At 34.6% G+C, this 284,510-nt stretch overlaps 27 protein-coding genes and 12 pseudogenes across 41 annotated transcripts in view; 16 read left to right on the top strand and 23 right to left on the bottom strand.

Annotated features, from left to right (window-relative positions):
* Positions 1-1,534, bottom strand: part of LOC145624589 (tropinone reductase homolog At2g29360-like) — a 4,496-nt gene extending 2,962 nt beyond the window's left edge. Inside the window, exons 1-4 of the mRNA XM_081677643.1 lie at positions 1,269-1,534; positions 948-1,155; positions 507-720; positions 174-280 (exon numbers count right to left, since the gene is read on the bottom strand). Coding sequence (XP_081533769.1) covers positions 174-280; positions 507-720; positions 948-1,155; positions 1,269-1,357 — 618 coding nt within the window. The 5' untranslated portion in view covers positions 1,358-1,534. The remainder of the gene's footprint in view (positions 1-173; positions 281-506; positions 721-947; positions 1,156-1,268) is intronic.
* Positions 1,535-2,170: 636 nt separating this feature from the next.
* On the bottom strand, positions 2,171-11,147 carry LOC145624586 (tropinone reductase homolog At2g29260, chloroplastic-like). Its single transcript, XM_081677640.1, has 10 exons — positions 10,745-11,147; positions 10,401-10,608; positions 8,784-9,000; positions 8,584-8,690; positions 7,841-7,995; positions 4,645-4,713; positions 4,171-4,378; positions 3,848-4,064; positions 3,479-3,585; positions 2,171-2,526 (listed from the first exon to the last, which is right to left on the bottom strand). Exons 1-10 carry the CDS (start codon positions 11,005-11,007, stop codon positions 2,338-2,340), a joined length of 1,740 nt encoding a protein of 579 aa, XP_081533766.1. The 5' UTR covers positions 11,008-11,147; the 3' UTR covers positions 2,171-2,337.
* A 1,412-nt stretch (positions 11,148-12,559) lies between these two features.
* LOC145624585 (protein PLASTID TRANSCRIPTIONALLY ACTIVE 16, chloroplastic-like) lies at positions 12,560-15,608 on the bottom strand. The gene is made up of 5 exons (XM_081677639.1): positions 15,037-15,608; positions 14,305-14,754; positions 14,123-14,191; positions 13,361-13,419; positions 12,560-13,266 (listed from the first exon to the last, which is right to left on the bottom strand). Exons 1-5 carry the CDS (start codon positions 15,481-15,483, stop codon positions 12,723-12,725), a joined length of 1,569 nt encoding a protein of 522 aa, XP_081533765.1. The 5' UTR covers positions 15,484-15,608; the 3' UTR covers positions 12,560-12,722.
* A 709-nt stretch (positions 15,609-16,317) lies between these two features.
* On the bottom strand, positions 16,318-25,506 carry LOC145624584 (uncharacterized). Of its 3 annotated transcripts, XR_014110457.1 has the most exons (15): positions 25,208-25,506; positions 24,831-24,920; positions 24,598-24,723; positions 24,082-24,249; positions 23,913-23,999; positions 23,655-23,776; positions 22,236-22,277; positions 20,510-21,370; positions 20,111-20,278; positions 19,874-20,017; positions 19,634-19,777; positions 18,639-19,539; positions 18,309-18,373; positions 18,049-18,168; positions 16,318-17,300 (listed from the first exon to the last, which is right to left on the bottom strand). XR_014110457.1 is itself a non-coding variant. In XM_081677638.1 (12 exons), exons 1-12 carry the CDS (start codon positions 25,226-25,228, stop codon positions 18,888-18,890), a joined length of 2,625 nt encoding a protein of 874 aa, XP_081533764.1. In that variant the 5' UTR covers positions 25,229-25,506; the 3' UTR covers positions 18,625-18,887. The 3 variants fall into 3 exon arrangements, 1 of the variants encoding a protein (XP_081533764.1); XR_014110456.1 differs by having other exon boundaries at positions 16,318-18,168; XM_081677638.1 differs by lacking the exons at positions 16,318-17,300; positions 18,049-18,168; positions 18,309-18,373 and having other exon boundaries at positions 18,625-19,539.
* Positions 25,507-28,718: 3,212 nt separating this feature from the next.
* Positions 28,719-37,371, top strand: LOC145624583 (transcription initiation factor IIA large subunit-like). The gene is made up of 11 exons (XM_081677637.1): positions 28,719-29,324; positions 29,536-29,706; positions 30,886-31,050; positions 31,408-31,465; positions 31,583-31,638; positions 31,834-31,959; positions 34,732-34,869; positions 36,220-36,277; positions 36,375-36,535; positions 36,668-36,751; positions 36,833-37,371. The coding sequence occupies exons 1-11, from the start codon at positions 29,202-29,204 to the stop codon at positions 36,854-36,856; spliced, it is 1,164 nt and encodes a 387-aa protein (XP_081533763.1). The 5' UTR covers positions 28,719-29,201; the 3' UTR covers positions 36,857-37,371.
* Positions 37,372-38,211: 840 nt separating this feature from the next.
* Positions 38,212-42,037, top strand: LOC145624582 (D-xylose-proton symporter-like 3, chloroplastic). Of its 2 annotated transcripts, XM_081677636.1 has the most exons (14): positions 38,212-38,592; positions 39,038-39,116; positions 39,192-39,251; positions 39,337-39,403; positions 39,509-39,633; positions 39,725-39,826; positions 39,936-40,310; positions 40,584-40,631; positions 40,728-40,790; positions 40,890-40,970; positions 41,091-41,189; positions 41,488-41,625; positions 41,732-41,898; positions 41,995-42,037. In XM_081677636.1, exons 1-13 carry the CDS (start codon positions 38,285-38,287, stop codon positions 41,864-41,866), a joined length of 1,680 nt encoding a protein of 559 aa, XP_081533762.1. In that variant the 5' UTR covers positions 38,212-38,284; the 3' UTR covers positions 41,867-41,898; positions 41,995-42,037. The 2 variants fall into 2 exon arrangements, with proteins under 2 accessions (XP_081533762.1, XP_081533761.1); XM_081677635.1 differs by having other exon boundaries at positions 41,732-41,997.
* Positions 42,038-42,644: 607 nt separating this feature from the next.
* Positions 42,645-44,829, bottom strand: LOC145620534 (L-type lectin-domain containing receptor kinase IV.2 pseudogene; annotated as a pseudogene).
* LOC145620526 (L-type lectin-domain containing receptor kinase SIT2 pseudogene) lies at positions 44,824-47,517 on the bottom strand (annotated as a pseudogene).
* Positions 47,518-48,612: 1,095 nt separating this feature from the next.
* Positions 48,613-50,178, bottom strand: LOC145625535 (L-type lectin-domain containing receptor kinase IV.1 pseudogene; annotated as a pseudogene).
* A 397-nt stretch (positions 50,179-50,575) lies between these two features.
* Positions 50,576-53,042, bottom strand: LOC145620516 (L-type lectin-domain containing receptor kinase IV.1 pseudogene; annotated as a pseudogene).
* A 2,237-nt stretch (positions 53,043-55,279) lies between these two features.
* LOC145620507 (L-type lectin-domain containing receptor kinase I.8 pseudogene) lies at positions 55,280-57,628 on the bottom strand (annotated as a pseudogene).
* Positions 57,629-59,572: 1,944 nt separating this feature from the next.
* LOC145625534 (L-type lectin-domain containing receptor kinase IV.1 pseudogene) lies at positions 59,573-61,616 on the bottom strand (annotated as a pseudogene).
* A 6,368-nt stretch (positions 61,617-67,984) lies between these two features.
* LOC145620498 (L-type lectin-domain containing receptor kinase IV.1 pseudogene) lies at positions 67,985-70,284 on the bottom strand (annotated as a pseudogene).
* Positions 70,285-77,991: 7,707 nt separating this feature from the next.
* LOC145620489 (L-type lectin-domain containing receptor kinase IV.2 pseudogene) lies at positions 77,992-80,368 on the bottom strand (annotated as a pseudogene).
* Positions 80,369-81,639: 1,271 nt separating this feature from the next.
* On the bottom strand, positions 81,640-83,983 carry LOC145624581 (L-type lectin-domain containing receptor kinase IV.2-like). The gene has a single exon (XM_081677633.1). It carries the CDS (start codon positions 83,836-83,838, stop codon positions 81,832-81,834), a length of 2,007 nt encoding a protein of 668 aa, XP_081533759.1. The 5' UTR covers positions 83,839-83,983; the 3' UTR covers positions 81,640-81,831.
* Positions 83,984-85,473: 1,490 nt separating this feature from the next.
* LOC145624577 (L-type lectin-domain containing receptor kinase SIT2 pseudogene) lies at positions 85,474-88,414 on the bottom strand (annotated as a pseudogene).
* On the bottom strand, positions 87,451-93,281 carry LOC145624578 (L-type lectin-domain containing receptor kinase SIT2-like). Of its 2 annotated transcripts, XM_081677632.1 has the most exons (4): positions 90,679-93,280; positions 90,520-90,561; positions 89,728-89,782; positions 87,451-87,578 (listed from the first exon to the last, which is right to left on the bottom strand). In XM_081677632.1, the coding sequence occupies exons 1-3, from the start codon at positions 92,618-92,620 to the stop codon at positions 89,769-89,771; spliced, it is 1,998 nt and encodes a 665-aa protein (XP_081533758.1). In that variant the 5' UTR covers positions 92,621-93,280; the 3' UTR covers positions 87,451-87,578; positions 89,728-89,768. The 2 variants fall into 2 exon arrangements, with proteins under 2 accessions (XP_081533758.1, XP_081533757.1); XM_081677631.1 differs by lacking the exons at positions 87,451-87,578; positions 89,728-89,782 and having other exon boundaries at positions 90,475-90,561; positions 90,679-93,281.
* Positions 93,282-93,358: 77 nt separating this feature from the next.
* Positions 93,359-97,162, bottom strand: LOC145624579 (L-type lectin-domain containing receptor kinase SIT2 pseudogene; annotated as a pseudogene). Of its 5 annotated transcripts, none has more exons than XR_014110452.1 (4): positions 94,991-97,162; positions 94,211-94,265; positions 93,840-93,908; positions 93,359-93,456 (listed from the first exon to the last, which is right to left on the bottom strand). The product of XR_014110452.1 is annotated as an L-type lectin-domain containing receptor kinase SIT2 pseudogene, transcript variant X2 (transcript). The 5 variants fall into 5 exon arrangements; XR_014110454.1 differs by having other exon boundaries at positions 95,020-97,162; XR_014110455.1 differs by lacking the exon at positions 93,840-93,908 and having other exon boundaries at positions 95,020-97,162.
* Positions 97,163-99,974: 2,812 nt separating this feature from the next.
* On the bottom strand, positions 99,975-102,223 carry LOC145620481 (L-type lectin-domain containing receptor kinase SIT2 pseudogene; annotated as a pseudogene).
* Positions 102,224-108,881: 6,658 nt separating this feature from the next.
* On the top strand, positions 108,882-115,054 carry LOC145624575 (protein TOC75-3, chloroplastic-like). Its single transcript, XM_081677627.1, has 8 exons — positions 108,882-109,675; positions 109,877-110,303; positions 111,025-111,246; positions 111,336-111,443; positions 111,800-111,991; positions 112,102-112,350; positions 113,967-114,221; positions 114,511-115,054. Exons 1-8 carry the CDS (start codon positions 108,927-108,929, stop codon positions 114,748-114,750), a joined length of 2,442 nt encoding a protein of 813 aa, XP_081533753.1. The 5' UTR covers positions 108,882-108,926; the 3' UTR covers positions 114,751-115,054.
* A 109-nt stretch (positions 115,055-115,163) lies between these two features.
* Positions 115,164-129,519, bottom strand: LOC145624576 (uncharacterized). 2 transcript variants are annotated; one of them, XM_081677629.1, is made up of 5 exons: positions 129,012-129,519; positions 116,543-116,708; positions 115,927-115,959; positions 115,645-115,739; positions 115,164-115,549 (listed from the first exon to the last, which is right to left on the bottom strand). In XM_081677629.1, exons 1-5 carry the CDS (start codon positions 129,396-129,398, stop codon positions 115,325-115,327), a joined length of 906 nt encoding a protein of 301 aa, XP_081533755.1. In that variant the 5' UTR covers positions 129,399-129,519; the 3' UTR covers positions 115,164-115,324. The 2 variants fall into 2 exon arrangements, with proteins under 2 accessions (XP_081533755.1, XP_081533756.1); XM_081677630.1 differs by lacking the exon at positions 115,927-115,959 and having other exon boundaries at positions 129,012-129,515.
* A 1,086-nt stretch (positions 129,520-130,605) lies between these two features.
* On the top strand, positions 130,606-132,584 carry LOC145620473 (pentatricopeptide repeat-containing protein At5g59600 pseudogene; annotated as a pseudogene).
* Positions 132,585-134,857: 2,273 nt separating this feature from the next.
* On the bottom strand, positions 134,858-137,153 carry LOC145624574 (transcription factor PCL1-like). The gene is made up of 2 exons (XM_081677626.1): positions 135,959-137,153; positions 134,858-135,204 (listed from the first exon to the last, which is right to left on the bottom strand). Exon 1 carries the CDS (start codon positions 136,897-136,899, stop codon positions 136,006-136,008), a length of 894 nt encoding a protein of 297 aa, XP_081533752.1. The 5' UTR covers positions 136,900-137,153; the 3' UTR covers positions 134,858-135,204; positions 135,959-136,005.
* Positions 137,154-138,671: 1,518 nt separating this feature from the next.
* Positions 138,672-139,548, top strand: LOC145624573 (uncharacterized). The gene is made up of 2 exons (XM_081677625.1): positions 138,672-139,195; positions 139,292-139,548. The coding sequence occupies exons 1-2, from the start codon at positions 138,845-138,847 to the stop codon at positions 139,463-139,465; spliced, it is 525 nt and encodes a 174-aa protein (XP_081533751.1). The 5' UTR covers positions 138,672-138,844; the 3' UTR covers positions 139,466-139,548.
* A 403-nt stretch (positions 139,549-139,951) lies between these two features.
* LOC145624571 (pumilio homolog 1-like) lies at positions 139,952-147,519 on the bottom strand. Its single transcript, XM_081677624.1, has 9 exons — positions 146,255-147,519; positions 144,194-145,644; positions 143,973-144,114; positions 143,684-143,791; positions 142,725-142,937; positions 142,518-142,628; positions 141,574-141,768; positions 140,730-140,904; positions 139,952-140,444 (listed from the first exon to the last, which is right to left on the bottom strand). The coding sequence occupies exons 1-9, from the start codon at positions 146,882-146,884 to the stop codon at positions 140,407-140,409; spliced, it is 3,063 nt and encodes a 1,020-aa protein (XP_081533750.1). The 5' UTR covers positions 146,885-147,519; the 3' UTR covers positions 139,952-140,406.
* A 3,183-nt stretch (positions 147,520-150,702) lies between these two features.
* On the top strand, positions 150,703-155,496 carry LOC145620466 (E3 ubiquitin-protein ligase SDIR1-like). Its single transcript, XM_081675149.1, has 9 exons — positions 150,703-150,989; positions 151,716-151,840; positions 151,973-152,027; positions 152,133-152,185; positions 152,289-152,517; positions 152,649-152,763; positions 153,197-153,245; positions 154,550-154,663; positions 154,848-155,496. Exons 2-9 carry the CDS (start codon positions 151,763-151,765, stop codon positions 154,971-154,973), a joined length of 819 nt encoding a protein of 272 aa, XP_081531275.1. The 5' UTR covers positions 150,703-150,989; positions 151,716-151,762; the 3' UTR covers positions 154,974-155,496.
* A 403-nt stretch (positions 155,497-155,899) lies between these two features.
* LOC145620457 (zinc transporter 1-like) lies at positions 155,900-157,538 on the top strand. Its single transcript, XM_081675139.1, has 2 exons — positions 155,900-156,619; positions 156,815-157,538. The coding sequence occupies exons 1-2, from the start codon at positions 155,971-155,973 to the stop codon at positions 157,204-157,206; spliced, it is 1,041 nt and encodes a 346-aa protein (XP_081531265.1). The 5' UTR covers positions 155,900-155,970; the 3' UTR covers positions 157,207-157,538.
* A 105-nt stretch (positions 157,539-157,643) lies between these two features.
* LOC145625533 (aluminum-activated malate transporter 2-like) lies at positions 157,644-160,292 on the bottom strand. The gene is made up of 7 exons (XM_081678548.1): positions 159,935-160,292; positions 159,546-159,695; positions 159,133-159,405; positions 158,800-158,915; positions 158,557-158,700; positions 158,250-158,321; positions 157,644-158,207 (listed from the first exon to the last, which is right to left on the bottom strand). The coding sequence occupies exons 1-7, from the start codon at positions 160,215-160,217 to the stop codon at positions 157,680-157,682; spliced, it is 1,566 nt and encodes a 521-aa protein (XP_081534674.1). The 5' UTR covers positions 160,218-160,292; the 3' UTR covers positions 157,644-157,679.
* A 10,999-nt stretch (positions 160,293-171,291) lies between these two features.
* On the top strand, positions 171,292-174,282 carry LOC145620448 (laccase-17-like). The gene is made up of 6 exons (XM_081675127.1): positions 171,292-171,452; positions 171,639-171,790; positions 171,930-172,174; positions 172,295-172,429; positions 172,512-173,495; positions 173,907-174,282. Exons 1-6 carry the CDS (start codon positions 171,345-171,347, stop codon positions 174,035-174,037), a joined length of 1,755 nt encoding a protein of 584 aa, XP_081531253.1. The 5' UTR covers positions 171,292-171,344; the 3' UTR covers positions 174,038-174,282.
* A 3,556-nt stretch (positions 174,283-177,838) lies between these two features.
* On the top strand, positions 177,839-181,038 carry LOC145620437 (laccase-17-like). Its single transcript, XM_081675117.1, has 6 exons — positions 177,839-178,011; positions 178,167-178,318; positions 178,447-178,691; positions 178,831-178,965; positions 179,061-180,050; positions 180,690-181,038. The coding sequence occupies exons 1-6, from the start codon at positions 177,907-177,909 to the stop codon at positions 180,818-180,820; spliced, it is 1,758 nt and encodes a 585-aa protein (XP_081531243.1). The 5' UTR covers positions 177,839-177,906; the 3' UTR covers positions 180,821-181,038.
* A 27,252-nt stretch (positions 181,039-208,290) lies between these two features.
* On the top strand, positions 208,291-211,819 carry LOC145620429 (uncharacterized). Its single transcript, XM_081675108.1, has 5 exons — positions 208,291-208,368; positions 208,746-209,706; positions 209,817-209,848; positions 210,152-210,970; positions 211,533-211,819. The coding sequence occupies exons 2-4, from the start codon at positions 208,756-208,758 to the stop codon at positions 210,945-210,947; spliced, it is 1,779 nt and encodes a 592-aa protein (XP_081531234.1). The 5' UTR covers positions 208,291-208,368; positions 208,746-208,755; the 3' UTR covers positions 210,948-210,970; positions 211,533-211,819.
* Positions 211,820-214,428: 2,609 nt separating this feature from the next.
* LOC145624570 (uncharacterized) lies at positions 214,429-219,260 on the top strand. 3 transcript variants are annotated; one of them, XR_014110449.1, is made up of 4 exons: positions 214,429-217,177; positions 217,279-217,310; positions 217,614-218,850; positions 218,970-219,260. XR_014110449.1 is itself a non-coding variant. In XM_081677623.1 (4 exons), exons 2-4 carry the CDS (start codon positions 216,227-216,229, stop codon positions 218,407-218,409), a joined length of 1,779 nt encoding a protein of 592 aa, XP_081533749.1. In that variant the 5' UTR covers positions 214,429-214,500; positions 216,217-216,226; the 3' UTR covers positions 218,410-219,260. The 3 variants fall into 3 exon arrangements, 2 of the variants coding, with proteins under 2 accessions (XP_081533749.1, XP_081533748.1); XM_081677623.1 differs by having other exon boundaries at positions 214,429-214,500; positions 216,217-217,177; positions 217,614-219,260; XM_081677622.1 differs by having other exon boundaries at positions 217,614-218,441.
* Positions 219,261-219,791: 531 nt separating this feature from the next.
* Positions 219,792-221,952, top strand: LOC145625532 (protein FAR1-RELATED SEQUENCE 4-like). The gene is made up of 2 exons (XM_081678547.1): positions 219,792-219,866; positions 220,336-221,952. The coding sequence occupies exons 1-2, from the start codon at positions 219,792-219,794 to the stop codon at positions 221,950-221,952; spliced, it is 1,692 nt and encodes a 563-aa protein (XP_081534673.1).
* A 23,684-nt stretch (positions 221,953-245,636) lies between these two features.
* Positions 245,637-253,004, top strand: LOC145620420 (abscisic acid 8'-hydroxylase 2-like). Its single transcript, XM_081675097.1, has 8 exons — positions 245,637-246,066; positions 246,297-246,615; positions 246,799-246,948; positions 247,223-247,480; positions 248,479-248,568; positions 248,857-249,042; positions 250,171-250,289; positions 252,473-253,004. Exons 1-8 carry the CDS (start codon positions 245,807-245,809, stop codon positions 252,564-252,566), a joined length of 1,476 nt encoding a protein of 491 aa, XP_081531223.1. The 5' UTR covers positions 245,637-245,806; the 3' UTR covers positions 252,567-253,004.
* A 6,608-nt stretch (positions 253,005-259,612) lies between these two features.
* LOC145620410 (uncharacterized) lies at positions 259,613-261,080 on the bottom strand. Its single transcript, XM_081675087.1, has one exon. It carries the CDS (start codon positions 260,927-260,929, stop codon positions 259,751-259,753), a length of 1,179 nt encoding a protein of 392 aa, XP_081531213.1. The 5' UTR covers positions 260,930-261,080; the 3' UTR covers positions 259,613-259,750.
* Positions 261,081-264,936: 3,856 nt separating this feature from the next.
* Positions 264,937-271,970, top strand: LOC145624568 (ATP-dependent zinc metalloprotease FTSH 10, mitochondrial-like). The gene is made up of 8 exons (XM_081677619.1): positions 264,937-265,275; positions 265,394-265,625; positions 265,725-265,796; positions 267,627-267,766; positions 269,224-269,703; positions 269,881-270,648; positions 270,732-270,959; positions 271,350-271,970. The coding sequence occupies exons 1-8, from the start codon at positions 265,225-265,227 to the stop codon at positions 271,827-271,829; spliced, it is 2,451 nt and encodes an 816-aa protein (XP_081533745.1). The 5' UTR covers positions 264,937-265,224; the 3' UTR covers positions 271,830-271,970.
* Positions 265,552-275,701, top strand: LOC145624569 (suppressor of disruption of TFIIS-like). 2 transcript variants are annotated; one of them, XM_081677621.1, is made up of 9 exons: positions 265,552-265,563; positions 273,884-273,947; positions 274,028-274,093; positions 274,204-274,301; positions 274,415-274,452; positions 274,571-274,658; positions 274,758-275,087; positions 275,194-275,259; positions 275,353-275,701. In XM_081677621.1, the coding sequence occupies exons 2-9, from the start codon at positions 273,890-273,892 to the stop codon at positions 275,494-275,496; spliced, it is 888 nt and encodes a 295-aa protein (XP_081533747.1). In that variant the 5' UTR covers positions 265,552-265,563; positions 273,884-273,889; the 3' UTR covers positions 275,497-275,701. The 2 variants fall into 2 exon arrangements, with proteins under 2 accessions (XP_081533747.1, XP_081533746.1); XM_081677620.1 differs by lacking the exon at positions 265,552-265,563 and adding an exon at positions 273,152-273,320 and having other exon boundaries at positions 273,877-273,947.
* Positions 275,702-276,668: 967 nt separating this feature from the next.
* LOC145620393 (ubiquitin fusion degradation protein 1 B-like) lies at positions 276,669-279,565 on the bottom strand. 2 transcript variants are annotated; one of them, XM_081675071.1, is made up of 10 exons: positions 279,456-279,565; positions 279,219-279,258; positions 278,829-278,909; positions 278,485-278,509; positions 278,309-278,341; positions 278,104-278,225; positions 277,825-277,955; positions 277,515-277,738; positions 277,154-277,413; positions 276,669-277,045 (listed from the first exon to the last, which is right to left on the bottom strand). In XM_081675071.1, the coding sequence occupies exons 2-10, from the start codon at positions 279,219-279,221 to the stop codon at positions 276,950-276,952; spliced, it is 975 nt and encodes a 324-aa protein (XP_081531197.1). In that variant the 5' UTR covers positions 279,222-279,258; positions 279,456-279,565; the 3' UTR covers positions 276,669-276,949. The 2 variants fall into 2 exon arrangements, with proteins under 2 accessions (XP_081531197.1, XP_081531203.1); XM_081675077.1 differs by having other exon boundaries at positions 279,405-279,543.
* Positions 279,566-279,803: 238 nt separating this feature from the next.
* On the top strand, positions 279,804-283,750 carry LOC145620384 (uncharacterized). The gene is made up of 5 exons (XM_081675060.1): positions 279,804-279,960; positions 280,214-280,317; positions 282,244-282,325; positions 282,434-282,516; positions 283,186-283,750. The coding sequence occupies exons 1-5, from the start codon at positions 279,919-279,921 to the stop codon at positions 283,430-283,432; spliced, it is 558 nt and encodes a 185-aa protein (XP_081531186.1). The 5' UTR covers positions 279,804-279,918; the 3' UTR covers positions 283,433-283,750.
* Positions 283,751-284,510: the final 760 nt, after the last annotated feature.

Below are 284,510 nucleotides of genomic sequence, written 5' to 3'. Positions count from 1 at the left end.
GAACTTTGAACAACAACTAACCCCCAAGGTCGGAGTAATAGACTAATAGTACTCCCTTTGTAGTCCTGTAATGTCAGTAAGTCACTGATGCAGAGGTGAAAAATTATTTGTAGATAGAAAGAGAGCGAGATCTTATGCTATAAATGGAATTTAGTCTAATGTTATGCCCTTACCTCTTCCACAAGAGGGGTACGAATGTACCAAGGTGCAACAGAGTTGATTCTGATATTATCCTTTGCCCACTCACATGCTAAGCTCTTTGCTAGTTGGTTCAGTGCTCCTGCCAATACATCATAATATTGGACCACACTCATACAAGTCATACGAAGTATTTAGCTGAAGTAAAAGTAAATAATACAAGAATCGTCTAAACTTTTCATAGTCAATTGGCTTAGCCTTTGCTTTTCCTCAATTGTTTAAAAGACAAACTGCTATTATTTGAGAGCTTTATTTACAGCTGCCTGTCACTATTTCTTATACATAATGTGATGAGGTTCGATAAATACCTTTTGATGCGCTGCCAAGTGAGCCAGTATCGACAGCCACAACTCCAGCAACGGAAGTTATGAGAATGATGCTGCCAAACCCTGATTCCTTGAGTATAGGATGGGCAAGCTGGCATAAATGGTATGATTCAAGGTTGGTGCTCATTATAGTTGTATAATCTTTGGCTGTATAATTTGTTGTTGGCTTCTTTAGGTAAGTCCCGACATTGTTCACCTACATAGGATGTGACCAAATACAACATACTTCTAGTAATAACAAAACATTGAAAAAGAAGCAGAGGGCAAATCTGTTATTTTCTAGCTGTGGGCATGTGGCCAATGGACCAGGCTAGATCAGGTTCAGCATGGACTGGTGAAGGCGGTGGATTGGAGCACATGCTTACTCTACTTTCAAATTTCAATGTGAGTTGTCACAGATGAGATCTAAGAATACTAACTAACCAGGATATTAAGCTTGCCATTGAACTCGGAAGAGACAGTTTCCATGAGCTTTTCTCTCTGGGATCGAGAAGACACATCACAAACAGAATAACTGACTTGAAAGCCTTTTGATTCCCAATCACGTTTGCAAGCTTCAAGTTCAGACTCGTTTCTAGCACATGTATGGACCTTTGCCCCTAATCCTGCTAGTTCTTCCACAACTGCATGTCTGCAATCAAAAAAAAAAAAAAAAAAAAAAAAAAAAACCTTTAGTACCAACTTGAGCATGCATGTATGAGCAAGCAACGGTAATAATGAAGGAAAAGGGAACAGAGAGAAAACCCGATTCCTTTAGAGCCCCCGGTAACAAGAGCAGTCATGCCAGTAAGAGACCATCGTTTATTTCTGCAACTGTTACCGGATTCAGACATCAGATCACCCTTCTGCAGTTCTGCTAATGCAAAATTACAGTCTGAAATTTTTTTATCCTTCAGACCTTCACCACTACACTACCAGCACTTCAGCAAATATATGTTCTTTTATGCTAAGATGCCTTCAATATAGATGATAAGGCCTTTGTGGCTGTCGGAGCTTCAAATTGGATTTTTGTTCTTCCCTTCTCTGACAACGTTGCTATTTCTATCTTTTCGATGAATAGTTCGAGCTCAATATCATTAGTCTCACGTTTTATTAGGTGTAAATGAAGTTGAAGTAAAACAAAGTCTTGTGAATAAGGACATTAGGCTGTTCTGATTGTTTACAGTTTGATTTACATACGCTCATAAATAATACAGTAGCTTGAAATCTAACCTTTTCAATAGATTGCTATTTAAATTTATCAGGTGAATAATTAGATTTTAACTTCACCATTGTTTATATATGCTCATAAACTTATACTAGTCCATAACGTCATATAATAATGCAGACCTTGGAAGCAAACGAGCTAATTAAGTTCAGCTAGTTATGAAAGAATGAGGCTCATTTGCGAAGTCTACTCTATTTCAATGAACAAGCCAAAGGCAAGCCAATTCCAAATGCACTCAATCCTAAACTAACTCAAGAAAAAAAAAAAACTCGACTCAACACTAAAGCTCGGTCTCAGCCGAGCAATATGCTTCAGCAATAGTAGGTAATACCTTTTTTATAGACAAGAAGGTAATGCTTAATTAACCATACATATCCCATGCACAATCAGAGGAAGAACAAAATATTAGTATGATACAAATCATATCATTTCAAGAAAGTTTAGCAAGCATAATGATAATTTATTGTAATTCCATACAAAGTATTTGTCATACTTCCATACATAGCGTGCACGTTTTGATTGAAAAATAAATACACTGATTAGTTTATCACTGTAGCTTTTATTACATAATTGAATTTTAAGGAAAGCTTATCACCATAGCTTTTATTACACATGGCTGGATACATAGCCACTGATTGTAAAACCTCCATCAACACAAATGGTCTGGCCAGTAATATAAGACGCGGCTGGCATGCATAGGAATGCCACCAACGACGATGACTCTTCCAGCTCTCCTATTCTTCCAAGAGGAGTTCTTCTTTCAACCCCTTCCAAGAATTCTTTGTTACTAAGTACCTGCCACCAATCCCAAGCCCAGTGTGAGGAATTGGGCTAACTATCCTAGAGCTAAGGGTTAACACATTATGGATTTTCAGTGCTAAGTAAACAATTTACAAAAGGTACATTTCTCTGTTTTATGACTTTATCTCAAAATTAAGCAATTTCATGATTACAAATTTACTAGTATGAAATTATTATTATTATTACTCTCAGAAATCAGTATGTGGGTTGTAAGAAATTCTAGGAGATATTTGATGTAAAAAGACACAAGTTCAAGATACATGATAAACACTTTCCTAATAGTTATTTATCAACTCTTTTTGGAACAATTGATTTACACGATAAGCATAAAACTATTGGGATACAATGAAAAACCAATCAGCTATGCTTGTTTTTACAATACTAATTTAACAAAGTTTGAGAGGAAATGTGTTTGTTTCACTCTAAGAAAATTACTACAGTTTTTCTCTCAAAGTAACCAAGAAGATTTGAATAAATTTTATTTATATCCACCACATGTCATAAATATAGAAATATGCATGAACAATCAGTTAATATCCGAATAGATATGACTGCTCACAAAGCAACTGTCCAAAACGCTGAAACGGTCCGTCTGCCTGATTGCCTGCCCCGGCCAGGTGCGCAACAAACTTAGGAAAATCGTAATGATTGCTTGATCAAACGTTGTATCCTAACATTGCTCCTCATTTTTTGCTTTGAATTAAAACTTAGCATATCCATTAAACTAATCCTCCTCAACGCCTAGTATAGTTAAACTTCATATATGAATATGTGATACATAACCTCCATCTATTCCATAAGTGTTCCAACATAAATATTTAATGGATAACGCAACACACGTGTGAGTGGTGTGAGGTGTGACTACCCCCCATAACCCACTTCAATGAGAGGCATTGGAGTAACAATACATTTTGTGCAATACAAAATTATCAAGTTATGTTGTTACCTTTTCAGTAAGAGGGGTACGGATGAACCATGGTGCAACAGAATTGGTCCTGATATTGTCCTTTGCCCACTCACATGCCAAGTACTTTGCTAGTTGGTTCATAGCTCCTGCCAAGAGTATACATAGATATATCACACATATTTATCCATTTAAAAGCAAAGGATTTCAGATTCAACTGGATATTTGATCATCATTTCCCTTGGCTTTTTCCAGATCAAATGCTAGGAGTTTTTAAGAGCACAGGGTACACCAAATCAAGTATATTTTGTTCTTTTGTATGTTTTAGTCATCCACAGTTAAAAAAACATCAAAGTTTAGGATTCATGTTTTGTTTTATTTTTATATAATGTGCCACAGTTTAATTAATACCTTTGGTAGTGCCATAAAGAGAGCCAACTTCGGCAGCCACAACACCAGCAACGGAAGATATGAAGATGATGTTTCCAGACCCAGATGCTTTGAGAAATGGGTGAGCAAGTTGGCTTAAATGGTAAGTTGATTCAAGGTTGGTGGCCATTACAGTTGCATAGTCTTCAGTGGTGACCTGTTCTGTTGGCTTTTGTATGAAAGTCCCAGCGTTGTTGACCTAATTAGATTTCACCAAAAATAAATACCAACTATTAGTGAAACCAAGAAACAACTCTCTGTTGAACATCTTGGATATAGGTTAATACCCATTACTACATACTAACCAAAATATTGAGCTTGCCATTGAACTTGGAGGAGACAATCTCCATCAGTTTCTCTCTCTGTGTTTGAGATGTTACATCACAGACAGAACAACTGACTTGAAAGCCTTTAGTCTCCCAACTGCGTTTGCATGATTCAAGTTCATCCTCATTTCTAGCACATGTATGAACCCTTGCCCCAAAGCTAGCCAGTTCTTCAACAACTGCATGCCTGCAAGATGAGAGCAGAAATTTAATCAAAAACTCACCTACATATCATAAGATATGTCAGTTACACTTATAGATTTAAATAGAGAGATAATGAACATATAAAACAACATATTTGAAACATATATTTTGTGAAGTAGGACAATCACTGTGAAACAAAGGGAATATTAAATTATTAATACATTGATACTGAATTGTGCATGCATGAATCAAATTAGCAAGCTCTCAAATTAATACAAAGATAGAAGGAAAAGGGGGGCAAGGAGTAACCCAATTCCTTTAGTGCCCCCAGTGACAAGGGCAGTCATGCCAATAAGAGACCATCGTTTGACAATGCAGCTGCTACCAGATTCAGACATCACCCTACGTATTACACTGGATCTAAACTCCGAATAATGTATTTTGTACCACCATACTACTAGCACTTCTATTATATACTACTCCGCCCAGAAGTGAAATGACATATCCCGCCTACTGCAGTTGATAATAAGGCTATGTGGCTGCAGGAGCTGCTTTAGATTTTACATTAATGGTAACTGTTGAAAAATCAGCCAATGAAACCGTGCACGCTACTTTTGACAGGTTGCCTCTAGTAGAAACTTAGAAAGTGCTATAACATACAAGTTTGAACTTTGGTGCTTCTTGTAACTTGCATAAGCATATAACCTTCAATCAGAAATTGTGCACAGTACTTTTGACAGGTTGCTTCCAGTAGAAACTTAGAAAGTGATATAACATACTAGTTTGAATTTTGGTGCTCCTTGTAACTTGTACAAGCATATAACCCTCAGTCATTAACTCCAGTCTAAAAAGACAAGAGGTATAATCCATCATGTGATTAAATTTGGCAAAAGTATACAGCCAAAGCCACCATACCTCATAAAATTGGTCAAGGAGCTATCCTATACCGAAGAACACAAATCCAAATATTTTTCTGTTGTGTTCATGAGCGGGTGTGCATGCAGAGTATGTAATTATTGTAATGCATGCATTTTAATAGAATAAAATCAAATGAGTATCATAACACAGTTACATCCAAACAAAATTCAAGTTAGTATCCAGTCCCAACTCAAAACTCGAAAGTGAAAATTTTACAAGATGGCTAAATATTATCTTCGGATGAAAAAAGACTACTTTACTAATTACATGGTTAACTTATAAAACAGAATCAAAAGTTTCCAAAAAAAGCTTTACACTACAGATATATCATATATGTGTTGAATGATAGAAAGTAAAATATATATATAACAAAGTACATGTACAATAGAAACTGATTAAATTGCTTAGAGAAAGAATTATCACATTGTGAGAGAACGCATGATAATTGAAGGAAAAATAGCATTCAACCTAATAGGTAGATTGAATTTATGAACAGGTCAAAAAGTTGGACAAGATATAAATCAATCTTTCAGATTGTCATGAGCTGAACTGAACTAACAGAAGACCATAATCCAACGTGATTAGCAGGATTTTCTTGGCAAGTAAACAATAACTTCACTAAAAACACAGACTCCAACCAATAGCTTGAGTAACATCATCAAGGTCTGGAAACACATCTTCACTCTTAAAAGATATTCCAAGTCTTTACGGAACAGTGTGATAGGAGTGAGCAAATCCTTTTGACAGAAAACTCGAATCATATATACTTCTTTTCTCTTTCTCCACTGAAAAATATTTGTCATATGGCCTTAGCTTCTACTTTGTCCTCTCTAATCCAAACACAATGTCCCCTTGATTGGTAACTCTGCATTCTGTAAGCAGAACTAAAGATCTTATAGCTTCATTTTCACACATATACTGATATACATGTATATAAATGACTATCTGGATAAAAACACCTACATAGACCAAGGGTTCATATTTCATCCAACATTTATCATCAGGAACCATCTTAAGAGCTTCATTCACATTTTTTTTCCAGTTAATATGCAACAAGAAATATGACGACAAGATCAACCTAACGTTGATCACTTGATCCCGGCTGATGGTGGGGTATGAACAGTGGAGAAGTTGTTTCAAGTAGAAAAGTGGAACCATATTCCTGAAGGAAAAAAGTTTAACTTCTGCATCTTTCAGTTGAAAAGTAAAACTCAGACTCTCAAAGCTACCTTACCTCAAAATTAACTTATAAAGTTAAGAGTTGATAAATTTTACCTATTTACTCCTCTGGTCACAATGTTCTTTCCGCTTCAGTGTTAATCATCTCGTTTACTCGGCAATTTTACCACAACTTTGCTACCAGTCTTTCCTCAAATAACAAAATAACTGTTCAAGAAATGGTGTTATGCTGTCAAATATATTTTATGAAACTTTCTGTCCATTTATTTGAAATTTGTACTGAATTGATGACATTCAATCCTTAATGCAATTTCAAATGCAGCAGATAACCCTTGCCATGTTCTTATTCACAAATGCTTTTACGTGGTATTTCTATGACTTAGCTCAAGTTTGTATCATTTTGCTTAGATGAGAGCTTATTATACTAAGTATAAACAGGAGGAGGCTGCAAGGGGCTCAGGGTAAGCCAAAGATAGAAACTAATTTAATTTAGGGCACAGTGTTTGTCCGTGTTCAGCCTAAAGGGTTGCCGTCAGGAATGCACTCAACAATTTTCTTTCACTAAATGTGACTAATTTACTAGGCATCCTAACATAGAAAAGTGACTTTTATTCTGCCAAGATCATACCTAAGATTAATGTCAAATATAATGCAAAACCCTAATTTCGATACAAAATGTAGTCCGAAATAATGAACAAGCCGTGAGAGCACAAACAATCGATGAACAAGCAGTGAGAGAACGAACAATTCGTTGTCTGACACGTGAATAAAATTTACTAAAGTCAAAGAAAGGATCTACAAATACATGTCGAGATGCCAAGTAACCCAAGCATGTGTTTCAAGCATAGATGAAGACAGGCAATATAAAAAAGGCCAGACAAAGGTTGCACAACCGTCAATAACACTTTCTCAGCATCTACTTTCACTTTTTCATTCTGCATTCACATACCAACATCGCCTCACAGTTCATGGTTGTTGTTAGTGATGTCTGGTGACAACATCTGGTTACACTGACAAGAGGAAAGACACACAAACACAGCAAGATGGAAGGGAGAGATTTTTGGGGAAAAAAAAAAGATGCTGAATTAATACATTTGTTGAAAAGGATAGAAGTTTGAGTGGACTTGAAAGAATGAGACATAAAGGAGAGAGAGAGAGAGAGAGAGAGAGAGGGAGGAATATTAAATGTCGTGGACATCAAAAACTCAAATCAAAAGTAGGAAATTTCCATTAGTTAAGGGGCAGCAAGGTAGTCGCAGAGGAAATAGAGTGAACAGAAAAGCTATGCTAATATTAATTTAACAAGAAGGCATAAAAGAGGCAAAGACACAATTACACATAATTTAACAGAGGAAGTGAGCTTACTAGCTACTGGAAATCAAATCTGGGATAGAAACCATTGATAGACATTCCACCATCGACACAAATAATTTGACCAGTAATGTAAGCAGATGCAGGGAGGCAGAGGAATGCAACCAAAGATGAGACTTCTGTTGGATCTCCAAGACGACAAAGTGGTGTATGAGAATAAACTTCTTCGAGATACTCTTCATTGCTTAAAACCTGAAAAAAATTAAAATATAAAGCAGAATAAATGTTAAACTAACCCCTTACTTTTATATAGCTCACTAACCCTACTCTGTCATCTATTAACTGGCAGGTCATAGGCTCATAGCAAGCATTTGAATTAAATTGTTTTGTAACACAAACCCTATTTTTGCATATTACTACCTTTGTTTCTTTTTAGTTGACACGTATTCCTTTTTAGGAAGTTTTTTTTAGTTGACACGTTTCCTTTTGGGGTAATTTTTTTTTACCTTGCATTTACAAGCTACCCCACTTGCTTTTTCATTCTCTCTCACTCTCTCCTCTCCTTAATATATGTGCCTAAATCAAACGTGTCAACTAAATAGAAACGGAGGAAGTATAAAATTGCACAAAGGATTATATTACATATGATAGACAACAATGCTACAGTGCTACTTGAAAAACCTTTACATTTGGATTTTGATTTTACGAAGTGATGATTAAAACGAACATCAACAACACTAAAATTATCAGCCAGAATGCTTAGGCTCACAGGCAAAAATATTGATCCAGAAAGAAGCAAAAGCTCAGAGTACAAACAGTAACCAAGGAAGTTATAATTACCTTTTCTACCATAGTGGTTTTGATATACCAAGGTGCAACAGCATTGCTCCTAATCTTATCTTTTGCCCATTCACATGCCAAATTTCGAGTAAGTTGATTAATTGCTCCTACAAACCAAAATAGTTCAAATGCAGACTTATTGACATGTACTTCTTGAGGAGTTACATAACAGGTCACACAAACAATAATCACTTGATCACCTTTAGTTGCTCCTTGAAGAGCCATTGATTTCAAGGAAACAAAACCAGAGACAGAAGAGACAAACACGATACTTCCACAGGCAGAAGCTTTTAGGAGGGGATGACCCAGCTGGCTCAAATGGAAAACAGACTCAAAATTTGTAGTCATCAATGTCGAATATTCTTGAGGAGTTAAGTGAACAATTGGTTTCCGTATATTTGTCCCGACATTGTTGACCTGCAAACACAAGTGATCAGAAACAAGCTATTTTCAGTGTCACCTGAGAGGAAGACCAATCAAAAAACAGGGAAAAAAATACACAATGTAAATAATTCTACATTCAGGACAAACAGAAGGTTAATTACACATTCATTCAGTGACCAAACAATCTCTGAAACAATGAGATAAGAGATAGGTTAGAAGCACAGCAATTCAAAAGACCTAATTGAATTGGTTATGTACTCCCTAGACCACCGTTTCTTATCACTTTACAGAGAGAAAAAAGAATTTAAAATATATGTCCCACTTTTTTTAAATTATACCCAATCATTTTTTAAATATAGAAACATCCAAAAAGAAAAATGTGACAACTGATAAAGCACAGGAGGAGTTATAAAAGCAGGAGAAAATTTGAGGTAGATTCACCCAGCAAACTATCTTATAGATGTGAGGTAAGAGCATCATCAAGGTTCGCTTACAGCCTCCACCCTCCCTCTCTATGTCCCTATCCTATCTGTCCCATCTAATATATGAAAAGATGCTTCCTCATTCTGTACTTTGTCTTATCTTGGCCAAGGAATATCAATCAATCAATCAAAGCCTTTAATTGAGACTGTGGAAGAGCCCTTTAATCCTAACTCTTGGATAAATTTCATCAAAATCATGCTCTAAAAGCAAGTTCAGATTAGCATAAACAAGTGGAAAGAACAAAGCCTCTAATGATTGTCATGTCACAGCAGCTCCCCATATCACAGGCAAGTCCGGAGCAACAAACTTAGTCAGTCAGCTCATTACATTGAGTTAATCAGAAAAAAGATCAATACTTATCCAATGCTGGCCACTTATAGTAGATGGGTAGTTAAAGTAGATTCTAGTTTGCCATATATAAACATTTTTTTCCCCCAGTCGAATCTCTATATAAATACTTAATTTACTTATATAACAAGGTTCTGTATGATAACAAACTAACATACACTGAACCCTCTGCAGTCTGCAGTACCAGAAAATCCGAGCTGAAATTACTTACAAATCAAAGTAATCAAACTAATATCATTATCCTCTCACACCTACAATTGGGGAAGGAGAAACTCCATTACCACAAACTTCTCCAATTTCTATATAAGTTTAGACACCTCTTAGAACAGAAATATACACAAGCATTACACCATCATTATCACATGATATTAGCCTATAAAGCAAGTCAAAATCATATGATTTATTTTCGAAAATGTCATTTGATAAACAAAATTTGTTTATCACTGAGATAAACTTGTTTTCTGAAAATCAACCAACACAACGCAAAGTAGTTAAACCCTGAAACGTTGCAAGGAACTATCATACATATAAAACACTACTCCAAATTAATCAAATTAATACTAAAAACAACAAAATAAGATCAAAGTTAGACATTGACTTACAAGAATGTTAAGCTTGCCATTAAAAACAGAAGAAACAGTATCCATAAGCTTCTCCCTTTGCTCCCAAGAAGAAACATCACAAACAGACCCACTAACATTAAACCCTTGACTTTCCCAATTTTTCAAGCAATTTTGAAGCTCCAATTCATTTCTAGCACAAGTATGCACAATTGCTCCAAAACCCACCAATTCTTCAACAATTGCATGCCTAAACAAAATCCCAGATACCCTTTAAGCTAATTCATAAGAAAACAAATACCACATTTCACATAAAAATCACATCTTTTTAAATTTTGGAATTGTAATCACAAAAGGGCTGAATGAATTTAGAGAGAGTGACAAACCCAATTCCACGAGTGCCGCCGGTGACTAAAGCCGTCATTCCATGAAGAGACCACCGATTATCTTTCCTGCTTGTGGGTGTTTTTTGATTGTTGTTGCTGCTGCTGCTGCTAATTGAGGAAGCAATTATTGAGTGATTTTTTGGGTGATTTTTTGAGGGAATTTTGGGGGTTAACCATGAAATTCTGGGTAAAAAAGATGCGTTTTGGAAAAATGAAGGAACATGAGATGAATTTGAGGTGGGATTAACAATGCTGATATTCATTTTGGAAAATTTTCCTAAATTTTTTTTACTCCTAAACCCGTAGATCTGCAAGTGTTAGTTTAGAAAGTACGAAGTATTTGAGATAAACAACTGTAGAGCTTGCACTCTTGGTAAGTTAGAGTTTGCTCTCTTTGTAGTTTGCTCAATACCTTATAAAGATAACTAATGCATGGTCTAAGGATGCCTCGAGACGCTAGTTTATACTGGTTTATTTTGATATTTATGTTTGATTGTTTTTTCTTAATATTTTGATAACCTATCTTAAAATTTCATGATTTGAAAAAAGATTTGTAAACACTAATTATAGTAAGACTTGTAACTTAGGCCTGTCCGTTCAGTTTAATCAATTTAGTTCAATTCAACTCCAATCAGTTCAGTTCCGTTTCTAATTTTCTTCTATCATAAACGATTCATTTCAGCTCAATTCAGTTAAGTTCGGTTTAATAAATTGGAATAGACCCTTAATACTTGTAGGTCTCGAGACTTGTTAACGGAAAATGTAATTATTTAATACTTATTGGCCTCGAGACTGGTTAACAAAAAAGGAAAAGTTCTTTTTTTTTTTTTTTTTAAACAACCATTTTGTGTTATTTCATGAGGTTTGAGATGAGATGATATCCATTTAAATATGAAATACTCCGTGGTATAATGAATATAAGAAGATAATTTGTTCAATTTCTTTTTGTTACAATTGTATTTTCATTTGTACTTAAATAATAAAGAACATACTATGCATAAATCATAAAGATCTATGGAGCATACTTTTTTAGAAGGATTATGGAGTCCGATACTACAAGCCAAATGTGTAAATGGACAAAAGATGTACCATGAAATTAATACAAATTATAGTAAGAAAAAAATAATGAGTAAGGTATTGAGAAAATTTTCATTGAACAAAAGCAAATCTATCTAAAAATAAATCCACTACATTTAGGGAGAAAATTGCATCTTGTACATATAATGTGACATAATTATAAATATGAATCGTAACCCAATATTTCATCATTTGCGCAAGATCTATATACTTGATCATGGTCACATTCTTCTCAATTTGATCTAAAATGTCACAACATTCTCGTCTACTTCCTACCTGTTGATTAATTAGGAAATAGTTAAATTAAATTCTATAAATAGTACGAAGTAGTAAAAATTTTACAAGTTTCATTTACCTGATCAACATGTTTGGTAGTAGGAGAAATAACTATAATCTTGGTAATTTCACTAGGAAGGAAATTACTTTCATTTTTTGGTGATGGTCGTGAACAAGGTGGCAAATTGTGTTTGTGTAGTGTGTAAGAAGCTTCAAGTTTGCCACAACATCAAAATTCAACACAAAGCAAGGCAACTGCTAAGATCAAGCTCTCGTGTAAACGAAGAGTTGCTCCTATTTCGGGTATTAGCTATGCTTAGAATTGATGTAGTAAGCTAGTAACTAGTTTATTACAAAATAAAAAATTTAATCTATGTAATAATTTGATTTTCCGATTCTTCTCATTCAATTTTCAAGCAATAAACTTTAGCTAAAGAAAGGAGGGGGGCGATGTAATACATATACAGCATGAAACATATCTTTAGATGACAGATACATACTTCACTGGAATAACAGGAAACCTGAACTTGGAACCATACATATACAAGAAACCAGGACTTAAGAACATAATGCACCAGAAGTATTGCTACTCTGAATAGTTGGACCAGAAAAATCATGGCAATTATCAAACATCGTCGACATAGATAGTTTCTTGCTTGAACAGACCACCCAATATGTTCCTTACTTCCTTCTTCGTCTCTTTACTGATAGGTTTTTCCTCTGCAGGTGTTGGTTTTGCTTTTGGTCTAGATCTTTGCTTCGGAGTACTTTGTTTGGTCACAGCTTTTTGTGTGGGTAACTTCTGGGCCTTTGCTTGTCCTCTCACAGTAGCAACCTGAACTTTGGGAAGCTCGATATTTGATGATTTTACTGCACTGGAAAGCTGTGACCCAATTTGGTCCCAGGAAATTCCTGAGCCAATGTCTTTAGCTCTAGTTAATAAGTTATCCAATGAGGTTCCTGCTTTATCTGCCTTCTCTTTAGCTTCCTCAGCTAAACTAGCAGCTCGTACTTCTTGCTCTGCCAACTTTTTCACTTCTTCTTCGAGCAGTTTCTTAGCCTCAGCTGCTTCCTGGGCTTGCTCAGCAGCTTTTATAGCTTCTTCTTCTGCTTTAGCTCTTGCAACTGCTTCTGCATATTCTTTCCTCCTGTTGTCCTCTGGGATGGCACTGAAATTCAATAGTTTTTAGCATACGTGTTGTTTTGGTAGAACAAAATGGGCCAAGTTAGAATGCTTGTTCGTAGTGCAGAATATAACAATACCTGAAAAGTTCGTCTAAAGTCTTTAATGGGGCTGATGGATCCGCATACACATTCACCACCTGAAAATGTTACATAGCAAGGAAGAAAATATTCAGCTTTTCAAATGATAGAAGTATAACTCTCCTTGCATTCCTAGAAGGATAGAGGAAGTCTAAACTATCTGGACAAAAACTACATCTTGAGCTCCAGATAAGCATGTATTCACAGGTGAAAAGTCCTGCGTTGGAGAAGGAACAAGAACAGAACCACAACCCTCCGTTCCTAGGCATTCCAAACCCAATTTTGAACACACGTGAAATTTAACAAATGGAATCTTGAATTCCCAGATGATAAATTTTACCGTGTGAAAAGAAAACAATTCTCTAGATTAGAAATTTGTGTTCATCAGCAGACTAATTCTTGGTCCTGAGCATATTACTACGTATTTTGCATCATATGTTATGTTAATGTGATTCAGCTCGTGCTAAGTGGCCTTTGGCAGTTTTCACTAATCTTGTTTGTTGATTTTAAAATGCAAAAGTAGTCTCAATAATATATCAGCTGATTCCAATTTATTCCAATTTGTGGATCACTACATTTCAGAACAAGCACCTTAAAATGTGTCTGACCTTTACATGTGAAGTCCAACAAATATTAACTTGACTATGATGCATCCAACAATCAAATACACATGCCAGTTTCAACTTGGCATTAAACCATGTTATAGGCAATTTTACCATGTTGTAATAAGATTATTGTGATATGTGCAGAATGTCAACCTACCTTATCTTCGGCTACTGCAGTATTTGAGAAAAGACCTGCCACCAGAGTAGCCATTTGTGACCTTGCTACCTGTTCAAGTAAGGACTAAAGATTAGAACAACCAAAAAACAGGACAGCTCCGTAAACATACAGAAAGTAGCCATTTTTTTTTTTTTAACATTTGTGCGCATACATTACATTACTTTGTAGTCGTTTGTGCCAGCACTCCCTTCTGTGGCCACAGCAACATTGTAAGAACTCTCGGGGGAAAAATCCTCAGTAAATGTCGTTCTGAGGAATGTGTATCTGACATCAGTCTGGATGACTCTCTCCAAGAACTCAGAAATAGTCAATGGCTGAGATTTTGAGAAAAGGTTGTTAAAAAAGGAGGATATTCCGTCCAGTACATTATTGGTTGTTGCAACTGGTGCAGTATCATAGATGATCGCCAAGTGACCCACACCGGCGAGTTGAGCTGCTTCAACCACCTGTAGAGCATCTGATGTGGTGACTTCTTTGTTGGGGCCATTCTCAGAAGAACCAATTGTAACTACCACCTTGCTTGCATTCCCTATTGCTTTCGCAATTGATTCTGCATCGTTGAACGTGGATTCAACAGCATTCAAGCGTTTCAGTTCTTCCTTTGATATAATCTGCCAACTATTCAAATGTAAGTAAACAACATACCAACCTTAAATGACATTGTAAAGATTTTTCTTCCTCCCTTTTAATGCAAAATCATAGCATATCATGGCTTCTATAGTTTAAACTTCTTATAACCCTGCTTTCCTATTTACAAAGAATTGATCTCCAACTCTAACATTAACATCATCTATTTCTATTTAAACACAAATATAAAAAGTTGCGCGCACAATCATAAATCACTCAATCACCAAAAAACATAAAAAAGAAAAAACAGTCAGAAGATAAACCACCTTATAGTCTGAGGCAAACCGAGCCAATTCTTGTGCAGCACCAAGGTCTGGCACCCCAGCGCGGACCTTAAACCCCTCTCGCAATAGCTTCTGAGCAATGCGTGCACCCGCCTGCCCGGTGGCACCCACAACAAAAACAGTCCCAGCATCCTTCTGCCTACCAGGGCCCACCAAGCCAGAAGAATTATTGACAACCGGAATCAGTGACTTGACATCAACTTCAGATATCTTACTCCAGTTAAACTGAAAGGGATTATTGTTTTTAACTTGGCCATCATCCTCAGAAGCTGCATCATCATCACCCGACTGTTTTCGTAGTCGAAACGATGAAAAAGGCCCGGCGTTCTTAGCAAAGACAGTAAGCTGCCTTGGTTTCTTGGAAACCAGCAGCCTAGAATGAGGTGTAGTAGTTAACAGAAATGAATTGGAAGGGACAGTATTAGCCATAGGAATTACCCAAAAAATTAAGGCTTAGTTAGTTTAGAAATCTTTGTGATTTAAGTTTGTGATCCATTCATTAACATTAGTATCAATTCTGTAAGTTTGTGTAATGTGCAGTACACAGTCAGAAGAAAGAAGACAATCCATCTGCTTATCTTTACCCAATTAACATCAGCCACGCAAACACTATCTACAATATAACGATGACCACTAAGTTTTCAGATAGCGCCCTTATATGGGTAAGGGAATAGGGATAATTTTGACAAGTCTCAATCCATTTTTATAACCAGTCAATGCAGATATTTACGGAGTAATAAAATTCGTACAATTTTTTTAGAGAGCCGAAAGGGCAATGATATTAACCAGAATAAATTCAACTCTTAAATATCACCTTACACGACTTTACTGATTACCCGGGTTAACCATAATTAGTGACTATAATTTCTTTTTTCAATCATTGTTGGAAAGAACTCATTGATATTAAATAGCTCTACAAACACTACATTATCCTAATTTATATCATTAGGCAGAGTCATGCCATTAGCCTTGTGCGTTGACAAAGATGAAATATAACAAGGTACAACGAAAAAAATAGGGCGTATTGTTTACATTATAAACTTGAGGGAAGAATTGATGGAAGAATGGAAGTACGAGAGTGTATTGCTGTCAACTGTCAAGGATGTTGCCTTAGTTACTTAACTCAAGCTTGCTGAAGTCACAAGTCCAAGAAAAGGGAAAAGGAGAGACTAAAAGCAATACGGCAAACGCGGACCCAGACTTCCAAAGAGTTCACCAAACTTGTTTTATTTATCAGACTGAGTACAACGAAATCAACCAGTATGATAGAGTAATTAAAGGCCTTTGTGGGCACAGTTGAAATTAAAGGCTTGAACGAGTTTGAAAGAGTTATCGACATAGTAGGAAGCTGTTACAGGCTTACAGCGGACTTACAAAGTTACAAGACAATGATGAAAAGAGATTAAGAAGAAAATTCTCAAACTAGTCAAATTTTGCAAACTCGTAATATGCGGAGCAGGGAGCAAACGAAATGGATAACACAGATGCAGTCGTTACTTGCAGCGACAACACTGGTACATAACTAACATCAGCAGACAACAGAGTATTGTACCAACTAGCAGCTAACAACAGCAGCTGGTGTAACACAATTCTTGTCATGTTTAAAGTCAAACTGGCCCAAATGCCTCTATCAGCATAGTTGCACGAACCAAAATATTGATCCAATTTAAAAAGTTAACCTTGTATTAACAGAGAGAATTTTAGTTAGCGTGTTTCTTATAAACTATATTGACAGTCACAACCTTGATATTTCTGACAGACTACATTTATGTTAAGTACTCAATACCTACATACAGATAGATAACAACCAACATCATCAAAGTTCTACCATAAAATTACGACATTAAATTATTAATGGCAAGGAAAAATTCTGGGAATTTGATTTGCTTAGAAGAAAATTTTTCCATAAAGACCACTACTGCCTCAAAATAAGGACACTCGAAAGAAGTACACCATTAGCGAGCAAACAAATCCGACAAAAAACTTCATTCATAAATTGTTCCCTAATCAGCATAATATATCTTCAATTCATAAGCACAGGTTAACAGTACAAACCTGACTTTGCAATTTGAACTTTACAATTGATATAGCATATTTTGGCAAAAAAATGTAAAATATACAGAAACGATATAGAAAATAAGGTGCCACTAATCTCTAGACATAGGTAAGATCTTAACTTCTGAAGCACACATCAACGAGTAACTTGACCCAACCGTGAAAATTAGTGCAGTGAGATTCAGGCAAGCCTTAACAACAAAAAATTAATAATTACAACGGGCATATCAACAAAAACAGCAGAATAGTAATAATTCATCTCTCCAATTGAAACCCAAATAACAGCACAAAACAACCATCACACTTAATAATGATACAGAATAGTAATTCCTTCCCTAATCTGGGTGATTTAAAAATAACAAAGTATGCTAAGTTTTGCAATCTCTTCAGTCACAAAATGCTAATCTATGTCTAAACATACTTTCTACGTAGTAATTGAACTATACCAACATCAAGCCTGCTCCAATTAAATAAATACAACTCAGTTTGCTAGTTCATGAAAAACCATAAAGTAGAATGTAGTCTGGCATAGCATGTCAACATTGACTTTGTAAGTTCGTAACATCAAATCAAACTCAAAACCACTTCAGAAGATGAAAATCACTTCCTATTCTGCAAATATTATGCATACCATGTACAGTAGAGAACAGCTTAATGCAAGTCAATAAAAAAAGCTAACAGAACAAATATGGAAAAAAGAGAACTGCAGAATAGTCAGTAGTGCCACAGTGACGAAGCTAGTAACAGATCTATCCCAGAAAACCAGAACGGGAGAGAAAGAGACATAGATGAAAAAAAAGTATTGTTCATGATTTGAGATAGTTTAACATGTAGAAGCAACGAATGACAAAGAAAAGACTGATACCAATACCTATCCCCTGACCAAATTGTTTACAATGCAGAAGCAATGAATTGACAAAGAGAGACTGATACCAATACCTATTGACTGTAGTAAGGTAGTTATACATGCAGGAATCTACCCGTATGGAGAACAGGAGAGCAAGCATCCAAAGCAAGCACCAGTCAAAAACTATACACAGTCCAAGAACTCCTTTCAAGCTGCCAATGACACAAAAGTAAGATACACAATTCAAAGAAAAAAAAAGCCCTATGCTATGAAATTCCAATGGACATATTTTGTAGTCTATATGTACACAAATCTTCTCCCAAGAGACTGTCAAAGAACTGAAATACTTCACCTGAATTGTGCTCAATAAGTAGGCCAGCTCAGGTTCTCAACCACATCTAGTTGGAATATTATGATCTATCAATTAACCAGAAAGCTGACTTAGTACTAAAAACAATATGGAATAATGGCACCATTAGGTATTACTTCCTTACAATACATTACAATCACTAGATTGAATGGGCATAACTATTATAAGTTATTATTCACTAGCAACATTGAGTGAACTAATCAATAACCACACAAATAAGGGTCGTACAACAGCAGGATGAGTAACACCCAAAAGCAATGCTCTCCGGATATTCTACATATACGAGAAACCAACAATGGAAACAGTCATTACCAGAATATATAGCAGCAAGTCCTGCGTACAGTCGCAGTCAAGAGATATCTCAGAAATCCTCAACTATCCATCTCAACTGCCAGCAGCAAACACAGACCGCATTAAAGATATATCAACTACATTTATAGCATTTAAGATATAAAGTACACATAACAATAACAAAAAAACAAAAAAACAAAAACAAAGCCATTAGAAATCGTTCAACGTTGCAAAATATAGGCAACATCAGAAGTTACAAAAAGAACATATTCAACGGCTAATCCCCTTTTTTGCTCTTAGTGATTCAAGAGCCTTTTCACGTAGCTCAATCTCAAGCCTCTTCTTTTGTGATTCTGCCTCTTCTTCATCACTTGAATACTTTGTTGTACGACGTTCACCATTTGCAGCATTGGTATCCTTTTCATTGTTTTCCACATCAGAAGACAGGGCATCAGCATCTTTGGACTTTCGCTTCCGTTTACCAGCACGCTTCTCTTCCTTCCTCCGGCGCCGCTCCTCACGACGCCTACGTCGCTCCTCTTTTCTTATTTTCTTCTCTTCTTTCTTTCTTCTCTTAGCTTCTTTTCTATCCTCCATCTCAGATTCAGAACTAGTATCATCAGATGCCACTTCTCTTCGCCTTGACCTTCGATGCTTCCTCTTCTCAGAAACTTCAGCTCTATGCTTCTCACTTTCCTCAGATCCAGATTCAGAGTCAACACTAGGACTTCTTCGTTTATTTTGTAATTTCACTACGGAGTCAGACACAGTGTTGTCCCTAGTATCTTTCTGTTGGTAGTTCCTCTTTTCATCCAACTTGGAAACATCCCCAGGGTACAATATGTCAGACCTCTCATCTGATACAGTACCTCTAGGTGGTGACTTTTTCAGAGCACGAACTTCCTTCAAAGAAGCTTCTTCACTGTAAACCAGTCAATAATAAATGAGGAATAACTGCTTTTACAAGAGAATGCAGCACAAAAAGACAATTCATATAACAGTCATTAGTTCATTACCTTATTATCTCATCATCCTGTCGTGCATCAACATTACCACGATGTTGGTATCTAACTGATCGATCAGGAGAATCCCTCTGATTGCCAACTGATGAGCGTCCTGATTTTTTTTCTTCTGACTTGTACTTGTCCGCCTGATACTCCCTATAAAATAACCATTGATGTTTTAAAAAACTGCAATTTTTGAAATGAACACTTCCAGTAAAATGAAAATTATTGTTTATATTTGACAAATTGAACCTATCATTATCAAATTTATCTCCTCTCATTTCTAGGCTTCCATGACGAACTTTGTGGCCTCTCAATCTACTAGGACTCCGATTTCCATTAATGGTCGTTTTATCCCCTGATTTTTTTTCAGAACTGTCATATGGACTCGCCAGCCTGCACAAGAAAAGAAAAAAAAAAGTTAAACTTATTATAAAAGTCCCAATAAACCGAAAATTTGTTACTTAAATTTAGGCAGCAGAGAAAGACCTCTTATCTTCACCAGAACTCTTTTTGCGGGATAGTGGTGAGGCCGCATTTGACTTCTCTGGAGAAGGTGAGACAGACGCAACATTTCTGGGTGAACGCTTTCGATTATCTCTTTGGGGGGACAATGAAATAGGCTGTCTACGAGCCATCATTGCAGGCTCGTGGTCACTGTAAATCCATCTAAAGATAAGATCTTTTGACTTTACACACACACACACACACACACACATATATATATATATATATAGAGAGAGAGAGAGAGAGAGAGAGAATACTTTTTGAGCAAATTAGAGCTAAACTGAAACTGCAAGATGCTTCAGCAAAAATAAAGTTGAGAGTGATGCTTAAAGAATACAAATTCACAAATGCAATACTGCAACTGACTGATCCATAAATTACCTGTTTTGATCTCTAGGGGATCCATGTGGGGAATTCTGAATCCTGGGTGATCTTGTCTTAACTGGTGAAGCAGAAATATGCCTGACAGGTGATCCGGAACTTTGACTGGCAGGTGACAGAGATCTGCTAGGTGATGGAGTAGGTGATCGCCTACGAGCTGGAACAGGTGACTTTCTCCGAACTGGAGCTAAAGATCTATGTTCCACTGGAGATGGAGAACGGTGTCCCCTTGCCATGGGGGACCTACGTCGAGCAGGAGACGGAGACCTGCGTCGTGCAGGAGACGGAGACCTACGCCGTGCAGGAGACGGAGACCTACGTCGGACAGGAAAAGGCCTTCTGACAGGGGATTGGAACCTACATCGTATAGGAGACGGAGACCTACGCAGACCTGGAGACCGAGACCTCGGACTTGAAGAGGACCTTCTCCTACGGCGACGAACAGGAGAAGGGGATCTGCGTCGCCTAGGGGATGGTGATCGTCGACGCCACGGAGAAGGTGTCCTACGCCTCCTAGGAGAAGGAGACCGCCGTCGCAAAGGTGAGCGAGACCGTCGTCTTAAAGGAGATGGTGATCTTCTTCTGGCAGGAGAAGGTGACATGCGTCGACTTGAAGATGGTGACCTTCTACGTGCTGGAGAACGGACTCGGCGCCTCATAGGAGATGGAGACCTATAACGTGTACGAGATGGAGACCGCCTCCTGGAAAGAGACCTCCGCCTTGGAGACACTGACTCCCGGGCAGACCGCCTCCTAGGTGTGACAGATCTTCTTCGGGGCGATTGATGTCTTCTTCCAGGAGAAACTGATTGCCTTTTTGGCCTAGGAGAGCCAGAAATACTCCTTGATACACTTCTTTCTCTACAAGTAAGAAAAAGATGTTTCAGTCTCTGAAAAAGTATCAACATTGTGAATCCTGATCACCACAGGAACTAAGAGAAGGGCATAACCTTATATATACACCCAAGTGCACCCAAGGGTGGCTTTTTTGCACATTTGATTTTTTTTTTTTTTTTTTGCTCATTTTAAGAATTTAAATTGAGCAAAAATAATTAAATGAGCAGAAAATACTTGTGGGTGCACCTTGCACCGGGTGTATAAAAATTTCAAGAGAAGGAAAAGAAAGAAAATAGTAACACAATGCAGCAGTGTAGCACCAATATCTAGTGTGAATCCTGCTAAAGAAGTCGGTACTCAACTAACAAACAAATATATCCAATAAAGTTAGCAAAGATAATTGTAACATGGAAGTTGGTCGGTGGAAACAAACAAATGATGACCAAAAAAATATAAAAAATGAAACATAGAAATAATATGATACTTTGTAATCAAATATTCATATAGTAGTAACGTTAATAATAAAACAGTAATTTTATAAACATCCAATAAAAAGGTGGATAAAACACAACTAAATACTGACATCAAATAGCAACCTACTGAAAAACATGCCGAAACCACATAATTTAAGAATCTCTTTAAAATGGAAGCGGCATAATCATTGACTTAAGAGCATAACAACAAAAGAGCAAACTATTAAGTGATAAGGACAACCTGTTCAATTCACTTTATGCTGTAAAGACCAAATCCTTTGGAAAACTTCTAAAAATAGAATATGACTTGGTAATACACCTAGATCGAGCAGTGCTCTAAAGAACCAAAAGAAGAAAATCTGATAACACACAAGTTTGCATATTGTTCAAGCAAGAAAAATAGCTAGAATACTTACCGATGAGGTGATTGAGAATGATCAGATGGTGACTTGGATGCTCTGCAAATAAAGAGGTAGTTTGTATGTCAATATTTCTGTTGCCAACTAAACCACCAATCACGTCTAAGGATGATACAACAGCACCCAAATGTTTGGAGGTCAAGAGATAATGCAGCATCTACCCAAAACACCCAAATGTTTGGAGGTCAAGAGACAATGCAGCATCTACCCAAAACCAAAACAACTTGATGCACCCACAGGAAGCAATTCAAACACACTTAAGAAAAAGAGGGGAAGGGGGAGAAAACACCATGTTCATGGAAATAATGACAAATAGATAGACATGAGTACATGACAGCTGTATCAGTAAGTTGAGCACAAAATGATCTATTTCCTAAACTACCATGACAACCATCCACAGCAGAATATAGGGTGTGACAATTCTACTCCAAATTCTTTGAACATGCAAATGCAAAAACGGAAGCTACACATGTGCATTATACAAAGTAAAAACAAGATCAATACAAGTATTTTTTTTTTCCAGAATACAATAGACACCAATAAGAACATATTTTAGTCATCTATAGATGACACTGATAAGCAACATAGATAGGAAACCTCATCATAAGGAGGTTTAACCATTAATGATGTTTAAGAAGACAAGTTAGAAAAATATATCTTCCTCCGTTCCTCAAATATTGCACCATGGGGGGAGGGGCAAGAAATCTGGTAAGAGGAGAGAAAGGCAAAATGACAAAAGTGTCCTCCTTGCAAGGAATTACTCACATGGGTTTAGTAAGGGTAAATTGGTAAATGTACAAGGTAAAAGTTTCCTAAAAAAACAAATTGCAAAAATATGAAAATTCCTAAAAAGGTAAATGGTGCAATATATGCGGAACGGAACAAGTAAAGAATACCACATACCTAATACCAAAATCCCAAAATACATATATTAAAGCAACTACGAAGCTTCAACATACCAACAAAAAAGTTCGCATTAAAAGCTAGTACAAAAGAAATTTTATGCAACCACTTAATTAGCGAATCACAAGTACAATAATAAACTGCGAAAAGGCATATGGTACATTGATATAAAAAAATCGCTAAAACCCTTTTGAAATATAACCATCACAGTTGTAATGTTTAATTTGAATAAAACTGATGCAGTTTTCAATAACAAACAGTCCTTTGTGGTGGGATAAAGACTTGAGGACTTCAGATTTTTTAAACACAGAAGATTAGAAGAAAGACCAAACAACTTTTAATCAGTTTTTACAAAATGCTCCCTAAAACGATTCAAATATTTCAGTTTAATCTTTAAAACCATTTGCACATGCCAATGGAACTATAAAAGACCATCGAGAATCTACAACACTCAAAGGAGTGTACATCAAAAATCACGGATATTAAATAAGCATTAATTGTTTAGCAACCAACCTGGATCTTCCTCCAAAACCATTTTTCACGTCAGCTCCATTCTCATCTTCAGATTGCGCACCAGAACCTCTTTCTCGTCTTCTACTTGATTCGTCATTAGAATATTTTCCAAGCCCGTCATCCTACAGTAGTTTGAGGTAAGGACATGAACCCAAATAATTGCAGAAGCAAGCTGAGTGGCCATAAGAAACAAGAGAGTTAAAATCAAACAACCCAACTCTCAAAAAGCTAGCTCTAGCATGAAACATATTAAGTTACCATTTGCCTCACTTTCTCTTGCTCAAAATCTTCTCTTTCCTTCTCTTTCCTTCTCTGGATTTCATTAAAGATACGATCGTTCTCCTCCTGCAAATATTCACAAAGAGTTAATCACGCAACATTGGTAAGTACAGTCTTGAACAATGAGCCTCACTGTAAAAATACGAACCTTTTTCTTCCTAGTTTCCTCTTCCTTAGCATCCAGGAATTGTTGGGGTACGCCACTAGCATTTTTCTGCGCACTGAGAAGAAGCGACCAAAGCTCTTTCATGAACTTACCAGTATTCTTTTCCATGAAACCAGTTAGCTGAATTTGGATCTGCTTTCCATTAACAACCTGCAACAAAATATGCAGAGAATTAAGCAAAATTTAACCTTTTAGAATGAGATGAATACAATCTATAACCTCTGCAAGTAAACAGTTTATGTTGTGACTCTAAAATTGACTCCGTCATAAAACTGCTACTAGAGCAGATAATGTGTTTCTTGGTGACAGATATGATTATATGAAAGTGTTGTAACGGAACAACACGGACAAGGAAACAACAACCAGTTAGACAAATTTGAGTCATTGACATTGAGTATGTGTTTATATTTCCGAATACATGCAGTTGTCCAAGTAGAGATCGATGTAAGTGCATTGTACTGAAAACAATATATAAATGATGACAGTAACATAGGTTACCTTTCCTTCAAGAAGTCCATTGATAAAGTTAATGAGCACTTCATCTTCAAATCCATCAAGGAGTTCAGTCACTCTTTTCGCGATCCACGGCTTGATAACATCCATTTTCACCTTTGAAATATCAACCTAACCAACAAAATTCACCATACGAACAATCAACAAATTACAATTAGTCCAAATTTCAATTCCCTAGCAAATACTCAACTGATGACAATAGTATTGATAAAACGAACCAAATGTTCGAGTTCGGGAGCAAACTTCTGCGTTTTGAGCAACTTTGCTTGCTTATTTGAGAACCGAGTGTCTTGCTCAGCCGACGTACCCTATTTAAATGGAAAATTCCAAATTCCAATCATATAAACTCCAACAAATTGACACAAAATCAACCAGGCGTAATAAACAAGCAATTTCTACATATACAAGATCAAAACAGCTGAAATGATAACAATTACATCGACAATTGAACATTAAATCAAACATAATACTTCGAGTGCATATGCAATTAAATCCGATCTAAAAAGAATCAATTCGTAAACAGAACATCAATCACCAACATTACGCAGTTCTAAAACTACCAGATTCCAGAAAAGGGGTGAATAAATTTAATTACCCGAAAAAAGCCGCCCGACATTTTCTAGGGTTTGGAGAAAGAACAATTGAAATTGAAATTCGACAAATCCGAAAGACAAATTGAGTGGATGATTGAAAAGATAAATGATCAACAAGACGCAATTAGGTTAAAGATTTAGGGTGAAGATTGGGCGCCGCTCATCTGGTGAGAGGCATCGTCGGGGAAAATGAGGTGAATCGGTTGAGCATGTGTGCGAGAGTGAGAGAGGAAAAATGCTTTCTGCTGAATGCAAGAAAGATGTAGCCCTAGTATGGGTGTGATTCCTTTTTTTTTTTTTACAAGAGTATGGATGTGAATTTACCCAATTAGACATTGTTGGTAACACATATCACACATGTCCATCATCGACAAGTGTTCCTTCTTTGTTTGGTGTTTAGAGAGCCACAAGGGCGGGCTGAAATCCGATCCCAGAATTTTCTGAAATCGAAAGGAAAGCTCTAATCATTTGAATTATCTCTAACTCAACAAGTGTTCCTTGTGATTGCGTATTCAAGTACTCCCTCTATCCTATAGTACTTTATTGCCCTTTTTTTTTTTTTTACAATACTTTATGGCCTAATTTAAGTCTCAAAATGATAGTAACATTTGCTTTCTCCAACCATTATTAATATTACTCTATTACTGTGTCAAAAAAAAAATATTACTCTATTACCAAAATCCCCTCCAATTTGCAATAATATTTGTGCAATTTTAGCTTCTTTATGTAAATTTTGCATTTTCATATACTTTTATCACTTTTTCTCTCTACTTTTTTGCATGCCCCATGTAAATTTACATGTCCAATGTACATTGACTCCTTATTTAAGTTATTTAAGCTTTTTTATTTCCATGAAATGTCACCATAAAAGACTATCAATAATGAACGGAGGGAGTACTTGTAATTGATAGAATTTTTTGGGTAATTGAATGCAATCTATCTATACTATATACTCCCTCAAACAAATATGTGAATGGTAATGGTGTGAAATACAACAACTACTAAACAATTATTATATAAGTAATAAAATCGTAATATATAGGATAATAATAAAAAAATAAAAAATAATAATTTATGGAAAACCAAAATATATTACATTAAATTGCCACTTCTAAATTAAGATTTCAAATGATGAGTTTATGTGATAATTTATTCAAAAATCGATATTTCTAATCAAATTTCAAAATTTAATATATCCCAAGATATTTAACAAACGAGAAAGAATTTTTTACCACTTGAATTATCCTTCACCCTCATAATTTTTCAAAGTTGTAGTGTTGCTAATCAACCTCGAACGAACATATTACCCTATATTATAATGAATATGGATTATGAAAAAAAAAAGTAGCACTTTCCATTGATTATCTTAGTTATAAATTATAACCAGGGTGCGGCCCCGGGCGTTGCACTTGGTTACCACTTTGATTAAATTGTTTCTTTATGAAATATATTATCATCTTTTTTGGCAAAATGAAATATATTATCATCGATTGTGTATGTTATGCATAATGTTAAAAATTATGTTACTAATTGATAAAGAGTAAAAAAAAGATATTTTTTAACACTCTATGGTTTGTGAAATTTTGAGTTTATTCCTTTTTTTTTTTTCAAACTGCATATCTCGTATTTCCTTTTTAATTTATGTATGTCATTTATAGTTATATTTATATGTAAAGATGACATCAATTGTTATTGGCTAAGATGGTAAGGAAGTAGATCTTGTTTTTTTAAGGTCTAGTGTTCGAATTCCATCAAAAAATCCACAAATAATAATATACTAGCGAGTATATATAATGAGTGTATGAGTTGAGAGTTTAAAACATTAGAAAGGTATAACTTGATTACATGCTCACCTATAGCCCTAGACACATGCTTTTTAAACTAACTACATGATTCTAGAAACTTGCTGCATGAGCATTTACCAATAATTTTAGGTTCTTCCATAAATTTTCGTCAATTTCTTAATATCTTAAAATTTATAGAGAATTTAAGAAGCCTTAAGACACAATTGGTAGGGCCTATGAAATTTGAGCCACGCTAAACCCTATATGTGTCCAAAATTCAAAGCATGAAAAGTTTATATTTCACATATATTGTGCAACAATTCTTATTCCAATATACTTGTAAACATAGTAGTAATAATAATAATAAAAAAATAATATTAATAATGAGAAATTAATGATGATAATAATACCCTATGCTTATGATGGACTGGATGTCTATTCAGCGGGTGATATGCGACATTAAAATGTTGCACCTTTTGAATTACACCAAAGCTGATAGGTTACAGACAAACTCCATTGTAAAGCCAAGAGGATTGAACCTTCAACCTCTAATAAGAAAGATAACAATTTTACATTTTAAGCCAATTATCAAATGTGTTATTAATATGTAAAAAAATTTATATAAGTGCAAACCATAAGGTTCAATAAAAAAATACTCCATTTTAGTTTGACAATGACAATTACTATTGTAGTAACCCGGGGCAACGCCCGGGTTTGCACTATTTGCTAAGCTGAAATTCACGAGAAAATTTATCTTATAATAGTACTCTCTTCGTCCCATATTACAGTTACTGTTTTCCTATTTTAGAGACTCAAAATGTTGTTTTCGTTTCTATTTTTGGGTAGTATGAAAAGACCATTTTACCTTTTTTTTTTTATTTTATTTATTTTTTTAACTTTATTCATTGTATTTCTTAAATAATCCTTGAATTTTTCACGTGTCTTGTACTCTATACTTTTCCCACACTCTCTCTAGCTTGTCTATGAACTTCTCATATATTTTTTTTAAAATGTAATTCATCCACTTTTTCCATATTTCTTAAATACCGTGAAAAAAACACAAAGAAAAACTATAAAATGAGACTAGGGAGCCCTAAATTAATATACTAGTTTGGTTTTAAAAAAAGGAAATTTTGACAATTACCACCTTTTGTTATGTCCATTTTAGCAATTACCACCTTGTATTTTTTTTTTTTGAAAATTACCACCTTCTACTTTCAAAAACATCAAAAGTTATCACCTTCTTGCCCCCCAACTACCACATGACGTCCTTTTAGGCTCATTCTTTCCCTTCCCTCCCTATTTCCCTCACATTTCTCATTCTTATTTGGATTCTCATCTCCCATTTCACTTTTTTCCCCCCAAACCACCAATAATTGTTCGTCAATTTTGATTTGGAGGAGTGAATTGAAGTGTTTTTGATTGTTTGGGGGAAAAAAGTGAAAGGGGGGATGAGAATCGAGTTAGGAATGAGAAATGTGAGGGAAATAGGGAGGAAAGGGAAAGAATGAGACCAAAATGACGTCATGTGGTAGTTGGGAGGCAAGAAGGTGGTAACTTTTGATGTTTTTGAAAATAGAAGGTGATAATTTTCAAAAAAAAAAAATACAAGGTGGTAATTGCTAAAATGGACTAAACAGAAGGTGATAATTGTCAAAATTTCCTTAAAAAAAATGAGACTAGAGAGTATTCCGTTTAATATTTCTTTCCAATAATACGAAGTAATTTAAAAAAAAACAAGTACAATATGATCAAACAATCACAACTTAAGAAAAAAGAAGTGTTCCAGGCAAATTCTCAAGTTAAAAAATCTGGAAACCTTGTTCTCGATAAATAGAAGAGGCATCTTATAAAGCATTGAACAACACTGCAGATTTTGACACGTGGACCCAGAGCATTATAAACGGATGCAAACCTATTTATATTCCACTCTTTAATCTTCCTTTTCTGTTCCGCTCTCCCCACCACCACTTCTCCCCTTCTCTCCACCTTTCTCTCTCCTCCCCTCCGCCGCCTCCTCCGCCCCCTCCGCCCCCTCACCCTTCTCTCCGCCTCTTCCGACATCGTCTTCGAACATCGACACCGTAAAACTCACTGATTTCTTCTCTAATCGGTTCCACTCAATTTGAAATCGCTCCGATTTGGTTATCTCGGGCGGAGATATCCGGAGAATCTCGGAGTTTTTTTGAATTTTTTTTGAATTTATTGAGAAATGACGACCTCTACTACTAGCGCTGTTTACATCCATGTTATTGAGGATGTCATCGAGAAAGTTCGCGAAGAGTTTGTTGCCGATGGCGGTCCCGGCGAAAAAGTCCTCCAAGAACTACAAGGAGTATGTAATTTGTTTTGTTAATTAGAAGAAATGAATTCGATTTTTTGCTTTTAAATTGTGATTTTGGTGTTTAATTAGGGTTTTCGGTTTGATTAGTGTTAATTTGGAGTGAGATTGGTGGAAGATGTTCTGATCTGAGTGATTCTAGGGTTTTGTGATTTGTGGAGTTTTTCGTGAAATTGATGTGTTATTTCATGCGGTTTGTTTACAGCTTTGGGAACTGAAAATGATGCAAGCCGGCGCTGTGTTGCAGCCCAGTGAGAGGCCGGCAGTGGCGAAGCCGGGGCCGGGAGCTGCCATAACGCCTGTTCACGATCTGAATGTGCCTTATGAAGGAACTGAAGAATATGAAACTCCCACTGCTGAGATGCTTTTCCCTCCGGTGAGTGATTTGGGCACTGTTTAGGATTATACTGGAGTATTGGTTAAGTAATTGTAATATTCAGAATTTTGTTTGCTTATCAACTTTAGAAATGGTGACAGAAAACGTTGATTTTTAGGAAACTTGTTTGCATTTCTAACTTGTTTTTATTTTATTTTATTATTTTTATCTGATGGTTTAGTGTATTTTATCCAATTAATAATAGTGAAGGCATTGGCTTGTTGAATATGTTTCTTGTTTTATAGTTTAGTTGTAAAGATTCACCTTACGTCCTTACCCTTTCAAAACTTGAAAAGGAAAAAAAATATTCGTAGTTGGAAATTGGCAGTTGTAATATTGCCATCAAACAAATGAAAGGAAACTAAAATGAATGAACAACCATCTTGTATAATGAACAGGTGCTCTTGAAAAATTGATAGCTCTTTGTAAGTGTTATATCTCTATAGAAGTTGTATAAAGAAACCAATTAAAAAACAGTTGTATGAAAATGATTTTTTCGGGTCGGGGAATTATGGGAGGTATATTTTGTTAATTTACTGGTAAATGTTTATATTAGTGCAAATATTCTCCCTATAAGTGAACATGGAATTCTATGGAGGTGGTGGAGATGTGGAGTATTTTAATCTTCCTTGAGTTTATAAATTGCTTCGCTATGCAAAATTAGAGTATAAAGACCTTAATTCCACCCCTCCCCTCCTTTATATATTCCATATACGGCACAAGTGTTAACTATCAATTTTTAAACTAAAAAGGGATGTTGGTAAAGCAATATAAACAACCACTTACTCACTTAGTATCAATCCATACAAACGTACGGGAAGATTTCGAGGTATTTGGTCATATAAATATCAAGTTTGAATTTTTTTTCCTTCCCAAATTTTGATACCGCTATATGTGGTCAAATTATCTTTTTAAGTTTTAAGTTTGGTACAAGCAGAGTTGTGTTTGTTTTTTTGTTGTAGTCAAACAGGGGTTAACAAATAGTCTTTGGTTCATGTCAGTTATGTATTGGAAGATTTTTTTTTATCATTATTAATTTTTGTGACAGATAAAACGTCTGTTCAGGTTTTTTTTTTTTTTTTTTTCCTTTCTCTTAATGAAGTAAGAAGCAATTTAATATTATCTTAGATAATTTCCCCTTTAGGAATCATGTTTGATGATTTTGCTCTGTTGTTGTAGACGCCGTTGCAAACTCCAATTCAGACTCCTTTACCTGGAACTGCAGATAGCTCGATGTATAACATTCCTACAGGACCTTCAGATTATCCTACTCCAACTTCTAATGAAGGTGTTGGTGCCTCAAATGATATAAAGCCCGGAGTTGGAAGGCCTAGCCCTTACATGGTATTTTAAAATCTTTTCTTGGGCCAACTTGGTCAAGTGGCTCACAAATCTTGATCTTTTTATTTTTATTGCTAAAGTAGCCTATATTTAACCATTATTTATTTAACTAAATGTTATTCTTATCCTTTGATGTTTTTGACATAGTAGTTATAAGTTATAATTCAATATGACTTTAGAGGATTTGAGTATTAGTATCTGGCTCCTCAAGCCTTGCTAATTATTTGATAGACTGATACCTTTTGGAATGTGGGATTAATATTCTTTCTGCTGTTATGTCAAATTATAAGCTTTTAGTACTGTCTGTTCACCTGGCTAGATGGTTACAGAATTAATGCTGAATTTTTAATTTTCTTGCAGCAACCGCCTTCACCCTGGATGAATCAGAGGCCTCCACTTGGTGTGGATGTTAATGTGGGTGAGTAAGACTAAGGAGAAATTGTGCTATGCTTTCCTCATATGTTCTGTTTCCTTTCCACCCATATTTTTTAAAATTGTTTTCTTGATAAGTGGTGTCATTGGTTTTGTCATGTAGCTTACGTGGAAGGCCGAGAAGAGGTAGATAGAGGTTCGTCACAACCAGCAACTCAGGTGATTCCCAATTTTTGGGTTGGATAATTTCTAATTTCTTTTTCAGTGATTTAGGATGCCAGATTTTGTTGACTTTTGCTTTCATAATATTGTAATCATGATCAATATGATTTACATGTGGACTATTTTCATTGAGTGTTCTGCTTTAGGCAGGGGTATTTCTGCTAACATATTCTAAATTGGGAAAATATCCAGGATTTCTTTACAGGGCCTACTGGGAAAAGAAAACGTGATGAGTTTCCACCACAGTATCAAGGAGGAGGATATATACCTCAGCAAGATGGAGCTGGGGATGTCGTAGGTGATGTTTTTGAACTGGAAGTAAGTCTTACCATCTTGTTTCTATGATACTAATTTTTTCTGTAATTGGCTTTTTTAAATTATAATTGGCTCTGCATGTACTATTTAGGTTTTAATACTATGTATGTCGTTTCTTTTAGACAAATCCTAACCTGCTTATTGATATAGCTCTTTAATATATCAGGCAAGAACATGTTTAGAAAAAATTATAATAATACAAATCCTATAAATATCTAACATAACCTTATTTTCTTGTTTGAGGATAGGCACAAAATAGCAGCCACCATTTTCTAAACATGTTCTTGCCTGATACACCAACAATAAACAAAACCAAATCTTTATTCCTATAGGATAGGGGCTCCATGAACCAAGATTCTATCCCTCATGGTCATCCACGAAAGTCATCTTCCTTCATTCACTTCTATTTAGTGTTACATGGTCTTGTGAACCCACCCTCTTCATATCATTTCCCTATACCCACGTTATTTTTGTCCTCTCCAGGCTTTTTTTTTTTTTAATTTTTTTTTATCCCAATCATCTATGGTTCCACCTTCTGCATTGATGCATCCTCTAGTCAACATTTCACATCCCCAAACCAACAAAGGTGGTGCTTCTTTATCTTATCCTCAATGTCCACAACTCCAACTTTCCACGTGTTTCCACTTATCCATAATTTATCTCAACAAAAAACAAATGTCTTTTGTATTAAGTTGATTTTCTACTTATTGATCCAAGCACCTTGGTACTGGCTAAGCTGATAAGATTTATCCAGAAATTGGTTGAGGATACAAGACCATAAAGTCCATAATATATTGTAAAAGGTGGTCATTGCGATGAATATCTTTCAATAATCCACCTTTGTCTCTCTAGTAATGTTTGGTTTGATGGCTGTGTATGGAGTGATTTGCTATAGGAATTAGCTCATCATTCATTTCCAGCAAAGCGTGGACTCATACAAGATGAATACTTTTAGGAAATGGTGGCTGCTATTTTGTGCCTATACTCAAAACAAAAAAAATAAGGTTATGTTAGAATCATTAGCAATAGATGTATTTCTTCCTTATTAGGAGAAGATGCAGGCTTAAGTAAAGAGACATGAGTAGGGGGTCTAGAAGAAAGAAAACGTAGGAAGGTTTTCATATTGGGAATCCGTTGTTTTAATAAATCAGACTTCCATGTTCTTGTGGTAGGGGGTTTATTTATTTATTTTTATATTACTAAGAATTAAGATCATCAAATTGTCATTGTAATAATAAACTTTTGAGATCTAGGTTTACAATCATAAATTCTAGATCTTAGAATTGAGCCATTGCAATGCGTGGAAATAAATTGCTACATAGGGAATTTACTTGCTGTTGTTGCTGGTTGGAGATTGGCGATCAGTAATCATGACAGATGTACTCAGAGGTAGTCTCTAGTGTGATGGTAGCTCAGTTCATTTTTAAAAATATGACTGACTGTCAGACTGGGGTCTGTACTTCTTGAGTGGAGAGAGATCGACAGCTCAACACATATTTTAGTTCAATATTTTCCCCTTTCCTCTTTTCTTTTCATGTGTTTTTACTTCTCTTTTTAGTTAAAAAGAAATTATCATTATTTTCGTGAGATGATTGATACTGTTAAAGATTATAGATTGATTTTTGATATCAAAGTATATATAGAGTCAATATATTTAATTGTTAGTATACCTCTGTCTAGATTTTAATTTGATTGCTGATGTCCCTGTAGTTTACAATTACAATTTTCATGTCTGTGCATGCAAATGTATACCGAGTCAGACACCCATATCTGAATCCAAGCACTGTAGACAGCTAGGTTTTCACCTTCCAAATATTAACCCCTACCTTTTGCATGTGTTTTTCTTTTCTTTAGTATTCATCATACAATTCTATGCTTTTGATTTGTGTGTGTCTTGTGAGGAGGGGGGGGGGGGGGGGGGGGAAGAGGAGGGGTGACTGTAAATGGCCAAGCGAATGCGTATGGTAGTTTGGAAAGGAAAAAGTTGGGATGTTATTTTTTCTGGACTTCTATGCAGTGCTCTATTAGGAAAATGTTTCTTCTTACTCTTGATTACTTACAAGTCACAAGGAAAATACTGGAGATTTCTCAACTAATAGCACACACAAAAGCTTTGGTTTAGTATTCATATTTGTTACTGCAGAATGTAGGCATGCGATGAGGACGAACGTCACTATTTTGGTGTTACACCTTCTAGCGGTTTCTCTATACAATGTTTGTTAGAAGAATATGCTGATTGTCTTCTTGAACTGTCTTGGTTAAATTAGATTGTATTTTTTTTTTTTTTCCCAGTTCCTGATAGCATATATTGTCTTTAACTGATGTGTTACACTGCATGCACATCCCCCTAGCACTTGCCCATTGTGTATTAGTTTTGTTGTGTTGTATATATTGACACTTCTATCCATGGTATTTGCATCTAGTTCTGCCAGTATACCAGTTTTTTATTTTTGTAAAAGTACGTATTCATATTTGAGGAAATATATTGAAGGCTTTGTAGTTTGTATCATTCATCGGTCGTTGTATTTGCTGGCTTACAAAATTCTGAACATTGCTTGATAAGTTATATCATTATTGCACATTCTCTTTCTCTGAGGGGGTTTAATTTCAGGTTGATCTTTAAGAAAAACTTTATCTACTTTTGGCTAATGGACCTAGTCTTCTTAAGCCAGATTTCTTTTTATCCGAATCTGTCACATCTATAAAGATGCTGATATGTTTTAATATCGTCACTGAGGATTTAGTGGATTTATAATTATTGTGATCTTGTATCAGATCATTCAGAGCAAGCCCTCTGGAAGAAGTGGCGCTGTAAAAGTCACACCGGCGCAGCAGAAAGAATCCTCTTCTAGGATTCCCCAACTAGATGGACCAATTCCTGATCCTTATGAAGACATGCTTTCCACACCCAATGTAAAATTTTCTCTCTAATACTATGGTTGTAAGCTTGTTCTATTTTCTTTAAATCCCAATTATATTTTAGCAGTAATTTGTGTTTGCTGAACCAAATGTTCATTTGATTTTGGTCGTTTTACGATGTTTGCAATGCCGTTGTGTGTTCTGTTGGAGTAACTATATAATAAAAAGACTGCCCTTGTTGTATAAGAAGAGGGATGCCGTGTTCTGATGGAGTAACTGTTTAATAAAAAGTCTGTTTAAGATGTCTTTCTTGACCAAGCTTGTGCCAAACAAGGTGGGGTTTATGAAAATTGGGGAGTGGCAGTTCAGTGTATTAATGATTGGGATGCCACTCCATCCCAATGCTACTTACCATAGTAATGATATTAGTGCAGAACTCATTTAATTGGCAATCACTTGTTTCTGTTCAAGAAATGAGATTATGCTCGAATAATACTTTGTTTGGATAAGAAGGGGCATGCAAATTACTTCTTTAGAATTGAAAATTATGTGTGCGGAGATTATTGGTTTTGTATGTTTTTTTAGAGTAAAAATTGGTTTGGTATGATTATGGCTTCAAATGAGTTGGTCATAGTCCAAACAAAAGGTTTATGATTTAAAAAAAATCGAATTCTAATCTTTCCCAAAATTCAGAATATTTAAATATACGGATAAACTTGCATTCTTTCTGATGTATTATTGACTGATAACAGGTAGAGATTTTTATCCTGTTGTTCTTAAGTTCATCAAATAATACTGCCGCCTTAGTTTTATGTCTTTTTTCCAGCAATTTTGGGATGCTGTTGCTTGTCCAAATGTTTTGTTCATGATTTGTCATATCAATGAGTGAATGTTGTCTAGATCAGGGGTGCAATATTTTTGGTTCTTAGTTTATCTCAGGGCAGAAATAAAATGGCTTGAAACTTTTTATATTCAGAGTTTCAATCTAGCTTAGTGTCAGGTTTGGAAAATGAAAATGACAAAAGAAAAATTTCACGTGTATGAAAGTGGATCCTGTGTTGAGGCTTGAAAATTAATGCTCTGTACTAGCTATAAAAATGGGCATGAAATTTAACGAGCTGTGGTAAAATATCTGGAGTTCAAGCTTCAATCTTTATGTGTTGCTCCAGTTTCAAGTTTTGTCATTCGTCTTGTTTGGATATTTCTTCAATGTATTTGTTAATTTGGAGCTAAAACTGTGTCTGAATCTGAAAAGTTCCAGACCTCAAACTCTCTTTGATACGTAAGTATTACTCTGTAAAGTTGTGGTTCTCTTTTCACGAGCTTGATAGTGTTGTGAATGGATCAGTATTGAATGCAAGGGCACTTATGCGACCTGAACATTATTTGCATTTTACCTTGTAGATATACAATTATCAACCCGTCAATGAAGACTACAATGTGGTGAACACTCCAGCTCCTGGTATGCTTCTAAATTTCCGCTATATCTTGACATATTGGTTTAGCATGGCATAAAGTCTCTCTCTCATGTTGTCCATGTTTGTCTCAAATTTGCTTAGACCTGCAAGCTAGTACCCCTGCTCCCCCTGCCCAGAATGATCTTGATGAAAACGGTGATGACGAACCACCTTTGAATGAGAATGATGATGATGATTTAGATGACATCGACCAAGGAGAAGAGCTTAACACACAGCATTTGGTTCTGGCTCAGTTTGATAAGGTATGCTAATGCTTCCTAGTTACGGAGTACAAAATATGAAGTATTAGTTGTATATGTACCCTGTGTTTCTTGTAGTTTAAAATACTGTTTCTACCAAGTATTTAATTGAATTTTTATTATCGTATTGTTCAGGTGACACGTACCAAGAGCCGTTGGAAGTGCACCCTTAAGGATGGCATAATGCATATAAACAACAAGGACATTTTGTTCAACAAGGTCAGTGCGCTTTGCTACCAGTTCACCTGTGGAAGCCGGACATCTTTCTTATTTTCTTACATGTGGTCTTTTTTCTGGCAGGCTTCAGGAGAATTTGATTTCTAATTTTGAGAGGACAAAGTCGTTTTGGGAAGTTCAGTGGCTCTTAGAGGGAAGTTATCCGAGTTGCCACTCAGCATCTCTTGTCTTGTCCTGGTTTCGTTAGCTAGATCTTTCGAGGGTTAAGAATGGAATCAGTATATGCTGTTAGAGGTGGGATAAAAGTGGTTGGCCAGTTGTATATAATGCAAGAGCCCTTTGGCCTTAAATGCGGATGGCTAAATCAGATTATCATCATTTCTTAAATGGAATATGTGATTCCATTAGTTCTGTACACTTCGGACATTTGGATCATCTTCTAGAGATTGCATTTTCCCTAGCTCTGTCTTTTTTAGCACCATGATTGTGTAGATTAGGGTTAAACATCATGTTGTCAGTCTTACTATGACGCAATTATAATCTGTGGTTTAGTATACTGGTGTTTTCTAATGTTGTTGATGGACACTATGCAATAGTATGATTTTTGTTATTTTGAAAATATGTAAGAATGCCATTCAATGAAGATTTGAAGCGTTCATCCACGGAGTGCAAGTACCAGTATTACTGATTACACGCCTCAGAATTCTACTGTGTCGCTTAGATTTGCTCTAAACTCTAGGTAACGCATATACGGGAGTATGATGGAAGGTCGCCATTATGTGTGTTATGCTATTGTACACTGTGATTTGAGCATGTTGAGGAGGGTGGTGTTGAGTGAAATCATTCAATTGGAGTTGGCCTGTCAGGATGTTTTTATGACTTTTAAGTTGTGTTTATTTCAAAGTGTGAATGGATAAAAATTACGAGTTTACAAGATAAAAAAACACAATTAGTCGTCTGCTGGAATTTAGATGAGAGAAGGAAAGTATAGTGACAGAGTGAGATTCAGCAATTGATGGTAATAAAATGTTTACTCAATTTTACTCGGTAACAATCTTCTTGTATCACAAACCTTATTAACACTTTCTTGCAAGTTCATTCTACCAGTCTATCAATAATTCAATATACTTCTTATCAAAAAAAAAAAAAAAAAAAAAAAAAAAATTCAATATACTTGTATATCTACAAAATTCAAACACAAATTGATATTGGCTTATTTTAGAAATAATTAAATCAAATCTTTTTATTTGTGTTTATACTGTTAAAAATCTTTAATTTCGTGAATAATTATGTTTTCATACTTCCGTATTTGAAAAGAACATATTAATACAAGTTTAATAATGTGATCAAATCAGATCGCATGAAATGAACTTAGCTCAAATTCCGTCTAAATCATGACATATTGATGTCACTACGCTCTGGCCACGGCCGAGATTTATACACATAAATACATAATTGACATAACACAATCACGTTTCTAATCATCCCACACATTATTACAGTTTAAGATATAATAAACTTTATATTTGGTGCGTGGTAGTTAGGCTATGATCAATTGTTTTTGCTTCTTAAAAAATGGCGTCAGTCACCAGTGCCTGGGTCATCCACCACCCCCACCTCAAATTTCGTGAATTCAAGAAACCATTTTCTATCTCCTCTTGGTCCCACATTAATTCTCATGCATCATCTTCTTCAACAAAACTCTTCCCTAAACTGCAATTCAGTGGAAGAAGAAGAAAATTTATGATGGAAAATCCTTCAATTTACAGTCTTGAAACTTCATTATTACTTAATAAGGTAAATTCCCAGAAGAAAGATGATTACCCTGTTGAGCATGATGCTGTTGAACCAGAAGTCTTTGCATGGTCTTCTGTAATTTTACCGTGAGTTTTCCCCCTTCAATCATTCTCTTAAATGGGTTTTTTTCTAGCAGGGTTTGAACTTGAAGTACTGAAATTTGATGGGTTTATTGTATAATGTAGTTTAAATTGAGTTTAATTTGTCATATATTGAGTTATTTTTCACAGTATTCTGGCAATTGAACAATAATATTTTTTTTAGTTTGTATTGTTTTAAATTTTTTCTTGCTGGGTATGAAATTATAGTTCTGAATTTTGATGGGTTTGTTTTATAATGTAATTTATTAATTTTGAATACGTTTAATTTTCAAATTTTGGGTCAATTAATGGTCTTGATTACTAAATTGGTCAAGTTTAAGAATTGAGGCACATCAATCTGTTTAAATTGGCCCCAAATTAGTAAATGCTAATTACAAATTTGTGCCCAGATTAGAACTTTTAACAGATTTTGCTGTTAATTTACTTCCAGGTTTCTATTCCCTGCACTAGGTGGTTTACTATTCGGGTATGATATTGGTGCTACTTCTGGTGCTACAATATCACTACAGGTATACTTCTGATTTTGGTGATATTTTTTTTTAGAAATATAGATAAATGTAATTAGTAATTTACTGTAAATGCAGTCTCCTGAGCTTAGTGGTACAGCATGGTTCAATCTTTCAGCAGTTCAACAGGGTTTGGTGGTAAGCTTTTGTACAAATCATGCCTTGATTTGACATAGAGTTGATATTAGTTGACTTCTTTCCGATATGTTTTCCTGTAATGCAGGTGAGTGGTTCACTGTATGGAGCTCTTTTTGGTTCTATTATCGTCTATCCAATAGCTGATTTCCTTGGTATGACTCTAGCTAGCGTGTTATGTTGATTTGTTTGTGATGTACTTTTGATGGATTTGGGATTAACAAATTTTAAGAGATATTTGTATCTTCTAAATCTTGAAGGAAGGAAGCGAGAACTTCTCATCGCTGCAACTCTCTATGCTATTGGTGGCCTTACCACCGCATTTGCTCCTAGTCTTAATACTCTTTTGATTGGGAGGCTTCTTTATGGCCTTGGCATTGGTTGGGTGAGCATCCTAGTGATTAATGGTTTTGATATTGAGTGAATTAACTTCCTAGTATTGTAATTGTGCGTATGCTGAAGTTGGTCTATTGTAGGCTATGCATGGGGCCCCTCTATACATTGCAGAAACTTGTCCTTCTCAGATTCGAGGAACCTTGATTTCATTGAAAGAGCTTTTCATAGTTCTCGGCATTTTGGTATCTTACTTCTACGATTAATTTATCTCTCCCCATCCCTCCCCTCCCCTCCTTTCCCTTCTTTTACCTAATGTTTGACTTAACTTGTAGCTCATTTGCATTTGTTCAGTTGGGTTACTTTGTTGGTAACTTTAATATTGATGTGGTTGGAGGCTGGCGTTACATGTTTGGATTGAGTCTTCCGGTTGCTGCAGTTATGGGTCTTGGGATGTTAAGTCTGCCTCCTTCACCTCGCTGGTTGCTTCTTAGGGGTGTTAAAGGTCAAGGATCTTTGCAGGAGTACAAGGAGCGGGCGATTGCTGCTCTGAGCAAACTACGAGGCAGACCCGCAGGGGATAAAGTGTCTGAAAAGCAAATTGAAGATACGCTAGTTTCAATGAAGTCTTCTTACCAAGATCAGGAAGAGGGAAGCTTTTTAGAGGTGTTTCAAGGGCCTAATCTAAAAGCTTTCATCATTGGTGGAGGTCTCGTACTTTTTCAGCAGGTGATTTTCATTCTTTGAACGGATGATACACCATGCACAGGGAGTGAACTCTGTGCCGTGGCATTTTTTTGGATAAATATGGCCCATATAGGTGGTGAAATTGGTATTTTACTGATCAAATTGGGGGTTTTGGAGAAAATTTGGTGGGCATGTATTCTCAGTACATGGATCATGCTTTCTTTTCTTTGTACTCATTGTGCCTAAAAAGCTGCATCAAAATCTGTTTATAGAAAATATTTGGACTCCTTTACTAATCACTATGATTGTCTTCAGATAACCGGGCAGCCTAGTGTTTTGTATTATGCTGGTCAAATCCTACAGGTAAGGCGAAGCTTATCCAGTTTTCAATTTTCTGTTTCTAATACAGAAAACAGACGGAATGCTTAATTGACTTATTTTTCCTTGACTGTGAAATAGAGTGCTGGGTTTTCTGTTGCATCCGATGCCACTCGAGTTTCAGTGTTGATTGGCCTATTCAAGGTATACTTGATTCCCTTTTACTTTAGCATGGAGCAACAATCTGTTGTTTGTATACAGTGGAGTCGCATATGGAGCTCATCTCTCATTTCCTTCCTGCAGTTTGTTATGACTGGAGTAGCTGTTCTTAAGGTTGATGATCTTGGAAGGAAACCCTTGCTCATAGGAGGTGTTAGTGGGATTGTATGTATACTTCACCTTCTGTTCCCTAAAACCCTAAAACAAGATTTTATTCTTTAACCTTTTAATGTGGGGAAGAGATGCTTATTTGGTGTTTGAACTCTTTCATGAGCTATTTTACAGGCTGTGTCCTTGTTCCTCCTTGCTGCATATTACAAGTTTCTTGGAGGCCTCCCTTTTGTCGCTGTAGCTGCTTTGCTGCTATATGTCGGTAGTTATCAAGTAAATTTCTAAAACCAAAATTTTAATCTTATTTTCAGAGAAGTTCACAGTCCATTACTCTGTATTTCTGATTTTATAAATTGTTTTGCAATGTTATTCCTCTTGTAGCTTCTAAACATTTTTTGATTCGTTAGCAAAGTGTTGTATCCGATCACCTTCAAAAAGAATTTTAGTTTCTGAAAGGCTAGTCCGAATAATATAACTGGAAGTCTGGAACCAATGATCGAGAAACAGTTCTTTTTCATTAGACCTTCTGGATTTCCACTGACATTGATTTTGTCCTGAATCAATTTTTCAGATATCATTTGGTCCAATCAGTTGGCTAATGGTGTCAGAGATATTCCCTGTTCGCACAAGAGGACGAGGAATCAGTCTTGCTGTTTTAACAAACTTTGGTTCAAATGCTCTTGTGACCTTTGCCTTTTCACCTTTGAAGGTATATTTTAATTCATGCTTTTCTTGGTATTAAGGGACGCCTTATTTGATTGCTTCCTTGGCTAGTCTGCAAAATTCTGTGCTAAGATCTGTTCTGCAATTTGCAGGAGTTGCTTGGAGCTGATAACCTATTCCTCTTATTTGGAGCTATTGCTTTGCTGTCTCTTGTATTTATATTGACGTTAGTTCCGGAGACCAAGGGCTTAAGTCTGGAAGAAATCGAAGCAAAATTATCAGAATGAGATTTGGCTCGGATGCTACATGATAAGAAAATGTATTTATTCCTTCCATGTTAATTGTAAATGCAAATTCATATATCTCATGTACTATTAATAAATAAGCTTTGTAAAACAATTTCTTTTTTTACTAGTCATTTTGTGGCAGTACAAGAAGATGGGAGCACAATTTTTCTTTCTTTATTTTGCACACTGGGAGAGGGCTTCTTATTTCGGAAAGCTGATCAACTGAAGTCAGTTTATAGTTTTGCAAGAGTCTAAGACCAGGTACTTAAACTCTATTCAGCAATATATTTCCTCATTATGTCAGGAAGATTCTTAATCTGCTCTTGCCAATTTCATGAAATATGCAAATAATGGAAGACCTTCTCGTCGAAACGATCTCACTATAACTTATACACCTAATCATTATAGTCAGCCAAGGGTAAGTTCAGAGTGTAGGAGAGCCTGCTGTCTGATTAAGTAGTGTAAGATTCCAAGGCTTCTGGGTTAACTTCAGGTTAAAAACATCCAACGTTAATAAAAACCTTGAAATATACCAGGGTTTCCTTACATCATACAGCTTCTTTCACATATAAAGTGATTAATTCTTCGTGTTCTTTGGTACTTGAAAAGTTTCAGAGTTAACTAAGATGACTATGACTCTGAGTTTTCAGAATTGCTGTTTCATGCAGGAAAATAAAGATAGCGTGTATGGGTAAAACCTTTGTCTGAAGAAATTAGCACACAATAAGACATGACCCAACATATTTTCATTACACATTTGATTTGCATCTGTATTGCTAGTCACCAGTTTATACACTGAAAGCACTGAACCTAAACTCTCAGCATTAGCTAACTACCTAACCTAAGGAATTTATGAAAAGTTTAACGACCATATTGGAGGACTGAATTTGTGCTAGACATGACAGCAACAGAGCTTGTTCCAGATGACGACAGGAACGATGATGGCAGTGAATGCAATGTTCCCAAGTCCTCCCCAAGGAAACCGATGGTTTCAGGGTTGTATTCAGATGGCAACTCAGGCAATGTTGCACTGCCATTAAGTATCTGCACTACTTGCCGCATTGTTGGCCTCCCTTCTGCTATTGGATACAAACAAAGGAGGCCTAATTTTAAGATAAGCTCCATTTCGTCTTCCACGTAATCTCCTTCCATTCTTGGATCACTTGCCTTGAGAATATCTCCCATTTTCCAACAATCATAAACCCAATCACTGAGAAACAGAGCCTCTGCATCATTATCTTCATTTTGCTTGCCAATTGGCCTCCTTCCACAACCCACTTCAAGCAAGAACATTCCATAAGAAAAAACATCGGTACTAGTTGTAGGTTTTCGTGTTCTACTTAATTCTGGTGCAATATATCCGATGGTTCCCACCACATGGGTTGTCCGAGGATCAATGCTGTGATCGTAAAGCTTGGCTAGGCCGAAATCACCCAACCTCGCATTCATCTCAGCATCTAACAGGACATTACTTGCCTTTACATCTCGGTGAAGTACAACTTGTTCCCACTCCTCATGAAGGTATAAAAGGGCAGATGCCACCCCTTTAATGATCTTAAATCTTATGGACCAACACAAAATTGATCCCTCAACCTTGTCAAAAAGGAGCTTATCAAGGCTCCCGTTAGGCATGTAATCATAGACCAAAAGAAGCTCCCCTTTTCTTCTGCAATACCCTAAGAGCTGTACCATGTTTCTATGCCTTAGCCTTCCCATACTAGAGATTTCTGCAACAAATTCTTTTATCCCTTGCTTTGAATCTTGGGAGACCCGTTTCACAGCAACTTGGCGACTTGTAGAAGGTATTATACCCTTGTAGACCTTTCCAAAACCACCGACTCCAAGAAGCTCGGAGTTTTTAAATCCTTTTGTTGCTAAGTAAAGTTCCTTGAATGAGTATCTATAAGGAGCATATTCTTTTTCCCATGGTTCAAGCAATTCTTCATACTTCTTCTTCCAAACAAACCAAATAGCTGCAGTAATCATTGATAATAACAATAGTGAAATTACAATAAGTAGAACTATTATAAGCTGGCTTAAGCTTTTCTTATGGTGTTTAATTTGTGGAAGCGATGGTAGCTTGGAAGGGTCTAAATCTTGTGCTTTCCCGCTCTGATTCCAGCTCCATCCCAGTATGTAATGATAGTTTGGTATAGGTCCAGTAGCAGAACTGAAACCAACATACATGTTACGAAGTAGTATGGTAGAAAGATTGAGCTGTTTAGACAATAAACACTTGCTAGGCTTTGGTGAACTAAATGGAGCTAGTGTTACATTCAATAACATCTCAACCTCATCATAGTCTATCCAAATCTGCATTGGTTTCCCACTATTTAGCTGCAGGGTTTTGTTCACCCTTAATTTGTCAGAATAGTAAGCGGCTGTAGCAGCCGCGCTTGATGTGAGGCTATTCACATCAATCCCTACATGGTTACTATCGATATCTTTGAACTCAGGATTTTGGATGGTGTCTAATTCTACCGCAATTATATGGTTTGAAGGCAGCCTGTTGGAGGAAGTATTAAAGAGTCCCAAGTACGCGGAAGGGAGAGCCTGTTGGAAATGTGTAGTTGGACTGATAACAAAAACAATTCCATGGCTGGATTGATTTGGAGCTATTGGATATATAGCAAAAATAAAAGTGGTAGAGAATGATATGTGATTTAGTTCAAAGATCACGGGGCGTGGATAGAAAGCATGGGAAGTATTGTAACTTGAGTAGTTTGTCAATTGGAGAAGACCATTTGGAAGGATAGTCGCGATTCCATCAACATGAAGTTTATTGGTGGCTCCTTGGAAACCATTGTAGGTGAACTGTGTTTCATCTTGAGCAATGGCATGTACAACTAATATTAGAAGAACAGATATATGGATCATTGTTACTAACTAGGGTACCTTAGTCTTTCTTTTTTCTTTTTTCCTTTTACACTAAATGTCTGCAACTCTGAATTCTTGGTCACAGAAGATTAGGATGGATAGAGGTGAGTGTCTTGAGTGATAAATGATGTCTCATGCTGTTTGGAGTCAAGTGAAAGAAGTCGGTTTTGTCGCCGCTTGAAAAGTCATTGCTTGGAAGTTGGAAAGTTGAAGTCATATAATTGTCGTATATGAGCTGTATATACTTGAATCTAACATTTAAAATTACGTGAACTGCATACTACTACTGCTGCGGCTACTACTACGCCTTAACCCCTCTATCCCACTAAGATTGCCGCATACCTCTTTATTTACTTTTGGAAAATTCTACATGATGACCTTGTATTTTTTTTACAGATTTCACTTTTGTTTTTTTTTTTTTTTTTGTTTTTTTTTTTTGCTATTTCATTAGTGTATGCTATATATTATTGAAGTGGCTAACCTAGGCTTAAATGGCTAAATTTACTATTACCTTAACCCTTTAAATATTTAACTTACTTATGAGCAACTACCCCACTGAAGCAACACATTTTCATTACACATGAACTCAACATACTAGGTTATAACTTACAGGGAATAAGATTGTCAACAACGTAGGCAATTACATTTAGCTAACAGCCTAACATAGTACTTTATCAGGACTATGGAGTCTATGAAAAATTTAACGACCATAGTGGAGGACTGAATTTATGCTAGACATGACACCAAGAGAGCTAGTTCCAGACGACGATGGAAACGATGAGGGCATTGAATCAATGTTGCAGAGTCCTCCCCAAAAAGGACTGGTTTCAGGGTTGTATTCAGATGGCAATTCAGGCAATGATGCATTGCCAGTAAGAATCTGAACTACTTGCTGCATTGTTGGCCTTCCTTCTGCTATCGGATTTAAACAAAGAAGGCCTAATTTCAAGATAAGTTCCATTTCGTATTCCACATAATCTCCTTCCATCCTTGGATCACTTGCCTTGAGAATTTCTCCCCTTTTCCAGCAATTATACACCCAATCACTGAGAAACAGAGCCTCTGCACCTTCCTCTCCATCTTGCTTGCCAGTAGGCCTCCTACCACAACCCACCTCGAGCAAGAACATTCCAAAAGAAAAAACATCGGTGCTAGTGGTAGGTTTCCGTGTTGTACTAATCTCTGGTGCAATATATCCAATAGTTCCCACCACATGGGTTGTCCGAGGATCAATGCTATGATCGTAAAGCTTGGCAAGGCCAAAATCACCCAACCTGGCATTCATTTCAGCATCTAACAGGACATTACTTGCCTTAACATCTCGGTGAAGGACAACTTGTTCCCACTCCTCATGAAGGTATAAAAGGGCAGATGCCACACCTTTAATGATATTAAACCTTGAGGACCAACACAAATTTGATTTCTCAAACTTGTCAAACAGGAGTTTATCAAGGCTGCCATTAGGCATGTAATCATAGACCAAAAGAAGCTCTCCTTTTCTTCTGCAATATCCTAGGAGCTGTACCAAGTTTCTATGCCTTAGCCTTCTCATGCAAGAGATCTCCGCTACAAATTCTTTCATCCCTTGATTTGAATCATGAGAGATTTGTTTCACAGCAACTTGGGCACCTGTAGAAGGCAACACGCCCTTGTAGACCTTCCCAAAACCTCCAACTCCAAGAAGCTCGGACTCTTTAAATCCCTTTGTTGCTACAAAGAGATCCTTATATGATAATCTATGTGGGGCATATGCTTTTTCCCAAGATTCATGGAGCTCTTCATACTTCTTCCTCCATGTGAACCAAAATACTCCTGCGATCACTAAAAGCAACAGTAAAACTACACTGAGAAGAAGTACAAAAACTAGCTTGTTTGAGCTTAACTTTTTATGTTTGATTCGTGGGAGTGATGGGAGCTTAGAAAGGTCTAGATCTTTCGCTTTCCCACTTTGACTCCAGCTCCATCCTAGTATATAATGACTGTTTGAGACCTTGCCAGTAGAAGATGAGAAACCGACATACATAGAATCAAGGAGTATTGTAGAAAGATCGATGTGCTTAGACAACAGGCACTTGCTAGGCTTTGGATGACCAAGAGGAGCTAATGTTACATTAGCTAACATCTGTGCCTCGTCATATTCTATCCAAATTTGCATCGGTTTGCCACTATTTAGCAACAGGGTTTTATTTACCCCTTCTTTATCTGAATAGTAAGATGATGAAGCAGCATCAATGGAGCGCAGGCTGTTAACATCAATTCCAACATGGCTATCATCAATGTCTCCAAACTCTCTTGTTTGGATGGTGTCTAGCTCTACAGCAAATATATGGTTTGAAGATAGGCCGTCGCTGGTAGTATTGACGAGTCCTAGATATATGGATGAGAGAGCATGTTTGAAATTTGTGGATGGGCTAATAACAAAAACAATACCATGGCCAGAATGGTTTGGTACTTGAGGATACATTGCGAAAGCAAAAGTGGTGGAGAATGATAGATGCTTTGGTTTGAAGATCACGGGATGTGGATAGAAAGCATGGGAAGTATTGCGCATTGAGTAGTTTGTCATTTGGAGAAGGCCATTTGGGAGGATAGTTGCCAGTCCATCAACATGAAGTTTGTTAATGGATCCTCTGAAACCATTGTAGGTGAACTGTGTTTCATCTTGAGCAAGGGTCAGTGCACCCGATATAAGAAAAATCGTTGATATGTGGAGATACTGAAGAGAAATGGCCATTAGAGCCATAAAACTGTCAGTTCGTACAACAAGAACACAGGATGCTTTATTACAAGGTGAAATCATCTGCCTTAATTACAGTACAAGGTATTAAATAAATGATACATCACTTCTTGAGTTCTTTATCAACTTGGCTTACCCTGTAAGGAAGGGCATCTTGTTTATTAGTGTGTCCCTGAGTATATAAGTATATAAGTAATTTAGATGAATGGAAATTATGCGCGTAATATTCATTCTCTTCTCGTTTGGTTCAATTCAAACAAATTGTAATGCTTCTATTTTATCAATTGCCCTTTTCTAGATGGGCACACACAACTCTTACTCTCACTATAGTTGATTTTTCTAAGGTAGTTGATTTTTGTTCCCTTCTGTATGCATTTACTGCCATATTAACTATACTAGTTCAGTTATGTACTAAAGTGAAGAGTCTTGTCCTAAGTCTGGCGTTGCTGTCTTAAAAGTCTGATTCAGATTTCCGGTTCATGCAGGGTGTACAGGGTGCAGTAGTCTGTGATACAATGAACACTGGAGATTAAAGAAATGTCTGGTAAATGGTACGGCATAGAACCTTATCTTTTAATACGCTTTCACATATTTTCCACTATCTATATCACTTTTATTTCCCTTAATTACCTGTTTTATAGTAGTTATAGATGTTTACTAGATGATTTGGCTGTCATTTGTTGTACTCATGTTTGTGCCTGCCTTTGCATTATGCTGTTTAATTACAAATATGTCTGATAGGAGTGGTCGTTAGGGAAACTATGTGCGAGAATTGAATTAGTACTAGAAACTAAATAGACAGATGCATAGTAAGGTGATGTGGAAATACTACTATCTTTCACATGACTCTGTAAGGTTAGCTTACAGTAAGACCATGTTTTAAGACTCTGCATGCTTAGAAGGATCAGGGCTCTGAATATGCTACGAACAAGCGGAGCTGGACAGATATATGGTATAATTAACCTAACAAGAAGATTAATATGACTAATTTTTCAGGAACATAGAACTATAATTTTATAGGCCAGTCCAAGCTTTCGAGTGGCTTGCACCCTTGAAAAATGAAAACTTAAAAAAAAAAAAAAAAAAAAAACAAACAAAGTAGCACTCTGGAGTCAATGACTAAATCACTAAATCAACGACCATATTGGAGAACAGAATTTGTGCTAGACATGACACCGGGACAGCTAGTTCCTGATGGTAATAAACGCAATGTTCCCAAGTCATCTCCATAAAAATCGTTTATATCAGGGCTGTATTCAGATGGTATATCAGGCAAAGTTTCACTCCCATTAAGAAACTCAACTACTTGCCTCATTTTAGGCCTTGCTTCTGCCTTAGGATGCAAACAAAGAAGGCCTAATTTCAAGACCAGCTCCATCTCCTTTTCCTGATAATCTCCTTCCATCTTAGGATCACTTGCTTTGAGAATTTCTCCCCTTTTCCAACATTCATAAACCCAATCACTGAGAAAAAGAGCCTTTGCATCGTCATCATCATCTTGCTTGCCTGTTGGCTTCCTTCCACAGCCCACCTCAAGTAAGAACATTCCAAAAGAAAACACATCAGAGCTAGTGGTAGGTTTTCGTGTTCTACTAACCTCTGGTGCAATATATCCGATGGTTCCCACTAGACGGGTTGTCTGAGGACCAATGCTATGATTGTACAGTTTGGCAAGGCCAAAATCACCCAACCTTGCGTTCATTTCAGCATCTAACAGGACATTACTTGCCTTAACATCTCTGTGAAGGACAACTAGTTCCCACTCCTCATGAAGGTATAGAAGAGCAGAGGCCACCCCTTTAATGATGTTAAATCTCGAGGACCAGCATAATTTTGACTTATCATCCTTGACAAAGAGGAACTTGTCTAGGCTCCCGTTAGGCATATACTCATATACCAAGAGAAGCTCCCTTTTTCTTCTAGAATAGCCTAGGAGTGGCACCAAGTTTTTATGCGCTAGCCTTCTCATGCTGGATATCTCCGCGATAAATTCTTTCATCCCTTGTTTCGAGTTGTGGGAGATTTGTTTCACAGCGACTTGTTGAGTTATAGTTACAGAAGGTAATACACCCTTGTAAACCTTCCCAAAACCACCACCTCCAAGAAGCTCAGAATTTTTAAAACCTTTTGTTGCTACATAAAGATCTTTGTATGGAAATCTATGTGGGCCATATTCTTTTTCCCATGTTTCAAGAGACTCATCGTACTTTTTCCTCCATACAAACCAAACTGCACCAGCAATCAATAGCAGTAATATGCAAATTACACTTAGCAAAAGTACAAATATCAGCCGGTCTATGTTTAGCTTTCTATCCTCATATAAAAAACCAAGCTTTCGATGTTTGATTCGTGGAAGTGATGGAAGCAAGGAAGGATCTAAATCTTGTGCTTTCTCACTTTGATTCAAACTCCACCCTAATGTGTTATGACTCTCAGCGACCACACTAGTAGAAGAAGAGAAGCCAACATACATAGAATCAAGGCGAAAGGTGGAAAGGTTGAAGTGCTTAGAAAATAGAAGCTTTCTAGGCACAGGGTGACCGAGTGGAGCTAATTTTACATTAACAATCATATCTACCTCATCAACATGAGTTTTACTAATAGATCCTTTGAAACCATTGTAGATGAAATGTGTTTCATTTTGACTAAATGCATATACAGCTAATCGTATTATAAGAGAAAAAATAACCAAGCTCATTATTGCGAATTGAGCTGACCGATGAACAATACCTTATTAGAGGAGTAAGATTGAAATTTAAAAGTGTTAGGAAAGCATTTATGGGTGTAAGACGTGGAAGCCCTGATCAAAGTAATTGTCGTAGAGACGTAATAAAGCAAAATAACACAGTAGTATGACCAGTTTGGTAGTACTATTATTATATGCGAGAACGCCATATTGGACGCGTTCAACGGATAGAAAAAAAATGTGAATATGAATTGAGAAAAGGCATGGGAAGTGGGGACTATATATGAAGGAGAAAGGTTAGGTATGTACTAGGGGTACACACATCAAGTGATAAGAAAATCATTAAAGTATTCCCGGTTAAGAGGATGTAACAACTAATTTTGAACCGAAAGGAGTTCAATGTAGTCTATGATAAAATATATAGCTCATAATATAATATAATCCAACATTCTTACATTGCACATTACTACATTAGATTTACATACTGGCTTACAAACATACCAGTTTATGATAAAGGTAGACTACAAGTAATGTAGTACTCGTAGTATGTAGCAGACTCTGTAATGCTTTTATATAGTTGAATGAAATCCTTTTTCACCAAAAAAACGGAGAGGCCCAATATTTGAACTGGTACTCTAACAGTTAGCCGTCTGGAAATTTGTGATTCAACGACGACATATCGAAGGACTGAATTTATGCCAGACAGGAAACTGAGAGAGAGAGAGAGAGAGAGAGAGAGTTCCAGACAGTGATGGTAGTGAAGCTGCTTTACCTCAACCCTCTTCAAAGAAACTACAGCTATCGATCTCGTAATCAGATGGTATTTCAGGCAAAGTTGTACTTCCATTAAAAAACTGCACTACCTGCCTCATTGTAGGCCTTTCTTTTGCCTTAGGATGCAAACAGAGAAGGCCTAACTTCAATACTAGCTCCAATTCCTTTTCCTGATAATCATCTTCCATTGTAGGATCACTTGCTGTAAGAATTTCTCCCCTTTTCCAACAATCATAAACCCAGTCACCGAGGAAAAAATCTTCATCATCATTATCAGACTGCTTGCCAATTGGCCTCTTCCCACAACCCACTTCAAGTAGAAACATTCCAAAAGAAAAAACATCGGTGCTGGTGGTTGGTTGTTGCGTTCTAGTGACTTCAGGTGCAATGTATCCAACAGTTCCCACCACATAAGTGGTTCGAGGATCATTGTTATGATCATAGAGTCTGGCCAGGCCAAAATCACCCAACCTTGCGTTCATCTCAGCATCTAACAGGACATTACTTGCCTTCACATCTCGATGAAGGAGAACTTGTTCCCATTCCTCGTGAAGGTATAAAAGGGCAGAGGCCACTCCTTTAATGATGTTGAATCTCGTGGACCAAGATAATTTTGATTTATTATCCTTTCCATATAGGATCTTGTCAAGACTCCCGTTAGGCATATACTCGTAGACCAAAATAAGCTCTCCTTTTCTTCTGCAGTAACTCAGGAGCTGTACCAAGTTTCTATGCCTTAGTCTTGTCATACTAGAAATCTCCTCAACAAATTCTTTCATCCCTCGTTTTGAATCATGGGACACTAGCTTCACAGCAACAAGGTGGCTTGTAGAAGGTAAAATACCCTTGTAGACCTTTCCAAAATTACCAACTCCAAGAAGTTCAGAGTTCTTAAAACCTTTAGTTGCTACATAAAGATCCTTGAATGTGTATCTATGAGGGGCATATTCCTTTTCCCAAGGTTCAAGCAGTTCTCTGTACTTCTTTCTCCAAAGGAACCAAAGAGCTGCAGCAATCCCTAATAACGCTAGTATAACCACAATAAGTAGAACTACAAATACAATATTTCTGAAGAGTAATTTTTGCTGTTTGTTTTGTGGAAGTGGTGGAAGCTTGTCAGGGTCTAAATTTTGTGCTTTTCCAGTTTGATTCCAGCTCCACCCTAGTATATAATGATTACTTGCTGCCTCACTACCAGTAGAAGAAGAGAAGCCAATATACATAGTATCAAGGAGTAAGGCAGAAAGATTAAGGTGCTTAGACAGCAAACACTTGCTAGGCTTTGGATCTCTGAATGGAGCTAGTGTTACATTCAATAACATCTCAACCTCATCATAGTCTATCCAAATTTGCATTGGTTTCCCACTATATAGCAGCAGGGTTTTGTTCGATCTTTCTTTGTCAGAGTAGTATGCTGCTGAAGCAGCATCAACAGATTTGAGGCTGTTGACATCAATTCCAACATGGTTGCTATCTATGTCTTTGAATTCAAGATTTTAGACCGTGTCTAATTCTACAGCAACTATATGATTAGAAGAACGGCCATTGGTGGAATGATCGAAGAGTCCTAGGTATTGAGAAGGGAGAGTATGTTGGAAATTTGTGGTAGGACTAATAACAAAAACGATTCCATGGCCTGAAATATTATGAACTTGAGGAACCATTGCAAAAACAAAAGTGGTAGAGAATGATAAACGACTTGGTTTGAAGATTACAGGATGTGGATAGAAAGCATGGGAAGAAAGCTGTTGCGAATGGTTTGTCATTTGAAGAAGACCATTTGAGTGGATAGTCGTGATTCCATCAACATGTAGTTTATTGATGGATCCTTGGAAACCATTGTAGATGAACTGCATATCCTCTTGAGCAAAGGTATGTACAGATAATATAAGAACAATAATAAGCATTGGAGATATAAGCATTTGAGTGGATAGTTGCGATTCCATCAAGAATGTATGATTTCTACCTCAAAGTACAGTATAAATTAGGATGAATAGATGTGGGTTATACAATATGTCCTAGTTGGTCGTTTGAAAAGTCATACTAGTATTTAATTTCTTTGGCAGCAAAATGTCGTTTTCATATTGAAGAGTATTTTCTACTAGTATGTTAATTTGTTTAATACGGAGTACTTCATACCAAAATTATTTGATAATGATATTTAACCTACTCTAAGAAAGACCAATACTTATGTAAGAAATTCAAGGTGGTATACTGGTTGACTGCATATGAAATGCTGAGCGGTGTAAACTTTGATCAAAGCCCAAATGTTTGACTTCCTTTTTTTCGTTGTCACTTACTGAACTGTCCATTTCTTCTACTTCTTGCCATGAGCAGGTTTTCTATCTTAACTGAAACACTAAAATAAATAAATAAATATATAATTTAGGCACAAGATTATATTCATTCAAGAAATTATAGAACAAGCTGACATCACCATGCTGTTTTAATTACAAGTATTTTCGCTGGATTTATAGGTCATTAGGTGAACTATATATGTATGACATGTAACAAATGAAGAAATTATGCATCCTATGATTTAAAGACCATGGACAAAGATTGAATCATATCAGCTTTAGAAACAGAACAAGCTGATGCAGAGTCAGGTGTTGCTGTAAATGAAGTTGATGGTTTCACAAGACTCCATTTCAGATTTTTGTAGAGAATTGTTAGTGTCATCCACAAAACTTGCAATACTTGCCTCAAAATGAGCTCCATTTCTCTAGAATCCTAGGATCTAAATTCTTAAGGAACGGAAGTCCGGAGCACTGAATCCGCCAAATATTTCTTCAGATAACTAGATTGGGCTTACACAACACTTCTCTCGCTGATTTTTATTTGGTGTTATTTTTCTTACTTATTTTTTTGATAAAATGATTTTATTAGGTGGTTTAGTTTTTGTTCTGTCTTGATTTTAATGCCATATTAAGTATAGAAAAACTTGTATGAACCTGGTTCACAATAATATTATTGTGGACCCGAAGTTCTACATGTACGTAACTGGCTTTGTATTGAACATAGTGACCCTAATATTAAATATAGTAACCTTAATTTTAACATAGTAACCTTTAATAAAATTTGTGTGATTTTTAATATTATTGCAAACCTAAAGTATGATGTTATGATCCTAATTTTAACCTAGTGACCTATGTTATTCATATTGACCAGTATTTTAAAATTTTCATTTAAAATTTTTTATCTCTTATGACCTTTATAAAACACAATCACTTTTATTTTAACATAATGACCATTATTTTAACATAGTGACCTTTTTTTTAAAATAAATAAAACGACCATAGTATCTCTATTATAAGTGATCCACAATAAATTAGTGTGAACCAGGTCTATTTAAGAGTTTGTATATTAAGTATACTATCTCAGTAGTGTACTAATATGAAGTATTATGTCACAAGTGTCTGGTTGCTGTTGCCTAATTAAGTTTGTCGGTCAAAGCAGGGCATACGAGTGCAGTCTGTAATACGATGAAGGCTGAAGTTTATAACTATATCTGATGGATGGATGGTACGTCATATAAACTTATTTAAATTCCATATAAAAACCTTTATCTTCACATTTTCTTTGAAAAAGTATTAATCTTATTTCCCTTAATTACCAGTTATCATGACCAGGATCCAGAGAAAAAGCTAGTTATCATTTAGTCGGAGTGCTTTTAATAATCTGTGCCTAAATTACCATGCTGATTACCACTGCTAAACTTAACTCGACTATTTTACCAGGCCAATGCTGTTTCAGATAACTGGGAAGCCTAATGTCTTCGCATAATGCTGGTTAAACAATGGAGGGTATGTCAAAACTTATCTAACTTAATTATTTTGTAATCTTTATCGTGTGTTCAGTTTTCTGCTGCATCTGATGCCTCTAGAGTTGTGCTAATATGCCTATAAGCCTATGATAGCAATTAAATTGTGAATATGTATGTAGTTAAGTACTATACTGCAATCAGTCTATTCAAGATAACAAAATATGCTTGTTTCGCATTATGTTTAAAATATAAAGCTTTTTTTAAAAGGTTTAGCCCAAGTATACCAGGGTGTTATTGGAAAGAAACCCCATTAATAGGAGGTGGTATTGTGCCCAGGCCAATTATACTGGGGTTTTCTAACATCAAATAGCTTCTTTCCCTTCAGAGGGTCCTTGAGCAACAGAGCAAGTTATAGAGACTTAAAATTCTCAGGTATAGAGCATTCAAAAAAGTTTGTGTCATGCCTGCAGATAGTTTACTGATGTGAAAAAAAAAGACTAGAACTCTGTATGCTCAGAAGGCTAGATAATGTAGGAAAGATTACCACTGAAATAAAATCTCATAATATATAAGACATGATCTTACTACACTTACACGTCAGATCTAAATACTGTGTTACAAGCACATTAATTTATGAAAAAGGTATAACATCTGACTAAGTACTCTAACTTCACTCTCAAATCATTGCTTCAACGGCCATAATGGAGTACTGAATTTGAGCTAGACATGACACCAAAAGAGACGATACCAGACGATGATGGCAATGGTAATTCTGATGAACCCGATGCTACCCAACCCTTTCCAAAGAAACTGTGGCTTTGAATATCATATTCAGATGGTATATCAGGCAAAGCTACACTCCCATTAAGAAATTGAACTACTTGCCTCATTCTAGGCCTTTCCTCTGGCTTAGGGTTCAAACACAGAAGGCCTAACTTCAAAACCAGTTCTACTTCCTCTTCCTGATAGTCCCCCTTCATTTTGGGATCAGTAGTCTTGAGAATTTCTCCCTTCTTCCAACAATCACAAACCCAATCACTGAGAAATTCCTCTACCTCATAGTGAAAGTGCTTGCCAACTGGCCTCCTCCCACAACTCACCTCAAGCAAGAACATTCCATAAGCAAAAACATCGGTGTTTGTGGTAGGTTTTAGTGTTTTACTCACCTCTGGGGCCATGTAGCCGATGGTTCCCACAACATGAGTGGTCCGAGGATCAAGGTTATGATCGTAAAGTCTAGCAAGACCAAAATCACCCAACCTTGCATTCATGTCAGCATCTAATAGGACATTACTTGCCTTCACATCACGGTGAAGGACAACTTGTTCCCATTCCTCATGTAGATATAAAAGGGCAGATGCCACCCCTTTAATGATCTTGAATCTTGAGGACCAACATAAATTTGATCTCTCAGCCTGGTTAAAGAGGAATTTATCAAGGCTTCCGTTAGGCATGTAATCATAGACCAAAAGAAGCTCTCCTTTTCTTCGGCAATAACCCAGGAGTTGTACCAAGTTTCGATGCCTTAACCTTCTCATACTAGAGATCTCCGCAACAAATTCTCTTATCCCTTGTTTTGAGTCATGGGAGACTCGTTTCACAGCCACTTGGTCACCTGTAGAAGACAACACACCTTTGTAGACCTTCCCAAATCCTCCAACTCCAAGAAGCTCAGAGTTTCTACACCCTCTAGTTGCTGCATAAAGATCCTTGTATGAGAATCTTTGTGGTGCATGCTCTTTTTCCCATGGTTCAAGAACCTCTTCGTACTTCTTCCTCCATGCAAACCAAACTGCTCCAGCAATCAATATCAACAATAGTAAAACCACACTCAGGAGGACTACAAAAATCAGCTGGCTTAAGATTTGCTTTCGTTTGATTCGTGGAAGTGATGGAAGCTTGGAAGGGTCTAAATCTTGTGCTTTCCCACTTTGATTCCAGCTCCATCCTAGTATGTAGTGACTATTTGAATTCAGGCTGCTAGAAGAAGAGAAGCCAATATACATAGAATCAAGAAATATGGCGGAAAGATTGAATCGCTTAGCTAAGAGATGTTTGCTAGGCTTCGGGTGACCAAGCAGAGCTAATGTTACATTAACAACCATATCTATCTCGTTATAGTCAATCCAAATTGTCATCGCTTTTCCACTATTTAGCCGTAGAGATCTGTTCACCCCTTCTTTATCAGAATAGTATGATGTTGGAGCAGCATCCTTAGATATTAAGCTATTAATATCAATTCCTACATGGTTGTCATTGATATCATTAACATTAGCATTTTTAAAAGTGTCTAACTCTATGGCAAATATATGGTTCAAAGATTGGTTAGTATAATTCTTGAAAGATAGGCTGGTGTTAGAAGCATCTAAGATTCCTAGGTATGGGGCTGGTTGAGAATGTCGGAAATCTGTGGTTGGACTTATAATAAAGGCGATTCCTTGTCCGGAATGATTTGATACACCAGGATACATTGCAAAAGCAAAAGTGGTGGAGAACGATATATGATTTGGTTTGAATTTCACTGGGTGTGGATAGAAAGCATGAGAAACATTTTGGGCTGTATCCTTTGTCATTCGGAGAAGACCTTTAGGGAGAATAGTCGCAACACCATCAACATGAAGTTTGTTGGTAGATTCTTTGAAACCATTGTAGATGAACTGTGTTTCATTTTGTGCAAATGCATGTACAACTAGTAGAAATATAAGAGCAAATGTAATCAAGCTCATTTTTGCTAGTTAATTGGGTGGCCTAGAGTGAGTTAGGATTCAGGAATAATAGCCAATTATATTGAAATTTGAGGTGTTATTTATCTTAGTTGAGTATTTATGAGGGGGATTGTGTTAGGATTAATTATTTTAATGAAACCAAAAAGTGAAGCAAAATCATACAGCTCAAGTTTTAGCCAAATTAAGATGAAAGCGATGTAGCTTTTGTTACAAAATAATAGATTTTCTGGTTAAGTAATTGCCTAATTGGTCCATTAAACCACTACTAGTATTATGCTTTTTAACTACTACAAGCTATTGTTTCCATTTGAGAGCACCATATTGGACACGGTCAGCAGACAGAAATCTTTTGAAAATTTAGAGAGAAGGCAGGGGAAGGGGGACCATGGAAGAAGAAGAAAGGTTAGGTGCATATCGGGAATTGGACTTCCTTGATCCCAAGTCCAATAGTGAAAGAGGGCTGAGGGATCCACGGGGTAAGATATTCAAATTTTAGATTTAAACGTAAATTTTTTTATTGTGAAGTCATAGAATCATTTCTTGACTTATGACAAGTCAAGAGAAAGTGACAACTAATTTTGGATAGAATGAGTCCAAATACTCCGTATAAGTGTTTGGATGGTTTGAGGCGGGAAATTTCCTCCATATCAGAGCTGGAATTTTCACATTGCATAATTTACATGTTACTGCTTTTAGGGCAAATTGTTATCACATTGCATGTTTACATGTTTTTTCTCATACGGTAGGAATGGTAATGAATTTTCGCTTCATATATTCTCTGACCTTAATGTCCATTGCTTCTTTCTAAATATCATTAGCCACAATATTCATCGTTGTACCTTCAAATTATCAAACGCTTACAAATGTTAAGATTTTTCATTATGTAGGGTACTAAGGTACTTGATCCTTTCTGTTGCTCTAAATACATGATTTGTAACTCATCAGTGTACTGTAACCCAAGTCTCGCGTTACACTGGTGTCAAGGGACTAAAGTCTTTGAAAAAGTCACTTTGATATCTTATTTTATTGAAGTGAAGACCTGTATATTATTATATATATTGATTAGGCAGTATGAAATAATTCTGTACTACAATATTACTTGATTTATTAAACATGTAGTCTTTCATTTAATACCTTTATACCTATATTTTGCTTTTTATAATCATCTAAATTTAGCTAGAATCTGGACAAAGATTTTGTTCATTGTTTGTCTTCCATTCTTTTTTCGGAGTCATTGCATAAAAAAATGGAGCAGTCTTTCTGTCATGACTAAGGTGGAACTTAAAAGAAAAAAAAAATGGTGTATGTCTGAAATTGTCAATCTAGTAAGAAGAAGAAAAAGAACCAAAGACCCACCAACATGTAGTCATGTACTCACATTTGTTGTTGATTAGTAGAGAGCAATTCTGATTGGATTATATAGTCATTATGTATATTAATTAAAAGTTTATTTCACCTGATTATTCAATGAATTCATGTTTGTGACTAAATTTTCAAACCAATGCCCATTTTTATGTTTATTTTGACTCTTTACCATCTATGTTACAGATGAGATGAGATAACTCACTGGAGTTATTGGGCAGCCTAGTGTCTTGGATTATGCTTGTTATATATATCCTATAGGGTATGTCAAAACTTGTATCTTCATTCCTCTGTCCCTTTTTTGAAGCTGTTTCTTCATTATATTTTGATTAAGTGCTCCATTTTTTTTTACTGCATCTGATATTTCTCGAGTTTCATTCACATTCCCTTGTAGTTTGGTCTGGTTACGAAAATGGCTGTTTTTGAAATCAATTATTTTGGAAGGAAAATAACACTTGATATTAGTTATGTCAACAATGAAGTTATCAAACCCTTATTAGTTCAGCAAGCAATTGACCCTGTATGATTACAGATATAGAGCACAAGAAAGGTTTTCATGGAAAAATAAAAATAAAAATTGGAGTAGACTCAGAAGGCTAGCTGTTGAATGCAGGAAATTAAAGAAAATCTTATTGTGAAAATAGCTCCTAATTAATAAGACATAATCTAGTATTTTACAAAGCACATCAGATCTATATATTGTGTTACAAGCACATGAGGTAGACTAACACAATATCTGACTAAGTAATTAGTGGTGTAACAGCACTTTGATATTATTGATTCAACGACCATATTGTAGGACTGAATTTGTGCTAGACATAACACCAACAGAAATATTTCCTGACGATGATGGGAGTGATGATGCTAATGAACCTGATGCTACCCAACCCTCCCCAATGAAACTGCGGCTTTCAATATCATATTCTGATGGTATATCAGGCAACGCTGCACTCCCATTCAGAAACTGAACTACCTGCCTCATTTTAGGCCTTTCTTCTGGATTAGGATGCAGACACAAAAGCCCTAACTTCAAGACCAGTTCTATTTCCTCTTCCTGATAGTCCCCCTCCATTTTGGGATCACTAGTCTTGAGAATCTCTCCCTTCTTCCAAAAATCATAAACCCAGTCACTGAGGAATTCCTCTACCTCGTTGTCAGACTGCTTGCCACTTGGCCTCCTCCCGCAACACACCTCAAGTAAGAACATTCCATAAGCAAAAACATCAGATTTGGTGGTAGGCTTTTGCGTCCTACTGACCTCTGGGGCAATGTAGCCGATGGTTCCCACAACATGTGTAGTCCGAGGATCAATGTTATGATCGTAAAGTCTAGCAAGACCAAAATCACCCAACCTTGCATTCATGTCGGCATCTAATAGGACATTACTTGCCTTCACATCACGGTGAAGGACAACTTGTTCCCATTCCTCATGCAGGTAAAAAAGGGCAGATGCCACCCCTTTAATGATCTTGAACCTTGAGGACCAACACAAACTTGATCCCTCAACCTGGTCAAAGAGGATTTTATCAAGGCTGCCATTAGGCATGTAATCATAGACCAAAAGAAGTTCCCCTTTTCTTCGACAATAACCTAGGAGCTGTACCAAGTTCCTATGCCTTAACCTTCTCATACTAGAAATCTCAGCAATAAATTCTTTCATCCCTTGTTTCGAATCATGGGAGACTCGTTTCACAGCCACTTGATCACCTGTAGAAGACAATACGCCTTTGTAGACCTTCCCAAACCCTCCAACTCCAAGAAGCTCAGAGTTTCTAAAACCCCTTGTTGCTACGTACAGATCCTTGTATGAGAATCTATGCGGGGCATATTCTTTTTCCCATGGTTCAAGCAACTCTTCATACTTCTTCCTCCATACAAAAAAAAACTGCTCCATAAATTAATAATACCAGTAGTAAAACAACACTCAGCAGAACCACAAAAATGAGGTGGCTTAAGCTTAGCTTTCGATGTTTGGTTCGTGGAAGTGATGGAAGCTTGGAAGGGTCTAAATCTTGTGCTTTCCCACTTTGATTCCAGCTCCATCCTAGTATATAGTGACTGTTTGCAACCACACCTGTAGAAGAAGAGAAGCCAACATACATAGATTCAAGGAGTACGGTGGAAAGATTGAAGTACTTAGACAAGAGATGCTTGCTGGGCTTAGGATGGCCAAGTGGAGCTAATGTTACATTAACAATCATATCTGCCTCATCATAGTCAATCCAAATTGTCATCGGTTTTTCACTAGTTAGCCGTAGAGTTTTGTTCACCCCTTCTTTATCAGAATAGTATGATGCTGGAGCAGCATCTTTTGATTTCAGGCTATTAATATCAATTCCAACATGGTTGGCATCGATATCATTAACTTCAACATTTTTAACAGTGTCTAACTCTACGGCAAATATATGGTTCAAAGATTGGTTGGTATTATCCTTGGAAGATAGGCTGCTTGTGGAAGCATTGAAGATTCCTAGGTATGTGGCTGGTTGAGCATGTCGGAAATCTGTGGTTGGACTAATAACAAAGGCGATTCCATGGCCAGAATGATTTACTACACGAGGATACATTGCAAATACAAAGGTGGTAGAGAAAGATGTATGGTTTGGTTTGAAGATCACAGGATGTGGATAGAAAGCATGGGAAAGATTGTGGGCTGTATAGTTTGTCATTTGGAGAAGACCATTTGGGAGGATTCTCGCGAGTCCATCAACATGAACTTTATTGATAGATCCTTTGAAACCATTGTAGATGAATTGAATTTCATTTTGAGCAGATGCATGTAAAGCTAAAAGAGATATAAGAACAAGTATAAGCATGCTCATCATAGTTTGGATTCAAGAACAACATCCAATAAGATTGAAATTTGGAGTGTTAGCTTAGTAAAGTGTTTATGGGGGTATTATGTTGGGAATATAATTGATTTTGAGGAATGAAAAAGTGAAGCAAAGTAATAGAGCTCAAGTGTAGCCAAAGAGATTTGAAGGCAATGTAGCTTTGTCACAATAGAATAGGTTTCCTAGTACAATAGTAGGACCATTTAATTGCTATGAGTATTATTTCCTGAGAGCGCCATATTGGACACGGTCAAGCAGATGGAAAGCTCTTGGAAAAATAGGGAAATGGCAGGGGAAGGAAAAACCATAAGATCAGAACGAAGAAGAAGAAATGTTAAGAGGACGAGTGATCCACTTGTCAAGAGATGAGGAAATCATACAAATAACACATTTTTTTTTTCATATAAAGTTATGGTATCATGTCTTTTTAATTATGACGAGTTGGGAGAATGCGACAACTAATTAATTTCGGATAGAAGGAGTTCAATACAGTGTTTGGATGGTTTGAGGTGGGAAATTTCTCCATCTTGAAGCTGGAATTATTATTTACCTTACAATGTTCAACAGCGCAGTACATACTGCGTGTTTTACAATGCAAGATTAGCTAACACACTTTAGAATCTCTATAGTTGGGCACACATCCAATTAGTGGCACTAGGAAAATTTCACCCAAGCTATTAATAGATAGCTTATGGACTACCTGTATCTAGAGGTGTCCACCGTGCGAGTCGTGCGAGCTGGGTTAGGGTTAGGTGGGTCGCGGGTTGGGGTTTCATGACACACGACACGACACACGTTAGGTAGGGTGGGCCGGGTCGTGGGTTGGGTCGGAGAAGTTGGACACACTAGGGTTAGGTTCGTGGGTTAGATGGGTCGTGGGTGGGTCGAGCTGGGTTCGTGGGTTAGACGGGTCGTGGGTGGGTCGAGGTGGGTTCGTGGGTTAGGGTGGGTCAAAGGGTGGGTCGAGGTGGGTTAGGGTGGGTCGAGGTGGGTTCATGGGTTAGGGTGGGTCAAAGGGTGGGTTTGGGTTGAGTTGGGTTAGTGTGTTAGGGTCGGGTGGGTTCGTGTGTTAGGGTCGGGTGGGTGAAACGGCTAAATGGGGTGTGTGATGTTTTAATTTTTACAAAATTAACAATTTGATGGCTTGCTCTTAATTAAGATGCCTACGTATCCTTATATCACAAAATAAGGAATCAAAGCCAACGTAGTTCTTATATTGTACTTATTTTGGAATTTGGGGGAGGAAGGGGGGCTTGGACCTATCTTTAGAAAATTAAAATTTAATTTTTCAATTAAATTCTAATTTTCGAAAAATAAGTTGCCTACGTATCCCGAAAGAATCAAAGCCCACGTAGTTCTTAGCGTACCTGATTAAGACTTTTCTAGCCACCCATGTTTGTTGCATCATCATCCCCGGAAGCTGCATCATCCGTTGACGACTCCAATATCATCACAGGATCATCTTCATCGTCTTCGTCTTGCTTTAAACCTTGAGTTCTTCTTTCAGCTTGATCCCAATCTTTCTTACAAACACAAATTTGAATGCTTTCCGGAGTTAAGCGAGATCTTTTTTCATCTAACACTCTTCTACCTGCACTAAAAGCAGACTCGGAAGCAACTGATGAAGCGGGAACTGCAAGTATATCTTTTGCAATTCTCGCTAATATAGGAAAACTTTTTTGATGTTCTTGCCACCATTTTATAATTTGAAAGCTGTTGTTGGTCTCATGTTGATATGACAAATAATCATTAATAGCAAGTGTTGAAGAAGATGATGATGAGAATGATGTAGATGCTTTGTGTTTTTTTTTCATAACTTTATCAAGAAAACCAAATCTAGAATCGGAAGTACTAGTATTAGTTGGTGTAGCTAAATCAAAACCATAAATAGATGCATAATGATCATAAAGGTCTCCCAAAACAGATTTGCATTTGTTAATATATTCACTAACATCATAATCGATTCCTAAACTTGTATAATAAAATTCTAAAAGATTTTCCAAACCTTCAGCTTTGACACCGGGGTCAAGAATAGCAGCAATTCCATAAATAATTGGAAATTCACTAAAATAAGTATGCCACTTACGTTTCATGCTATCAAGAACGGGACGAAGTTCATCAATCTTCATATGCTCTTCGATGGTGTGAACAACTTTAACACACTCAATTACTACTAAATGAATGTTAGGCTCGTAGATATAAGAGAAAATATGAGTTGCACTATCAAAAGCATTTAAAACATCACGAACAAAAGAAGCATTAGTCCATTGACTTTCGGTTAATAACTCAGTAGGATCAACACGAGTCTCGTTGTAAAGTTGGGTCAAAATATCACGATACTTTATAGCATCATTCAACAAATTGAAAGTAGAATTCCAACGGGTAGGGGTATCAATAGACCATTGTCTTTTCTTAAGACCTCTTTCTTTACACATAGCTATGTACTTTCGTCTAACTGACTGAGTTATCCTAATCCATTTTATAACTGTTGTTATTGGGTTTAGCAATGGTTGCAACTCAGCGAGACCCTCTTGAACAGACAAATTCAAAATATGAGCACAACATCTAACATGCAAGAGACTACCACCCAACAACAAATGCAACTCGGAGTCATTTTTCAAATAGTCAATACACTTTGTGTTTGCAGTTGCATTATCAAGAGACAAAGAAAAAACTTTATTATTCAAGTGAAATTCTTTTAAACAATCCAAAATACGAACTTTGATGTTAAAACCGGTATGCCTTTCTTCCATAGCTTGAAAACATAGTATACGTTTTTGAATAAACCAATCATCATCCACCCAATGAGCAGTAATGCAAAGAAAAGGTTCGCCCATACTAGAAGTCCATGTATCACTTGTAAAACTAACACGACCATCAAAAGTACGAAATAATTCAATCAAACCACTCCTATATTTATAATAAGAAGTTTGTGTATAACGTCTTAGGGTGTTTCGGGGGACACGAGTAAATGCAGGTTGTAATGCAACTTTATTAAAATGCTCAACATTTGCATTTTCACCATAACTAAAAGGGTATTCATTAGCAATAACTAAAGTACTCATTTCATCAATCATTCTATCTTTATTATAATGGAAAGGTGTACCTCCGCCTGGTAGATGGCTCATGTATCCACCCAATTGTGTTTGGACGGGCAACTTACCCCCCGAAGGACGGGGGCCATTTTCGAACAAGTCGTGTTTATTTTGCAAATGCCGACTAAAGGTTCCGATTCCATCTCCCGTTTTCCAACTATATGACTTGTCATTTGCACCTAGCGCCTTGCAAACTAGGCATGTATACGTGAACCTCTTTGGTTGACCGGGTTGCCATCCCGGGGGTGTGACGTCAACACCGTCAAAATGTTTCCACACCCAAGAAGTGTGTCCTCGACCTCTACTTTCACCGCCACCACCTTTCATAAATCAAATTATTGAAATTAATTTTTAAACGCTATTCATGAAAATAAGCTTTTAAATTTTAAATATTTTAATTATAATTATTTAAACGCATTTTTCATGGTAATTATAAATCATAGAAAATTGGAACTAAACGAACTTTATAATCATTAATAATAGTTTTTTTCAAATATTCATAACAATAAAAATTAAATTAGAAATTACCTTGAGATGAAGGTTGAGATGTTGGTTGTGATGGAGGTGGCATAGTTGAACTCGATGATTGGTGGGAGAAATGTTGTGGTGGAGACGTTTGAATATTTTGCCCATCTCCTAAACCATAATCTCCATATTCATTGACAAATTGGTTTAAATTTTCCGTATTAATTTCATACGAAAAATTTGCACCACCACTCCTTTGGCCACCACTTCGACCACCACTTTGACTCCTTCCCATTCCTCCTCTTGAGCCCATTTTTTTTTTTATGATTACTAATTATAATATGGAGAAGAACTTTTTTTTTTTTTTTTTTTTTTTAGAATCTTAAGAATACTAATAATAATAGTAAGGAGATTTTTTTTTAACAAAAATAAAACTCTATATAACACTAAATAACACTTGAGAATTTGAGAACAATTAAGAATTTTTGAGTAAGAGAGAAAGAAAGCTTGAGTTGTGTGGAAATTTCAATGAAATGGAATTGGTATTTATAGGAAAAATTGAGGGGATGATCATACAATACAAAAAAACTAGCCGTTAACATTCTTCATCAAATTCAAAAAAAAAGTAGCCGTTAGTTTTGAAAATTATTTGGAATATGGCTGTTAGGCTAGGCGGGTTGGGCGGGTTGTGCGGGTTGTGCGGGTTGGCGGGTTGGGCGGGTTGTGCGGGTTGTGCGGGTTGGCGGGTTGGGCGGGTTGGTGGGTTGTGCGGGTTGGCGGGTTGGGTGGGCTGGCGGGTTGTGCGGGTTGGTGGGTTGGGTGGGCCGTGCGTGATGGGTCGGGTTGGGTGGGTTCGTGGGTTGGGTGGGTCGAATCACGTGGGTCGAAATGGGTTGAACGAGTTGGGCCGAATCATGTGGGTCAAAATGGGCTGGGTCGAAATGGGCTGGCCTAGAATTTTTGGACCCATGACGCACCCACCTTTTCAAACGGGTTGTGCCGGGTTGTGCCGAGTCGGATCCGGGCTGGACCCATTTGACCCACCAGCCGTGCGGGTCAGGGTGGGCTGGGTCCAACCCGGCCCACTGGCCACCTCTACCTGTATCAATAGGTTGCTTTCAAGGCAAAGTTTTATCACATTGCATATTTACATGTTACTTCGTATTCAACACGATATGGATGATTTCTAACCTTTTTTTTTTCCTTCTCCTGAGGGGTAGCCAGTTTTCACTTGCAATGCATCATTTGACATATTCTAATGTATCTCTCGGCTGCATGGAGGAATGGTAATGAATTATGTATGTCCAAGCTAAGGTAATATAGCTTCTTTCACTAGGTGTTTTATTTTTTATAACCTTACTATTACAATAACAAGTTTAATTCTTCAATTTATTCTGGAGTACTTGATCCTTATTCCTTTGCAATAATACAGTAACATGTTTTGTAACTCATTAGTGGATTATGAACCAAGTCTCACGTTACTCTGGTGCTAAGTGACTCAAGTCTTTGAAAAGTCGCTTGGATGTCCTATCATATTGATGAAGACCTTTATATGTATGTTTTGGCAATAAGTATTTCTGTACTATATATGCTCTATTCAGCATTTATTTTTCAACTTTAATAATTGATTTTTTTTACTATAAGATACAATTATGAAGATATAGATGTCACACTTGTCGTCTTTCATTGAATTACCTTTCTTCCTTCCTTTGTCTGTTCCGAATTTCTTAAATGCAGCCTAAAACATACACTACTAATTAGGAGCTTAATTCCAGGCAAAGATTTTCTTCGTTGTTTGTCTTCGTTCTCCTTTCAAAGAAGAAAATGAGCATTCTTTTAGTCATAGCCAAAACACTGAACTTACAAGAAGAGCAAAACAATAAAAATGTATGTGTGAAATTGTGAAACTGTTTAACCAGTAAAAAGCAATTATAGAACCAAAGAACAACTTAAATATACATATACTACTGTTTTATTATGTATGATAATCATGCAAGGCGATTAAATCAGTACTAAATGCAGTTTTTTTGCTAGTCTTTGCTGGATATTTGACTGTAATCGGTAATAAAGACAGGCAGATTAAACATTCTGAAATTTATAAGCATAGTCTCTAAACATTACCCAATCTTCTTCACAAGTCTGATGAAAATTCTGATATCTTGTCACCCACCAACTATCATCTTATATGTCTAAATTACAGTCACCAACATCAGGAACTTGTTAGAGGTATTTCATACCAACATTCTGAAATTTATAAGCACAGTCTCCAAACATTAAGTTCATGTTTATGCCTAAACTGTCACACAAATGCCCATTTCTAAGTTTCTATTGACTCTAAACTTTATTGCTACAGATAATTGGGCAGCCAAGTGTCTTGGATTGTGCAGTTAATCGGACTTAATCCTACAGCGTATGACAATACTTATCCAACTTTATTTTTGTTTCAGCTTTACCAATGAAATTTCATCATTATTTACTGCATCTGATGCCTCTGGAGTTTCACTGCTAATACATTTTTGTTTTTAAAGAATACTTGTTTCACATACCCTTGTAGTCTGTTCTGGTATGGGAAAATTGCTGTTTCAGAAGTTTGTTGATTTTTGGAGGAAACTGATATTAGATATGCAAATAGTGAGCTCTTAATAGTTGGAGATTCTAAGTATTCTAGGGTATATCTAGCAGCTTCTTTCCCTTGAATGACCTTGAGCAATCGATTGACCCTGTATGATTACGGTCTAGACTATAGAGAAAAAATGGCTAATCGTGGTTAGATCATTGAATTTTTTTTTTTAAATTTTGCATAAACAGAAGGTTGTTGAATAAAGGAAAGGATACCAATTTCTGAAGAATAGCATATAATGAGACATGTTCCAACATTGTACAGTAGATTTACTTAGCTGTACTGCAAGTAGATCGGTTTAACAAGAAGCTAAGGTAGACTAACTCAATATTCAGCGGCCATATTGAAGGACTGAATTTGTGCTAGACATATCTCCATGAGAGATAGTTCCAGATGATGGTGGATATGATGGAAATGAAACTGATTTCCCCAATACCTCACCAAAGAAAATGCCACTAACAGTTTCATAGTCAGATGGTATTTCAGGCAAAGTTGCACTTCCATTAAGAAACTGTACTGCTTGCCTCATAGTCGGCCTTTCTTCTGACTTAGGATGCAAACAGAGAAGGCCTAATTTCAATACAAGCTCCATTTCATTTTCCTGATAATCACCTTCCACTGCAGGATCACTTGCCATAAGAATTTCCCCCCTTCTCCAACAGTCGTAAACCCAGTCACTGAGGAAATCCTCTGCAACATCATCCGTCTGCTTTCCCATTGGCCTCCTCCCACAACCCACCTCAAGTAAAAACATTCCAAAAGCATAAACATCAGAGCTGGTGGTAGGTTTCTGCGTTCTACTGACTTCGGGTGCAATGTATCCAATGGTACCTACCACATGAGTGGTTTGAGGATCAATTGTATGATCATACAGTCTGGCCAGACCAAAATCTCCCAATTTTGCATTCATCTCAGCATCTAACAGGACATTACTTGCCTTCACATCTCGGTGAAGGACAACTTGTTCCCACTCCTCATGGAGGTATAAAAGGGCAGAGGCCACCCCTTTAATGATGTTGTATCTCTTGGACCAACATAAATTTGGCTCATCATCCTTGCCAAAGAGGTACTTGTCTAGGCTCCCATTAGGCATATACTCGTAGACCAAAAGAAGCTCCCCTTTTCTTCTGCAGTAACCTAGTAGTGGAACCAGGTTTCTATGACTTAGCCTTCTCATACAAGAAATCTCCGCAACAAATTCTTTCATCCCTTGTTTCGAGTCATGGGATACTCGTTTCACAGCAACCTGGTGACTTATAGAAGGCAGTTTACCCTTGTAGACCTTCCCAAAACCACCAATTCCAAGAAGCTCTGATTTTTTAAAACCTTTTGTTGCTACATGGAGATCTTTGAATGTATATCTATGAGTAGTATATTCCTTTTCCCAAGGTTCAACCAATTCTTCATACTTCTTCCTCCATAAAACCCAAACAGCTGCAGCAATCATTAGTAACAATAGTAAAACTACAAAAAGTAGAACTGGAAAAATAAGTTTGTTTAGGATTTGCTTTTGATGTTTGTCTTGTGGAAGTGATGGAAGCTTGGAAGGATCTAAATCTTCCGCTTTCCCACTTTGATTCCAGCTCCATCCTAGTATGTAATGACGATTTGATAGAAGGCCAGTAGAAGAAGTGAAACCAACATGCATGGAATGAAGTAGTAAAGCAGAAAGATCAAGGTGCTTAGACAGTAAACACTTGCTAGGCTTTGGATCTCTAAATGGAGCTAGTGTTACATTCAATAACATCTCAACCTCATCATAGTCTATCCAAATTTGCATTGGTTTCCCACTATTTAGCAGCAGGGTTTTGTTTGACCTTTCTTTGTCAGAGTAGTATGCTGCTGAAGCAGCATCAACAGATATGAGGCTGTTGACATCAATCCCAACATGGTTACCATCAATATCTTCGACATCAGGATTTTTGACAGTGTCTAATTCTACAGCAACTATATGATTAGAAGAACGGCCATTGGTGGAAGTATTAAAGAGTCCTAGGTACGCAGCTGGGAGAGTATGTTGGAAATTTGTGGTAGGACTAATAACAAAAACGATTCCATGGCCTGAAATATTTTGAACTTGAGGAAACATTGCAAAAACAAAAGTGGTAGAGAATGATAAATGATTTGGTTTGAAGATCACGGGATGTGGATAGAAAGCATGGGAAAGACTAGCAGGTGTATGGTTTGACATCCGGAGAAGACCATTTGGGAGGATAGTCGCGATTCCATCAACTTGAAGTTTATTGAGGGAACCTTGGAAACCATTGTAGATGAACTGTGTTTCATCTTGAGCAAAGATTTGTACAGCTAATACAAGAACAAGTATAAGAATCATTGTTATTAACTAGTGGAGGTATTCAGGATTCAGGAACAATGGCCATTTGAGGCATAAGAGGTATATTTTCAAGGGTAGTTTATCTTTCTTTTTTTCCTTTGTATTAAATGTCTTATGTGTTGATCAAAGAATATTTGGATAAATTCAAATGAGTGATACAAAATGTCTTGTAAATGTTTTTTGGAGTAAAGTGATAAGTCTTTTGAAAAGTCGCTTAGATGTTCTATGAAATTAGAGACCAGAAATTACTTTTACTTGGCTGTCTGAAAGTGATGTGTATATGCCTTATTCAATATTCCACTTAATAACCTACAAATTAAGGAAAGCTGATATAACCTGTCAAAAAATGAAAATGACAACTGAAATAAATATTTTAACTGAGATAGAGGGCATAAGTACGTAACACTAGAGCTGTCAAAAGTTGACCCGACCTGAAATACCGACTCAAACCAAATTATTAACCAAACATGCTTAACCCAAAAAAATGGTGACCCAAACCCGACCTGACCCGAGCTGAAACCAACCCTAGACCCGAGTTGACCCGAGTATGTGAGACCCGAACCCAAACATGAACTGACCTGAAGATGACCCGATCTGGATGGGTGGAACCATCCAATTTGCCTTTAATTGGCCAATTTACCAGTTTACAACTTGCAGCGATTTCATTAACTCAAGCCTACCACGAACACTTATGACAACAAATAATGATCATATATGGTTTCAAATGATATTACATGACCCCGAGATGTATTCCCTAAAATTTCAAAACTTTTCAACACCGGGCCCCAAAACCTCCAAAATTTCTCAAAAAGCATGGATATTATACTTCAATAATAGAATTTTTTAACTTTTTTCGCCCAGAAATAAAAATTGTCGAAATGTTTACCATGGTCCTTAATATCCTTCGGGAGTCCAATTGGGTGGGTAGAACCATCCAATTTGCCTTTAAACGACCAATTTACCAATTTACAACTTGCCCTGATTTTATTAACTCAAGCTTACCACGAACATTTATGACAACATATAATGATCATATATAGATCCAAATGGCATTATATGACCCCGAGATATTTTCTCAAAAATCTCAAGGTTTTTCGACCCCGGGCCGCGAAAACTACAAAATTTCTCAAAAAAGCGTGGATATTAGACTTCAATTTTGGAATTTTTTGACTTTTTTTTTCGCCCGGAAATAAAAATTGATGAAATGTTTACCATGGTCTCTAATACCCTCTGGGAGTCCAATTGGGTGGGTGGGACCATCTAATTCGTCTTTAAACGGCCAATTAACTAGTTTACAACTTGCACCGATTTCATTAAATCAAGCCTACCACGAACATTTATGACAGCATATAATGATCACATATGGTTCCAAACGGAATTATATGATCCCGAGATGTATCTCCTAAAATTTAAATACTTTTAGACACCAGGCCCTAAAACCTCCAAAATTCCTTAAAAAACGTGGACATTAGCCTTCAATTTTGGAATTTTTTTTTACTTTTTTTCGCCCGGAAATAAAAATTGCCACAATGTTATCACCATGGTCCCTAATACCCTCCTGGAGTTCAATTTGGTGGGTGGAACCATCCAATTCGTCTTTAAACGACCAATTTACCAATTTACAACTTGCACCGATTTCATTAATTCAAGCCTATCACGGACATTTATAACCACAAATAATGATCATATATGGTTCCAAATGACATTATATGACCCCGAGATATATCTCGTAAAATCTCAAGACTTTTCGACATCGGGCCCCGAAACCTCCGAAATTTCTCAAAAAGCGTGGGTATAACCTTCAATTTTGGAATTTTTAGACTTGCTTTCGCCCGGAAATAAAAATTTCCGAAATGTTTACCATTTTCCTTAATACCCTCCGAGAGTTCAATTGGGTGGGTGAAACAATCCAATTTGCCTTTAAACGACCAATTTACCGGTTTGCAACTTGCACCGATTTCATTAACTCAAGCCTACCACAAACACTTATGACAACAAATAATGATCATATATGGTTCCAAATGACTTTATATGACCTCGAGATGCATTCCCAAAAATCCCAAGACTTTTCAGCACCGAGCCCTGAAACCTCCAAATTTTTTCAAAAAGTGTGGATATTAGACTTCAATTTTTGAATTACTTTGACTTTTTTCGCTCAAAAAAAATAATTGCCAAAATGTTTAACAAGGTCCGTAGTACCCTCCAAGAGTCCAATTGGGTGGGTGGAACCATCCATTTTGCCTTTAAACGGCCAATTTACCGCTTTACGACTTGCACCGATTTCATTAACTCAAGTCTACCACGAACATTTATAACAACATATAATGATTATATAGGATTCCAAATGGCATTATATGACCCCGAGATGTATCCCTTAAATTTTCGAGACTTTTCGACACCGGGCCACGAAATCTCCAAAATTTATCAAAAAGCGTGGATATAGCCTTCAATTTTAGAATTTTGACTTTTTTACCCGTAAATAAAAATTGTCCAAATGTTTACCATGGTCCCTGATACCCGCCAAGAGTCCAATTGGGTGGATGGAACCATCCAATTTGCCTTTAAATGACTAATTTACTGATTTACAACTTTCACCGATTTCATTAACTCAAGCCTAACACGAACATTTATGACAACATATAATGATCATATATAGATCCAAACGACATTATATTACCCCGAGATGTATTCTCTAAAATCTCAAGGCTTTTCGACACCGGGCCCCGAAACCTCAAAAATTTCTCAAAAAGCGTGGATATAAGCCTTCAATTTTGGAATATTTTGACTTTTTTCGCCCGGAAATAAAAATTGCCGAAATTTTTACCATGGTTCCTAATACTCTCCGAGAGTCCAATTGGCTAGGCGGAACCATCCAATTTTCCTTTAAACAGCTAATTTACCAGTTTACAACTTGCACCGATTTCATTAATTCAAACCAACCACGAACATTTATTACAACATATAATGATCATATATGGTTCCAAACGGCATTATATTACCCCGAGATGTATCCCCTAAAATCTTATTGCATGCCTTTTGACACCAGGCCCGGAAACCTTCGAAATTTCTCAAAAAGCGTGGATATTAGCCTTTAATTTTGAAAACATTTGACTTTTTTTCGCCCCGAAATAAAAATTGACGAAATGTTTACCAAGGTTTCTAATACCCTCTCGGAGTCCAATTGGGTGGATAGGACCATCCAATTCGCCTTTAAACGGACAATTTACCGGTTTACAGCTTGCACCGATTTCATTAAATTAAGCTTACCTCGAACATTTATGACAACATATAATGATCATATATGGTTCTAAACGGCACTATATGACCCCGAGATGTATCTCCTTAAGTTTCAAGACTTTTAGACACCAGGCCCTAAAACCTCCAAATTTTCTTAAAAAGCGTGGATATTAGCCTTTAATTTTGGAATTTTTTAATTTTTTATCGCCCGGAAATAAAAATTGCCGAAATATTTACTATGATCCCTAATATCCTCCGGGAGTCCAATTGGGTGGGTGTAACCATCCAATTTGTCTTTAAACGACCAATTTACAAGTTTACAACTTGCACCAATTTTATTAAATCAAGCCTACTACGAACATTTATAACAATATATAATGATCATATATGGTTTCAAACGGTATTATATGACTTCGAGATGTATCCCCTAAAATTTCAAAGCTTTTCGACACCCGGCCTCGAAACCTCCAAAATTTCTGAAAAAGCGTGGACCTTAGCCTTCAATTTTGGAATATTATGACTTTTTTTCGCCCGGAAATAAAAATTACTAAAAAGTTTACCATGGTACCTAGTATCCTCTGGGAGTCTAAATTGTTGGGTGGAACCATCCAATTTGCCTTTAAACGACCAATTTACCAGTTTACAACTTGCACCGATTTCATTAACTCAAGGCTACCACAAACATTTATGTCAACATATAATGATCATATATGATTCCAAATGGCATTATATGACCCCGAGATGTATTCCCTAAAATCTCAAGGAATTTCGACACCGTGCCCCGAAACCTCAAAAATTTCTCAAAAAGCGTGGATATAAGCCTTCAATTTTGGAATTTTTTGACTTTTTTTGTCCGAAAATAAAAATTGCCGAAATTTTTACCATGGTCCCTTATAACCTCCAGGAGTCCAATTGGGTGGGTGTATCCATCCAATTTGCCTTTAAACGACCAATTTACCGGTTTATAACTTGCACCGATTTCATTAAATCAAGCCTACCACGAATATTTATGACAACATAATATGATCATAAATGATTCCAAACGGCATTATATGACCCCAAAATGTATCCCCTAAAATCTCAAGACTTTTCAATTGGGGTGGGTGGAACCATCCAATTTGCCTTTAAACGACCAATTTACCGGTTTGCAACCTGCACCGATTTCATTAACTCAAGCCTACCACGAACACTTATGACAACAAATAATGATCATATATGGTTCCAAATGACATTATATGACCCCAAGATGATTCCCTAAAATTTCAAGACTTTTCAACACCGGGCCCTGAAAACCTCCAAAATTTTTTCAAAAAGCGTGGATATTAGACTTCAATATAATTTTGGATTTTTTTTGAATTTTTTTCGCTTAAAAATAATAATTGCCGAAATGTTTACCAAGGTCCCTAGTACACTCCGGAAGTCCAATTGGGGGGAGAAACCATCCAATTTGCCTTTAAACGACTAATTTATTGGTTTACGACTTGCACCAATTTAATTAACTCAAGTCTACCACGAACATTTATGACAACATATAATGATTATATAGGATTCCAAACGGCATTATATGACCTCGAGATTTATCCCTTAAATTTTCTAGACTTTTCGACACCGAACTCCGAATCCTCTAAAATTTCTTAAAAAGCGTGGATATTAGCCTTCAATTTTGAAATTTTTGACTTTTTTTTCGCTCAAAAATAAAAATTACTGAAATGTTTACCATGGTCCCTAATGCCGTCCGGGAGTCCCATTGGATGGGTGGAACCATCCAATTTGCCTTTAAACAACCAATTTACTATACCGATTTACAACTTGCATCGATATCATTAACTCAAGCCTACCACGAACATTTATAACAACAAATAATGATCATATATGGTTCCAAACAACATTATATAACCCCCGAGATGTATCCCCTACAATTTCAAGACTTTTCGAAACTGAGCCTCGAAACCTCAAAAAATTTAAAAAAGTGTGGATATTAGCCTTCAATTTTGAAAATTTTTGATTTTTTTTCGCCCGGAAATAAAAATTGCCCAAATGTTTATCATGGTCCCTAATACCCGTCGGGAGTCCAATTGGGTGGATGGAACCATCCAATTAGCCTTTAAATGGCTGATTTACTAATTTACAACTTTCACCGATTTCATTAACTCAAGCCTACCACGAACATTTATGACAACATATAATGATCATACATAGATACAAACGACATTATATGACCCCAAAATGTATTCTCTAAAATCTCAAGGCTTTTCGACACCGGGCTCCGAAACCTCCAAAATTTCTCAAAAAGCGTGGATATAAGTCTTCCATTTTGGAATATTTTGACTTTTATTTCGCCCGAAAATAAAAATTGCCGAAATTTTTACCATGGTTCCTAATACCTTCTGGGAGTCCAATTGGTTGGGTGGAATCATCCAATTTTCCTTTAAACAACCAATTTACCGGTTTACAACTTGCGTCGATTTCATTAACTCAAGCCTACCACGAACATTTATGACAACATATAATGATCATATATGGTTCCAAACAGCATTATATGACCCCCGAAATTTATCCCCTTGAATTTCAAAACTTTTCAACACTGGATCCCGAAACCTCCAAAATTTCGCAAAATGCGTGGATATTAGACTTCAATTTTGGAATTTTTTGACTTTTTTTTGCCCGTATATAAAAATTGCCGTAATGATTACAATGGTCCCTAATACCCTCCGGGAGTCCACCTGGCTAGGTGCAACCATCCAATTTGCCTTTAAACAGCCTAGTTACCGGTTTACAAATTGCACCGATTTCATTAACTCAAACCTACAACGAACATTTATGAGAACAAATAATTATCATATATGGTTCCAAACGACATTATATGACCCCGAAATATATTCCCTAAATTTTCAAAACTTTTCGACACCGGTTCTCGAAACCTCCAAAATTTCTTAAAAAGCGTGGATATTAGACTTCAATTTTAGAATTTTTTTAACTTTTTTTTCACTCGGAAATAAAAATTGTCGAAATATTAACCATGGTTCCTAATACCCTCCGGGAGTCCGATTGGGTGGGTGGAACCATCTAATTTGCCTTTAAACGACCAATTTACCGATTTACAACTTGCACCGATTTCATTAACTCAAGCCTACCACGAACATTTATGGCAACATATAATGATCATATAAAGATCCAAACGACATTATATGACCTCGAGATGTATTCTCTAAAATCTCAAGGCTTTTCGACACCGGCTCGGAAACCCCCAAAATTTCTCAAAAAGCGTGGATATAAACCTTCAATTTTGGAATTTTTTGACTTTTTTTTCGCCCGAATTTAAAATTGACGAAATGTTTACCAAGGTCCCTAATACCCTCCGGGAGTCCAATTGGGTGGGTAGAACCACATCCAATTTGCCTTTAAACGACCAATTTACTGGTTTACAACTTGCACCGATTTCATTAACTCAAGCCTACCACGAACATGACCCAAACCCGATAAAAAGTATGACCCGACTCAAGCGTGACCCGACTCAAGCATGACCCAACCCAAACCCGACCCGCATAGGTTATGGAATAAATCTAAATTGACCCCACTCGAGTTGACCCGACCCACTCTTACCCGACCCAAACCCGACCCGTTTACCCGAATTGACAGCTCTACGTAACACATGTAATTCTATAGTTCACCATATATTGTTTACTTAATAGGTATTTGGTGTATTTCATTCTGATGGATTTTTTGGTCATTAGGTGAACTGTGTATGACATTGTAACAAGAAGAGAAGATAAGCTTCCTACGGTTCTATGACCGTGCACGAGGATTGAATCAATGCTACATACAATGATACAAAACAAGCAGATGCAGAGTTAGGTGATGGTGGAAATGGAGTTGGTGGTTTATAACACTCTGTAAGTTCCCTTAGGACCGCTGCTGTTACCTTCCTGTCATCCAAAACTTGCATTAATTGCCATAATTAATATTGGTTCGTTTAATTAGTTTTCATAAGTTAATGTTATGGTGAACTGGTGATGAGTATTACATGTTCTAGGTGATACAGCTCCTTCTAAACACTTTCATTCAATTTTGTTTTTACTCGTATTTTTCAATAAATTCGCGTTCACACTCCTACTATCATGGAGTGAAATTGCACACAAATTTCGCCATAATTCCTTCAAACTACTACACTTTTACTCTATGTAAGGTACTTGATCTTTTTCCTTTGCACTAAATGCCTGATTTAATTTGGGGCTTAGTAATGGATTATGACCCCGGTTGTACGATACCCTGGTGTCAAGTCGCTTAAATATTGACCTGGATGGCCTATGATATTTAAGACCTGTATACGTGAAAAAATTGTGTACTATGCTCTATTAACGTCGATTACTTAACTTGATGATAATTTCTAAGTACTATTAATAAGGGCAGCTGAAAAGTATGTAAGAAAATTCAACAAGGTAGATGGATAGATGCCTAGATTGCTCACCTATGATCTTTCATCAAATTGTCCTTTTTTCCTACATACTCTGTTCCTAAAATTTGGGCAATGTTTTATTTCTTCTTTTAAGAGTCACATTAAATAAAAATACTATAGTAGGCATGAAATGTTGATGCCATCAGTAAAGAATCAAAGAAGCACTAACATGACTTATATTCACACCTAAATATTGGTCAAAAAAAATTTACAATGAAATGTTTAGTCATTAAGTGAATTATGTATAACACTAAAACAAGTGAAGTGTACGAGCATCGTATGATTCAACGACCATGAAAGAGGATTGAATCAGAACTAGAAACAGAACACAGTGATGCCGAGTCAGGTGTTTGTGGAAATGGAGTTGATGGTTCACATGACTCTGTGTAAGACTTTTTAGAGAATTTGTTGTTTCTGTCATCCAAAAGTTGCATTACTTGCCTCATGCTAGGCCTCTCTTGAGGATTGTTATGGCAACACATCAATCCTAACCTCAAAATAAGCTCCATTTCTTCGGAAATGTAGTTAACCACCAGCCTAGGATCGATTGTCTTAAGAAGTTCTCCGTTTTCCCAGCACTGGAGCACCCAATCCACCAGATTTTCTTCTTCAAGGGAGTGTCGGGATATTGCCCTCCTTCCGCAAACCACCTCAAGTATAAACATTCCAAAACCAAAAACATCGGTACTAGTAGTTGGTTTTCCTGTGATGGTTAGCTCTGGTGCAATGTATCCGATTGTTCCAACCACACGGGTAGTTCTTGGGCCGGTATCATGATCATATAATCTCGAAAGACCAAAGTCACCTAGACGAGCACTCATGCTAGCATCCAAAAGAACATTACTTGCTTTTACATCTCTATGAAGAACAACTTGTTCCCACTCTTCATGCAGGTATAGCAAGGCAGATGCCACACCTTTGATGATTTTGATTCTCTGATGCCAGAATATGTTTGGTTTCTCGTCACTGAAGAGAAACTTGTCAAGGCTTCCATTAGGCATGTAATCATACACTAAAAGAAGCTCACCCTTTCTCCGACAATAACCGAGAAGTTGTACCAAGTTTCTATGCCTTAGCCTTCTCATGCTGGCAATTTCAGCCACAAATTCTCTCAAACCTTGTTTGGAATCATGTGAGACTCTTTTGACTGCTACTTGGGTATTGGAATGAGGCAATGTACCTTTGTAAACCTTTCCGAAACCTCCCGAACCCAGAAGCTCACTCTCTTTAAACCCTTTTGTGGCTATGTATAGATCCCTGTACAAAAATCTGTTTACAGAAAACTCTGACTCCCAGACCTCGTGTAATTCTTCATACTTATTCCTTCTTATGATCACATACACAACTAGGAAAATACTGATGAAACATACTATTAGCACAACTAGAAGAACTACAACAACAAGACTTAATTTCTTTCTTGGATGTTTTAGTCGGGGAAGTGAAGGAAGCTTAGAAGGGTCTAAGCTTTGAGCTAGGCCACTTTGATTCCAACTCCATCCTAGTATGTAGTGTGTATTAGTCGATAATCCAGTAGATGAAGAAAACCCGATATATACTGGATTCACTATAACCTTAGATAGATCAATATGAGTTGACAAGAGAGAATGATTTGGTTTTGGTTCTTCAATAGGAGCCAATTTCACATTCACTAACATCTTCAGAGCATCATAATCTATCCATACTTGTATCGGCTTTCCACTTGTAAGCTGCAAGCTCTTATTCTTCCTTTCTTTATCAGAAAAGTACATTGCAGAAGCTGCACTTATTGATTTCAGACCATTAACATCGATTCCAACATGGTTGGCATCAATATCTTCAAAAAGTGCATTCTGAACTGTATCTAATTCCACTGCAAATACATGATTTGCAGGAGAACCATTGTTGGAAGAATTAAAAAGCCCCAAGTATTCAGCTGGAACTGTGTGGCTGAAATCCATAGACGATGAGATGACAAACGCGATCCCATGTCCACTATGTGGTATATCCAATTCTCGGTATATAGCAAACACAAATGAAGTAGAAAAAGAAACATTTGTGTCCAATTTCAGAAGGGTTTTATAGAAAGCATGACCCTTCTGCAGCTTTGTGGTGTTAGTCAGTTGCAATAAGCCATTAGGATGAATATGTGCAAGGCCGTCGAGATGAAGGCCTGCTTCTGTAAAACCATGATAAATAAACTGGTTTTGTTGTTCAGAAAAGGCAGATATTGTGCTAAGTAAGAAAAGAACTATAAGAATCTGTTTTCTGAAAGATATAGACATTAGACATAGAACAGAAGTGAATCATAGGATTGTAGTTTTGTAATTGAATAACAAATGGGCTATACTATATGATTAAATAAAAATCACTGATTTACTTTATGATCACAAAAAACTGAGGTAAACATACTTGCAAAAGTTGCTGCTTGACTGCTTGTGGTTTACTTCAGAAGTCAAAGAATTGTGCCTCCTTAATTTTTGTTTAAAATATTGAGCAGTTGGATCAATTCAACAAGAAAATTTCAACTTCTAGGAAATAACAAGTTTGAAAAGAGTAATAAAACTTGATGTTTATCACGTACAAGACTTAAATGGGTGGATAGAAATCAAGTCAAATTATCACTACTCAAGGAAATGTGATGCATAAGTGATGTAACAATGGTCCTCTAGAGATGGCCAGTGGGACGGGTTAGATTGATCCAACTCGCTCAGCTTAGCTACCGGGCCATGGTGGGACCGGCTCAGACTAGTCTACTAAGTGAGAGGGTTGGCTCCCCTCCCTCCCCCCCTCTCTGGCTTCATATGCCGTTAGTTGTCACGTGTCCCTATCCTCCATCCCGGACCACTGACCGTCCCTAATCCTCCCTCTTATTGGATTTAAATGTTCAATTTAGGTAGACTAGAGTGAGTATGATTGACAAACTAATATAACAGCAAATTACGTGTCCAAATTATTAACATCTCAAGATATCTCAAAATACTGTCTTAAAATTTTATACAATTTGTAAATGATGTTCAAGATTATATGAATAACACAGAAGCTAGTACTAAGTTTAATTATGTTTGGTGTTTGTCTAGAAGTTTAAAGAAAATCCATCCAAAATTCAAAGTTTTTGACTTTTAAACTACCTAATAAAGTAATGGAAAAATGACTGATAATTATAATATTCTAAAGTGAGCACCAAATCATCAACAATTGACTCTTTCAACAGTTCAGACATGTCTTTGATTAATATTTGATTGTGAAAAGACAGAAGTACAACTTGGAAATTTCCTTTGAACATTGTAATCAGGTCTTTGGAAAATATAACAGATTAAAAAAAGAATTGCATGGAATAATAAGAATTACCTACCCTACTAATTTAATAAATCTTGTGGCAAAAGTATTAATCAAAGGATTATAGGACCCAACAAATTATGCTGATTAGTTCTGCCAAAGAAAGTTAATCAGTAATCTATATTTTCTAAACAGCATTAATTCAGAAAAGGTAAGAAGAAATTCTGATGTTCTTGACTCTAACGCTTTCAGACATCGGTTTCACTGAGACAGATATGATCATTTCACATTCAAACACAAATCGCTTTCAACATATTATTGAAGATTAGACAAACTAAAAACATTATAAGCAAGTTATCAAAGAAAATATTCGAAAATAAATACTGTTCCTGAAGGGCTTTCAGACAGCGATTTTACTAACTTGTTCTCAATGACCAAAGTAAATCAGGCTAACTTGAGACGCGCTCAAGTAAAATTAGCCTCAGAAAGTCAGAATATTCTATGAAAAATTTGTACAAGGGAGCTTTCATTCAGCAATTTCACATGATAGATATGATAATTAAACGGTGACCTTCATACAACAGTTGTTCATCAAGCCAACTTGAAACATTATAACAAAAAGGTGGCCTGAGAAAATTCCCTGGAAAATTACTTAAAATATCAGAAACTACATTACAAAACCTTGCAGAAGCAGGGTTGGTTATGAGCTTACATGTAGTATGGACCATACAATATGAACTAAACTATCGACCAACATGTAGTATGGATTCACTGCTATATGAAACATTAGCAAAGTTGCCTTCAGAAGATGTAGGATACGAACCCAAAGTTTGATTATTGAATGTAGTGTGAGCAGCTTTAGTATCAAAAGGAACCATCTCAGGCAGAGCATTATCTCCATTCAGAAACTGCATAACTTGCCTCATGTTAGGTCTTCCTTCAGGCTTTGGATAACAGCAAACCATGCCTAGCTTCAAAACTAGTTCCAATTCTTCCACAACGTAATTCCCTCCTAATTTAGGATCACTTGCCTCAACAAGCGCCCCTTTCTTCCAGCATTCATACACCCAATCAATCAAATACGTTTCTTCGTTTGGACCTTGAAGGCTAATAGGACTCCTTCCACAGGCAACTTCAAGGATGAACACCCCAAATGAAAACACATCAGTGCTAGTAGTTGCCTTTCCCTTTCTAGTGAGCTCGGGTGCAAGATATCCAACAGTTCCAACGACATGGGTAGTCTGAGGATTGGTACCATGATCATATAACCTTGCTAGTCCAAAGTCACCTAGCCTTGCATTCATGTCAGCATCTAGTAGAATGTTACTAGCCTTAACATCTCGATGCACAATGACTTGCTCCCACTCTTCATGAAGGTATACAAGCGCAGAAGCCACACCACGAATGATCTTGAACCTTGCACTCCATGAAAGACTTGGGTTTTCATCTTCATAAAGATACTTGTCAAGACTGCCATTAGGCATGTAATCATAGACTAAGAGCAACTCTCCTTTCCTTCGACAATACCCTAGGAGTTGTACCAGATTACGGTGCCTTAACCTCCCCATACAAGCAACTTCTGCAACAAATTCTCTCATTCCTTGCCCTGAACCATGTGAAACTCTCTTAACAGCAACTTCAAGTTTCGGTGAACTTAAAATCCCCTTATAAACCTTCCCAAAACCTCCAGCTCCCAACAGCTCCTTATCTTTAAACCCCTTTGTAGCTTTGTAAAGATCCTTAAACGAAAATCTCTGCAGGAGGTATTCTTGCTCCCAATCTTCCATTACTTCCTCGAATTTCTTCCTTCTTATGACATAAAAAACTATCCCAATTGTTACCACTATCACTGATATCACAATCAGCAGGATCATGGAGCCTATACTCAATTTCCTCCCTCGACTTCCATAACGAGGAAGCGTAGGAAGCTTTGATAAATCGAGTCTTTGAGCCTCCTCCCTGCCATGGGCAAAGCTCCACCCAAGTAGATAGTGACGACTAGCCACTGACCCAGTAGATGAAGAGAAACCAACATACATGGTGTCTGTTAGAACTTCAGAAAGATTGACATGTAATGATAACAAAGGCCTACTTGGTTTAGGGACTTCAATAGGAGCCATTGTTACCTGGACTAACATGTTTTTATGATTATAATCAATCCAAACCTGCATTCTTTTCGCGCTTATAAGATTCAGACTCTTATTCACTTTTTCAGCATCAGAATAATAAGCTGCTGAAGCTGATGCATTTGATATCAGACTATTGATATTAATCCCAGCATGGTTACTATCAATATCAGAGAATTCATAATCCTGAATGGTATCTAATTCCACAGCAAATATATGATCTGAAGGCATAAAATCTGATGAAGAATTAAAAAGACCGAAAAACTTGCCTGGAACACCATGGGGAAAGCTCATCGAAGGAGACAGAACAAACACAATTCCATGACCACTTATGGCTTGAATTTCAGGGTACATGGCAAAAACATAATGGGTGGAAAACGAAAGAGACGACGAAGAAGAGAAATTTAGAGGTTGTGGATGAAAAGCATGAGCAGTTAGCTGTTTTGTATAGTTTGTTAGCTGCAACAATCCATTAGATTGGACTGTTGCAGCTCCATCAATATGAAGATTGGCTTGTTGGAAGCCTTGATATATGAACTGCTTTGAATCTTGAGCAAAGATTGTGGGTGTTAATAAGATCCCAAAACAAATCACTATAATATGAAAAAAGATTTTGAAAGCCATGAAATAAAGAAGTTAAAACAGAGGATTTTCTGACATTAAACACAGCAAAATGAAGAGTTATAACATTTTTTCACTTCATTAACATAAAACAAATATTATATGGTTGGTACTTGGTAGGCTAAAGAGGGGAACCAAGAAAGATGGAGTCAATGAAATTGCCTTTGTAAAAGGGCAGCAAGTCAATCAAGTTAAAAGAAAAATCAAAGGCACTCTCCTATGAAAGTGACTGGTCACCAAAATAATGGAAATAAAGACCAAAGGTAGGATTAAAAAAATTCATAAACCTTGTGTCCTTTAGAATAATAAATACTTTTATTCACAAGGCTCGTGTTAAATGGACCACTCATTTCGCCTTATTGCCTAGGTCAGGTACTCGACACTATGATATTTGTTTACGGTCCTTTTTTAAGACTTTAACTTCATTTTTGGGGCTAAAATTTGTTTACAATGGATATGTGAATTCTATCTTTGTTTTTCTTTGTTTGGCTCTAACTAGAAATCTAAAGCGGAAGGGGAAAAAGAGAGGGAGGAAGGTAAGAACTAGAGGTGATAAAAAAAATCGGGCCGGGCCGGGCCTTAATACAATTTCTCGTACCCAAACCCGTAAAAAAGTAGCGTCTTTTCGGGTTTTCGGGTCGGGTTCGGGCTTTTTACTCAAAATGCGTTTTATGCTTGCCCAAACCCGCCCTATTTTCGGGCCCCTTTGCCAGAAGAAATTATTTTCACAGTCCACCCCTTTACAAACCAAATAGGACCAAATAGAGGAAACAGGGAAAACAAGTTTTCCGACTAGAGACTTTCCTTCCAACCAAACACTGCCTTAGATTTCATAATCACATTTATTATTTAGTAATGACAGTACAATAGCATTTAAAGCCTTACCTAAGTCTTGTACGATGTAATAATAATAATAATAAATCTCTGCAATCGAAAAATAACACACAACAAAATTAAAGCTGTATGAACAACATCAAGTTGTTGTTATGAAAATGATGGGAATAAGGGATGAAATTTCTTTCTTGTTTTTTTTGTTTTTGGACATAGAAATTAATTTTGCTACTTTTCTACATTCATTATGTTAAATGACTGTATTTGGCATTTCATTTTGGCAACATTAGCCAGTTTTGGGGAGTGCTTTATTTTGACTAGTAAAATGGCAAACGTTTAGGAAGAGTTCAACGTTTGGATATTGAATACAGATGCACCATTTTGCTGACTAATAATTCAGTATTTACTCTTTTTTTCCCCTAGAATCTGTCGTTTCACTTCTTCAGAGGCCATAAACTATTATCACATTCATCATTTCGTGATTATCCCATAGTCTTGCTATGCCAAGATTTTTCTAAATCGTCTAGATCATCATCACTTTAGGCTCACATTTTTTTCTCGACGTCTTAAAGTATATGTGACTATTGATTTCTAACAAAGTTAAGAATGCATCGCAACCAAAGGCCCACGTGTGGTCCATCACATAGTATTCACTGTTGCAACTAACACAATCAATAGTTATTAAATATCATTTATATGTATAGTAGCAGATACAAATAATGAGTAAAATTATCAGAGCAAAATTTTACCACAGGACTCAGAATTCAGACTCAGAAACATACAGAGTATATGTAATGGCAAAGTTAATTCATGAATAAAGAAAATAAGACTTATTTAAATATGATTTTCGTAACATACAGGGAGTAAATCCTGCTTCTTACAGGATTTCAGAAGAACATGGTCATTTTTTACATATGGTAGCTAATAAATCAACTAATTCAATCATCTAGTTACATTCAGAATACTGCACATTTAGCGGCCATGATGAATGACTGAATTAACAGAAAAAAGGGAGTTAGTTGACACCTGAAATGAGGATGGATATGAACCAGATGTTCCCCAATATTTATCAAGCAGGCCATTCCTTTCAAGATCATAATCGGATGGCACATCTGGTAGAACTGCATCCTTATGAAGAAATTGTACTGCCTGTCTCATGCTTGGCCTTGCTTCTGGTTTACAATGTGAGCAATGTAAGCCTAGCTTTAGAACAAGCTCCATTTCTTCACTGACAAAAGATCCTCCCAGCTTAGGATCGCTTGTTTCTAGAATCGCTCCCTTCTTCCAGCAGTCAAAAACCCAATCAACCAAAACAAGGTCTTCCTCAGCAAAATTGAGCAAGCGGAAAGGCTGTACTCCACAAGCCACCTCGAGTAAGAATATCCCAAAGGCAAACACATCCGTGGCAGGAGTTGGCTTGCCTGTTAAACTGATTTCAGGTGCAAGATACCCAACTGTTCCAACGATGTTGGTGCTTCGAGGATTACTACCATGATCATATAGTCTAGCTAGGCCAAAATCACCCAATTTGGCATTCATGTCAGCATCCAACAGAACATTACTGGCTTTCACATCACGATGAAGCACAACTTGTTCCCACTCTTCATGAAGGTATAGCAGGGCAGACGCCACCCCCTTGATAATATTCATTCTTTGAGGCCAAGAAAGGTCAGATTTGGATACATTTTTCTGAAACAGGATCTTGTCAAGGCTTCCATTTGGCATATAATCATAGACCAGAAGAAGCTCCCCTTTTCTTCGGCAGTAGCCTAAAAGCTGGATCAAGTTTCGATGTCTAAGCCTTCTCATGCTAACAATTTCAGACACAAATTCCCTCATTCCTTGCCTTGAATCATGGGATACTCTCTTGATTGCAACTTGGGTTTCTGTTGAAGGCAGTACACCTTTATAAACCTTCCCAAAACCTCCAGAACCAAGAAGTTCAGAGTCTTTGAACCCTTTAGTTGCTACATAGAGATCTTTGAAAGAGAATCTATGGGATGCATATTCCTGTTCCCATGGTTCCTTAACCTCTTCAAACATTTTCCTCCGTATAGCACATACAACTGCTAAAATAATGACCAACAATAGCACAAACACAACGAGAAGTACTATAAAAACAGTTTCCAGCCTTCTCTTTTGAGTTCTGATCTTGGGAAGTGAAGGCAGCTCGGAGAAATTAAAACCTGGGGCTTGACCGATTTGACTCCAACTCCAACCTAATAAGTAATGCTCATTTGCAGTAAGACCAGTAGCCGCAGAGAACCCAACATACATAGAATCAAGAAATACTGCAGAAAGATTCAGGTGAGTAGATAACAGAGGTCTGACTGGTTTTGGATGACGAAGTGGAGCCATTGTTACATTCATTAGCCTCTCATCTCCATCATAATCTATCCAAACTTGCATAGCTTCACGACTAGTAAGTTGAAGGCTCCTGTTCGTCCGCCCTTCTGCATCATAATATGCAGCTGAAGCAGAATTATTAGACATTAGTCCATTAATATCAATCCCAACATGGTTGCCATCAATATCCCCAAAAACAGCATTTTGAATAGTATCTAACTCTACAGCAAAGACATGATTTGAAGCAAGGCCATTGTTTGAAACATTGAAAAGTCCTAAGAACTCAGCTGGAACAGCGCCTTTAAAGTTCATGGATGAAGAGATGACAAAAGCAAGTCCATGACCACCATGAGCTTCCACATCAGGATACATGGAAAACACAAAACTCGTGGAGAAGGATCGAGTTGCATTGAGTTTGAAAGGCTTAGGGTAGAAAACATGACCACTAAGCTGCTTTGAAGTGTTGGTAAGGACAAGAAGACCATTTGGTTGGATGTTTGCAAGCCCATCAAGAAGGAGGTTGGCTCCTCGGAACCCATTGTAGATAAACTGGGTTTCATCTTGAGCTACGACCACCACAGAAAGAAAGAAAATCAGGACTGACTGCAGTAAATGAGCTTCTGCCATGAAACACAGAAGCATAGTAAAGAGTTTCAGGGATTCTTTGGTCAGACTCAGAAAGTCAGAACTAAATAAAAGAGAATCAAGAAATATTTTTATCCTATAAGAAAATCACTAACATCTTTTTTAACAACTTTAAGGCTCATAGGATACCTTTTATATTCATTCCTTATTTTTTTAAGGCCATCCCCATCAATTTCAGTGTGAAACCCTGTTACAAAAGCTTGAAAAAGTCCAGATGGCGGATTGGGATGGAATGATATATAAAAAAAAAATGTCAAAAGTAAAACAATTTAGACATACAAAGGTCTAGCCGCCACCATAATTAAACTAATCTATCACCAAATAAGATAGCAAATCACAAACTTTTGTGCATTATTGCTATCCAGTTGAATTAATTGCTTTTTTTTTTTCTTTTCTTTTTCTTACTTTTACCATATTTTAAATGTATGGACTATGGAGGACCCTAACTTAACGTCTGCGTACCATCACAGTTTCTTTATTCAGCCTTTGTGAACATAACTACAAGTGGGAAGAGTAAGAGAAATTCATCCTTATACGCAGCTACAATTAGGGGGATTTGACCTTATAACCTTAAGATTATAAAGTAAATTTTCAAAACACCAAACTTTGTTTAGTTTTTTGACCAATAAATAGACCCTACCAAGTTAATTTACAGAAACCTTGGAGGACCAATCATACATAACTGCTCCATTAAATGAAAAGTCCAAAATTGGGTATAAAATGTCAAAATAAGACAAGGGAACATATATCCATATATGACATATATATACGTAGTTTCCAAATTTTTTTCAATATGTCGGGTAAAATTTAAACAAATGGTACTATTAGTTTATCATAAGCTGGTTTGAACATTAATAGACTTTTTGGAGTAAGATGTTCTTTCAGCTAACATCGCTTTATATATAACTAAAATTGTTTGCCAAAATAATTTTTTAAAAATTCAGAAAATTGCAACCATTATTCAAGAAAGTTAACTAACAACTTTATGCAATATTAATTTCCCATAAATTTGAATTCTCAACAGTCAACATAAACCTCCTTTGAAACATGTAAAGTGTAAACATAACATGGCAGAAAGCAGCACTTTTCAGAGAATAGGGATATGAAAAAGAATGGATGAAACATTGGCTTGACCTATATATAAATATGTAAGGTTATGTGGATAAAAGTATAAAACTTAAGGCGATGCAGCTGATGCTTCAGTAGTATATATGGGAAATGGCATGCTATGGTCGATCATTCTCTATTCTAATTTGGTATCATTGTTACAGAAATCAGTAATTTTGTATCCATGGTCAAGACATGAGTCATAGATCATCACACCTGAACTGCTATGCTGCAAAGCTAGCGATATTGCTCTTCTTTAGATTTCTACCACGCCTTACTAAATTTCAATGTATCATTGTAAATTAATGTTGGAATGTTTAGCTGCAGTCATGCAGATTTGAAGTCTCCAACATTATTGTTCATTGGCACCACGAACATTGAAATGAGCTGTGCCTTACTATTAAGGGTCGAATAAAAGAGGAAGTTAGTTCTAGGTGAGATCATCTTACATTAATTTATAGTGATACATTACCTGGATGAAAACAGCCTATCTGATACTGCAGGGTTACAGGTGATACATATCCGACTCCCCTACCCTGCCCTAAGTGGAGACTCGTTCTAAGCACTAATGTAATACAATGGTAAATGTGTGACTACAAGGTTTTTTTTTTCCTACATTATATGTATCATGATAAACTTGAAATGTAAAGATAAGATCTAATATGTAGCCAGCCACAAAAAGCATATCTCTATTTAGTATGTTGGTTGCAGATTCAAATCACAAAAGACAGGGTTTGACACGTTGACATAACCAGGAGAACCACTTGAAAATACTTAAAATTATGTGAGATTCATACCTGAATACTAGAGTGTTCAGACATGTTTGCATCTTAATGTTTTACCTAACTATCACAGCACCTGATCATTATTATTCTTAAATTTTCTTCAGAGTCCTTCATATCGTTATTATCATCTAAATCATTCAAATGTAACGATCCAGTCAAACAAAAGAAGAATACTTACTGAATTTTAAGAACAAAGCTCCACTTAACTCACAGCACTTGTCATACAAAACTACCTGAAAGGCAGGGAATCAGAAAAACCAAGCAAAATATAGTCATTATTACCTTCTTAAGACAGCAGAAAGCCAACCATGTAAGTAAATGTCAGCAATAATACAGATTATAACCCATGAATTCTAGTAATAGCTCCATACATATAACATAACCTACTCATTGAAAGAAAATGTTCTCCATAGGAACTCTTTCCATGTACTCTGTTTTAAGGTAACTGAATAACTGGAGTTTCTTTTTGTATGATAACTTTCTCAAAAGTTAATGGAGTTAGCTTCGATATATTTGAGAATTCTGATTAGAGAGATGTGAGAATTTTCCAACTCATATTCATCACGACTGTCCAATTCCTTAGTTTGCTAGAGCTAACAACAAAATATGTCCCTCAGATAACCAAGAATTATCAACTTTTCAGAGCATTAAAGTGGGCAGATGATGAAATAAACTGCATGGCTCATGAAAATGACAAAACTTTAGGAATGATCACGGTGATTTTAAAACCATCAGAGAGCACAATTTATTTCAGCATTGAAGAAAAGACAACTGGTATAATAGTAATAGAAACAGTCAGACTAATTCATGGTATGAGCCAGAAAACCTCAAAAGCAGTCTAGCACATAAATTAATGTATGCAAATAACAGTAACCAGAATTCTTTAGTATATATATGTTCATAACAAATAAAAGCAAGTTAGCAATGAAAAACAAAACAGAAAACTCTTACTTCAGATCCAAATTCTTACATTTTATAGGCCAAAGACATTTTACTGTATCTATGTGGATTTCTGCAAGACACAAAATGCAAAACCTCTTTCAATAAGATTGTAAAATAGTAAATACAAAAACTCATCGACCATTATGTACGGCTGAATTATTGCTTGATACTGAGGCCTGAGATATACCGAATGACAAGGATGATGGAACTGACATAGATATACTCCAGCTCCCACCAAAGAAACTGTTGCTTTCATGGTCATAATCAAAAGGAATATCCGGCAGATTTGCGTCTCCACGAAGGAATTGAACCGCTTGTCTCATGCTAGGCCTTCCTTCTGGCTTAGGATGAGAACACAGCAGGCCTAATTTCAAAACAAGTTCCATTTCTTCAGCCTGATAATTTCCTTCCAGCATGGGATCACTTGTGTCAAGAATTTCTCCCTTCTTCCAGCAGTCATATACCCAATCAACCAATATATAGTCTTCTGTAGAAAACTCCTGCAGGCTGCTTGGCCGCCTTCCACAGGCCACCTCAAGTAAGAATATTCCATAAGCAAACACATCAGTGGCAGTAGTAGGTTTGCCTGTTATACTCAGCTCAGGAGCAAGAAATCCTACTGTTCCAACTACACGAGTACTCCGAGTAGCGCTTTCATGGTCATATAACCTGGCTAACCCAAAATCACCAAGCCGCGCATTCATATCAGCATCCAACAGAACATTACTTGCCTTCACATCACGATGAAGAACGACTTGTTCCCACTCCTCATGAAGATATAGAAGGGCAGATGCCACCCCCTTTGCAATGTTGAATCTCTGAGACCAAGAAAGATCAGAGTTCTTACTCTTGAAGAGAAACTTGTCAAGGCTTCCATTGGGCATGTAATCATACACCAGAAGAAGCTCTCCTTTTCTACGGCAATAACCTAGGAGCTGAACCAAATTTCGATGTCTTAGCCTTCTCATGGTTACAATTTCGGCTACAAATTCTCTCATACCCTGCCTAGAATCATGCGAAATTTTTTTCACTGCAACTGGAGTGTGTTTAGATGGAATCACACCTTTATAAACTTTGCCAAAACCTCCAAAACCAAGAAGCTCAGAATCTTTGAAACCCTTAGTTGCTATATAGACATCTTTATAAGAGAATCTATGAGAAATATACTCCTGTTCCCATGGCTCCTTCAGCTCTTTAAACTTCTTCCTCCATACAGCAAGAGCAACTCCAGCAATCATTCCCAACAACAGTAATAAAACAACAATCAATACTATGAAAAGTAATTTTGGTTTATTTTTGTGGCTTCTAATATTGGGAAATGGAGGAAGCTTAAAAAGGTCAAGATCCTGGGCTTGACCAATCTGACTCCAGCTCCAACCTGATATGTAATGCTCAGTTCCAGTAAGACCGGTAGCTGATGAGAAACCGACATACATATAATCAAGAAGTACTGATGAAAGATTAACATGTGTAGACAAGAGATTTTTTTGGGGTTTTGGATGTTTAAGTGGAGCTAATGTCACATTCATAAGCATCTTCTCTCCATCATAATCAATCCAAATCTTCATAGGTGTTCCACGAAGGCTCACGTTCTTCATTTCTTCATCAGAATAGTACGCCGCTGAAGCAGAATCAATAGACTTTAGGCCATTAACATCAATGCCAACATGGTTGCCATCAATATCTTCAAACAGAGGATTTTGAATAACATCTAGTTCTACAGCAAATACATGATTAGAGTAATTGCCATTATTAGAAGTATTGAAAAGGCCTAGATATTCTTCAGGAGTAGCATGCTCAAAGTTGATTGATGAGGAGATAACAAAGGCAATTCCATGGCCACCATGACCAGGCACATCAACATCGATGGCAAATGCAAAAGTTGTGGAAAATGAACGATTTTTGTTGAACTTCAGGGGTTTTGGGTAGAAAACATGAGCACTACTCAGCAATGTAGTGTTGGTCATCTGTAGAAGACCATTAGGGTGGATGTTTGCTAGCCCATCAAGATGAAGTTTGGCTCCTCGGAAGCCATTGTACAAGAACTGTTTTTCATCTTGAGCAAAGATAAGTTGAACCAAAAAAATAATCCCTAATATTAAGTGAAGGTGTGAGCAAGTTTCAGCCATGAAACATAAGAGGGCAATGAGTTTCACGGGTCATCACATCAAAATTACAACGAAAATCTGATCTTATACTAAAGATCATACCACTCAATAGTCAATAGTGTAGATTAATTTGCACAATATGTGGAATAGTCAATAGTGTAGATTAATTTGCACAATATGTGGAATACACAGAGTTATACTGTCTCTTTCATTGACTCGGAGAAGACCTTGCCTAATCATTCTCTATGGGAAAAAAAAAAACATGATATGCAACTTGTACAGCGATAGTGAATGATTGTGATTGATACTCCATCCGTCCCATAATTAGATGTCTACTTCTCTTTATTATGTGAGTAATAAATGCTAGAAATAGACATATAATAAAGGGACGGAGAGACTACTATTGTCCTAAGATGTGCATTCATGAATTATGCGGAAATTTAGCATAACTTTGGTCGATAAAAAACAAACCACATTATTATCATACAGGTAAAATTGACATTTCAAACCAGCTCAATTGTCAAACTAGTTTCATTTTCTAGATATTTAAGATGTGCTCAAAATCGTACTGTATGAATCAAACAAAACAATTTCCACCTATACGACATCAATTTAATAAGCTTTTTCTACAACTATAAAATAAAGGAAATTATTATTAACTTTTTACAACATCAATTTAATAATTTAATAAGCTATGTATAACATTTTCCATTATTATTATACTAAAATAAAGAAAATGGTGCAATCACAATTAATTACCTGACTTTATAATGGTCAAAATTAAACGCTGCAACAAGTCTGAAATTTCCTCGGAGAAGAAAAAAAGGAGTGCTTCCAGAATTCATTTCCAGAAATATCTGAAATACACGAAACAAACAATCATACACCGTATTACAGTTTTTTCTTTTTTGTAATTCAAATAATTGTACAAGTAATTATGATTAGAAGAGCAATAATTTAACCGAGATACACGCGGGAATTAGTAAATTACTGATGAAGATGTATAAAATTGCACACAGATTAAGGTTTTGCGAGTTGATTGGTCTGACATTTCTTGATTTTTTTTTTTTTTTTTTTTGGTGTTAATTAGGGGTTTGCTTGGCATTCAATCGCCTAAATTACGTGAAACAAATGCTTGTGTTGTTTCAAAAAAAAAATGCTTATGTTGGGATAAATGATACTCGTGTTTTTTTTTTTTTTGGTAAACGATTCTGATCTTATAAAATGTCCAGGCATGAACCTCTCAACTTGTAATTTTGTGCACTTTTTTAGTTTGCTTGCATACCACCTTCTTGGCTTTCTTCCTCAACTACAGAACATAAGAGCAAATGGAGCATTTATGAGCCAAATATCACACGGTGGAAGTACGAGTATTAAAAATCAACAAGTTGCATGTATTAAAAATCAGCAATTATCAGCTGCATTGATTACTCTTGGGAAAAATAGCTCAACAAATCACTTGAAAATACTGTACGAGTACTTAAAACTATGTGAGATTAATACCTGAATACTAGAGTGTTCAAATGTTTGCATCTAACTGTCCTGATCATTATTCTTCTAAAATACAATTCAAATGTAACTATACAGTCAAAATTAAAGAAGAAAACTTACTGAATTTGAAAAACAAAGCTCCACTTAACTCACAGCACTTGTCGTACAAGATTACCTGAAAGGCAGGGAATCAGTACAGCCAAGCAAATTATAGTCAATATTACCTTCTTAAGAGGGCAATAAACCAAGCATGCAAGTAAATGTCACCAATAATACAGATTATGACCCTTGAATTCTAGCAATAGGCCGATACATAAAACATCACCTACTTATATTATTGAAAGAAAGCATTCTCCATCTGAACTCTTTTTATGTACTTGATTCAAGAAGTTAAATGAAATGTAGTCTCTGTTGTGTGATTGGTTTGTAACTGAAAAGATTGGAGTTTGTTTTTGTACGAGTCATCCTTGATATATTTGAGAATTCTGAGTAAAGAGATGTGAGAATTTTCCAGCTCATATCCATCAAGACTGTCCAATTCCCAAGTTTGCTAAAGTTAACAGCAGAATATGTCCCTCAGGTAACCAAGAAATAATCTATACGGTACATAAAAATGACAGGACTCTAGGAATTATCACAGTGATTTTAAAACCATCAGGAAGCTCAAATTTTTTCAGCATTGAAGAACAGACAACTGGTATAATAGTAACAGACTAACAGGAACAGTCAGATTTATTCATAGTATAAGCCAGAAAACCTCAAACGCAGTCTAGCAGATGATTTTCTCTATGCAAATAACAGTAACCAGAATTCTTTTAGTAAATGTTCATAGCAAATAAAAGCAAGTTAGCAAAGAAAAAGAAAACCAGAAAACGCTTTACTTCAGATCCAAATTCTTACATTATATATATAGGCCAAAGACATTTTACCGTATGATTATGTGGATTTTTCTGCAAGACACAAAATGCAAAACCTCTTAAATATGATTGTAAAATAGTAACAAAAACTCATCGACCATAATGTACGGCTGAATTATCGCTTGATACTGTGGCCTGAGATACACCGAATGACATGGATGATGGAACTGACATAGATATACTCCAACTTCCACCAAAGAAACTGTTGCTTTCATGGTCATAATCAGAAGGAATATCCGGCAGGTTTGCATCTCCGTTAAGGAATTGAACCACTTGTCTCATGCTAGGCCTTCCTTCTGGCTTAGGATGAGAACACAGCAGGCCTAATTTCAAAACAAGTTCCATTTCTTCAGCCTGGTAATTTCCTTCCAGCATGGGATCACTTGTCTCAAGAATTTCTCCCTTCTTCCAGCAGTCATATACCCAATCAACCAATACATAGTCCTCTGTAGAAAACTCCTGCAGGCTGCTTGGCCGCCTTCCACAGGCCACCTCAAGTAAGAATATTCCATAAGCAAATACATCAGTGGCAGTAGTAGGTTTGCCTGTTATACTCAGCTCAGGAGCAAGATATCCTATTGTTCCAACTACACGAGTACTCCGAGGAGCGCTTTCATGGTCATATAACCTGGCTAACCCAAAATCACCAAGCCGCGCATTCATGTCAGCATCCAACAGAACATTACTTGCCTTCACATCACGATGAAGAACGACTTGTTCCCACTCCTCATGAAGATATAGGAGGGCAGATGCCACCCCCTTTGCAATGTTGAATCTCTGAGACCAAGAAAGATCAGAGTTCTTATTCTTGAAGAGAAACTTGTCAAGGCTTCCATTGGGCATGTAATCATACACCAGAAGAAGCTCTCCTTTTCTACGGCAATAACCTAGGAGCTGAACCAAGTTTCGATGTCTTAGCCTTCTCATGGTTACAATTTCGGCTACAAATTCTCTCATACCCTGCCTAGAATCATGCGAAATTTTTTTCACTGCAACTGGGATGTGTGTAGATGGAATCACACCTTTATAAACTTTGCCAAAACCTCCAAAACCAAGAAGCTCAGAATCTTTGAAACCCTTAGTCGCTATATAGATATCTTTATATGAGAATCTATGAGAAATATATTCCTGTTCCCATGGTTCCTTCAGCTCTTCATACTTCTTCCACCATACAGCAAAAGCTACTCCAGCAATCATTTCCAACAACAGTGACAAAACAACAATCAATACTATAAAAAGGATTTTCAGATTTTTTTTGTGGCTTCTAATCTTGGGAAATGGAGGAAGCTTGGAAAGGTCAAGATCTTGGGCTTGACCGATTTGACTCCAGCTCCAACCTGATATGTAATGCTCAGTAGCAGTAAGACCAGTAGATGAGGAGAAACCAACATACATGGAATCGAGGAGTGCTGGAGAAAGATCAACCGGAGTAGACAAGAGATACTTTTTGGGTTTTGGATGCTTAAGTGGAGCTACTGTCACATTCATAAGCATCTTTTCTCCATCATAGTCTATCCAAATCTGCATAGGTGTTCCACCTGATAGCTCAAGGCTGATGTTTTTCCTATCTTCATCAGAATAGTACGCCACTGAAGCAGAACTAACAGACTTTAGGCCATTCACATCGATGCCAACATGGTTGCCATCAATATCTCCAAAAACAGCATTTTGAACCGTGTCTAATTCTACAGCAAATACATGATTAGACTTGTTTCCATTATTGGAGGTGTTAAAAATACCTAGATACTCAGCAGGAACAGCATGCGTAAAGTTAATGGATGCAGAGATAACAAAGGCAATTCCATGGCCTCCATGACCAGGCACATCAGTATTGATGGCAAAAGTGAAAGTTGTAGAAAATGAACGGCTTTTGTTGAAATTCAAGGGCTGTGGGTAGAAAACATGACCACTACCCTGCAAAGAAGAGTTGGTCATCTGTAAAAGGCCATTAGGGTGGATTTTTGCTTGCCCATCAAGATGAAGGTTGGCTTCTTGGAAGCCATTGTACATGAATTGTTTTTCATCTTGAGCAAAGGCAAGTACTACAAAAAAGAGGAGCACCAGTTTATTGTGTAGATGTGAGCAAGTTTCAGCCATGAAACATCAGAACTTCAATGAAAATATTATCTTATACTTGTTTAAACTAAAGACCACTCAAAACTTAATTTTATTTATTGGAGGAAATGGAATAGAACGTGTTATTTTCACTTTCAGAGATTTTTTGACTCATGAGAGACCTCTTGTATGTATCTAGAAGTCCTTGCATATTGCGTGCCTCCTCGGCTAAACTTGTATTGTTTGTAGGTGGAAAAAGGAAGATTAAATATTTAACAAAGTTATGCAACTTGTACAATTGTATGCATTGCTTATCATTTAAGGTATGTTTAATGTAAAATCATCTACTAGTATGTGAAATGAAGAGCCTTGTTAATTGTTCTTTGGTCAATTTGTCAAATGTATGTGGTCTCCATTAGAGAATGGGCGGCTGGAAAAAGAGTTCAAGGACAGTGACAACAACAATAATCCTTGTGCATTGCCTTCATGTCCTACATCAATTCCCACATGTGCGTGCAACATAAGTAGAAAAAGGTCATTGCCAAAATAAAGAAGGAATAGGTAATATGTGGTACAAGATTATTCGGTGGTCCCATATTACGATTATTACCCGTAATCTATAATTATTATTATTATTATTATTATTATTGAGTATCAATATATCATGATTATTGACAAGCATGATACTCAAATTAGTGGTAGGGTTAATATTTGAAGAATTTACGATATAATTTTCAGTTTTTAGAAGAAATCTATGTAAGTAATTAAGTAATTTTTTGAGCACAGGCAGTCTCAAACGAGACAATTTAATATTAGTCAGGACCATAAAAGATGTGATGGCTCTACACTGTTGTGGCTTAAACTTGACTATATGGACTTGAGCTTTTTCCATGAATCCTTAGTTCAATTTGCACGAAAGACCGACTACAACGGCTTTGGTATACCATAATTTAAAGCCTAAGTTCAATCAATAATTAGAAACAACCTCTGTATTATCTAGGGGGTTAGCACGTAAACTTGACATTTCAACCCCGTTCATAGTAATACCCTACACAACTTAGCTTATAGTATTAGGGGACATAAGAATGATTAATTCCATGTGAAATCAACAAATGATTTTCCACCTACATAACTTATATTACGGCATCAATTTAATAATTCCACTTATTTGTCTTTTTGTATGTAACATAAAGAATTTTCCACAACCATAAACGCACCAAACACAATTAGCAAATTTTATACTCAAAACAAAAGAATTTCATTGGAGAAGACAAAGTAGTACTATTGCAATTTCCTCACCTTAAATCAAACTCTGCGACTCAACTGAGATTTCATTGGAGAAGAAAAGGTACCGCTTCTAGAATCACTTTCCAGATATTTCTGCGAAAACATTAAAATCTAATTGTACCCCACATTATTCAAAAATTACCAAAAAAAAAAATAAAAAAATTATGAGTTATAAGAGCACAAAAATTACCATGGTTTTATGAAACGAAGAAATCTGCGAGAATCAGTAAAATACTGAAGGTGCATAAAATTATTGTGGCTAAATCAATGCTGCTAAAGTTGCACATTAACTTGTCTGAAAATTCTTGATTTTTTTTTTGTTAAATGGTACTTCATGGGCGGCTCAATTTAAGATGAAGTAAACAAAATGCTGGTTTTGGGGGTAATTTTTGTGCTACACAGCCTAGAGCATATAGTTGCCGCCTGCCACCCTTGCCACATAAGTCCAATCCTTTCAACTAAAATATGAGATTTAATAGAGTCATTAAGACAAACAATGTAGATAAGATTTGATCCCAAATATTAAGTCGTATCTCAAATCTCAATACTTTAGCTAAGGAAGTTAGTTGATCATCCACATTTCTTCAAGATGGTTAGGTAGTTGGGCTCCCATCACATATAAAAAGCAAAGCATGCCAGATTAGCCTGAGGCCCTGAGCTCAACCGGCCTAGGAGTAAAATCTAGCAAGTGGGTCATAGTCCATGTATCCAAATATGAGTTCAATTCGTAGCCCAGTCCAAAAATAAAAAGACCCAATCCTACCTGATTTGGCCCACTTTATAATCTATGAAACATATATGATTAGAGTTTCAGACATGTTTGCACCTCAATGTTTTACTTAACTGTCACAAACTCTGATCAATTTTTCTTCTAATTTTCTTTCAAGTTATCCAATAAAAATCGTTTGAATGTCAAAAACTCACGATTCAGTCAAAACAAAAGATGAAAACTTACTGTATCTAACGAACAAAGCTCCACTTTAATCGCAGCACGCACTTGTCGTATTAGATTACCTGAAAGACAGGGAATCAAGAAAATCAAGCAAAGTATAGTCAGAATTGCTTTGTTAAGGGCAGAGACAGTCATGTAGGGAAATGTCAGCAATGATATAGGCTAAATTATAACCATTGAATTTTATCATACGTCAATACTCAAGTCTCAATTTTAAACATCGCCTTCATACTAATTGAAATCATTCGTCATTTGAACTCTTCATTAGACATCAAAGTTTCTAGAAGTTAAATCAGATAAGTTTCACATAAGTTAATAGAGTTAGCATTGGTATACTACAGATTTGAGTAATATGAGTACAGATATGTGAGCATCTCCAAGCTCATACTGTGTGTGGATTGTCCAGTTCCTTAATTTTAAAGAACCAGCAGCAGAATTTGTCTCACAGGAAACAAAAACTATCAATAATTCTGAATTCTAATCATTAAAGTGGTAAAAAAAATGATAATATTATCTATAAACTATAAAGCACATAAAATTTACAAAACTCAAAGAATGATCACAAAGATCTCAAAAGCATCTAATATCTAGAGTTGTGTATGCAAATAACTATAAACATTTCACTCAATTTCAGAAGTATAATTTCATATCAAATAGAAGCAAACACCAAAGAGAACAGGAATACTATTTACTTCAGATTCAAAGTCTGAATACATCCTTCTGCATATCTATAAGGCTTTCTGCAAGACACAAAATGCAAAACCTACTATCAAGTATCAATAATTTAAATTCAGAAACTCATCGGCCAATATGTACAACAGAATTATCACTAGATACAGTGGCCTGATATATACCAGATGATGAAGATGACAAAACGGACATAGATCTTCTCCAAGTACCACCAAAGAAATAATTGCTTTGATGGTCATAATCTGAAGGAATTTCAGGCAGAATTGAATCCCCATTAAGGAAGTGGACCGCTTGTCTCATGCTAGGCCTGCTTCTAGGCTTGGGATGGGAACACAGCAGGCCTAATTTCAAGACAAGCTCCATTTCTTCGCCTTGGTAATCTCCTTTCAAATTGGGATCACTTGTCTCAAGAATTGCTCCCTTCTTCCAGCAGTCGTATACCCAATCAACCAAAACAAATTCCTCAGTAGAAAACTCCTGCACGATGTTTGGCCGCCTTCCACAGGCTACTTCAAGTAAGAATATTCCAAAAGCAAACACATCAGTGGCAGTAGTGGATTTTCCTGTTATACTGAGCTCTGGTGCAATATATCCAAATGTCCCAACTACGCGAGTACTACGAGGATTGCTCTCATGATCATATAACCTAGCTAGCCCGAAATCACCAAGCCGTGCATTCATGTTAGCATCCAAAAGAACATTACTTGACTTCACATCACGATGAAGAACGACTTGTTCCCACTCCTCGTGAAGATATAGAAGGGCAGATGCCACCCCCTTTACAATGTTGAATCTCCAAGACCAAGAAAGGTTGGAGCTCTTACTCTTGAAGAGAAATTTGTCAAGGCTTCCGTTGGGCATGTATTCATACACCAGAAAAAGCTCTCCATTTCTTCGGCAATAACCTAGGAGCTGGACCAAGTTTCGATGTCTTAGACGTCTCATGGTTACAATTTCTGATACAAATTCTCTCATACCCTGCCTTGAATCATGTGAAACCTTTTTCACTGCAATTTGGGTGTGGGTAGATGGAATCACACCTTTATAAACTTTTCCAAAACCTCCAGAACCAATAAGCTCAGAGTCTCTGAAACCCTTAGTAGCTGCATATAGATCTTTGAATGAAAATCTATGAGAAGTACATTCCTGTTCCCATGGTTCCTTCAGCTCTTCATACTTCTTCCTCCATACTGCAAGAGCAACTCCAGCAATTAACCCCAACAACAGTAATAAAACAACAATCATTACTATTACAAGGAATTTTGGCTTGTTTCTGTGGCTTCTAATTTTGGGAAACGGAGGAAGCTTGAGAAAGTCAAGATCCTGGGCTTGACCAATTTGACTCCAACTCCAACCTGATATGTAATGCTCAGTTCCAGTAAGACCGGTAGCTGAGGAGAAACCAACATACATAGAATCAAGGAGTACTGAAGAAAGATTAACATGGGTAGATAAGAGATTTTTTTTGGGTTTTGGATGTTTAAGTGGAGCTAACGTCACATTCAGAAGCATCTTCTCTCCATCATAATCTATCCAAATCTTCGTAGGTGTTCCACGAAGGCTCACGTTCTTCAATTCTTCATCAGAATAGTACGCCGCTGAAGCAGAATCAATAGACTTTAGGCCATTAACATCAATGCCAACATGGTTGCCATCGATATCTTCAAACATGGGATTTTGAACAATGTCTAGTTCTACAGCAAATATATGATTAGAAATATTGCCATTATTAGAAGCATTGAAAAGACCTATATATTCTTGAGGAATAGCATACTCAAAGTTCATGGATGAGGAGATAACAAAGGCAAGTCCATGGCCACCATGACCAGGCAGATCAGCATCGATGGCAAATGCAAAAGTTGTGGAAAATGAACGACTTTTGTTGAACTTGAAGGGTTTTGGATAGAAAACATGAGCACTACTCTGCTTTGTAGTGTTGGTCATCTGTAGAAGACCATTAAGGTGGATGTTTGCTAGCCCATCAAGATGAAGTTTGGCTCCTCGGAAGCCATTGTACATGAACTGTTTTTCATCTTGAGCAGAGGTAAGTCGAACAAAAAAAATAAGTACTAATATTAGGTGAAGGTGTGAGCAAGTTTCAGCCATGAAACATAAGAGGGCAATGAGTGTCATTGGTCATCACATCAAAAGTACAAAGAAAATTTGATTTTATACTCAAGTAAACTCGTGATCAGACCACCCAACTGTGTAGATCAGACTACCCAATTTGATATTATACTCGAGTATCTAATACTTCGAATTTACTTGCATTGTTTTTAGGTGAAAAAAATAAGATTAAACATTTACAAAGCTATGCAACTTCTAATTTCTACAGTAGGTATATATGGACCATAATCACGTATGTGAAATGAAGAGCTCGTTCTTAATTTTGTCAAAAGCATGTGGCCTCGTTAGTGAACGGATGACTAAATAAATAAATAAACATTACTCCCTCCATGTTTCAATAAGTGTTACACTTACCAAATTGCCGTATTTTAATAAGGGTTACACTTCCTATTTTGGCAAAAAGCTACATTAAAATATCATATCTTTCTTCTTACGTTCATTACTTTTCAATAAAGTATTAACCTCATTATCTTTCTTTTACAATTTTTTTATACTCTAACTACCCCACTTACCTCTTATGATATTTAAGTCAATTAAATTGCTTAAAACTATGTGCCGGTCAAACCGTAACACTTAAAAAAAAAACACGGAGGGAGTATTGTTCTAAGATGTGCATTGCATTTGAATCCCTCTTAGTCTCCTAATAGGTGGTACAAGAGCATTTAGGGGCCTCATAATAATGGCTACATTATATGTGGTCATGAATTTTACAAAAAAAAAAATTAGCATAACTTTGGTCGATTAAAAACAATCCTCGTTATATTATCTTAGAGGTAAAATTGCAAATGTACATTTCAAACCAGCTCGATTGGTCAAAGTAGTATCGTTTTGGAGATATTAGTCGTAATAAGATGTGCAAAAAAACCATGTGAATCACACCAAAAACAATTTTTACTACTGTATTTCAAAAACTTTTTCCACAAAGACCACAACTATATTTCATAACACACTAAAAACACATAGTAGCAATTTATACTACTACTGTAGAATAAAGAAAATGGTGCAATCGCAATTACCTGACTTTTGTAATGGTCAAAATTAAACGCTGCAACAAGTCTGAAATTTCCTCGGAGAAGAAAAGAAGAGCTTCCACAATCCATTTATAGAAATATCTGATATATCGAAACAAATCAACCATACACCGTATTACAGTAATTTTTGTTGTAATTCAATAACTGTACAAATAATTATGAATTATTTGAACAATAATTCAACTGTGATACGATGAATACTGCGATAATCAGTAGATTACTGAAGTAAATTGGACAGAGATTAAGGATTTGCGAGTTGAATTGTCTGACATTTCTTGATTTTTATTTTTTTGTTGGTCAATTAGGGTTTTGCTTGGAATTCAATCGGCTAAATTTCGTGAAAGTAACAAAAGGATGCGGCTAACGTTGAAGTTAAATGCTTTTTTTGGGATGAATGATACTCGTGGAAGTCGTGTGCAAGTATGCTAGCTATTGCCTTCTATTTTCAAAAAATTATTTGTTTTGACTTTTTATACTCTCTAGGCGTTTGGTTCACGTGGTATGGGGTTGGAATTAGGAATGGGGTTAAGGTGGTATCGGGTTGGAACTTGATACTTAATACCATGTGTTTGGTTTAATTCTGGAATGGAATATCTCACTTTTTTCTCCTTTTATTTGATACCTAAGGGAATGGAATGAGCCAAACCCACCTCCCTCCCAAAGTTTCTAAACCCCATACCTCATGGGTTTGAGATATGGGTTTGAAATTCATATTTTTGACAACCAAACATATGGTATGGGTTTTAGTCATTCTAAACCCATACCTCATACCTATATTTCGTGAACCAAACGCCTGTTTTGTTTGACTCTAAAAATTAATTTAGGCCCCGTTCTTTAGAGCTGCTTTGCTCTGCTCTGCTCTGTTGAAATCTGTTCTGCTCTGCTCTGCTTTGCTGAAATCTGCTTTGTTCTGCTCTGCTTCAATCTGCTCTGTTGTGCCTTGCTCTACTTAAAAATAGCTGTTTCAATCTGCTCTGCTCTGCCCTGCTCTGCTATGCTCTGCCCTGCTCTGCTTTGCTCTGCCCAGAAGCTCAAAAGAACAGGGCCTAATTATATGTCCTATGTTTTGATTTATCGAGTCTTGTGTGCGACTAGCTACACCGTGTAACACTGATCCAATAATCACTTAACGCTGATCGAATAACCCTTATAACACTAACGAAGTAATCTCAATGATAGTTGGTCACACGATGTGGCCAGCCACATATAAGAATTTGTGATTGTCAAATTCATGATGATTGTAATTTCCAAACCTTTCAATTGCAAATTTACCATAGTACCTTTACACAAAGGTAGTACTTTTTTCATTCTTAAATGTTATTGCAATTGGAGTTTCATGTTTAACAATGCTTACAAGTTACAAGTGCATCATTTGACTCGCATATTACCAAATTAAAGTGTTGCATTGTGAAAAAAACACAAGTATCACCATTAATTAGTACAACAAAAGGAGGTAAATGCAGTAAAAATATACATACATGAAGACAATTTGTGACTAAACTTTAACCGACATTACTTTAATAATTATTATTGCCAATGCAATATAAATTCAAATTAGAGGTGATCAAAGTTAGTCCGGCCTAGCCCGATTTTGGGCAGGTTTTTCGGCCCAGAATCAGGTTGGATTTTTTTTTTGGACGGGTTTGGAAATGCATTTTATGCATATTTAGTTAATTTTTTAGACCCAGACTGAAAATGGCCCGAAAAACCCGCACGATTCGACCATTTTGGGCGGGTTTGAACACAAAAATCCCAGTCCAAGAAGTGGGCTTATTTTTTGGCTTCGGCACGGCCCGTCTATTAATCACCTCTAATTGAAATTATCAATCTATAAATCTCAAAACTATTGATCAAATATAAAAGGAATAGTCCTTAAACCTTTAAAAAAAAAAAATTTTAAAAAAAAAAAAAAGGTTCCATTAATTTAGTAAAATTGTGAAATGGGACCTCTCACTCTCATGTCTGTATAACAGCCACAGGCCACAACTCCACAAGAATACAAGATGATTGGGTTGCTAGCTAAAAAAAAAAAGGCCCATGGAACATGTATGTTAACTATGATCCAATATTGGCCTGTGATGATGAACACGTCCAGGCAGGCATGAACCTCAACTTGTAATTTTGCACTTTTAGTTTGCTTGCATACCACCTTCTTGCCCTTCTTCCTCAACTGCAGAGTAATAGACTAAAAGCATGTACCAGCCATATATGATATCATCGTAAGTATTAAAACTCAACTTGTTACATGTATTGAAAAATTAAATTGGTGGAAATATAAAAATTGAAGCAAAGGAAAATCTTTTGTAGGATAAAGGATACCTTCATGAGCATTGATGGACACCGGGATCAAAGAGGATGATCGCGAACTCTTCATTGATGAAGGGGAAGATGGCTCTTCACTCTGAAGTAACATAGACACAGCTGTTTTTACTTTCTCTACAACACCCTTTTCAGTAGGACTCCTCCTAGGACTAATTACCTCTGTAATCACTTGAGATAGCGCCTTTTCATCTTCACCAGGCTCTAATTTATTTTTAAAGTACTCTTTCACTGAAACACCTTTGTCCCATTTTTGCTCTTCTTTAATGCTTTGAGGACTTCCCATTGGCAATTGTTGGGTATTCGAAGAACTGGTGTTGTTGATGTCGTGGATTGCTTCTGTAGCATTGGCATAAGACTCGGTCTTCTTTGTGATTGGAGATTCCTGCTCTTGCTCTCTTGTGGCATTGATTTTATCATCATCGCCCTCAGTTTTAGTTCTTTTCCCCTCATAAGTGCTTTCTTCAATCACATTTTGAGTTTCAGAAGATTCGTCAACAACAGCTTCTTCTGTCAATAATTCTTCATGATGAGGTAATTTCTCTTTTTGCTTATTAGATTTCCTTTGAGCAATTAGTGTATCGAGTGTGAATTTACTTGGACTAGGGTGTTTTTCTTGTAAATGATTGCCCAAGCTTTGGGCTCGAGGAGCTTCATTGATTGAATCTTCTGATATAGAAGGATTTCCTACTGCATTATCTGAATAACTTTTACCCAAAGTAGGTCTCACAGTCCTGAATCTTAAAGTAGGAAGCTTTTGTTTCACCTCATTATCAATTCGTCTTTTGGCATTGTTGTTGTAAATTTGCTTCTCGGATGCCAATGGATTTGCTCTTTCATGTTTGGTAACTTCTTTAGAACTCTTGGGTTCGCAATTGGATTCATAAGCTAAAGGAAAAAATAGCTTATTAAAAGAATCATTGAAACATAATCTAATTGTATCTTTAAAATTTACATATCCTTCAACTAAGCAATTTAAATTTATATTCAAGTTTTTTAAAAAATAACAGTTTGATGTCAAGAGATTGAGACATCCAATTTGATCCTAGAGACTAAAGATGGACTAAAATTATTTGCACAACACACGTATTATATATCATCCTATCTACAAAAAATACAATAACAGTTTGGCCTTGCTTCCTTTTCGCCGTATAAATATTGAGCAGAATTAATTAGTCCAAATCAAGGTTTGAGTTACAGTACCTAGAGATCCAATATTGTGATCATGTTCATCTTCATCTACATAATCTTCCAAGGCAACACCCCATGAAGGTGTACGATTACCATCATTATCATGTCCTGATTTCTTTCTAATTAGAGTTTGTCGCCATTTCTTAGCCTTCTCTTTTACTTTGCCAAGAACAGATAATTTCTTTCCACGGTGTAAGTGGTCGTCTTCTTGGTCATGAGCCCTTCCTACCGTCGACAATGTATTCCCATCGGATGTCGGATTCTGATCAGCTGCGTGCACACATAATTATTCAAAATATTTATGTTACATAACTAACAATAACAACATAATAAAACAAAATAAAAGTATAAAACTAAAAGAGCAATTAAGGATATAACAGTTGATGTAACATACGATGATGAAGTAGTTGTTCAATAGTCTTGACATCCATTTCAGCCATAATTTGAGAATTGAATAAACTGGTTAATCAATTCAAAGACTACAATTAAAGTTGATAATGTAAGAAAAATGGTGTAATATTTGGTTAAAGATGTCTTAGCTCAGCAAGACAGTTACAAACATATGGTTGAGGAAGCACTCTCTTCTAGTTAGCCACTTGGCAAACTATCAATGTTCAAGTGATAAGTTGATTAGTTTTTATAACTAACTTCCTTAACATCTTCCTAAACATCAGCCTCAATCATTGTGAAAAATGGAGTGTTTTCTTTCTTTATCATTTTTTCCCCTCATATTTTGCAAGAAACTCTTTTATTGGAATAAATATATAATCACATAAAGTAGAAATTGAAGCTTAACAATTAAATCATAAATGGATATTATAGGTCGAATACAAAACAATGCTTTAACATCTATATCTATATCTATACTTCTATACTTAGTATTTAAAAAGACAAACCACAATCATCTATATGACACATGTCATCATAATTCACCTATATGCCACATAACACATCCATTAATATTTCCTCTTTATACTCCCTTTCAAAGTAAAAGATAAAGTAAAATGTTATTGAATGCTAAAGTCTTTATGCATTCCGAACTTGCAAATTTGAGTAAGAAAATGGAGTGTTCCATTTTCACTATAAAAAAAAATTGTACTCCTCTCTATACCCCTTTTAATGTAAAAGTTAAAATAACAAATTATTTAATGTTAAAATCTTTATGTATTCCTAACTTGCAAATTACAAGTAAGAAAATTAAGCAATTTATTACAAAAAATCACCGACACATACAACACAAATAAGCAACACATTTTAAGAAAAATAAAATGAGCTATAACCCGTTCGTTGAACGGGCCAAAAGGCTAGTTGTTAATAAAGTCATAATATTGAACATAATAGAAATCACCAATAATTAAACACACTTCCTTTCAAATTGTAATCATCAAAATTAAACAAAATAATTGTGACCAAATTATATTATTAGAAATCAAACTAAATATCAATGACAAATTAAACTTGCAAACTGTTTCGTATAAAATGCAAATATTTAGAAGCATTAAACACCAAACATTATTTAACTAGAAAACACACATACAATCATACACATCATAAGAAGTAAGTATATGCTTGACAAAAATGTATCATCAAGCTAGAAGGAACAACATCTTGGCTTTTATTTATCAAATTTAAGTCTCTAATTTTATCGCCCCTTCTATTGAGAATTAATCTTCTCTCCAATATTTAATGAGTTACCGAGCTAAGCTTGGTCTAGTTGTAAGATTGTCACCTTCCAACCTTGAGGTTGGGGGGTTCAATCCCCACTAGAGACACTTTGAGGGTGGGGATCCCTTACTCTTCCCCTTTTACTCTCTAAGTGTCTGACTTGCAAATACCGGACCAAAAAAACCGTGAGGGTTGAGATTCGCTCAGGGTTTTAGTTCAGTTCAGTTCCTAATTTCCTTCTCTCAATCGAAACAGGCCCTTAATAATTTCCGTAAGCTCGTAATAGACTAATTTTGATTCATTAATGAGTTTAAAAGATTTAGACTCAAAACACACAATAGGCCAAATAGAGTAATCTTATTCCCAATTAAACCCATGACCTAAACAATCTTTAAAGAACAGAAAAAGTACACATATATCATTAAGGAGCGAAGAGGGTTACATAAGTGAATCCACAGATCCACCTGCAGGCTGCGTCACACCGAACCCAACACAAGTTTCCTCTTCCCCTTAAACCCTTTTTCTTATAAAACAAAATCCTCACTTCTTCTCTCTCATTTCTCCTTCTTCCTTCTCTCGCCTCTCCTTATCCCCATTCCGCAATGGCGTCCATCACTCTCCCCGGCGCCATCCGCATCTCCCCCCACCCTTCCTCCGCCGCAAACTCCGCCTCCTCTCGCCGCCCCAAAACCCACCTCCCTTCTTCCTTCCCCAAATCCAACCCCATCAAATCTTCTCTCTCCTCCCACAACAACCCCACCTCCAACAACACCACCAACAACAACCCTTCTTCTTCTTCCAATTCTACCCCCCTTCAATCCCTCCTCTCTCACCCCATTATCTCCAAAACCCTCATCATCTCCATTCCCACCGGCATCCTCCTCTTCGCTCTCGGCGGCGGCAGTGGCGGAGGTAACAATTTTTTCAATGGCGGAGGTGGGGGAGGTGGAGGTGGAGGCGGAGATGGGTCTTGGTGGTCAAAATTCTTCTCTCCCCCTGCTTTCGCCAAAGACGAGGAGACCGAGGGTTGGGATCCTCATGGTCTTCCTGCTAACATTGTTGTTCAGCTTAATAAGCTAAGTGGGTTTAAGAAGTACAAGGTTTCTGATATTCTCTTCTTCGATCAACGACGTCGGTCTACTGTTGGTACTGAGGATTCTTTCTTTGAGATGGTTTCTCTTAGACCTAATGGTGTTTATACTAAGGCCCAGCTTCAGAAAGAGCTTGAAACCCTAGCTACTTGTGGAATGTTTGAGAGGGTTGATTTGGAGGGGAAAACTAATCCTGATGGTTCTATTAAGGTTACTATATCTTTTCTTGAAAGTACCTGGCAATCTGCTGAGAAATTCAGGTTTTATTTTGGTTTTTTCTTTGCTTGATTCTGTTAAGATTTTATTTTTGTCATGTTTTTGTTCAGTATAATTGGAATGTACTACTATGTGATTGTTTTAATTGGATGTTTTGATTCAATTTTGGTTTGTTTAGGAAGTAGAGTAGAGAAATTGATATGGGTATTGGCTTGATTTTAATGTATGTGATTATTGGTATTTAGGTGCATTAATGTGGGGTTGATGCCGCAAACGAAGCCGGTGGAGATGGATCCTGATATGACGGATAAGGAGAAACTTGATTTCTTTATAAGCCAGGAAAAGGATTATAGGAGGAGGATTGACCGGGCTCGGCCATGCTTGTTGCCCACCCCTATTTACCGGGATGTGATGAAGATGTTGAGTGATCAGGGGAAGGTGACTGCAAGGTCACTGCAGAAGATTAGAGATACGGTTCAGAAATGGTACCATGATGAGGGGTATGCTTGTGCTCAAGTAGTGAATTTTGGGAATTTGAATACAAAGGAAGTTGTTTGTGAGGTGGTTGAAGGGGATATTACGCAGTTGCTAATTCAGTTCCAGGATAAACTTGGAAATGTAGTTGAAGGGAATACTCAATTTCCCGTTGTTTGGAGGGAATTGCCTAAGCAGGTAATATCATTTTAATCTTTTGTTGCAAATCCATAGCTATTAATCGTTTTGAACATTTATTATTTGAGATTTGTTGATATTTACAAGCATCTTATAGCGGTACCTTAAGCTGTCATATCAGTGGTCTAAAATGATACCTAAGAAGTTTGATACTTGTAATACCCCTTAATCACCTGAACAAGAAAGGTGATGAAGATGTTGAGTAATCAGTAATACATGTACTGCTGTGTTACATGTCAAAATGCGAGTTTGGATGAGCATTGGAAACATTTATGAAGTCAATTTGATGTAATTTGAGACTGGCAACTATTCTATTATTTTGCGTGGTTAAGACTTAGAATTCACTTCATAAATTGTCAATATAATTAGAACTATACATGGCTGTTGAAAAACTAAGGAAACAAAAATATTCATATTCTGCAGTATGTGCAGGATTTTTAGACCGTTAACTTTCACATATAGAAGTGTACCGGAAAATTTAGGATCAATATGAGGTTAAGCACACATAGTTTGTGGAAGTTATAGATTTTCTATTTGATGCATGTCTATACTTAATGATAATTGTGGTGCCTGCTGCTTAGTTTTTACTTTTAAGTTATCTGCTAATATAATCAGAAATGACAAGATAAAATGGCCTTAGTTGCTGATTATGCTGTAATCTAAAGTATTTCTGTGTTAGACTAAAGCATTAATTAGTTTGTTGTGGTGTCCAATCTTGCAGCTTAGAGTAGGTCATGTCTTTAACATAGAAGCAGGAAAGCAAGCTTTGAGAAACATAAACTCTCTGGGTTTATTTTCTAACATTGAAGTGAATCCACGTCCTGACGAAAAATCTGAAGGAGGAATAATTGTTGAGATTAAGCTTAAAGAACTTGATCAGAAGTCCGCTGAAGTGAGTACTGAGTGGAGTATTGTTCCTGGACGTCAAGGGCATCCAACACTGGTAGGTTTCATTATCTTTTCCTACCAAAACTTATCAATTTTGTATAAAGTTCTGATTTTTTGAATTTTTCCTTTGCTGAAACCTCCCAGGCTTCTATCCAGCCAGGCGGCACTGTCTCCTTTGAACACCGAAACATCAAAGGTCTCAATAGATCATTCCTTGGCTCAGTGACCACCAGTAACTTCTTCAACCCGCAGGTAATAATACTTATAATTACAGGTCATAAAAAAATTCGTTTTCTTTATTATACTTACCAAAAATTAATGCACCAAGTGATACTAGTTGCAACCTGAAAAGTGGTTCATCTCTTGTCCCTCTAAGCATGACTGTTCCATTAATATGTTTCCCTTCATGGTCCTTAGCCTTCATATCCCCTTGGTCAGTTAGTTAATGCTCAGATTAGTTAGTCTGTGTTCAGTGATTATCTGTATTTATAGCTAATTCTATTTCAAAGATCAGTATTATTCTCAGGAATGAAGATTTTCAGTCCACTCTTTTGTGTTTCACCTCCTGGGGATGTTGTTCTTCTGGTTCTAACTAAGCACATTTTCAGGATGATCTTGCTTTCAAGTTCGAATATGTGCATCCATATATCGATGGTGTATATAGTCCTAAAAACCGCACTTTCCGAACAAGCTGCTTCAATAGTAGAAAGCTGAGTCCTGTGTTTACCGGAGGCCCAGGACTGGATGAAGTTCCTCCTATCTGGGTTGATAGGTCTGGTGTGAAAGCTAATATTACTGAGGTCGGTACTTGATTCTGAATTTGACTTTGCTTGCCTAGCTCTGTATTTTTTCTTTCACTCATATAGTCATATTAGTTATGACTTATACTTTTTTATTGTCACTTTTGCAGAATCTTACCCGGCAGAGCAAGCTTACTTATGGGCTTGTGGTTGAAGAGATAACAACACGAGATGAAAGCAGCCATATTGCCATTGCAGGTCAAAGGGTGTTGCCCAATGGTGGAATTAGTGCTGATGGACCCCCAACGACTTTAAGTGATACTGGTATTGACCGAGTGGCATTCTTACAAGCAAATATTACACGAGATAACACAAAGTTTGTAAATGGAGCTATAGTTGGTGATAGAAATGTGTTTCAGGTAACTTTTTTATCCTTCCTTTTTGATCAGTTTCTCCCACTGTACTTTGTCAATGCACTATTATTAATATAGCTGTTACAGGAATGTATTAGACATAGTACCCCAATTTACGATTCCTTTTAGTTTCTATAGTCATAAAGATTGACTGACAGATGAAACACTATACTATTGCTATGAACACCTTAGAAACAGACAGGAATTTTCCTTGTTCGGAAGTGGTATAGCATAATTTCCTCTTTTGCACATTGTGGGTTTCACCTATTATCTATGCGACATTCCAATATAAGTAGCTTAATTCACATCTTATCGTTATGACTTATGAGTTTACAAGTTTTTCTAAATTTAAAAAAAAAAAAAAAAAAAATCTAGTTTGTATAGATTGGTTACAATGATTGCCACTCTTGTAATCTCATATTCTCTCCCTAGGAACATTGCCTCTTGTACTGGAAAACGAAATTCCAATGCAATATCAGTTTAGCAACATGATATTCTGGAAACTACTAAAGTGCTCAGTGCCATGAAGGGGTGGGGGATTTGTTTTGTTTGTTTGGGGTGGGGGGGGGGGGGGGGGGGGGAGGAATTTGAAAATTATGTATGGTTGCGAATGAACCCTTGAGGTTGAGCATATGCTCTCTGTTTAATGTCCCATGTCAAACTTGCCTAGTGCAGTAATGAATACTCCAGTTTGAAGTTTGAGTTTTCTGAGGTCTGACCCTGTAGTAATATTTTAATGAATATGGTAGTTTGTTAGCTGTATTTACCAGATATATGTTGGAATTTCTCAATCAATAATGAGTTGGTTTGAGTTGAGGATGTCAAATGGTACTCAGTAGTTACTAATTGTGGTAATATAATCTAACATCTTATTAGCCGAAATGGAAAAGGAGGTACAATCTTCTTATGTCATTGATGTTATAGCTTTACAAATTAATTAGTACTTTCTGTGTTCTCCCATTAGGGTATTAAGATAAATTTGTTATGTAGTATCAATTTATCGTACTACCTCCATTCTAGGCTAAATGCAACAGTTTGATTGGCACACTCTACCATTAATATCTCTAATCATCTTTTATAAAAAATACAAAGCTGATGTGCTGAATATAAATTGAGATAAATCTAACATCTTATATGCTATGTATTAACATTTATATTTATATGTTAATAAAAAGAATTACAGTCAAAGCAATAATGTCTTCTTTTTTTCCTCACTTAATGGGTGAGAAAGCAAAAAGTGATAAACTTACATGGTAATCAAAAACTAATTCCTGACGGAAATAATTCTTTTTAGCAATTGCCAAACTTTTGCATAGGGAGCAACCTACAGGGGGTAAAGTTGCATTTGTTTGAATCTCCTTAAAAGCTTCTTGGACAAAGTGTTGTTTAAATCAGTCAATGTTTGAAGGGAGGAAGAGGGTGGGAGGTCAATGCTCTAGTATGGTGGTGTGCTGTGAGACGTGACAAGATTTCATGGCAATATGTCAAAATTGGCCGGGCATCTTTTAACCAGCGTGATTGCTTATGCTGTTTTAACTTTCATTGGTGCATTTCTCGGACTTGTATGAATCTTCATATGCAAAGAAAAACTTAAACTTGATTTGATTGTCTTTTGATTGCAGGTGGACCAAGGCTTGGGCATAGGCAGTAAAAACCCACTCTTCAACCGCCATCAACTAACATTAACTAGGTTTCTTCAGTTGAAGAACGTAGAAGAAGGTGCTGGGAAACCACCACCGCCTGTACTTGTCCTTCATGGTCACTATGGTGGCTGTGTGGGAGACCTTCCTAGCTATGATGCTTTTACCCTTGGAGGACCCTATTCTGTGAGGGGTTACAACATGGGAGAACTTGGTGCAGCTAGAAGCATTCTTGAGGTAAGTTTCTAATCAGCTATAGTCATCTTCAGTTCTTCACAGTTTTATTTTCGGCAGCACTCAGCACAGTATCAATAGGCAAATATTGATGACATGATTAACATAGATGAATCTTTATTGAAATTTATGAGAAAGACGCATATCCACTTGATATAATGTATGGCCTTCTATCACATGAGAAGTGATAGTTGTGTTTTATTGTGCTAAGATAGAGATGCATAACTTGAAATACAAGTGTTGGCTAACATTTTCTCTCTTTTTTTTTTTTTTTTCTTTTTTTTGTCCACAGCTTGCTGCTGAATTGCGGATACCTATCAAAAACACACATGCGTATATCTTTGCAGAACACGGAAATGATCTTGGAACTTCCAAAGACGTCAAGGGCAATCCTACAGAAGTTTATAGAAGAATGGGTCAGGGCTCATCTTATGGAGCTGGTGTCAAGCTAGGTCTTGTGCGAGCTGAGTATGCTGTTGATCACAATTCTGGTACTGGAGCAATATTCTTCCGGTTCGGGGAAAGATTTTGAGCTCATTATAGTTTTTGTTTCCAATTGTGCCTTAATAAAACTTGAGGTTAATTTAGCTTTTGATAGAGTTGTGTAGAATGGAGAGGCCAAATTAGTTTTTTGAAGGTAAATGGCGGATTTCTAGGAAAGATTGTTTGTTGATTTCTTGTGGGTAGTAAGTAAATCAGAAATAAGAACTGATGTTTTTTTACTGTTCAGTATTCAATATTTCAATTGAAAGGGAATTTTTTCTGCGTTGATGTCAAAAGGATAATTTCTATTATTATGGCATATATGAAATGAACAAGACACTTGTCCTGATGAACATTTAGTATGTTGATTTCTTGTTCAAATTCAAGTTATATATATTTGAAAAGAAGCATCTTCATTTGCAGCATAGGTTCTCCTATGTATAACATAATCTTCGTAAACGATTAAAAGCATGACCAAAATGGTATTCATGGATCCACCCACTCGTTAAAAGACGTTACAGATTCACTATGAAGAAACTGTATATCCAGCTGAAACTATCATGATATAGTTTTGTGTTATAATATACACCAAAATTTAAGCAAAAGATCAAGTAATTTTACTGCTATAGGCCTAATTCCTTCTTTAATTGAGCAAGAGCAGCTTCAATGTCGTCAATACTCTCTTCAATGCTGTTTTTGTTTTTTCCTCCTGTTCCATTATCAACATTATTTGCTCTTTGAGCACCAGAACTTTTAAAAGAATCTTCTCTAGGTGCCTCACCACCAATATCTTCATTGGTTATATTAAGTTCCTTCTCTAAAAATTCAACAAACTCTTCACCTATTTCCTGTAGAGATAGTAGTAGATCATTTAGCTCAAATAGCTGGTAACTGCAACTTACAAAATCTGAAGTATGAGAAAAGCGTGTAAATATTGGCTCACCGATAACTCTTCCCATAAGCTCTTCGGCTTCCCTTGTGATGAGGCATTTGCTTCCCAGCTTTGAAATTCTTCCTGTAGATCTTTAAAGAAATCACCTGCAACACCCAAAACTAGACTTGAGCAGCAATAAGGAAGCAAATTTATGCTTTTATTGAACAATTTCATGTTCCAGGAAAAAAGTAAAAGAGAAGCAATTTCTGCTAGCTAGGTTGCTAGTATTGAAGAGATGGTACATAATTATCATTGTAGTCTTGCATATATCAAAGAAGATAAATAATCTACCTACTGTAATTTGGACATCCGTCAAAAATTCACCTGCAACAGCAATGGTTCAGCATAAGAATACATTCCTATGACAGCACTAGACCACTCAGGACAGATCATTAAAGGTGTGGTGGTAGTCCCTTATAATATCGGGGCAAATAACCGTATATATCATAGATGGACAACAGGGCATCGCTACCATTTCAAGGAATTATAAATGTGCTGAATCACATATGTTTCTCTCTGCAAGCTTGTTGCAGCTAGCCAGCTAGTCATATGTTCAAGAATTTGCTAAGATATTATACATACTTTAGTCAACTAGATTTAGTAAGAGTTCCCAGTATATACATCACACTAGATAAAAGCCTATTCAACGTAATTACTAATCTAATAAGGACTGAAGGTACTTGTATAAAGTTAAAACAACTAGAAAATAATTTCAAAATGGAATTTTGTCGGTCCATAAGGTATAATTTTTATAGCTACAATCATAAAAACAAGTGCCTATTATTTATTTCCAATTCAGTCTGGTGAGTAATCAAAAGAAACAATCACCTGAGTATGCATAATCACCTAAAATGATAACTAAAATAAATCAGTAATTATAGAATACTATGATGAATTGAAAATTTACCAAATCCATAGAATTCTTCCTCTTCTTGGGTGCTCTGACTTCTTCCAGAAGATGAATACGAAAAGTCAGATCTGCGATTGCCAGCATCATATCTATCTCGAGAATCAGAGTTGATCAATGTATTATATGCATGCTTTATTCTCAAAAATTTCTCTTGAGCATTTGCCTGTAAATAGAGAAATGGACTTAGAACTACTGTAGAAGGTTGAGAATATTAAACCTCCATAACTAAGATTCCATGCTTGAAGAGTTGAAGGGAAGCCACACACATTGTTACTAGAACGCAAACCGAACGTTATCTTACAATAGACTATGAAATTACCTATATAAGTATGAGCAACTGCAGCAAACACACATGCCTCTGCAACACCTTATCTAATTTTCCATTGTAACTCATTTATCCTACCTAACAAAGCCTCATCCCATATCAGTGGGGTTGAATCAATCATCTACATAGATTTAGTACATACAAAGCCTCTGCAACACCGCACGTTTTGTGGTGTCCGGTGCGCCCTAGACGGCCCTTGAAATTGCATATACGGACATAAGTCAGTCGCATATAGGCCTGTGGTAGCCTTGAATTAATTAAGGTACGTGTACGAAAAGTGACTAAATTGACGGTTTTAAGGCAAAGTGGCCTCCCGAGGTGTCATGGGGTCCATGGGAAATACCCTAACCTCTTTCCTATGCGATCCAAAAAAGTTTTTTTTTTTTTTTTTTTAAATGGTCAAAACTAAAGGCTATAATCCACGCTTTTGGGACTAATTTTTGAAGGTTTTGAGACCCGGTGTCGGAAAATATTGAAATTGTGGGGGGATGCATCCTGGGGTCATCTAATGTTGTTTGGAACCATATATGACCATAAATCAGTTACATAAAGGCATGTGGTGACCTTGGTTTAATCCAGGGAGACTAGCATGAAAATGGCTAAATTGATGGTTTAAGGGCAAAGTAAATGGTTTCGGCCACCCAAATCGATCAATTTTCTTAGAGGGTCCAAAAGAGTCCAAAGTTATCTAAAAGTGAAGTTCCACGCTTTTGGACCAATTTTTGAGGTTTTGAGACTTGGTCTAAAAAAATATCGGGAATTTAAAGGGATGCATATTGGGGTTATATAATGTTGTTTAAAACCATATGTAACCACTAGTTGGTCACATAAAGCCCAACGGTGGCATTGGGTAAATTAAGGGAGGCATGTACGAAAATGGCTAAATCGATTGTTTAAAGGTAAAGTAGATAGTTTCAACCATCCAAATGGTTTCCCGTGTCGTAGGCTCCATGGGAAGAATTCCGAAATTTTTCTTTCAGATCCCGAAAAGTCCAAAAATGTCCAAAATTGAAGGTTATAATCCACTGTTTGGATCAATTTTAGAGGTCTCGGAATCGATTTGGAAATTTTCAGAAATGTGAAGGATGCATATTGAAGTCATGAGTGATATGATATTGTTTGAAAACATATATTACTATTACTCAGCCATATAGCGGTGCCCCTGAATTAAAGAAAGATACATAAGTTGTAAGTGGATGAATGGCAAAGTGGACGATCCGAACCACCCAAATGGACTCTCGGGGAGTCTTGGAGTCTATGGGAAGCACCCCGACTTGTTTCCTTTCAAGAAATCAAAACTTCAAAATTGTCCAAAGGCTACCCACGCTTTCGGGGCAATTAAAAGACTAATTTTGGGGTTTTCGAGTTGAAAAATCAAAGATTCGTAGGAGATGCATCCTATAGTCATATACGCCCTTAAACAAATTAAGGTAAGTGCGTGCGAAAATGGCAAATTTGACTAGAGCAGTTAATTCAGGTAAACGAGTCAAGTTTGGGTCGGGTAAGAGTGGGTTGGGTCAACTCAGGTCGGGTTAATTCAGATTAATTCCATAAGCTATGCGGGTCGGGTTTGGGTTGGGTCATGCTTGAGTCGGGTCACGTCGGGTCATAATTCTTATCGGGTTTGGGTCGGGTTTAGGTCGAGTTACATTCGGGTAGGGTGAACAATAGTTCAGGTTTAATTCGGGTTTTCACGGGTTAGGGTAATTCTCAGGTTCGAATCGGGTTCGGTTCAAGTCAATAATTTGCAGATTAGAATTAGGTTGGGTCATTCTCGGGTTTGAGTCGGGTTCAGTTCAAGTCAATAATTTGCGAATTATAATCGGGTCGGATCATTTTCAAGTCGGGTCATTCTCGGGTTCAAGTCAATAATTTGCGGGTTATAATCGGGTTAGGTCATTTCCAGGTCATATTCGGGTTCAGCTAAATATAAATAGATAATTATCATTTTTATCAAGCTAATTATTTCCTTTGACAATAATATATATGGCAATATACTAGGGGACTATAGTCCATAAATTAGGAAGATAATTATCTCCGTTCACCATACAACAAATATATACTATATTTAACTCTTAAATTAGATAATGATGCGCCTTTCTTTTGCTGCCTGGACCGACTTGGTCTCCCAAGACAAAATGCTTTATTCAACAATAATAAGGTGGTCTAAATTACATTTAAGGTGATTTGAAATCGTGTCGGGAACAATTTGGGTTGAATTTAAGTCATGTCAATAACAAGTCGTGTTAATTTCGAGTCGGGTTAGTAACACATCGTTTTGAATTTTTGGGTTGGATAAGTAATAGGTATGGTAAAATTCGGGTCGGGTCAATAACAAGTCGGGTAGAATTTGGGTTGATTTCGAATCGGGTTTGGAACAACTGGGGTTAAATTCGGGTCGAGTTAGGAACGGGTCGGGTTGAATTCAGGTCTGGTTCGTAACAAGTTGGGTTAAATTCGGGTTTTCACGGGTTAAAACAAATTTAAGTCAATTTCGGTTCAAGTCGGGTTCGGTGCAAGCTAATTAAATTAGCCATTATAAACCGGTAAATCGGTGCAAGTTGTAAACCGGTAAATTGACCGTTTAAAAGCAAAATTGAATGGTTTCACATACCCAATTGGACTCCCACGGGGTATTAGGGACCATGGTAAACATTTCGGCAATTTTAATTTTCGGGCCAAAAAAAGTCAAAAAATTACAAAATTGAAGACTACTATCCACGCTTTTTGAGAAATTTTGAGGGTTTCGAGGCCTGGTGACGATAAGTCTTGAAATTCTATGGGATACATCTCAGGGTCATATAACGCCGTTTGGAACAATATATGATCATTATTAGTTGTCATAAATGTTCATTGTAGGCTTGAATTAATGAAATCACTGCAGGTGTAAACCAATAATTTGGTCGTTTAAAGGCAAATGGGATGGTTCCACCCACCCAATTGGATTCACTGATGCTATTAGGGACCATGGTAAACATTTCGGCAATTTCTATTTTCGGGCGAAAAAAATCAAAAAACTTCAAAATTGAAGGCAAATATTCATGCTTTTTGAGAAATTTTAGAGGCTTTAGGCCCGGTGTAGAAAAGTATTAATATTTTAGGGGATACATCTCAAGGTCATATAATGCCGTTTGGAACCATATATGATCATTATATGTTGTCATAAATGTCCGTAGTAGGCCTGAGTTAATAAAATTCGTGCAAGTTGTAAACTGGTAAATTGGCCATTTAAAGACAAATTGGATGGTTCCACCAACCCAATTGGACTCCTAAAAAGGTATTAGGGACCATAAAAACATTTCGGCAATTTTTATTTTTGGGTGAAAAAAAAGTCAAAAAATTCCAAAATTGAAGACTAATATCCACGATTTTTGAGAAATTTGGAGGTTTCGAGGCCCAGTGTCGAAAAGTCTTAAAATTTAAGGGGATACATCCAGGGGTCATATAATGCCGTTTGGAACCATATATGACCATTATTTTTTGTCATAAAAGTACGTGGCAGACTTGAGTTAATGAAATCGGTGCAAGTTATAAACCGGTAAATTGGTCGTTTAAAGACAAATTGGATGGTTCCACCCACCCAATGGGACTCCCAGACGGTATTAGGGACCATGGTAAACATTTCGTCAATTTTTATTTTCAGGCAAAAAAAAAGTCAAAAATTTCAAAATTGAAGGCTAATATCCACGCTTTTTGAGAAATTTTCAAGGATTCAAGGCCTGGTGTTGAAAAGTCTTGAAATTTTAGGGGATACATCTCGGAGTCATTTAATGCCGTTTGGAACCTTATGTGATTATTATTTGTTGTCATATATGTTTGTGGTAGGCTTGAATTAATAAAATCAGTGCAGGTGTAAACCGGTAATTTGGTCGTTTAAAGGCAAATTGGATGGTTTAACCCACACAATGGGACTCCCGGACAGTATTAAGGACAATGGTAAATATTTCGGCAATTTTTATTTCTGGGCGAAAAAAAAGTCAAAAATTTCAAAGTTAAAGGCTAATATTCACGCTTTTAAAGAAATTTTCGAGGATTCAAGGCCCGGTGTCGAAAAGTCTTGAAATTCTAGGGTATACATCTCGGAGTCATTTAATGCCGTTTGGAACCATATATGATCATTATTTGTTGTCATAAATGTTTGTGGTAGGCTTGAATTAAAGAAATAAGTGCAAGTGTAAACCGGTAATTTGGTCGTTTAAAGGCAAATTGAATGGTTCCACCCACCCAATTAGACTCCCATAGGCTATTAGGAACCATGGTAAACATTTCGGCAATTTCTAATTCCAAGCGAAAAAAATCAAAAATTAAGAGGCAAATATCCACGTTTTTTGAGAAATTTTGGAAGTTTCGGGCCCGGTGTAGAAAAGTTTTAATATTTTAAGGGATACATCTCGGGGTCATATAATGCCGTTTAGAACCATATATGATCATTATATGTTGTAATAAATGTTCGTAGAAAGCTTGAGTTAATGAAATCAGTGCAAGTTATAAACCGGTAAATTGGCTGTTTAAAGGCAAATTGTATGGTTCCACCAACCCTATTGGAATCCCGGAGGGTATTAGGGACCATGAAAAATATTTCGGCAATTTTTATTTCCGGGTGAAAAAAAAGTCAAAAAATTCCAAAATTGAAGACTAATATCCACTTTTTTTGAGAAATTTTGGAGGTTTTGGGGCCCGATGTCGAAAAGTCTAGAAATTTTAGGGGATACATCTCGGGGTCATATTATCGTTTGGAACCACATATGATCACTATTTATTGTCATAAATGTTCGTGGTAGGCTTGAGTTAATGAAATCGGTGCAAGTTGTAAACCGGTAAATTGGTCGTTTAAAGACAAATTAGATGGTTCCACCCACCCACCCAATTAGACTACCGGAGGGTATTAGGGACCATAGTAAACATTTCGGCAATTTTTATTTTCCGGCTAATGTCCACGATTTTTGAGAAATTTTGCAGGTTTGAGGTCCCGATGTCGCAAAATCTTGAGAATTAAGGGAATACATCTAGGGGTCATATAATGTCGTTTGACTACCGGAGGGTATGAGGGGCTATGGTAAAAAATTTCGGCAATTTTTATTTTCGAGCGGAAAAAAAGTCAAAAAAGTTCCAAAATGGAAGGCTAAGATCCATTCTTTCTGAGGAATTTCGGAGGTTTTCTAATGTCGAAAGGTTTTTAAATTTTAGGGGATACATCTCGGCTATGTTACCAGGACTCGGGTATGGGTGTCGGACACGGACACGCGCCAAGGTGTCCAATTCAGCAAAGTCCAAAATTTTGAGACTCAGGGACTCACTCCGAAATTTAAATTTGGACACGGGTGCGGGGACACGTGTATGTATATATATATATATATATATATATATATATATATATATATATATATATATATATATATATATATATATATATATATATATATATATATATATATATATCAAATATTTTCTACGGAGTAAGCCATAAGGAAGCTCAATTTTAAAGTCCACTTGACTTAAAATACAGCCAACAAATACGTATTAAGCTCAATTTTAAAGTCCACTTAGCTTAAAATACAGCCAACAAATACGTATTAATTTGAATTGTGTTTGAAAAAAAAAAACAGTAAAGGAAAAAAAGGATGTCTAATGTGGGCCAGGATAGAAAAAAAGAAACAGCCTTTAATGAAAAAAAAAAAAAAAAATTCAAAGTTAAAGGCTAATATTCACGCTTTTAAAGAAATTTTCGAGGATTCAAGGCCCGGTGTCGAAAAGTCTTGAAATTCTAGGGTATACATCTCGGGGTCATATAATGCCGTTTGGAACCATATATGATCATTATATGTTGTCATAAATGTTCGTGGTAGGCTTGAATCAATGAAATTGGTGCAAGTTGTAAATCGGTAAATTGGTCGTTTAAAGGCAAATTGGATGGTTCCAACTACCCAATTGGACTCCAGGAGAGTATTATTGACCATGGTAAATATTTCAACAATTTTTATTTCTGGACGAAAAAAATTCCAAAATTAAAGGCTTATCCACGCTTTTTGAGAAATTTCTAATGTTTCGGGGCCCGATATCGAAAAGCATTGAGATTTTAGAGGATACATGTCGGTTGGATCCATATATGATCATTATATGTTGTCATAAATGTTCATGGTAAGCTTGAGTTAATGAAATCGGTGCAACTTGTAAATCGGTAAATTGGTCGTTTAAAGACAAATTAGATGGTTCTACCCAGCCAATTGGACTCCCGGAGGGTATTAGGGACAATGATAAACATTTCGGCAATTTTTATTTTCAGGTGAAAAAAGTCAAAAATTCCAAAATTGAAGGCTAATATCCACGCTTTTTGAGAAATTTTGGTGGTTTTGGGTAGTGCTGTCAATTTGGGTACTCTATCTATATATTTTATACAGAAAAGTTTGGTACCCCTTTTTAAGGGGGATAGTATATAATACCCCTACTATTTTAGTACTCTATCTATATATTTTATACAGAAAAGTTTGGTTTATTAGTTTTTATTTTCTTTCAAATTTACAAGTAGGTTATTTATATGAAGTTTCGGGACGAAACTTGTTTTAAGGAGGGTAGATTGTAATACCCGAATAATTTATAATTTTATATTATATATTTAAAAAAAAAATAGTTATTTTTATTTATTAAGATTCTTTTCTAATCTCATTTTTTATTTTAGAGTTCGGAAAGGTTTGAAACCCTATTTTAATTTAAATAGGACTCTACAATTTTAAGCGTATATAAACTATTTAAAACCCTAAAAGTTTTGTGAAAATCATTGTGCAGTTCAACATTATGCGTTGAGCCTTCTATTCTTTCGAAAATTCGACTATTCTTTTCCTTTATATCTTTATTCCACCATTACTCGTTCCATGAGATCATTGCCTCTTGATTCTTCTTATTTGATGAGCAGCAAACCCTTATTAATTTATTATCACTCAATATCATAAAGACACATACCTTACACTAAAAACCAAATATAGCCTACCAAAATGGATGTGTGTTGCAACAAAATGGAAAAATGATAATGCTTCTTGCCAAGACAAATCTTATGAGACCAATTACCCTACCATGATCTTGAGATTGCGTATATATTGTTTACATTGGAGATTCATTCGAAATACAGTGTCACCTGTAAGATTTTTACAGATCTTAATAGCCTTCGGTTGTTAGCTAAGGAGAGCTAAAGGGATTATTGAGTGCCTATGAATTGAACTATTCAAATTTGAGGAAATTATAGAATAACAAGTTATGGATAAATTATTGCAGAAAGAAGAAATGAAAAAGAAATGCCTAATGATGTTATTGAGGTGAGTTACGGGGGCGTAACTCTTTTCTTTAAGAGGGGTAGAATGCGATGTAATTTCGCGCTTTTTACCTCAATTATGCTATTTATTGCTTGAGTTTGCATTATTTTGCTTATTAATATGCACTATTGTTGTATTTACATGCAATTAAAGTATGTAAACTTTGGCCAAGTACGAGTCTATTAAGCATAAAGTTCAGTTTGTTGAGTGTGCATGTTGAGAATCAATCAATTTACAGCAATATAAAACACAAAAGTTTGAATGGTTTTGGAAAATTTATGGCTTTTGGGTTAAGTTTCGAGGGCGAAACTTCTTTTAAGAGGGGTAGATTGTAATCCCCCGTATTTTTAAATATTTTATAAATGAAATTTTATTTTATTTATAATATTTATTTGTACTTTTCCGGAATTTAATTACAAAAGTTTCAAATTATTAATATTGGTCAAAAATTATTTTAGCACAAACTATTTTATGAACCTATGTTCTACAATTCATGATCATACAAACAAAGCCTAGTCCATTTCATTTACCTAATTGGCCCAATAATTTTATGAGGCCCAATCTTCTTACTTACCCTACAACATTCTCTCCTATAAATACCCCATTAATCCCCAAAAATTTCCCACACCAAAAGGTTAGTCTTATTTTCTCTCTCCTTTGTTTTATTAATTTGTATAATTATAATTATTGATTTATGGATTTTGATTTTATTGTTTGAAAGTAATTTAATTAGTATCAAGTTGTATTTTGATGACTAAACTTTATAATTTCAGATTTTATAAGTATCATAATTTTCAGATTTTGTAAATTTTATAACCTAGGGTTTTTAATTATTGAAAATCATGATTTTAGGGTTTTTATGAACAATTGATTTAGGGCTTTTATAGTAATGATGTTTTGAAATTTTGGTGATTATAACTAATGATTAGTTTAACTTAATTCCAGATTATTTTGAACATGTAAATTCGTGTTTTAGTTTTTAGATTTTCGTTCGTTAATATTAATCCCGTTTTAATCCCGATCAGATTCTGAACTCATCCGATTTTGATGAAAAAATAGTGTTTTCCATGTGGAAACAACGTTTTAAGAAAGACTCACAACCTTTGGTAGTGAGCACCACCCTCTCGTGGCCAAATTCAGCCTCTAAATATAATTTTCGGGCAGTTTTTGATTTTAACGAAGTTTTTTTTTTACTTAAAATATTATCCTTGAGTTTGATTAATAAAATTAATTATGTTTAAAGTTAATTAAACATAAATATATGTTTTTATTGAAGTTTTAAGTGTTGGAAATAGTTTCTAAGTACTACTTCTAATGTTTTATAAAGAGGGTTTAATCACCCATTAAAAAGGGAGATTTTTATGGGTTTTTATATAATTTTCAGATTTTTATTAGACTTTGAACTTGCTGTAATTTCATGTATAAGAGTGTATTTTAAGGTTTTTATGAAGAAAATTTAAAGAACTATATATAGGCCTTTAATTTTAACTAAAGGGAAGGTTTTAAAGTGTTGTTTGATTTGGATTTTGAAGGTTTTAAAGTAAGTTAGTATTGCTGTAAATTTGATTGATTGGGTATTGATTGAGATGTTATTATTTGGCTTAGGAGAAGAGTTTATTGAAGGTGATTTCTAGTTAGTAAAGTGGCATACCAATTCGTTTGCTCAAGGTACGTACAAGTTACGAAACCTTTCTTTTAGGTGCATGTTTAAGGACGACGGATCGAGAACTTAGTATCATGTATAGGGATGACTGAGTTAAATTGTTTGGTTATACATTGTGAATTTCGTATAACGTGCACTATTTTATATTGCAAGTATTATTTGTGCTCTAATTATGCAAGGTGTGCTTAATTAGAGGCAAAGGTATATTATTGGTGTAATGATTAATTTATTATTCATTCATGATTATGCAAACAGGATGAGTAAAGGAAGAATTTAAGTCTTCTAAGACGAGGTTAAGGTTTTGGGGTGCCTTATGCACTCAAGGTGTTTATACACCGAGGTAGTAAAGGAATAAATAATAAATGTTGCTTGCCACTAATAAATCAAGAATTGAAATTGAAAAGTTGTTTTACTTGATTGAATTGATATTGGATTGATTGTATTGTTATGCATATGAGTCATCACCAGGTCTAAACCTGTAAATCACGTAAAGTGCAAGATGGATGAGCAATAAAACTCTGGATTGGTGCACTTCTGGAGTAATGACAATCAGGGGTTGGGGTACATGGGGTATTAGCCGTGTACTTTTCTCGAGGCCGTCTGATCTACGAGTCTCTTATTTCAAATATTTTTCAAAACTAGGAGTTAGGTGAGATCTCATACTAACTACGGTCACGGAGTCGCGCCCGTGGTCGTTGGATGTTTATTGATGTTTCCGAAAGGAGGCATGGGGTTTTTCTTTTATTGATGTTCCAAATGGAGCATGGGTTGGACAACCTTGTCTATTGCGTAATCCAATGAATAAAAATAATGATTTATCTATTATTAATTAATGGAGTCTTAGTAATATAAATAGTTGAGTCGTGTGTTGAGTCTATAATTTAATGATGCATGATGATTGATTATTAGTAGCAAGTTATGGATTTCTTAATTTAATTTGCAGCTTGTATGTACTCAGCTTTGCTGATTGCGTGCTTTGTGTGTCTTTCTTTGGTCATGGCCTTCGCCTTTCAATGACCCTGTGACGATCCAATTTTTACACTTGTAATATTGGGGAGCAGAATTACCACAGGTTCTTACACATGCAGCATTCATCAGGGAGAGAGTTGATTGTTTGCATTTTATTTCTTTTGCAAGTTTGAATTTATTTTAATTCGATTTTATTTGACACTAATTCTTTTGGGTTTGAATTTATTCGAACACTGGAATTAATCACTTACTACTTTTATTGGGTTTTGAATAAGGGCCTTAATGGTTCCAAGTTGTATGACTTAATTTGGTTTCATTCGTTGGTTTTGAAACTTATTTATAACTGATTTAGTTTTTCCGCTGCTATTTTCTGATAAATCCTTAACGTTTGAACACGTGGCGGTAGCACGCCAGTAATTCTCTTGAATGTTGTTCAGGGTCCTCACAAGTTTAAAGAGAGAATTATTGGGGTGTTATAGTCAGGTTTGGGTTGGGTCATGCTTGTATCGGGTCATACTTCTTATTTGGTTTGGGTCGGGTGAACAATAGGTCGAGTTTAATTCGGGTTTTCACGGGTTAAAATGGGTTAGGGTAATTCTCGAGTTTGAGTCGGTTTCAGTTCAAGTCAATAATTTGAGGGTTAGAATCAGGTCGGGTCATTCTCGGGTTTGAGTCGAGTTCGGTTCAAGTCAATTATTTGCGGGTTATAATCAGGTCGGGTCATTCTCAGGTTCAAGTCAGGTTCGGTTCAAGTCAATAATTTGCGGGTTATAATAAGGTTGGGTCGTTTCCAACTCGGGTCATTCTCGGAGTCAAGTCGAGTTATGTTCAAGTCAATAAGGTCGGGTCATTTCCAAGTCAGGTTATATTCGAGTTCAACTAACTATAAATAGATAATTATCATTTTTATTAAGCTAATTATTTCCTTTGACTATAATATATATGGCAATATACTAGGGAACTATAGTTTATAATTTAGTAAGATAATTATCTCATTTGACCATACAACAAATATATACTATATTTAACTCTTAAATTTGAGGATGATGCTCTTTTCTTTTGCTGGCCTGGACCGACTTGGTCTCCCAAGACAAAATGCTTTGATCAACAATAATAAGGAGGTCTAAATTGCATTTAAGGTGATTTGAAATCGGGTCGGGAACAATTTGGGTTGAATTTAGGTCGGGTCAATAACAAGTCATGTTGGTTTCGAGTCGGGTTAGTAACAGATCGGGTTAAATTTTTGGGTCGGGTTAGTAATATGTATGGTAAAATTCGGGTCGAGTCAATATCAAGTCGGGTTGAATTTGGGTCAATTCAATAACAAGTCGGGTTGATTTCGAGCCGGGTTTGTAACAGGTTGATTTAAATTCGGGTCGAGTTTGGAACGGGTCGGGTTGAATTCAGGTTAGTAACAAGTTGGGTTAAATTCGGGTTTTGACGGGTTAAAACAAGTTTGGGTCAATTTCAGTTCAAGTCGAGTTCGGTTCAGGTCTATAATTTACGGGTTACATTCGGGTCTAACACCTTAGCTGCAATAATGACTGGAAGGAACATAGCCTATTAGCAAGGATGAAGCAACTGTAACTACGAATCTCATTTCTCTAAAATCCTTAGCAACAAGTCAATTGATATTTCAGATGTTACAAACGTGATAGGTGAATAATGAACACTACATTGCCAATCCACCATTCTACACCAAAACCATAAGCATAGGCCACCAGCCACCACAATATAACAGCTTGCACATGGCCATAAATTTTCTGAATTCTGATACACAAAACAGATGCTTACTAACATAACTACTTACTGATGCTTATATGCTTTATTTCAACTCTAGAACATTCCAGTAAAATGAAGCAGGAAAATGCAGTATTCTCAAATAAAACAATGGTGTTCAACCATCAGCTAAAACCTAACTAATCAATTCGAAAGTCACAACAGGTGATACCCAAGACCTGTGATCAAATCTCATCCACATGAATTCCCATTAGGCTCACAATCCCAAACATGCACCAAAATAACAGCAAATATCATCACCACCATAATCTACATATACAGATTTCAACTAACAAAAATATGCTCTTTTCACAATCAAAACATCCCAATTCACCAATCAATTACAAGCATCCAATTCAAGCACAGAGAAAGCAGAATTCAAACAAACCCCAAATATAAATTGAAATTAAGGATAAGAAAAAATACCTCTTTATTAACATCTGGGTGATATTTAAGAGCAAGTTTTCGATAAGCCCTTTTAATTTCATTAGGAGTAGCAGAAGTAGAAACCCCCAAAACTTGATATGGGGTTTCTCTAGCACTAGCTTTTACTTTATATCTCTGATTCTTCCTCAAATTTCTGGAACTGGGTATTGAAGAATGTGAACCCAGCACCAAAAGATCAATTACATGGCTGCCATAGCAGCATCTAAGTACTTGTACAGAAGTAGGAGAGAGAAAATTAGTTTGAAGGTGAAGAGTAAAGGGATAAAGATATGTTCTTGGGGAATGATTTTGATTGTGATGAGAGAGAATTAGGATTTGAGGGGTTGATTTTAATTGAGTTGAAGGAAGTGTGAATCCATTACGCATATTTAATTCAATGTTTTTTTTGGTACTAAAATTATCATATACAAGAATTTTTGGCTAAATGGCGAAGTTTGTTGGTTCAATTTTTGCAAGAAAGGTTCCAGGTTATGGAAGGGGGAGGAGGAGTGGTGTAGGGAGGCCCATAGGCCATAGGAGTTAAATTTGGCCACATATTAGTTGTCATTGTTGTGTAGGCCATAAATTGTTTTATTGTTATATAAAAATAACTTAATTTCAAATAAGAAGTTGACTTTCTATCAAAAAAAAAAAAAAAAAAAAAAAGAAGTTGACTCGAGTGGTAAGCGGCACGTTTGATGTTGCTTCAGGGACGTCTTGATGAAAGACGCTAAGGTGTTGTTGCACACAATTTGTTGAACCAACAATTATTGTCCCAATACAGCAAAACTATATTATGGCATATTAGCTTTTGAGGAAGTCCCAGTTAATCTCTGGGATAAACAAAATTTGTTTATTACATGGCATTTTGGTAAATAAATCAACAACTTTATCTAGTCATCATCACTGTAGGACCCATTTTTATGGAAAAAGTTGTTGATTTATTTACAAAATTGCCATGTGATAAACAAATTTTGTGAATCTCAGAGATTAAGTTGTATTTACCCATTTTAGCAATACTGTTGAGGATTGTCTTGTACGGAGTATAGTTGTATGTTTCCTCATAAAAAAGAGTATAATCGTAAGTGAATAGAAAATGTTTCTAAATCTCCTAAATTCAAGTATCTACTATTGAAAATTTTTCCAAATTCCATAGTGATATCATTAGTTTTTTATCCCCTCATTTCTCCTCATTTAAAGATAGATTCACAATTAGTTTACTAACTTGACATATTCTTTCTTGCAAAAAACTTAACATATGTATTGACACTCAACTTTATGTTAATTTTAATCTTAAACCCAATTATTTTTTATTTTGATAAACTATAATATTACTCCGTTATTGCTTAGTTAAAACAAAAAGCTATTGGTAGTAGATTTGGTATTTCTGCAGTTTAGAAGTGAGCTTGTACAGTTGTAGTTATGGTGAACATGTCATTCAGAGCTAGATTGGTACTTCTACAGTTCTGCTAGATCGTGACATGAAGTCAGTTTGTACGGATAAAACAGAGTAGTACTACTCCGTACCAACAATAGTACAATGTAATCTGATTATTACTTTTAGTTAGTGAAAATCAGTTAGTAATTCAAACAAATGTTTCCAATTTTCAGATTAACCATATTTCTGACATCATACAACCGAACCCACTTCATAAACCGTTCATTTCAAACATCCTCAGATTCTTACATCAAATGCATCGAAAATTACACTCTAAATCGATCTTTAAAGTCGGGTAAAGCGTTACATGCTCATTTGATCATCAATGGCTTAGCTAATTTAAGTCATATTGCTTCCAAGCTCATTGCAATGTATGTCGAATGTCGGGAATTGGGTATTGCACACCAAGTGTTCGATGAAATGCCTATGAGTAATTATCGGCGATGGATAACCCTTATTGGGGCGTATGCCAAATGTGGGTTTTACAGGCAAGCATTGGATTTTTTATATGAAATGGTTGCAGAAGGTGTAAAGCCTAACAATTTTGTGCTTCCTAGTGCTCTTAAAGCTTGTGGACATCTGTTAGAAAGGCGGACCGGAGAGGCGATACACGGGTTCAGTTTGAGGAGTTCGTTTGATAATGATGTATTTGTTGGTAGTGCTCTTATAGATATGTACTCAAAATGTGGGTTTGTTGATAAATCGAGGAAGGTTTTCGACAACATGATTGAGAAGGATATGGTTGCTCTGAATGCTATGGTTGCAGGGTATGTTCATGCAGGGTTAGTGAAAGAGGCATTGAGTTTTGTAGAGAATGTGCAAGTGATGAAATTGAGGCCTGATGTGGTCACATGGAATACTTTGATTGCAGGATTTTCACAAGCAGGGGATAGTTTAATGGTAGATGAGCTTTTCCAAGTGATGCGCGATAACAAGATTGAGCCAGATGTGGTGTCATGGACTTCTATCATATCAGGATTAGTGAAGAATTTTAAAAATGATGAAGCCTTTGTCACATTCCGAAAAATGATGGATTCTGGATGTTTTCCGAATACAAATACTGTCAGCACTCTGTTATCTTCTTGTGCTAATGTAGCAAATGTGTCATGGGGGAAGGAGATTCATGGTTTTGCTTTGGGGGTTGGACTAGAGCAGGATATATATGTGCAAAGCGCGCTTATAGACATGTATGCTAAATGTGGATGTATATCTCAGGCATCAACTTTGTTTCGTAACATGACTAGAAGGAATACCCCTACATGGAACTCGATGATCTTTGGATATGCTAACCACGGTTATTGTAATGAAGCAATAGAACTTTTCAAGAGGATGCAAATTGAGGATGCAGGGAAGCTCAGTCACTTGACATTCACTGCAGTGCTAACAGCCTGTAGTCACGGTGGGATGATAGAGCTCGGAAGAACTTTCTATGAATCAATGCAAGAGGATTATAACATTAAGCCGAGACTTGAGCATTATGCATGTATGGTAGATCTTCTTGGTAGAGCAGGAAAATTAACCGAGGCTTATGATTTAATCAACGCAATGCCTATTCAACCTGATTTGTTCGTATGGGGAGCATTATTAGGAGCCTGTAGACAACATGGTAACATAGAGCTAGCAGAAGTAGCAGCAGACCACCTGTCAGAACTCGAACCTAAGGGTTCTGGGACAAGTTTGTTGTCAAATTTATACGCCGGAGCAGGAAGTTGGGCAAATGCCGCAAGACTAAAGAAGCTGATGAAGAAGAAGAGATCGAATAGTTTTCCCGGGTGCAGCTGGATAGAGGCTGCCTGATACACAACAGCTTCCCTAAGAAGGGGTGAACAAGAGACATCCATATATTGTACCTAAATGGAAACAATTTCTGTTGTTTAGATTATGTATACATTAAACCTAAGTGTAATTTCACATCATCACTATCTAGAATGTCACCTTTGACAACCCAAAAGGTCACTTTATCCACTTAGAAAATAATTTAAGTTAGTAGGGTGATGACTCTGATGAGCAAGTACTTTATTTTTGTGCAAATTTGCTAACAAAAAGCAGCACTTTTTTTTTTTTTTTTTTGGAATTGTGTCATTTTTGGGTTTGTTTCATCTTTATTAATTAATCCTTTCTACTTTGGAGGTAGAACTCTTACATCATCTCAAAACCGCAATTTGCCATTAAATTTGTTATTGGGAAGTTTGGTCGTTCTTGCTTAATCAAATTATTTTATACCAAGTACTATAGTAGTATTATTCAAGGAATCATATTTTATTATTATGGATAAGATTTTTAATTACAGCAAGTTGCAAGAAGAAGATATGGTGGTCCCTTCCAGATCGATCTGTTGGGCTGTTGGCAAATGAGGATGGTGTTTTAGGTTCTTGACAAGGTCATGTTTTCATGAGTTATTAATGACCCCTAAACTTATTTTTTTCGCAAATGGCATGTCGTAAGAAAATAACCTCATTGACTTTGACACATGACACTTAACAACCCTTTAACCCTCGTTATAAATCTGTAATTCGTTACCAATTTATATAAACTTACGTGATCTTAAACTTTTAACCCAAAAATTGGTAAGTTGGTAACACTAAAGATTTCTATTAATAACTCGAATATTATAATAACCAACATAAATGCATTGATCTTAATGGTTAAAATCCTTTCATAGTGATTGCTCAAGAAAATTTGAAAGTACTTTATGACCTTTTTGACTTTTCACTCTTGCATTTTTTACAAGAGTTGGTAAACCTCTAATACACCATAATTTTTAATCCTGAAAACAGCATCCTCACAATATTTTCTAATATTGATACATAAACACATTTAAAAGAAAGCTGATATTCGATATTCATCATATATAGACTAACCATATTAGCGTAGCCACACAATCAACTATCAACCATTGCACAAAAGCACTATATGTGCAAAGGGACCAGAGTACAAAGCTTTACATCAATTAAATGTATATAACTTTATTGTTGTATAAAAATATTGCAATGACAGCTAAGGTAAGATATTATAGTATAAATAGTTTGATGGTTATATTACTCTGTATCATAAAACAAATAGAAATAGAAATATATTACTCTGTATCATAAAACAAATAGAAATAGAAATTAACAACACATTAAACTGTTTACCCTTTTCACCGGAGTAAATTGAACTTAAGTATCGCTTATTAAAACTAAATTTGAATTATCTAAATTTAGTTTTTACAAACTTGTTTTACCTGAACACGCCCTCGGTTAATTTACACAAGCTGTGTTTTTATTTATACGTACATATTTTTGCAAGGGGTAGGGGAGTTTTAGCCACCAATACAGCTCATAAAGATTTAATCAATCAAACACTTGAAGCTCGGAAAAATGGACCACCAACCACTTGAGGGTTATCTACAAAGACCACTTGCATTTTTGTAAAAAGCAAGGCCTTGGAAAATCCTAAATTTCTGATTTAGAGTTAAAGCTTATAAGAATCCCATGTTCAAACCATAAAAGATAAGTGTCACCTTCGGCCTCCACCTTTAGATTTTCAGTGATTTTAGTCCAAGAAACATATATCACACTACTTACTTTCCAGGTTCTACTCAATCTAAACTTCTAAAGCAAAATGCATCATATTCGCCCGATTGATACCTCTGGTGATATTTTGTTGCAAACGACCCTCTAACTCATGATCGTACCTCCTTTTCCACTTTCATACTACCCTGAATGGGTAAAGCATCACCCCTCCTGCCACCACCCACCCTCTAACATACCCATTTGAATCCAATCAACTTCTTCGGAGAACATAAACTGGATGCATTGACTCTCAGCTATCTATCCTAAGAAAGAAGAGAAACTACCAGATTAGTAAATGTGATATGAAAATATTGCATCTAACAACCCCAAATAACCCAAACATGCCCCCTATAAGCATATCATAGTTATAAATTAGGCAAGCCACCCCTTGACCCAAAGAACTCCCATAATCTTAACCTTAACCCTGAGATTGGCCTTCAACTTCTGTACAGAACACAAAGACATATATGTATATACAATGATGCTCATCCCCCACCCCACTCCCCCTCCCCCTCCCCCTCCCCCCTTGGCACCCTTACCTTACTTCTCGGAAAGGGGTAAAAGCAAAGAGGGAGGGGAAAAAAATGTCGGTAAAGGGAGCAAATGAAAATGAGAGAGAAATACTCAATGCACTTGTATGCTGAACAGGCAAAAACCTGCAAAGTTTTTAGCTAATCTGTTGTTCATCTTTCTTGTGTTGCTTCAGCTTGACAACTGAAAAAGAAGATACAAAGTTATATGCTTAAACCAATGTGATCTCAAAAATACATTAAAAACATATTCTTGAGACGGTGTTGCTTGGTTATCAAAGACAACAGAGCAGTTAGATTTGTTATTAGTTAATATGTAATTCATCTTTCATGTGTTGCTTCAGCTTCGCAACTGAAAAGAAAGATACAATGTTATGCTAAAATCAATTGTACATCAATCCCAAAAACACGTTAGATCATATCCTTGAGACTGTGATATATATATATATAACCTACATGAACCATGACAGAATCTTTCCTCTAGACATGGTGACAAGACTGACACCGGAAAGATATACACCAGACAGGAGTATTAACTTCTTCAGACTTGAACACGAGTCGTCCATACGTTGGAGGCATTTGATCCCCTTGAATTTCTTTCATGTCAGTTATGTGAAGCACTTCTGTTTTCTGAAGTACCTTCCCAATGTTGGAATGTTCAGTCACTCAATCTATAAGATACAAAGCATAATCTAATCAAAAACTGTTTATTGTTTTGGGGCTGTGTCCCTCTCGTTAGCACAAGGAAAATAACCTATTCAATAGCAAAAATAAGATGGACAATCATGCTGCATGATATATACTTTCAGATTAACTCTCGCCATTATCATACAACCCATAATGATTTCTAAAACACAAGACAATTCGAAACATAACACTCAAGACCAAAGATACTACGTTAATCCCCCACCCTCGATTCAACCACATCAATTTCTTGATCAGTATAAAAGCCTCCATGTGCAACAAGTATAAACTTACTACATAAAGGAATACCAAACCAAGACAGATAGATACCCATTTGTTTCCAAAATTTTGTGAAAGTGTGAGATTTCATCACTATTTCAGACTGACTTGCACTATCTTACTGACAATACATCTGAAAGATCAAGATAACAAACATACAACAGTTTAACAGCCGTGAAAAACTGACAATCAATCCAGTAAATAATGGGAGCAGGAAAATCAGAACTTTTAAAGTTAAACCCTTCTACTTTCTAAATTCAACACATCCTACTAAGATAATCAAGCTAAAAATTACAAAACCAGTTTCAATTCTACACAACAATCTAGCACAAAACCAACTACCCAAGAACCAGAACAGATCAAACAATAAAATTTCAGTCAATAATCTAACAAATCAAAAACAATCACACAAGATCAAAATCATCAAAAGCTGAAAATTAATGAAATCAGAAAAGATTATACCTTTGTGATAAAAATATAACAGAGAAGATCCAAGATCAGCTCCATCTTCAATTATTACCAGGACCAACAGTCGGAGATTGATGATAAGAAACCATAGAACCATACTTATTCCCTGATTGCATCATCATCCCATTCCCACCATTACTAAACTGATTATAATTATAATGATTATTACTATTATTATTATGATTATGATTCTGACTATAATTATAATTATTCTGATTCTGCTCAAACCCATTGTAATTCCCCATCCCTGTCATCCCCATTCCCATCATCGGCATCACCGGTACCGAACCCGAATTCCCATTTCCGTTCTCCGACGACGAATTCGACCCGCCGTCGAACGAATCACCTCGCATCCTCTTCAGATAAAGCCGATATTTCTGTAAATGACTCGCAACATTCTCCCTAGTCAGACCTTCTACATTCATCAACTGCATGATCGTCTTTGGTACCGCATTTTTAATCCCTAAATGTCCAACCACATCAACAAATCTCTTATGCAATTGCGGCGTCCACACCAACCTCGACCTCTTCACCGCCTTCTCCCCGCCGCCGCCGTTTCCGCCACCGCACATCGCCGCATCCGCGGCGACCTCCGCCGCCGCGGAATCAGCATCTTCCGGCGAATCAGTCCTCCGTTGCTTCTTCGTCCCTGACTCATCGTCGTTGTTTTCCTCGCAGAAATCCTTGTAATTGGCGCCGCAGAGGATGGAGAGAGTGTCCTCGGAAGCTTGGGTGACTTCGCCGGAGGTCCGGTAGGGTTCCGGCTTGATGTTGAACGCCGATAAAAGTTCGATTGGAATTAAGCCTTGAGTTAACGGCGCTATGTCGGCAAAGTTAGGTAAACCTAATTCCCACTCGTGAACTTTTTCGTCGTCTTCTTCTTCTTCGCCGGCGATGTACAGTCTGCCGTCGTAGTCGCCGTTAACTTCTCCCATGATAAAAAAAAAATTAAATTAAATTAAAATTAAAATTAAAATAGGAAAAAAGGATGATTGATTAATTTTTAATAATTTGTAGAGAGAGAAAGTAAAGGGGTGTTTGGATGGAAGAAGAAATAAACAAGTGAGAAAGGAAAGAGAAGAGGGGCAAAAAGTGCACGTAATAAATAAATATCTACGGTACTTAATAATCAGCTGCTTATGTGGACGGTTTTGCTAAGATATTTTTGATTCACTCTGCCCTTATAATCTTATATCCCTCCCAATAATCCACTCTTGGAAAATGAAAATATCTACTACGGTGTAGAATAAATATTTTTTTAAAAAGAAAAAAAAAATCGAAATTATATTTCACCAGTTGATAAACAAAAAAAATAGTATAAAGAAAAGGCAAAAAAATTTTGATAATTTATTAGGCTCTTATTTTTCGAAGCTGCCAAAAAAAAATCACGAAAAAATTATAGTAATTTATTAGGCTCTTATTTTTTTGCCATAATTTTTTATGATTTTTTTTCAAATTCATTTTATCCAAAATTATTTTTCTAAAATACGAAGTACAGAGTACGAAATAAATAGAATAAGTTTAACTAAGATGAAACTACATTTTTTGTACGGAGTATTCATTTTTCATGATTGCCATGGTTTTTTTAAACTTTCAAGTTACAACACTAGGTTTTTATTTTTCGTGTTCTACTTAAACAATATATGCTCCATGTTTGTGAGTTATAAAAACCATTATTTTATTTTTTTGGCGAAGAGTATAAAAACCATTATTACAAACCAGTTAAGTTATTTTGTAAGCTTGAGTAGTTTATTATGGTAGGTAACTATTCTAGCAAACTTTTTTTATACCCAATTGCCACAATAGGATTATGGCTACAATTATTTAATACGAAATACGACTTAGTTGATATTCTTTTTACTCTAATACTTTGTATTTTTTTCCTCACATAGTCACACACTCATATTATTCTATTTTCGCTTTAGGTTAATATTTTCGAAATAAGCATTTAATTAAGCTTTGCTTAGATTTTTTTTTTTCATTATAAAGTAATCAATTTTATAAAATTATTAAAAACATATTTTTTGGGGTTTTTTTTTTCAAAAAATGTTGGAAAAAAAACTGAATAACCCTGGGTTGAAGCTGACATGTGATTATCCATAATGACAAAAAGTAAGAATCACTTACCGGCTAGCGAATAAGGCAGCGACAGCGTGGAAATTGGGTGCACTTTTTAAGCTTTGCTTCTATTTAATTGAAAAGGGTATTTTAGGGAATTCATGGTAAGTGGAGCAACACTGACCATAATGGCGTGACTTTTGCTAAATGACAGACCAATGAGGAGAGAGAGCTTTTGTGTACAGCTGTCATAGTGGAGAGTGAGATAATATTGACCGTTGGATAAGGAGAGAGAAACCTAAAAAATGAATCTAACCGTGATGGATGGTGCTTCGTAATTCAGCAAAGGAAGGCCGCAATTTTGATCTTAAAATAAAGAGTGACGTTTTTTGACTTTTTTCCATAAAAAAAAAAAAAAGATGTAAATAGTCGAGTTTTCGCACGTGTGAGCCAGCAACACAGAAGTGTATCCAGCCACTGAGCCACCCAGATAGATAGGACCAGAGTGTTAAAAACCTGAAGTGTTTGAAGTAAAAATGTACAAACTCAAGGCCCAACAATTTAAGGAATCAAAATAAAAGGTCCATTTCCTTTACCAACCTTTTTTTAAAAAAAGAATAAGTAACACTGTTACAAGAAGCCCTATGACATTAATAAAAATGACTAAAAGCCCAAGCCTTTCTTCAAAATGCATTTTGTCCAAAATAATTTAGACATAAAAAAAAAAAATTAAAAAAAATGAGGTACTCTTAATTTCCTAAAACATTATTGTTCAAAGAAAATGCTTTAATTGATGAGCCAAAAAAAACTATCAAATGAATCATGGCAACATCTACAGCATCATCCCTCTTTCCTTTCTCATCACCAATTCTTCATTATCATCATAATAATCACAAAAACAACATTGTTTCAACTTCCATCTTCAACTACAAATCTCAACCACTCATTTCATCTCTCACCTTATCCAAACATAAACACCTCCATTTTTCCACTCAAAAATCCAGAAATTTTAAGGCATTATCTGCTGTTTCTTCTGAAGATGCTGCAGTAATTCCATCAGAAACAACCCAGGAAATAGTCTCTGCTACAACTTCTGGGGATGATGGTGTTTCCATTATTATTTCAATTCTTTTGTTCATTGCTTTTGTTGCCCTCTCAATCCTCACCATTGGGGTAAGTAACTTCTTCTTTTCTTGTCTAATTTTTACTACTTTCTTCAATTTTTGATTTTGATTTTGATTTTATGTTGAATGAATGATTTGGGAGCAGGTTATATATATTGCTGTGACAGAGTTTCTGACAAAAAGAGAAAGAGAGAGGTTTGAGAAAGAAGAGGAAGCTAAAAGGAGTAAGAAAGTTGGGAAGAAGGGTAAAGTGAAAGCTAGAGCTGGTCCTAAAGGTTTTGGTCAGAAGAAAATTGATGATGATTTTGAAGACGATTAGCTATAAATTTTGTTTCATTTTTGTCTAATTGTATTACATCAGTTGATGATTGAATCAATAGAAATTAATCCCGTTATCGAGTTCTTGCAATTTTGCAAATTGATGGTTGGTATGTTATGATTCTACTAGTCTACAAGACACACTGATTTTGTTGGGTTTTCCCAGAAGTTGCTTGTGACATGGCTACTCAAGAAATGATGTTCAAATTTATTTTAGGATGCTTATGAACAAGAAACAGCTGAAATTGCTCATCATGGACGATGTTCAATTGATTTTGTATACCTTCTTCTTTTGTAAAAAATTGCTGTATTTTTTACTTTGTATGAAGGGAAATTTCCCTGCTACTGTATCCTCTTAAACAAATGAGGATAACACTATATAGGTAACTCAGTAGATGCTCTTTCAATTTCAAATTATGTCAAATGCTGATGAAAAATGATTACTGAATGCGAAAAAAATAGGGTTAGGGGAGTAAGGCGAGAAGCATTAGCTGAACAAGATTGTACTTTCTTTTTTTTTTCTTCTGGGAAATAGAAAGAACATCGATACCATACAAGGAAAATTTCTGAGCTTCCTAGAACATCAACAGCTCTCGACATGGCCACATTTGTACAGTCACGATCACTAGAAAAAAAACCTACCCTTCACCATTCAATGATTTTTTTTACACCCCTGTATGCTCACTTTTATCTCTGCAGGAGCAAAAGCATATATCACATCTGCAGTGCAGCTTGCTCGATTCTATGTATAGCCTTAAAACTACAAAATGTACAATTTCCCAAGTACAAAAGCAACAACCTTTATTCCTGGGCTCCCTAACCAAGCCTTCGAAGGAGTGGCGGAGCAATGACTAAATCTTAAGCGAAAGAAAAAAGAGAACTGAAAAAAGATGAAGCACAGTAGCTTCAGTCAGCTGTACAAACACTGGTTCACTATCCCACCTACATTGGCTGTGGAGACTGCCCGGCAATTCTCCTTTCTGCATAGGAAAGAAAAGCAATTTGCAACATTAGCACAGAAAATCAGATACATTAAGTAAAAAAAAAAAAAAAAAGGCAAACATCAACCTGCGTAAATTTTGCCATCTAAGCAAGTCAAAACACTTAACAAATCTAATCAATCACAACTCTAAAGAGTAAAAACATATGACAGAAAATAAAATGACAACATCAGTAGACTAATTGCACTATCCAAAGTTCTCAACCCCATAAAACTATAAAAGTACAACAAATTCAGCAGACATGAGAAAGATCATAGAGTGTACCTCCTGCAGCAACAAGTTTTTCTACACGTGCAACAATATGCTTCCCATATGTGTATTTCTTCAATGCATTCAAATGAACCTTAATTCGTGATAGAATATGCTCCCTCTTCTGATCACTGCAGGTTTCCAACACCTTCTGAACAACATAATTAGCGAATTGGTCTTTCATCATTGCCTGCACAAAATAAGAAAGAGGGTGATCAATAAACTTTTAGGCATGATTGCAGTGAAAGTTATATCATGTAAAAACAAAAAATGAATTCATTAAAAAAAAATACTGGGGCTCAAACAGCATACGACAGTTTGACATATGAAGTACATAAAATAATTTCTTCAGATTTTCAGCTGAAACTATTTTTAATACGCATCAATGAAGGAAGTAATCAACTATGCGAGTAAGGCAATATACTACCTAATTGCATATTTTCCATATAGATAAAAATTTGAAGTCAACAAGCAGGTGCAAACATGAGCATTGGAGCTCAACCCCACTTGAGCATATTTTAACAAGGCTAAGTTCCAACCCCTTGTGACTTCAGATTTTAGAGAGCCCACAGTAGATAAGTACTCAACAGAAGTTACAGGACAATAAATACCCTGATCACTAAACACTTGATGCAGATAGGATGAGTAGTTCACACACATGCAATCTTAGCAGGGGGAAAAAAAAATCCACCAATCAGTTAATAAAGTTTCACTACAAATATATATTTTTCTTTCACATAAGAAAAAAGATGGAAGGAAAATCCTAGAAATCATAAAGTTAGTGCTCAAAGAATTTGAAAGAAGGCATTAAGCAAAACATGGAAACTAGATCCAAGCTGATTTCAAGCATCTCATTTACCTGGAGAGGCTCATTTTCGTCAGTAGTTCCAAGCATCTCATTTACCAGAATCTCTCGTTCTTCAGCATTGCCAAAACTCAGACATTTTTCGACAACATTGGAAGCAAACTTTTGCTGGCTCATCTGCACAATGTTACCGGCTAACTCCTTGATTATAGCTGTCCTTTCGTGTGGCTTCCCATGCTCCAGCACATGCTGCTCAACAGAAGTGTGAAACATTCATAAAAGGTGACTATGCATCACAAGTCATCAGATATTAAAATCTACTAGCATCAAAGTATTAAAATGAAAAAAATAAGCAAACATGATAAGAAACATAACTAGGAAGACACCAAGCAGACAAAACATCACCACCTTATCCCTTTTTTCTCCTCCACCATCCCTCCCCTTTCCACATCCTCTGCACTAGTGATATAAAAACACTTCTATTGAAAATCTATAGTGAATCTACTTTCTATATAGATTGAACTGAATAATTTGGGAATGACTTTTTCTGCTTGGTGACAGGTTATACACATGAATATATAATGAAGGAAAAGTTGACATCAAGTTCATATGAGGAAATGTGAATGTTTGTAGCAGCCTAGGGAACCTAAAAAAGTCACTATACATCCTGTGATCCCCAGAAAGAAATTAAAGCCTTAATTTAAATACTCATGTACAATTGCCTAAGATTAAAGCCTTTTGTTTCCAAATGTCTATACTTCAATTGATTTGACCGACGGTAGATGGATTAAAAATTGTAATTCGTCAGAAGATTGCCATAAAAGCAGGCATTCCCAACTTTTCAGACTCGTATAAAAAGCTGTGATAGTACTAATGTGATTAAAAAATAATTCTTCTATTATTAACTTGACTTATTAATTAAAGATCCAATAATAGCCAAACATTCAAATACAGTGTAATTTCAGACCCAACACAAATTCCAGATACAGATAACGAACCTGAACCACATAATTTCCATACTGATCTTGAGCCAACATGCTAACTGAACCCAGAATCTCATCCATAACTTTGCTCTGAGTGTGTGGGTCTTTGCAGTGCTCCAGAACTCTCTATAAACACAAAATACACCAATTAAACAAAGTGCTTCTTTTTACCAAGTAACATAAATGCAATAACTTTGGCAACTTGAGCATTGAGCTAGTAACCTGAATCACACGGCACCCATAAGGATGAGTTGAAAGAGTAACAACTTGATCAAAGAACGATTCAACTATAAACTGAATATGATCTTCAGGTACACATTCAATGCATTTCTGGATTACATGGTTCCCATTTTGATCACGCACACATCGCATAATATGACCATCAAGTTCTTGAACCATTTTAATCTTCTGATCCAGATCAACTACTTCAATGGCCTGCCAACCAAAATAGGTAAAACACGTCCTAAGAAAACCACCAAATCTAATATGTCTTCAATAGACTATATGAAATCAAACAAATAGATCACAGTAAAGCAACAGTCAATATAATTTTACTTTTACAAGGAAATATATTAAAATTGAATGATAAGTAAATAATAAGCTTCCAGATCGAAATGCAGTAATTAACAAGAAAGCAGGCTATAAACAATGTTTCATATTCTTGGGAAACTAATATTGTTGTAAAATAAAACATCTCCATCCCATTTGTAAATTCAGAGCTTTTCAGTTAGCCAGCCTGTTTGTATTCAAATATATAACACTTGATAAAGAGATTGATAACTGCATTGGTGGCTTAATTTGAAAAGCCAATGAACACCATAAACAAGGCAGCAAACACATATATTAAGAGCAAAACAATTACAATAGAAAAGTAATCATTACCCAAGTAATACATAAACAAAATGAAGAAACAAGAAGGAACAATAACACAAATATGAATTCTTTATCATAACACTCAAACCAATTGACGTGAAAGGAATATAGCACAAGCTTGGTAGCAGCACTTTAGGTTTTAAAACAATCATTACAAATAAAATAACAAAAAGTATGTGTGAATAATACTTAAGAACTTCAATACATCTTCAAAACAGTAAGCCTGCAGAAAATATACTCCCAATCTGAAAAACAAGGCACCTCAATACAAAACCAAAGCAATTAAGATGACATGCGAATAAAAATACCTTCTGGATAACACGACAGCCATACATTTGCAAGCTAAGGTTCAACACATGACCATCAAGCTTGATGGCAAGTTCTCTTCTTTGAGTATCCATTCCATGCTCAAAGAACTGCAAATACAAACAGATGTTGTACAGTAAACAAAGAGTAGAGTGGATAAAGATATTAGTAATAAATCAATTCTATCATAGACAAATGCAGCTGTGCAAATCAGTACCTAACTGGGAATTGTTACTTTTGAGATACTACATAAGTGGGAAAGATAAATAAATAAATAAATAAAGATTTTACCTTCTGAATCACATAATTCCCAAACACATCAGTCATTAAAGAAAGTGCTTGAGGAATAATTTCTTCAAACACCATATTTTTCTCTTCCGTAGAAGCAGTTTCAAGTTTTTGCTGGATGAAACGACTTCCATACTGATCGGCACTGTTTGCACAACACAATAATTAGAAATCTAACTGGCAAGTTGCACACAAAGGATAGCATAACATACACTTAGATATACCTGAATTCAACAACATGACCAGCAATTTCTGAAAGCTCAAAACACTTCGTCTTATTGCTCTTAAACTCCTCCAACAGTGAGGATCCAAAGGCACCATCCACGTGCCAAGGTCCCATGGCACCACCCCCTATGTTTCTCATCGTAGAAGGATATCGCATGTTAAAATCATTGTGCCTGATAGGACTACCGGGGCCAGCAGGCGAGTTCGGAATAACTGGACTTGTCAATGGACTTCCAGGGTAACCCATGCCGACCCCATATGCATGATTCCCATAATAACCATGATTAGAACCACCAGTTTTGTTCCCCAAAGGAGCCCCATATTGTGACTTCTGAGGCGATATCACAGAACCCATATATGCCTTTTGAAGTAACTCCATATAATACTTATCGGGAGACTGTTCATTCAAAGCAGCAACATGTGCAGCATACTCAGCAGATCTTAGATACTGGAGATACATAGCATCTGCAAGAGAAGCCTGCAGAGCATTTCCTGACATTTGATTCCCTAAACGACCAGAGTCTGGAGATGCTGGCATATTCTGTCCAGGCAAACCACCAGCCATAACTCTTGAATCCATCCCATGAACACCCATTGCCGAAGCTGCAGCAACATTTTCCAGTAATGGAGGCAGATTGTAGTTCCCAATTTGGCCTCCCATGACAGGTGAATTCAAGGAAAACCCACCCAAGCCATAATTTGCAAATGATGACCCGGCGCCATCCATTTGAGTATAATGAGGGGACAAACCTCCTCCATTTAGAGAGGATGGAGATGATCCCTTAGAGTATGGAACACCAGTATTAAAACCAGGTTTTGGACGCTCAACCTGGGGGCTCCTCAGATCAGAGCCACCCATGTTACCTCTAGCAGCAGAGTGAGTAGCAGTAGGCATATGCAGATGACCAGGTTCAGACTTCTTCATATATGAATGTTGCTTAACATGCTCATGACCACCAGGCATACTAAACATGTAGTTATGGTTATCAGAACTGTCTTGTTCAATCTGTGATGGCAAGTGATTTCCATTATCAAGATTACCATTTGTCTTAAGATTCATGCCAGACAAAGCAGCTACCAGATCAGAAGAGTCGCTCATTCCTGATGACATGCCATTGAAAGCATTTGGACCAGCAGTACTCTTTTTCGATGCTCCTGCCCGACCCTCGCCAATTGGGGTTGGGCAAGGACTTGGAGCCCGAGCTATGTGTTGAGGATCAGGTGTAGTGCTTCTAGACAAGGGTGTGCCCAATGCAGCAGCATAGGAATATGAAGCAGGTGAAGCAAGACTCTGGGAAACAGAAGATCCCTGAATATTCGAACCTTCGCGGCGCAAAAGAGCCAGCTCAGCTTCAGCTGACCCTAATGTATCAACATTTTCATCAAAAGCATTGCGGCTTGCGGGGCGAGAGGGATGTCTTGATGGAGGATTAGAACGTCCCAAATCATTCTGTAGGAATTAAATAAGATAATAAACAGTATATGAGAAGGTGAACATAAAGAAAGAAAGATATGGGAAATTTTACTAGCTAAGATTGATAGCTTAACTAGCAAGTTCATGGGCATTGGATAATCATGGAGCATTGAGTTGGCTCCAAAAGCAGGCAGACAACTTAAACATTTATATGCCCAGCACTTTGAACAATTAACTCTTCCAACACAAATTAAAAGCAGTAAAGAACAGATATTCAACTCCATATAATAGCAAGATTAAGCAAACATGGTCAAGTGCAGCACAATCTCCAGTAAAACTTTGTCCATTTACAAACAAGGTAAGAAATAATCAGCTTCCGCTAAACACACCCTAAAAGTCTGGAATGGTTCAGAAGAATAGCCAGTCACCGCAATTATCAATCAAAAAAGTTAACAAGACCAAATCCTGGTGCTAAACAAATTAACATGCCTCAAAGTATACGTTATAATCACACAAACATGACAAGTATTATTCCAATAATGAAATATGAAAGGTCGCCAACAAGCAATACCAATACTTGGAGAGAACAACACAGGCCAAAACAATAGGTTAGTGCCACAGAAGTATTACTGCACCAAACTATTACCTGAAATATTTCTGCCAGACTCTTCTGTTTAGCTCCAAGTCCAATACCTGGCAGCCCAGGGAGTCCATCCTTACCCCAATCAGCTGACCCCTGGACTTTTTCCGGCTCAGTCTCCCTTTCCTCTTTCTTCGAACCAAACCCAGGCGGCATCAGAAAGGGTGACCTACCAGGCCCATTCTCAGTCTTATTCACTTTCCTCTTATCCCCAATTCCGCCCAACACCGAGTTTCCACCTTGCGCCCTTTGAGCATACCTCCAATCCTCCTTGGACAAAAGGGGCGGGGGCAACCTAGGATTTAAGTTGACATTCGAATAATAATAAGACAGATAAGCAGGATCAGACCTAAGCTCCTCCTCAGACATAACCCCATTGCCATTCTTACTTAAAGATAATTCAGAAAAGGCATCAGTATTCCCGAAAAGCCCTCCTACCGCACTCAATGAGCCCTCTACAGTGGGAGGGGCTGAACCACTCCGGTAAATATTGAGCTCGCGCTCGCGATCATCGGCTGGGTCTTGCTGCCGCCTCTGTTCGCGGAGCAACATCCCTATCTCCTTCTCTAATTCATCCCCAAATGATCCATCATTGTTCCCACCAATCATCGGTCTCCTTCCCAATTCAGATAACATTATCACACCCAAATTAAACAACACAATATCAAAAGTTGACAAATTACACCAAACCCACAAACCCTAGAAACCCTAATTGCATACAAAGCTGAAAACTTTTCAAAAACCCTAAACACCCTAATTTTATATAGAGTATTTACAACTACACCCAGTTTTCTTTTTCAAAACCCTAATTCCCTAAAACCCCAAATTCATCAAAATCCAATTGTTATTATTATTATGATTATTAATGATCAAGAATCAATCTTTTTCTTTACCCAATTAATAATTTCACAAAACAAAATATGGGATAAAAGAAAAGATTATCTGGGTCTGATTGACCGGACGATGATCAAGCAACAGCATACGCCATGTTTGAATACTTCAATCACACAGAATAAAACCCCTCCAGAAAAACTGCAAAATGAGTAAAAAAAAATTGAAGAGAGAGAAAATTTAGAGAGAGAAAATAATCGGAGAAGGGGTTATTCAACGACCAAGATCAATTCCGGCGGCTATTTAACAAAAGGGTTTCCTTTGCTTGTTTTCCCCCCTCTTCTTCTTATTACAAGAACCCCTGTTTAGGGTTTTTGTATGATGAAAGAGGACTTTTTTTTTGGGTGAGAGAAAATTAAAGGAGAGAGAAAATGTGTTTTTCATCAAAATACAGAATAAATACTGCTGCTCACCTGACCCTTTTTCTTTTAGTAATCCTTTTTAACAAACATTATTATTGTTGTTTGCTAATTGCTTCTAACACCTATCACCTTTCATAATTACTTGACCTATAAAAGTATCTAGGTTGAGGTTCCGCTCTCATAAGACAATTCTTTGATTTTCATTATACTCGTAATATTTAAGATATACGCTATTATATATGCTGTGATATACAAAGTATATTTGTTGTTATCTTTTATGTTGTTTTTTATTTGATTAAGTATATTAGATATGAACATATTAGGTCAAAATAAGAGTTGGAAATTGTTAAATATTATAAAAAGGGAATTTCAAAAAAAATTAAGTAAAGTAAGTACTTCATTTCCAAAAAATAAGGTGATTGACCAAGTGATAACGGACCGATGGAAGTGGCAAAATGCAGATAAGTGGGGTTTATTTATTTAATTTAATTTTTACTTTTTTATTATATTATTTTTAATAATTTAATATTTAATAATTTGGCCACCTCATACATCCAAAATTAATAGGCTTTTTAGAGAAATGCCACGTCATCGCATTAGATTCGGTGGGTTTTCATCGAAGCATGGAAACTATTGAAAAGCCCTTCATTTAGTTAGACAGTTAAAAAAAAAAAAAAAAAGAAAGAAAAGAAAAGAAAAAAGTTAGGAAATGTGAAGTTTCAGATTTACCCTTGTTGGGAAATCAATCAATGTGTTTATAAAACTTAAAAGTACTTAATTTGAGGGTTACCAAATATTTACTTAGATTTTGGGTTTTTGACCATTTTGTATTTGTTGTTGAAAATCTCAACCTTTTTAGGAGTGTTTGGTAATTGTTGTTAACTAGTTTAGGTGATTTCCAGTAAGATAGTTATCCAATAGTTGCTATATTTAGTCATTTTTGGTTATATTTAGAAGCTAAGAATATCAAATATGGTATTGTGCCTCTAATATACTTTCCTCAAATATAACTGGAGTAGTATATGCCAATAATACCAGCTTAGTCTAGCCAGTATAATAGGGAGATTTTGTCTCCTTTATTCCCGTTTAAAAGATATTAGCATGAGTACTTTTTTTTTTTTTTTTTTTTTTTGTATTGCATAACTAGCTTTTAAATTTGGGAATTGCACAGGCTAAAAAATAACAATAAGTTTACATATGAGTTATGTTGTTCTATAATATTTTTTTTATAGGTCTATAATGTTGTGCTCATCCTGGTTGTATTATGTTATACACAAGTAATAATCCTATTTATGTCAAAAAAAAAAAAAAAAAAAAAAAAAAAAGGGTCATATTCTCGCAATCTCGAATCTTTAAATTCTATTTGTGCATTGCATAGTTTTTCTCGGATCTTTAAATGCTACTTCGTATTTGTGTTTTGCTTAGTTTTAAATGTAATATTATAATTAATTAAAATATCTTAAGATACTCTTTCAAAATAAAATATACCTTCAATTACACATTATGAAAAATTATATAAATTTACATATGAAGTACGAAGTATTATTTAAGAAACTAGAAATCAAGATAAGATCCAAGTATGGTTGTCAATTGTCATCCTAGTATTGTTGAGGCTACGACTCTTTTATTTTTATTTTTTTTAGAGACACAGAGTCATAAAGCTACCGAGCTACTGAACTACTGCTGACTTCAGGTTTCGGAGATTGATAATGAAAAGTGATTGTCTTGGTTAGTAAACACATGAGACGGGAAAATTAGTTCGCATCTTATCTTAGATGATATTTACCACATTTGTAATTTTATAAAACGAATCAGTGTCTTCAAGCTTTGTTCGTGAGGGGAGAAAAAGTTCTCCATAAGTTAGCTCATTGCTTGCATGCCATGGGGAACAGGTAGTAGAAATGTTTATTGGATTTTACTAGTTGTGGTACCTAATTTGGAACATTATCTTCATATGAATGGAAATTAAGGGTGCTTGGGATTTTCTTCAAAAATAAAATAAAATAATAATAATAATAAAATAAAATAAAATTCAAGATGAATTATCTAACAAAATTGTACAAGATTATGTGTTTGTCAAATGATTATATTTCATTTACATTAAAAATCTCAAGATTCCAAAAGTGGACAAATAAAATTATAGTAGAAGTATGACTACTATGCGAATATATATTATATATGTGTTGGTGATTACTTTAAATTAAAGAATGGACTTGGAGCCTGTTCACATTTACTAAACTGAACTGAAGGGGAGTGAAATTAAGTTGAAGTGAATAGGCCTTTAATTGGTTGATCTTTATTCATTGTTGGTGATTACTTTAGTCATTCCAACTAAAATTAAGCCATGCTTGGATTTTCCAAAATACATAATTGGATTATTTTTATGCATAATATGACAATACCTTTTGTATGTTGATTTGCTTATGTTTTTTTCCGGTCAAATTGAACATAGGATTATGCATGTTAAAATTTTTTCCTCAAAAAAAAAGAAAAAAAAAGTATGTTAAAATTTAAATTTTCGAGCTTATCTTTTACCATGATAAAATTAACGTTTAGCCATTGATTGCTTTTAAATTCCAAGTTTTATAACTAACTTGAAAATATTTATTTTCTAATGGAAAAAAAAACAATGTTTTTGACGGGAATTTTTTTAATGTGGTATTAATATGTGTAATCTAAGAATATTCATGGGGATTACTTAAGTATAATATATAGATATAGATAGATATGCAAATATGAAATATATATGTGCTCGAACACTATTTATCTAAGCCTCAAAGCCCTAGTATTAAAACCTAATTAAAGGGTTAGAATCAAACAGTTAATGACTTAACATAAGAAATTACCCTTTGAAATACAAGTATGTATTATTGTACTATTTAAATTTCAAACATAACCTTCAAAACTAGTTTGACTTGTAAATCGTTATTTTAAAATTTAAAATCGATCAATTTCACTCTTAAAAACCAAACTTTAGTTTCCAATAACAAATATCGAAATTTGAATACAACTTTATAATTCATTCTTTCATTCTAAGAATATTGTTAAAACACCAACACGTGAGTTTGGTAGTCCTCACTCTTCATAGTAGGAAACCAACACCAACATCAAACTCTAACCAAAAGCATCCATGTGAATTTGTGAAAGCAGTATGACACCTTTGTAGTTTGTACGAAATCTCACCTAAAATTGACAGAAATATTAGAGATAAACCACAACAATTAATGCCTTTAATCACACGATCTGTATTACAAGTAGAATCCAATCCAAGGGTCAAAATTATCAGTACAAAATACCTGCCAGACTTCCAGATGTCTATTTCTGGAACTTTCTAACTAAAAATATGAATATTTTTTTCTTAAAAAAAAAAAAATAATTAACTCCAAAATTTGGGTTGTTGTTGGGATCTTGTAACTTCATCACTCTCTTCATATTGCTAGCTTCAATACGCTTGAAAAATTGCAACTTTATCGTCCAATCTTACCACTGTAAGTAAATTTCCCAGTTTGATTATTCATGTTATTGTTTAAAGTTTGCAACTTTAATGGTGGGTTTTTGAATTTACCGGCAAACTGTTTGAAATTTGGTATTTCTTTATCTCTTTTTTGCCCATCCTCAAATTTGTAAAATTGGGTAATTTTTTTGGGTATTCCTCTGTTTATATATACCTGCATTTGAAATTGTTCAATTAATGTTTGATTATATGATGATGGGTTATAATGGTGCAATTAGTTTGCATCATATGACAAAAGTAGCTGATTAATGCTGCATTATCGATGATTACATTAAAGAATCAACATTACTCATGCAATGAAATCAAAAGTATATTTGATTAGGTTAAGCTTGTCACATGCTTACTTTGTATGTTTAGAGATGGTCCAATTCTTCCCAATTATGCAAAATTCAAGTTCTATATAAATCTATAGCAAAAGTTATGAGCTTTGTGGTTTACAGTATAAGTACATTGTGAATGCCTAATTATGATGTTATTCTAGAAGGAAGGGAAGTTATTTTTGTGTGTTTTGTAACTGACAAAAAGGCTATGAATTTGAGGACAATGAGGTTTTATATAAGTGAACTCAATTTGTGTGTGGTTTAGTAGTTGGCTCACATTGTTTCTCACTGATCTATGTGTTGCTGCTGGATACTATTTCATATGCAAGTTCTGAACATGAAAGCTTATTAAGCAATTTGTCATTCTCGGCGCTTTGCAGGCATTGCTAAGTGCTAGGCATATAGGCTGCTTGCTACTCTTGCAAATATGAGTTTTGTTTTCCGTGGTAGCCGAGGAGATATTGAAAATGGATTATCAGGATTAGTTCCGGAAAGGCGCTCAGTAGTATGTTTTCTGTTCATGATTGATTTTCTTTATTTAATGTGGTTGTCTTTACTTGTTGAGAGTTACATTGGGTGTTATGACGGACTAGTTTTTAATTTTTGTAAACCCAACTTGTATTTTCTCGTGCGACAGAGAATTCACCCAGTTCGGCCTGTAAATACAAATTCGTTGGCTTTTCTTGTCACTGGTAAGTGGTAAGGTTTATGCTATGTCATTTGACTGAAGTGAGATTTCTTGTTTATAATATTCATATGATTAATACTTAACTTTCACTCTGTTTGTTGTTTTGTAGTTCTTTTGTTGTTCACAATTCTAAATACCCATCAGATGTCACCTAATTTTCTGGTAAATTGTTCCAAATCTACGTCTTGTTGTCTATTACTTTAACCTATGTGAGTACTTGTGTTTGCTGCCACTTAATTGAGTTCTGTAATCTGACTATATGCAGCTTTGGCTGGTTCTTGGTGTGTTTCTGATTGCAACGAGCTTAAGGATGTATGCAACTTGTCAACAATTGCAAGTTCAAGCTCAAGCTCATGCTGCAGCCGCTAGTGGCTTATTTGGGCATACTGAGTTCCGTTTGCAGATGCCACCGTCCATAGCTTTAGCAAGCAGAGGGCGACTACAAGGACTGAGGCTTCAGCTTGCCCTTCTGGATCGTGAATTTGATGACCTAGGTATAATATACACTACAAATTCATACATCAAATTTCTATACCATCGTATCTTAGAAACAAACTTGAATTTTTTAGCTGGTTTGTCAATATGTGCATTATTAGGCTTTAAGCTCTCCAAAACTATGTTGTAGATTATGAAGCATTAAGAGCACTGGATGCTGACAATGTCTCGAACATTCCTTCAATGAGTGAAGAAGAAATAAATGCCTTACCAGTCCACAAATATAATGGCACAGGACCAGAGTGGTATGGTACACCTTATTATCAATGAGTGCCGTAGTTTGGTTGAATTGTAATTAAATTACAGTGGCTCAGTTATGAAGTTGGCCAGCGTATTTCATTTCTAGTTGAATTAGTTTGATTTTGTTATACTAATTACATGTTAGTAGCTTGTACTTGGAAATCTTCAGTATGTTGCCAGAATACCACTCTTGTCTACTCATAGACCATAGGACATAGTAGTTTATACTTAGATTTTCAGTTTTTATTTGGTAACTCAATATGCTATATTCAGTGATAATCTTGCAATTATTTTCTGCATTCGGAAGAGTTTAATGCTTCTTATAATATGAAATAAGTAATATTTTGTGTAATGATTGGAAATTTAGTTATACATGAGTAGCAATGTACTTGGCTCATTGTATTTCCATCTCATATAATTTCTTGAAATTCTGATCAGTGAGGTTTCACAATCACAAGAGGCTTCATCTTCGTCAACAACCCTTGAGGTATTTCATCCTTTACCTTGTTTGGTGTACTACTATACTTGTGGCCTTGTGGGAAAATTGATGCCTTATGTTATCACATCTTTCTTGGTTCTTCTGTAGTTACACTATGTAATCTTGATAAACACTTTTTTTTTTTTCTTTTTTCTGTGGGCATCTGTGCATGCCGACAATAATAATGCATGGGGTGCTTTATATAACTAAAAATCCCCTGCTTCCAACTAGCAGTTTTTAATAACTTAAAGATATACAAAAATATATATTAAGACAGATTTGTTAACGTATTACATTATAATATAGAGTAGTAATAATACTGTGCGTGGCATGGGGTGTATCATACAAGATCTATTCTCTAAAACTATAGACTATAGAGGAGTAAATCAGTTATCTATTAGCTTTTGTGTTATTGAGATGCCGAGTGGCTCTGAGGATCTTGTCACTTATGTTTTGCATTCTTCCTTTCTTCTTTGCTTAGAGTTAAGTGCATGCTATGAATATGATGCCAATGCTGAGTAAATATAAAGTAGTACCAATTTAATGCATTTAATGGTTTGGAAATTCTAAACATTGGAGTTATGCTTATAGTGTAAGTGTGTAACCTTAATTCTGTACTTATCTACATGTAGCTTCCCCCTTGGCACTAACCTTAGGAGGTGCTTTTCCTGAGTTTTGTGGAATTTTGCTTCATTTCCATTAGGTGCTTGTCTTTATGCACTTTCTGTCTCAAAAGACTCTCTAGGCTATCTGTTCTCACAGTCTAATATTTCAGGTTTGGTATATGAGCGACTTAAATAATGTATCAGTAATGAAGGCTTAATTTCCAAACGAAATAGAGATGGAAACAAAAGTAGGGAGAAATAAGGGTTAATGGACTAATGGGAAAGATGAGGATGTAGAAAAGAAAAGGGTAAAATAAGCATGAATGAGCTATGTTCACAAGGCAAACTCCAAAATGAATTCCTATGAAAACAGGTCATAAGGCAACAAGGCTTTTTAAAATAGAAACTAACCCCCCCCCCTCCCCTTTATATGGTGTTTGAAATAAACTCATTTGGCAAATAGGCCATTTCTTCCCTTATTCTTTCCTGAACACATCCAATTATAGGAAATGGCTCAATTGCTGTCTCTCTTCTTCCGTTCTCTTCAAATCCTCTTATCCAAACACAATTTTATTCTGAACTGTGATAAATTGCTGAGTAAACTTGCTATGGTGTTGCTATATTAGTATAGTACTCCGTAATAATTAATGATTTATCTTTTGTCTGTCTCATATTTAATGATATATCTTGTGTCTGTTTCTTGAACAGCCAAAGCAAGATGCAAGTAGCACAAAGGGTACAGAAGAAGATCTTACTTGTACTATATGCTTGGAGCAAGTGAAGAGAGGAGAACTCCTGCGTACCTTACCATGTTTACATCAGGTGTGTGATTCATCTAACTGATTTATGCACTACACCCTTAATTTAGAAACTTCTAAAAGCATATTTGACCATAAATTATGCTTTACATCTTTCTATAAACCACTTTAAACAATTTCTTGTTATTTGTTGCCGATTGCTGCTATATGAATAAGAGTTGAATGCCTCCATGTTCCATTTTTTGCAGTTCCATGCCAATTGCATTGATCCATGGTTGAGGCAACAAGGCACATGCCCCGTATGCAAACTAAGAATAGGATCTGAAATGCAAGGTGTCTTGGATAGTACTAATGATGTTTCTGACATGGTTTAAGTTTCTGTATACTCCAGTGTAATATATTAGCATGAGATTACCTGTACATGACTTACCTTGCTCTCTAGCCTCGTCCTGTGTATAGCAACTGGTGTATTACATGGTAGAACTTGCAAATAGTGCTCGACTTGTTTCAGTTCTTCATAATACTGAGTGAATTGTAATTTCTGCAAAGACATGTAAGCATCTAGCTTGTTAGCATCATAATCTTTCATTTTTTGTACTGAAACCTTGTCAATGATGCTCTGCTGAAGATGATCTTGTCTGCCATCATATGTTATATTTGGAATGCGAAAAGCTCCCATATGATAATTGCATTATATACTGTGATATTGAAAGATCTGCAGAACTAGATGAGATGAATGAAGGTGGAAAACGCTTCAAAGTTGAACTGTGTCGTGGCAACCACGTCTCAGACTCTCCATCCTCATATCCGTCATTGCTTTCATCAAAGAGTGAGGTTACTGTATGACATAATTTTATTTTTAGCTTTTTAATATATACAAGTTTATATATTTTGAAATCACAAATTGAAATTATATTTGGGATTAGATGAGTCTTTCCCAGATAGTTGATGTTGGACTAGCATAGCAATTATGAGGACAAAAACAGCATGCTTCATGCCTTTCTTGACTGGTTTGATTTAGTCTTCCTTTAATATATCACCAAATATTTGGACATTGGTCTTACATAATTTAGACTTCAAAATAATGTAAGTCTAAATTACATAAAATATTCTCCTAAACCCAGCCCAATTATGATATTGACAGATTGTTAATCTACAAATTGTGTAGTACAATTTTTGCAAAGTCAATGCTGTACTACAAATCTGAAGGTTGAATGACCTCCACACAAGTTAAGCCTGATTTTAATTGATGAATAAATATTGTGATGACTATTTTCTCATTCATGCAAATAGGCATAACTTAATCAAGTTTTGTAGACTTCTAGCCATTGAGAGGGACAAAGAGGTGGAATAAGGAGCTGCATACATACAATGACTTCCATCTCTTCCCTGAAATCTCTCAAATCGACTTCTTTCGTTATTGTTGTAGTACTCATTCTTTCGATTCAGTTTATTTTGATTGATGCCCATGGTGGTATCAGTCATGATCACGAAGATAGTCCAGTCAGTCATGACGATTCTAGTGGTACTCCCAAGAATGTCGATTCAAGGAAGCTTGTCATAGTCAAAATATGGTGTTTAGTCATTTTTCTTGTTAGCACCTTTGTATTTGGAGTCTCCCCCTACTTCTTACGATGGAACGAGAACTTTCTCGTTCTTGGGACTCAGTTTGCTGGAGGAGTCTTCCTTGGAACAGCAATGATGCATTTCTTAAGCGATGCCTCTTCTGTTTTTTCTAACCTCACATCCCTTGAATATCCATTTGCTTTCATGTTAGCCTGTGCTGGATATGTCCTTACCATGTTCGGGGATTGCATAATTATGTACGTTGCCAAGAAAAGCGCAGGGAAAAAGAGGGTGGCAGTAGAAGAATATAGAGACGAGGAACAACCAGAGAAAGACGAAGGAATGGAGCACAGCCCAATCTTCATAAGAACTACATCAGTTGGAAACTCTGTTCTTCTCATAGTTGCTCTTTGTTTTCACTCTATTTTTGAGGGCATTGCTATTGGTATTGCAGGTAACCAACTTACTAACTTTAACCTAATTCAATATTTAATTTTCCTGCCTCTAAGTTTGTCTTGTTTTTGTTATAAAATTCAATTCTTAAACAATTCCCAATGTAGGAAATATATAGAATACTTATTTAGTAACAGTTATATACTTAGTCCTTAAGACTGCATATATCATAACCGTTAATTATATTGGGGTACAGATAATGAAGGAGATGCATGGAAGAACTTATGGACTATAGCCCTGCACAAAGTCTTCGCGGCCATTGCAATGGGGATTGCCCTCTTAAGAATGATCCCAAAGCGGCCATTTTTGGCAACCGTGGCCTACTCTTTTGCCTTTGCGATTTCAAGCCCTATTGGTATAGGGATTGGAATCGCCATTGATGCAACAACCGAAGGCCCTGCAGCAGACTGGACTTACGCCATTTCCATGGGATTTGCTACCGGGATATTCATCTATGTTGCTATTAATCATCTCATTTCCAAAGGTTATAAGCCACATTCTCCTTGTTACTTTGACACCCCATTTTATAGATTCTTTGCTGTTCTTCTTGGAGTTGCTGTCATTGCAGTTGTGATGATATGGGATTAAGATCCATCACAGTTGTATTTGAGGTAATTAATACAAAATTTCCATAAAACTTTGTTCATTTGTTGAGATGATTATACCATTATATATTACCTGGAGCTGTTTGTATATGTCTTTGCGAAATGAAATATGATTTGCTTGGAAGAATGATGTTATATTTAACTAGTAATCTGTATAAATCAGAAGCATTAACTTGGTAAAGATGAATGCCAGCCTATACGTCACAGACTCACAACCTGTAGAGATTCCAATTAGTAAGATGTTATTTCATCTGTGTGCCATGTCTATATTATTTTTATCGCTGTTAGATATACAAGATTGTACTCGTGCAAATGCATGGGATATATATAGGATGATCTTTGGGAGAGGACGCCAGGCCCCAAGGTGTTTCATGTACCAAATAATCAAAAATGAAAAAAAAAATAAATACACGCGGTCAAACAAACTAGCAGCTATTAGGCTATAATGTTACTCAGTTACTCTGCATTTTGTTGAGCTATAGCCAAGGAAGGTGGATCCTGATCCGATATTGAAATTTTCGGTGAACAAAGTGGGGATGAATCCCCTTCATGAATTATAATCAACTGATTATTATTAAGATAACTTCTGTTAATTGATCCTTGATTAGCCAATTTGTTTCTGTCGATTCCACAAGCAACCCTACCATCCACGACGGTGTTATTCTTATCTATAAATTTGGCTAGAGATGCAAGCTCTTGGACCGCCTTTGCAATCTCCTCGGTGCAAGCTACTACATCTGCTAGTATGGTGGCGACTGTGGCTGCTAGTGTTACATCTGAAAGATTGAGATTTTCCCGTATGTTTGATGTTAACAAGGGATAGAGATTTTCAGCTGCTTGTTTGGCATTTTGGACATGGTGATTTGCGTTCGAAGGTTGGTTCATTCTCTTGATTGCCAACGATAGTTCCTTCAGGGCTTTTCCTGATTCTGTGCTCATCATCATGCATGCTTCACGGAACTTGGCCTTCACTTCTGTTGGTGTCTTTGCATGTTCAATCATAGTAATCAAATGAAGTTAGCGTACAACACAGTAGTATGTAGCCAATGTAGGTCTAGTCTCAGCATATATTGACCCGACTTGACCTAACTCGACATTCTATACATAGCACATGTACTATAATGTAGTTCAACACAATGCAAGAGCATAACTAATTAGGCTAAACCCAACAAAACCTTACTACCTCTGACCCCTTTTTGTTTGCCCCAATATTCTTTTTAAACCGTTCTTTAAAGATTGTTCCTTACTAATAATATACATAGAAACTACGACTTTAGTCTCACAAAAATACTTCATGTCCCACCATTTTTCACTCTTAGAGTAGAATTTGTACCTGGACTTGAGTATATAGGAAACTATGCAGAACTTCAGCTCTACAAGCACAACGCCGAGCCAACTCGCTTATATTCTGGTATTGTGTCCATGGATGATCACACTTGAAGTGTCTATGCCGAGGCTCCCACATTGCTAAATTAAACTGCTTACAATTCAGCATCTTAGGTAAACTAAAGTAGCAAACGAACAAAATCTTCACTGGATTTTTTCATTAATAATGAAGAAAGGGAGAAAAACTAACCAAAGAATCTACATTATTTTTGGAATCGACTACTTTTTTCAATCTGTCAAGTGTGAGTTTATTGTTGTCCTTCGAGAATGCATCCGAAGAAGCTTTCAAGTATTCTCCTCCGAATTCTGTCATCAAAATGTGTTAGTTCTTGCTCACAAATGTACGTCGTGGCTAGTATATACTTCGTATTACATCCCCAAATTAAGAAACACAATTAGAGTTGTCAATTGAGGTACACGTATGTACGTACATAGGTTATGCTTGTACAAGATTTCGAGTACTAGGATAAAATTGATCGAGTAAGACATACATACGAGTATACGACGTATAATTTTATATTACCTTGAAAAAAATCGGCAAGGATTTCAAGATTGGTGGCAGCAAGTGAGTGAAGATCAGAGCCCGCCCAGACAGGGCATATGACGACACAAACAATAACAGCCGTAGAAGTTCCTATTAAAATGGTGGTAATCCTTCTACTTGCCATGTCTAGAATTTCATCCGTTCGATACCCCGATACACATATTAAACTGAATGTCAATATGAATATCGATAGTCCATAATCAAATCTCGTCTTTATCTTTGGGAAAAATCGTATAAATGTCATTACTCCAGCTGCAAATCAAAATTACATACACATTCATCATTACTATTAACGCAATTTATTTATTACTGCCTACCAAATAGAGACCCATGCTATGTCTAATTTTACGGTTTTGATGAACGTGTCGTGATTTTGTAGTTTATTTATGTACCTGTTAAGAAAACGGAAAGTCCAAGAAAAAGAGGCTCTAGCATAGGCAGCTTCTCCTCAGGAAGACTGGATAATTTGTGAGCTCCAACTGCTGAAAATCCACCTAGAACTGTTGCAACTACTCTATTCACCCCTTTTCCTAGCGTTGCACCTATATATACAAGTCATCATGATACACAAGTTATAAGCTACAAAATAATCTGTTAAAGGATGACCAACTCAACCAGATTAATTTGATGGTTGAGGGGTCTAGGAATATGTTATATACTCAATCAAACAATCACATTCTAGAAAACGTAACTCCCTAACTAGGTATTAATTGTCTAGGTACATGTCTAATCAAATGACCGCGTACTAAGATATAGTACAAGTAAGATGTTTAACACTTACCAACAGAGAATTCGAAGACAACCACCACGGTGAGAACGGCCCACATTGCATCGACACCCAAGCCATTGTAGAAAGGATCAAAGTAGTAGAAGAGTGAGACCAATGTGATGGCAAACCCAACTTTGATAGAGTGAACAATTCTCCTAGGATCATCTTTAGCAAGTTGCTTAGTTAACTTTGAAATATCACCAACTTTAGTCTTCAAATTTTCAAACTTAGCATTAAAACAATTTCTTGTGTGACTTGATGTTTCTTGGTTAGGGCTCTGACGACGGCTCTCCATTAATTAGAATTTTATCTCTCTTATTGTAGAATTAGTTAGTTAGTTCTTAGGAGTATGAAGAGAGATTATAAGTAAAGTAAGTGAGGTGTTTACTTAGATAAGATATAATTTTATATGGGGTAGGGAAGAACTAGTGACAACTTTAGTTGGAGTCACAAATTTTATTTGGGGCGGGTATTTCTAGTATTATAAGCTTTTTTAGGCAAAAGGAACAAAAAGGAGTACATTATAAAATGTTTCCACCCTAATTGTTGGCAAATGTGTGTGTGAGAATTTTTTTTAAAATAAAAAACAATTTATATTACAAAAAAAATTATAAAAACACTCATTCTAGTATATGGAGTATGTTATCCTACTTTAAAAAAAAAATAATAAAAATATGAATATTAGCCTTCAATTTGGGAATTTTTTTACTTTTTTCACCCGAAAATAAAAATTGTCGAAATGTTTACCATGGTCCCTAATACCCCCCGGGAGTCCAATTGGCTAGGTAGAACCATCCAATTTGCCTTTAAACGATCAATTTAACAGTTTACAACTTGTACCGATTTCATTAACTCAAGCCTATATACCACGAACATTTATGACAACATATATAACCCCGATATGTATCCCCTAAAATCTCAATACTTTTCGACACCGGGCCCCGAACAATCGAAATTTCTTAAAAAGCGTGGATATTAGCCTTTAATTTTGGAATTTTTTTGACTTTTTTTGCCCAGATATAAAAATTTCCGAAATATTTACCATGGTCCCTAATACCTTCCGGGAGTCCAATTGGGTGGGTGGAACCATCCAATTTGTCATTAAACGACCAATTTACTGGTTTACAACTTGCACCGATTTAATTAATTCAAGCCTACCACGAACATTTATGACAACAGATAATAATCACATATGGTTCCAAACGACATTATATGACCCCAAGATGTATTCCCTAGAATTTCAATACTTTTAGAAACCGGGTCCCGAAGACACCAAAAATTCTCAAAAAGCGTGGATATAACCTTTAATTTTTGAGTTTTTTGACTTTTTTTCGCCCGTAAATAAAAATTGCCGAAAATTTACCATAGTCTCTAACACCCTCAGGGCCGGGAGTCCAATTGGGTGGGTGGAACCATCCAATTTGCCTTTAAACGACCAATTTTTCGGTTTACAACTTCTTCGATTTCATTAACTCAACCCTACCGCACGAACATTTATGACAACATATAATGATCATATATGGTTCCAAACGGCATTATGTGACCCCAAGATGTATCCCCTAAAATTTCAAGACTTTTCGACACCGGGACCTGAAACCTCCAAAATTTCTAAAAAAGCGTGGATAATAGCCTTCAGTTTTAGAATTTTTTGACTTTTTTCATATGGAAATAAAAATTGCCGAAATGTTTCCCATGTTCCCTAATAACCTTAGGGAGTCCAATTGGGTGGGTGGAACCATCCAATTTTCCTTTAAACAGCCAATTTATCGATTTACCATGCACCGATTTCATTAATTCAAGTTTTCCACGAACATTTATGACAACATATAATGATCATACATGGTTTCAAACGGCATTATATGACCCCGAGATATATCCCCTAAAATCTCAAGGCTTTTCGACACCGGGCCCTAAATCTCCAAAATTTCTCAAAAAGCGTGAATATTAGCCTTCAATTTTGGAATTTTTTGACTTTTTTTCGCCTGAAAATAAAAATTGTCGAAATGTTTACCATGGTCCCTATATCATCCGGGAGTCCAATTGGGTGGGTGGAACCATCCAATTTGCCTTTAAACGGTCAATTTACCAGTTTACAAATTGAACCAATTTCATAAATTCTTGCCTACCACGAACATTTATGACAACATATAATGATCATTTATGTTTTAAAACAGTAGTATATGACCCCGAGATGTATCCCCTTAAATCTCAAAGCTTTTCGACACTGGGACCCGGAACCTCAAAAACTTCTCAAAAAGCATGGATATTAGCCTTCAATTTAGAAATTTTTTGACCTTTTTTCGCCCGAAAATTAAAATTCCCAAAATTTCTCAAAAAACGTGGATATTATCCTTCAATTTTGGAATTTTTTGACTTTTTCTCGCCCGCAAATAAAAATTGCCGAAATGTTTACCATGGTCCTTAATACCCTCCGGGAGTTCAATTGGGTGGGTGCGTGTAACCATCCAATTTTCCTTTAAATGACCAATTTACCGGTTAATACTTGCACCGATTTCATTAAATCAAGTCTGCCACGAACATTTATGACAACATATAATAATGATCATATATGGTTCCAAACGGAATTATATGACCCCGTGATGTATCCCCTAAAATATCAAGTCTTTTCGACATTAGGTCCCAAAACCTCCAAAATTTCTCAAAAAATGTGGACATTAGCCTTCAATTTTGAAAATTTTTGACTTTTTTTTTCCACCCGGAATAAAAATTGCCGAAATGTTTATCATGGTCCCTAGTAACTTCCGGGAGTCCAATTGGGTGGGTGGAACCATCCAATTTGCCTTTAAACGACCATTTTACCGGTTTACAACGGCCAATTTAATTAACTTGCACCGAACCTGACTTGAACCGAAATTGACCCAAACCCGTTTTAACCCGTCAAAACCCGAATTTAACCTGACTTGTTACTAACCTGACCTGAATTCAATCCGACTCGAATTTAACCCAACTTGTTACAAACCCGACCCGAAATCAACCTGATTTGTTATTGACCTGACCTAAAATTAAACCCGACCTGAATTTTACAAGACCTATTACTTACCCGACCCAAAAATTCAACCCGGTCTGTTACTAACTCGACTCGAAATTAACACGACTTGTTATTGACCCGACCTAAATTCAACCGAAATTATTCTTGACCCAATTTAAAATCACTTTAAATGCAATTTAGACCACCTTATATTATTGATCAAAGAATTTTGTCTAGGGAGACCCAGTCGGTCCAGGCCAGCAAAAGAAAGGAGCATCATCCTCAAATTTAAGAGTTAAATATAGTATATATTTGATTTGTTGTATGGTCAAAGGAGATAATTATCTTCCTAAATTATAAACTATAGTTCCCTAGTATATTGCCATATATATTATAGTAAAAGGAAATAATTAGCTTGATAAATATGATAATTATCTATTTATAGTTAGTTGAACCCGAATATTGTAACACCCCCAATTTACTAGCTAATAATAAACAATAAATTAAAGGAAAATAAATAACCTTTGAATAAAACTGCGGAAGCATACACTTAAATCGGAGGTATTACCGCCACACTCGACAACCTGTCAAGTGTTAAGGCTTACAAAATCCCAATAATTACAACCCAACAAATCTAGGTGAGCTATTTATACAACTTTACAAACTCGATATAAAAAAAAACACTAATCGAAACACTTGAGCTCCTTTAGCTACGATCACTTGATCAACCTGCTTAAACAATCTTGACTGCTCACCATTAAGGACAAATTCCAAAATAGATCGTCGCAGGGCCACCATAAGAAAAAGACATGGCCGCAAACACAAATAGGATAACAAAACAACACACACGTCAGCAAAAAGCTTAGTAGTCATCACATATCAGAATATATAGTATAATAGAATGATTTGACAACACTAGCTCAATTAAATAATGTAGTTTAAAACTACATTACACATTGTACTCTGAAAAATAACCTTTATCGACTCAACCTCGAATAATAATACGAACCTTTTACTCAATTAACTGATCATACCCAATAAGTGTGCCATGCTCGTTGTTCTATACCTAACCTTGGACATGAGTAATTCGAATAACAAACCAACAAGTATAAAAACTTGAATACTCTCAATAACCAGAAAAAACACCTTGAACCAGACCACATACGGGCCAATTCCCACTGTAGGGGACCATAGAAAAATAAATAATAAAGATCGTACCTCATTCTTAACTCATGATTATCATCCTCTTACCAACATGCCAAGGACTAAGGTATATAACTCCGAGCCTCAACCCAAGAACTAAATATAATTCTCAACCTTTTGATCTCATACATCGATCAAATAATCATTCACAAACTAATAGACAATATCTCAACAATGGCACATGTTCCCAAATAATATAACAATTCGATTCATAAATATCTCCACTCTTATAGGGCTAATACTAGTACCCAAAATTAATTAATTCTCAACCCAAAAATAATACTCTGCATCAACAACCCTAAAGCCTCGATAAAACAATACTCCCTACAGAAACAACATTAAAAATCCTAACATATTTATACGATTCATCATATACGTACAACAATAATAACAAGCTAGACATTAAATCTGATCAAATCATGAAATTGTATACATTAATCATACATATAAATTAAAGCATGTGAACAATTAATCATTCAATAATAATATAAACAACTCTAAAATAGATACGTGTGATTACATATAATAAATAATAATTAAACATGAAGTTTGTGTGGTTACCTTCGACAAAGTACAACAGAATGACAATATTCAAGGCAAATTATATCAAGTAACGTTGCAATTTGTGTAGCTTTTCTATTGATCTCACCATAATGATATAAATTATTATCATCATCATATTAAACATTAGATATGATGATGAGAATAAAAAGAAAAAAAAAACAAATCTTGGTTTGGTTTGTTTCACGCACAGCCAAAGGAAAGAATACACGGCTCTTTTTTTTTTTTTTTTTTTTTTTTTATTATTATAAAATAATAATGTAGGGTTAAAGGATATAAATACTATCAAATAAGATAAGAAAATAAAATTTAAAGTATACAACTCTAATTTTATAATTTGTAAAATCATAAAATATACGGGTATTACAAATATAACCTGACTTGGAAATGACCCGACCTAATTGTAACCTGCAAATTAATGACTTGAACATAATTCGACTTGAATCCGAGAATGAATCGACTTGAAAATGACCCAACCTGATTAAAACCCGCAAATTATTGACTTGAACCGAACCCGACTTGAACCCGAGAATGACTCGACCTGATTATAACCGCAAATTATTGACTTAAACCGAATACGACTCAAACCCGAGAATGACCCGATATAACACCCTAGAAATTCCTTTCCTTTAAAAATACCTATTTTATTCTTTAAAATACGATTTAGGAATATCTAAGACATTACCGCCACCGTGAGAACGGCTAAGGCAATTATCAAAGACACACAGCGGAAGACTTAAATCAAAACCATTCAAAACGAGTCAACTTAAAAGTCAACCAAACGAAAGTAAAGTTAAAACCAAAGTCAAACGAAGTCAAATAAAATCAACCTACCACTTGGAACCATTGAAGGCCCTTATCAAAACCAATTAAATTACGAAAACCTTTGCGTTAGTCTCATAAGCGTAACATAATATAATATTTGAAAGCAATAAACCGCATCACAACTAATAGAAACTAGCATGATTCGCTCTTCACTCACCCCGTCATGAATATGCTTCAACACCTGAAAAGATTATCTCCACTTGTCCCCACTACTCTCCATTAAAAATGGGTCATCATAGGGCCAAGATAAAGACATGGCCAAACACACAAACACACACAATCAGCAAAGCTGAGTACATAAGCGTAATTAAACACACTAACATGCTTTCACCTATCAACACACACTTACCTCAATGCACCTGTTTACAAGCACACACAACAATCAACAAGACACTTTAACTAGACACTAAATAATTCATTTAGCGTTGATTACGCATCGAACGGGTTTCCAACTATACCTCCCCCAATAAATTGAGGTTAACTGACACGGGAGCTAACCGTGCCAGCGACAAACCTGTGCCACACATAGGTGGCAGAATTCCAGCGCATAATAATAATAATAAGGAATATACAGCGTCCTATACTCCGTTAGAAGTTATGATCAAATATAAAGTCACATAACTCCCCCCATATGTTCATACTCAAGGTATATACGTTCCAAGAGTTTTGGTGCGTAATCTCTTTCACTTTACGTTATTTACATATTATTAGACTTGGTGATGACTCTCAAAGCATAACTATTCAATCATCAATAATTATTCAATCAACAAACATACCAATTTAATTCTTGAATATTTAGTGACCACATAATATTTAATGTTGAACCCTTTTTAATTCTACCTCAGTGTCAAAGACACCTTAAACGCATAAAGCGCCAAAAATCCTATCCCTCGGTGTTAAAAACACCTTAAGTGCACAAAGGCACCAACATACAATTTATTCCTCGTGTACATAGACACTTATATAGCTCCTTCCTCATGCTTAAAGCATCAATAAAAATTATATGAACCATAATAAAATTCCTTTTCAATATTCCAAACATAATTAAACAATTAGTTTGATTAAACATGCTCTCTATCAAGCCATAAATAAACATGTGGTTCATAAATAATATTCCAAACTATAAATTTTCATTCAATAACTCATCACAAGTAAATCATGCTTCTCAATTCAATCACTAATAACATCCAAATCATAAATTTCCATTCCAAACCTAGCATGATACTATTTTTAATTAATCAAACACATTTAGCATGCTACTTCATCAACATAACTATGCTAAGTACGCGAACGTACCTCAATAAAGCCCTTAAAATAACCGAGTACTCTACAACAATTCTCGAACCAAGTCTCCTACATAAAGGGACAATAATACTATATTAATTACCCTTGTATACACAATTTTTAGCAACTTAAACTCACTTTAAATAACTTATAATAATCTGAAAATTATTTAAAAACCCCTAATTAAACTCCTTTTTAATGGATAATCACACCCTTTTATTAAAAATCACAATTATACTACTTTAAATAAAATTCCAACATTTTAAACTAAATCAAAAATCCTTTAAAATTTCATCAAAAATACATCTTTATACTTAAATTATCCATAGGAACATTAAATTATCTCTTACCCCTTTTAAACTCAAAGATAAAATTTAAAGCATAAAAAAAAAACTTCGTTAAAAATAAAAAACTGCTCGAAAATCGTATTTAGAGGCTGAATTTGGCCATGATAGGGTAGTGATCACTACCAAAGGTAGTGAATCTTTCTTAAAACGTTGTTTCCACTCGAAAAACACTACTTTTTTTTTTTTTTTTTATCAAAATCGAAGGAGTTAAGAACCTGATCGGGATTAAAGCGAGATTAATATTAACGAACAGAAATCTAATTATTAAAACATGAATTTGCGTGTTCATATAAAAATTCCAGCATACTTTTTAAGGCTTAAACCCCTTAAATAAATCTGAAAATTATATTAAAACCACTTAAAATATTCTCTAGTTATGGGTAATCAACTCCTTTTAATTAATACACAAAAGTAGTATGTAAATAAAAATTCCAGCATTATTCTATTAACAAAAACCCATTAAAATTTCATTAAAACTCCATAAAGATACAATCTTTAAGCTTTATTACCACTTACAATCAATGGGTATATAAAACCCCCAAATCAATTGTAAGTTAGAACCCTAAAAATCAACACTTTAATAATTAAAACCCTAACTTGTAATACTTCATAAAATCTGAAAATTAAACACTTTATAATCTAAAATTTACAACCTTTAATCATCAAAACACAATTTTAGAACATACTAATCATGTTTAAACAATTTAAAATCAAAAACCCAAATTATAAATTATTAGAACAATAATTAAAACAAGAGGAGAGAGAAGGGAGGAAGAAAGGTGGTGCGGCGGTGCAGTTTGGGCGACCACCGGCAGGTCGCCGGCGACAGCAGGTGGCTGGCCGGATAGCAGGGGGGTGGGGCTGCTTGTTTCTACGGGAAGGATGAAGGGGAAAGAAAAGAAAGAAGAAAAAGAAAAAGAAAAAGAAATAAAAGAAAAGAAAATTAAAGGAAAATAAGATAAAGAAAATAAAGAGAAAAGAAAAGTAAGACTAACCTCTTGTGTGGGAAAATTTTTGGGGATTGAAGGAGTATATATAGAGTAGGGTAGATTTAAGATATTTGGGCTTCATAAAAGATGATAGGAGGGAGAAACAATTGGCCCAAATAAATAAAAGAATGATTGGGCTTGTTATATATATATATATATAATTGTAATTTGGTAGAGTGAGTATTAATCAAATTAAAAACTCAATTTATTTAAATCCCATAATTAAAACAAGGTGACCCCAAAATATACTTTATAAATAAGTAAATAATTTATAAAATACAATAAAAATACGGGGTATTACACCCGACTTGATTCTAACCCGCAAATTATTGACTTGAACCGAACCCGACTCGAACCCGAGAATTACACTAACCCGGCCCGTTTTAACCTGAATTAAACCCGACTTATTGTTCACCCGAGCCGAATGTAACCCGACTGGTTATTAACCCAACCTAAACCCGACCCAAACCCGATAAGAAGTATGGCTCGACGTGACCCGACTCAAGCATGACCCAACCCAAACCCGACCCCCATAGGTTATGGAATTAATCTTAATTGACCCGACCCATTCTTACCGACCAAAACCAGACTCGTTTACCCGAATTGACAGCTCTAGGCTCATGGTAGCTCATGTTAGGTATAAATATATCTTTGATTGGGCTTAGCTACCTAGCTAGGCCCATCACTTAATTAGCTAATACAGGTAGTCTTGTTTAATTACTTTGTATAATAAGACTCTATTTTCTTCACCATACAAAAAAAAAAAAAAATAATAATAATAAAAAAAAAATATTCAATCTAATTTACACTTATGTAAAATAATTTCAGTTCAATAAAAATTAATAATTTTAAATAACAATTATAGTAATGAATTAGAAATTACTGTGTAAGTTTTAATCTATAAAATAATTTCAGTTATCTAGTATAAATAATTTACGTATGAATACACATTCTTGTTTACTTTGTTTAAAATTGATACAATACGTATTTACTAAGCAACCATATTACACCTACTCCCTCTTAGTATATATTTTGAAGCGACTTTTTGATTAAGAGATCATTTTTTGTTTCCTTATAATAAAGAAAAATGAAGGGATCGACTTTATTCTAGATGCTCGGGCAAATGGCCAATACTCGGTAAAGTCGTCATTTTCACGTACCATGTGAACGCATGCATGCATGCATATATATTTAAGTAGTGTGTAATATATAGAGTAAGAACACAAGAGCTTTGATAGACGAATTATTTCCCTTTGAGTACAGTGCAAACCAAGCGTAAGTTCAGAGTGCCAAACAAGGTGTGAAGTTGGTGCAACTGCAAACTACAATTACATTTACTTATAATATCAGTGTATGTAATATTGAAATATTTTAAATAGTGTGTGGCGATGCTACTTATGGGTTGATTATTTGAATTTCAAAGTATAAACTATTACATAGTATAATTGATACATTTTAAATAGTGTGTGGCGATGCTACTAACGGGTTGATTATTTGAATTTCAAAGTATAAACTACGAAGTATTATATAGTATAATTGATACGAAGTAGTAAATAATATAAAGGCTAATGAAAAATAAACGGCCCAACTTCGAATTATGGCCTGTTTACATTTACTGAACTAAACTGATTGGAGCTGAACTGAAATTAAGTAAATGTGAACAGACCCTTAGATATATTTGACGAGTTGTATATGAAAAAAAATAATTTAATTAATTATAGTTAAGATGAAGAGTTATAACTCAATCAAATCATTTCGAGCTTATTATTAGTCTTGAATTCAAATCTATAATAACCATTATGTATGTTATCTATCACTGGAGAGTACTTCTATGACTCCCCCCCCCCCCCCCCCCCGTAATCTAGAAGGTTTAGTAGTTTAAATTGGGTCAGGATTTATAAAATATTTTTGAATAATCAAATGCATATTCATACACTCCACGTTTTAATAAGTGTTACATATATTTTGACAATTTAATATATTTTCAACAAAAAAAAAAAAAAAATTATAAGTTTTCGCCGGCCCAATAGAATTTAAAATTACATGCTCCTGATTTCCGAAAAAACTTGTATAATTTTCTTAGTTTATTATTTTTTTATTGAAGAAATAATTTTCTTAGTTATTGTTTTCATAAATTAAAAACTTTTTTTCTAAGTAAAAATTAGATACTTCTTTTAATCTTTTCTAATGATTTGTATACACCAAGCTTGGCTCTCGCAATTTATTACTTCAATTGACTATTCATCTAAAAAAAAATTAAACGAAGAAGAAAGTGAAGTTTAATGTTCATTAATTCTTACTGGTTGAATTAATTTGACATAAAAAAAATCAATAGACAAGAACAGTTAGTAATCTTTATCATCTTTATCTTGCTTGAAAGAAAGGCAGATAAAATGTCCTCCTCATGCCGTGTCATGTGTATGATCAATCTATTAACTCCTTGAAGCTCCGCTTAGATTCACATATATTTTCCTATTTGATCAATATCTTATTCACGCTAAATTTACCAAATTTGCGCACCTCACAGCTATAATGATCATGTAAAGGGATGGATTAATTGATTGAATGATGTAATAATGGTCATTTATAATAAGCTAAAATTACTTATCGTTAATAATGATATTAAGTTAAGATATTAAGTTATTTTAGTGTTGATCTAATCATTATAAGTCATTTAGGATTATGCGCATATTAGAAATAGGGATGGGTCATGTTCATTCCTTCGGTTTTGGTTTTGGTTAAAAAAATATACAAATAGTGTAAACTTTAATATTAGTACTGGATGGTCATGTTATTGTATGTTCAATTCATATCGAATTTAATATTCTCTTAAGTTGGGTTCGAAATCAAGTTATTAAGTTGGGTCAACAATCGCCGGCTCTAATAATATCACTCTATAAAAATTATCACATGAAGAATTAAAACTTATACAGATTTATTAATACATACTAGCTAAAATGAGTGTGAATTGAAACAACTTCCAAATGACAATATAAGGTCAAGTAATATCCATGTAATTAAAATTGTCTTGTATAGCACTCTATAGTGATCGAGACCTTAATTATTCAAAAACCTGATTTAAATTTACTCAACCTAGGCATAAACTCCTCACCTTGTCACTCCTATATAAACAACTGTTTAAAACTCTCACTTAGCCTCTCTTCACTTTCACAAAAACGTATCATAAACACCGAGATCGATATCGAGTTTTAGATAGAAGATCTATGGGTGCTTTCACTCTTTCCTTGCCAGCATTTGCTGCGGCCATTTTTCTTTTCTTGGCCAACAATGTTTGGCATTGTCATGGAATAACTAGGCATTATACGTTTGATGTATGTGTCCCCTCTTTTATGAACCAATTTTATTAATTGCTATGATCATGCATCATTATAATCTTTTCTTACAGTGTTAAATTATATCACCCTCTTTTATTAATAATTTGATCATATTGTCTTATTGAATTGATTAACATTTATTATAAAGTTATTATAACTATATATTATGACTTTAATTTGTAGGTAAGATTGCAAAATGTAACACACTTGTGCAAGACAAAGACCATGCTCACTGTCAATGGAAAATTCCCTGGGCCTCCAATTGTTGCTAGAGAAGGCGATCAAGTTGTCGTTAAAGTTGTTAACCATGTCCAAAATAATGTCTCCATCCACTGGTATGATTTTAGAGCAAACTAACCACTAGTAAATTTAAACAATAATTATATATTATGTGCAATTAATAATAATAATAATTTGCAGTAATTATATTGTTGTTTGCAACTTTGCATAATGATGATGAAATTTTATATATAGGCATGGAATCCGGCAAATGGGGAGTCAGTGGGCTGATGGTCCGGCCTATGTAACACAATGTCCAATTCAAAGTAATCACAGTTACGTGTACAACTTTACAATAAAAGGACAAAGAGGGACTCTTTTTTGGCACGCCCACATCTCATGGCTTAGGGCTACTCTATATGGACCTATGATCATCCTCCCTAAGAAACATGAACCGTATCCATTCCCTAAGCCCCATGAGGAGAAAACCATCATCTTTGGTATAAATCGCGGTCAAATCTTTTACTCATTTAGATAAACATAAGAGCACAAACCCTTATGTTATACACACTAGTATGCTACAAACTAATCATGTTGAGTGATGCACGAAAAATGTGTAGGAGAGTGGTGGTACAATGACACTGAAGCAGTTATTCGTCAAGCCCTTCAGAGTGGAGGAGGCCCTAATGTGTCCGATGCTTATACATTCAATGGATTTCCGGGTCCATTGTACAATTCATGTACAGGGGCTAAAGGTGCTTAATTCGATATGCCTAGTAACATTTTGCTTTCCTTATAACAACAAAACTTTATAATTTCAATATTGTTGTATATTAGGTTTGGAAGATACATACAAGCTAAAGGTCAAGCCAGGGAAAACTTACCTCTTGCGTTTGATCAATGCTGCACTCAACGACGATTTATTCTTTAGTATAGCCAACCACACCATGACATTGGTTGAAGCTGATGCACTCTACCTTAAGCCATTTGAAACCGACATTCTTCTAATAGCACCAGGCCAAACCACCAATGTTCTCCTTAAGACCAAGCCTATTCCAAGCCATACCTCTTACCTAATGGCGGTTAGCCCCTACTTTACCGGTAGTGGTACCTTTGACAACACAACCGCGGCAGCCATACTAGAGTACGAAATGCCACCAAAGCCCTCATCCATCCACAAGGTCATTAACGTTACATCCAAAGATCTTCCTCGTCTACCTTCAGTCAATGACACTTCATTTGTAGCCAATTTTAGTAACAAGTTTCGAAGTTTGAACAATGCTAAATACCCCGTTGATGTTCCACAAAAAGTTGATAAAAACTTCTTCTTTACAGTAGGACTTGGAACTAGCCCTTGCCCTAAGAACCAAACATGCCAAGGGCCTAATAACAACACTAAATTCGCGGCCACAGTTAACAACATTTCTATGGCTCTCCCATCAACCGCTATGCTTCAATCCCACTTCTTTGGCCAAAATGATGGGGTTTACAAGACCAATTTCCCTCAATTCCCTCTCAAAGAGTTTAACTACACCGGCACGCCCCCAAACAACACCAATGTGATGAATGCTACTGAAACTGTTGTGATCCCTTATAACACAAGTGTTGAGGTTGTTATGCAGGACACTAGTATTGTTAGCGCTGAGAGTCACCCTCTTCATCTTCATGGCTACAATTTTTATGTTGTCGGTCAAGGTTATGGCAACTTTAACCCTAACAAAGATCCTGCCAAATATAATCTTGTTGATCCTGTTGAAAGGAACACGGTGGCCGTGCCTTCCGGTGGTTGGGTTGCTATTCGATTTAGAGCTGATAATCCAGGTTAGTGTAACACATTCCAATAAAATTTGTCCTATCATTGTAAATTTTGGCATCATGGGTCTTAAACGAAGTACATACATATATAGTAACGTACCCTTGTCATTCACTAGTCTAATTTAAATTGGATAGCTAGAAATTTCTCTTTAATTAATTAGGTAGGATACAAATTAGTAAATGTGGCTAATAATGTTCACCAATTAATAATTGAAAATCATATGACAACTAAACAAGTGTCACATTAACCTAAGTTTTAATATAAAGCAATGAACATGTAGTCATGTACTATCAATGTATCATTTTCATGTAGATTTCATGCTTAATAAATTGTTACAAAATAATAGATTAAGATGTAATTAATATTATGATTAAGAAAGAATGAAGATCTTACCAAGTAATAATGCTATGAAACAGGGGTATGGTTCATGCATTGCCATTTTGAGGTACACATCAGTTGGGGACTAAGGATGGCTTGGATTGTCCTAGACGGCAAGCTACCCAATCAGAAGCTGCCACCTCCGCCCGCCGACCTTCCGAAATGCTAACTGATCGATCACACGGTACCCTGGCCATCTGCCATTTTGATTGCTAAAAGTGGAATTGAATTGATTTGAATTTCAGCTTTTGTTTGTTATGGGATTTTGCTTGAGTGAGGATTGTAAGTTGTAAAAGCCAGCTCAGGAGTTGAATTTAATTATTTGTACATGTAGAATAATAAAGGCGGCTTTGTAACATTTGATTTTCCTAAGTTTTACTTTCAATTTCAATAAGAAAAAGGCGTTTTATTTCAGTGTAAGACCTCTAATTTGTCCAAGACTTATTATTCTTGATTGACACATTCTCCAATCTCCATGATCTACATAGCCAATACATAATTGACTTTCATATGTACGTTTTAGGATAACTTGATCTCTTGAAAATTTTAATTGTAATATAGGGTCTCCCAACCATACGTTAAAGACGGCATGCACAACTTAATCCGTTTTAAAGTCTAAATATAATCAAAGTGATTGTATATACAAATAAGTTATCAATGTATTATGGTATAATGATGGAAATATTATTTGGAAAAATAACTAACAAGATTTTTTACTAGAAACGTTCATGTACAATTTCTTCTACTTTTCCTTCTTTCTTTTTTTTTTTCTTTTTTTTTTTTTTTGAGATTATGAACTGGGCCCTGCAATTTGGGCTTCACATTAAGAATTTAAGACAACAGCCCAGTCCAACTCTTTTTTTTTTTTGAAAGAAAATCCGTGGCCCTCTTTTTAACAGCATTCCGTAGCCATTACAAAAGGAATCAGCATCAGCCACATAAGGGAGTACTATGAGTCTATGATATTATAATTACTCGTATATTTTTTATTTGAGGAAATTTGATACTTTATATTAGCCATATTATGGTTTTTTTTTCATGGCAGAATACACAACACAACCACACGGACAATACAAATTACACTACGGAGTACTTAACCATTACATCAAGATCTCATTACTTTATTAGTAATTACATTAGTTACTTTGATTAATTTTGTTAACAGGTAAGAAAAACGAAAACATTACGAAACATTAATTTGCTAATTGGAAGCAGATAAATTATTTTTCACATGGTAGGAGTACATTACCCAAAATTTGTGAGACGAATGAAAAAATCAAGCTAACAGAAGATGAAGTCAATCATAACAAAATCTAACAAACAATTAAGTTGAACAAATCACTGTCTTGTCATTAACAGAAGCGACTGGTAATGGCTGTTGACAGACAAGATACAAGTTCAGATTAACTTTACCAAATTTTAGGAGTTGTAGTGGGAATAGGGAGCTAATTTTAAGGGTCAACAAATTACTTTATTCTAAATAAGCTCTAGCTAAGTTAAGCTACTACTTTTGGTTTTCTAGCTACTTCAATTCAACAACTTTCCCTAATTTAAATTCATTAGGTAAAATTTTAGAGTTTATAATAAAGTTTAATTTGCTTTGCTATTATAAATCTAAACTGTTGTTAATGGACAAAAACTATATAAGAGGACATACTTGTAACCTAGCTACTCCGTAATAGATATTGTCACAATAATATAATAACATTATTATAGTAATGTTGTTGACGTGCAATTACATGCATGCATGCACATAATAATTGTATGGCAAGCTTATTTTGAGGGCTTTTAATAATATAATTAATTAAATTAAATATCCTTGAGTACAGTAGAAAGCAAGGTATAGTGTCTTACAAGGTGCATGGTTGGTGTAACTACAGTGCAAACTACTACGGACTATTACTACTTGCGTTTGAATTGCGATTGATATATACTTCAAACACTCTAATTAATAAGTTTATTCTATGTCAAAAAAGTTCCAATTGATATGTTATATTTCTTCCGTTCTTTTGTAAGTACACATGTATTTATCAATACAAATTTTTCAACGAATATTAATATCAATTTGTAGTCCTACTTTATAAAAAAATGAAAATTTGTTAATGTTTCGTATATATCGAGACGAAGTTAATAAGACCTCACATGAGCATATTTTACCTCACGTGTAAATAAAAAAATGCAGTTAAAGAAAAATCATTTTTTAATAAGTTTGTCCAATAAAGTAATCAAAAAAACAAACCAATTTAAAATTGAATATAGTGATAGTTATTTTAAGAATTGAAAATCAAAATTTATTGTTAACGGGACTAACATCTCAACTAGTAATCTCTATTTGATATTTTCTATACTACTCAAAAGTTTGACTTACTAGTGACACTTGAACTCAATTACTAATTTTTAATTGTTTGAGAACTAATATAATAACGATTATTAAAAAAAAAAAAAAAAATTGAAGAAAAAGCGTAGACAACAGGAAAGGCGGATAAAATGTCCTTCTCTAAACGAGAGACAGAGAACGTGAACGCAAATTCACACTTACACTTGTGCTTATTAGTGGGACCTTAATTAGCTCTCTCTCGAACTAAAACCATTACCAAATTTAAAGCATTATTTCTTAACTAAGGATGGTAACTTGGTAAGATTCAGCATCTTGATTACGTACTAAGGCTAATTATTATTTTTAATATCTTCAAATCAACATGCTTGGATCATTATAACAAGATTCAACGTCCAAAACTACTATACTTGGGATAAGATAGGATTAAAAAAATAGTTATTAATTGGGGCAATGTTTCTTAGGGGCTGGTCATTCAGCTTACTTTCAGTTCAGTTCAGTTTAGTTTAGCTCCAATTAGTTTAGTCCAATTCAGCTCTTAATTAATTTCTTTCTCTCATAAAATATTCAGTTCAGTTCAACTCCAATCAGTACAGTTCAACTCAGTTCAGTAAATGTAAACAGGTCCTTAGTCTTTGGAATTGATGAACAGTAACTTGATATACCTTGGATAATAGTTGTGTTATGATGGAATAAGAAAGATTAATGAATAATACTGCATAAATTTATGGGGTTCACTAATAATATGTTAGCAATATGTATAACTATGGATGGACGCATAAAGTTTTATTATTGTAGTTTTAAAATGTAGGTAGTTCATATGATACTCCCAAACCGAACAAAATAAGCCCTGAATATTAGTCCGAACAGAAAATTGCAACATAATAGCAGATATCATCATTATTATTAAGAATTCAAGAGTCAAGATAACCCCACATGTTGAGTCATTCATAGGATGAGAGGTGAAACATATTCAATGCATAATTAGCATGAGGTAACTTTTATTTTTATGTAAAATTGATTATGATTTCTTATATTTTTTTTATTATCTTTAGCACATACAATGTCATTTTTAAATGGCCTTCCAATTAATATGAAGTATATGAACACTAGAAATATCCATTGAGCTATGCGATACATTACTTGTTATAGTTTATAAACTTATATAGCATACATAAAATTCCTTTGTGAAAAGAAATAAATGCCTTTCAAAAACTTAGAAATACTAGAATTTCACATTGAGTCACAATTCTTACAAACATATGGAGTAACTAAAATAAAATATTTAAGTACATACACATATTGACATATATAGTAATGTTAATGAAATTAATAGAGATATGACTAACTATACAGCAAGTACGTGTATGAGAAAAAATGGTCGGATAAACATAGAAATAACTCATTTAGTAATCCAAAACAAAAATGGAAAGTTATAACTTGAAGCAATGAAGCTTTAGAACAACTTCCAATCGACAAAATATTAGGAGATATTATGACCATATAATATTGACTTGAATAGCACTCAAGGGTGAGTGACAAGTCCCTCAAAAAATTTAATCACCTAATTGCGCACCCAACCCAAACATACCTTTACCACATCATTCTTATATAAAAACTATGTTAACTCTCACTAATCACTCCAAACTTACACAAAATAATATAACATCTACACACAATATTCTATTCTAAAGAAAAAAAAAATGGGTGCTCGTTTTCTTTCTTCTCCTGCATTTTATGGAACTCTACTTTTGTTTATTGCCAATATTTGGTTGTGTCATGGAGTGACAAGGCACTATAGATTTGATGTATGTATTTTTTTTTTTTTTTTAAAAATTACTTTTTCATTAGCCAATGAAATTTTTATCTTATGATGCATGCTTCTTTTTATGTAATGATTTAATTTATTGCTCACTACGAGTATAAAGTTTTTTTTGTTGGATTTTGCATTATGATTTTGTAGATAAAGTTGCAAAATGTGACACATTTGTGCAAAACAAAGAGCATGATCACTGTGAATGGCAAATTCCCTGGGCCAAGAATCATTGCTAGGGAGGGTGACCGTGTCATTGTAAATGTTGTAAACCATGTCAAGAATAATATTTCAATCCACTGGTAAGATAAATTAAATTAAAGCTAGTGATAAATTTTGTTGTTATCAAAATTAAATGAGATGTAATTCGTCGATTATGCCTGGCCTCGACCATTTTATTTTATAAACTAATAATCATTTAATATTATAGGCATGGTATTCGACAACTAGGGAGCCCATGGGCAGACGGTCCAGGTTACATAACACAATGTCCAATTCAGATAAACAATAGCTATGTGTACAACTTTACGATCAAAGGTCAAAGAGGGACTCTTTTTTGGCATGCTCATATCTCTTGGCTTAGGGCATCTGTTTATGGACCTATCATTATTCTCCCAAGGAGAAATGAATCCTATCCATTCCCTAAGCCTCACAAGGAAGCCACCATAATGTTTGGTACGTTTTATTATTATGACTAAGCTAATTAATATTATAATCAACACCTAGCTACTTTGCTGTTACATGCATGCTTTAACCCCTTTAAAGCTAATATAGTTGATCACATACATATATTTTGCCCAAATTTATGTTGTAGGTGAATGGTGGAACAATGACACTGAAGCAGTCATTAGTCAAGCCCTTCAAACTGGCGGAGGCCCTAACGTATCGGATGCATATACGTTTAATGGATTTCCAGGGCCATTGTATAATTCATGTACCGGAGCTAAAGGTACTTGATAGTCGACACATCACTGGATTATACAACCGAAACATTTTTGTACTTCGTATATATTAATACAATTTGGCTTTGGCTTTGGCTTTTAGGTATGGCGGACACGTATAAGCTTAAGGTTGAGCCAGGGAAGACTTACCTCTTGCGGTTGGTTAATGCTGCACTCAATGACGAACTATTCTTCAGCATAGCAAACCACACTATGACATTGGTTGAAGCCGATGCACTCTACCTAAAGCCGTTTAATACCGACATTTTAGTCATTGCACCAGGTCAAACCACCAATGTACTCCTTAAAACCAAGCCTAATCCTAGACATACCACATACCTAATGGCAGTTAGGCCTTACTTCACCGGTAGTGGCACCTTTGACAACACTACCGCGGCAGCTATCCTAGAGTACGAAATCCCATCAAAGTCCTCCTCGGCCACTCATCACAAGATCCTCAATCTAACCTCTAAGGATCTCCCTCGTTTACCTTCCATAAACGACACTTCTTTTGTAGGAAATTTCTCCCAAAAATTCCGAAGTTTGAACAATGCAAAGTTTCCAGCTGAAGTCCCAAAAAAAGTGGACAAACACTTCTTCTTCACAGTAGGACTTGGAACTAGCCCTTGCCCTAAGAACCAAACATGCCAAGGGCCTAATAACCGGACCAAATTCGCGGCCTCAGTAAACAACATTTCTATGGCCCTGCCATCAACTGCCCTGCTTCAATCATATTTCTTTGGCCAAAATGCAGGGGTTTACAACACTAATTTCCCTCAAATACCGCTTAAACAATTTAATTACACCGGCACACCACCTAATAATACTAATACAATGAATAACACCGAAGTGTTAGTGATCCCATTTAACACAAATGTGGAGCTTATTATGCAGGACACTAGCATTATTAGCGCCGAGAGTCACCCTCTTCATCTACACGGCTATGATTTCTACGTCGTTGGCCAAGGTTTTGGTAACTTTAACCCTAAAAAGGACCCTGCCAACTATAATCTTGTTGATCCTGTTGCTAGGAACACCGTTGGAGTACCATCCGGCGGTTGGGTTGCCATTCGATTCAAGGCCGATAACCCAGGTTAGTATTAGTACTACGTGTATAAATTATATATACGCAAATTTCCTATTTCATTCATATTATCTGTCACTTAAAATATCAACTCGGACTGCATAATAATAATAGTAAACAAGTAACATGTTCATTTGTGCATAATTGTTACATATTCGCATGCATTTGCAACATTTGAACAAGAATGAATATTTGACAGCTACTAACTTGGATTAGACAGTCAACATTATTCAAAGTGGCACAGAAAAATGCATGTAACAATCTAGAATATTTGTCGTAAACTTGTTGTAATCACCATCTAATATTCTTATTAAGCATTGACTATAATTGAATAGCCATTAAATCACGACCCTTTTAATTAAAGGGACAAGATTAAGACTTTTCATCAATTGGATTAGATTGTGTACCAACAAGTGGTAATTACATAAGCTAAGGTTAATAATAAAACAAGTGCTAACATTAGGATACACTAATAACGATATTTTAACCAAAGTGTACGGTTAAGTAATGATTAAGTTAGTCTAAGAACACAAGTGTTGCTTTATTAATATCTTATATTTTTATTAGTATGAAGTATTGTGATTAATTAACAATAATGGAATACCTTAATTTACAATTAATTAATTAACTTTGTGTAATTGAAAACAGGAGTATGGTTTATGCATTGCCATTTTGAGGTTCACGTGAGTTGGGGACTAAGGATGGCTTGGATTGTCCTTGATGGAAAATTACCCAATCAGAAGGTGCCACGTCCGCCGGCTGACCTTCCCAAATGCTGATTTGTCAGCCTTTTCATTGGCCGTTAATTCGTTACAACTTACAAGTTTTTTTTTCCGTGTTTTTGTATGATTTTAATTTATTTTGTTTTTGTGTGATGGTTTTGCTTGAGTTTGAGAGAAAAGCAAGGTGAGGCATTGAATTGTAGAGTTTGTTTGGAATAAGGATGGTTTTGTACAATTAATTCCCAATTTTCCATCTAATGAAATTCAAATCAAGATATTATGAGTTTTAATTTGAGGCTAATTATCCACCGTCCATTTATTTTACACTCGAAATTGAAATTAATATGAGTACATACAAATCAAATAACTTTAATTAATTTCACTAAAAATGAATACGATCGCTATGATTTACATAGTACTCCGTGTAATATTACATACGCATAAGACAAGTGTACCGTATAAAACATGTTTAAGTGCGTTTACTCCATGCTACTTTTTTTTACTTATTATAGTTAGATGAATGTAAATTATACATGCTACCTAGTTGTCATAGGACGTGCATCATGTTCTTGAATAAATAGATGATTATTATGTAGGTGAAAATATCTTATAGTAATTAATTTTTTTACCGTACTTTACCCGATGGTTCTGTTTTAACCGTTGGAGTATTTGGGTGGGTTGGTGGAAAAGAAAAGGAGAGAGGCAGTAGTTAAATTTGAGTGGCAAAGTAGTTGGGCCATAACCCGTAAATAATGTCATCTTCGTTGCTTAATTTCAAACCCACAACAGATGAGGCTGAGTTGACAGGCGGGCCCAAGGCCCTAAATTCCAGAACCTAGACATGCTGTGGGCCCAAACATCTGAATTTCTTTCTTATCAAACAGAAAAGCAGATGTAAAGCCCTATGGTTGTGATACTAATGACTTTGATGATTTTTTTTTAATTTCTTCTGTTCATATCATTTCTCAATTATTATCCAACTTCTTGTTTCCAATTTGTAAGAAATTTCTGATTTTTGTTTCCAATTTGTAAGATTTTTTATTTTTAAATTTATAATTTTCAATATATAAATAGATACTCCTAGTCTCCTAGCTTATTCTCTTATCAAGGAAGACTGATTTTTACTAGCTTGTGCTTTATTAGTTTAAGTAAACCTAGCTCGAGCTAACTCACTCGAAGGAAAGTGATAGCTACACATCATTTTATATTGCAAGTAAATTTAGTATAAAGTAGCTTTTACTGGTCTCCTTCTAAAATTTTTATAGGGACTTGAATTTTTTAACGATTAAATATTTTACTAGTCACATGATATAAACAAAATGAGAAAACAATTACTTCCTCTAGCAACATGAAGTAGCGAATCTATTGAACTTATTTCACCCAAACTAATTAACTTTGATTAACCTAGTAGTATAATCTTTTTTATCCTGTATTTTGAACAAAATTTGTAGTAACATTGAGTAAATTTTTTGTATTATATTAGTTTCAAAAACTACATTGGCTTAAAATTTTCACAAGTTACAAAGTAGACCACTACTATAAGCATAATTTTTTTAACATTATTAAAAGATTTGTTTTTTTTTTTTTTTTTGAATCTTAAGTGTTGAATTATTAACAAAGAATCATTGGTCAAAGATACATTAAGGACATAAAAAAGTGCAATTAGGACAATGAGAGTACTTTTCTTCTTATCTTATAATTTGCAAAATTTTGAATAAAATGGTGGAATTTAAAAGTGGGACCCAAAATGTGATGGTTGTGGGCTTATAGGTGATTATACCTTCCGCCCTGTAAATGGGTCAGTGAAGCTCCTTTTTGTAGTGCATGTGTTAGCAATTTTAAAGGTTAAAATTGATGACTGAAATAGTGAATATCATTCCTTTCTTCTTTTTTACTATGAAAATGCAGTAATTGTTTAGCTTAATCTGGAGTAAATTTGAGGAATATAACTGTCACATCAATGTTTTATACCCCTGCTGTTTTATTTCGTTGATTTTCATATCTTCACTTTCTTCTGCACTGTTTTTTGTTACACCAAAAATGGTAGAATTATTGACAACAACAACAAATATAATTTACTACTCTATAAAGTAAAAGGCAAAAACTCGTACACTCTTAGCTTCAGAATATTCATACAAGTAACAATTTGACTTTTACACAATTTATCGTCCACATTTTCTTAACATTGTTCAAAAATCAAATCGTTAACCACGTAACCTACCTCACTTAGCCTTTTAACATATTGTACTACAATTAATTAATTAATTAATTAAAACTGTTGTGAGTATTATGAAACAGAGAAAGTACTAGTTGTTTGTAAGAATAACATGTTCAAATAGATTTGTTTTCTCCATGGCATAATATAATTCTAGAAAACAGGTTCTGTTTTTATCTTGGTGACATGTCGTATATCTTGTTCAATTATGTTTTTTCGTTGGTGATGAGATGACTACATAAGTAGATAGTACATAACCTATTCCACAAATTCAAATAATTTAGTCTAAAATGTTAAAAGTTTGCAGCAATATATAATGTCTTAGCAATTGCATGAATAGGACGGAATCCCCCGTCCCCTCACCCAAAAGATGTTCGGTTGATGGTTTCTGGCGTGGAAGGAAGGGACGGGGGATAGATGGTAATTCATTCAATTGGTGGTTGATTATTCTACTGGTTAAAAACTTAAAATGACGCGTAAAGATTCGATTGGTAGACATACATACATGGAGATGGTAGTAGGACCAAGGAAATTGTGGATGAATTTGGGTTCCAGCTAAATGTGGTCTGTAGTTTCATATAATGTCACACCATTTATCAAGTTTTGCTCCAAACACAGGCTCCCCTTTGAAAGGACATCAACTGCTCTCTTTTGGAAATGTCCAACCCTTATATTGCTTCCTAACATCCTATTTTTATTCTTCAATTCTACCCCTTAAAAATAAACTAACAAACAATTTACGTGAAATAATTAAGCTAAACTTTATGTGCATAAAATGGTTGGTATACGTAGCTATTATACACAGTAATTAAACTTTCTAAAGTCATTTTTAATTGTTATCCTAACTTTCTTTTTCCTGTTCAAAATCTAGTCTTGCAACTCTCAAAATCAAAGACTTTAATTAGATAGACCCTAGAAAAAAGATGAAGAAAGTTAGATGGAAACTATGTATGAAGTGTTACTTCACTACTATTCATTGCTTTACTTATGTAGTTACTATTATTACACTCTATTTCCAATTTTAGAAGGGGTTCATTCAATTATCTGATCATATCTTAGTTGTCACATTTTCATTACTTAATGATATTGACATATGTTTACAAGAAAACCCTTTAAAATCGTGTTACTAGCTTTGTATAACATAACATTTTATACCTCTTCCCTATTAATTTACCTTTAGAGTTATATCACGAGGAAATCGAATCAGAAATCATTCTATATTTCTACAGTAGAAAATGTGACAACTTTATCAAAATATTAAAAAATAAAGTAAGAATAAGATAAAAGTGGTATTTGATACCTTTTCAGTCATTATAATACTGATTCAAAATACGCTATAAGGCTATAACTATTAAAATAACTAATTTCGGATGGACGGATTATTATTATAATAAACTCATCACAAACATAAGATTAGGAAAAAAAAGATAGAATAGGAGGAATTTGTTTTACCTAACTCAAGGACTTTCAAATACAACCAAACCAACTTTTTTCCTGCACTACTTCCCCCACTCCAATTATTTTTATGAAGAACAAATAAGGGAGGAAGGAGGCAGCTCACATGCATTCTGGTATACAGATCTGATGTTTAAACCCTTCCATTTTTATTATTGTCCTTTTTTTTATTATTATTACATAAATAAAATAAAATAAAATAAAAATTATTATGTATATATCAATTTATGCATGGTTGATAATTCCAACAGCTGGATGGAATCTCTGACTTAGCAAAGACAAATATGAAAACAGAATTGCAGACTAGCATGATAAAGAAATTTCCAAAATACACAAATAAAAAAAAATAAAAAAATAAAAACAATGGGATGGTCTACTCTTTGAGCTTGAGTCAATGAGAAAAAAGAAGAGAAAAAAGAGAAACTAATTCTATTTATATTAATGTTCATATATATAAATATATATTTGCAAAATGTATTACACTAATTTAATATAGTTGTGGCCTTATTACCACAATTGAACTAATTAACATCTAATAAAAATTAATCAAAACTTAATAAAAAAAAATAAAAATAAAAACTTAGTATGATTCAACAACATAATAATCATATATATATATATATGATTAATATGATTAAGAATCACCCTTTTTAGGCCAACTAACAAGCATTGAAACACACCTCTTCATAATATAAAATCTTGCCTTTTGCTCCTTAGCTAAATGACTACATTTCTTCCCAAATGCGGAGCTTTTCTTTGAGAAGTTTCGCATTAAAGACTTGTTCTTTGACGATGTCGGCGAAGACGGGCACGAGCTCTTCATCGAGGAGCTTCTTGAGAGCTTATCTCTATTATGATTGTGATTGTGAGATGAGGGTTTTTGAGAGTAACTCCTTAGGAATGGAGGTGACTTTGATGCGGAGTTTTTCGCCGAAAAACTCCGCATCAATGACGGGTCTACGGACGATCTTGATGATGTTTCTTTCTTGAATAGTTTCCATTTTTTATCCGAGGATGATGAATAATAGTCTTGATCTTCATATGACATTGTATATGTATATACTTTTGAATTGAAGGGTGGTTTATAGTTTATTTTGTGTAGAATAGAAAATGGGGGAGTGAAGTATGTAGATAGTGAAAGTAATGGAAGTGTTTTTTTTTTAAGTAAGATTGTTTGTAATTTGCTAACACTTTGAATTGAAGAGAACATGGGTGATTTATATAAGAAAGGTTAAAAATATGATTAGTAAGTAAAGAGTAGTAGTAGAAAATAAATAAAAGTAGTGATTGTAGTATAATGTAGGGAAACTATTATTGGTATAGGATTCATTGGTCCCGGCAGCACATGTCCACACTGTTTTGACCGATTGTACGGGGGATTATATATGTTTTTCCTTACAACTTATTTTTGAAAAAAAAAAATATATTATTATATGATAAAAAAATAATATACCACGTATTTAATTTGTTACAGAAAGGGTTAATCGGGTCTAATAAATTCAGTTTGGAGAAATTAGGTTAAGTGAGTAAGCGTAGTCATTGATATAACATAATAAGATAGAATTGTGTCATCTGAATAACGTAAGATGGACATAATCAAGATCGTGATTGAGTTATAGTGAGATTATTAAAACATTAAGAAACAAAGTAGAGTATTGAAATACATATAGATCAATTGTAGTACAAGTATATGTTTATACATGCATAATGTCATTTATATATATAGCCACTAGATCGGAGTTTAATTTGATGAGGTTATAGAATAGATGAGGTACATGTATATGTCACCCTATAGATTACCGACGTGGCTGAATTCTATTGGTATTTGTGCACAGAGAACATGTTTAATAAATTGTTTGGTTTTGGGTACTAAAAGTACGTAATACTATATTATTGTCTAATCCCCTTTTTAATGCCAACATTATTACATAACAGGAATCTTAATCAAACTCGAAGCTAATTATGGTCCTTACTTTCTACTACTAGTTTGACTTCTTCTTTGTGTCAACAGAATAATTGATTTGTCCCATAATTAATCATTTAAGTTTCTTAATTAATCAAATTGGCAATTGCATACAATAATTATTAGTCATTAGAATTTTGACTCAATCCAAAATTAAATAAACCCTATGATTGAAAATTTGGCATGCCTAGCTTAGGAATGAGAGGGTCCATCATCAAATGATGATTTGTCAATAGATTTGATTTAAGCTTATCATAAGCTAAGCTATAGATTTGTTTCTCTTTGTTAGTTAACTTTGTCTTTTTGTAAATTACAATAATAATATTACTTTATAGTCTAAGATTAATAGCTTATTATTCCTTGAATTGAAGCCTTTTTAGTTCAATATTATCCTATGTTCTATGAATGAGATAGTATGTTGTGAATTAAGCTAAGATAGCTACTATGCTTATATTTTGTTTTTATTAGTACTTCACATGGGAACATAAATTGTGATAAGGTGTACTACCTAATGCATCAAGCAGTTTCTGAAATATTAACTACTTGTGGAAAATTTGTTCATTTATTTTAACTTTTTCCTCTTTTGTGACTATTAATGATGCAGATAAATATTTTAGTTACGCGTAAGATGGTAAAAATAACAACGGACAACTATAAACCTAACAATTAACTGGGTGAAAAAAAAAGGTGATTGGTTGAATGTGTGTAAACTGCTAAATTTTATTGGCCTAAGTCCTTAAGAATTTTGGTTGTTTCACTTTTCATTACATCATTCCCTGATTTTCACTGCAAATCCTATCAAGATATTATGGGTACAAATTGTCACCATACTTGTAAATTCCTTAAATTATCATCAATATCTTTTTTTTTTCTTTTTTTCCCTACAGAAAATCTTACAACAACTTGATGTCTGGCTAGACTATTGACTTTGGATACTAGTATGAATCAATATAATTATAATAGTCATTGCTTTGATCTCTGATTTTAGAATTATAGAACTTTTACGGTGATAGTATAGTTTAAACTTGTAATTCGACAACTAACTAACAATAATCAATTGAAAAGAGGTAATTAATACAATTGACATAATCATTGTAAATGAATCAAGTAATGAAGATTTTATTATAACAATACAATTAATATTAACAAAATTAATGAGAGAAGAATACATATTAATTGAGATTTACCTGCACATGGAAGCATATGGATCAAGAGACAAAATTCTTGAATTTAAAAGTCCCTTAATTGGAAGCACCGCCCTAATTCAAATGTTTTCAACTCCAAGTTCTCTGACAAGCCATTGTTGTCTCTTATATATATACAGTACAGCAATTTGTATATATTTATTAATATAAATATAAACTAATTACATTGAACATTGTTATTCTATGCTTAGCTCATGCTTATGAAATTTAATTAGGATAAAAATAAAAATAAAAATAAAAATTGATTGTAAAATAATATTGTACAGATTTTTTTGGTTACAATTTGTCAAACAAAATTTAGTTTTTACTTGTAAAATCTGAATTTTTTAACTACTAATTTGTTATCTGACTTTTTTTGCCCTTAATCTTAATTAAAAAACCTTATTTTTGGAATCTTGAATACGAAGTATTTTCTTAGGATCCAAGGAAAGTGGGTGATTTTATTATCATGAAAAATTCTGACATAAAAATTTATGAAAGCAAAAACACATTTAAAGTCTTGACTGGTCAAAGTTAGCAACCAAATTGTAACTGTATGTTCATGTGGACTTGGATGAGTATGAATACTGTAACTGTTAATATGAGTGGAAATTATATGTCTCCTACCAACCATAATTTAAATCAAAATTACAGAATTGATATATATGTTGATAGTGGAACGTACTATGTTAGAGCTGGATGCTTCTTGTTGGGTTAGTGCGGCCCAAATTCCATAGCTCAACTCATTACTTTCTCCGTTCTTTATTATTTGACCCGCTTTGACTTTTACATTATTCACAACCTCTCCTTTTACCGTCTTCTGTGAATAATATGTAAGGAAAAATATATTCATGTAAGATTTTTTGAATTCGTCTCAATAAGTACTATCATAATATGTAAATTTTACAATTTTTACTTATAGAGAATTAAAGTTATTGATCGTTAAAGTTTTGCATTGACAAGCGTGATAAAAGAAACAGATCAAGTAAAAAAGAACAGAAGAAGGAATATCCTTTGAAAGTTTGGCTTTGGAAGTGTACGAAATACACGATAGGATCGTAGAAATGATAAACGGTGATGATTAAACACTGGTTTTCAGCTAACATTCTATTTGTGTAGTGTATTCAGAATTTCCTCTTTGTGATATTTTCCTTCATTCACATAATTGAAGCAGTTTTAATTTTCTAGAAACTACAGAAGATTGACACGTTGAATAGTTAGAAGAATTTTAACTAGTACTCTTGACATAGTAAAGTAGCTTTAAGCATGCTTAAAATAATGCTAATAGCCGTAGTAACAGGTGCTTTTGTAAAAAGTTCATCATTGAAAATATTGTCAATCTTGTCAATGTACTAATGAATATATATGCTACTAGCCTACTAGATAAAGTAGCTTTTGTTTTTTTTAACACATTTGCTTCTTAGAAAATTAATTTAGACACATGGTTACATGTACTCGTACATGTCTTTGATGTCTAAACCAAAATGGTAGAGTTTACATGAGTTGTCCGTACTAAAGAGGTAGAGTTTACAGAACTTGTAACATACGTATATAACTCAAGTTAAGAATGATACGTAGTATATAGATTTATATGAAAACGAGGCATTGTATTGTAATTAAGCGGTGAAGGATCGGAGGAAGGTTTTTGTTAATCACTTTTGATTCATATAATTGATCTCACTCATATGAGATTAAGTTTTTGATTGATTGATCATCGTGCATGTTATAAATCAGTAAAAAAATAGTTCTACCAATTATATGGACATGACTAGAGTTTAATGTGAATATGTGAACAGATAAACAGTCAAAGGGCTGAGATCGATCAATAATAAAAGTGCAAAGCTGCAGACTGAATTAACCATTTACACTAAATGCTTCCAATGGTTTAGGATAAAATCATTTGATCATACATTCATACTGGAGTACTTACCATACCATATATGAACGCATTGAAAAGTCACATGCATATACACGTGGGCCAACATGAATGTTGATTGTGGGTCCTGCCAGTAAAAAAAATAAATAAATAAAAAAATAAAAATTTACTAATACCATTAATATACATATACGCTATATAAAGTATACAGTATTCTTCCCTCAAAAAAAAAAAAATATACAGTATTCTTGAAATTATCTTAATGTATGTTATTGCAACATCATGGTATTATAATCTTCCAAAAAAAAAAAACAAACAAAATATCATGGTATTATAATATTTTACTATATATAATAAAGATAGTGGTAGTCAAAGTTATAATATAAGGCAAAACGAATAAGATATTCAAGACCGGAAAGATTAGTACTCCGTATAATATTGTATTACTCCGTAACAAATAACTGGGACAAAGCAGAAACAATTCACAACTTCTAAACTTAGAATTCCGCGTTGTTTTGCTAATATTGGAGAATTAAGAGATTCCTTAGGTTGAAGAAGAAGACTACGATGGTACAATAATACTGTAATCTTCTTTTTCTACCAAAAATCGAAATGTATGATATGGCAGCTGACTGTGACGAATGTGGTCCATTTTTCCAATTATATTTTAATATTTAATGCTATCATTGACCACTCCTTATCTATGGTCAAACTATTTTGCAAGAAATAAATAAACACAAACATTTGATAACAACTACTCGTCTATTGTTAAAGTATTTATTTTTGGCCTTTTTTATTCATGTCTATTTTTCCCCAAATTATATTGTCCAACTACTTTATACTTCATGATTGTGTGATGTATGCAATTAATTACTCCGTATCTTTCAGCTAGCCAATCAAAAAGATATATTACATATAAGACGTCTGTGATTGATGTTGATTTATTTTTCATTTTGCTTGTATTATGTAGTAAATTCTCAAATTTTAATGTCTAATAGTTTTATGTAATAGCTATACCATTTTATAGAAAAGAAAAAAGAGAAACTAAGATGTACATGCGATTACAAATGTATGCAAAATGATCAAGTGATATTGATGTAACATATAGAAGTTATAATACTTTATTCAAAACTCAGGTTTATATTTACAAAAAAAAAAAAAAATCGAAATTATTTACTCAATTATCATTTACCAATGAAATGTTGTTGTGATATGGGTAAATATATTATAGTCTAGTGTAAACTTTGTAATATCTATACATTATTGAAGCTAAGGGTGGTGCCACTCGTTATCAAAGTTGGCCCATCCTCATTACGCTCATGGGATTTGCAGAGTGACGAATAGTACTACTCGTAAAAGAAACCTATATATGAGTTGTACAAATAATATTCAACATTGAAAAATTTTCACACGTGAAAAATAAGTCAAATATACTTGAATAGTTGAATCATAGCTTACAAATCTATACCAATAAATTATGAGATATCATTACGCTAATATATATTCGCATGCATGCATGTGTTCTATTGTTATTTGACACGATTGTATGAATTTAATTTAGAACTATAGTGTATACAAGAGTATAATATATGATATACCTAGAAGTTTAATGGTGTGTCATTTATTGTAGTTCACTGAAATACAAATGAATCTGACTAGCTAACACGTAAGAAAAGAGGTAGAAGAAAATAGATAAAGATATTTTAGTGTCATAGTCGTTATAAATGATTCAAAAGGGCATGAATTGAAGTATGTAACGTATATAGTAGTAGTTGAAAATGTTGTTGTGCAATTATTAAACTTTGAGTAAAAGTCCTCAATTATAGTGACAAGGTTTATATCATGTTGTGGATAGGGGTGTACAAAAACTGGCCCGGACCTGAAAATCGACCTGAACCGGACCTGTTGGAACCGGACCTGATCCGGACCTGTAGATTCAGGTCCGGTCCCGGTCCTTGAAATTCAAGGATTCCGGGTTTCAGGTCCGGTCCGGGTAAAACCCGGAAATTTCAGGTCCGGACCTGAAACCGGTAAAACTACTTTTTTTTATTTAATAAGTCTAAATAGGTCCATAAACAGGTCCAAACAGGTCCATAACAGGTCTAATCAGGTCTAAATAGGTCCAAACAGGTCATCACTTTCATATTATTTAAAAAAAAATCAAAAAAAAAAAATAATCAGGTCTATTCAGGTCCAAACCCGGACCGGACCTGATTTTTCAGGTCTGGACCGGAACCGGACCTGTTGATTCAGGTCCGGTCTCCGGTCCTTAAAAATCAAGGATTCAGGTCCCGGTCCATTCAGGTCCGTGTCAGGTCCGGTCCGGTTTTGGACCGGTGTACAGCCCTAGTTGTGGATGTTTTAAATCATAAGGTGGCAATCGTGCTAAAGACTTAACGTTTGAAGAAAAATGGGTCACTAATTAGTATTGATTGTGTTTGGTATGGCCCAAATTTTATAAGCCCATTATGTTGGTAGAGTATTGTGCATATTCTAGAGGTTTTCGGAATCTCTAGAATAATATTCTACTTGAATGTTTTAGAGCATTATTGACATTGGAATCTATTAGCTAGATTATAATACATGGGTCGTGAATTTTCTAGAACGTTATGGATACAAGAATGATGGAGGAAATTCTAGAATATTCCGGCCATTTCTTCCAAGCTCCATCCCCACCTATAAATATAGGTCATGGACATTCAATCATTGAATACAACACAAGAAGTCATACCATACACAATCCTTCCTACATACTACACCTCCTTGTACTATTTACTTTCTTTACAAATCCAGAGAGTAAAGACTATACATTTGAAGAAAAATGGGTCACTAATTAGTATTGATTGATTAATACTATACACATGCATGTATGTATTAGATCATTTAATTCATGTTGATCTACTATGGATAGATCTAACATTTATTTGGGAAGTTTTAGTAAACCCCTTTATAAAATTTTCACTTTCCTTTCCTCCCAAAATTGAAGGGATTTGTGAGGAAAGAGAATTAAAAACTGTTAATCAAAATCCTTTTTCTTCCCTTTACTTTTTTCATTAAACCAAACGTTAGAAACTTAAATCTCTATCCTTTTCTTTCCATTCTTTTTCCTTTCCTTCCTTTGTCTTCTTCTTTCTAACTAATGATATACCAAACAAAGTGATAACGGATAAGGAACAAGTTCTTGGAGAATGAAATCATGCAAAGTAGGTTCCTAGCATTAGCTTGATAAGGCGAAAAACTTGTAGTGATATGTACAAACCGAATCCAAGCAATGAAATGCTTAAAAAACTGTTCAATATACCACTGGTAAACTTGTAGAACTCCAAAAAAAGACAAATGGTGAAATGCTGCCGGAATTGTTCACTATAGCACCAACAAGTCATGATCGAGAAACTCCCCCCACCCTCCTTACACACTGATCTTCAGCTTTTTCCTTGGCCTCTTACCCATCAATAGGATCACTGATCATGAACACCTCCTTAAACTTGTACGTCAATACACTTGGTTAGTTCAAAGTGTTCCAATAAAATTATATATATTTAAATTAACAAATTTGTATTACCCTTATCATCTATTGCTCTAGAAATGTCACGACGTGTAAGATTTACATCTGAATTTTGAATTTTGAATTTTACATAGCGTATCTCAGGTTCTTGGATACTGTCATAAAAAAGTTTCCAAATGTTTGAAAATAGATATAGTTTTTGAACTGTTAATTTTATTTGGACTAGTCACATACAAGCTCTAAGTATAGTGTTTACAAATTAGCATCGTACTAAAAACCAAAATTTGTTATCCCAACCCAACAAAAAAATAAAGGATGGCTCATATCCATCCTGACTCAATACACTTTTAAATTCAGTAGTTGCCTCTAAAATTCTAGATTCTTAATCCTTATCAATCTCTTGCAGAAAGATGGCTAGCTTGTTGATGAAATGCGTCGTATTATTCCTTCTTTTATTGCCTGCTCCATATTAATCCTTATCAATCTCTTGCAGAAAGATGGCTTGTTGATGAAATGCGTCGTATTATTCCTTCTTTTGTTGCATGCTCCATATGCAAGGTTTCTAGATCCTCAGTGGGTGCTGCGCATTTTCTTGCTGGTGCTGCTCGTCGTAAGGAGTTACTTTTTCATGTTTTTTTAGTCTTCTTTGTCGAACCCCCCCCCCCCCAAAAAAAAAAAATCCCAAGTCCAAAAGGGTAAAAAACTTCTCATCCACTCAAAAAAATAATAATGCCTCTCATTTGCCAACATATTTAACAAACAAGCCTTTTCTATTTTTCAATCCAAAAAAGATGTACAAGTAAAAAATACTTAAAAGGTATAGTTAAAACCAAGCCTTCCGCCATCCTTGCCAATGAATCAACCCATACAAACAAGAAATGTATTGCTTGTAAAGCTGTAATTTCCTTCACCGGCGATACATATACACCACCACCACTACCGCCAATTCCTCCCCTCATCACTTTCTCTCTCTTCAAATGTTCATCCCACCACCACCTCAATCTTATCCACGGCCACCACAACTAGTGGCGCATCGCAAATCAATTTAATAATGGGCAAACTCCACCATCACTAGCAAATCGCACTGCACCTCAAATTAGATAGCCGGAGACCAAGCTTTTTGATCCAACAATGGGGGAAGAAAGAGATAGAAAGGAGAGAGAAAATGAAGGATATGGTAATTCCGTAATTGAAGGGGAGATGAAAGGTGGGTATGGAGACAGAGAAAGAGGAGAGATGAAAGTAGGCCAGGTATTCTTTTATAGGGCTTATCAGAAAATTCTAAGGGCTTATCAGATATTTATAGGGGCTTTTGTGTTGCTTCTGGTGTCTTATCAGAAGTTTCTAGGGGTTTTTTGTTGCTTCCCGTGTCTAATCAAATGTCTTTGAGGGTTGAGCAGATGTTTGTAAGGTAGTTCAAAAGTTTGTGAGGTTAGTTCCGATGTTTGTGGGGGTAGTTTAGATGACTTTGGACTGTTAATGAAAAAATAAACAACATAATGAAAAACAATGAACACGCAAACATATTTTAACTTCACTAGTTGTTGGCCCGCGCGCTACGCGCACGGTCCCCCAATTTGGTGATTTCGCCTCCGTGATTAGTGTGTAATTAGTCGTTATTTATGTGTTAATGTAATTGTCGCATTTTGATTGTTGATTTTCTTTTGCTTTGATTGGTCAATGTATAATGATCACTTTAGCTATAGTTAATAAATAAGTGCACAAAACTAATGCTTCAACTAAAATTGGAGCAATTTATAATGTAATGTCAAATAATTGTGTTTAAATTATACGGATTTTGCATAACATGTAGCATTTTAGAGTGTAGTAAACCAAATTAAGTAATGATGGGAAGTAATACACATAACTTATTATAAGTAAACAAATAAGTAATGTTACGGAGGGAAAAGATTAGAGCGCTCGATCCCCTTATATGGTGAATTACTCGGTACGCGAGCGATCCCTCAATTTGGTGATCTATACTCAGTGATTAATATGAATTAGTTGTTGATGTATGTGTAGATTATTATAAATTTGTTTTGGTAACAGAGTCAGGTATATTTGTTACCGTTGTACAAATATGAAATTTGATGGAATAGATTGTTTTGCTAATGAATTAATGTAATATATGTGTGTTGTTGATTAGCACATTAAATAAGTAATTACTCGTGGTTTCAAAGGTGTTGGAAGTCATTGTTTATTCGAAATTTAATGGGGTGTTAAACGTTTTGGTGCCAAAAATAGTTATATTATGAATTAGAATCGAATTTAAGAATTTGCTTTAAACGAATTAAAATAATTATTATGAATTAGAATCGAATTTAAGAGTTTTGCTTCAAATGAATTAAAATAAATCACATAAGTCTCTCTCTCTCGATATATGTATGTATGGTTATTCAAATCACTTTTTACTTGAATATTTTTTGTTCTAAATGTGTTATTAATCATTTTGACTTTCTATACAAAGTATCACATCAATGTTGTTAATTGAGCACATAAAATAGGCAATTAAGTAACCATCTCTATCTCACTCTCTTTCTCCTTCCTTCCATCTCTCCCTCCTTCCCTAACTTATGATTTAGCAAAATTTATAAAGTCAATCTTTACTTGTGTTCAACCTCTTTACTATCCTCTCCCTTTACATTTTTACACTTAACTTATACGGTTTTTTAGGATTTAGAATCTTTTAAAAAAGTTCTGTTTATCTCTTCCTTAATAAGGGCCTGTTCTCTAGCTCAGATGAGTTCAGTCAATGAGAACATGCCCTAAAATTCTAAAAATAGCCTTATAATTTAAGGGTTCTTCATATCTTTCTCCTTCCTTAAACCCCCTCATTGTTTTTCATCTTAATTTATTTTCATTCCTAATTTCTCTTATTTTTCTTCTTTGTAGCCGTTGTGTCTCTTCTACCATTAAACACTATAAATGGTCTCTTGAAGTGTTACTCATCTTTCCTTCCTTTGTTGTCCTAAATCCTCTCTTCCTCCCTTCCCTTAGCCTTGTTTGCCTGCTCTTTCTTTGAAAATTATAGGTCACACTCACTCCTCTCATAAACTCCTTCCTTTATCGTTCTTTATGTTCCCTTGTTTTTAACGGATTTTAAAAGTATAGCAAACTAATTTCAAAATGGAAACTGTTCTTTTTAATGAGGTTAAACTAAACTTTAATTAATGAAAATTGTGAACAAATATAGGCCAAAAAAATTACTTAAGGATTAACTTAGCCTCATTAAGGTATTAAACTAAAACAGAAACCATAAGATCATTAATAATATCAAAAGAGAAATAAAACATCAACTAACAATAAAAATAGCATTATGAATTAGATTCAGGCATTTAAAAAATAAAAATAAAAAGAAAGAAAGATCATGGATTATGATGAGGTATTAAGGGAGTATTATTCAATATTTGCAACATGTTAAATATACATATGACATCATTATTCTATTGTAATAAACATCAATAACCAGTTGCATTTCTGAACTGCTTAATCAAACACCCATTACCTATACCAAGGTAGTATATTTTCTTATCAGACACTGCTCTAGATTGTATGCCAAGCAAGCATGACTCATTGCTACAAAATCCGACTCTTACGATAAATCATGCTTTAGTTGTTCTCTCAATACTTGCTTCAATATTTGCTTGTGACAGTTTGTAGAAATCCTGGAAGAATTTTCACCAGGCTCACCTGCCAAATAATTAGGTGAAAAAAGTCTATTAAATTGACAACAGAAAGTTGTGCCGTTTAAAGCTTTCTTAATTTCCAGAACTCTGTAACTGCATTGCCATTATTGAATGCATAATTAGTGAAACAAAAGTATTTAAGCAAAGGAGATACGACACCTTTAAAAGAGGATTGACGGTACGTTGAATGGCTTTTGAGAATTGTATACTTAGCTTTTTCTAAATCAGCATTAATTCCCTCTTTAAGAACCATGCATATAAACAGCAAATTCAGGACCACCTTGTGGTGGAAAGCAATGCTAACTGCCGCAGTCTCCAGCACCCTGTCATTGCATGTCCTATCAGGTTCTCAATTTTAACAGAATTGGTCTGCACCAAACAAAAAACTTCTTATATGTATAATGGTTATTTTATAAGCACACCATCGATCACTCTACCCAATCATTACAGTATGAGTTCAGTAGGTCCAGAATAAACTCAATAGATTTAAACTTTTAGATTCTACCCAAGCTACCTGTTGCATTTGAAGTCATAATTGTCATTGATCCGCTTGATGCAATGAGCTGCAATTGCTGCCTTAGTATTAAACTGAAAGAGTCAGACCAGAGTTCCAATTAATCAAAACCAGATATTTTAGTTGAAAGCCATATGACCATTAATTATATCAAAATAGAAATAAAACACCATCTAACAATAAAAATAGCATTATGAATTAACATATTCAGGCATTAAATAAATGAAAAATAAATAAAAAGAAAGAAAGAATGATCATGGATTAAAATGATGTATTAAGGGAATAAGAGGATTAATAGTGAAGAGCAAGCTAGATATGACTGAATTACTGCTAATTACAGCCTAGCCAATCTTTCAAGTGTACTGGCACTCTCCCAAAGCAACAAACTAATCAGTCATCTCAATATTCAACATGACTCCTCTCTATCATTAGCTCTATATATAGAGCTCTTTTTCTAACTAAATAGCTTTTTATTAAAGACAATGACTCATGATGAAACTACTTAAATTTCCCCCACCCCTATCATTAAAATGCCTTCCCTGGCTCCCCTATTACTAATTCATAGCAAGAGGTCACGAGGGAAAGATGGAAATAAGATACCAGTTAAAATGAAAACTAATGAGCAAATGATGGGAAAAAGAGATAGAACTCATATAAGAGACCCAACTTCTACAAATCAAACATGACTTTCTAGTTTTTAGCAGCATTTAAGAACCTAAAATATCTAGCAAAAAGAAAATCACTAAGGACAGCTTCAGGGTTTCATAAATGCATATATATCAGTGAGGACCCCGCAGATTTTAGTTGGCTTCAGTTCATGGAGATCCTCGATATCACATCCTGTAAGCAGAATGCAGAATAGAGGTGCTGGTTGAAGGTGTGAAGGATCGGAAAAAAGAGCAGAGAGTACTTAAGAAGTTAACCTACACTAAACTGATTGACTATTAGAATAGTGTTTAACTTTATATAATAAAATTTTCACTTGAACTTGAAATCAAATGAAAACTGTTGAATGTAAATAAAGAACATTGTCCTAAGTGAACAGATTCAGCTCTTTTCAAAACTTAAAGGTCAATAGATAAAATAAGAAAGCACTTCAGCTTTTAGTAAATCCACGCTCTTCATAAAATTAAAGTCCTTCAATGTCTAAATTGCAGACAAACTGTAAACTAACTCAATACAAGAAAGCACTATCAAATAATTTTGAATTGGACACTAATTATAGCAAGCAATAAAAATAGTGGTCGTTTCTCACTTAGAAGCTATCTGACTAAAATATAATACCCCTTTCAATGTCACATGCTTCAACTAACATCCTAGGTTTGATAATCACGGCTTCTAAAGAAGCAATCCTTTTCCTCTTACTTTGGCTCCCTAAAGTGACTGTATTTTCAAGAACCTAGATTATGAATGGATAGTCGTCTAAAAAAATAGAAAATCTTAAACGCTAAATCATATTACAAAGATTCTAAACATTACCATTAAAAATCAAAATTATAAAATATTACTTTCCTTACCATTAAAAATCAAAATATGAGTAAACAATCAACATCTAAAGATTCTAAACATAAACCCATTAGAAAAATAAAACCCAGATCTTCAAATTGGGGATAAAATCACTATTGTATGTGCTTACGAAAATTGAGCTTGCGACTTACATCGTTCAGCTTTTCTTACTGGTTTCTCATCATCTCATGATACAGCCTCCACCATGATAAATCACTATCCCACTCTAGGCGGAAATAACAAAAGATCTACACAAAAAAGCATAACACATTAGTGTACAATATGTACATAGAACTGTGAATTCCTCTCTTGTGTCTGCACCTGAACCCAAAATTATGTACAAGGAGGTATCAAATGAAAAAATGTATGCTTGGTTGTCCTGAGCAATAATCATCATGCCCTCGATGTGTAATCTTGAGTTCCTGACTGCATTGTCCTCAAAATATAGAGGTATTTTGTGTAATTATATTACAAATTTAGGGCATTTGGTGAATTATTTAACAAAGTTAGGGCATTTGGTAAATTAAATTTTATTGCTAACGTCGGGGGGTATTTTGAGCTCACGGTGTGAATAATAATAAACGTCGGTGGTATTTGATGAATTTTGAAAAACTTGAGGGTACTTGGTGAATTTTGCAAAAGGTCAATGACATTTGGTGAAAAAACTGTTTTTTTTTATTGTTATCTCTCTCTCTCTTTTATAGGTTTGACTTATAAAGTCAATTTCTACTTGATCCTACTCCCACCTCTTTTTATCACTCTTCTTATAGTTCTCTTCAGTTTTTCCTTCTTTTTAATTTTCTGGTATCTCTCTTTCATATTTCTCCATCTTTCCGATCTTTTTTCCTCCTTCCTATCACTTTTCCTCACAGCTTTTTGTTACCTTTTCCACCATCTAGCTCCTATTTTACAATTTGAACACTTAACTTAGTTTAATCCTAACTGCCTCCTACCCCATTTTACCTTCTGTAGTAATTATATTTAATGTATTTTACATTCATCCTCAATTAGACTTTAGAAATGGCCTCTTAAAAATGAACTTATTCTTTCTTTCTCCATTCTTGTATAAATTTGCATAGTTTATAAGCTCACCTAGCTCCAGAAGCTCATAATCCAACCTTAAAATAATAAAAATAAAATAAAAAGAAATTTATTAGGCAGGCACAAGGTTTAATTTTCCATTAAGCAACTCACTAAACTAATGAACAAATAGCTGCTATCTTTCATATAACAATCTTCCGAATATGTAAAAGAAACGGAGCAGAAGATTACCATGCCCAATTTCCCCATGGCTCCACCTTTAAAAATCGAAGAATACTAAATATGTCCTCAAGGTTATTCTGGAAACCAAAAAATCAGATGTAAGTCATCATAACTTGAATAAAGTATAGTTCTCGTATATGACTTCAAAATACTCCATGTAAGGGGCAGTATTTAAAGCAAGCATTACATAACAAAAGATGGTATGTATTACATTCTAACTGCAGATAAAGCATTGCACAACAGAAACTATGTATTAGATTCAAACTATAGAGAAAGTATTACACAACATCTGAAGGTATGTATTACACTCTATCATCTGCTGAGAATTATATAGCAGCAAAATACCCAAAAATTTGCCTGGATAAACCAACAATATAGTAGACATTAAGCTTTCAATAATATTCTTTAAGTTCAAACAAAATCATAGGTCTTCGACCTTTACAACACTCATATATAGAATCCTTGAGTGATTCCAAAACACATAAAGTTTTGACAAAAAGAAACAACAAAATACCAACTCCATTCTTAATTTCACCCCTCTTTTCATCCCTCAAATATTGGGTTAATCTGGGTCTCAAGTTGATTTTGGGATTATATGATGAGTGAACTTTGTTCATTTTGGGGCTAAAACAATATTGTACAAGTGACCTTTGTATAATCAAATACAATATTATAATAAAAAAAATTGAACTAATTAACCCAATATTATATAATCTGTGACCTTTGTTCATTTCAACCCTTTTTTCATCCCTCAAATATTATCAGATAACCCGATATGTACATTTTATAACACGTTTCTATTTTAAGTATAGTTTATCTTTTCTCTCTTCATCACATCAGCCCCTACAATATTTCTAACTCTTTCTGTCTATCCACGACCATATATTTTATGGGTAGAAATAAATATTCTAGATATTTTAACCAAACAAAAATATGATAATATTATTAAAGAAAGGAGGTACACTACACACTCTAATTTCTTTTTTTGACGAGCACCACACAAACAGAAACATACTAAGAAAAGCCACCTTGTCATGAGTAACAAGGGGTAAAAGAGACCGACAGCATTCTTCCAACCAAATTAGTTCCTCCTGCCATTAATATTTCATTGACAACCACTAAGGGGTCCTTTCCTGCATTTTGGCCTCAATGAGCTTCATCTATCTGGTAGAGGCAATCAGAGGAGATTTCGAGCATTCATAAGCCAACATTAAGTATATACTGAATTTCATATCTTATGATCCTCAATTTCAAACCTGTATCTTAAAATGAACCACGAGTAAACTGAAACATGAATAAAGTATATACGGAGTCCATTTCATGCATTATTGATATAATCTATGGCTGTATGTCAATTTCGCTGAACATTCTTTAAATATTAAAACTTAATTTGAAAAGTAATGTCTCAGTCGTTGTTTTTCTTATTTCTCAATTATCCTCTGAAGTCCTAATTATTATTATCTTACACCCAATTTGAAGGAACCCTTAAAACCCTCAATATAGTTATTATTATCTTACCCCCAATTCTTCCTCTAAACCAAAACTCTTAAAAACAATTGACAAAATTTGAACGCCCCACCAAAATATACAGCATAGTTAGGAAGCCCAATAGCAACCAGAAAATGAGCTTTTTAAAACTGCAATGGCAAGAATACAACAGAAATACACCAATAGGTTACATCAAAAGAGCAGCAACAAGTTCTAATTTCAACACATTAGAAACTCCAATTTCACCAACTCATATAAACTTATGGTAACCCGAAATCGAATAACTGAAATAAATATCACGAAACTTGTGATAACCTGCTAAAACAACAATAAGCGACAAAAAATGAACAATTTTATACAAGTCTCTGGAACCAAAGCAGATTGATCATCACATAGAATCCTCAAATCACAGCACGAGCTATGTGCATCAGTGGTTAAAGCAAACCCTCACTATCCTCTGAAAACAGAGAAAAGCACACCCTTACTAAGCCCTCGCAAAGAAGAGAGCATAAAACCATTATTAAACTCAATTTTTGTCACAGAAAATCAAACCCGTCATACAATTACAGTAGAGTGTATACTCCTAATTAGTGCTTAAAGCTAAAGCCGAATTCACAATATTAATTCAAATAAGCGCTTCACTTTCAAAGCATAAAAAGTGTACTTAAGAGGTTTGGTATGAGCTATACCAACCCAACTCCTTAGGTTTCTAAACCTCATACCTTGTGATTTGAGATATGAGTTTAGAAATTGAAATTTTTCTCAAACAAACGTTAGGTAAAGGTTTTACTCATTCTAAATTTGTACCTCATACCTAAAATCTACAAACCAAAAATCTCCTGAGTAGTATACTAAACTTCATACCACTGAAAAAGGTTCATTGAAAATCACATGAATTGAAATCATAGTTGAAGATAGCTACAAAGAGAGGATACTTACAAGTTCAATTAGTTGTAAATTGAGACTATCTGAAATACCCTTCCTTTGAGTCAATGTAATGCCAAAGAGATGGAATTGGTTGATTTTGGATTTCATGTTTGATAATATAGGTGCTAATAGCTTTGTCCAAGGTTCTTGATGATCCAAAGAGGAGTGTTCGCCAAGAAGCTGCCAGATGCCGGCAGGCATAGTCTGTATTATTTATATATGTTACTCTTACATCTACATCATAGTTAATCCTTCATAAATACTTTTTGCTCACTTAATGAACTGTATTTAGTTTAATAGGTCTTCAATCACATGAAGAATTTGGTGTTATTAAGACCAATAGTAGTTACGCGGTGAGCTTCTTCTACGATAACCTTAGTATGTGCTTAAAAAAATTGAGCTTGGGACTTACATTGTCAACTCCAGCAATATTCTTCTTCTTTGCAAAGAATTCTGCTGGTGATTCTGCCAACCCACAAACATAAAATCCTAAAAGCCAATTCTAATAAAAAAAAATTGACACAAATTGAACTTCCTTTGCTTGAGAAGGCTTTCTTTAGTTTTTCTAGTAGTCTTAGATTTCCCCTTCTTAGCCCAAATTAGGATATCAATATTATCTCTAGAATCCATCAAAGCTATACGTAGATATTATGGATACAGATAAAAGAATACTATGAGCATGTAGCTGATAAAAAGCCCTCAGAAATCAATTTCAAGCATGATTAAAGACACACCAATCACAAGATTGTTCTATTCACCCGAAAACGGCTAAGGTCTGTGAATTGAAAATAGCTAAATTCATCTAAACACATTACCCAAAACTGTACATAAAATCCCAAGATTGAATCTGACCCAGGACATATATTGGAATGTACTACAAAAGTTAGCACAAAAAGTAGCAATTAAATACAAAAACACGCACAAATTAAAAACCAGTTCCAAAACAAACAGCGATTTTTAAGAGTTTGAGTAAAAATTAGCTCACAAACCTCTTGAAGCATCTAGGTTAGCGTTTCAAGCTCTACAAAAGAAGCCGAACATGAATTAACAAAATTCTGTACTCCCCATCCTTCTTCACTCAACAAAATCCTCTCAAATTTTCACCCACATTCCCAAGAAAACCCTAAATTCACAATGATCTATCCTCACAACCAAGAAATAAATCCGAATTTCACAATTTATTGAAACCCTGATGATCAAAACTCAATCACAATCAGGATTCAATTGAGGAGAGAGAAAGTGAATAAAGAGGGAGCAGGCAAATGTACACCATGCAACGACGCGTCAACATACAAGTAACAGCTAGAATGCAAAAAACAGAAAGACTAAAATAGCCCTAGTCAATCTGGTCAATCAGGGAAGGGTGCTAAGGGCAGGGGAGGGCAAAACCGTCAATCTTCTGTTTATAAGGAACAGTAAAATTGCTACAGTCTTGGTGCTTGGGGCTTTTAGAAGGGTTATAGATAAAGCCCAAAATATATGAACATATAACACATTGAATATGAACATGAAACAGAATGGGCTTGTTTGGTAAATCGCTTTTTTATTGGCTTTTGGCTTTTTCATTTGGTCAAACATCCAAAATTTGTCTTTGGTGAATGGCTTTTTCAGCCAGCTAAAAAGCTGGCTTTTAAGCCAAAATGAAAAAGCTACTTGGAGTAGCTTTTGGCTTTTAGCTATCTAAGTTACTAATAGCATCCAACATCAAATTTTACCAAACATGTTTTTAGACTAATAAAAAGTCAAACAACCAACAAAAAAGTCAATATAAACAATCAGTCAAATCAGCCAATCAAATCAGCAAACAGCCAACAACCAATTGCCAAACAAGACCAAAATTTATGAACATAAATATTGAAGGAGCAATTGCTCAATAGTTTTGGGGGGATGTTCAAAAGTTTCTTGAAGGTTTTCAGTAGTTTTTCTGATAATTAAATATTAAACAACAAAAGAAGGAAATACACAACATCCAAATAAATCATTATTTCCATACCAAATTGATAAAATTTATACACAAATTATTACTTCATACAACACATATATATGGACATAAAAGACAATGTATATGAACATTAAACACGGAAATATATGCACAAAAATATGAAGGTAATAGATGTGGAACAATTAACACCAGATTTGCTAATTTTATTGCACAAATCACCAAAATTGGTCAAAAAGCTCAAAAAAAAAAACCGCAAATCACCATATTTTTAAACAAAATACAAGAAACTTTATATTTAAGTGGATAGAAAAAGTAGAGTTTTCCCTATTGTTGAAAATTTTAGAGCTTTTAGTCATTTAGAGGTAAAAAAAAGGGAGAATGAAAATTGTCAATGACGGAAACAAAAAATAATCTTCACAGAAAAAAAAAAATCTAAATAGGAGAGAGAAAAATAAAAAATAGTTGTTGAAAGTTTTAATTTAGATTTTCAAATAATTTAGAGGTAGAAAAAAGATAATATTAAAATTCAAGGGTGAAAACAAAAAAAACAATGAATGGGCTTGTTTTTGTTGGGCGCAGACTTCTTTCTATTGAGCGCAGATTCATCTGGACTGGGCGGCAGATTGGGCCTGGTAATACTAATTGTTGTTGTTGATCTTCTATAATTCCACGACTACACAAACTTTTAAATAAAACGGATGTTCAGTAAATTACTGATCATCCGTTATAAAGTGACAATAAAATGTGCAAAAGTTACACTAAAACGCACAAAAGTTACCCTGACATATATAAGAGTTATTTATGCTTCATTGATAAATTTGACAAAAGTGACCGATGTACAGTAAATTACTGAAAATCGGGTGTATACAAAAATTTTCCAAATGACTAATATCATAGTTTTGTTTTAGGGCTCTTTTAGTTGGGCTTATGGGCTGATGTTGAACATAGAATACAGCTTATACCAATTGTTGTAATTAGTAAGAGCTAGACCCTAGTGTAGCTAAAACTGCCTACACACCCCTTAAACGCAATGTATTAAACTCCTCCCACTACCATAAATATATGGACCAGATTTTTTACAAAAAATATACTCATATTACTGATTTAAGGAACTTGCTTCATTATACCATCTTTATTTTCTTTCTTCAAAGACCACAATTCTTGTTTTCTCTCTCTAAACGTTCAAAGACCACAATTCTTCATTTTCTCTCTCCTCAAACAACCATGTCCTTCTTCTAGTACCTCAAAAGGATTGCAAACCGACCGATTGTAATTTTCCATTGTTATAAGCGTCACCGAAATCTTGTCACATTTGTCGCTAGAAATTTTTCGTTGTAATATTTGTCTTCTTCTTCAATTTCTTCTCTAGAGCTAAAAAGATTGTAAGAGTTTTTGAAGTCTATATATATATATATATATATATATATATATATATATATATATATATATATATATATATATATATATATATATATATATATATATATATTTTGTGAAAGTAATATAATTAGGGTTGGATTATGTTATAATATAGAAATTCTAGATTTGTGTTGAATTAATGTATGGTGTATTCTTGAATTATAAAATTATTGGACTCAGAATGACAATTGTAATTTTCTAAATTAATTGAGTTATTTCGTAGGATTACTAAGAATTTAATTTTTCTTTTTGATAAAATGTTCATTCTCATTTTGATAGATGTTCATTCTCGTTTTGATATATGTTTATTTACAATACTAATAAATTATCATTCACATATTAATAATCATCATCAGAATTTTTTTAAAATTTCATTTTTATATATATGCATCTTTAATTCTTTTATACAGATCCAAGTAATTTTGGCATGAATTTGTATTGTTTGGAATTTAAATTAATTTATAGTGGAAATTATTTTTTGATAAATGTTCAATCTCATTTTGATTAATGATCATTAAAATATTAATATATGTTCATTCACATATTAATAAATCAGATTATCATTAGAATTTTATTAGATGTTTATTCGTTTTTAATTTTAATGTTCATTATCATATTGAAAGATAAAATTCATTTGGAAAATATATTCATAAATATCATTTGGTTATTGTTTTTGCTAATTTTCTGGATTATTTGTGTTTTCGTAGAAAACTAAGATTTAAATTAGTTTATATTGAAAATGACTTTTCGGTAGATAATCATTTTCAATTTTATAGATGTTCATTATGATATAAGTACATAATCATTAACATTATTACCTTAGATATACTTACCCTAGTTTTGTTTATAATCATTCACGTATTAATAATGTTTACTGGTATTTAAACAAATGTTCCTTATTTGAATTCAAATACGTACATGTTCATTCTCATAATAAAGATATCTACATAGATTATAATAAATTAATAATACATGTTTAACTCCATAATCCCTCCGTCCCCGAAAGAACGACTTTTTTGGGTTGATTTTGCGGGTATTAAAAAAAATAAAAAGTTAGTAATAAAAGTATATTAGAAAGTAAAATTCACATGGGGTTTGCAAAAAAGTAAGGAGAGAAATTAATAAAAGTACATGGAAAAATAAAATTTACATGGAAAAGCTACCTTTGTACAAATATTGTTGCAAATTGGTGAATGTTGTAATGCAAATGGGATGATCATTTTGGGACTAGATCAAAGCCAAAAGGGTCGTTCTTTCAGGGAGAGAGAGAGTATTAAATTAATATATGCTCATGAGCATCATTTGAATATATAATACTACACATATATACATTTTAACTCTAATATTGATAGATGTTTATTTGAATTTAATACATAGATGTTCATTTGTATTTGGATATGTGTATATTCACACATATATTAATGTATGTTCATTCAGAAGTTAACAAATGTTCAAAAAGAAATCACATATTGTTCATTCATCATAGACTTTTGATAATTCCATTTTAAAATATAATTCCATTTTGGTTGTATATATATATATATATATATATATATATATATATTGAATTATTATTAATGGTCATTTACGTACTAATAATAGATATCCATTTAGATTTTGATATATGTTCTTTTTTATATTAATAAATGTCCATTTAAAATTTAATACATGTTCATTTAGATTTTATACGTTTTCATTCTCATATTGAAAGATTTTTATATCTTTATAGCGTGTTTATTTCTGTTTTCGTAATTGTTATTCCTGTGTAAATGTTCAATTTTTAATCTTTAGATTTCACGTACTTTTGTTTGAAATGTGTTGTTATTATTAATTTATTTTTTTTTTGAAAAAACTTAATCGATCTCTTATTGTAAAGGTATAATCAAGTGAGGAAGTAGAAGGCGACATATATATTGTGCTCAGATTATATTTTCATGGAAGAAAACACACAAATATATGATTGGAAGTGCAAAAAGGAGGATATTAAATTCATTTTATAGTGGAAATTATTTTTAAACCATGTTTTATTTAAAAAAGAAGAATTCTAATATGTATGTATTTGCATACATCTTACTAGGAAACTTAAACATAGCTTTTGAAATGAACATGTGATGATATAAAAATGATCATTTGTTGAAACACGAATAAACAAAAATGAAATTGGATGATGCAATACTTCTTATAATAAAAATGATTTGAACACAACAATTATTATAAATAAATTTGCTTTCATTTTTATTTATAAAAAATACTTGAAATTCAATTTAAAGAGTATATTAATTTGAACAAAAAACTTCTTAATATAAAAATGAACATCTAATAATACATAAATGAACATTTACCAGTACAAAAATGAGCATGTTATAAAAATTTGCAGGAAATTCATAAATTAAAAAGGGCGGGGCGGGACACGCGCGAAGGGTGAGGGGGTGCAGGTAGTATTCCCTGCCGTGGGGTGTAGGTAAAAATTTGTACAATTGTTGCGGATCAGGGTTTTTAATTGGGCTTCAACCCAATGTTTCATTGGGCTCTCTCAATTATAAAAACAAAAAGCCGGATGAAACTAGCACTACCTCCTCCTGTTCTCCTCCTTCACTCAAATTCTCCGTTGAATCGCACTTCAATCTCTAATACTTGCATCCCCCATTGAGCAGCTTCTCAGGTAAGTTATTTCTTTTTTTTAATCATTATATCAATTTCACAATTTAGTGTTTATCTTTCATCTTATTTAATTTCATGTAATTGTCTGTGCATTAAGTGTTGTAGAGTTCGAATATCTGAATTATTGGTTTTAAATGCTAAGATTATGAAAGTTTTTAACTAGCGATTAGATTAATTAACAAGAAAAGAAAATCACGAGCCTAATTTGATTGTTGAATCAAATATCCCTAAAATTATTTTTTTTTTGACGGGATCCCTAAAATTATTTTATGAGATGATTTTTTTGCTAATATTTTGCACAACCCAGGATTAACTAAATTAGACCTCTTTAGCATAATTTAGGTATGTTGTTAATTTGCTTACTATTTGAAATTGCAGTCTGATCATAATGCCAAAGTCATACGCTAGTCCTCCGGATGACACATTTTTAATACAAAAAATGAATCCGAATTTTGAACACTGTGATACAGATTTTAAAGGGACACCATTATTTGAATTCCTCTCTTTTAAAGTAGGCTGCCACAATTTTAAAGATGTTGATACTGCCTCTGGTTATACATTTCCGCATCTTGAAATTTATGGCCGAATTGATCTCATTGATCACAATCAAAACAAGTTTTCTCTCTTTCGTCGAAACAAAAGTGAAGCAAAGACTGTTTTTCTTCACAATCCAACTAATTCACAAGACAAAACAACAGTTATTCTGAATACTTATGACATTGAAGGTCCGCGCTGTATGTTTCCAAAATTTCGTTTGAAGTTTCGTCTCAAAGATAGGCGTCAGAATGTTATAATATTTGATGATTATAAAGATGTTGATTGCACTCTACATGTATTATATGACAAAGTACAAACATATTGGTTTCATACTGCTGGTTTGTGGGTTTCATTCGATTTCGTATTACTCCGTTGTGCACTAGTAGCCAACGTGGGTATCATTGTCAATAAGAAAGACAAGAGTTCTGAGAATATTATTGCTCCTGCTCAGTTACGTGGTAGCATAACTAGTGCTACTAAGATGAGTGATCTTTCAAGTATTAAACGTTTATTATTAGATGGATCAGAGGAGTTGGTTTTTGGGGTTTTAAATAACTTGGCTTCCATTGCCGTTCCAAGCTATTCCTTTCTTGAATTTCAAGTAAACCTCGAGGTTAATGGTGATAAAATTACACATTTGTCCAAGTTTGAACCCTTAGATTGGTTCCCAACACCATTTGAGGATGAGTTCCATGGGGAAGCATATCATTTCCGCTTGATCGTGGATTGGGGGCGTGGAGAAAGGTTCCTTCCGGAGTATCTATCCTCTGAGCTTCAGTATGACACTATTAAGAAAGGAAAGGTTGATGCATATAAATACTTCCTGTAGTTTTTTTTTAAAAAAAAAAAAAATTGTTTTGGGTATTGTATTTAACTTGTTTTTTTTTTTTTTTGTTCTATCTCTTTTTGTAGCTCATATATAAAGAACATCATCCATTATATCGGTAAGCACATATAAATCTCATTTCTCAAACTGCTTAAAATTATTACAAATGGTTTTATGTTTTACTTGTGATGAATGAGTGATTTGATTTTTGTAGATAACTGGTTATATTGGTATTTTTCAAATGACATAAATATTCAATACTCATTACTCAATAATATTTTGTAAACTAGTAATGTTGCATTGATATGATTTAATTTTGGAATATTTCTATTTTCTTATCAAATAGTACATTGTTTGAGTCGATGACTTATTATATATGTGTAGTTTCAATACAAAAACTAAGTTTTGATTCGATCTCCAGGATTGTATCCAATGATCGTTGTGCATACATGGAGATTTTCTCGGTCTCCATTTGTTTTTATGGTGATGATGGTTGCAAAGGGGTCACAGGACAGATCTCGGCTTGTGATGAAGATGAAGATTTTGTTCTGTTTGACGGAGCCTTGGGATATCACAATTCTCATGAAACCGTAAATCTAACGGGGCCTAGACGTAGTTATCGCGGTGATCATTTTTTGATTAGCGTCGACCTCGAGGATGGCGAGGGTCGTGAAATAAGTTGTGGGTGTGCGGGATATGATTTCAGCAACGCACATATAGTTTATAATATGCGCATGTGTTCAATAATCCGGGGCAAACATGGTTTTGCAGCTCTTCATTACACTATTTTCAGTGATGCAATTCAAAGTAAACTCAAGTTTACATTAGATCCTGTTACTTTTTGTGATAATGTAAATTATCAAGTTTATGGGAAGATAGTTACAAGTTATAGCAGCTACAAATACAGTACACACTATCAGAAGAAATACTACTGGAGTACGGTTTTTAAAAAGGGCAAGGAAGAGGCTGTAAAACTTGGTGTTATACCGTTGTCAAAATCAGTGGTTGCTGTGCCACTTAATGGAAGTAGTTCACTGATTGTTTCAGCAAAGCTGCATGTGTTACTTAATGGTAACCATATTGAGACTGTGCAATATGTGCAGACATTTAACCCACGATGTCCGAAAAGAACACATTCCAAAAAATCACGAGATGAGTCTAAGGGTAAAAACTTTCGTTTTCAAGCATCTATCAAGTGGACGAAATTTGATATCTAGCTTTTCATTTGATCCAGCCCAGAGTATGTAACCCTGCAATTATTTAAAATACATATGAATATATCATGTTGCTACTAAGATGAGTGATATGTGTGTTTTTATAATTGTTGAATGTGATTGTGATGATCTTGGGTTTCTTTGATTAGATATCTTGGTCTGTAGGGAATTTATATTTCGTTTATTGTTATGTTATTGCTGCGAGAATCGTTTGAGGTTTCAAGGTAATACTTATTATGTTTTGTCGAAAATTTTGTCTTAGTGTGTAAATTCTGTTTCTGAAGATAGATGTGTTGATTATAGGAAGGAATGATACATTCAATATAAAATTATTTGGAGTTTGTGATACCTACTTGGGTAATTTATGAGAGATCATTTGAACTGAATGATTATAATGTGCTTCATTTATTGAAAACAAAGGTGCAAAGTTGAAAGTTTTAGTGCTGGTCAAAATTATGTTCTGGAAGGTATTGTTGGTATTAAAGCGTTATTAATAGTGATTAACATGCTATTGTGCCAGGTTTTGTGCTACATTTTATATATATATATATGAGTGCAAAGTAACTTGTTGAATTTTAATTGTTTCAGGTATGAATTACAAGTTTAAAGAGGCTCTATGTTATGTGATCCTATTGATGACTGTGAGAGATTGAAGAGGAAGCAAAAGACTAATGTTTAATTGTCCTTTAAATTAATCACTGTTAATCATTGAATTTTAGTTGGTTGTTATCTATGATTAGGATTTGTGTTTTGTTGCTATCTACAGTTGGAGCTCAGTTTGGTGGAATATTCTTTCATGTCATATCCATTTGAACTAATTGTGTCTGTGATTGCTATTTTACAGTATGAACTTGATATTTGGCATTATTGATTGAGAGTATTTGGCCATATTTGCACATAATAATTTTACTTGAGCTTGATTTTCTTTAATTTCTATATATTATATGCAAATCCTTTGGAGCTGCTCAAGGAGTTAAAGATTCATTAAGGGACCCTTGTATATGAACTCTTACAGCTCTGGTTGGATGGGGTGGGGTGGGGGGTGGGGGGGAGTCGACAATGGGACTATTAATTTCAGATGGAGGGAGTAAATGTGATTGTTGAAAGACACTCGGTGACCAATACCTCATTTACTTGATCTTGATGGTATTATTTCATGAATATAAGGAAAAAAAATGTGAGAGATGCTTTAGCTGCAGCAGAGAGACTTGTTTGAGTGGGTTGAGATTCAACCACTGCACTTCTAACATTCCTTGCTTTTCATGGATCATGTTTGCTCCTCCTCAAAATATCTGATGTCCATACTGCATATAACAGAACAACACCTCTTGTTTTTTACATCCTCCTTTTTTATTAGATGCATCACTTTAAAAATTGTGGATTTCTAGGTAAATATTGGAGTAGAGAGATAGAGGGGGGGGGGGGGAAGAGAGAGAGATCATGTGATATGAGAGTGATAGAGAGAATTTATTAATTAAAATGGAAAGAGATGCATCTAAATTGAAATTTGACATCTTTCTACTGCTAATAAAACAGGGAAGGAAATTACAAAGCCCGTAAACTATAATCGCAATTGAGTCTTAGGAATTGTGTGTTAAGTCCATTACATAACTCCAATTGGATTGCTAATTGGCTCAATTGAGATAGGCTTGAATTGATAGTCTTATTGTTGGGTTGCGAGTTTGATCTACACTTCTGAGGTCCGACCCGAAGAAGGGTTGGAAAAGGGTGTGTTTTTATTATTTTTTATTTTTTTTATTATTATTATTTTTTCCCCCAAATTTATTAATGTATTAAAAAAAAAATAATTCAAAATATGATTTTTTTCCCCAAAAATTAGTACTCCGTATATACTTGTACAATACAAGGAAAGTCGATGTTTAAATTTTTTTTGTAATGCAACTTCATCCTAAAACACATGTATCAATATTATTATCTATTGTGATAATTGGTGTTAATGAATATATTCGACCAAAAAAAAATCATCTATTTTGAGCAAATTAAACTAATAAAAACAATAACATGTACTAGTATACTACTACGAGCATGATTAGATCGCCGGAGACCAAGCTTTTTGGTCCAGCAATGGGGGTAGAAAGAGATAGAAAGGAGAAAGGAGAAAGGAGAGAGAAAATGAAGGATATGGTAATTCCATATTTGAAAGGGAGATGAAAGGTGGGTACGGAGACATAGAAAGAGGAGAGATGAAAGTAGGTATTCTTTTATAGGGCTTATCAGAAAATTCTAAGGGCTTATCAGAAATTTATAGGGGCTTTTGTGTTGCTTCTGGTGTCTTATCAGAAGTTTCTGGGGGTTTTTTGTTGCTTCCCGTGTCTAATCAAATGTCTTTGATGGTTGGGCAGATGTTTGTGGGGTAGTTCAAAAGTTTGTGAGGTTAGTTCCGATGTTTGTGGGGGTAGTTCAGATGTCTTTGGACTGTTAATGATAAAATAAACAACATAATGAAAAACAATGAACACGCAATGAAAAACAATGAACACGCAAACATATTTTAACTTCATAAAGCCCAAAATATATGAACATATAACACATTGAATATGAACATGAAACATAATGGGCTTGTTTGGTAAATTGCTTTTTTATTGGCTTTAAACATCCAAAAATTGTCTTTGGTGAATGGCTTTTTCAGCCAGCTGAAAAGCTGGCTTTTAAGCCAAAATGAAAAAGCTACTTGGAGTAGCTTTTGGCTTTTAGCTATCTAAGTTACTAATAACATCCAACATCAAATTTTACCAAACATTTTTTTAGACTAATAAAAAGTCAAACAGCTAACAAAAAAGCCAATATAAACAATCAGTCAAATCAACCAATCAAATCAGCAAACAACCAACAACCAATTGCCAAACAAGACCAAAATTTATGAACAAAAATATTGAAGGAGCAGTTGCTTAATTGTTTTGGGGGGTTTGTTCAGAAGTTTCTTGAAGGTTTTCAGTAGTTTGTCTGATAATTAAATATTAAACAACAAAAGAAAGAAATACACAACATCCAAATAAATCATTATTTCCATACCAAATTGATAAAATTTATACACAAATTATTACTTCATACAACACATATATATGGACATAAAAGACAACGTATATGAACATCAAACACGGAAATATGTGCACAAAAATATGAAGGTAATGGATATGGAACAATTAACATCAGATTTGCTAATTTTATTGCACAATCCACCAAAATTGGTCAAAAAGCTCAAAAAAAAAAAATAAAAAAAAACCCGCAAATCACCATATTTTTAAACAAAATACAAGAAACTTTATATTAAGTGACTGCGTAATATTATAGTTTTGTTTTAGGGCTCTTTTAGTTGGGCTTATGGGCTGATGTTGAACCTAGAATACTACCAATTGTTGCGGATCATGATTTTTAATTGGGCTTCAACCCAATGTTTCATTGGGCTCTCTCAATTATAAAAACAAAAAGCCGGATGAAACTAGCACTACCTCCTCCTGTTCTCCTCCACTTAAATTCTCCGTTGAATCGCACTTCAATCTCTAATACTTGCATCCCCATTGAAGCAGCTTCTCAGGTAAGTTATTTCTTTTTTTTAATCATTATATCAATTTCACAATTTAGCGTTTATTTTTCATCTAATTTAATTTCATGTAATTGTCTGTGTATTAAGTGTAGAGTTTCAAAATCTCAATTAATGGTTTTAGATGCTAAGTTTATAACTAGCGATTACATTAATTAACCAGAAAAGAAAATCACGATCCTAATTTGATTGTTGAATCAAATAACCCTAAGGTTGTGTTTGGATGTACTCAATTCATTACAAAAGAAAGATTTTAATTTCAGAATTTGAATTCTTAGAATTCAATTCTAAAATATTTGTTTGGGAAATAGTAGAATTTCAATTGCTAGATTTCAAATTCCATCTGATTTATGAACAAGAATAGATTTTCTACAGATATGCAGAGTAATTAAATATTGAAAAAGTAAATTTATGATCAGTGGATAATTTTTAATTGAAGGAACAAACAAAATTTTTTAAAAAAAAAAAAAAAAAATTTACAAACAAAATTGACTAATTTATTGTACTAACTATCAATTTCAAGTTTTGGAACAGTTTTTTAACGTCAATTTCTTCAAAAAAAAAAAAAATCAATTTTATGCTATTTTATTTAGTGTTCTCTGTTTTATTATTAATAAAAATTGCAGTTTGATTGATTTATAATCCAAAATCAATGCTTCTACTTAATATTATAAACCCTAATTTTTCTTCCCAATTTGATTATTCGAATGAAAATCATGAGTTTACCAGAAGTAGCTTAATTTTAATGAAATTAAACCTTTATAAACTTGAATCTTGCTTCAATTAAACAAAACAATCTTGTAAACAACAAAATTTGTGTCAAAATTGTTCAAATAATGATGTATTTTGGGGGGTCAATGGCGGCGGCGACGACGACGACTTTGCTACAATGGTTGGGTCAGCGTAGCTGGCTGGCATTACAATGGCGTTTAAGCGACAATGGTTGAAGTGTTTAAGCAAGGGTGCCATGGTGGAGAAGGGAGAATCGTGGTAGAAGAGAGTGGTGGTGAGGAGAAACAAGAATTTGAAATTAAGTCAATTATATTAGAATTTCAAATTCTTAAACCTACCCTTATGTTTGTAAGTGCTTGGATTTGGGCTAAATACAATTCCAAATTCTTGAGTTATCCAATCAGCCTATTTAGCCCAATTCCAGGATTTCTAATGAAATCCTTAAATCCAAACAGACCATAAAATTATTTTATGAGCCATATTTGATGATTGAATCAATTTTGTTTTTTGCTAATATTTTGCACAACCCTTTAATAATAGGATTAAGAAATTTTGATAATTACCACCATCTAATTTGTCGAATTTAGCAAAACCCCCAAATTGATTTCCCAAACCCTAATTAAAATAATCAATTCGTTGTAGGTTAGATTCTAGAAATTATAACCTAATTTGTGAAATTTGTGTAATTGAAATCAAATTTGAGAGATGAAATTGAAAGAAGGGAGTAAAAGAATAGGGGAAATCGTGGGTAAGAGAGGGAAAACGAAATTGTGGATCCGCAATGACGTCATCTCAATGGTAAAATTTATAAAAAAAAAAAAACTTGAGGTGGTATTTTCAATTTTGACAACAATAGACGGTGGTAATTATCAAAATTTCCTAGGATTAACTAACTTAGACCTCTTTAGCATAATTTAGGTATTTATTATTATTATTATTATTTTATCTTGTTAATATGCTTACTATTTGAAATTGCAGTCTGATCATAATGCCAAAGTCATATGATAGTCCTCCTGATGACACATTTTTATTACAAAAAATGAATCCAAATTTTGATCACCATGATACAGATTTTAAAGGGACACCATTATTTGAATTTCTCTCTTTTAAAGTAGGCTGCCACAATTTTAAAGATGTTGATACTGCCTCTGGTTATACATTTCCGCATCTTGAAATTTATGGCCGAATTGATCTCATTGATCACAATCAAAACAAGTTTTCTCTCTTTCGTCGAAACAAAAGTGAAGCAAAGACTGTTTTTCTTCACAATCCAACTAATTCACAAGACAAAACAACAGTTATTCTGAATACTTATGACATTGAAGGTCCGCGCTGTATGTTTCCAAAGTTTCGTTTGAAGTTTCGTCTCAAAGATAGGCGTCAAAATGTTATAATATTTGATGATTTTAAAGATGTTGATTGCACTCTACATGTATTATATGACAAAGTACAAACATATTGGTTTCATACTGCTGGTTTGTGGGTTTCATTCGATTTCGTATTACTCCGTTGTGCACTAGTAGCCAACGTGGGTATCATTGTCAATAAGAAAGACAAGAGTTCTGAGAATATTATTGCTCCTGCTCAGTTACGTGGTAGCATAACTAGTGCTACTAAGATGAGTGATCTTTCAAGTATTAAACGTTTATTATTAGATGGATCAGAGGAGTTGGTTTTTGGGGTTTTAAATAACTTGGCTTCCATTGCCGTTCCAAGCTATTCCTTTCTTGAATTTCAAGTAAACCTCGAGGTTAATGGTGATAAAATTACACATTTGTCCAAGTTTGAACCCTTAGATTGGTTCCAAACACCATATGAGGATGAGTTCCATGGGGAAGCATATCATTTCCGCTTGATCGTGGATTGGGGGCGTGGAGAAAGGTTCCTTCCGGAGTATCTATCCTCTGAGCTTCAGTATGACACTATTAAGAAAGGAAAGGTTGGTGCATTTAAATACTTCCTGTAGTGTTTTTTAAAAAAAAAAAATTTGTTTTGGGTATTGTATTTAACTTGTTTTTTTTGTTCTATCTCTTATTGTAGCTAATATATAAAGAACATCATCCATTATATTGGTAAGCACATATAAATCTCATTTCTCAAACTGCTTAAAATTATTACAAATGGTTTTATGTTTTACTTGTGATGAATGAGTGATTTGATTTTTTTAGATAACTGGTTATATTGGTATTTTTCAAGTGACATAAATATTCAATACTCATTACTCAATAATATTTTGTAAACTAGTAATGTTGCATTGATATGATTTAATTTTGGAATATTTCTATTTTCTTATCAAATAGTACATTGTTTGAGTCGATGACTTATTATATATGTGTAGTTTCAATACAAAAACTAAGTTTTGATTCGATCTCCAGGATTGTATCCAATGATCGTTGTGCATACATGGAGATTTTCTCGGTCTCCATTTGTTTTTATGGTGATGATGGTTGCAAAGGGGTCACAGGACAGATCTCGGCTTGTGATGATGATGAAGATTTTGTTCTGTTTGACGGAGCCTTGGGATATCACAATTCTCATGAAACCGTGAATCTAACGGGGCCTAGACGTAGTTATCGCGGTGATCATTTTTCAATTAACGTCGACCTCGAGGATGGCAAGGGTCGTGGAATAAGTTGTGGTTGTGTGGAATATGATTTCAGCAACGCACATATAGTTTATAATATGCGCATGTGTTCAATAATCCGGGGCAAACATGGCTTTGCAGCTCTTCATTACACTATTTTCAGTGATGCACTTCAAAGTAAACTCAAGTTTACATTAGATCCTGTTACTTATTGTGATAATGTAAATTATCAAGTTTATGGGAAGATAGTTACAAGTTATAGCAGCTACAAATACAGTACACACTATCAGAAGAAATACTACCGGAGTACGGTTTTTAAAAAGGGCAAGGAAGAGGCTGTAAAACTTGGTGTTATACCGTTGTCAAAATCAGTGGTTGCTGTGCCACTTAATGGAAGCAGTTCGCTGATTGTTTCAGCAAAGCTGCATGTGTTACTTAATGGTAACCATGTTGAGACTGTGCAATATGTGCAGACATTTAACCCACGATGTCCGAAAAGAACACATTCCAAAAAATCGCGAGATGAGTCTACGGGTAAAAACTTTCGTTTTCAAGCATCTATCAAGTGGACGAAATTCGATATCTAGGTTTTCATTTGATCCAAGTGTAGCAGCCCAGGGTATGTAACCCTGCAATTATTTAAAGTACATATGAATATATCATATTGCTACTAAGATAAGTGATATGTGTGTTTTTATAATTGTTGAATGTGATTGTGATGATCTTGGGTTTAGATATCTTGGTCTGCAGGGAATACAATGTTATATTTCTTTTATTATGTTATTGCTGCGAGGATAGTTTGAGGTTTCAAGGTAATACTTATTATGTTTTGTCGGAATATAGATGTATGTGTTGATTATAGGAAGGAATGATACATTCAATATCAAATTATTTGGAGTTTGTGATACCTACTTGGGTAATCTATGAGAGAGATCATTTGAACTGAATGATTATAATGTGCTTCATTTATTGAAAACATAGGTGCAAAGTTGGAAGTTTTAGTGCTGGTCAAAATTATGTTTTGGAAGGTATTGTTGGTATTAAAGCGTTATTAATAGTGATTAACATGCTATTGTGCCAGGTTTTGTTCTACATTTTATGTATATATATGAGTGCAAAGTAACTTGTTGAATTTTAATTGTTTCAGGTATGAATTACAAGTTTAATAAGGCTCTATGCGATGTGATCCTACTGATGACTGTGGGAGATTGAAGAGGAAGCAAAAGACTAATGTTTAATTGTCCTTTAAATTAATCACTGTTAATCATTGAATTTTAGTTGGTTGTTATCTATGATTAGGATTTGTGTTTTGTTGCTATCTACAGTTGGAGCTCAGTTTGGTGGAATATTCTTTCATGTCAGATCCTTTGAACTAATTGTGTTTGTGATTGCTATTTTATAGTTTGAACTTGATATTTGGCATGATTGATTGAGAGTATTTGGCCATATTTGCACATAATAATTTTATTTGAGCTTGATTTTCTTTAATTTCTATATATTATATGCAAATCCTTTGGAGCTGCTCAAGGAGTTAAAGATTCATTAAGGGACCCTTGTATATGAACTCTTACAGCTCTGGTTGGGTGGGGTGGGGTGAGGGGTGGGGGGTGGGGGGAGTCGACAATGGGACTATTAATTTTAGATGGAGGGAGTAAATGTGATTGTTGAAAGATGCGAAAAAAAATGTGAGGAGATGCCTACTAGGCTTTATTTCATGAATATGAGAAAAAAAATAGAATTGCTATTTGCCACAATAAAATTACTCAAGTTATAGTATTAAATGACTTTCATGCCCCTTATAATTTTAAAAATTACATAACAATCCAACCATTACTAACTTTGCCTTTGCTCCACCTTCACCATTAGCTCCACCACCCATACTATCACTCACCTTGACTGGTCCACCACCACGACTCCACCTTGACCATCATACACCACGACTTTACCTTGACCACCCACGAGATATAAAATGAGTCGACGACGGTCGGCGTTCATATCAGAGGCACTTGGCGAGGACGATGAACCGTCGACGCCGTCGAGTCAGGTATATGTCGGACTGTTTTTTTCAATTTCCGATGTGCCCGGTCGCATGCTATATGCGACTATACCGTGGTATAGTCGCATATAGCATGCGACCGGGATCCTATATATATATATATATATTTTTTAAGCAATCCGTGTAATTTATATTTATTAATTTTTGATAATTATTAAAAATAACAAAATACACTTAATTTAATTAGTAAATTTATGGCTTAAGAAAAAAAAATTAGTAGTTTAAATTTGCAAAAAAAAAATATATATATATATATATATATATATATATATATATATATATATATATATATATATATATATATATATATATATATATATATATATATTTGTTTTCAATTGAATTTAATTTAATTTGTAGTTAAATTTAATTTTAATTAACTTAGTATTTTTCTTTCTTATATGATCCAATTGAAGATTTTGGCGGTGATGGGGTAAATTATTGCCCACATTTTCAGACCGATCAATTATTCCCAACGTATCGAGAGTTGTCACAATGGGCGAAAGACATTGCACTAACACTCAAATTTCAACTTGTGATTTCTTACAACCATAACGGATGGTTGTATTTGAGATGCAATCGTGGTGCAAGAGATAGGGGGAAAAATAGAGATCTTAGTGTTGCTCAACGACCAAAGACAAAAACTCAACATTGCGGTTGCAAGTTTTTGATCAAGGGTTATAAAGTTTCTGATGATGAAGGATGGCAGATTGTCTTGGGTCCCGATGCATATGGAAAACACAACCATGAGCTAATTGTCTATGAAGAAGGCAATCGACAAATGAGCAAGCTTAGTCCGGGTGCGAAGCAACTTGTTCGTGACCTGACCGATGCAAAAGTGAATCCACAAAATATCTTAGCGGCTGTACGAAATCAGTTTCCTGATGATCATCCCAATCGTAGACATATTTACAACTTTAGGGATCAGTTGAGACTTGAAGATGCTGATGGTCGAGCTGCTGTTACATATTTCCTTGAACTTAGTATCGAGTCGCAGTATACACATTGGAGCTTGGTTGACCCGGATACGAATGTTTTGACTCATGTATTTATGGCACATCCTACGTCTCTAGCGCTCTTACGCACGTATCCGTGGGTCATTGGCATTGATTCAACTTACAAGACAAACAAATACAAAATGCCTTTTTTGGAGCTCGTTGGTGTTACTCCTTTTATGAAGGATGAGAGCGCTGTGAGCTATGCATGGGTGATAGATAAGTTAAAGTTGCTGGTTGGTAGTGATGTATCGCCTACAGTTATTATAACCGATTGTGAGTTGGGTTTGATGTCGCCTATTCGGGAAATATTTCCTGACACTGCTCATTTACTATGCACATGGCATATTAACAAAGATGTAGAGCATAGAGTTAAGAAAATAACGAATAATGAAGATCAAGGAAAAATTTTCAGGTTGACAAGGTGGAATCCAATTCTCAATGCCACCACATTGGATGATTATAATAGAGCGGTTCGGCAAATGGAGGAATCTTATTTAGCATTTCCTGCTGTGATTTCTTATGTGAAGGACACTTGGTTAAACAATCATAAGGAGAAATTTGTGAAATTTTGGACCAATGGTGTGCTTCACTTCGGCAATGTCACCAATTGTAGAGTGAAAAGTGCACATTCATCTTTGAAGGGGTGGTTGGAAACTTCAACTGGTTCTCTCGATTTTGTATGGGCCAAGGTAAACAAGGCAATTGAAGATCAGGTCACACAGATTAAGCAATCACTTGAGCGCAGTCGACGCAGTCATGGGCGGATATATGATGTTATGCCATTACAACATCTTAATGGACGTACCTCCCACCATTGTATGTTGTTGTTGGTGAATGAGAAGAAAAGAATGAGAGAGTTAAGTCATGAGGTGAATGTTCGGTGTGGATGTGTTTATAAGACGACTCATCAGATTCCTTGTGCATGTGATATACGTCGTGCCATTGATTCGGGGACATACTTCTACTTAGACCAAGGGCACCCCTTTTATAGGACACTAGTGATTGGTGAGGATGGTTGTGTTCCGACTCCATTGGATGACCCCGGTCATCAGTCACAGGACAGTCGATTTTTTTAGAGTCTTGTGCGTGAGGTGAGTAGAAGTGACCCGACAATCATGCGTTCTGTATCTCGCCTAATAGATGAACATCTCCATTCCGATCAATTTGATGTTAATGAGCCGCCTAGGAACACAACTACTAGAGGGAGACCACAATCAAATTATACACGACGTAATCGTAGTGCATGGGAGTATACACGTGGTACTCGTGGGCGTCGTGGTCGTAATGGGGGACGCGGTGATTGTAACACCCCCAAATCTCCCTCTACGTAAATACTATATTTATACGTATACAAATACTGTAGAGATAGACTTGGGCATATTACCGCCACGTGAAAACGTAAGGCTTATTAAATTACTCAAACTGCAGCGGAAAAATAACTAACTTTTAATAATAGTATGAATAATTATAATAACTGTTTCAAAATAAGCTAAAAAAAAAAAACTTGTCCAAACATAAATAAAATTAATTCCTATCTATGTGATCCCAATCCCGACTCTAGTATGCGTACGAACAACTTCACACCTGAAATCAAGACTGCTTACCAAAATGGTAAACAGGGCGAACCAAAACAAAAAGGAAAACAGATTAGCAAAAACGCTAAGTACGTATAAGTGCAAGGCATGTAAATACTTTTATTAGGCAAACATGCTTTCGAAATAACCATCTAAATTTAAACCTGTCACGAGTCACTTTCCAAAATAAAACTTTCCAAAAATAATTAAACCTTCCAAGGGTAGTAATATCCATCAATAAAAGCTTTCCAAACCAATAGATTTCCAATTTATAAACTTCTCAATTTTTGATATATTTCTAAACCAATTTTCTCACCTAAGTGTGCACACCCCCCAAGCAAGTTATACTATACTCGAGGAAAGACCAGATCATACAAAGCTCATGGTCTTACTTAACCAGTCCCGGGTAGAGGGACAATTAAAATATCAAATACTTAGGCTCACAATGAGCTACAAATTAATTAAACCAAGTGATTTATAAATCAAACAACTTTTATTAAATCGATCAACATTTAGAGATCAAACCTTCAAATCATTAAATTATATACTTTAACTTGTCATGAAAATTGTTAACTTAAATATTCATACGCAACATTTATCCAAACAATCATTAAAACAAACATTATACAAAACACGCATTCAAAATTGTATCAAAGACCTAGCCACCTATACGTACCTTGATCACGAGAACAAAAAGGTACGACTACTAAACTTGACCACGATCGGGAGACTCCTCCTACACAAATAAAATAACCTTAATTAATATAAGGTTAACAAAATAACACAAAACCAAAAATACCATTCTATTGTGCATGAACTACCTAAATATTAACCTTTATCAAAATAGTGTTATTAGTATAGTTGGGTGGTCGTTGGTGGAGGACGAGGTGGTTGTTCGGTGGCAACAACTTGGTTATGGGTTGTAGAGTTTATTTAAGCTAGATAGAGTAAGAAGAAGGGGTGATGGGATAGAGAGTAGAGAAGAGGATTTCTGATTTTTGGTGTAAGGAATTGTGAAGTGTTGAGGGTCTATTTATAGTGTTTAAGGGGTAGTAAGATAGAGTTAAAGGAGGATTGAGATTAACATGGGAACATGATAAATGTAAGTTTGTTAAATGAATATGAGTGAAATTTAGTCTAGGTTAATTCATGTGGGAAAATACAATGGAAAGGATTAGGGATGGAAGTAAGATAAATGCTAATATGGTTAAGAAAAGATAAATTAAGAGAAATTAAGAAATTTAAGTTAGAATAGGATAATGGTAAATAGGCTTCATGCTCACGGCCATTTTTCTCTCTTTTTTTTTTTATTATTTTTTTTTTATTATTTTTTTAAAAATCATAGTTTAAGATAATGATTTGATAAAAAAAATATATATTAGATAATATCAAACTAACTAAAATAGTTGTATATCATAAAATATGAACTAACCAAAATAATTAATTATTATTGATTTAAAAACCAAAATAAATATTTTTTTTTTTTTTTTTTTTTGCGCCAAAAATTTAATTTTGGCTCCTAATTCAAATAATTGAATAAATTATTAAAATATTTATTTATTATTTATTTTCAAAATTTCGGGGTATTACAGTGATGGTGGTCGTAGTGGAGGTCGAGGTAAGGGTACTCTATGTTTTTGTAATTTTTTGTTTATTTTGCTATACTTTGATGTTTATGCTAACTACAATATTAATAATTCGTTATTTATCAGGAGGAAGAGACATTTCAGATTTTCCTTACCTTTATGGGCTTCCCGATATCATCAAACCATTTGTGGAGGATTGGAACAATGTAATGGGTGACGAGAAATGTGGATTTCGATGTGTTGCAGACTTTTTCTTAGGTAAGCCTTTGCATAAAGTATTTGTCACATTATATTCCAATGATTTTACTTAAAATTTTGTTGTTTAATTTATTAGGTGGGCATGACAATTGGATACAAGCTCGTTATTTAATTGTGAACGAGGTTAAGGCCAATCGACCAGAGTACATACATTTGTATCACGGAGGCTTGGATCAAGCAATTGATCGTATCACCTGGAACAGTGGACATTGTGGCGCGAACCATTACATGGACTTGCTTGATGATTTGTACCCAATTGCAAATTTTTGGAATTGTGCAGTTATGGTTTATGGAGTTGGCCCACGAGGAGAGTTGTATCCGTGTATGACAGTTCTACCATTGCGAGCCCCGTCTATTGATGATCGACCTTGGATTGAGATTGCCATTGCACACATTGGTCGCCATTATGTTCGACTTGATCTATCGCCAAACTATCCAGTACCTCCTATTGTTGATCCATGGTTTATGTATAGAGATCAAAGTGTGATTGGTTGGGAGCAACTTTATCAAGAAAGGAGGGCACATTGGGATCAACTAATAGCAGCATCTACTTCATCATCTTAGGAGGAGGATACATTGGAATTCACTGTAATCAATTTCTTACATTTTTAATGTAGTTTATATATATGCTTATGTGTAGAGGTAGCTTATCAATTTAGGCACAAAAAAAAAAAAAAAAAAAAAAAAAAAAAAAAAAAAACTTGCATCAGAAAAATATCTAAAAGTTATAGTTAAATAGTCAAGTCCATCAATAACATAACAAATCTAAAAGATAAATTAAAATAGTAGCAAATCGTCCGGTACAAAATATAAATAACAATTCACTAAAACATAATCATCCAGCATACTCATCCCATTCTTTCAGCACTTCAGCAACACGTAGATGGCAGTCGACGCAACCCTCAATGGCCTGAGCAATCCGTCCCATCCACTGCAAATCAGATATTAATAAGTACCAAAACTAGAGATATTAGATAAATTAAAATTAAAGCAAAAGATTATTAACTTACATAAACTGGGAGTGTCCTATCAGGAACTGCAGGAAATACCGCATTCACTTCTGGAACAACAAAGATATGTGACACGTAAGTGAACCAGTCATAATACCCATCCACAACATCAGAGGAGCTTTGAGCGCGCTGGAACTCTGCAAGAATCAACCGGAAACCTCTGGGATACAAGGTCCAAGCATTCTCAACACTCGAGACATTCCACTTAACTTCATACAATTTCGAATCTGCAGGCTTGTAAGCAAAATCTGGACGGTTAATAGGCATAGGAATTGTCTGTACATAACCAAACTGCCGTAAGACACGATCGGGCATGTACGGCTCAATGACATCTCGATAACGAAGCCATCCAGTAAATACAGTCCTTGGAACATCTGAGGCTGGCTCTGGACCATAGGGAAGCCATACAACCTGCAAAGAATGAAGAAAAAAAATTAATAAAGTGGCATTAACCATTGTTTAATGAAAATATGTACAAAGTGTTATAATTTACCATGTTCGAATCGAATTCGTCTAACCGCTGACGAAAAGATCTCAACCGAGCATCAGAAAAACCCTCCTTCTTGATACTCCAAGTAGAGGCACGAGCCCCATGAGATGCACAAACTAACCGCTCCCTATGAGGTCGAAACGGTGGGAAATGCTCATATATCCAAGCCTGTAGTAATGTCAAATAACCAGCAATGCCTGAGCACGTACCCCTGCTCGCAATCCCTAACTGGCGATATAAGTTCGCCAAAGTGGCGACTCCCCATGCATAATCTGAGATATCATCCACACCATGAATAAGCTCGAGGATGTCAGCTGGTCGTACCCTACTAGCACTCTTGTCTACAAACAACGTAGAACCAAGCAATAGTAACATGTAACCCATAAGTTGCGTTTCAGGACTACGCTTTGAGCAAATGTTGATAATGGAATCAATGGAAATCGCACCACTACAATAGTGCGGTGTAGGAGGTGCCAAAAGTGTATCTCGATCCATTCCAAGAAATTGCATAGCATGTATGCGCAACTCCTCACTAGTAGCCTGAGTAGAAACTATACGCCCATCCACTGGGATGCGCAAAATGTGCCAGACATCATGTAGAGTAATAGTCATCTCTCCAAAAGGGAAGTGAAATGTGTTAGTGTCAGGTTGCCACCGCTCCACAAATGCACAAATAAGAGGTATATCAAGGTGTCCAAACATACACCGAGGCAAGTGTGACAAGCCTGTACCCTCAACCACTGTAACCTGCTCGGGTGAAAGCGTGGCAAACCATGACTGAAGCTGATAACACGCTCTTTCCCTATTCTGACACCTTAGCAAGTTTCTCTCCTTTCCATCCCATATCATACGAGCAACATGACCTCCGAAACTAGGAATAATACTACCATCAAGGGGCCCACCGGGCATGTCCTCCTTCACTATCCAAGAATCATCATCAACTTGTCTTTGACGTTTATTAGTACGTCGTCTACTAGTGGTGCTACCAGTGTCTGAGGCGACAAACCTACCATCTCTAGCCCTTCTACCTACCACTACACCTGATATGTCATCATGCCCACCGTTCTGATCAAAATTACCCTCAAAGTCCTCCATCTCCATCTCCTCAAACTCGCTAGCTCGTCCGTGATCAGGCTCATCGTCAAAAGGAACAGATGCATCATCAGAAGCACCATCAACAACAGACTTTCCCAATCGTACAACATCCCTTTCTCTCCTAACAGAGGCATCGATGTTTCGGGCTCGAGTGTGTCGTGGCCCCGAGCCAGTCAACACATCATTCACCGCAATCGATTTTCCACCTTGTCGCTATTTAATATAATAAAAATATTTCAAATTAATTATTATATTCATAATTCTAACAATAATTATTATTATTTCAAGTATTATTACTAATAATTTTACTATTAAATAATAAACACTATTGAAATTATTTTTTTTAAAATAACATAATCCTAAATATTTACAAATTCAAACCAATGCCAAAACCAAATTTACTACTCCCTAATTAGTAACAACAATTATATATGCATATAACATAACAATAATTACATTTAGTAATTAATTTTTTTTTTTTGTTTTTTACATTTAGTAATTATTATTAACTACTTATTGCTATTATTAAATAAAATTTTTATGACTTATCATATTAAACAAAATTAAATTCGAATTTAAAAAAAATATACGACATTTCAAATTATATTACTAATTTAATCACGAATTCGAAAAATTTGAAATTAAAAATACACAAATTACAACCATAATTCAAAATTTAAATTCAAATTCAAAATTCAATTTCAAATTATATTACTAATTTAATCACGAATTCGAATAATTCAAAATTAAAAATACATAAATTACAACCATAATTCAAAATTTAAATTCAAATAAAAAATTTTAAAAAAAAACCACAGTCGCGTGCTATATGCGACTCCACCACGGCATAGTCGCGTATAGCATGCGACTACACCGTGGTGGAGTCGCGTATAGCATGCGACTGAGCCACGGTATAGTCGCGGGAGTCGCACGCTATATGCGACTCCACCATGGTGTAGTCGCATGCTATATGCGACTATGCCGTGGTGGAGTCGCATATAGCACGCGACTATGCATTTTATGCGAAAATAAAAAAAAAAACTTACCGACGAATTGGCCGGCGTTTTCCCCACGTTTCCCGGCAAACGAACACCCTTCCCCCGCCGCGAATCCATTATCGTCAACCCCTTCCTTTTTCCGGTTGATATGGTGTGATAGATAGTGAGAAAATTGGTTGATTCCGGCGACCTTAGGGTGGTAGTGGTGATGGTCTTTAGGGTGATGGTGATTCCGGCGACCTTAGGGTGGTGGTGGTGATGGTGTTTAGGGTGATGGTGGTGGAATGAGTATGGTTAGTGAGAAAAATTAAAAGATGTCAAACATGGAATTTATAAGGGTAGATGAGTCATTTAATACCGCGCCCTAAGTAATTCTATTGTGGCATTTAGTAACCCCCCAAAAAAATGTGAGGAGATGCCTACTAGGCTTTATTTGCGGTAAATTTGTAGTAAGTCCATTACATAACTCAAATTGGATTGCTAATTGGCCCAATTAAGATAGGCTTAAATTGATAGTCTTATTGTTGGGTTACGAGTTTGATCTACACTTCTGAGGTCCGGCTCGGAGAAGGCTTGGAAAAGTTTTTTTTTTCCCCCTAAATTTATTAATGTATTAAAAAAAGTTCATAATATGATTTTTTTTTCTTCCAAAAATTAGTATTCCGTATATACTTGTATTAATACAAGGAAAGTCAATGTTTAAATTTTTGTTGTAATGCAACTTCATCCTAAACACACATGTATTAATATTATTATCTAATGTGATAACTGGTGTTAATGAATATATTTGACAAAAAAAAATCATCTATTTTGAGCAAATTAAACAACTAATAAAAACAACAACATGTACTAGTATACTACTACAAACATGATCATCTCTGCAAAAAATTACTTGTGGAACTCATCACCATTACCTCCTTTTATTAAAATCCGCCAAATGAAAAGCTAGGAAATGCAATAATACAATTATATTTCCAAATTTGTGAATATAATTGGATACAATATTTATTTAACCCAAAAAAAAAAAAAAAAAATAAATTAAAATAAGATACAATAGAAAAGGATATCCTATATTCCTATCCTTAAAGTCATCCTCTCTTAGGCTCTTACCCAATATAGTTGCATTACCAAAAGAGAAATATTTTATTAAAAAGAAAAAACATTATTGTGTAATGGGAACCTTATGCCGTTTGGCTGCTGCTTTACTACTCACGTGTGAATGTGATCTCTGATACATGCCAATATTATCCGACAATGTTTAATAATTTTGACATGAACTCTGTTTCTTTGTAACTTGGTGTAATATTTACATCCTTTTCGATAAATGTAAGGGACATTAACATCAAATTTTAGGCAATTAACATACCAATTAAACAATTAGAATGTAGAATAGTATCATTGATCGACCTAAGCTAGCTAGAATCAAGAAACCACTGCCAATATGGGAATGAGTTAGGATGTCTAGTCAAGGAAATAATGCGCTTAGAAGACTAACAAGGTTCAAACACAAACTACTCTATTTTGGTGGATGGTGGATGTGATAATAATTTTAACTAAGAAGTATGTATTAACGCAGGGGTTATGATTACGTGTGTCAATTGTTTCCTTGCTGCTCTTTTGGTGTATTGTAGATACTATGTATAGTGGCGGATCTAGGATTTTCGAACTTATGAGTCACCGTCAACAATTGATCTATTATTTCAATCTAAAAATTATATAGAAAATTTATATTTCGCCAAAATGATTTCAATTCAAAAATAGGACATAAAAATACATACTATAAAACTATTACATTAAACTAACTTTATGATTTTTTACTTAGAAACAAGAATTAATTAAAAAAGGTGAGATATCGATATTTTTTTTTAAAGAACTACGGACTAGCTTATTACTTTGTTAGTCAAATAATGTAATGCTAATAGTTTATGTACCATGAGATTAAATAGAGCTATTCTAATTTAGCTTAAGCTAACTATTAGTTTGACCGATATTAACCAATCTCAAACATATACTACATTACTATGTATTCCATGATATTAGTTGAGCAAGGGCATGTTCTGATTTACTGAAGTGAGCTAAACTGTTTATGAGAAAAGGAAATTAAAAGCTGAATTGAACCGAAATTAAGCCGAAGAGAATAGACACTAATTCTAAGTAGGTGCAAGTAATTTTTTTAAAAAATCAATTTCAAACTTAAACCTTTGAAATTTTATTTTATTTTTTTTTTAAAAAAAAAGTAATAAATTAAAGCAGAATAAAAAAGGCATAGATATACTGATGAGGTCATATGACGGCAGATAAACGAATCATGTCAAGAGACAGCAGTCACCTGAAGCTGAATTTGATTCTAAAGGCGTAATGATAAAGTAATTCCGTACGATTATGTCTCCATTCACCTGCCGTTTGATTCTCATTGCTAAAGCTGTTTCCAGTACTACTCCTATTTTTTGCATTAGTAAGCTAAGGCCTTAAATTAAGTAGTAAGAATGAAAATATGGCTTTCCTTATTCCAGGGAAATGTTTTCGAGAGCTATTTTTATTAGATCTTACCAAAATTATATAAAGAAATAGCTTTTCTTTGCCGTCAAAAAAAAAAAAAAAAAAAGTTATGTAAAGACATAATTTATATATTGTTTTCGAACGAAACAAGTAGAGTCTATATATGCAAGGAAAAAAAAAAATAATGATCAACACGATTATGAAAAAGTTTGAATAGTGACTACTCATGACTGATTTTCGGTCCACACAATTCATTTGTGTATGGAAATATTAACAATTGATGATGATTTAGAAGTAAATTAATTATACTAAAGGGAAATGTGGAAACACATACAGTTGCAAGTAGATCGAACAAAACAATTGAGGTGAGTGCACACACATCACTATATTAGAAACTCAATAATTCAGCGCAGCATACACAAACATTATATTGCTTCCCACCATATTTAAAGTTGCACATAAAACAAGTAAATATATATCAAGTGGGATATGTTGGACCATATAATATTTCACCAACTTTCAAATTTATCATTTCAAGCCACGTGAATTTGAAACTAAGTTACAAGGATAACACAAGTATATTTCTACGGTAATTAACGGTGGACAAAAACGAACATCAAATAGTACTTTTGTAGTTCCGTTTCATATTATTAGTAATGGTGTTTAGTAATGATGATATTGAGACTTTGATATAATGGATATATATAGTACATTAATAACTACTTAAAAGTAATCTCTACTTAAAAAATTCCGAAAAATATCATCATTTTTGAGATAATACTGAGATCATTTATACTAAAAAGTGGTGAGTTGCACTTGAAGTGAAAGTGTTCACCTTTGCATACTCTTCAATAATAATGAATGAAATTTAAGGGCTAAAAATTGCATTTGGACGACCTCCAAAGTTAAGTACTTGATTGCATCACTAATAATGAGTTCATCTAAAATAACAATTATTCAAAATGTATGTGCAATTTAATAGTGAAAATCAGAAAACAAAGGAAATTATATAGATTTTGAACATAATCAATTATTTGCAACAATATAAGAATCACATACCTGGAACAATATAGAACCTTTCACACATTGTTCAAATATTATTTGGTAATTAATCGATAGCGATAAAGGGGTAATGCAAGGATCTTTATGCCAAACCAAACAAAATTGCTTAGACTAATAACATTGAATTGAAACTAATAAAGGTCATGAAATCTCAACTTTTTTTGTATGTAAAAACAATAAATAAAGCAGATATATATCATATTCAAACAAAAGGATGAAGTTATTAAAATAAAAAGATTTTGAAATTAAAATCACTACCTTCACACCACTAATTAACCTAAATTTAACATATGACCTAAAAAAAAGTACTAGATTTAGCAAAATTTAACAAGAATGATTGATTAGTACTCCGTTGATATTACCTTGGAGATCTCCGATTCATAATTAACTCGAAACGAGTACGAATACTCGTTTCAGATGAATGAAAATTTGAGCACAAACATGATGATATTGAGTCAAGTATCTGCTGATGCAGCATCATCAAGATTCTCATATAATCTTACCAATTGATTAATTAATCAATTAATTAAGAAAAAGGGTTATTTGTGAATCTCGATGATGCTGCATCTGCAAACACCAACTATGAAATAATAGAGAGATTATATTGAGGAAGAACCGAAGAAGAAGGGTGAAGCTTTTGAATTGAAGCATCTTATGAGTAAAGTGAAGGTTGGGGAAAAAGGGCAATAAATAAAGGAAAATTTAGATAATAACTAGGGTTTGATCAAGTTTTAGGGGTACAATTTTGTAAAATGAGCACCACCAAATTAAAAGCTGCCAAGCCCACCATGCCACTACATTTCATTTTAAAGTCAAAATTTTAATGATTTATATTTATTTAATAATCATATTTGAGAACTTTTGAAGATATACCTTATAAAAATACTCAAAATATTAATTCAGGTCTAGCTTCTATTTTTTAAACTGACACATTATAAGTTCTCCTCATGACCTCATGAGTTCTTTCTTCTTATCTTAAAATAAATAAATAAATTTGTACATGTGTACATCTACGACTTTAATTCTTTGGAGCTTCAAGTGCGAATATGAACATTTAGGTCAAACATGAAGTTGCAAAATTATATGATTCACTGGATAAACCGATGGTAACTCAATTCATTTTGACTCATTTGTAAATCAACTAATTTTTAGAGCCCTACTAACCTAAATCTTTTTTTTTTTTGTTGGTGTTCCATCCGGTTTACATTTTGGGATAATTTGCATTGGATTCTGTGTTCAATTTTGGATGGTTAGGTTATCATACCCTCCCAATTGGTGTGGGGGATCGAACACGCGGTCGTCCCTACCAAGTGCAACCTCTAGTACTATTGCACCAACAACCAATTGATATCAACCAAAATAATGGTATGAGGGCCAATTCATTTAGACAGGTGTTTGATTTCAATTCCTTAACAATGTCGAATATGATTATGTTCTTTGTTTTTTCTTAAAAAAAAAATTCTATTAATGAAATTAAAATAGATTGTATCATTGTATGCATATGTGAGGAAACATTTATAATTATGTCTATAATTAAACAATCACTGAGTAAATAGGGCTAGATTAGTGACTTAATATTTTATATACAAGTGCTTATCAATTTTAATCATCACAATCAAGGGCCTCAAGGCATTAAAAAAAATTGATTGAAACAGTAAAAAGGAATCAATCTAGCTTAGGATATTAATATCTAATTTGACACTAAGTCCATTTAGTGATAGCATGAATTGAAAATCTAATCCTTGTGTATGTCACGCCGCTTGTACTAATGAATCCTAAATTAGATTACAAGATCGAATAATAAAGTTATATCCTTTGGAAGTGGAAGAATGACACTTATAATGATACCTAATTAATTATACTTGTGGGATATCGATTATTTGATCTATTTGGAGTTAATGGATTGGGAATTTGGGATCGGGGTACCAAGCAACTAGTCTTAGGTGAGGCTGATCTCATCCAATATATAAACTAGAAGTATCGTGTAACATATAGTCAAATTAATATTTACATGAAATGTTATGTTAAGATGACTAGTCGCACAACCCAACAATATGTTTGTAAACTGATAGTTGGTACTTGGCTACTTGCTGCCATTTCAGGAGAATCCAAAGGGATATAATGCCGGGATTTAGCTTAGGTTTGTAAACTGAAAAAATGGCACTATGGAAGTATAAAGAGAAGAAGGGCATCAATCCCTAAAGTAGATTAATATTGGCATATTCCAAATCTACTCATCAGTCATCACCACGGTTGTGAAAAACTTAAAAATGGTGGGTCCATGCTCTCTTATTTGCGGAATTTGGCACCCAATTCTAACAAGAAGTTATTCATGGGACCTCTATGTTTGATATGTATCTTCAACACAACCAATTTTATGGATCAATTAGAGTCGAACACTGTATAAGACATCGGAGGAGAGTCCAACTAATAAATACAAGCCTTGTAGGGCTACATTTTAAAACAAATAGCTATTGGGTAGAGTAACCCAATACTCCAATAGAGACTTATAGGCTTATAAAGTCATAAGTTAGTCATCCTCCCACTTGTTTAATTATCTTAACACCATCATAAGTTAGTCATAAGATAGAATGTGAGACAATTAATCCTAACTCACATGCGTCTAATTATCTTAACACCATCAAATTACCAATTTCACCGAAAGATAGAATAGAATAATTACAAATACTACGGAGTGGATACTAATTAGTCAATTTTTTTTTTTTTTTTAAAAAAAAAAAAAAAAAAAAAAAAAAAAAAAAAAACTAATTAGTCAATTTTATTGACTATAAAGATAAAACCTTTAAAAAAAATAAAAAGGTAAATTCTTACTTGCTCTCACTCTAACCAGTTAGTAGTAAGTAGTAACACTAAGGGCATGTTCTCATACGATTACTTTCCTTCTCCTATAAAATATTTAGTTCAGTTCAGCGAGCTAAGTTCAGTCAATGAGAATAGACCCTAACAATAGCAAGTACAGATGTAGCGTTGTGATTAAAAAGTAGCCAATTAGAAAAACATGGACCAAAGTTATGGGCATTCATGGTTTACATTTATTTAGTGGCCCAAGACTGTAGAAGCATGAGATGATGGCCATTAAACAGGCCCAAAACAGTAAAATCCAGTTTGAAAATCCACCATTTTTTTTCTTACAAAAAAATCCATCAAAAAGTAGCTTTGAGAGAATGCTTAATCCTTAATTGGAGTGACAATGTTATTTCTTAATGTACTCGAACTCCGCAACCCGCAAGTGACCTAGCCTAATTTGGGTTCTCATTACCCGACTTCTCATACTTATCTATATCTTAACTTCATTAAATTATACATACTAAATTATCAACTGATCTTAAACTTAACTCTTGATTTTAGAATAAAAAGAATATTAATAAAACCTTATTTAACTTTATCTAACCTTCTATATCTTATAGTTTAACTCTATCTTTTAATTTGTAAATGAATTATACTAACTCATTGAATATATACATCCGAGTACATACACTTGCTCATTTAATCATCAAATGAGAAAAAAAATATATATATATATATATATATATATATATATATATATATATATATATATATATATATATAATGAGGTTCAATTGAAAAAAATACTCCGTAATATTAATATTTACATTGTATAAATTGATTTTATACTATATATATAAACCAATTACTCCGTATTTGAAAAAATAAAAAAAAATGCGGAGTACTTTAAATTAGCTTAAAATAATTTTGAGTTGAGTTACAAATTAAGAAGTACGAGTAATTTTAGGCTATGAATCTATGATAATGTGTCAAAACTAGTTTACATTACTTATTTACCGTACCCTTCATATTTTTGCGTTCTTGCCGTCACAACAATTGCACATTGACTGTATTTTACTTCCAACTAATAATTCAAAGGCATTCAACGCAAAAACTATATACGACTAAAATTGATTAAACAAACTATAAACTCAATCGATTAATTAATGAATCAACTACAAAATATAAAACTATAATATAATAGCATATCAACACCAAAATAATCTAATAAACTACTCCGTAATATATTATTAATATAACATGTTACAATCTCTAGTTCTCCAAACGATAAAAAAAGGTTCATCTAATTAAAAAAAAAAAACACTTAATATATTACATAATCATATAAACAAAATTATGATGAATATGTACCCAAAATAAACCCCGAATTACCTATATTCCCATTATAATCTAATTATATTATTAATAATAGTAATTAAGCACAAGCTTCCCTAGCATGAGAAATTGGTGTGAAAACAAGCTCCAAATCAGGTGGAATGAAGTAGCCATTCTTAGGCGGATCAACTCGTTTATTTCCAAAGGAATACCTCCTCTTCTTCGGTGCCGGTGGTGGCGCTTCCGATACCGGAATACGACATCCGTCAAGCTTCGGCGTCATACAACCATAATCATAATCAATATCATAATCACACTTATTCATACTACTACTCTCCTTAATCATCTCCATATTCTCTAAGGAAAACAAAGGGTTTAGTCTTTTAGGTTAAGAAAGCGAGAATAAAGGAAAAGGGTTAGTGAACTTGTCTATATATATATATATAAGTTTTTTTTTGGAGGGGAATGAAGTGTTTGGCGTACTCTGGAAGTTGCTACATAAAAGTGGATTTATTTATTTAATTAAAAAAAGATAAAACCGTGTGGTGGATGGAGGTTACAGCTAAGCATGAGATTAGAGACAGGTGGCAAGATGAGAGAAAAAGGGAGAAATCTTACGTGGTGATGACACGTGGTGAAGTTAACTACCGTAAGTTGGGAAGTTGATCTGTTGTTGATTCAAAAATGGCGCGAAATAAGATACGAGAAGCGAGGCCTGGTTTTTTCAGCTTCTAAGCGAGCAAGGCTAGACTTCCACACACTGCGAAGCGGGGTAGAGAAGGGTAGATTTGAGCTGAGTACAACAGAACAGAGCAGATTTTAACAGTACAGAGCAAATCTAAAGAATAGGGCCTAAGCTAGATTTGGTTTGGGTAGTGGGGTGGGCATTATTAATGGGAAGAGGAAGAGTGCGCACAAATTGAGGTTTGGTCGGTGAGACACCAGACTATACACTTTTAGGTATGTTCTCCACTTCTCCACCGACGTACCTTATAATTTATGTACGACTATCATACGTTGTTATACGTAGTATTATACAAAGTATGTTAAAGTTGTATGATCTAGAGATGTAAATTAAAATCGTCATTACATTTTATATTGTTCTCAAGTATTTTAATTACGTCGTTATAACTGTGAGTATATTAACTATAATATTCATTATTTGCTCGTTTATTTTAGTATTCAATATAAATTAATTAAATAAATTATATTTTACCGTCCAAAAAAAAAAAAAAATACATTTAAGAAACGAATACTAAACCATACAAGCAATAGTCCATAGCTGTATCACTTGTATCATGTTGATAGAATCATAGAATCCATGAGCTCAAATATGAGAGTATGAGACAAACCACAAAATTTTAGATACACTTTACTGCAAAGTCAATTAAGGGAGGTGAAGGCCCGGAAGTGGAGACATCTGATATGGGCTTCAGCCACTTTCACTACAAACACTTTTCTTTTCTTATATTTAATCAAACCCTTTCAGCAGTCCATTGACCAGGCCCAATTAATCATTTGGGCTTGAAAAATGCCCACTTTAATCCCTTACTTTTTTTCTTTTTTCTTTTCGTATTTTTTATGTATTTGACAAAGAGGGTTTCAAAAAAAAAAAATAACAGTACTCCCTCCATTATTGCTCGTAAATATTTGCTCCGCTTTCCTTTTCCATCCGTTTTTAAATACTTGTTTCATTTCTTTATTTGGAAAACTTTTATAATAAATAATCAATTTTTATCACCAAGTGGACCCAACAATATTAATTTCATATTCTCTCTCTTTCAATTCTCTCCACTACTTTTGATTTTTTTACAATTTTTTAGTCTTCCACCAAGCCCACTACCTACATATTTTATTACTTTACCCAATCCGCGTATGGAGAAATAGAGCAAATATTTAGAATTAGAGGGAGTATTTGATAAAGAACTGTTCAAAGCATATAGGAAGTACAAAACTTCATGTCTAACCGGCCTATAAGCTGTGGTTGGTGCAATGTGGGCCGGTTCGCGGAAAATGGGCCCATGCCTGACCGAATATTGGCGACTTAAGTCTAACTTGTATAAATGTATAATGGTCCTATATTCCTATATTAAGTTTTCAAATTGGAAGGCATCTCTCAATTCTTTACCAAATTGTTTTTTTCAAACTAAATAATTATCAACAAAACAACAAACATAAAACATAAATCTAATGAAAAAGTCTATCTTTTAATGATTCACATTTTAACTGTGCATTGCATGATGAAATACAAACTCGTAAAATTCTTGTTTGATAGTTATAAAGCTCCATTGTTAATTGTTACCCGTTTGAGTTAGATATTAAGGGCGTGTTCACATTTAATAAACTAAATGAACGGAACTGAACTAATAGAACTAAAATGAATATTTTATGAGAGAAGAAAATTAAGAGCTGAACTGATTGGAACTGAACAACTCCTAACTCTTAGCAAGTTGTACTAATTAGTTTAACTAGCTGGTTACACAGACAACTTGTATACAAGTTTTTGGTAAACAAATGTTGTTTATTTGCAAATGCTATTATATTTTATTTAACAAATTAAAATGACTTATAAGAAAGGGGAGTCTTTGATAACATATTGTAAATTTGTATTATATGAAGTAATAAAGTTGAAATAGTTATTTTATCATTAGTTTTTAGACTCAAACTTCTCCATTAAATCTTCAATTCTCTCTTAACAAAACATTCTCACTAAAGATGTAAATAAAATAGTTAAACCTCTCTTTTTACGCAAAACTATCAGTAAAAAAACAACCCCCAAAATTCTTAAATCAAACAAATAAGGGCAACTGTCACCCTTGTATAACTCAAAAACGATTCGTGCAGATGCTCAAATCTTAGACAACTTACGCCATAAAATTCCTTCTTTTTGAGTGCTAAAATCATCACTGAATCACTGATAGATCGTTAAATAATGACAACGTAAAAGTACAACTTCACAAATCACAATCCACAACACAAAAATAAGATTATAAATTAAAAAAAAAAAAAAGGTACTGCATCACAATCCAATAATATTTGATACTACTACTTAAAGTGTGCAAAATCATAGAAAATAAAGATGAGATAAGAAAAAGGCACATACTATAAATTCCTAAAATATTCTTCTTCATTGATCTTAAAACACGTACGGAAAAAGTCACTTTTCTTGTTATCTTTATTTATACTCTTGCCTTTTTACATTTAATATATATAATATGATCATATCATAATTCACGATGATAAAATATTTGTAGACAACATCAACCAATCATCCAATTATTTATCCAGTTCAATTGGCCTACGGCATATCATCTCATATATTTCCAAAGAAAAAAAAAAAACAAGTAGTTGTAATATTTATTTTTGGATCTTATAGTATACATATGATCTTGCTATATGGTCTATGTCTCGTACTTCGTATATGACTTCCGATATAAATTGCGGCATACTCTTGTGAAAATGTCTACATCGAGAAAGAGATTTATAACACTCTTTTTTTGTTAAAAAGGCTGCAACCTACATCTTTCCCTATTATGGCATATCTCCATATATACCTTCCATATCTACTTATTATTAGCTGGCGGCTATTATCCATCTTAAATTGCTAACTTTAATTGGTAATAAGGTAGTCTCCATTGATGAAACCAATTGTTACAAGTCACATTATTTTTGTCAACATTTGTGCCATGTTTGTCAATTCTTATTTCCCGTTGTGTTTATAAGACACACGTGTTAGATTCGTATGTAATATAGGATTTACACATAGTCAAGTGGGTATAGAAATAGAGAGATTGGAGTAATAAAGATCGTTTTTTTATTGTTTTTTTTTACACAATTAAGATTGATTTTACGATAGGAAACATGGACATAATTCTGCTCTTAATATTTAATTTATTACTTACTTCAGTTTGATCTTATCAAAGTAATAGATTGAAATATGTTGAATTAGTTTTTGTATTTATATATTCCTACAAAAAAATTAAAAGGATAGAAAGGTACATACACTTAACTACTTAAGAAGTCAAAAATCATTACACTTGGTTGATGGAAATTATATTCATAACTTCTCTATCATATATATCTTATCTATAGGTAATTTGGTAGAGTTGTAACATGCATTGTGAACTTGATCGTTGAAAACTATTCATTGAGAATAGACATTTGAATGAGAGAGATAAGATCGAAACTGAATTTTGAACATACACCATTGAAATTACTTTTTCCTTTGTTTTTATATTTCAAAATCACTTTCTCCTTTGTAGTAGGCATATTTAGCTTCAATTCTTTTATCCTTTTCTCGATCTCTTTTTTTTTTTCTTTAACCTATACTATATTACTATACCTTATATTCTTATAAGTCTTCATACTCTATATTTCTTGCCTTTACAAGTATTGTTCTGTTATAGTTATAATTGGCATGATATTGCTCATTTCTTAGTACTTCAAATTTGTGCTTATTCGCAATAATGTTTGACTTCATTCCATGAGTACTACCCATCATTATTCCTACGTCATGCTTAAATTAAGAGATAAGGCTTTTGGTCGATAACTAAGCTAAGGTGATATTCTATTCATTTCGCCTGATTTAATCTTACTTTTTCTTATTTGACCTAATTTGACTTAGTCTGATCTAATTTAATTTCCTAACCTGAAGAATTTATGACTTTATATTGTTCATTAAATCTTAACCAAACAGGATATTGTTTGATCCATATTAATTTATAAATGTTGAAATTTCTTCGATATGATCAAATCCGACCAATTCTAAAATAAGCCAATATGAGAAGAAGTGAACATAAATAAATAAAACTATAGAGTACATTCATTGATGGAGATTGGAGAGAATGAAAAGAAAAACAAAAGAACAGACAATGTATGATTGGTAATTTGGTAGTCCTTTAAAATTTTGAAAGTGTGTTGTAGTCGTACTTTCACAACAACAATGATGATCTCAACTACATTATCACACATGGAAGTCACTTAAAAGAACGTGTTCAAAGGACAAGATTGCCCATTATTATTAATCAAAATTCAAAACCTCACTCTTTTACCATGCAACTTCCAATTATATGCTTACACGTATACTTCTCTATGATCTGGTGATCTCTTAGAGATTCATTAAGTTTACGTGGACTTAATACTGTTTATCCACGTGTCACTTTGATTCATTGCTTTCCGTCTTTGGATAAGAGTGTGTCAAGATTCTCCGGCAGCTGCATAAAGCTACTAATTTAAGTAACTTTTGTCAGTCATCTTTATTTATTTTTATATAAATAATACAATTAGTGTAATACACTAATTATAATGTATTTTATTAATATTATTATTTATAAACGAGTAGCAAAGTTTAATTCAAAGTGGTCTTACTCAACTATTCATGATCATTTTGAATGAAAGTTGCTTAAAAAAATAATCTATAGTCAGAGGAAAACATGTGTACAAAAAATCTAAACTTAATCACTATTGTAGATTTGTAGTAATGTAGTTAACTTGTTATTATTGTGCAAACTTTGGAACTTAGGTAGGAAATGAGTTCAATAGTTATACCGGCCAAGAATGAAAGGGGAAGAGAATGTTCCAAAGAATCGGGTTCCTAGGGTTATATGTGTAATGTACATACATCTTGATGATCATCTGATCCCTGAATTAAGTATTTAATGCGTGTTGACCTCAATCAATCTTTCAAACATTAACAAATTTTGATTTATGATCGATTTTATTTTAATTAATTTGATCACAAAAGAAAACATTGGAGATTGGAGAGAAGACCAAACATGCAACTCTATTGGGATTAGGTAAGCGGAGTATATATCTCACTTTCTAATCAGGCTTACTCATATAATCATATTCTTGTATGTTAGTTCTCTTCTCTCAATCCTATTCGATTATCAATATGAACAACTCATGACATGACTATTTTTCCTAGTAGACATGAAATTCTTTCGTGTACATTTAATTATTGTATTGTATGGCGTAAGCGATTAATTAAGTTCAATCATTCCCAAAAAAACCTATGCGTGGTTCAGAATGAAGGAACTAAACCGCAATCAAAGATTCAAACGATGCGTCAAACGTCATTGAATTGAAGAAGCTAAGAAGAGAGGTGACTCCTCGTACAAATCAAATCACATTTTAATGTAAGTTGCTCAAAATGTCGTTCCAAAGGTTGAACCCATATAATATTTGCACAAGCATATTAATACATATACACTATGTAGTGATTGGGCCACCCACCAAAAAAGAAAGGTCACATACTCACATGGTTTATACACTTATACACCAAATATGCATTTGGAACTTTGAGAGTGGACCCTTCATTCCAATCTCACTAAGTTATTCGTATGTTTTTTGATCGATCTACATTAATTATATTCAATCTTATTCCAATCAATCATTGAATTTTCATACAGTACTAATTTTATGAGACATTTGATTTAAACACAGTTTTATATACGAGTATACAATGATTAGAGAATCATGTACATCAAACTTTAGTGTTAATAGGGCTAGGACATTGGACACCACATATGACATTGAACAGTACGGAAAAACTTTAATATTATTTGGAAAGAATTTATCAGTTTAATTTACAATTGAAATTTACATACAAAATTAAATTGAATTTTATTCTATGTCTGAATTAATTAAATTGATTATTGGAGAGTAGAAGAGAAAAGGAATATGACATTTTGAGATGTTATGTTGATATTAGGACATGAGATCACGGGCATACTTGTGATATCATGTACTCAATATCTCTACTTAAAAACCATATATAATATTCTTAGTGATATCACTATTAAAAACCATAGTATAAAGAGGATTAAAATTTAAGCAATCCAAAGTAAAAAAATACTCCGTATATTGTATAAGTACTCATCATATTTCAAATGTGCATAGAACACTTTTTTTAAAAACTCAAATTAATAGAACATTAATTGATCATGAAACGCAATTAAGAAAGAGTTGTATCCAGTTTATCTTCCAGATAAACAAAATGGGGTATAAACATCTTTTTAACTATCAGTAGATGGGTACATGCGTCTTTTCATGTACTAGTTTGGGGGGGATATGTGTAAGTTTCTATATACAAGGTGCAAATAGTAATTGAACATCTCACCAAACGTATTGAATAAATGACTACGCTTTTAAAATATATTTACAGTAATTGCCATCAGATTAACAAAATTCGTTAATCTGGCATATTAACTTGTATTTGCCCATTAAAAACGCAGGTAATATAAGTAACTCACGATTGTTTATTACTCCGCATGACACAATTTAATACGAAGTACAAAGAAATAGGGTGTGTATGTAGTAGACAAACACAAAGTATAAAACTACAAATGAAGCCTCTCAATTGTTTGGAAGGTCTGAAAAATGGATAATATGTAAGGCGGTTAGAAACTGAAAATAGTAAGAATAACGATGGAATTAATAATTAGAAATAAAATCCCAACTCCCAAAGCAGCCACTCATATTCCCATGTACACCTTCTACACTATCCCTATCCTATTTTTGGGGGATTACTACGTTACTCAACTGACATGATGTTTTCTACGTTAAATATCTCAAGCTTTTGCATATAACACATTTTGTGTGATGCTACTTATTACGTTCAACGTTCTAAACGCCGACTCGTCGATCTTTATGTTAAAAAGACAAGATTTTTAAGTCATCTTTCGTTTGAGGGACTTTATACGTAACAAAATAGACAAAACATACTCTGCAATCCCTTATTTTTTCGGTTTATCAGTCTGAAAATAAATATAAAGGAAAAACATATTTTATAATTCTATATACTATGCAGTAAGATTTTATTATAGTAGCTTGTAAAATAACAAATTAACCCCTATAATAGTGAACGAATAACTTCTATAATAATGAACTAGTAACTTGTATAACACTAACGAAATAATCCTCGTGATGGATGGACACACCGTGTGATCAGCTACATATAATTATTTGTAAAAACTAGCTAAGGTCAAATAAGGGGTAAAATAATATTTTATAATACATGGAGTAATAAATTTAGAAAAAAAATATTACTTTTTGACAGAAAAGATAAAGTCAGTTGGATAAATTAAGTTCGGCAAGAAAAGTAAAGATTATCCTATTTCAAGGAGTAATATTTCAATCAAGTTATTTAAGTTTAAATTATTAGTTTCAAATAAGTAAAAAATAGGCATATAAAACTCAATTTAACTATGCAATTGAGTGTAACTCGACTAAAATGTAATCTTGCACTACACTTTCTCCATCCTATTAAGTTCTCCATGTGCACTATTTATGTGGTCAAATTAAAGTTTTCAAACTATGATTGCAATTTATACGGAGTAGTTCAGATTCTAGAAAAACACTAGTATATGTGGTATAATCTTGTTGGATTTATTTTTTTATATAATAAAATTTTAAAAAATATTAAGTTTTTTTTAAAAAAAAAAAAAAATTTACTTGTACCTAATTAAATAAAGATATCAATAGTTAAAAATGTGCATCGGAGATCGTTAAGTATGAGTAGTTAATATCTCCATTCTCCTCAAAAGGGGTTTATCATAAAAATAATGTCAATTGATGGTAGCAAAATTGTCATCATCATTATGAGCTAAAAGGTAAATTAATAAGTAATCAGGCTACTAATTTAGCATGCAATAGATACAATAAGGTGGATTGCACTACATATTTAATTATCATTATAAAACTTAATTTAACGATTGAGCTAGATGTATACCACTAATCTAAAAAAAGACATTTGATGAGATTGTCTCGATTTATATGAAAGGTTTGGAATATCATATTAACAATAAAAAAACAATTGATCACTGACAACACATCCGACAAATTATATATGCCTTTACGTAAAAATATACATGCACTAAATAATAGTTTCACATTAAGGACTTAATAAGGTTTTGTGTATATATATGTACATGTAATTATGTTAATATACAGTGTCTGCTATGATTTAAATTTCTACAAAGTGAAATATTTAGTAACATATTTTTTCATAAATAATTGATCAAAGATGATTAATTTTCTCAAATGTATATATGTAGTTATTTTTGTGTAAATGAGCTAAAAAAAAAAATACAAATTCAATATGTGATTTAAGCACAAAAAATCCAATATATATATATATATATGAAAGAATCAATTTTCATTCACACATGTTATATGATTTTTTGCATAATTAATAGTTTATTCATAAATAGATAGTGATTCATATATAAATTGAGGTAAGTCTTGATTTGACTCAAGATATATAAATCATAGTAAGACAAGACATCCACAAATGATTATATATATATATATATATATATATATATATATATATATATATATATATATATATATATATATATATATATATATATATATATATATATATATATATGATCACAAAATATAAATAGATACATTTAAGTTAGAAAACCAAAATAGTTGCAAGAAATCTATATAATCATCCTCACTCTATAGCTATGTATTTTTTTAGTCACTAATCCAACCTCTCATTTGTAGATGGACACTTTTAAGAAGAAATGACTATGACAATTCATAACATGCATGTCACAAATTTTAACTATTGAGGAATATGAAATATATGGACGGAACCAACTCAAGATAATAAATTGTCACTTTCACTTCCCAAATTAATTTTTATACAAATAAATTCAATGTTATATATTATTCTAAATTTCGCCTTCCACACATGAGGTCTCTAATTCAATCTTCAAATTACAACATACTACGTACGTCAGAATAATTTTAAAATAATTTATTTTTTAAAAATACAAAAACTGTTAAGGGACCCCATTGTACGTACCGTGTAATTATGATGTAACTAAGTGCTAACTCTAGTGTTATAATATTATGTTATATCATTAAGGTAGGCATAGAAAACGAACTCAAGGCCACCATATTATAGAGAAATAGTAGTAAGAGAGGGGGAGGAAAAACTGCCCTAACAGGGTGAAGCAAAGTGTTGCCAAAGAAAGGGTGACGCTTGTCATGTAGAATTAGCCTTCACCTATCTCCCTCTCTATATAAAGGCCCCCCCACTTCACCTCAAATTTGAACAACATTATTCCCAAACAATTACAACAACAACAATTTTCAACAACACAAAATCAAACCTTTGCTTATTTTGCCACCTATCTTTGTTTTCCCCCCCTTATTATTCCCCAAAAGCCAACAACATCAACAACAACAACAACCATGCAATACTCTTCTCTCCTTTCCTTTCATTCTCCTCTTCTTCTTCTTGTTGTTTCTCCTTCTACTTCTTTCTTAATCTCACTATTTCTCTTCTTTTTATCTCTCCTATTTCTTGTTACTCTTTTCCAATTACTATGGTTTTTTTACCCCAAAGATAGAAGACCTCTACCCCCTGGCTCTATGGGTTGGCCTTATCTTGGTGAAACTCTTAAACTCTACACTGAAAATCCCAACTCTTTCTTCTCTAATAGACAAAAAAGGTATACATATTAACGCACATTTTCTGTTTATGAATTAGACCCTATATGTTCAAATTAAGTTGTCACATTGTCACAACCAGCTTATATTTATCACTAACAGTTCATATTATATTGTCAACGTGACAGTTAATTCTGGATAGAGCTAGCAGCTGTCATGTCAAGGGATGTGTGCGGTTTGTGTTGATGGATTATTTTTTTGCTAACAAATTACATGTTTTTGTGTTGGGTAGGTATGGTGATATATTTAAGACTCATATATTGGGATGTCCATGTGTAATGATATCAAGTCCTGAAGCCGCAAAGATAGTTTTAGTAAGTAAAGCTCATCTTTTTAAGCCAACATATCCACCTAGTAAGGAGAAGATGATTGGTCCTGAGGCTTTGTTTTTCCACCAAGGAGCCTACCATTCTAAGCTCAAGAAGCTTGTTCAAGCTTCCTTTCTTCCTAATGCTCTTAAGGGTGCCGTCTCTCAAATTGAAACTATTGTCCTCGACTTTCTTCCTACTTGGGAGAATAACTCCATCAACACTCTAGTTGAGATGAAAAAGGTATACATACATATATAATATGGTCAGTTCATTTTATGCAATTAAACTACCCTCTTTATGTTAAATAATCATGTTCTGTTTTAATTAATTTTCGAGATTCATATATATATATGAGTTAAAGATGGTTACCTTGGTCGTCTTCATTATGATCAACTAACTTGGTTGGTAAAATGTTTTGACCAGTATGCATTCGACGTGGCAATAATCTCGGCCTTTGGTGACAGAAAAGAATTGGAGGTTGAAGGCATCAAGCATTTGTACCAATGCTTAGAGAAGGGATACAATTCTATGCCCCTAAATTTTCCCGGAACTCCTTTTCACAAATCTATGAAGGTTAATTTCACTTTCTTTCAACCCCACATTATCCTTTTTTTTCATATTCCCTTGAAAAGAAAATAATTGATAATTCTTACCTAAATTCTTTCACGCTTGTCCATATCGATTTTGTGACTCTTATGTAAGACGAAGATATGTGACATTTTTTTTTACATCATACTTTAATTTGCCTAACTTTTACCCTCGACCCCCCATTATTATTTTTTATTTATATAATTAATTAGTGACTATATAATAATATAATTAATTATTGTTTTATTGTCAATTATAGGCAAGGAAGCTTCTAAATGGGACATTAAGGAAGCTTATTGCAAAACGAAAGGAGAATAACAACATAGATGGAGGATTATTAGGAGTGTTACTTAAATCAAGAGAGCAAGAAACATCAAGTAATTATGAATTAAGTGATTCACAAATTGCTGATAATATTATTGGAGTCATTTTCGCTGCTCATGATACTACTGCTAGTGTCCTCACATGGGTTCTCAAATACTTACATGATAATCAACATCTTGTCGAAGCTGTAACGGTAATTTGTTATCCTACTCTACTATCTAATATTCTAATGTTATTGAGAGCCTAATCTGTACACCCGAATGTACCGTATATCCAGGTGTATATAACAAATTCTAAATGTTATTGCATAATTCTTGAGACATGATGTGATTTACGTACATCATATAGAAGGACAAGTAATAATAATTACTCGTGTACAAAGTGGTACGAGTATTTAATAATGATAGGAGTATCTTTGTAATTGATTCATTAACGGATGACTATGTATATGTATCATATATACAGACATAGATCTAATTTTGAGGATACGGATATTATTAGTATATACTATTATTTGATCCTTTTAATTAATTTATTATTTGAATAATTCTACGGATCATATGATATAATCTGAATTGTAGATACGGGCAAATTAATTGTAGTTTGTTACATGTGTATCAATTAGTCCATACTTGTTATAGTTACGTGCTTAAACACTTGAGATTTGTCTTTTCTTAGATTTCCATGAAAGTTGCCTGTTTTGGTTCATTTTTAAGCAACAAAAGATTCACTATGTATTAAAATAACAATACTGTCATAAAAATAATATTATGGTCCTGATTTTTTGGTGATTTCTTGGTTGAGAAATTTTTGAGATTTAATTATTCTTAAGTTATCTCATCAGCCGTCACAATTCACGTTTACAAATTGCTAGCAAATCTAAAGTTGAATTGTTAATTTTATTTGTTTTTTACAAATCCATATTTCAATGGTCATTCAAATTTATGTTCGGAGTAGATTGAGAAATTAAATGTTCATTATTAGGGACTGTCATCTAATTTTATAAAAATTAATAAATTTAAGAAATCGTTAAAAGTTATACAAACTATAGGGTAAAAAAAAACCTTAAATACTACGTATGACTATTAATAATGTATTTTTGTATGTATATTAGTACTATTAGTATATATTCCGTACTTTGTATATATGTATTTATGACGGAGTAATTTATATATTTATTTGGGGTTGCAGAAGGAACAAGAAGGAGTTAGACAAAGTTTGATAGAGGCTAACCGTGGTCTTACGTGGGAGGACACTAGAAACATGCCTTTGACAAGCCGGGTATTCATCATCTCTTTGTCTTTTCCATTTCAATACCATTTTTAACTAATTAATTAAGTAATTAGATGATGTTATGCATCATGTAAAGTAAAACTCTTGTTAGGTACATTTTGATATACACTTTAAATTTAAAATATCGAGTTTTAATTATTATTTAATCATAATTAGGTATTAATGGTAAAAAAAATGTACTTAGATTATGAAATACCAAGCCAAATTAGTATCACTTTAAAAATATAATATTTAATTTTTTCGCAGAAATTAAAAGTTATAATGTTTTATATGTAGGTGATTCAAGAGACGTTGAGAACAGCAAGTATACTATCATTTACATTTAGAGAGGCAGTCCATGATGTTGAGTTTGAAGGGTATTTGATTCCAAAAGGGTGGAAAGTGTTACCATTGTTTAGAAGCATTCACCATTGCGCTGAATTCTTCCCTCAACCTGAAAAGTTTGACCCTTCAAGATTTGAGGTACTTGTAATTTTCCTCCCTATTTCGAGTTTATCTATATCTATGAAAAAGACTATAGAATGAAGTAGATCGATGTCAATTTTCTATGAGCAAACATATTAAAACACTAATGAAATCTTACTCTTCTAGTAAAAGATTATGTCTAAGATATTTTAATTTTTGTAATTGTATCGAAATAATATCTTATGTCTTTTGGCCGTACGTATATGTGTATTGTATGACTAGGGAGTATTACTTTACTTAGTCGAGATATTAACTATTCAAATTACACTATATTAAGTTTATTTTTTATTTACATATATTAAGAAGGTCGATTGTGTTGTTTTGATAGTCTCTATGTATACAACTTTAATTTAAAATGAAATGTTACTCGAGTATTGAGACTAGTAGATGACTGGTTGTGGTGAAAATATTTTATATGGTTCTATAACTGAGATCAATAATAGTAAAATAAAGAAAATAAAATATATAATTTGAAATTTTACTAAAGAAAGTATAAAAAAATAGAAATGTTTGGGGCTATGAAGGGGATTGAAAATATAAGGTTTGCAATGACTAGATTATGTATGGTAGGGAGTATAGGGACTTGGGGTAAGTGTCAATATCAGTGGAATATATGAATCTTCATGTTTTCAGGCCTTTGGAAAATTGGAAGATTAGGGACCCTCTATAAGATCTCTACTAGACTACTAGCATCAAAGCACGTGACTTTCTCTTGGAATTTTTTTATTTTAATTTTTATTTTTCTGCATAATTTTATATGTGCTATTGTGTTCTCAAACTTCTTGTGGTATAATAATTACGTAATAGAATACATGAAGATCGATCATCTATAAAGAAGTTGGAGTATTTTTTAATTCAAACCGGTTCAAGTCTAATTTAGATAGATTCATCTCCCAAATTCTTCATTGTTAGGCTTTAAAGATTTGTTTACAAAGTACTTTGAAACTCTTATTCTACACAATTTTAATTGTAATGCGCTATCATTTCACATATACTTGTTTACTAAATAAAATGCGACGAATTAATTGAGCTCAATTGACCCCTTTCCTTTGAACATAACTATGCCCCTTCAGAAGTGATCTCGTTTTCTAACTTATGAAAAAAAAATAAAAAAAAATGGTGCAGGTACCACCAAGACCTAACACGTACATGCCATTTGGTAATGGAGTCCACTCTTGTCCAGGAAGTGAGCTAGCCAAGCTTGAAATGCTAATTTTCGTGCACCATCTCACCACCACCTACAGGTAAATCTCTTCCCCGCTTAATCATTGCAGTGTTCAAAATTGCCTCCTTAACCATACATATTTTTGGCTATGCTAATTTAATAGTTTATGAGAGGGTAACACTATTATTCTGAAAACATCATATCACAGTAAGGGTATGTTCTGATTTACTGAGCTGAGCTGAATTGAGCTGAACTAAACTGAACTGAATATTTTATGAGAGAAGGAAATTAGGAACTAAACTGAACTGAACTAATTGAAGCTGAACTAAACTGAAAATAAGCCGAAGAGAACAAGCCCTAATATCATACTACATATATTATTCAAGATAGGTTTTTGAAAGTTACTCTAGATTTTAAATCCACATGTGATTTGTAGTTTAATGTTTATATGAGAAACCTAAATATGAGATCAATATCATATTATTCCCTATTCAATTATATATGGCGCGTCCCAATTGTCTTTGGATGTATCGAAAATTACTTTAAAATAAGAGTCAAGTCTCACTAGGGGATATTTTGGCAACATGGATCTTGTGTTATTTACCTTAAGGCAAGAGCAAGGAAAGATTAGGGAATTGATGAGGCTATGAAGGTGAGTGAGTGTCATGGTCCATCTCATGGACAAAATATTTGAGAACAAAAAAGGATCTTTTTTGTGGAGTAAAGTACAATAATTGGGTTAAAAAAAACCCCCCAAAGAAATTACAATAATCAAGCTAGAGTGAGTGGGCAAACTTTAAATTAATTTGTACATATTGGGACCAAAATTGGACCACGACCTTATGGTCTCCTTAAGCTTTGGAGATGGTCCATGTAACCTACACTTTGTGGCCCAGTGGGCCTTATCCTGGCCCACCAATTCCCTATTTAAGAATGTGACCTAAATCTTTGGAAGAGGGGAGTGGTACACTAATACTTAGCCTAAGCTAGTCTACTATGTAATGAATCTAATCACGTGAATGTCATGCATTGTGGAGTTATATGGGGTCAAACACTCAATTGAATTTGCAATATTTGACCTTTTATGTTTTAAGATATAATTGTACTTAAGAATTTTGAGGCTCAATTGAAATTGTATTTAGTGGTCCTAAGATATGGTCCTCAATAATGTAATGGTACTTATTCAGAAGCTAGGGTAGCCATATCATTATACTCCATAGTTTTGGGGTTGAAAGGTCCTTAACAATGAGATAACATGATTGAGTGATGGTACCGAATAAGATCCTACTAAGTTTTAACCTCATGTAAAGTCGATATACGAGTAGTCATTCTAATTATTATTCAAAAACAAATTTATCAGAATAGTCAAAGAAACTACCAATCTAATAGTGATGTGTTAGTCAGTTAGTAACGTGATCATTCTACAATGAGATTTGTCTCGTTGTATAATCAAAGGGTTTATGAATGTTGCTTAATTTGTAGCCAATTTAAATTTTCATGAAAGTTAGTTATACATCTTCTTTTTCTCGATAGGAAGTACTCCTTAACTTATATACACTTGTGAAGATACATGAAAATGAAGCATCAATATCAAAATCCAAAACACAACCAACAGTGCACATGATTTCTTTCTTAGGTAGTTCAAACTTGCATATCAACACACATACAAGCAAGGCCATAATTCATATATTTATATATACTTTATTTCATCTCATAACTTAATAAATAAATTATATAACTAACAAATTATAGATAAACCAACGGTTTAAAAACACTAAAAGAGCATATTCTACATCAACATCAAAGCAAATTAAATGTTTTGACAGAAATGACAGAATAATTTTGAGAGTTTGGGTCCTATTTGACTTGTAAACGATATTAGTATCTACCAATGATTATTTATCCTACTTGGATATATATTTGCCAGCTAGCGTTACTCTACAAATCAAATGGCCCAAACAACTTCATTGCCAGCTGTTAAGACTTAATATCTATCAGATCTCATACATGATCAACTAAACTCTCCACATCAAATCTTACAAAATGAACATAACCCTGGCTGATATAAACTATAGTGGTACACATTTTGTGTACAGTGCGTGCACCACATGTGTCATGTGTGTACGGTAGTATTTAGATGCAATGTGTGCTATGTGACATGATAGAGTAATATTGAATTGATGTTACTACGTCTGTATGCATTTATATAATCATATTTCGAAAACAGTATAAACTGAATGTGGTTACGATATGTTATTTCAGGTGGAAAGCAACAGGAGATGAAGATGGAATACAATATGGACCGTTTCCTGTTCCAAAGCATGGTTTTCCCATAATGGTGCACCCACGAAAGTGAATGAAATAAATTTGGAGCAAATCTAGCTATAACATCTTTAAGTTTTAGCAATAATGAACAAGAATACCAAGGAGAAAAAGAAGAAGATGTAAAAAGTGTTTGATGGAGGGACCAAAAGCCACCAACAGAGAAGGCAGCGTACTCCATTTTAATTCTTAACCCTTCTTTTAATTCCTACTAATCCTTTCGGTTTTTTTTTTTTTTTTTTTTTTTTTTAAGGAAATATTCCTTTTACATGTGCCTTGAAAGTTTTAATGCACATGTATTTTATTTTATTTTATTTTTTAAAATTAATTTTTAGGGGGAGGGCCCAATTATGTATCCTCCATTGAGATTAGTAGTAGTATCACTATCATTAAGATGATAGTAAATGTAAGTAATAATGTAAGTTTGTGAAGAGGGAAAATGAAATCCAAAAGGTTGAGAAATTAAAGATGATTTCAGTTTGGGCTGAAATTCTTTATTTTATTTCTATGGTATGATATTCAATTTTGTTTTATTAATTGTGCACAAAGTCAAATATATACACCATTTTTATTTCTATATAATCCTTAAAAAATAATGTAACATTATCTTCAAATTTGGTAGTGCACCTAAGATTGCCACGTTGGGTGAAAAATAAGCACAATTTGGAATTGGATATTTCAATATTGAAACCCATGAGAAATGTGCATGTGACCCATGGGACACCAGACTCAGAACCAAGTCTGTGAAGTCATATTGCCAAGGGCCCAACTTATTAAGGATCCTTGTTCTTGTTCCTTACTGTAGTTTCTGATATCAAAAATATGTTGGATAACAGATAATGAATAATAAGATCAAATCAAATAAGTTTTGATAATGATTAAACAAGAGATATAAATTCGATGAATAAAACACACGGATAACTCTAACTCTATCTAGATTTAGCCACAACTATCTAGCCACAACCATGGAGAACATAGTTTGTCAACCAAATATTTTAGTTGATTCGCGTTGCATTAACAATTTTACGATATTTTCATATCCTTCAAAAAAAAAAAAAAAAAAAAAAAAAAAAAAAATCACATTTAACGTAAGTAAACCTATTTACAACGCAATTTATTTTTATTTTCTTTTTCGAAAGAAAAATACACAAATACAATTAGGTATGTCTTCTTTAAAGACTAAGAGTCTAAGACCTAGTAGTTAAAAATAGATACTCTCTAGTGTTTCAAAGAAATACAATTGGATATTCTTAAACAGGAACTAGTTATAAAATTACAATATTCTTATCTTGACTATCCATAAATTAGTGTTGAATCATTTTTCAAAAATACATAAACAAAACAAAAGATGCGGATACTTTGTAATTGTAGGAATACACTGTGTCGAAGATAATCTGCTTCCTCAAATTACCTGATCCTACAAAAACTAGGCTTTTGGAGTTTTGCAAATTGTCTATTACGTAGTATAATTTATAAAGCATAAAACATGAAAACCATTATCATATAAAAACAAGATGTAATGTGGCGGATGACAATGCTTCTCCTAATGTGAATGGAATCTTTGCACAAAATTCCTCCGATTTTAACACTATATGGTCAATTCAGATAGCTCCACAACTTCAGTATTTTTACAAATAAGGTTTAAATTGGGATCAAGTTGTGTGGAGTACAGGGTAGGATTGTGTGTCTTCGTTTGTATTTCACCTGTGTCTCCAATCTTCTTGCTTCCGTGACAAATAACTTCATATCAGGCAAAACAAGTTCACACAGTTCTTCATACGTGCTAATAGGTTCAGATAATGCAGAATAACAAACACAAGTTCAGGTTAGGACTAATAAGTTCAGAAAAAGATTGCAAACAGTTATGTTACCGCTGCATCACAGCTGAAACAACTTCAGAGGTTCATGGCACATCAAAGTAATAGCCAAGCTAAAACAATTAGTTATTTAAGATTCACAGTACATCTACACTCTGTCTGCCGACTGATTATTTCATCAATCAGTGAAATATAGTACATCTCAGAAAAACATTCCTGCTAAGTCAATATCTACATGTCTATTTCATATACAACGAAACAACGTAACATAAATCCAGTTCCCAGGTCAGCAAGCAGTTTCAGTAACAATTCTAAAATGAGAAGCTCAAGCAACTCAAGGATGATGATAGTCATCCTAGAACTATCAGTAAAAAAAAAAAGATAGTGACCCTCCACTCTTAACAGTCAAGGTGAAGTAGTTATCATTGCTCTAATTATCACATTACTATAAGCCAACAAACCATAAGAGATTTGGCAGCTTATAAGTTGCTTGTTTAACATAAATTCTCGCCCAATTATACAATGGTTTGACAAAACTTTTTTGTAAGCTTATATGAAAAAAGCAACTCATAACTAATTTATGATCTATGTTCCTATAGTCGACATGAACAGCAGCGACAACACGAATTTCAGAGAGCTGCACCAAAAGGTTGTACAGTGACCATATTATGCATAGATACTAAAAAGTCACTTTCAGAATAACTCCGTACTGCTGCTTACCTCAGCTAAGAAAGCATCAATGAGTTGTCATTGATAACACACAAGTTGTCCGCTATAAGATAACGGTAGATGCAGTTATCCAAGAGGAGAACCTTCTTATCTAAAGATCACAATGCAGTTGAATAGCAAATAAGATTTTTCAGATCAAGAAAACTTCTAGCTTAATAACCACATAAGCACATAACCAAACACAGTCCCTTTGGAAATCAGGACAAACCTGTTGTTTGTTTGTGAATGATGTATACATATATATACTCACATAAATGCATATATATCAGAATGCAGGACGGAAACCAAATTTAAGACCAGTGGTAGCCACAAAGATGCAGGACAAATACAAACCTGAAAGCTGCCCCCACATTTCAGTATCAGCGAGCACCTAACTATAAGCAAATCGCCTACCAAGCATAGCAAACTGTTGATTCCAGGCTGGAATCTCTGGTCTCCATCCACAATGGTATGGACAAACGTCTATCATGCCAAAGCTTTCCACAATTAATTAGTGCCCTTAAATATTGCAAAAAAGAGTCTTTGTTCTTACAATGTCAAGATGATAAGTAGTTTGGTAACGTCTGTTTCCGACTCCCAAAGTATGGAAAATGTAAAAGACACGTCTAAAGAAAAAGGGGATCACAAGTAATGAATGACAAATATCTGACAAAACGACAAAATGTCTTTCTCACTTCTTCTACACCACAGTGTACGTTCTAACAAAATTATTGGGAGAGGGGGGGGGGGGGGGGGGGGGGGAGGAGGAGGAACCTTACTGTACACACTAACAATCTTAAAAGTATTCACAAACATTTTCATGAGTTTTCTCATCCTTGCAAAGGCTCAGTAGTATATGTTTAAGAATCATTGGCCAATTTATCTAACCGGTAAGAGAAGAAAAAAGACCTAAACAGATTGGCACTACATCAGAACCAAAGCCCTATGATGCAAGCAAGAATAACAACCTTAAGTATTACAATTTCCTGTTTCGCAAACAAGAAAGAAGGCCATACAATTTTAAGTCTTAAAATCCTGCCAAACACAGAAGATCCAGCTGCTGCCCACAAACCATATGTAATCACTTATTACCAAAATGGGCTGGAAGACAGATTTTGATGCTGAAGTTTAAATGTTTAAAGAATTATTTTTTTAAAAAAAATTTAAAAAAAAGGATTGCAAAAAGGTGAAGAAAAGGAACCTTTTTTTTTTTATGGGAGAAAATTCTATATAAATAGAATTTTATCTTTCTTACACCCAAGGAAAAGTCCATGTTACATCATTTTAGTGTCATGAATTCAGGCTGCTAGTGCCAGAAGCTCTGCATATGTTACACAGTCAGAAACAGAGTTGCTAGCACATTGAAGAAGGATCACTGTCTTTTTCCAGATCCCCCCCCCCCCTCCCCTCCAAAAAATAAAGAAAAAGGCTGCATTGCTTGACCTCACCGATTCCCCATGACTGATTAATTCTTAGCTTAGCTGGTCTAGAGGCTGGTCAAAGGAGGTTTAAGCAATTGACTTCTAAGAGAAAAAGGTTTATGGGCTCCCTCTTATGTGGATTCGACACTCTTAACAGTTATACAAGTTATTGAGGGTGAGAATTGGAGAATGTTACACATAAGGAGTCCAACGGCAATTTAGAGGTCAATGAAGCCCACAACTAATGGAAAAAGACTTGATTTAATTTGGATTGATTTGGTAAAGGCCTCTTGTATCACCTCAATATGACAATCCAGGATATGGACAATAGTTTAAACAATACAAAGGCCAACATCAACATGATATCTTCACAGGATCCATAGATATCCATCACCAACTGTTGCAAGGGCATACTCGATCAAATATCAACAGTACATTGAAAATGGACACTGATCACGTGCTTAGTTATACAATCCCAAGTAATAACATAAATTGATGATTTTCAGATCACTGCTCACCTCAATTGATTGGTTTTTATTAAAAGCATCTCATCATAAAACTTTGTATTGGTTTGTCTAGTTTTTTTTTTTTTTTTTTTTTTTTTTTTTTTTTTTTTTTTTTTTTTTTTTTAATGTTATGTAACTGGGACTCCTCTAATCCTCATTGCAAAACTTTTGAATTTTTGGACCCAGTCTTGATACTTTTTCATCAGACACCAGCAAAACCATTTAACAGACTTTAACAACTGAAGCTTGGACGTCAAACTCAACCTACATCTATTCCTTTTTCATCAACAAATCAAAGTATTGACCCTAATAGATTTTGATGATGCTCAGGAGATAGACACACACCAAACCAATTTGTGGCAACATACAAGAAACAATATAGCTGAACACGCAGCTGAGACCTGGAAGGCTGGAACTGAAATTAAGAGACCTAATTTGGATGTTTCTGCAGATTGGCTTTCAGATTTTGAATGATTAAATGTCCATATGTACTTAATTGATTATAGAATTCATGTAAGGTGGTTAGTATATTAGTTCAACAAAACTCATAGTGTATGGAATGGTTAATGTTAATAATTAATTTGATTTTGGGTCTTATGCTGCATTGCATTAGTATAATAGGGTTTAACTTGTCTTGATATCCTTAAATATTGCATCATGTGTGCATCTCACAATGTCGTCACAATGATACATTTCCTCAATTTATTATTGAGGCACAAAGAAGGATATTAAAATGTCATATTAAGCTTAAGAACTTTACTGATTACCATTAAGATGGTTCATTGTGCTTTAACTGATATCCTTTTCCTTATAGTCAGATATGATCACACCTTAATTGGAAAAAAAGGATTGATGTTGAGATTAAATCATAGAAAATTAGAAATGTGTGCATTCTTAAGGAGATAAGTTCTAGACTTGAGGCATTAGTTTATCTAAGGAGAATTTTTCCTCGATCATTCTGTACCACTCTACTATTCCTATGAATTGTTACACCACTAAATTTATATTGTGAATTGTGCTATTATTCTAAGTAGAGCTTTGTCATTGACTTTTGTGAGTTTTATGGCTTAAAACTTGCGTTGAATGAGGAATTAGGATAGGATCGAGGACGTTCAAATTTATTGAGTAATCAGAATTAAGAGGTAACTGTTAAGGAGCACTAGTTTCAATGTTGGCCGGTTGACCCAATGCTTTAGAGTCAATAGTAGTAATGGAATAGCCATTTAGAGCCATGGAGTTTTTCTCATTTTTATTGTAGGTTGTATGGATTATAGAGCAATAAAAACAATCAAACACATATATCACTACACTCATAAAAAATAGACAATATAGAGAAGCTTCAATTGGTTCATCAAACTATCACGAAGGTGCACAAGAAAAGAACAATGAAATCAGACCTGACTTAAAGCCTCATATGAATGTATTTCACAGCACAGGAAAACAGAATTATTCAAACCATTAACATGGATCTCTTTGATTTCTTGCAATAAGTTAAAAATAATCTTCTAATGGGTCAATATACATCTTCCCTCAATTTATCAATATAATACAAGAAATTGATAAATTGAATCCTGGTCACTCGTTAGTAATTGTATTAGGTTTATTGTCTTCCATAAGCAGTTATCTCCATCAAATATTCATGTGTGTGTGTGTGTGTGTGTGAGAGAGAGAGAGAGAGAGAGAGCACTTGAGATCTAGTGACGCGAACACCCAACATAAATGCCTTTGACTTTAGCTTCCGGTTTCTACAAAATGATTTAACAGCTCAAGGAAATATGCATTGATGATTGCAGCCTGTACGGCAGCCTAGGGCTTATCAATGTTCAAAAGTATTTTTGTTTGGGGAAAGGACGGAGGGGGGGGGGGGGGGGGGGAGTGTCAGGGCAACAATGATAATAATATGATAAATAGGATAGAAGCAAAACCATATTCATATGGAATTGAGATCAACAAAATCAAGACAGTCACCAAAAGCCTATCTAATTGCAATCAGCCCAAGTATCCTGAGATGAAGAGGAACGTAAGAATCAAAAAGGCAGTTGTAAGGGAAAAGCAAGGATACTTTTTAACATTGCCTAAAAGCTAAGATGAGGACCCTAGTGGTAAAAGGCTTAGTATGTATTGGTGTTTACGAGATCTCTTACTGCAGAATTTGAAATACAAAAATTGTAAATTATCACATCAGTATAAGGCATGTTTGCAAATTGACCTTTCACCCAAGAACTCTGTTCCAATACCCCCAACGACCGCAAGCAAAAAATTAAACAAATCTGAGAATAATCCTATTTGGACAAAGCTAATGCAATATAGACTCTGGACGAAAAGTGAATAACTATAATCGTACAGCATGTACTGGTACATAATATAGACCCTACACTTTGATATTTTCAATCAGAGCTATGGAGAAACATAAAACTCCCACAACTTGAGAGAAGTTAATCTTCTCATAGTCTTAAAATATTTTGCAGGACATTTGCAGTAACAAGCAGATTAAGATACTAATCATTGCAAAAATATAGAAAATCATGTTTCTCTCAGTCAAATAAACAATGAAATGAGAGGAATTGGAAGGGAAGATGATATTGTACAAATCTATCTGAATATGATGAATAGAACAGATGGGACTGATTAAGTAGATCCACAAAACATCAAATCAATAACCATAGAAGTAAATGCATATTGAGGAAATGCTGTAATTGTTCATATTCCATTGCATCTATCAATTATCACAAACACCTAATACTTGTACTGAATCATATTCCGTATCTAGTAAACAAAAGGAATAAATTTGTACCTAACTTTGCTCATGTACTCAAGATAGCTCTCTCTGAATGTATCTATCATCAATGCTTCCTCCAACTTTGCTTTCTGATCATAATACAGTATACAAACACCAATAGTGTAAAGGCAACTCAGTGGAGCCCGGAGTGACACGAAATATGTGAGGAACAAAAGCATCGTGGACGCATAGATAGGATGACGAACCCATCTATATGGCCCAAATTGAACAACTGAAGTCGGCTCTACAATCTTCTCTGAGTACTTTGCCAGGTACAATGAAGCATGGTAATGCATAAAAACTGTAGCCATAATGAGACCCCATATCCCAATGTTGCTCCATCCTCCCGGAATAAGATGCAATTCTGGTCCCTCAAATGCTGCAAGCCAATGTCCAATCATAACTCCTACACCGAACAAACCCCGGTACAAACTAGGAACATTCACATCCCACTTGGGATCATATGACCTAAGAAAATAATCCCCATAAAGCCGCTTCCGAATGCTTACATTGAGAAAGAAGAAATAGTGATAAACAAAGAAGAAAACAAACGGCCATCCTTCTAAAAACCCATTGAAAAATGCTGGTGGAACTAGTGTAAGCCAAGTGAATGTAGAAGTAACAATGGCAAGTTGCTCAACAATACTAGCTTCGCCACGACAATGCTTTCGGAAACTATAAATACCATAAACCCCAAGCCCAATTGCCACAAGCCATGGCCAAAACAACCATGACCAACTAAAGTACATCCAAACAAAAGGGTTGAACACAAAATTAACTGCCCATTTCACCGCTGCAATAGCAACTGCAGCAATCCCAACCCATTTACAAGCACCAATTGGAGTCAATTCAGACAACCCCTCTTTAACAGAATCAAAAGACAAGTTCCTAAGGTTTTGTAAAATCACTTGGGGCTGTAAATTTGAACTGGGGTTCTCAGCATAAGCAGATTTAACAGGTTGAAGTACATGGGCACGCCCAAAATTAGCTGAATTTAACGAAAAAGCAGAGAAATTAGACAAATTTACCGCGCTACTGGGGAAGGAGACGGAGGATTGTCTTTGGCACACCAGGTGTTTGTTGAAATGCCTAGCTGAAATTTTGCTGGTGAATTGGAAAGTGAGAGGATATTTAGTAGAGTACAGGGCAGCTGATGGAGTGCCCATTGAAGGGTTTGTGTGTTAGATAACTCTGATACTATAAAGTGACAATCTTTACCAGTGTTAGTAGAAGTTCAGTGGCAATCGCACTGAGGAAGAAGGAGAGAGAAAGACAGAAAAACGATAGACATGAAAGAAAAGGTTTGTTATTTGGATCTCATCTGAAAGTAAAAGTTTGCTGTAATATGGTTTATTATTTCTGTCCAATAGACTAATGAACAAGCCCAATTTCTACTCGCAGGTTGTCTGGCCCAAACTCATAAACTTTTTTACTTAGGCCCTGTTTGATTTACCTTAATTTTGCTGAACTGAAATTATTTTTACTGAACTGAACTTAATTTTGCTGAACTGAAATTATTTTTACTGAACTTAAATTATTTTTACTGAACTGAAATTATTTTTACTGATTTTCTATTATAATTCTTCTTTAAGAAAACTGAATTTTACTAAACTGAACTTATTTTTACTTAACTGAAATTATTTTTACTGAACTGAAATTAATTTTACTGAACTGAACTTATTTTTACTGAACTGAAATTACTTTTACTTAATATTATTTTTTTAAGGTGAAAAGAACAGGGCCTTACTGCGAAGAGAACAACGCCGAATTAATGGTAATTTTAAGATGATTAGTGGTGGAGTCACTATACTCCGTAGTACACTATACTCCGTACTTCCGTAATGTATTTGTAGAATTAGTTATAGATACCCTTGTGTATTGTACACCCAACTAACTCAAGGTTAGTGTTTGCTCTTCATTTGATGGTTGAATAAAAAAACAATCATCAAAATTAGATTAAAATACTCACGGGACCAGGTGTATATAATAAGCTCTCGTGTATTTGTGTTTACTGTTTAATATTATTGATTTTATTTTTTGATGAAATAATATTATTGATCTTTACTAATTTAATTAAATTTTACTAAAAGAAGCTTAGTACTATTAATTAAAACAAATTTTGTTAATACTATATATTTATTTGTAAGGTGAGATAATAATAGGTGGTGTAAGGTTTGACATGAAGCACTCAAGCACTCCATGCAATGGGTAAGTAGAGTTTTAATTTGGCATGATTTCTTTATAACTGATTAACGAAGTTGTGAAGTGCACAAAAAGTGTGTCTTTGGTGCACATGTTTTTTTTTTTTGTTTTTTTCTTTTCTTCTTAATGATAGCATTTATTTATTTATTTCTTTGATTTGGATGTCAAATACAGTATCTGATTTCAAAGGAAGCATTAAAACGGGCCACGTCAGGTCAATTAGCCTGCTGGCTTGGCTTGGGCATCAAGAAATAGAGTATTATTATTTGTTTATTTACTGTATTATTTAATTACTAGCTAAACCAAGTACATAGTCCACAATTGCCTGCTTAAAAGTTTACACTTTCTAATTACCTACACAATTTTTAGGATGTGATGGATTGGAAATGGTCATTGCATGTATTATTGTACTCCGTAACTAAAGAGTTATACACAAAATATGGTGTACTTCTAACCTTAAAATGTTTGAGATCTTGCAATATTCACACAAGTTCCTTAAAATCTTTTTGTTACGGAGTATTAATTAGTCATGTAAAATCTTGTAACATTTGTCTTGATTAATACTTTTTCAATATTAATTTTTTATAATTTCACTAAAGCATAATAAATGATATATCATTGACATAAAATGTGCATTGGTAAAGCTGAAAACTTCAAAATTGCTATCAAAAAACATGAAATTAAAGGAGTATATAGTTGATGTAAATTTTTATTATAATGGTGAAACTTACATGCATCTTATATGAAATTTTACAGTAAACGTGACACTCAATACTACAAACTTTAAATTTGTACAGTGTACATATTGTTCGAAAAATATTAAGAACATCCATTATAAAATATATACTTTAATTGTATGCTACAAACATATTACCTTGGCATGCAATGAAACATTGATTAAATAATGAATATATTTCTAAGATTTTATACATAGAAATATATGGTGTTTGTTCATAATTGATAAAATATAAGTTCATTTTATCCTAACTATTTAATTGTAATGTACAAATTAAATTAAACTTATTTGTTCATTCATTATTGTGTACAAGTGAAGGAGTAATCTCACTATATATTCACAAGAATCACAACTGGTTTACAACCTTTGTTCCAAAAAAAAGCACTTCTTATCAAACACTAGGCATAACAATGTTGACAAGTATATTACTGGTTGACAAGTATATTACTGGCACAATTGCACAAGCAATTTTGGTCATTTTAAAATTGCACATCTTTAGCTCGATATTTAAATTATTTCAATATAAGTACGTAGTAACGTATCTAGCGTTAAACTCCTATAAAAACCTCAAAGGGCTATAAATTAAATTCACAATTTCCCTATCAAGTTAGTTGATTGCGCAAAAATAACATCCAAATATGCATATCTTACAATCAAATACAAAGAACATATTTAGTGTAATTATTATTATTTTTTTTCTTTTAATGTTTCATTAAGTAGATATAGCTCATAGTTGGTCTCTTATCAATTGGTATGATTGAACGTTTTAGGGCTTGTTCACATTTACTGAACTGATTGGAGCTGAACTGAATTGAGCTGAAATGAATATTTTATGAGAGAAGAAAATTAGGAGTTGAACTGAACTGATTGAAACTGAACTGAAATGAACTAGACTGAAATTAAGCTGAAATAAACAGGCCTCAGTCAATCAAGCCAATTAATATTTGTCTTTTATTTAGCTAGCTAATGTCTAGTACCGAATATATATAGTGTATGACAAAATCAATACCGAAGTTCTTAAGTAGAGAAAATGGTTTTTTTAGTGAAAAATCATTTTTTTTTTTTTTGGAAGAAACTACCAATTTTATTTATTTACTTATTTTTGTAAATCAAATTATTTAAAGGAAATTTTGTCGAAAACCACCCGCTAAAAACACTTTTTTGTCAAAAACCACCCACTTAAAAATTTGTTGCCCAACACCACCCAAATTTAACCTGACACCACCCAAATTTAACCAACACCATCTGACTCAACATTCCGGCATTGACCATAAACTCCGGCGTTGACTTGGGGCACGTGACTTACACGTGACTTTTAATGACCCCCCAAACCACCTTCGCAACCACTGCCGTTAACCCCACAGTATGCACAACCGCCACAGCCACCCCAAAACCCATCGGATTCCACCCCTTCACCTGAAACCAATTACACTGCCCAGAAAAAACCCTACCCAGCCACGAAACGCAGCCACCACACCAAAAAGTCGAAAATCGACCACCTCCACCACCTTAATCCACCTCTTTTGCAGATCCAAACCTACCAATCAAAAATCCATCACAGCCGCTCTTCTCCTTTTCCTCAAATTTACCCACACCACTTCGAAAACCTACCCCCACCACTTGTAACCCTAGACCCACCACCACAAACACCTCGCCCTACCTTGAAATCTTAGACCCACTACCCTATCCTTACGCTAATTCCCCGAAACCAACCCACACTTAGTGTTTGCTAGAGATTGCGACATTTAACCTGAAATTTTCCCAATTCCAATCAATTAGTAAACCCTAAATTAAGCAAATTGGGGGGAAAAAAAAGAAAGACAACCACGACAATGACACCTTAGGTTTCGGAATTATCTAAGGTTGTTTATACTAATTTCAAACCTTTTCGTCAATAACAATGGAGCTTTTACAGATGGATGAGAGTGAAAGAACACAGGAAGAAAGAACAGAGAGGGGAGAGAGAAGGAAGAGGAGGGAGATTATAGAGGGAACACTGAAAATTTCAAAAGTCACATGCAAGGCACGTGACTTGGGTCAACGCCGGAGTTGGCCAGTCAATGCTGAAATTCAGCCCATAGTAGTGTTTGACAACTTTTTTTTTTATAACAGGTGGTCCTTGACAACAAAATTTTTTTCCAGGTGGTTTTTGACAAAAAAGAGTTTTTAATAGGTGGTTTCTCACAAAATTTTCTTATTTAAAAGGCATTAAAAAATTTCTCAAAACCCAAAAAAAAAAAAAAAACAAAAAAACACAATTCTCTTCTTAAGCGTAGAACTACCGAAGTTATGAAACCCTATTCGTCTTTAAACAAAAATCTCCATGGCCATGATTTCATGAAATTTCAGGCCTTTCTGTATTAATATCATTCACCCATTAATTTCTATACTTTCTTCCTTCATTTCAACCAATTTCACATTTCTCACCTTTTTTTTCAATCAGATCTGTTTATTTTTTTCATCTGGGTATCTCCCAAAATATCAAACCCAATCCAAAAAAACAACAACAGAAACACAATAATTATGATATTTTCGAAGTTGGGTCGTTCTTTTTCTCGTTCTTCTCGATCAAGGGTATTGATTTTTCTTCCTTTTCAATGATTTTTTATTATTAATTTGCTCAAAATGTGGGTTTTAGAAGGGAATTGATTTTGGGATTTTTATTTTTTGGTTGTTGTTGGTTTGATTGCAGAATCTTATCAATGGATGCTACAAAGGGAGGCCAGCGATTCTTGATGAAAGTGTATTAAGAATTCCATATGTTAAGTCCTCTGTAAATCGATTTGATCCTAATTTAGGGTTTCTGAGGAGTTATTTGGCTTCTATTGGAGCTCAAAATAAAGAATATTTATCTGATATTAAATATATGCTTGCAAATCCTAGACTCTGTAGGTTTTTCTCAAGCGAAGCCCCTAAGAAAAAGAGTATGTTTTTTTTTTTTTTTGGTTAATTTCTGAAGTTGTGATTATTTTCTAGTTTATGTAGTCAAGTTTTAATCTTGTTATTGAATTGAATGTTTGCAGACTATGAAAACTTTTATCCTAAGGATAAGAAGGAAATACCGAAAACGGATGAGCAGAAATCCGAGTCTAAAGGTACACTCACTTTCTCTATAATGTTGCTTGTATATGAAGATAGTTGATTGGAGAAAAAGTTGTATTTAGGGGTATTGTAATGCAAGTAGAAGATAGCTAGAAACCTTGTTTGGATTACCCTCTTGTTGGCATATCGAATAATTAACACTTTTGATTAGTTAAGTATCACTCTTGCTCGAGGTATAAACTTGGGGAGTAGCAAGTCTTCACATACAGTTGTGCTGCTTGTGCACCTGAGCTTCCGAAGCAAGTTTCAATACCTTTTGGGTTTATTAGCTTTATCATGCAAAGTTTTAGGGTTGAACTTGAGTTTCATTCTTTAGTTGTTCAGTCTTCAGACTGACTAGCTGTGAAGGTTTGGTATGTTATGAATGACAGCTAATGACTATTGCTTCTATAGCAGTATTGTATAAGATTGTGTCATTAGTGGGTTGGATGGCTCCAGCCTCTAGGTTCATGTCACTTGGAATTTTGGAGTGATTAAATTAGCTTACATACCATAACATTTTGCTTAGAATGGATTACCATTTTGAAAAGAAAGATATAATTGGATGTCATGTAAAAATAGTATGCTGACTTTGCTCTTATAGGATTTTCCTAAGATGTTTGTGTTTATTCCTGGAATCAGGTTTTGTTTAACACAAATCACTATCATATGAGCTCATAATATAACTTAGTAGGTATGAAATTATTTCTGTCATATTTGTCAGGATCTCCAGGTTCCTAATATGACAAAATCTACTTGGGACCTGAAGTAGTTTACATTCTTGTCACTTCTTTTTATTTCTCTAGAGGTTACATTATGAGACTTATTTACATAAGAGCTTTTTGATGGAGTGTCTCTTAATTTCATGTCATCCTATGTCAACTATTAAGATATATAGAATCCAGGGGTTGGGATATTATACACTTTTGGAAACTTGAGTTTAGGCAAAGGTGCGCAGCAGATTTCATCTACTTTCAGTTTGTTGGCAGTCCATCTTAGGTTTTTCCGACTATATTGTATACCATCTGGTTCCTGTGAAAGCAGTTACAATGGATGTTTTATCACCTACCTATATGAACTGAATCATTGAGCTGAATGAAAGATCAGATGGTAATAATCTGGCTCCTGTTATGGATGTGGATGAGTTGATTACTTGATGCTGTCTTAGATAGGCTGATCTAATAAATGGAAACCTTGTAGATAATCTTGTATGTATAAAGGGGACAGTAATCTTAAGATTGAAACATTAGACTTAAGGAACTATGACCATTCTGGGTGAAGATTATGATTTATAATCAATAACCATTGTGACTGCTGATTTTACTCTTATCTGTTGTCTCAATCCACAAAATTTTAGTGTTTGCAACTCGCAGGCAGTGAAGTGGAGTTGATTAAGGCTATGGTGATGATGGTTTTTGTTTGCTTGTAGGCTCATAGGATTAAAATTATGTAGCTTTCTAGGTATATTGGCTCCATAAAATTTTAGGCAGGGTTTTGATTGCCTGGGTTGACTGGTGGAGGTGATGTGTCAAAGTAGAAACAATGGGAAGTTGTAATAGGATAAGATAGTAGCTAGATGAGTTTTAATTGACCCAGTGTTCTATTGGGATAGGAAAACCAAGTTGTGATACCATGTTAGATTCCAGGAAAGCTCCTCAAATTGGACTGCGTACCATTGATCAATATATATAGCGTTTACAAGACTAGTCCTAATCACGTTAGGAAACCTAGTGCAATAATGATACAAAATACATCCTAAATCTGCGACAAATATTATCATAATATAATATCTATCAATCACCTATCCATTCTAATTTGAATTCTCTGTTATTTCATATTTTTAGAGGAATCAAACTCAAACACCGATGATCAAGGAAATTTTCAAGAAGCATTTATGAAGCAGTTTCAGAATTTGCTCACTCCTCTTTTGATGCTCGGGCTTCTCCTCTCAACATTCTCTTTTGGTCCTGGTGAGCAGCAGCAGGTAAGAAATATTATTGACTTTGTTTTCTCAGTATCTTGCATATGACCCAGATAAATTCTGACACGTCGCTATCTGTGTATAGATTTTAAACTTATAATCTTCAACCCCAAGCAAATTCATTTTAGACCCTTTTGTGCGATACCATGGCCAGAATATCATCTTTAATCCTTTTTTAAACCTGTATTGCTTGGCCATTTAGGCAATTAGTAGGACTACATGTCAGAAAAACATTAATGTTTTGTTAGTGCTTAAACTATCATAGTGTTCATTTGGTAAAAATGGAACTATTGTCAGACTATGTAGTATTGCATTTCTTTTCATCCTAAAAACTTACATATATGTACAAACTGTTGTTGTTGAAAGGTGACAGTTTGCTAGAATAGTGTATGGTGTACTCTTGCAAGAGTTGCAACTTTGTAGAGTATTTCTGTCAATGTTATAGTTGCTATACACCTGGATTTGGCTTATGAAGATGTGGGGAACTGAAAGGCGCAAATATTAGTCGTTGACTTGTTTGGGAGTAGAGGGGATTTCAAGTTACATTTTCAGAGTGCTCTTTGATGTAGTTTTCGGAATCGACTTTCTGCTTGATCTATCTTTTGTGGTTTCCTTTTTTTTATTCAGTGTTTATTTATTTATTATCCCTGATCAATTTGATGTGAGCACTGATCTCTTTCAGCACCAATTCTTGTACAGACTACAGAGTGTTATTCAGTGTGCTTAGGATATTTTTCAGTCATTTTGAGTGTTTCTTCTGCTCTATCTCTATATAGAACCTTTTACATGTCACAATATCTTGAAGAAAGCGTTAGTTTTGCCAATATCCTAACTGCTGATTTTATGATATTGTTTATTTTGTATTACTTAATACAATGTATTTCATGCTGCTTAATTGTCCTGTTATGTGCTTATTGCTGAGACTGGTTGTTTAAAATTTTGCTATTTAATGGACGGCTTTTCACCTGATTTATGTTATATTGTTATGTCCCCACCAATGTTTTTAAACTTATTTTTTGTGTTTAATTGTATTTTTAGCCCACCAATGTTTTGTTAACTGTATTGTTTTCCTTTGCTAAAGTTTTCTCAAACCTGTATGTTTTCAACGTGAACGTTTTAACCACTCTTTTAAAACTTTATTGAATTTTATTCTTGATTCTCTTTTAAAACTCCCTTAATAGTTTTAAAATGCTCTTACGTTTGCTCACTTTTTTTTTGGTAGAAAGTTAACTCACTTTACTCTCCTTTTTTCAAACTCTTTTAAATGAAGTTTTGTTATGTCTGTTTCTTTATATCGTATGATTCCTTACGACGTTTCATGTTAGCCACCCCAAATCATTTTGGGACCAATGCTTTGTTGTTGCTGTTATTATGTCCCCACCTCTGTGTATGCTTTTATTAAGTAATGTATACTCTCAGTTTACTTTTGTGTGATGGTAATACTGGTTTATTTCTTGCAGATTAGTTTCCAAGAATTTAAAAATAAGGTTCTGGAACCTGGTCTAGTTGATCATATAGTTGTCACCAATAAATCAGTCGCTAAAGTTTATGTGAGGAGCTCACCACGGAATCTGACAAGCAATGATGAAGTACAAGGGCCTACCAGTAGTTCACCTTCAAAAGGTCAGTCAGGCCAGTACAAGTACTATTTCACCATTGGAAGTGTTGAAAACTTTGAAGAAAAGTTGGAGGAAGCCCAGGAGGCCTTGGGGATTGATCCCCATGATTATGTGCCTGTTACGTATACGAATGAAATGGTCTGGTATCAGGAATTGATGAGATTTGCACCTACACTTTTAATTCTCGGATCACTTTTATTCATGGGTAGGAGGATGCAAGGCGGACTAGGTGTTGGTGGCACTGGTGGAAGAGGAGCTCGTGGAATTTTTAATATTGGAAAAGCCCAAATTACAAAAGTGGATAAAAATGCCAAGAATAAGGTTAGATTCTTATTTTTATTTTTTAAATTTGAATTTGGATGTATGATTGTTAATTATATGAACACTATCCCAATTCCCAACTGATGGGGAAGCTGCAAGGCCTGTGACTGTTGAAGTTTTTAATTCTACATTTTGGCATTTTTTTTCAACGCTTACAAATTACTAGCCATTGTTCAGGTGTACTTCAAGGATGTGGCTGGTTGTGATGAGGCAAAGCAAGAAATCATGGAGTTTGTGCACTTCCTTCAGAATCCGAAGAAGTATGAAGATTTGGGTGCAAAAATTCCTAAAGGTGCTCTCTTGGTTGGCCCACCAGGGACAGGAAAGACACTTCTAGCTAAGGCAACTGCTGGGGAATCTGGTGTGCCCTTTCTTTCCATATCTGGCTCTGATTTCATGGAGATGTTTGTTGGTGTTGGACCATCCAGGGTAAGAAACCTATTCCAGGAAGCAAGACAATGTGCACCTAGTATTATTTTCATTGATGAGATTGATGCTATTGGCCGGGCTAGAGGACGTGGAGGGTTTTCTGGTTCTAATGATGAGCGAGAAAGCACTCTCAATCAGCTGCTTGTTGAGATGGATGGTTTTGGTACTACCACTGGAGTGGTGGTTCTTGCTGGAACAAATAGGCCAGATATATTGGATAAAGCTTTGTTGAGACCTGGTCGGTTTGATCGCCAGATCTCCATTGACAAACCTGATATCAAAGGCCGGGAACAAATCTTTCAGATTTACTTGCAAAAGGTTAAGCTTGATCATGAACCTTCATACTACTCACAAAGGCTTGCAGCACTTACTCCTGGCTTTGCTGGAGCAGACATAGCAAATGTCGTTAATGAAGCTGCATTGATTGCTGCAAGGAACGAGAAGACAGTGGTTACTATGGATCATTTTGAATCAGCTATAGATAGAGTTATTGGTGGCCTAGAGAAGAAAAACAGGGTAAAGTTTGAGTTTATCTGAATTGCAGCTTTGCTCACTTCAGAAGAGAGGGAATCCCTAATCTATTTTTTTGGGCTGTGCAGGTAATAAGCAAGCTTGAACGACGGACTGTTGCTTACCATGAATCAGGTCATGCTGTTGCTGGGTGGTTCCTAGAACATGCAGAGCCGTTGTTGAAAGTCACAATAGTTCCCCGTGGAACAGCTGCTTTAGGATTTGCACAATATGTTCCAAATGAAAATCTTCTTATGACCAAAGAGCAGCTTTTTGACATGACATGCATGACCCTGGGTGGCCGAGCAGCTGAACAGGTACTTGCACCTCTTTCCCTTGTGCTAAATTACATTTAGTACAATTATACTTCCTGTATCTGGAATTCATTGTCACATTGTCCCTACCTAGGTACCCCTTATATGATAGATTTTGGCAGATTTAATTGAATTACGGAGTATTTTTGAAATGCGTTGTCTTTGTGGCTATAATTTAAAAATACTGTATTAGGAAAGCTGCCAACTATTTCTAAACTACAATAGTACTTGAGTTTTTATATGTGACTATCAATTCCTATCAAAGGGTGAAAGGGGTTTACGATGATAGCTGAACTTGATATAAATCTCCTAGTTATGAGGAAATGAGCTAATGTGGTATGAAATCGTTTTGCTTGGCATATGACATGAATTTTTATAATTCTGGTTTGTTAGGTTCTGATTGGTAAAATATCAACGGGAGCTCAGAATGACTTGGAAAAGGTGACCAAAATGACATATGCCCAAGTTGCAGTCTATGGTTTCAGTGACAAAGTGGGTCTTCTCTCCTTCCCCCAAAAGGAGGATGGCTTTGAAATGTCAAAGCCCTACAGTAACAAGACTGGTGCAATCATCGATGAAGAGGTCAGAGAGTGGGTATCCAAGGCATACAAGCGGACTGTTGAACTGATCGAGGAGCACAAGGAATCTGTTGCAAAAATTGCTGAAATGTTGCTTGAAAAAGAAGTCCTCCATCAAGAGGACTTGCTTAAAGTTTTAGGGGAACGTCCTTTCAAGTCCGCGGAGCTCACAAACTATGATAGGTTCAAACAAGGTTTCCTGGACGAAAGTGACAAAACTAGCCAGGAAACAGAGAAACGGACGCCAGAGGATGAGGGATCGTCGCCTCTTATACCAGATGTGGTGCCCACATAGTAGTTAGAAACGCTTTCTTTGGTGTTGTATATGGGTTATGTTTCTCTTGTTCGTTAAAAAGGTGCATAATGAAATTTTTTGCATTGTACACTCTGAGATATCTTATTTCTTCAATGAGATAAATTTGGTGTTTGCTGCTGACCTTCTTCACCGTTCTTGCTTTCTTCATGTTTTCGGATAGAAAAGAAAAATTCTATGCCGAAGAAATAATGGTTGCCCTGACCGTGTAGATCACTGTCTTTGATTGTGCATCTTATAGGGGCGTGAGATGCATATCTTTGTGCTTGGAATTTCTTAGCTCTAATAAAATGAAATGAATCATTGAATACTCATTGTATTGTACATGTTTTGTTTCTGGGTTTCCAATGCAATTGCGAGGAAAAAAAAAAACCACAGGTTTTGGCATTTTGTAAAGTTTTATTGACAAGGAAGATCATCAGTATCATTGATGGACGAGGGTTAACAACAATTCCTTGATTTATTATAAAGTCACTTTTTATTTCCGAATTATTCATTGTTAAGTGTTAACCGTCAAACAAAGTCCATCTGAGTTTTTCAGAAAATAGTAGTCTACTTTTGTGAACTCTGCTGCAAGAATTATCCTTTAATTTCATTCAAGAAATCAAATCTAATATTCTTGAATACAAACAAATGTGAATAAGAAATTATTGTTTCTAGATAAAACGTACTGATGAATTTAACAAGAACTAGACATTGTAAAAAGTCGGGAATCAAATCTAATATTCTTATAACACTACCTAAAATTCGTTTTATATTATGTTTTCATGTTAACTTTATACTTTACACAATTAAATTCACCGTCCATACCTCCCTTCCCATGCTATACAATTTGATTTATCATTTCTTCATAATAAAAAACTTAAATAAAATTCACCATGTTATTTATTAAGGATCTTGCTAACGAACGCCCTTGGGACGTTTGCTAACGAACGCCCTTGGGACGTTGAATAAACATTTAAAATATTGCCTAAAGTGGTATTAATTTAGTAAAACACGACAAAATCACGCATCAATTGGTATAATTAATGTTCATTTTAGTTTAATCTTTCTACTTTTAGCTAGCTCATCCAACACCCCGAGACGTTCGTTAGCTTTTTCGTTTTATTAATAAACTCATCCATGCACGAGTTCTGAAAAATTGAATAAAATCTCAACCATACATAGTACACGTGTAAGGCACCCATTCTTTGACTATGACACATGTAGATAACCCATTTGATAGTTTCTCTTTTATTTTTTCAGTATTGAATTAAAATAAAATAAAATTAATTAAAAAAGGAGGGAACAAAAATTTATATCCATGAAACTTTTCTTACGTTTAACGGCTAAACCCCCATTTTTCCTATTTCTCTGATTTTCTCTATTTAAACCCCTTATTTTCAAGGCATTTAATTTCTGCCTTCCTTCTTTTATCATCTCAAGTTTCTCTCTCTTCTTCCTTGCTTTTTCATTGCCGACATTTCAGATCTGGTATGGACTCTACCTTTTAATTCTTTGAATTAATTCCCTGTATTTATTTTTCGTTTTGTTAATTTTTTTTGATTTATTATTGTCAAATTGCTATGAAAATCAATGATGTTGGTTTCGAATTATATTATGTTTGGGAATATGGGTTTTTTTTGGTTTTCTTTTTGATAGTTATTTGATAAAAATATGAATTTGCTTTTTTATTAATGTATGTTTGATCTAGGATAGTTTTGTTATTGGCACTTTTTTTTTGTGCGTTTAAAGTTTTTTATTGCATTTTTATTCTTACAAAACCTAGAGTATAATATACAACATGTTTAATCACCCTAAATTATACGGGAAAATGTCAGTATCGCGTGTGGTGACATCTTATACAGTATTATTTGAATATGATACACTCGTTGTATACAAAACCTATCGTTTACAAAGTTATGTTTTTCCGAAGATCGTTTAAAGAAAATGTTTTGCTGCCATTTTGTGTGGATTTTTTTATGAGAAAAGACACTATTTTTCTTGGGGAATGACAGTTGATTCTGGATAAATTTTGGTTTGAATGCAGATATTAGTTAAAAATGGAATTCGAATTAGAGCACAGAAACCAGCCTGCCAAATATGACTGTCTTTTATTTGGTAAATCATTTTTCTTTTAATCTTTTAATTTGATTTTCACTTAAATAAGAATGAAAACTTAAATACTGTTTGATATTCAGATCTTGATGATACCCTTTATCCCCTAAGTTCTGGAATTGCTGGTCATTGTTCCAAAAATATCCAAGGTACTTTATTCTTGAATTATCTTTCTAATTTTCGGTTTCCCTTTTTTTTTTTTTTTTTTTTTTTTGTAAGCATTGAATTTGATAATTAATCTTATTGATAATATTTTCAGATTATATGATTCATCAGCTTGGTATAGAAGAGAGTAAAGTTCCTGACATGTGCTATGTTTTGTACAAATATTATGGAACTACAATGGCTGGTCTTAGGGTATGATTTCAATCTGCCTTTTGAACTTCTTGTTGGTTGTCAAATTTTTTTTTAGTATTTTCGGGAAACTTGTATAATGATCACGTTAATTTGAAACTTTTCTTGTCATTCAGGCAGTCGGGTATAACTTTGACTATGATCACTACCACAGGTATAACTTTACTTTTTCACTATCATTGTAATAGATAGCATTGTTTTAGACTGTTTTTCAGAAACAGATTGATTATCTGAAACAGAATATCAGTCTGATTCAATTTTTTGGTTTGCAGTTTGGTTCATGGAAAGTTACCTTATGATTTGCTGAAACCTGATCCAGTTTTGAGGAATCTGTTACTCAGTCTCCCTATTCGCAAACTGGTAATTTCCTTTGTTTATCTAATGAGCTTCAGAATTAGGAATATGAAGTGTTTATATAGCTGTTTAGATGTATTAACTATGGTGGCGTGGTGTGCACAGATTCTCACTAATTCTGATGAGCGTCATGCTGCGGAGGTTCTACGTAGGCTGGCTTTAGAGGATTGTTTCGAAAAGATTATCTGTTTTGAGACACTTAATCCTACTGACAAGGGTAAAGTGCCTGTGGCTGTGAGTGCAGTTGAAGAGAATTCTCCTGTTGTTGGAGATTCAGACCTGCAGAGCTCGGTATCCAACCCTGAAATTTTCGACATCTTAGAATATCAGCCTAGTTCTGGTGTAACTCTTCCACCAACACCAGTTGTCTGTAAGCCCTTTGAAACAGCATTTGAACAATCCTTTAAGATAGCAGAAATTGACCCTCAAAGAACAGTAAGTGTTTGTACTTTCATCTGGTGTTAGATCTTATAGTCTTATTTGTTGTGTAGAGTTGTTATTTGCATGGATTAACATAGTGATATTCTTGCCTGTATCACAGCTGTTCTTTGATGACAGTGTTCGCAATATTAGTGCTGGTAAAAATTTGGGTCTTCATACTGTTTTGGTAAGCTTGATTTTTCATCTGAATTTGGCAAATGTGATGAAGCTAATGCTTGTTTGATGTTAGCTAATTTCTTTTCGCTCTTTTCAAACGCAGGTTGGAAAATCTGAAAAATCTGTAGGAGCAGATTATGCCTTAGAAAGTATACACAACATCAAAGAGGCATTCCCAGAGCTGTTAGTAGCTGAAGATAGATTGGAGAATGTTAGTTATCCAAAGAAGATTGCAGTGGAGGCTTAATTTAACTTTTAGAATTAATGATGAACTAGATTATCTCCTTCGTTTCTGATTTTACTAACTGCAATGTCTTATCATATAACTACAAAGAATATAATTATGTGGAGGTAGAGTAGCCTTTGAAATTGGTGTCAATATAAACCTACTATTGCCTTTTGGCTCAATGTATTCATTGTTATTATAATGAAAGTTCTCTCATATTGTATCTCATTCTATGTTGTAGCTATTCTTATTTGATCTGCACATCAATGGTTTAAGTCATGTGTAGAAATGTAGCATCACTTCACTTTCAAATTCTCAAGAGTTTAGCAACTTACATTGCAAATTTCCATTCTACAAAGTATATGTTGGTAAGGTCGAAGTTGCACATCATTTGTGCTTCGTATAAAAGTCTCAACGAAAATTGGCTCACGGTTAGACCATCATACACAGACGATAAAGATTGACGATAGCGACTTGACATTTTTAGTGGTAGGAAACATTTTACTGCGACCATGATTTAGGAAGTTGAAATTTCGATGTGCTGTGTGTAAGGTTGGAATTCAGTTATGAAACATTCTTGAATGAATGACTTTTACTTGGTTTGTCTTGTATAGTTTAGACAGGAGGAGATTTGGTTGACATATTCTTGTGCTTCCACTTTCCTTGGTGTTGAATTCTTAGGCGCTTATGTAATTGTCACTGTCATCATAAGAAAGTTGGAGATGGCAACATCCATTAATTCTTTACCTACTTTAGGTTGATTTTGGTCAACTTATGATCAGTTTACAGTAAGTTTTTTGGAAAAAGTTCATTCTTGCTCAACTTTTTGGCTTTTGTATATTAAACACTTTGAACAATGAAGTTTACATGCCACACATTCCCTTCTTCCTGATGTTGGATCTTTGATCAACTACTTTTCATACAACAATTCAATGCATTATTAACCATTTATCTAGAAGTTAAAGGGAAAGCATTTATCTAGAAGTTAAAGGGAAAGCGGTTGCTATCCCTATAGTTGTAATATCGTAGTCAAGATAGTGATTGTTGAAGGTGAGATGAATAATGGGAAGTTGTGTTTCTGGTGAAGGATGGGAAATATCTGAGAACATCCCTAGGCTGGAGAAAACAGCCTGAACAATCTGCAATTAACAGCGAGATGGCAAGTATATTGATATAAACATGCATTGGCACTATAATGTAAACTGACCGAGTCATGATTTTGGTGTTGCAGGCTGTAGCCAAAAAAAATAAATTACAGAGAGGAAATTAAAGTTATGAATTGCTGTATGCCAAATGCTCTAACCAATTACGATTTTTTACAGTCATTGAACAACACGGTTATAAACCTATCATATGTAAATTTTAGATCAAGTTCTTAGAACCTAGCCAAATTATAACAAAAGAGGTGGAGTCAAACTATCAGTAAGTTGGGGGATTCATGCTCAGCACTGAATTATATTTCCTCGTTCCAAGCTTAGCTTTTCAGTGAATATTTCTTCCCGGTGAATGCTTGGAACTTAGGTTCTTCTGCTTTTACAGGTGGCTCTTCCTTTTTCACATTCTGATTGCTCTAAAAACAGAAAATGAATTTGATCAGCCAACAGAATCGCAAAAAACAGAACAAAGCAAAGATGATACACACAATGGAAACAAGATAGCCTAAATAATATATACATACTTTTGGCGTCCCATTTGCAGGTTGGTCTGACCTTGAACCAAAAACAAGCTTCCCACAACTTCGAGTAGAACTAGTGGAGCTCGATGGTGCTTCATTCTTGTTGCACTGGGTAGAAGCAGGGGTTTCTGTTGCTTTAGTTTTACTGGACTCTGGATTTTCAGCTGTTTCATCAGTTGTTGTTGAAGGTTTTCCATTCAAGCGTCTCCCTGGTCCCGTGAATGGGTTAAATTTGGCAACTTTCTTATCTGGCTCTTCTTCAACTACAGAAAAATCATACAATTAGTTTCTAGACAGTAGACATGAAAACCCCAAAAAGAAAATCTTTCCAGGGGGTGCCCAATTTTATGAACAGGAAAATAACCTTCTGGCCTTGATCTCTTTGTTGGTGTTGGACGTGATGGCTTCTCAGGTTCTTTATAATCAAGGGGTGGTGCAAAGTCGACCTCACAGTCAGTCTCAATAATACTGACAGCTGATGAGGGTTTGGTCTCCACAACATCAATGAAAAATCTTTTGTTGTTATAATCAACCATGATTGTGTCTCCAGTGGTTAAACAAGAGAAGCTCCTCAAACTAGTCTCTAAGCTGCAAGCAGACAAATAAACAACCACTGAAAAACTGATCCAAAGCTTGTCTTCCAATCAACTATCGAGCTCAGGCTAGCAGCTTACACGACTTTGGGGTTGGATATATCAAGGAAGTCCTTGGTGTGAGGTTGGAGTTTCACAAATTTTCCCTTTGATAGACTAGCATTCTTAACTTGAACAATGTCTCCCTCCTGGAGAAGCATATTCTGCATCATCTGATGCAAGACAAGAAGGCATTCAGTGCTAAAGCTTCAATAAAACACTCTATGCAAAAACAACACTCAACATTAGACTGTTCTATAGCTCTCAATCCCCCTCGATTTATCTTTCATGCTCAAGTCAACAAGATCAAGCAAGAATTACCCAGTATGGAAGATAAATTAGGCCTTCATCAGCTACAAATTCCAGCACCCCACAATGAGTGACACGATCAGCAGATGGATTGCTCAACTCGAACAACATTGGATACTCGATGTGCAGAAAAGCTAAAGAACAACAGATGTTACTTCAAGCAGAAAGCACATTTTGCACACAATTTTAAAGGGAAGTACTTGAAAACAGTTTTTACCAAGTCGATCAAGAGCTGATGGAGGCATTATAACTGCAGTAAAGAAGGTCGTAAGTTCACAAAATGAATTTTCATAAAAATCAACTAGAAATGCAGAAAAAGTCACTACTATGTTATCTCATCCAAGTAAATAAACAAAATGTGCAAGTCATGAAATCTGTCATGTATATACATACTCTTATCGCCCTTCTCCAGTTGCGGCTGCAAGAAAAGAAGACTTGTATGAGTTGATCATAATATAGGAAAAGCGTTGCTGACCACAATATGCACAAGTGTACTAATTCAAAGTAATTACTAGATACAAGAAAGTAAAAGGGGAAAGAAAACAAGTATTCAGTTTTCTTTAGTCTAGTTAAGGGTCAATTCAATCATATTCACCAATTCGAAAGAACACATAACAACTTAAGGAGGGTCAAGACGACATCACGAATCATATAACAAGGATGATTAATCATCTGTATGACTAGAATTTCATCAACAAGAGAAGTTACAACAATGCAATTCTGTTCATTTGACAAACCTTATCAATAAAAGAGGCAGGGTAACATCGGTAACTTTGTGTAAATATCGAATTGTGTCGACCATAATCTTCATTATAAGACTGCAAAAATCGAAAAAAACCCGTCATCAACGGTGAAATCTCAACCATTCTAACTACAATTTGTCATTGATTTACTTAATTGGTCACCAGCCATCTAGTGTAAGTGCTTCAAAAACTGATATCCAGATTGCATAGATCATATCCGATTACAACAACATAACTCTAATTTCAGTACTTTATTACAAGTAGCTTCATTCTTAACTCCAATTAAATCACCAATCCAACGACAAATACTAAATTTTGCAACATAAAACAATCAAAATTAAGCAACAAGAACAATCAATCATCAACCCTTAAACCTTCACATACCATGATTTCCAAGATTCACAAAAGTTGCACCAATCAATTCCTGTCAAAAACACAGAAAAACTTAAATCAAATGAGTTGATTGCAACAAAAAAACAGTTACAATAAAGTTCAATTCTTAAAATCAAAATTTCCAATAATCAATCATAATTTATCATGAAGTACTACAAACAAGAAAAAAAAAATTACCCCACAAAAATTAAACTTTATACAATGACGAGGGAATTAAAAAATAATTACACAGAAATTTCTTTTAAATTAATCTTAATGAAGATGAAGAAGACGGTGAGAAGAAAATTTTGAAGTAGAGATCCCTTTATATGAGAGGTAGAGAGAGAAAATAAGGGTGTTAAGGATTTTATAGTTTCTCAAAATTTTATTGTCTGTGTTTCCTAAAATAGCGAATTAGTATATATATCTTTTATAACCGTTGATTTTTTATTGTGATTTATTGTGATCCTTGGGATTCCAAATCAACTAATAATATCGTGTTTCCATATTTCTTAAAATAAGCCGCATAACAGAAGATAAAAAAAGTGGTATTTTGGTAAATAAGGAAACTTTGAAGTGTTTTTGCCTCGAGGATTTTTGGGCAACCAAACCCTTATTTTTGGTCCTGCAATCTCATAACCCAAAACCCTTGATTGTAACCAAGAAATCAGAGGTTTTGGGAGAAAGATTGCATCTTTAGGAGAGATTAAATATGGCGAAAAGGGAGATGTCGGCTACTTTGAAGAACTTGAAGGTAAATTTATACTGATAATTATGTAATTATGTGTTTTATGTTTTTAAATTTGCTATATTAGTTTGAGATTTGAACTGGGTTTTTTTTTTTCTTGATTTCATCTGGGAATGTCTTATTATAGTGTTTTCAGTTGAGGTTTATTGTAAAGATTAGGTCTTGAATTTTTATTTTTATTGTATTGGTGTTATAAAGTGTACAGTATTTTTTGGGTTGCTAATTTGTGTGATTATCTTGGGAATTTGCTGTGTAAAAGTTTATGCAAAGGGGAGCTCAGAAAGAGGAGAAACCTAAGAAGGAAGTGGAGGAAACCAAGCCGGATGGGAAATTTAATTTCCCTTGTAATGTTAGTAGAAAATGGTAGGGGTGTTTTTATTTAATTTTATTACAACTTTCAACATTGTTTTATTTTTTAGCTGATGAACTGTGTTTTCGTTATCACTGCATTTTTTTTTTCAGTTTTAATTGTTGAATAATCCTGAAGAGTCACTTAGATTTAATCGTTGGTACCACCACTATGGTTTGTTTTGGAGGAGACTTTTTGTGGACTTGTTATGGTTTGCAATGCTGCCTCTATTGAAAGAGAAGAGTGCTGGAAATAGGTTTGATTGGGGGAGAGGTGACTTAATCTTAGGTAAAGTCTATTGGGTTGTATGGTCATATCTAGCTATGACTTCATCGAGAGGAGTTGCTCCATAGGATATTATTTTCTAGGCATTGAGTTGATGAGGGTGAATTTTTTATGTATTAAATAGTCAGTTTACTTGTCAGTTTTTAGCCATCGGAACTTTTTCAACAACTGTTTTTGAGTCAATAGAACAAGTTAACAAGTTAAGGACACTATGTAACTTGGGCAAAAGATGAACTATGTTGGTGCAACTTTCCTAACTTTTGTTGGGTAAGCTACTTCTGTAGTTTTGTAGGAAACAAGTTTGGGAACTTCAAGTTTTGTGGAAGATGGTTGAACAATCCGTGCATTATTTCTTTTGACCTTGGAACTGAAAGGTCCTATGACTGTGTCCATACAGTTAAGTTGTAAGGGTAATGGGTAAGGGTGGTTGATTAATTGCATCTAGAGATCTTTATTTAACTTCCTAACTTGTTTAATGAGTAATGACATGGTTAATACTATGTGGTGGTGTTTGTTGTAAACTGTATTGAATTCTAGTGAATTGTACCCTTCTCGCTTCAATTCTTTCTAGGCTTACTATATCATTTCCTATGCTAGATTTTTCTAGTCATTTTCATTTGTATTGAAAACAATCTTACATACATACTTCTAGACATAGAAGATTTTCTAGATTACTTTTTTTGAACACTTCCCCTTAATCTTGAAAAATAAGAGTTGCATGCATGTACAGTTTTTGCTCAACTCCATCTTACTTTTTGTCTTTCTTGAATAATCTTGCATTGATATTATAGCTCTTCGTTTTAATTGTAATACTCGATTGCCGCTTTCTTTTTGACTGGGATTTGTGTTGATGCTCTCCTTGTGTTTGCTTCCCTTTTATAATTGTTATGTCTTTTCTGTAATCGATTAAGTTGAATTCCATGCTCTGTCTTGCACCCTTCCTGCATCTTGATCCAGCAAAGGGGGTTATTGTTTCACCCCAATTTTTTGCATTTTGGGTCTATAGCCATTACATGTTGACTTTTGCCTGGTCTTGTTGCCCACATTCTTGGGTCTTGCTAAACTTCTTATGTTAAGAATCTTTAGATGATTAAGATCTAGAACCTTCACTGCTTGGGTCTGTTTCCTGGTTGCTGATTGGGTCTGTTTCCTGATTGACAATTTATTTTGGGCTGTTTAATATTTTCCACCCATGATTGCTTTGGTTAGAATTATTTCAGGCTATCTATGCATGTCAATGTTGTGGCTTGTCTTGGCTATCAACAACTTGGATGGCATATTGGCTACCATATATGTGTATGTGATAAGAGTAAATTATGTAATACATGGAGTAAAATTGAATAAAAGATTTTGGGAAGTGTTTTGAGTTTTAAATGTTTTTTTTTTTTATTTATTTTGGGTGGGGGTGGGGGGGGGGGGGGGGGGGGAGGTTGTTGAGCTGTTGGTGGCTGAGGGGATTGCTGCTGAGACTTGAAGTTTGGTTTAGCTGCCATCATAGCTTGATGAACAGATTTTGGCTGTGATCTTTTATTTTTAAGAGTTTAGACTGGTTGACCTGGATGTTTTGAGCATGAAGATTTGATAAAAAGCATTTATCTAGATTTGCCCTTTGTTTGTGGCTGATACAGAAGCATTGACTTCAATTTAATTCGCAGTGTGGTCATTATGGAAGGAGACCCCCATCCAGGGACTGTAAGAGGTCGAATGTCATTTCAGAACTTCAATCCAACTATTGATGTGAGTATAATAGTTGAATGGCCTTATATTTCTCAAGAATTATCATCCTCTTGTTCTCCTGCATTTGTTTTCTGCCTTCTACTCTCATTTTAAAGCTTGAATTTGTAGAAACTGAAAGATGAAGCGGCTAACGGTCATGAAGCAGAAGCATCAACATCGTCAAGTTTTCAAACAGGAAGAAATTTGGACAGGTATATTGTTTTTTTCACTGTCAATTATCTGTGTAGCATTGTAGATGTGGCATTGAAAGAGATAAGTTACTTCCTGAAGTTATAGTGAACTAGAATAAGAAAAAATGTTGATAATCACCTTGTTATATTTTGACTTAAAAGATTATATTGTTAGAACTTAAAGGTGACTGCAACAGAGGTCTTAGAGTGGGAATTGCCTAGTGATAGTGTCTGAACTCTAAAGGAGAATTCTCCTGAGTTTTTTGAAACATGAAACATATCAAGAACTTGAAACCTGACCTTCATGAAGTGTAGCTGTATTGTTGGGCCTTAGAAAACAGACCTAGGTGACCCTTTGTTATCCAAAATTATAGAGAGTAATTAAACTGTGATTGATTACTGTTTCTACATGTTCATAACTAATGACTGTGACATGTGTTTATCTGTTATACATTCTTCCTCCGAAACTCCAATTTTAAACCCGAAAAAACTCCTCTTATAGTCCATTAGACCCAAAATATCGTTTGTGTTGTGTGTTAAAAACAGCTCTATTCTCAATGAATAATTTAGACAAGTACCTTAAAGACTTGAAGCTATATTTTGGACCTGTATCTTGAAGTTATAATTTAGGCAAGTATCATATTTGGCTTTTCATAGAAAATGTGAGCCTTCATATATTTGCCTTGACAGGGAAAATGACACATCAGATCGTACTGAGATGAATAAGGGCACCATTGATGTTGATGAAGAACTAAAACGGAAACAACCTGAGACATTGTCAAAGAAAAACAAGCCCAAGAAATTGCAGAAAGATGGTCAAGGGAATAAGCAGCCTTCTCCAAGTGAGAACAGTTCTCACAAGCAATCAAAGCGAGATAAACTAGACTACAATGTACTGGTGCCCCCTAAGTCTCAAAGCAAGAGAAGGGGAGGTTAATCAGCTCATAATCAAAGCAAGATAAACTGGACTACAACGTACTGGTGCCCCCAAAGTCTTAAAGCAAGAGGAGAGGTTAGTCAGCTCATTTTCACAGATTGACATTTAGAATGATGTCACATATCTTTTATGTGACTTAGAAAAGTTTGTTCACTGTGTTGTTATCCACCACCGTGTATTTTTACCAGTTAGTTTGTCAAGGAAACTTTTTATTGGATGATACATAAAAAGCATTTTCCTTGTCCAAAAATTTGTGATTTATTACTCTGCAAGAATCAATTGACATTGCTGATATTCAGTGAAATTTTCAGCTGTATATTCTGAAGAGTCTAAAATTCAACTATGGTGCAGTTTATGCCAATTTGAGAATGTGTTGTGCTTGTTTTGTTCATGTCTCTATGGGCTAGATAAAGCAGCAAGACTGGAAGGAGCACTTGCTGTTACTGATGTAGCCCATGTAGGGTGCCCTGACATGCTGTCGTGACGTTGTGTGCTTATTCCACAGCTTGCTTAGGCTCCGTGTGCCTTTCAAGGGCGGCATGGCATGCAATGTGGCTGCATCTACTTTAGTTTCGGCCTTTGAAACATTAACTCAAATTGTAAAGGCTCACAGTCTCATCAAATCATTACAGTCAATAACATTGTTAACAGAAATCAAACTAGTGTCCCAAAGAAAACTTCAATGATTAAGATACCCTAAAATGATAATAAGATAACATGATTAGCAAGCTTATAAATAAAATAAAGGGGAGATTCTAGAATGTAGTGGTGGGTGCCCATGTTTGGAAGGAAGCTTGAGAGTTAAGCCAAAGCAGTTGACTGTTCAGGTGGTTGAGTCAACTCGGCCAGATGAATGAGAATGCGTCACTGTTGACGTTTCTTCGTTTGTCTCAGACTCAGTCAAGTGAGTGGTCAGTGCTATATTATTGGTCTGGGTAATGCAGTTTTGGTCAATGTTAATAAACAAATTAATCATCTTTTTTGGCTATTTTTTTGTTAATCTAAAATTTTAAGAAGTTGATGTTATCTCTTGTTACGGAGTAAGAAACATACGTAACTGCAACCATGTACAACCACT

The sequence above is a fragment of the Chenopodium album genome, chromosome 3 (assembly GCF_948465745.1).
Source record: "Chenopodium album chromosome 3, dcCheAlbu1.1, whole genome shotgun sequence".
Taxonomy (NCBI): domain Eukaryota; kingdom Viridiplantae; phylum Streptophyta; class Magnoliopsida; order Caryophyllales; family Amaranthaceae; genus Chenopodium; species Chenopodium album.
Note: the sequence above shows the minus strand (reverse complement) of the source record. Positions and strands in the feature narration are given on the sequence as shown.

What these genes read in the sequence shown, in the direction of transcription:
- LOC145624586 (XM_081677640.1), bottom strand. Translation starts at nt 11,007, where the DNA reads ATGAATATCAGCATTGTTAATCCCACCTCAAATTCATCTCATGTTCCT. An exon ending in GGCGGCACTCGTGGAATTGG is followed by an intron (nt 10,609 to 10,744) that starts GTTTGTCACTCT and finishes GATTTTGTTTAG; the next exon opens with GCATGCAATTGTTGAAGAAT. An exon ending in GGGGGCACTAAAGGAATTGG is followed by an intron (nt 4,379 to 4,644) that starts GTTACTCCTTGC and finishes CTCATCTTGCAG; the next exon opens with GCATGCAGTTGTTGAAGAAC.
- LOC145624585 (XM_081677639.1), bottom strand. Translation starts at nt 15,483, where the DNA reads ATGGCTAATACTGTCCCTTCCAATTCATTTCTGTTAACTACTACACCT. An exon ending in CTGGCACAAACGACTACAAA is followed by an intron (nt 14,192 to 14,304) that starts GTAATGTAATGT and finishes TTACTTGAACAG; the next exon opens with GTAGCAAGGTCACAAATGGC. An exon ending in ACTTTAGACGAACTTTTCAG is followed by an intron (nt 13,267 to 13,360) that starts GTATTGTTATAT and finishes ATTGAATTTCAG; the next exon opens with TGCCATCCCAGAGGACAACA.
- LOC145624584 (XM_081677638.1), bottom strand. Translation starts at nt 25,228, where the DNA reads ATGTCGGGCGGCTTTTTTCGG. An exon ending in CTCCCGAACTCGAACATTTG is followed by an intron (nt 24,724 to 24,830) that starts GTTCGTTTTATC and finishes TTTGTTGGTTAG; the next exon opens with GTTGATATTTCAAAGGTGAA. An exon ending in TCCCCTAGAGATCAAAACAG is followed by an intron (nt 20,279 to 20,509) that starts GTAATTTATGGA and finishes ATGGATTTACAG; the next exon opens with TGACCACGAGCCTGCAATGA.
- LOC145624583 (XM_081677637.1), top strand. Translation starts at nt 29,202, where the DNA reads ATGACGACCTCTACTACTAGCGCTGTTTACATCCATGTTATTGAGGAT. An exon ending in GGTGAACACTCCAGCTCCTG is followed by an intron (nt 36,278 to 36,374) that starts GTATGCTTCTAA and finishes AAATTTGCTTAG; the next exon opens with ACCTGCAAGCTAGTACCCCT. An exon ending in AGGACATTTTGTTCAACAAG is followed by an intron (nt 36,752 to 36,832) that starts GTCAGTGCGCTT and finishes TTTTTCTGGCAG; the next exon opens with GCTTCAGGAGAATTTGATTT.
- LOC145624582 (XM_081677636.1), top strand. Translation starts at nt 38,285, where the DNA reads ATGGCGTCAGTCACCAGTGCCTGGGTCATCCACCACCCCCACCTCAAA. An exon ending in TCCAATAGCTGATTTCCTTG is followed by an intron (nt 39,404 to 39,508) that starts GTATGACTCTAG and finishes TAAATCTTGAAG; the next exon opens with GAAGGAAGCGAGAACTTCTC. An exon ending in ATGCTGGTCAAATCCTACAG is followed by an intron (nt 40,632 to 40,727) that starts GTAAGGCGAAGC and finishes ACTGTGAAATAG; the next exon opens with AGTGCTGGGTTTTCTGTTGC.
- LOC145624581 (XM_081677633.1), bottom strand. Translation starts at nt 83,838, where the DNA reads ATGGCTTTCAAAATCTTTTTTCATATTATAGTGATTTGTTTTGGGATC.
- LOC145624578 (XM_081677631.1), bottom strand. Translation starts at nt 92,620, where the DNA reads ATGGCTGAAACTTGCTCACACCTTCACTTAATATTAGGGATTATTTTT. An exon ending in TCCATCATCCTTGTCATTCG is followed by an intron (nt 90,562 to 90,678) that starts GTATATCTCAGG and finishes TGTGTCTTGCAG; the next exon opens with AAATCCACATAGATACAGTA.
- LOC145624575 (XM_081677627.1), top strand. Translation starts at nt 108,927, where the DNA reads ATGGCGTCCATCACTCTCCCCGGCGCCATCCGCATCTCCCCCCACCCT. An exon ending in GGAGGGAATTGCCTAAGCAG is followed by an intron (nt 110,304 to 111,024) that starts GTAATATCATTT and finishes CCAATCTTGCAG; the next exon opens with CTTAGAGTAGGTCATGTCTT. An exon ending in GTCAAGGGCATCCAACACTG is followed by an intron (nt 111,247 to 111,335) that starts GTAGGTTTCATT and finishes GAAACCTCCCAG; the next exon opens with GCTTCTATCCAGCCAGGCGG.
- LOC145624576 (XM_081677629.1), bottom strand. Translation starts at nt 129,398, where the DNA reads ATGCGTAATGGATTCACACTTCCTTCAACTCAATTAAAATCAACCCCT. An exon ending in ACCCAGATGTTAATAAAGAG is followed by an intron (nt 116,709 to 129,011) that starts GTATTTTTTCTT and finishes CTCTATTTACAG; the next exon opens with GCAAATGCTCAAGAGAAATT. An exon ending in GGATGTCCAAATTACAGTAG is followed by an intron (nt 115,740 to 115,926) that starts GTAGATTATTTA and finishes TGGGTGTTGCAG; the next exon opens with GTGATTTCTTTAAAGATCTA.
- LOC145624574 (XM_081677626.1), bottom strand. Translation starts at nt 136,899, where the DNA reads ATGGGAGAAGTTAACGGCGACTACGACGGCAGACTGTACATCGCCGGC.
- LOC145624573 (XM_081677625.1), top strand. Translation starts at nt 138,845, where the DNA reads ATGGCAACATCTACAGCATCATCCCTCTTTCCTTTCTCATCACCAATT. An exon ending in TCTCAATCCTCACCATTGGG is followed by an intron (nt 139,196 to 139,291) that starts GTAAGTAACTTC and finishes ATTTGGGAGCAG; the next exon opens with GTTATATATATTGCTGTGAC.
- LOC145624571 (XM_081677624.1), bottom strand. Translation starts at nt 146,884, where the DNA reads ATGTTATCTGAATTGGGAAGGAGACCGATGATTGGTGGGAACAATGAT. An exon ending in GTCTGGCAGAAATATTTCAG is followed by an intron (nt 145,645 to 146,254) that starts GTAATAGTTTGG and finishes TAATTCCTACAG; the next exon opens with AATGATTTGGGACGTTCTAA. An exon ending in GGAATTATGTGATTCAGAAG is followed by an intron (nt 143,792 to 143,972) that starts GTAAAATCTTTA and finishes TTGTATTTGCAG; the next exon opens with TTCTTTGAGCATGGAATGGA.
- LOC145620466 (XM_081675149.1), top strand. Translation starts at nt 151,763, where the DNA reads ATGAGTTTTGTTTTCCGTGGTAGCCGAGGAGATATTGAAAATGGATTA. An exon ending in TTCCGGAAAGGCGCTCAGTA is followed by an intron (nt 151,841 to 151,972) that starts GTATGTTTTCTG and finishes CTCGTGCGACAG; the next exon opens with AGAATTCACCCAGTTCGGCC. An exon ending in AGATGTCACCTAATTTTCTG is followed by an intron (nt 152,186 to 152,288) that starts GTAAATTGTTCC and finishes GACTATATGCAG; the next exon opens with CTTTGGCTGGTTCTTGGTGT.
- LOC145620457 (XM_081675139.1), top strand. Translation starts at nt 155,971, where the DNA reads ATGACTTCCATCTCTTCCCTGAAATCTCTCAAATCGACTTCTTTCGTT. An exon ending in CATTGCTATTGGTATTGCAG is followed by an intron (nt 156,620 to 156,814) that starts GTAACCAACTTA and finishes ATTGGGGTACAG; the next exon opens with ATAATGAAGGAGATGCATGG.
- LOC145625533 (XM_081678548.1), bottom strand. Translation starts at nt 160,217, where the DNA reads ATGGAGAGCCGTCGTCAGAGCCCTAACCAAGAAACATCAAGTCACACA. An exon ending in CCTTGCCGATTTTTTTCAAG is followed by an intron (nt 158,916 to 159,132) that starts GTAATATAAAAT and finishes TTTTGATGACAG; the next exon opens with AATTCGGAGGAGAATACTTG. An exon ending in TCCTATATACTCAAGTCCAG is followed by an intron (nt 158,322 to 158,556) that starts GTACAAATTCTA and finishes TGCTATGTATAG; the next exon opens with AATGTCGAGTTAGGTCAAGT.
- LOC145620448 (XM_081675127.1), top strand. Translation starts at nt 171,345, where the DNA reads ATGGGTGCTTTCACTCTTTCCTTGCCAGCATTTGCTGCGGCCATTTTT. An exon ending in GGAGAAAACCATCATCTTTG is followed by an intron (nt 172,175 to 172,294) that starts GTATAAATCGCG and finishes AAAAATGTGTAG; the next exon opens with GAGAGTGGTGGTACAATGAC. An exon ending in ATTTAGAGCTGATAATCCAG is followed by an intron (nt 173,496 to 173,906) that starts GTTAGTGTAACA and finishes GCTATGAAACAG; the next exon opens with GGGTATGGTTCATGCATTGC.
- LOC145620437 (XM_081675117.1), top strand. Translation starts at nt 177,907, where the DNA reads ATGGGTGCTCGTTTTCTTTCTTCTCCTGCATTTTATGGAACTCTACTT. An exon ending in GGAAGCCACCATAATGTTTG is followed by an intron (nt 178,692 to 178,830) that starts GTACGTTTTATT and finishes TTTATGTTGTAG; the next exon opens with GTGAATGGTGGAACAATGAC. An exon ending in ATTCAAGGCCGATAACCCAG is followed by an intron (nt 180,051 to 180,689) that starts GTTAGTATTAGT and finishes AATTGAAAACAG; the next exon opens with GAGTATGGTTTATGCATTGC.
- LOC145620429 (XM_081675108.1), top strand. Translation starts at nt 208,756, where the DNA reads ATGCCAAAGTCATACGCTAGTCCTCCGGATGACACATTTTTAATACAA. An exon ending in ACACTATTAAGAAAGGAAAG is followed by an intron (nt 209,707 to 209,816) that starts GTTGATGCATAT and finishes CTCTTTTTGTAG; the next exon opens with CTCATATATAAAGAACATCA. An exon ending in GAACATCATCCATTATATCG is followed by an intron (nt 209,849 to 210,151) that starts GTAAGCACATAT and finishes TTCGATCTCCAG; the next exon opens with GATTGTATCCAATGATCGTT.
- LOC145624570 (XM_081677623.1), top strand. Translation starts at nt 216,227, where the DNA reads ATGCCAAAGTCATATGATAGTCCTCCTGATGACACATTTTTATTACAA. An exon ending in ACACTATTAAGAAAGGAAAG is followed by an intron (nt 217,178 to 217,278) that starts GTTGGTGCATTT and finishes CTCTTATTGTAG; the next exon opens with CTAATATATAAAGAACATCA. An exon ending in GAACATCATCCATTATATTG is followed by an intron (nt 217,311 to 217,613) that starts GTAAGCACATAT and finishes TTCGATCTCCAG; the next exon opens with GATTGTATCCAATGATCGTT.
- LOC145625532 (XM_081678547.1), top strand. Translation starts at nt 219,792, where the DNA reads ATGAGTCGACGACGGTCGGCGTTCATATCAGAGGCACTTGGCGAGGAC. An exon ending in CGTCGACGCCGTCGAGTCAG is followed by an intron (nt 219,867 to 220,335) that starts GTATATGTCGGA and finishes CCACATTTTCAG; the next exon opens with ACCGATCAATTATTCCCAAC.
- LOC145620420 (XM_081675097.1), top strand. Translation starts at nt 245,807, where the DNA reads ATGCAATACTCTTCTCTCCTTTCCTTTCATTCTCCTCTTCTTCTTCTT. An exon ending in CTCTAGTTGAGATGAAAAAG is followed by an intron (nt 246,616 to 246,798) that starts GTATACATACAT and finishes TGTTTTGACCAG; the next exon opens with TATGCATTCGACGTGGCAAT. An exon ending in CTTTTCACAAATCTATGAAG is followed by an intron (nt 246,949 to 247,222) that starts GTTAATTTCACT and finishes TGTCAATTATAG; the next exon opens with GCAAGGAAGCTTCTAAATGG.
- LOC145620410 (XM_081675087.1), bottom strand. Translation starts at nt 260,929, where the DNA reads ATGGGCACTCCATCAGCTGCCCTGTACTCTACTAAATATCCTCTCACT.
- LOC145624568 (XM_081677619.1), top strand. Translation starts at nt 265,225, where the DNA reads ATGATATTTTCGAAGTTGGGTCGTTCTTTTTCTCGTTCTTCTCGATCA. An exon ending in GCAGAAATCCGAGTCTAAAG is followed by an intron (nt 265,797 to 267,626) that starts GTACACTCACTT and finishes TCATATTTTTAG; the next exon opens with AGGAATCAAACTCAAACACC. An exon ending in ATAAAAATGCCAAGAATAAG is followed by an intron (nt 269,704 to 269,880) that starts GTTAGATTCTTA and finishes GCCATTGTTCAG; the next exon opens with GTGTACTTCAAGGATGTGGC.
- LOC145624569 (XM_081677621.1), top strand. Translation starts at nt 273,890, where the DNA reads ATGGAATTCGAATTAGAGCACAGAAACCAGCCTGCCAAATATGACTGT. An exon ending in GTCTCCCTATTCGCAAACTG is followed by an intron (nt 274,659 to 274,757) that starts GTAATTTCCTTT and finishes TGGTGTGCACAG; the next exon opens with ATTCTCACTAATTCTGATGA. An exon ending in TGGGTCTTCATACTGTTTTG is followed by an intron (nt 275,260 to 275,352) that starts GTAAGCTTGATT and finishes TTTCAAACGCAG; the next exon opens with GTTGGAAAATCTGAAAAATC.
- LOC145620393 (XM_081675071.1), bottom strand. An exon ending in ACTGGAGAAGGGCGATAAGA is followed by an intron (nt 278,342 to 278,484) that starts GTATGTATATAC and finishes TCTTTACTGCAG; the next exon opens with TTATAATGCCTCCATCAGCT. An exon ending in ATATCCAACCCCAAAGTCGT is followed by an intron (nt 277,739 to 277,824) that starts GTAAGCTGCTAG and finishes GTCTGCTTGCAG; the next exon opens with CTTAGAGACTAGTTTGAGGA.
- LOC145620384 (XM_081675060.1), top strand. Translation starts at nt 279,919, where the DNA reads ATGGCGAAAAGGGAGATGTCGGCTACTTTGAAGAACTTGAAG. An exon ending in TGTAATGTTAGTAGAAAATG is followed by an intron (nt 280,318 to 282,243) that starts GTAGGGGTGTTT and finishes TTTAATTCGCAG; the next exon opens with TGTGGTCATTATGGAAGGAG. An exon ending in ACAGGAAGAAATTTGGACAG is followed by an intron (nt 282,517 to 283,185) that starts GTATATTGTTTT and finishes TTGCCTTGACAG; the next exon opens with GGAAAATGACACATCAGATC.